The 257,501-nt window shown below is 32.8% G+C and overlaps 8 protein-coding genes across 12 annotated transcripts; 5 read left to right on the forward strand and 3 right to left on the reverse strand.

The window, feature by feature from the left end:
* Positions 1–1,125: 1,125 nt before the first annotated feature.
* Positions 1,126–7,440, forward strand: LOC145320261 (cathepsin L-like proteinase). Its single transcript, XM_080162690.1, has 11 exons — positions 1,126–1,291; positions 1,732–1,807; positions 2,097–2,193; positions 2,457–2,542; positions 2,603–2,701; positions 3,026–3,173; positions 3,461–3,606; positions 3,778–3,851; positions 5,387–5,479; positions 6,569–6,602; positions 7,217–7,440. Exons 1-11 carry the CDS (start codon positions 1,143–1,145, stop codon positions 7,283–7,285), a joined length of 1,071 nt encoding a protein of 356 aa, XP_080018816.1. The 5' UTR covers positions 1,126–1,142; the 3' UTR covers positions 7,286–7,440.
* Positions 7,441–28,211: 20,771 nt separating this feature from the next.
* p (WD40 repeat domain-containing protein pink) lies at positions 28,212–53,553 on the reverse strand. The gene is made up of 43 exons (XM_080160505.1): positions 53,443–53,553; positions 53,265–53,337; positions 53,002–53,109; positions 52,518–52,633; positions 52,030–52,111; positions 51,245–51,323; positions 51,087–51,134; positions 50,936–50,994; positions 50,553–50,632; positions 50,167–50,220; positions 49,793–49,857; positions 49,409–49,670; positions 49,213–49,296; positions 48,794–48,873; positions 48,420–48,454; positions 47,918–47,977; positions 46,005–46,076; positions 45,487–45,567; positions 45,027–45,072; positions 43,944–43,975; positions 43,188–43,255; positions 42,734–42,883; positions 42,228–42,309; positions 41,663–41,881; positions 41,286–41,368; positions 38,416–38,465; positions 37,898–37,957; positions 37,481–37,528; positions 37,201–37,313; positions 36,602–36,665; positions 36,003–36,087; positions 35,768–35,816; positions 35,220–35,304; positions 34,793–34,845; positions 34,235–34,310; positions 33,412–33,498; positions 32,878–32,994; positions 32,187–32,322; positions 31,841–31,908; positions 30,942–31,021; positions 30,048–30,138; positions 29,602–29,635; positions 28,212–29,397 (listed from the first exon to the last, which is right to left on the reverse strand). The coding sequence occupies exons 2-43, from the start codon at positions 53,325–53,327 to the stop codon at positions 29,349–29,351; spliced, it is 3,453 nt and encodes a 1,150-aa protein (XP_080016631.1). The 5' UTR covers positions 53,328–53,337; positions 53,443–53,553; the 3' UTR covers positions 28,212–29,348.
* A 777-nt stretch (positions 53,554–54,330) lies between these two features.
* On the forward strand, positions 54,331–66,823 carry Art1 (arginine methyltransferase 1). Its single transcript, XM_080160508.1, has 10 exons — positions 54,331–55,157; positions 55,695–55,813; positions 56,374–56,482; positions 56,775–56,849; positions 57,090–57,265; positions 57,437–57,611; positions 58,106–58,192; positions 59,116–59,211; positions 66,058–66,183; positions 66,773–66,823. The coding sequence occupies exons 1-10, from the start codon at positions 55,095–55,097 to the stop codon at positions 66,818–66,820; spliced, it is 1,074 nt and encodes a 357-aa protein (XP_080016634.1). The 5' UTR covers positions 54,331–55,094; the 3' UTR covers positions 66,821–66,823.
* Positions 66,824–67,769: 946 nt separating this feature from the next.
* LOC145318847 (solute carrier family 66 member 2) lies at positions 67,770–78,921 on the forward strand. 4 transcript variants are annotated; one of them, XM_080160507.1, is made up of 9 exons: positions 67,770–67,887; positions 68,277–68,363; positions 68,823–68,918; positions 69,073–69,122; positions 69,505–69,616; positions 70,305–70,531; positions 71,190–71,325; positions 71,887–71,982; positions 72,351–72,603. In XM_080160507.1, exons 2-8 carry the CDS (start codon positions 68,292–68,294, stop codon positions 71,977–71,979), a joined length of 786 nt encoding a protein of 261 aa, XP_080016633.1. In that variant the 5' UTR covers positions 67,770–67,887; positions 68,277–68,291; the 3' UTR covers positions 71,980–71,982; positions 72,351–72,603. The 4 variants fall into 4 exon arrangements, 1 of the variants encoding a protein (XP_080016633.1); XR_013879557.1 differs by lacking the exons at positions 67,770–67,887; positions 68,277–68,363; positions 68,823–68,918; ... (1 more) ...; positions 69,505–69,616; positions 70,305–70,531 and adding exons at positions 73,095–74,619; positions 75,419–76,712; positions 77,176–77,250; positions 78,420–78,921 and having other exon boundaries at positions 71,281–71,325; XR_013879556.1 differs by lacking the exons at positions 67,770–67,887; positions 68,277–68,363; positions 68,823–68,918; ... (1 more) ...; positions 69,505–69,616; positions 70,305–70,531 and adding exons at positions 73,095–74,619; positions 75,431–76,712; positions 77,176–77,250; positions 78,420–78,921 and having other exon boundaries at positions 71,281–71,325.
* Positions 78,922–78,996: 75 nt separating this feature from the next.
* LOC145318846 (uncharacterized) lies at positions 78,997–99,245 on the forward strand. Its single transcript, XM_080160506.1, has 18 exons — positions 78,997–79,020; positions 79,773–79,877; positions 80,484–80,551; positions 82,582–82,671; positions 84,187–84,267; positions 85,342–85,491; positions 86,092–86,262; positions 86,937–87,134; positions 87,501–87,642; positions 87,919–88,011; positions 89,344–89,402; positions 92,452–92,600; positions 92,943–93,032; positions 93,403–93,525; positions 94,910–94,982; positions 97,979–98,114; positions 98,676–98,823; positions 99,012–99,245. Exons 2-18 carry the CDS (start codon positions 79,778–79,780, stop codon positions 99,205–99,207), a joined length of 2,067 nt encoding a protein of 688 aa, XP_080016632.1. The 5' UTR covers positions 78,997–79,020; positions 79,773–79,777; the 3' UTR covers positions 99,208–99,245.
* Positions 99,246–102,061: 2,816 nt separating this feature from the next.
* On the reverse strand, positions 102,062–182,229 carry LOC145318849 (uncharacterized). The gene is made up of 43 exons (XM_080160509.1): positions 182,159–182,229; positions 175,417–175,459; positions 174,567–174,630; positions 173,997–174,084; positions 159,128–159,229; positions 158,553–158,606; positions 158,019–158,074; positions 156,259–156,306; positions 151,244–151,280; positions 145,887–145,922; positions 144,753–144,893; positions 144,209–144,286; positions 143,715–143,815; positions 143,344–143,454; positions 142,334–142,403; positions 141,531–141,646; positions 140,948–141,021; positions 136,308–136,395; positions 136,006–136,085; positions 134,909–134,989; positions 134,358–134,529; positions 133,772–133,888; positions 130,747–130,793; positions 129,998–130,033; positions 128,159–128,223; positions 127,459–127,542; positions 126,736–126,789; positions 125,547–125,603; positions 118,346–118,406; positions 117,339–117,827; positions 116,703–116,809; positions 116,394–116,434; positions 115,295–115,375; positions 114,924–115,004; positions 114,082–114,197; positions 112,445–112,510; positions 111,839–111,910; positions 111,228–111,293; positions 110,518–110,647; positions 110,165–110,248; positions 109,776–109,881; positions 109,046–109,105; positions 102,062–102,961 (listed from the first exon to the last, which is right to left on the reverse strand). The coding sequence occupies exons 1-43, from the start codon at positions 182,211–182,213 to the stop codon at positions 102,852–102,854; spliced, it is 3,825 nt and encodes a 1,274-aa protein (XP_080016635.1). The 5' UTR covers positions 182,214–182,229; the 3' UTR covers positions 102,062–102,851.
* A 13,504-nt stretch (positions 182,230–195,733) lies between these two features.
* On the forward strand, positions 195,734–199,274 carry LOC145320262 (poly [ADP-ribose] polymerase tankyrase-2-like). Its single transcript, XM_080162691.1, has 6 exons — positions 195,734–195,813; positions 196,231–196,266; positions 196,912–197,025; positions 197,556–197,654; positions 198,097–198,195; positions 199,108–199,274. Exons 1-6 carry the CDS (start codon positions 195,759–195,761, stop codon positions 199,182–199,184), a joined length of 480 nt encoding a protein of 159 aa, XP_080018817.1. The 5' UTR covers positions 195,734–195,758; the 3' UTR covers positions 199,185–199,274.
* Positions 199,275–201,852: 2,578 nt separating this feature from the next.
* On the reverse strand, positions 201,853–219,106 carry LOC145318842 (uncharacterized). Of its 2 annotated transcripts, XM_080160499.1 has the most exons (11): positions 219,027–219,106; positions 217,751–217,799; positions 215,945–215,997; positions 213,254–213,327; positions 211,940–211,986; positions 207,524–207,573; positions 206,978–207,085; positions 206,305–206,337; positions 205,527–205,635; positions 203,343–203,413; positions 201,853–202,981 (listed from the first exon to the last, which is right to left on the reverse strand). In XM_080160499.1, the coding sequence occupies exons 1-11, from the start codon at positions 219,099–219,101 to the stop codon at positions 202,919–202,921; spliced, it is 732 nt and encodes a 243-aa protein (XP_080016625.1). In that variant the 5' UTR covers positions 219,102–219,106; the 3' UTR covers positions 201,853–202,918. The 2 variants fall into 2 exon arrangements, with proteins under 2 accessions (XP_080016625.1, XP_080016626.1); XM_080160500.1 differs by lacking the exon at positions 206,305–206,337.
* Positions 219,107–257,501: the final 38,395 nt, after the last annotated feature.

Genomic DNA, 257,501 nt, shown 5'->3' on the forward strand with positions numbered 1-257,501 from the left:
AATAAAAATTTTTTTGCAGAAAATATTAATCTTTATGTAAATATTTCAAATATCAAAATATAAATTTAAGCGGCCGCAGCTGTACTTGGCAGCTGCCAGCCGCCACAGTCGGCGGTCGGCGGGAAAACTGCGGCGGATCTTTATGAAAATTTAATACGTTATGTAGACATGTAAGAAAAGCTTAAGTTTAAAATTTGAAGTCTATAAGTCAAAAATTGCGGCCACAGGAGCCATTTAAAGATTTCTGGAGACCTGGAGGATCAGGACCTGCAGGATCATACCTGGAACCTGAAATTGACTTGAACACCTGTATTTAATATAAGGATGTACTACTAGAGGATATTTTAGTATTTTGGTAAGATAAAAAGCTTTTTTTAAGTCAAAAAAATATTTTTGCTCTTTACCTGGATGACCCTGCCAGGTTTGCTGGCATCCTGTGCCCGACAGGATGGAGATATTCAAAAAATTCCAACTCTCGGTTATGTGTCATACCCAAACTTAAAAAGTCACGCAGTTTGGGCTCTTTATCTTTCACACACAGAAAATGACCTTTGACCAAGACCTTTGAGAAGCTTCATTGTTAAGGAGAACCATATCGGTTCAGCTGTTAGTGAGATTCATTGGTACAGACATACATCTTGAAAAATTCATATAAAGATAATGCATTGCTTTGAAATGATATGAAAATTTATGTGTTCAGTCTTTATTTGACCAGCACATCACAATGAAGGAATATGCACACATGATAAAACCATTTCAAAATTTGTTTTTTAATTAGTATATGTTCAGTTTGTTTGATGTTAATTTTGAATAAATATGAAAATCTTAATAAAATTCCAATATGAAAAAGATACTTGTTTAAATAGTTTTACTAAATGTTTATTTTCACATTTCTTAACGGAAGCCTGCAAGAAATACAACGCTTTACCTGCTGAAAGTCTGCCACAAGTAGACCTAATACCCCAAATTTGAAGCTGGAGGCTTTAAAAAGTTATAGGCATTTTAAATGACATATTAGGCAGATTAAATTTTAAAAGATTTCCAACACTCATGATACAAATTTCAGGCTTACTTTAAACTCCATAATAATTAAACTAAATTTATATGTGTGTCAATACTAGATTTTACTGATAGCCACAATTATGGTGTTCTACATGGATATAAGTATTTCACAACATACTCAGCATGCTGCTTGGTATCATTCTAACTTCCTCAGGGTGGCTCAAACGCAGTTTCAAGATTTTAAGAAAACATACAGAAAATTCTATGGAAGGGTTGAGAATTATAAAAGGTAATTTTGTTATAACATTATTCATATCATCAATAAAATTTAAAATGTACATCTCAAAGTAACAAATATTTCATAATTAATGCAAAATAATACAGGGGCATATACTATTTGTAACTCTAGCCTCAGGGCAAGAACCCTGTCCCGAGTTTGAATTGGGTCTTTTAAATAACCTGATAGCTTCTAAAATATAAGAACAGCCGAGTCCTTAAAAATTGTAAACATATCTAAAATATTTTCTCTATCTTTTGTCAAAAATCAGCTGTAAGCTCCAACAGCTGAATTTAGAAAGTTTATTGAAATTGTTTATCGTCTGCTAGCCAAAGTGTCTTAGAGTGTACATCTAGACTTATACATGTATTGCTTCATCGAAATAAGCTAAATTTGATTGTATCAATTATCACAGAAATCTTTGTAGTTATCAAAAAAAAAAACAATTTCAGGTTCGCAGTGTTCAAGAGCAACTTGGTTAAGATAAATTACCACAACTCTAATCCTAACAGTGCTTGGACAATGGGGGTTTGTATCTTATTGAAGTACCTATTTTAATGCTAAATTAATTTACCCCTCCAAGGGGAGGGAAAGTGGTGATTACTACCACCCGCAACAAATATTGGGGTGCTTTAGACACCTCAAAGTTTTTGAAAATTCGCACATATTCCATTACCCCCCAACTTAAATTACCCTCCCTATTGAGATTTAAACCTCCCCGCCAAAAAAAAAAAATAAGAATAAACCTCGACGTCCTTGAAGGAATCATAGTTCTGAATAAGTTTTGATTTAAATGATTTAAATGAAAATGTATTAGGTGAATAAATTCTCTGATTTAACTGATGAAGAATTTGTACAAACTTACACCTGCCTTGTTAATACTAATAACTTAGCAATAAGAGAACAAACAAGAAGTAAGAATTTTTGCTTTACTAATTCAAGTTTTTAAGGTAAATTATAATGAGTTAAATTCTTGGGGTCACGTGAAGGAAACGAAGTTGCGGGTTTCGTTGATTTTCACAGTAGCTTTTGAAAGGAATTTTTAGGTTAGGTTAGGTGGTTGCCCCGCAGGGTTAGAGCCCCCTGCAGGTGCTAGAAATAGGAGAATAGCTACTGTGAAAATATAACAAAACCTGCAACTTCGTTTCCTTCACATGAACCAATTTTTGTATTGTAGAGAGAGTTTCTGAAAGCTTTTTAGAGAAAATTCCAAACAGAGTTGATTGGAGACAATCTGGGATAATCACTAAAGTTAAACATCAGGTAAATTTAGTCATCACTTTAATTAATGAATAATCAATTTTCAAATATTTCATATTCTAGGGTCTTTGTGGCTCATGTTGGGCATTTTGTGCAACAGAACAAATTGAATCTTATGCTGCTTTAGCAAATGTATCTCATGCTGAGTTAAGTACTGAAGAGGTTTAAATATTTTTTTAATTCTTGATTTTTGTTCTTGGATTTGGACATAGATATTATGTTTCTTTTGTGAAAACTTATACACAACAATCCAAATTATACATTATATTCACCACAGTGTGAACAGTGAATGTTTTGATTCTAGCAATTATATTGCTAAAAACAGGTTTTAAGTAATTTTGATGAAGTAGGCTTAAATAGTTAATACACTTTTTTGTTATACAATATACCTGACTTTAAGTAAACAAGATAAACACTCAATTTTTAGAACTTATTGTTAAAGATTGCAAAATTACATCAAGGTTAAAAAAATATAATTCAAATAAGATTATTTCTTGTGTGCCAAGCATAAGGAATATTGCTGGAGGTTGTATAGGTGGTAATGACTTTATGGCATATGGTTATGTCAAGTTGTTTGGAATATCCAAATCTGAACAGTATCCATATACCTCAGCACAAAATATCAATATTACAGGTATCATATTGATAATTTTACATTAACAGTATAGCTTCCAAAAGATCCTGATTGATTGGATGAAGAATGCAGAAATTCCAGTTGTATCTGACTGCACAGTTAATTACCATGACCTTAAAATAATATGAACACATTAATAATCAATTTTATGTTCAGAAAATTATAGGTATCAAGTAAATGTTTTTTTGTTTCAACATTTTTCCAAACAAGTGCCAAAGAGAGAGATATGGCTTTATGAACATATTTTTTTTATAAATTGCTAGGTATTGATCATAAGATTTATTTAGATAGTTGCAGGCACAGTATTAAACAACCAGCTGTTGGTGTACAAGGATATGAACGACTTGAAAGTAATGATTTGAATGCAGTCTTAAACCATGTTGCAAATGTTGGACCATTGGGAGTTTCAATGGGGGGTCTTAATTTTATAAGGGTAAGATTTATACGTATAACTTAAGTAATTAATTTAATAGCTAACCTGACCTCAATTTAGTTTTTAAGAACTATCCTTAGTAGCATAAAATCTAAAATAATCTTACAAAAAAATATATATTATTTATTAGATTTTTATGCAACTTGCAATCATTCATTTGGACTTATTTAGGATTATAAAAGTGGAGTAGTAAAGTGTAATTTTGATGAAAAAGTTATGTTCAACCATGCTGTTCAAATTGTTGGGTAATTTATTAAATAAAATTAAAACTTTTCTATAAACCATTAGGGATATTTCATGTTTAAATTTAGGGTGGTAAATAATCATATTATTTACTACTACTTTATAAAAAACCATTGATGACAACATCCATAAAAGGAAAGCACTGAAACGGTAGGACAAACGGACATTACCACTAATATAGTGTCAGAACTGAATAATCAGAATATAAATGTATAAGGTCGAAGCAAAATTGTAAGAAAATTTGATTAAAAACTGCTTGATACAGGATAATGTTTATGGACATACTTACATTTTTAGGACTTGATTGTAGAGTTGCTTTGCTTATAACATTATACTTTGTTGTCCCAGGAATCAACATACCAAAAATCAGATCGATCGGATGATTAAATCACATAAAAATTTGTTGTTAAAAAAGTAAAAAAAATCTATAGAAAATCAACATGTTTGAAATGGACGTACTGACATTCTATAATCAAGGCCTAAACTGTAAGTATGTCCATAAACATTATCCTGTATCAAGAAGTTTTTCAACAAATATACTCACAATTTTGCTCTGTCTCTTATTCATTTATATTCTCATTATTCAGTTCTGACAGTATACAAGTGTTAATGTCCGTTTGTCCAACCGTTTCAGAGCTTCGCCTTTATGGATGTTGTCATCCTTGTTTACTATATGTCGGAATATATTCATAGATTCATATAAAAAGAAGAAAAATAATAAGAAATCCAAGTTATGCAATCTTGATTAAAAAAGTGCTTGATACAGGATAATGTTTATGAACATACTTACATTTTTAGGACTTGATTGTAGAGTTGCTTTGCTTATAACATTATACTTTGTTGTCCCAGGATCTATGCCCCATCAAAAACTCTAAACATTATGGGGTCTATCTACAAAATTTCAAGTACTATAGACAGTTTATTCTTTTTTAAAAAGGTCAAAACTGTCTTAATTTGTAATAAAATATGCACTCTCCACGTAGAGAAAAATTTCCACAAGGGCTAGGACTTGAGCTGTAGTGCTCAGGAGAGGTAAGTAGAAATCAAAATTCAATAGTGTTTTCTCATTGTCATTGCTTGGACATGATTTGGGCCATTTTTGTTAGTTTTTGACCAAAACTATAAGGTTTATATTGAAAAGAGTGAAGCGATTGTTTTTTTTAAACACCCTTTAAAAAAGAAAAAAAATCAATAAAAAATCAACATGTTTGAAATGGACGTTCTGACATTCTATAATCAAGGCCTAAAATGTAAGTATGTCCATAAACATTATCCTGTATCAAGAAGTTTTTCAACAAATATACTCACAATTTTGCTCTGTCTCTTATTCATTTATATTCTCATTATTCAGTTCTGACAGTATACAAGTGTTAATGTCCGTTTGTCCAACCGTTTCAGAGCTTCGCCTTTATGGATGTTGTCATCCTTGTTTACTATATGTCGGAATATATTCATAGATTCATATAAAAAGAAGAAAAATAATAAGATATCCAAGTGATGCAATGTTGACTACAAAATTTTAATAAATATATATTAGATATGGTACAGATAGCATAGACGGAGATTACTGGTTAATTAGAAACTCCTGGGGTGGTGATTGGGGAGAGGAAGGATACTTCAGATTGTCCAGGTAATTTGGATATTGATAAAAAACGTAAGTGAAGAAAGTCGCTCACAAAAAATTCTGACGTCATAAAAATGAGGGATGAGGAGAAAAGGAGTGGGAAAGAAAAACCCTAAAAAAGAGATGGATAATCCATAATTTTTATGACGTCAAAATCACATGCTTATTTTTTTCAGCGACTTTCTTCACTTAAATTCCCAGCACCTATGAGAAGCTACCCTGAGCTCGATCTTTAAATCGTTTATAGGTGATTTAAACCGGGGCGATTCATTTGGCGCACCATCAAATTATTAATATCAATCTTTAAATCGAATTTGCATGGGTGATTTGAATCGGGCAGTGGCGCGGGCCCGGCGCGCCAATGCCACTCACCGAGTGGCATTGGCGGTTTAAATCGGGGTGATTTATTTAATAAATAAATATTTTTTTTTAATTACTTTAATATTTTATTGCAAAACTATCGTGAAAACATTTTTATAGTTATTTTTAAAATAAATTATATATTAATGTTTTATATAAAATACTATACTGACACGGTATTTTATATAAAATACCTTACTGACACTGCTTAAGTAATAAAGTTGTACTGGCGCGGATCGATATTTTAGTGAGTGCGCAAGCGATTTAACAACACCGCACCGAAAATCTTTTAAAAATCAGGTGCGCTGTGGCCTACCACCAGCGCGCCTACGGTTCATCTCTGAATCGCCCCGATTCAGCGCGGCATAAAAACGATTTAAAGATCAAGCTCTGTTAAGGAGAACCCGATCGGTTCAGCAGTTAGCGAGATCCTTCGGTACAAACACACAGACAGACACACAAATAGACCAACAGACATCCTGTTACTTTAGTTTAAGGATATTTATTGTTAAGTAAACTTTGAACAGTTATCTATAGCATCGAATTATAAGCTGGTTTTCGGGATAAATACGATGCTTTACATCATTTTTCAGTATGGCTATAACCGGTTCTATTCCACCTTATTCGTCGGTTTAGAAGTGATACTGGAAAAAGCATTAAACTTTTATTTAAAACTAAGATTTGAAATATCCCAACATATTTGTGTATAAATTTTTATATAAAAATATATTTTAGAGAAAACATATGTGGCCTTGATGACCATTATCGGGTATAGAAAATTTTATTAATATTTTAGTATAAAAGAAGTACAAACAAATGATAATAATATCATTTCTCGTATTCATTCGAATCCGGTGGATAGGAACCGGTTCTCATCCATACGAAAAAACTATGTCTAGCACCGTATTATATCCAGCTTTCTACGAATATAAAAATGTACAATCATAAGATTTAAACCAGTTTTTTTAGCCGGTGCCTCCGGCACCTCGGGGCTAAAAAAACTAGTTTTAATCTTATAATTGTACATTCTATATCCGCGGAAAGCCGTTTATAATACGATGCGAGAAATAACTATTATTGCAGTCTATCAAAAAAATCTTCCCTGTATTTTCATAGTACTTTAACCAAGGAAGGGAAGGAACATTAAGCTAGTTCCCAAAGTGTTATAATAACTTTTTCATATTCATTAATTTAAGAACTTTGGGGACTTTTACTAAATTTTAATTGGTTGGCTAATTATGTTGAGTTTCCAAGCGTTTCAACCATTATCGTAATCTATAGAAGATGTTGTTTTATATTTTGTCATATGGGATGTACGTTAATTTATAGACCATTGCCTTATACATTTAGATCCCTGAGTTTAATCAGAAGTTTTTTTTTCAGAAAGTTTGTGGAATGTGTGGAATATTGTATGAAGTTACCTATCCTGTTGGTCTTTTCAAAATTAATTAAATGCTGTTTATTGCCGCGCGGCTGATAGAGCTATGGATACCGCTGCTTAGCTTTGCTATTTGCGGTTGAATTTTTTCTCCAATAAAAAAAACAATACATAAATTGACCAAGTAACATTTTTTTTATGAAATATATTATAGAAATACACAAAAAAATGATCTTTAGCATTTTGTTTTCTTTTTCACAAAAATGTTTTTCTTCTTCTACCATTTAAGATATTAGGTAGATTTTTTTGGGGCTACTATATCAATCATCTTAATGTACAGGCCAAAGGTATATTTTAAAAACTTTGGTGTTTGTTTTGAATATACGAAAAAACACAAACCAGTAAATAATACAATTTTGCTCACCAATACGCATCTACTCTTTATATCACGTGGTCCGTATGTATGACTGTATTACTCTATAATTCATCAAATCATTCTATGAAATATGTGTTTTACTCAGCTGTTATCAAAGAAAGTCTACTGCAAGTGAAAGAAATATATAGGTATATGTTTAACTTATATCATTTAGGACACTCTAATTATGAAAGTTTATAGAGTAATTAAATAGAATTATGAGACAAGAAGAATAGTGTATAGTAATAGTTATTTCTCTCATCGTATTATAAACGGCTTTCCGCGGATATAGAATGTACAATCAAAAGATTAAAACTAGTTTTTTTTAGCCCCGAGGTGCCGAAGACACGGGCTAAAAAAATTGGTTTTAATCTTTTGATTGTACATTTTTATATTCGTAGAAAGCTGGATATAATACGATGCTAGACATAGTTTTTTCGTATGGATGAGAACCGGTTCCTATCCATCGGATTCGAATGAATACGAGAATAGTTATTTCTTTCATCGTATTATAAACCGCTTTCCGCGAATATAGAATGTACAATTATTAGATTAAAACAGTCAGACTTTATAGCTTTGCTTTTATAGATGTTGTTATCCTTGTTAATTAAAGATTTATAATTTTAAACTTATCTTTTAAGTCTAAATATCATGTTAAAGTTTTCTAGAAATCCGCCAATGTTATCCTTTTACAAGTTATATACTTATCTTACTGATTCAATAGACAATAGTTGCTTCACTATAGGCCAGGAAAAATCCCAAAACCACCTTATAACATTTATAAAGCTTTCCTAATTAGTAACACAAAATCAAACCATCAATTTCCGAGATTTTTAGGACATCAGACATTACTACTGTATATAACAGGACTAGCGTCTTCGCCCCTGATCTATTTGGGGGAAGGTGGGGGGGGGGGGGAGTTTTCACGGAGGCTTCGTCCCTCAAATTTGTTTTTACATACAAAAAAAATCAGGGTTGGGATTTTTTCTTTTTAGATGAGGTGGGGTTATCCCCCCCCCCCCAAGAAAACAGCTTGAAACCACCATAGGAGCATTAGTTATATTCCCTGAAGAGTAGAACCCAATCGGTTCAATTCTTACTGAGATCCTAAGCTATAGACAGACGAACGCCAATCTACTTTGTATGATAGATAATTATTGGTTGTTTTGCCAACTAACTATTGAGTAGAAGACGCGAGCTTGTGCATGCAAATATTTGTAAATTTCGCAATATTTGCCACACTGCCACTGAGCCACATTACAGGGACGCATAACATCATCTTGAAAAACAAAATTAATCGAATCTTAAACAGAAAATAGTTAGAATCTTTCATATCAAACAGTAAACGATACATAGATATCTGAGAAAAAAAAACTAAGGAAAGTAATTAAAAGTATGAATTATATTTTTTTAAAATAAGTAGAATGTTGAATCAAAATTATATAAATGTTTTTAGATTTAATGGCTTAATTTGTAATTTACGAAACATCAATGGTTTTAATTGTTAAGTTCCGCCAATTTGATTATAATTTTAACTTTTTATAATATTTAAATTTACCTTTTTACTTTTTAAAAAGTTTGTTTTAGATTATTTATTTTTTTGAATAGTTATCTATGTCAGTGAAATACTGGTGCTGCGCGCGACCCCATTCTTCTTCATTTTTTTATTGGTTTTCTCATGAACCAACCAACTTTTCTAAAATAGCGGGGGAAAAAAGTTTTTTCCCCCAAATTGTGCCTATTTGAGCAAATATACAATACTCCTCTCCCGTTATTTTAAATTAAAAGGGGGGGGGGGGTTGTTTTTCGTGTATTTAACTTTAGGTCAGGGTCGGTTAGCTTATATTGGTTACAGGGTTTCCCCGCAGGGCTAAGGCAAAACAGTTTTAGGTACAGTATATCCAATATCCTACTTTCGAATAGTCTATGAAAATATTTAAAAGAATTTTCAAAAATAATTAAGTATTTTGCTTTATGTGCTAGTTACTTTATACAGTTTTATATAAACTTTTACCAAATAAAATAAGGGTTTTTTATAAGGGGAAATTAGAAAGAGACAGGATAAGAGAGAGAGAGAGTGAGAGAGAGAGAGAGAGAGAGAGAGAGAGAGAGAGAGAGAGAGAGAGAATTAGGGAAATCAAAGGATAATACTGTATATATGTATAGCGGTGACAATGACAATTTAATTAATCTACAGCTCTTTCTTTCTTCCAATATGTACTTGCCTAACAAAAGCAGATATACACTACACCTTGGAATAGAATTATATCATTTTATCACCGAATCCTTAAGGGTAGCAATAGATTTATTATCCTAGATGTAATGTCTCACACAATAATCCGTCTAACTACAACAAAAAATTCTATTTGTTTATATTTAGTTCAGGAATTTTAAGACTATACCATTTTCTGAAAGCCAGCTTTATCCAAGAAAATTTAACTATTCTAGCTGAATCATTATACATGGATGAAATCAAAGTAAAAATGTGTACAGTTTCTATCCAATAATACCGCCGGATTGTTTCTACACTGTGTTCTTATTGACCTATTTTACTGATTAGGGATCTAATTCTATTAACTTTATTAAAGTAGCCAAGGAAATTAGCACTGAGAAATAATCAGGAAAGGACGGGGTGATTAGAAAAATCATTCTATTGGGTTAAAAAAAATTTCAACTGAAATTATTCTTTACCCAGCAAGACGAAAACACATTCGTCTGCAATTTACACTGACAAAGCTACTCTTTAAGTCCTAATGTCCGTCCATCTGGCTGATTTTTTGTGTGAAGATTCTCTGTATTAACGCGCATCCAGCTCGTTTCTATAAGAAAAATGTAATCAATTTTCTTAAAGTTTTAACACGTCTGTCTTCTCATCTGTAATGCTACACAGATATTTGCAGGGATTTGAGGAATAAGACAATGACAGATAATTTTTTGTACATCCCCAATATCGATAAACATAATAACCCCTTCTGTGGATTACAATTAGTGATTGAAACATTTGGACACATAAAATTACAAACCAATCAATCAAAATCCATTAAAAGTCCCCAAAGTTGTTGATCAAACGAATAAGAAAACGTTATTATAAAATTTCGGGGGACTAGTGAATTGAACAGCCCAATGTCAACCCCCCCCCCCTCTCTCTCTGGATATTTGACTTCTTTGGGGAAACGTGAATCTTTTAAGTGATTAATTTTTCTGTTTGTGTGTGAACCCTTAATCTTGAGGAATGAGAAACTGTCCCAATTTTGTATAACTTTAGCGGAACAAGTTCCAATTACGTCATATTTTTCTTTCCCGAAAAAGAGAAGGGGGAAAGAAAAAAAAGGGAAGGGGGGGAAGAAAAAAGAGATGGGAGAAAAGGGGGTTTTCCCCATCTCTTTTGAAGAGATTTTCTTCCCCCCCTCCCTTTTTCGGGAAAGAAAAATATGACGTAATTGGAACTTGTTCCGCTAAAGTTATACAAAATTGGGACAGTTTCTCATTCCTCCTTAATCTTGTTTCTTGAATTAAAGAAAAATAAAAAATTTTAATATCCTTATTGATGGATCTACAAAAGACATACAATTCGTTATCATTCTTTTTACTTTTCCAACATAAACTAAATAAATAAATATTTGATTTTCCTTTGTTTAATATGATTAAATACTTTCTTGAAAAACATCACAACTTACAGAAAAACAAGAATACTTAGTATGGCAAAGAAGGTGTATAAACTTTTTCACTTTTTATTTAAGATAGCTAGCCGGTTCTTTTAGTAAGTAGTAGATGTAAAATTTTTCATAGAATTCAGATGTGCAATCGGTTTTTTTGTAGACCTCTTATTTTTTAAGTAATTTAAGTTTTAAAAAAAAATTAAGTCAATTTTAAGGTACTAAAACGCAACAAAAAAAAAGAAAAAAATAGCCATTATGAACAAAAATAGTAAGATCTTTAATTTGAAACCTTACTTTTTGAATTTTGTCAGGTAATTATTGAAAAAATTGATTTTTTTAAACCCACGAGAATAAAAACTTTGAACTTAATTTTATCATTTCACAGGTAAAAAAAATATGGGTTCATATATACCTTTAGAATCAGAAAAATATTACGAATCCATTGTAAGCAAAATTGAAAAAAGTAAAAAATACAAAATGAAAAAATGGCCTATTGTATTTTGTTGTACAGGCAACACTTTCATCATCCCCTACCCCTCTTTACCCCCTTCCCATTTCTATTCTCAATTAAAAAAATAAGGTGGTTGCCTGTATAATATAATATAATATTTTCATATAATTCCTTTTATTGTAGTTTATAAACTATATTGTAAACTTTTTATTTCAATTTTGCTTAGAATGGATTTGTAATATTTTTCTCATTCTAACAGTATATATAATGCCTATTTCTTATGCCTTAGTAATGATAAAATTTAGTTCAAAGTTTTTATTCTCGTGTGTTTAAAAAAATCGTTTTTTTTTTCAATAATTACTTGACAGAATTGAAAAAGTAAGGTGTCAAATTAAAGATCTTACTATTTTTGTTCATAATGGCCATTTTCTTTCTTTTTTTGTTGCATTTTAGTACCTTAAAATCGACTTAATTTAAAAAAAAAACTTAAATTACTTTTAAAAAAAGAGGTCTTCAAAAAACCCGATTGCATATCTGAATTCTATGAAAAATTTTACATCTACTACTTACCAAAAGAACCAGCTAGCTATCTTAAAGGGACTGTGAACGTAAATTTTTCTCATCTTAATATCAAATCTTAACATTATCTCATTCATAATATCTCACAGAAAAAGCAAAACGCGCTTTTGTTTGCTTAAAAAACGGCTTTTTCCGACGATTTTTATAAGGTAAAGGGAAAGGAAGAAATTTTCCGTATTATATAAAATGTGCATTAAATTGCTTTTTTCTCCCATTATAGCTAAAATTAAACTTTTTCACATAGTTCTAGATTTTTCCTAAAGGTTAAGCTGACTTTTAACATAATTCTTGCTTTAAACCAATGTATAGTTACTTAGAAATTGATAAAATAAGCAATATTTTTTATGGAAAACCAAATACAATAACAAATCTAGAAACAGGTTTTTTATTAGTATCCAATTAACTTTAGATGGCCCATCTCTCGCCCACCTTTAATTACAAATTTGTAAATAATAAAGGCGCAATATTTCTTTATAAACAGTCTGATAAAAGTGTAAACTAATTCTCCAAAGTGGGTTATTTATTGTCCAACACAATAAAAAAGGATATTATTATTTTAAATAACCTATGAGATTCAACCCTTTGTAGACAGTGAGGTATTTTTTTGTCAATAATACGAATTTAAAATAGGTCTTTATGAAAAAACTAATTGGCAATTTTATATCATAAAATAAATCCTTAACAGTAAGTAAATTGTTTCAACTATATATGACAAGTTAAATATCCCTACAAACATTATAAGAAACAAAAACGTTCAGATTTTCCCTGTTTTTTCCTTTTTCCCTCCCAAAATACCATAAAATCAAGGCATTATTCCTGGATATTTTTGTTAATAGGACGTTTTTGGTTGATCAGTGTAGTGAAATGTGCTTAGAAAATGTTAAGATTTGATAATCAGATGAGAAATTATTCGTTCACACTCCCTTTAAATAAAAAGTGAAAAAGTTTATACACCTTCTTTGCGAAAAATATTTTATTTGAAAAAATAGGTGGTTTCCCTCAAAGTTACTGGTCAAAGACAGAACATGAACCCCCTCCCCCTTTAATTTATATTCATTCTAAGTAAGGGAGGGGCACGTATAACCCCAGCAATTTGATAGCCCTCCCCAGGGGTAAGGCATACCCTCCCCCCCTCCCGAATTTCAAGATATTTCTAAAACAAGAGAGAGGGGACACTGAGCTTTTTTTGACTTGTAAAATGTAAAAGCACTCGTGCACCAGAAATTTGACACCCCTATGGACTATTCTCGAGAAGGGTGTAGAGATGGATTTAGGGGGTGTAATAGAGACAAGTGGGGTGTTGTTTAATGATTGACGTATGGACTTTATAAGTCTTTGTGGCTACGCTGCTTATGCATTTCTGGTAAGGAGGTATCTGTCAGAAAATATGATTAGTTTTTTTAATAAAATAACGGGGTTTGACTTCTTCAAACAAGATCATCAGCAAAAATCCTTGAATCAACAAGTGGATTAAAAAAAACACATCCCCTATTAATTCTTGCTACTCTTAGAGGAAAAATAAAGTGAGAGAATGGTCGCAGGACAATAAATTATACCAGCACCCAAAGATAAATGTTATCTTATACGTTGGCTAAAAATTTTGGGTACTTTTTACTTAATATTGATTGGTTGATTCAAACTAACAGTGCTCAAACTTTACGACCATCATTAATTATTTTAACTATTAACGATTAGACATAATGTTATAAGCGAAGTATTTCATTATTTATGACTTAAAATTGTAAGAAAGTCCTACTTTTTAATTGACTCTCTGTACAAACACAAATTATTCAGGGATCAAAGGGGATAAGACAATGACTGATAAATTGATGTACATCCCCAGTTATGATACACAAAATTGAAACTTTTGAACACTCAACACTCAAACAATCAAATTCAATAATATTCCCCAAAGTTGTTGAGACGAATGAGATAACGTTACTATAAACTTTAGGGACTAATAAATTGTGAATTTTTTTTGTATTTGTAAAATAGATAAAAATGCACATTGACATAAATACCGAATTTTTTTAGTAAAGGAAATAAAAAAAAGAAAAAAAAGAGCGATTTCGTCCAAAAGTATCGAAACTAATTAAAAATCATAAGCTAAATAAATGGGCATATGCTCCATAATGATAGAATCATTGACAATAAATTTCAGAATATCTTAAATGAAGCCAAGAAATTTTAAGACGGACATACTGACAGGCGTTTGGCATTATATAGTAGCTTCGCTACTAAAAAATATGTGAAATAAAATTCTGTCCATTTTATACGTTATATGATAAAAAAGCACAACTTTTTGAAGGTGAATCCCTAAAAAAAAATGACAAACGAATGAAAGAAAACTAAACCTATAACAAAAGTAATCAGAGTTATCAACTTTGAACAAAATTTTATAGTACGTTACAAAACTACTTTGACGATTAGATTCAAGTTACATATCTATCATATTTCAATATTCGTGGAAATTTGTCTGTAATACGATGCTGTACATGATTTTTTTCAGTTTGGCTGAAAACCAGTTCTAATCCAGCGGATAATCGATTTCGGATCCATACTGAAAAATATATTCAAGTCACAAAGTTTTGGCCCCCCTGCTCTGTTTAGAAACACATTAACATCTTCAATTTGTTGTTGGCACCCATTCAAAAATCCATAAACTAGAAAAATACAAGATTTACTCAAGAAATGCGTCACCAATATGCGCTTAGTCCTTTTGAGTTTTTTTATTCATTTTAGGGGTGAGGAGATTTTTAAATTAAATAATAGTTATTTCTCGCATCGGATTATAAACAGCTTTCCTCGGATATAGAATGTACAATTATAAGATTGAACCAGTTTTTTTCCCATCCACCGGATTCGAATGAATACGAGAATATTACTTACTCCTCCTCCGTACATTTTAAAAAATCCTATATCAAGCTTTCATGGAAATTATTTTAAAATAGTATAGTAGTTTACATTTATAAACATAGAGGCTTTTTCTGAGAATGATTTCTCCTGGGTGGGTAGTTGTTACCTCCTCCAAAAGAAATTATAACCTTCCTGAAACTAAAAGGAAACTTTATTGTAAAGGAGAACCATATCAGTCTAGCGAGATCTTAAGCTACAGACAGACAGACAGCTCACAGACATACATCCTCTTATTTAAAGTTATTAATAAGTATCCAAACCTTAATAAAATAGCGCGCAATTTTTGAGTTACTCTGTTGTGTTTGAGTTGTAAACGCCCTAAAAATTAATGATAGCACTAAATATACTAAATAATATCAGCTTATCATTTATTTTACAAAACCATAACAATTTTTTTGTTTGTAGAAGCGCAGCTTCTCTATAACTAGGGTGTGTCCGTCAAAGAGTCAACAACAATCAAGTGTTTAACACATATAACATATATTTAAAAATATATATCATATTCGCCTAACATTAAAAAATGAGAAACCATAGACCCTCCCCCCCCCCAAAAAAAAAAAACAACAACAGAAAAGAGGTATAGTTTTTACAATTTATATATCCCTCCCGTACCCCTCTCTCAACCCTATGTAAATTTTGGGGGGTTGATTAAAAAAGTTGCCACCCCTCATAGGCTATTTTATCCACATTGAGAGATTCTAAAGTTTAATTACCCCATAAAAAATATTAAACTTGGACGCCCATTGTGAGTACTCATGGATATGATTATTCTTGTCAATTCTTTGTTTGAGTGAGTGAGAAAAAGATTAATTGGTGAATATAAATAGAATTATTTTTGGACATAAAAAAGACAAAGGAAAAAAATCTTTAAAGTAAAGAAAGATTAGGCGACTTGACAAACTAAGCCGTGTGACGTCATATAAGGGAGAGATGAGAGGAGAAGTGGGAAAGGAAACCTCTTAAAAAAAGATGGATATATTGACGTCACACGGCTCATTTTGTCGAGTCTCAATTAAACGTCATCATTATATTGATTAAAGTAGGTCAATTATTTATGCTTTTATAAATTTAAGTATTTGGTAATGCTAACAGACAGCACCGAAATGTAGATAGATTTGCTTTAATATTTCTATAAAATCAACTGTGGCGTGTGGTAGGTGGGTGTCATCACTCCCCTTAAAATTAAAATAGGGAAAGTCTGACTTTCCCTTTTCTTTCAAAACCCCCCACCCACCCATTGTTAAATTGCTGTGAACGCCACTGAAATTGATATTTATATATTAGGTACATTAGGTTGGGACGGGTTGAACACTCAACTTAATAAAACAACCAATCAAAATTCACTAAAGTCCCCATAGGCAACGAATAAGAAAAAACTTCGGGACTTATATGATGAACAGCCGATTGTCTCTCTGATCTTTTTTTAGTATTGTCCTTAGATAACTAAAAATACGGATAAATATCAATATAAATTGTAGATAGATTTTAATGAACGGGAAACCGACGTGGTAACTTGCACAGTACAACAAGTTTCAATGGGCTTCAAATTAAGGCGGTTAATACAGAATAACAAGGACAATCATATCAATAAGTAGCACAACAACAGTTCATAAACAATTATAAAATTAAATTACAGTTTTACAGAAATTATATTAAAGATATATTGGTAAAAACATCCATAGAAGAGAAGCTTTCAAAAAAGACGGTAGGACAAACGAACATAAACAAACACTTGTAGAATTCAATGAGCAGAATGTTAATTAGTAAGTGTAATCAAAATTGTATTTGTATTTGTTGCAAAGATGCTTGAATGCGGGAAACTGTTTAAGGACATGCTTACATTTTTTCCAATGCTAGTAAAGCTGTATAAAATAATTAGGGAGAAAGTGAAAAAGAAAAGAAAAAAGATAAATAATTGAATTGCAGTCAGCTTAGAATAGTTATTTATCTCATCGTATTATAGACAGCTTTCTGAGGATGGTAAAAAAAATTATGAGATTAATTCTAGTTTTGTAGGCCCTGAGAAAACGAAGGTCCAGGCCAAAAATATTAGTATTAATTTTAAAATTCTAATATTATTATTGCCTAATTGTCTAAAATACGATACGATACATGATTTTTTGGGATAATAACATTACAATTTTAGATTAGACTTATTGATTGACTAGCTTACATCTTAACAACAAGTCAAGTCTCTAAAAAGTACCAAATTTTGAGCCATGAAAGATAGCGTTATAAAACTTTGGAATTACCAGTATAATTTACAGTCCCATGTGTCAACCCTCCCTTTCTTTAGATTAAACCAGACTATCAATATAAATGTTATTTGTCAAGAAATCAGCATTGAAATTTCAAATTTTGCCATAAAGCCGGATATAAGGGCGTAATAAGTAGATTTTAAAGAGGGAAAATATACAAAACTTCTATAGGGGTGGGGAGGGGGGGGGGGGGTGGGGGGTGAATCTCTTCCCTCTCTCCCTCAAATACAGTAATATCCATGGGGGAAAAAACATTAACTTTTTAGTTTTTTGGGTTTAATGGTTTGAAATACCAAAAATTTGAATGTTTTTTTTGTTTATTTAAATAAATTATATTCTTTAGGATATATTATTCAAAGAACAAGAAAAATTCTTCTTGAAACCATCTGTTTTCTCTTTGTCTTCATGCTCGACTTCTTATTAATGTTATCATCCTTGTTTACATAATATCTTCAGTTTTCAATTCATCATTCTTTATTGCCCGATTACAAGTTGTTACAAGGATGACAAAATCCATAAAGCGAAGCTCTGAAACGGTAGAACAAACAAACATTGACACTTGTAGAGTGTCAGAACTAAATAATCAGAATATAAATCTATTTAGGTCAAAACAAAATTGTATGTAAATTTTTTGAAAAACTGCTTAAATACAGGCTAATGTGTAAGAACATACTTACATTTTTAGGACTTAATTACAAAGATACTTCGCTTATAACAGTGTACTTTGTTGTCCTAAAAATCAGTATTTTAAAATCGGATAATTATATCAAATAAAAAATTTGTTGTGAAAAAGGTGAAATCACCATGCTTAAAATGAACGTACGGACAATTTGGTAACGATTATGGAGTTGCTACGCTTTCTATATCTATTCAGTATGCAAAGTTTGAAATCGATAGAACAATTCTAACATGCCTAAACCAAAGAAAAAAGCAATGTGTTCTGGACGAACGGACCGACCCTAATTATAGAAAAGATTTACTTTTTTACTTTTAAATAGGAAAATAATTTATATTACCCTATGATCACCCCTTGTATACGCGCCACTGAAAGGAAACGCATGGCTCTACATTATATAGCCAAAGAATTAACCCTCATTATATGCCCTCTGTTTGGGTTAACCTACAAAATCCCTAAATAGAAATTATGGATTATGAATTATAGTGCCTAATAAAAATGACGTCATACAATACAAATGACCAATGATAGGTCAGTATACATTTTTCATTATCCAATTAAAATGTATACTGGCCTATCATTGGTCATTTGTATTGTATGACGTAATTTTTTTAGGCTCTATAAGCTGCTTTAAAAATATGTATCAAAGGGTATAGTCCCATTCGTAACATCGCACCTTATGGGGCGATTCTTCGTATTTTTTCTCCTATTTCTAGCACCTGCGGGGGGCTCTAACCCTGCGGGGCCAATTACCTAACCCTGTGGGCCCGTGGGGCTATCACCGAACCCAATAAACCCTAACCTAACCTAAAATGACCTATAAAAAGCCATATGGGGCGATGTTACGAAAGGGACTATTCCCAAATTTTGTTGTAAAGAAATTTTGAATATGTATGGAAGGGGCGCAACCGCTAGTAATCGTATAAAATTATGTCTTGGAATAGTTAGTGTTATACATTTTTACATGATTTTTTAGTTAAATATGATATACTGTTGTGAAAGGGTGATATTCTTCTTTATTTCACTTAGAACTCAGGGACAAAGGGAAAGGATCAATTAATATAATTATATAAAAGCAACAGGATGTCTATGTGTCTATAACTGTAGCTGGAACAAAATAGTTATCTCTTGCAGTGAAACTTCTAATAGGTCCAGGGAAGGTATATGATTATTTTGGAAAAGGGTAAGAGAAATCGCCTCTGGAAAAAAATCTACCACCAAAATATTTTTTTTTCTTTCCCTTTTAGATTAAAATGGAAGGTAGACTTTCTCCCCCCCCCCCTTACTTCGAGTGCACTAAAAGGGTCTAGGGGCGTATCCGTGATTTTTAATTTAAGTGCAATTGTCCTCTCCCTGCATTGAATCATATGGTGATATAAATCAATGAAAGAAGGGTAAAAGACCACAATTTAGGCCAATAAATCACTATTAAAGTGGTTCCCAAAGACAAGATGTTACAGCAGTGTAACAATAAAACAAAAAAATGTGTTTCAACAAATGGGCAGATGTTACCCCCCACCACCGCCCCCTCCAACTTAAAAATTTTGCTAGACATATTGTAGTCAATAGTCAAACAAGTCTTCTTTGATAGGTAAACTGAGGCGCGAAGCGCACAAATTTTTATCATCTAACTATTATTGCTTGACAGCTCACTAGGCTGTTTTAGATGGGTGTACTGTATTGTATATCATTGTATTTGAGGGTGTAAAAGAGTGAATACAACACCATTCACTTCCCTACTACACGCCTCTGCTGCAATTTATGATAGTTTTAGATTCTATAGTGTTATTCTATTAGATCTTATAAATATAGGAATGACTGTCCTACTAGTTACACTTTTCCGATGAACTGAAATTAGTTTCCGAATGTGAACACATTTTCCTAGGTGTTTCCCAATCCTATCTCAATATTTGCTACTAGCTAAAAAACCTTCAAACTTCAAAAAAAATCAAAATTTGAATGTATTAACGATTTATACATTATACATTCAAAGTTTTAATTTTTCAAATTTTGATTTTTTTTGTTGGAAGTTTGAAGGTTTTTTAGCTAGTAGCAAATATTGAGATAGGATTGGGAAACACCTAGGAAAATGTGTTCACATTCGGAAACTAATTTCAGTTCACCACTTTTCCGCTACTTGAGCGTTCATACATTCGCGCATAAAAACCTATGATACATGAATAAGAAAAGGAGGAGTTAAAATGTGATAACAGCACCGTGGGGGTGATGGTGGTTTGTTGAGCGAGGGGTGGTAGAATAGCTAGAAGGGGGTGGTGTATATGACTGTCAGTAGGAGGTGTGCCGTAGATGCAGGTAAAAGGGGAAGGTCTGGTGGTTGGGGTTAGAACCCCCTTGCCTTGCCCCGTTATGTGAGCGGTCAAACAGGCAGGTGAAACAGAACAATGGCTTGGCATTCCTTCAAATGGTCATGTCTCAAACCCAAACAAGAAACACACAGGTGGTAGGATTTCAAAAAGAATTGTAGGTCTGCTATTCTATAATTTAGGTCACACACTACCACACTTGATTTTAGGTTAAGTTCATTATATTTTCTGCGAGAATAGAACCCGGAAGGAGGAGAGACCCATATTTTACTTCAAAATTCAAAATGAGGGTTTGGAATAAAATAGAGAGGAGACCAAAAAAAGAAAAAAATTGCTATTCATAATATTGTCATGAACGTTTAAACACTGCTACTTGAATTTTATGGCATAGAAAATAATTTAGATTCATCAAAAACTGTTCATCTTTAATTTTTGAAATATAACGATTATGTATTTAATCTAAATTAGAATGTCTTGGTATGGATTAAAAGTAAATATTGGATTGCTCTCTTTATCTATCTATTTTTCTCTCTGTCAATATGAATCCCTTTTCTTCAATCTATCTATCTATCTATCTCATCAAAAATCTATAAGTTAAACACAAAAAACGTTTTCTATTAATGGCGTCGGTATGTCAGTCCGTACGTCCAGAGCGGTAAGCTCTTTTCGTTAATTTAAACATGTTAGAATTGTCCCATAGATTTTAAACATTGCATGATGATTCATAAACAAATTAGGTATGATTTAGGAAACGAAGCAACTCTGTAACAGTATGTTACCAGTATTTAAGCAGTTTTGTATCAAATTCACTTACAATTTTGTCTAGACTTATTTATTTATTTTCTGCTGATTCAGTTCTATCAAATTTACTTACAACTTTGTTATGACTTATACATTTATATTATGCTTATTCAGAACTGACACATTCTTTAAGTCCTAACAATTTAGAGCTTCGCCTTTATCGATGTTGTCATCATTGTTTTACATTGACTATAAAATTAAATAAGATATAAACAAATAGAATAAAAGATGAAATCACAAAAAATACAAATTGTTATAATTGGCACTGTTTCGAGGAAACACTTTGTTTACTTCCAGCGGAAGAAATAAGTTTGGTCTAAATACATACCCATCAAATTATTGGCGCAAACAGGGGGCAATTTTGCTTATTTACAAAAGGCAGAGATCATAATCAAGTCTGCTCTTCATATAACTTATTGAAAAAAAATGCATATTTTATTTATTCATTATAAGCCTTTAGTTTTTTTTAAAATTAAATTTATACAAACTCGATTCAATATATGTTTTTAGTAGCGAAGCTACTCTATAATTCGAAATGTCCGTCCATCCGTCTGTCCGACCGTCCGTCTGTCCGACCGTCCGTCTGTCTGAGACAAAGTGGGGGAAACGTGATTTTCTCGGCTCCTATTAAAGATAGACAGCTGAAATTTTTAGTGAAGATTCCCATGACATATGCGCATCTAATCTATACATTGTTTTGTCTATCTGTATGTTTATTGGGGTGCTAGATCGATTCCTAGATTTTTTTTGTTTTTATAATTTTCTCGACTCCTTTTCAAGACAGACAACTGCAATATTCAGGGATTAAGTAAATTTGCATCCTACATATTTCATTTAGATTTGTATATTAATTGGGGTGCTAGATCGATTCCTAGTTTTTTAAGTTTTCATGATTTTTTTCGACTCCTGTTCAAGATAAACAGCTGGAATTTTTAGGGATTAAATAAGTCAACATTTTACATATTTTCACAAAGTTTATTAAAGACTTGCTATTGGTTGGGGTGCTAGATTGATTCCTAGATTTCACGGTTTTCTTCTTAGCCTAATGCTTCAAAAGATATACATTTTCAAAAGGTTTCGTGATTTATTTCATTTATGTCTTTTAACATACTCAAAAGATTATTTTTCCTGATGTCTATCAATAAATTTTGAGCTTCGCTACTTATGGATGTTGTCATCCTTGTTAATGATATATTCTACCCATTTTTTCTTTTGGAAGTGTGGTGATACCCTTCAAAAAAAGTTATAAAACTTCCCAATGCCTATGAGAAGAACCATATTAGTTCAGCAGTAAGCGAGATGCTTTGATAGAGACAAACAAACATCCTGTTACTTCTTTATAGGGATATATAATTAATTCAATTTTAAGTGTTTTTTTTTCAGTGTTGCAGAGCCGGAGCCGGGAGCTGTGGAGCCGCAATATTTTGCTGGAGCCATAATTTTCGTTAAAAAACGGCTCCGGCTCCGGACTAGATAAATAAAGAGATTTTTTATAAATTATTATTTGGTAACTCTGTTTTGTCATGTGCAAATGCCCCTATTAAGTTTTTCAAGTCCATTTTTATCAACAATTGAACTTTTAAAACCTTCAAAAGTCAAAAATAGACGTGGGGGAAAAGATACGTAGAGTTTTTTCTTGATTTCAGGTCGGAGCCGGAGCTGCTATCATCACAGACGGACCAAAATCAAACGCCTCCGCAACGCTGGTTTTTTTTTATCCCTCAAACTTCAAGAACGATATGTCTGCAATTTTTATGGAAGCTGCTTTTCAGTTCGATACATGTTTGTAAATGTAAATCAGAAGCTAAGCTAAAATAAGTTGATTATATAATTGCTTTATGAACATATTTTTATATTCATACTACGCCCTTATGGGAAAATGTAAGCGTAAATTAAAATCAGATAAATTATAGAAGATGCGGAAAGACTAACACTGATGTTTTAAGGTTTGCAACAGGCGCGTGCACAGGATTTTCAGTTGGAAACTTTATTAGAAAATTAAACGTTTATAGATTCTATTGTAGCAATAATTTTCCATCATGGCTTCGAAACCGATTATTATCCGGTGGATAAGAACCGGTTCTCAGTCATACTGAAAAATCATGTATCGTATCGTATTATTTCCAGTTTTCTGCGAATATAAAAATGTAAAATCATTGTACTTTTGTTAACTTGTGCCTTTGCATCTCATGACTAATAAAACTGGTTTTTTACCCTAACAATTTTACATTTTTATATCAGCGTAAAGCTGTTTTAAGTACGATGAGATAAAAAAAAAACTATTATTATATTAGCAAAATAACGCACATAATAATGCACATCAAAAAAACAGCAGGAACGGCCACCGTCCCTTACCGTTAACATAAGCATGGTAGAATAGTCCTATTGATTTTAAACTTGGCACGATGATTTTTGTAACAACTAGGTACGATTAAGAAAGAGTAGCAACGCTACAAAAAGTGTTTGTGATTGTTCTAACAATATGCTGAGCATATTTATGATGTTGATGTAGCAGACAGACTTATTTGAAGAATGGCTGTGCTCACCCTTATAACAATGTTCTTGTATTATATCTATTAAAGGCAAATCATAAATATAACTTTGTATTATCTATTGTGTTGTTGATTCCATCCCCCAAAATATATATAAAGAGAAGGAATCTATTATTATCCTATCTAACCTATCCTAATTCTGTAGATATTGAATATAGTATTTTTTTGCTTGTGAATAAATAAACTTGTATATAAAACCTCCGTGTTATTGGGGATTGAAGCGAAGCTTCTCTACAGTTAAAATGAGTACCGTCCGTCCGTTTGTCACGCTAGATCAACACAAACCGTGCAAATTGATTTTTAAACTTATGGATTGTTTGCACACAATTGTTGTATCCCTTCCTACTTTTATCAGTATTTAAATACGTGATGTAATAAAAGCTTTTAACCCTGATAATTAAAAGATAAACTGTTGCTTTAGATATGTTGACTTCATTAGTAGGGAAGCTACTCTATAATCTACTTTGTATGTCCGTCCGTAAAGCTTAGAAAAAAAAACGATGTTGAATATCATTATAATGTATTTTTGCGTTCATAGATGAAAGGACAAGTATCTTTATTTTTTTGTGTTTACATATTTTTTTTTATTTTCACTGAATCTATTGAAGATAAGATTGCAATTTTTTCCAAAGATATCTCTTTCCGAAGAGCATCCAATATACAACTCACTTTGTCTGTCGGTCTGTTGGCCATGAAAAAACTGACGTAAATATTTTGAAGAAGGTCTCGTGATTTTCTATTCCAATGTCCCTCTTTCTTTTTCTTCCTCTCTTTTATTTTTATGCTTTGCTACTTATAGATGTTGTCATTCTTGGTTTTTTTAGCAAAACTTTATTTTATATTTTAACGTGAATATTCTTCAGTCTGTAATGTTAGTTTTTATAGTTAGATTATTGGTTGAAAAGTTTGAACACTGCTAGTTTCTAGTCTGGAAACAACCAATAAGGATTCAGTAAAAGTACCTAAAGTTTTTAAGCTAACGAAGAAGAAAAATGGTAATAAAACTTTGGGTACCGTTGTAATTTACAGTCCAATGTCCCCTTCCTACCTGCTATCCTTCTACTATATTTGTTTCCCTAACTTTATTTCACATGACCCCTGCATTTAAGTGCCAACATCTTTTAAGTAGCGCAGCTACTTAATAAATGGTGTTTGTATTGTAATATGCCTTGCTAAATAAAACAAGGACGACAACATCCATAAGTAGCAAAGCATACAAATAAAATTAAGAGAGGAAGAAAAAGAAATCATTGTTGAAATTCAAAATAAATTTTTAAATATTTTTTTTATTATGAAAATATAGGGTAAAGCGGGGCGATCTCGGTTTTGAGGTGAAGTCGGTATTTTTTTGACCACCTTCATTAAATGACATTTTTCTCCATGTTTTAATCGACTGACAGAAAAAAACATAAAATGAATTTTTAGGGTACTTATTGGGTCTTAAAGTCGGACGACAAAAAAAATTTTTTTCGATTTTTTTGCTTCGGTCGGAAAAACGGTAAGTTGGACAAAAACTGGTAAGAGCTAGAGCTTAGACGTCTTCAGGGGACTTATTAAGAATCTAATAGGCTATCCACTTCCGTTTAAAACTTTAAAAAGGCTTGTATAGTTTTTTCTTTAATCGACTAAAAGTGAAGCGGGGCGAATTCGGTTTTTTCACTTTTTATACTAACTTTTTCAATTTTATATAAAAAAGTGAAATTTTCGAGAAAAAAAGTCAAATTTCTCGTACTTAGAAAAAATTTATTTTTTTTTGTAGAAAAAATTGTCCGATCTTCATAATTTTTTTTGTGAATGCTCTTTATTACATTTAGCAACTTTAACCTTTAGGGCATGCTGTAATTAAATCAATATGTCATAGGTTTTTGAAGCTGGAAAATCGACCACAGATTTTGCCAAACTTTTCTCTTTTTTTCAACTTGATTTTTTTAGGAAATTTTGCTAATAGAACTAATTTTTTTTTAGACCAAATCTATTCAAAATTGCCTGAATTTTAAGGATCAGGCCTTTAAAGTCATAAAAAGTTATTTTTTCTAGTAGTATTTTTATGTTTTTTATCAAAAAAAATTTCGAAAAAAAAAGTCAGATTTCGCGTACTTCGGAAAAATTATTTTTTTTGGTAGAAAAAATTGACCTATCTTGATAAATTTTTTTGTGCATACTCTTTATTACATTTAGCAACTTTTACCTTTTGGGCATGCTGTAATAAAATCAATACGTCATCGATTTTTCGAAGCTTGAAAATGCCCTACCGACTTCGCCTCAAGGCGGGGCGAAGTCGGTGCCGTTTTAGAGATCAATTTTGACAAACTTCCCAAAGTCCTAGGTTTACGTCCTTTTAGGACCTGATCGACTTTTCCGAGATCTTTCTACTGGTCTTGGTCCCATTTAAAAAAAATAATTTTTACGATTTGCAGGTTCAAAAAACCGAAAAATACACCGAGTCCGCCCCGCTTTACCCTAATCTTGTATTAAAATAATAAAAATTTAAATCAAAACTTTTGCATCAATTTATCGTCTTAACCCTTTAGATCCCTAAAATTTTAAATCTTCTTGAATTTCTATAAATATTTTTCAGCTTGTTATTGCTGAGCTGCGATTTCTACTGACATAATTGTTCTTGTTCTAAAGATGCAGCAATGTTGGCAGAGGGAATTTCTCATACAGACGCTAAATTAACTTGCAATACAAATTTGCTAACAAGAATGTTAATTGAAATAGCAAAAAACAGCATAGCTGATATATTGATGATTTTAATTTGCTATTTCAATTTACATTCTTATTAGCAAAGGGATAGTTTCACGAAGTGCATTTAAAAAAAAAATAGTGAACTGTAAGTTTTTTCTATTTTAAATAACGTAGTAGTGCATAATATAAAGTTATTGATTAAAATTAAAAGATTTGACCAGGGATTTTCCTTAAAAAATGAGTTTTACATTTTTATTTTCAACTTCGTTGCATGTTATATATGGCAAAAACTTTTTTGTCATAAATACAACTTTAGAAAGCATTTACTAGTTAAAAGAACTTCAAACTTTTTATAAAACAAAATACACATAACAACAAAGAATGGCCAATAAAATATTTAATATAGTACTTAGAGTAATGATCTTTTTATATGTCTTAGTAGAATATATTAGGCATTGGATAGATATGATTGTAATAAAGAATTTTAACATTGACCTGACCGAATTTTTTTTTTTTTACAATACCTAAAAAAGTTTGTGATTTGCAACATAAATTACATGAGAATGGTCTTTTTATATGTATATATATATATGTTGTTTGGTTAGTTGGTATTTCCGCGTGAGATAATGTGTATATTGTAAGTAAACCGGACGGTTTTCTTTATTTTTTTTAAAAAAATCTATTAGAAAACCTGTACTATAATGAACCGGACGTTATTTTTTATGTTTTTTTAAGTAACTTGTCTCAAGGGGAACCCCTGTTCAATTTTTTTAAACTCTTGTGAAATATGTGGAAAAAGATTCTCTAAAATTGGTGTTTTGGCTATACATATTTGGTAAAAAATAGACAATTCTCATGTAATTTATGTGGTAAATCACTTTAACTTTTTAGATATTGTCAAATAAAAAAAGTTTGGTCTGGTCAATGTTAAAAATTCTTTAACATATAATCATATCTATCCAATGCCTAATATATTCTACTAAGACATATAAAAGTTCACTACTCTAAGTACCTTAACTCTTTAAATACACTTCATAGAACTATCCCTTTGTATTGCAAGTTAATTTAGTATAAAACAGACTTTATAATCGAGGTAGAGAAGAAAAACTTCGTTTTTCTCCCATCTCTTATCTTTCCTAAAATCATGTACATACAGACATGGCTAGGTTATGAAATAGATACTAAACTTTTATTAAAAACCTAACAACGCCCACTCTAATTTAGGTCTATTGTAAAAATTTAAAACGTATTTTGTTTATCCTGTGTAACAATTTTCACAGGGATAGCAAATATATTCACTTCCCACCAGGGAGGGGGGGGGGGGGGACAGTGGACTGGTCATTTCTCTGGTACCCAAACCTTAACCTGGCTGTGACTGATGTCCTACAGAGTAGACCAGTCGCAGCAGTTTTCTTCATCGACTCAACTGTCAGCCATTCTGTTGGCTGCAACCGGCTGTTGAACTGTAGAACTCGACGCCATTTCCTCAATTTTATATTATATATTTATTTTTGGTGTCTGTGATGTTATAATGTGTAATGTTTAACTAATACTGAAAAAAGTTGAAATGTTTCAAGCCTTTTATCTTTTATAGGAGCCGAGAAAATCACGTTTCCCCAAAATACTTTTCAGACATACGGACATTTCGAATTGTAGAGTAGCTTATGTCCTAAAGAACAAATCAGTGTGAATTTATTTATTTCTTCTATAGAGGTGGGTTTAGGATTGAGGTGGTTAACAATAAAGGAATAAAACATATATTGCATTGCATGTTTATAATCACAATATTTGGGTCAAGTGCAGTTCACGGGAAATTGTTCATAGTAACGATTGACTTAATTTGTGGACTTTGAAGCCCGCTAGCGGAATTCATATATTATGCAATGCACCCACAAAATTCTTTACGGAAAAAATACGACCTAAAAGTAATCGGGTATAGAAGCTTCAATACGCGCAGTAAGATATATAAGTTTTCCGGAATTTTAAAGTTAGGGGAAGATTTGAAATCTGCATCAAATTTTAAGGATTTTTTATAAAATTAGTTTTTTCTATAATTCTTTATCTAAAAGCGGAAATGCAATTTAAGTTAATTAATTTTGGCATCTGTGATTGGTGGATTTAAAAAATCTGCGCTCTGATTGGATGTTGTAAATTATTCAACCAATTAGAGCGCAGGTAGTTTAAAATCCACCCATCCTATTGGTCAAAATTAATTAACTTAAAATGCATTTCCGCTTTTAGATAAAGAATTATACAAAAAACGAATTTTATAAAAAAAATCCTTAAAATTTGATGCAGATTTCAAATCTCCCCCTAACATTAAAATTCCGGAAAACTTATATGTCTTAACGCGCAGTTATCTCGCAGTGCACAAAAATGCTCGAAAAAGTCTTTTTTTACGCAGTTTTTTTCAGCTAAGCTTTCCTTTTATATCAATGGATATTATACATTCCAGATTATTTACAGGCCTTCTTATGCTGCTTAACGAATGAAATGAACGTTCAGCCGTTTGGCAGCTAGCAGCCTTTGAAGTTCGTAGATTTTTAATATAAAGTAACCAGCGATGTTTTACCGTGAACTGCACTAGATCCCAAAATAGATAAAATTCATAGTGTATGGCATTACATCTGAAAGAATTTTTAGATCAAATACTTTTACTTATATATAAATCAACCAATATGAAAGTTTTTAAAATGGGTTTTATATTGAAACACCAGACACTATAATTTTCCCTTGTAAAAAAAGTACTGTCTAAAGTGCACGTGCAGGATGGAGGGTTAGAACAGTGCTCAACTTGTACTGAAGCACCAAATTTTCTTTAGCCGTTTCTTGCTCTCAATTGATCTGTTATAAGCTCTGCATACAAACTAAAATAAACAAAATTTCTGAAACGTTTTTAATATACCCTCGTTGCCCCCCAAAAATAGTATACATTATATGATTTTTATTTTGATATTCGTGAAAAATTGTAATTTATACGATACATAACACAATTTTTCAGCGTGACTTAAAACCGGTTTGAATACAGCGGATATTAATCGGTTTCATCGCCAAACTGCCACAAAGCCTACCTTTGAGGTAAATCTCCGGGTTTAAATAACACAGCTAAATTTATTAATACAGTTCAACAGTTGTACAAAAAATTTAATAGAAAAGTTTAGCTTCTTTCATTAAAAAACAATTCAGCGAAGAATGATTAATGCTTTATGATATAAACATCATTAGAGATTTATACAATGAAAAAAGTATTGTTTGGCATTTAAAATATAGTTGTTGAATTGACAACATTATTGACTTGCTACAAATTTTTGATGAATTGATGCAACTAATTTAAGATAATTAAGTGAAAGCTTTTAAACGGCTAGACTAAAATCTTTCTTAATTAAAAAAATGCCCATGCACAAAAAGCAGAAGTAGATTGTTTATGCTTGAATTGGAACGGACAGCTTTTTCAAGCCTCCCAAAAAACAGGAAATATTTGATAAATTTCATTTTTAAGATTGAACTGTATTCTTTCCTAAATGTATTAATAATTGGAATGTTTTGTGGGGTGGACAGGATTTACGCAGAAACTTGGCCAGTTCAGACCAGACCAACGGGCACTCGTCCTGCAAACAAATTTTATTTTAATACATGTATGATTCTCTAATTTAGGATTCAGATGCACATGGAGATTAGAAGTGAGAATCCTTGGTAAGCTTTGCGCACAACTGATTGTATTTTATGTTACATTAATTTTTTAAAATTTAATCAGTTGCATGCAGGGTTCATTAAGCGGTTCTTATTTCTGGGAGAGGGATTTAAAAAGGGGAAGGTGTTCACCAGGCCTTGTTAGCCTTATAAAAGAAATAGTGCTTTCCCCTCCGGATATGACTGCCGCGTGGGCCCTTGAAAACATAAGTAAACAATAGCGGCTATCACCCTTTGGGCACTTCAGAGAATGGGAAGAGTCACTCTTCATTTTCAATTTTAGTTTTAAGAACAAAATACAAAAAATTTGGATTGGAGTTATTTCTTCTAGTTGCGATTTTTCTTGGGAGATATCCTCCCCCCAAATACTTATAAAACTTCACTGGACCTATAATTAGCTTTACTGTAAAGGTTAGCGAGTTCATTCGCTAAACACAGAGACACACATACATACAGACATCATGTTAATTTTACACAAGGTCGAGCGGCTAATACCCTGGCCTTTAGGAGAAATTAATAAAGAAAGTGTTTGAAAATTTAATATTGGAAGGGCGAAGCTATCCTCATCAAATATAGTTATATTCCTTCCCTGGACCTATGATAAGCCTCACTGAAAATGAAAACCACGTCGGTCCAGCAGCGGTTAGTGATATCCATCGGTAAGACGCAATACATACAGATAGACAGACGGACATTCTGTTATTTTTTTCAAACGGATTACCTGTTTGTAAACCTGGAGAATATGTTGTACAGTAGTATCACAGTTCTCTTCAGATAAAAGGCCAACATCATATAACAGTTCTACAAGGATAGACATATATTAGAAAAAGTAAATGAACAAGGACGAAGGGGTGTCAAAAACCCTTTCTAATAGTCTGTAATCTTCTTGATGCCAACGTATATAGCGGAATGATTGGTCTAGTGGTAAACAAAATTTAAGAATATAGAATATTACCTGGGTCTCTTAATTCTACTAACAAAGGAAACTATGTTATTTTAGTATATAGAATATTTCCTGGGTCTTCTAATTCTACTAACAAAGGAAACTATGTTACTTTAGTATATAGAATATTACTTGGGTCTCCTAATTCTACTAACAAAGGAAACTATGTTACTTTAGCTAGTATATAGAATATTACCTGGGTCTTCTAATTCTATTAACAAAGGAAACTATGTTACTTTAGTATATAGAATATTACCTGGGTCTCCTAATTCTACTAACAAAGGAAACTATGTTACTTTAGTATATAGAATATTACCTGGGTCTCCTAATTCTACTAACAAAGGAAACTATGTTACTTTAGTATATAGAATATTACCTGGGTCTCCTAATTCTACTAACAAAGGAAACTATGTTACTTTAGTATATAGAATATTACCTGGGTCTCCTAATTCTACTAACAAAAGGAAACTATGTTACTTTAGTATATAGAATATTACCTGGGTCTCCTAATTCTACTATCAAAGGAAGCTCTGTTACTTTAGTATATGGAATATTACCTGGGTCTCCTAATTCTACTAACAAAGGAAGCTCTGTTACCTTAGTATATAGAATATTATCTGGGTCTCCTAATTCTACTAGTAAAGGACGCTCTGTTACTTTAGTATATAGAATATTACCTGGGTCTCCTAATTCTACTAGTAAAGGAAGCTCTGGCATGGAAAGCTCTTTATTTAGTAACAAACATCTGAAAATACGAAAGAATATTTTTACTTCATATTGATATTTTCCTGTACAAAGTGCCCCAGGCCAATGAAGGAAATTAGATGTTGCTTATTAATTTCTGTCAATGGTAAGTGGGTTAAATAAGCCGTACCATTATTACAATTAATAAAAGCACACTAGGTATAGTAAGGTCCAAATTTTTTTTATTTGTCTTTATATTTTAATCTAATATTAGCATGGGACCTTGTTCTCTATACATTTATACACCAGAATAAAAAAGTAATCCGTTCTACTGTATACCTGACAAGCCCTGGCATGAAGGAGAATGTCTTGGCCCATCCCAGCTGTTTGACAGGAGAGGAATCAACTCCTTCTACTTCCATTAACAAATTGTTTAGGGGACTTAGTTCCAATAGTTCTAAGCTCTTGTGGGAACCTAGAATGTTATTCCGTACATATAACAATGCTTATATCTCTTTATTGTTAAGTATCTTTGTGTAAAGGGACTTACTATAACTGTAAGTATTTTGTAACTATACATAAATATTCAAAACAATTAATGTTTTTTTGATATAATTAGCATTTGACGATATCTTATGCCATAAGTTTTTAACACCTTGAACTCAACAAAACATTTGAAATCCTGTTTACTTGCTCTTTTTCAAGCCTTGCCCACGCCAATTCTATTTAAGTTAGGATATTAAAATGTAAAATTGTAGGCAATGAATTTAATCTTTATTTCAACACAATAAATGTCTCTTAATTAAAAGCAAAAATTCGATGAAATCTACCGCATTTATCATATTCAAAAAAATAAATTTTGTCGGTTTCTTAATTTAGATAACTACTGGACCGATTTGGTTCTCCATTTAATGGAATCTTTTTACAGATCCTTGGATGGTTTTTAGGCTATTTTACCACTTTTTTGCTTCTTTGAATACAATGAACCTAGATACTAGGAACACAGCCGCTAAATTGTTAAAAAGCTTACCTTTTATAGCAGACTGTTTTCCAAGGAAATGAAGGTTTGCTGCTTTAAAGGTGTTCTTTATAAAATGAAAGAAATTTGGGTGCTGCTTCATCACTTGTTGCCAATCTCGTGGCCAACCTTAACAAATTCATCAATTTTTATATAAAAGTAACAGGATATCTGCCTGTGTGTCTTTTTGTGTGTCTGTACGGAAGGATCTCGCTATGGTTCCCCTTTACAACGTAGCTTCTTAAAAGTTAAATCGTCCCAAGAAAAATCATTTCTAGAAAGAAACCCCACCGCCCCCCCCCCAAAAAAAAATAAGAAATAAAATATCTGTTACATTTTAATAGTCAATTAAACTGAAATGAAAATGAGTTGGGCTTGTTAAACAAGGCATTCCCCTATCTCAATAATAATGTCAAGCGCCTTAAACAGCAGCAGTAGAAAGTACCTCTTTAGTATGACGCAGTGTGGTCCAAACTTAAACCCTACACCTTCCCGACACATTACCATTTGCGTGCATGCCGCGTATATTTACTAAATATTTGTAACCTGGAACATGGACAGCCATTGCTCTTGCCATGAAGGTTGACCACTCAGCCTGGATTTGTCCATAAAGATCACCAGTCCTGGAGTTTTCTAAATTATAGTTTTTATCTTGTATATCCCATTGACTCAAACTTCTTTTATAAGAATTTTGATTCTTTTAAATATATAGAATTTTTTAATAGAAATTTTACTATATACTGCATTTTAATGGGTATAAGTAAATTATCAGGGAGTGAGGGGACCTTGGGCTGTTTATTACACCAGTCCCAAAGTTTTATTGTAAAGTTTTTTTTCGTTAGCTTGACAATTTTGGGAAATTCAATTGAATTTTGATTGGTTGGTTCATTAAGTTGAGTTTCCAAACGTTTCAACCACAAATTGTCATCTACAGAAAGGTTAATTTTGTGTATCCTCATTGGGGATGTACATCAATTTATCGTTTATTGGCTTATCCCTTTACAATTACATCTCTGCTAAATTATTCCATATCCGCTCAAATTGTATGTACATAGGTATATATTTGGAATAATAAAACAATGGGCTAAAATTGATGTAAATCCACAATGATGATGTGCAAAATTAACATTTCTGTAGATTGGAATTATTGGTATAAAAGTTGGACACTGCTGGATTGAACCAATCAATCAATCAATTAAAGTACACAACGTTATAGAGAGCATTTAGAAAGTGTTGACCTACTATTCTATAGACCCCAAGAACAGTTTTAAGTATCTAAGATGGAGAAAAAAAGATGTCAGTAGAAACAGACAAACATATGATTATACCTCCTATTATTTGATATTTGGATAAATAAAATGAACTTTACCTGAAGTTATTGAATTAAGGAATGAGTAACATTGCAGGCAGACATAGAACACACAAATTGGTGGTAGAGATAGAACCTAAATACAATTTTATTTTATAGTTTTGACTTTCAAAGTATTCCCTTTTCCCAGAAGATTGGGGACAATGTCTTGTAATTGATAGGAGGGGCCTCTTGAATAAGAATATAAATATTTTTAAACTAAATTTGAACTAAATTTTTAATGTCTGAATTATATTGTAAATTCATTTGTTTGTGAATTAACCCTTAAAAGGCTATATGTATTATTATTGGTTTTATGATAAAAAGATTTACATATCCCATAAAACAGAAATAGCTTGCAAAGCATTTAGTATTGAAACTTTCGGCAGCTTTGACAACCTTAGTCTACATACTAGTTTGTTCTGAGACCATAAACATAAAATAGACAAAAAATACTCTTTTTCTATGGATTCATATTCAGCTTATAAAGGGTGAAGAATTTTGCTCTACCGGGAGAAAAGAACAATTCGTCTTAATTACTTGAAATCTTGTAAATATAATATAAAAAAGGTACTTTACTTGATTTTGAATAACATGTAGGCCACACTCAAAATTAATCTTCTGAATTTCAACTGAGAGAAAAAAATTTTGTTGATTAAATCTTGTTTTTGTTATTTTTCTATTTTTAGTTTAGAAACAGTTTAGATTTACAGCCTTGGTCTTTTGTAGAGTGAGGTCTTTTGTAATTTAGATCTTTTGAAATTAGATTTTAGCATTATGCCTAAGTCTTACTTAGTTTTAGGTTTTTTTTGTAATTTAGGTCTTTTGAAACGTTAGGTCTTTGGTAGGATTAGGTCTTTTGTAGCAACGCCGCAAAAAAAAAAAACCAATGACGTCTACGCTTTTTTTTATGGTAGGTAGAGGAAAAATCATAAGGGGCGGAGAGACCCCAAACTTAGAAAATTTGTTCAGGGGTATGGTTTAAAAAAAATCTGAAAAAGCTTACCTATATATCTGACTAAGTGAAGCACAGAAAATCCTTTGTATGTTGAAATAAAGTTTGAACAATTATAAATATTTTCTTCAGTAACCTTTAATAAAATAATATTAATATTGTTCAAATTATGACAAAAAATAAGTAATTCATTTTTAAAAAAAGGATCCATAAGTAATAAGTAATTCTTTAAAAAAAAGAATACACGGCACCCTTTTCCTGTTGTTTCTAGGGAGAAGGGAGGTGGGAGTAAGTGGAATGAATTATTGGGCGGGGGAAGGCCGTGTATTCCTCATTTTTTTAATAAAAAAAAAGTCGCTGGAAACAAACTGATTATAAGACGTCTTTAAACACGGAAAAAGTATAGTTTTATCAATTTGTGTAAGGAATTGAAGCTATGATTGGTTCTCTGCCACAGTGAAAAATCATGTATCGTTTCGTAATATTTCCAGTTTTCTACGAATATAAAAATATAACTACAATCGTAATATTTAAAACATTTTTGTTAACCCGTGCCGGAACGCTGTTCATAATACGATGCGATCAATAACTATAATTACCTCTTCTAGCATCACAGGACCAAGGGTGGGACTCCGCTTACAATCCAAGCTAAAAAATTAATCCTATAATTTTTCTTTGTACTAACTGCGGAGAACTGTCTATAATACGATAAATATATATTCTAGCATCCGATACGTAAAAAGCGTACTACGTCAAACCCAGATACGTCAAACAGTAAATGCGACAAACGCTTGACTGTGACAAATCAAATCTCTATTTTTATAAAATGTTTACCTTATTAGATAATGCAGAGTATAATAATGTGTAACATTCAAACATTCAAGTAATCTATCAATGTCCAGAAGTCCGCTAAAACATTCTGAAACACAAAAGGGGCATTTTTTCACGATATACCGTAAAGTTGTGTGCCAGCTTACAGTCAAATACGCTTAAAAGGTCAAATTGTTCTTTATTATTAACAAACGCATATGATTAAGAACAGTTTGACGCAATAAGCATATTTGACTAGAAGATTGCACCCAACTTTACGGTATATCGAGAAAAAAATTTCCCCCTAAAAATTAGAATTAAAACTTACTTAGCCAGGGACCGCACAATAAATATATAGTTTATTTCATTCTAGAACTCTGCATTTAGTCTAGCCAATAATTTAAAAGTTTTAAAATAACGTTTTCTTATTCGTTGGCTTAAGAACTTTGGGGACTTTTATTGATTTTGGTTGGTTTATTATGTTAAGTGTCCAAACGTTTCAACCACTAATTGTCTCTACAGAAAGGGTAAATATGTGTATCACCATTGGGGATGAACATCAATTTATCAACCATTATCTTATCCTTTTATATCCCTGAGATTTTTTATTGTAAAAAATATACCTAAAGTTTTTGCCAGTACCATGTCTTCTCTGACAATCTGTTCTTCAAATACCAAGGTCAAGTTCTAGAGATAAATTTGGTAGAATTATGTCCGTCTGAATCTTAAGATCTCGGTAACTTCTTAACTGATTGGGCTCTAGTCTTCCGAGAGTATACCTAATGGTCCTGCGAAGGTTTTAAGCTATTTTCTTAGGGGTGGGATCACCCAAACATACCTGATGAACAGCTAAATCCTGATTCTGTATCTCCAGGTCCTGCTTCATGATCTCCCAACTATACCTTGTGAATAGATAAATCCTGATTCTGTATCTCCAGGTCCTGCTTCATGATCTCCCAACTATACCTTGTGAACAGATAAATCCTGATTCTGTATCTTCAGGTCCTGCTTCATGATCTCCCAACTATACCTGGTGAATAGCTAAATCCTGATTCTGTATCTCCAGGTCCTACTTCATAGCCTCCCAAACATACCTGATAAACAGCTAAATCCTGATTCTGCATTTCCAGGTCCTACTTCATAACCTCCCAACTATACCTGATGAACATCTAAATCCTGATTCTGTATCTTCAGGTCCTGCTTCATGATCTCCCAACTATACCTGGTGAACAGCTAAATCCTGATTCTGTATCTCCAGGTCCAGCTGCATGATTTCCCAAACAGGACACACAAATAATTTCAACAGTTTCGGGTCTGATAGGATCACCACAAGAGCTGGCAACATCAATGATTTCTATTATAACTTTCTGTAAACTTAGTACATGACTTCCATTAAATACTAGGTTCTAAAGCTAAAGAATAAACATTTAGGTTATATTATGGTCGTGAAAAGTGGAAAGCATGAAAATTGGTTAAAAAAAGAAATATTTTAAAAATCATTCCTAGATTTAAATCTCTCTGTTGTTGACGGTCGAGACAGGATGATAAATCTATTTCAGTTTTATATTTAAACCATTATTTTGTAGACCTATTAAATCCTTATCATAAAGTAAAAGGATGTCTGTGTGTACAAAGGATCTTACTAACCGCTGAACCGATATGGTTTTCCTTTACAGATTAGCTTCTCTCATATGTCCTGGGAAGGTTTATAGCTATTTTTGGGGAGGGTATCACCGCCACCCTCTCAAGTGAAATCGTAAAATAAACAAGAAAAACATAACTAATCCCATCAAGTGGCGAAAAATATTTCGGTAAAAAGCTAATATCAACATAGATTAAAAATAAAATATTTTACGTGCCGCTATTGCGACTGTGATTAAAAGAATATATAAAGATATCATATGGTTTAAACTTTATTCCTGGTGTTTCTATAGTATCCTCGTTTTCAGATTCTTTGTCATAGACAGCCTTCTTAAAATCTAAGAAAAAAAGTATTGGATGTTTCAAAACTTTTCTAAATATGGATCTAAAATTCATTCTTTTGGTTAACTTGGACTTTGAGCACTAGCACCAATGAAAATTTCCTTTTCTTGGTTAATTTTTTCTAACTTTGGGCTCTAGCGCATAGAATGCCGTAAAAAAATATTCTCCAAACAGACCAAACTTGTTGATTGGCTTTATTAATGAGGCTTCGCTTATAAAGTTGTGCCTAATAGTTCAGGAATGTGTATTTCAAAACTTTCTGAAATATTTGTAGAGTTGCTATGTTGATAAATCATACCTTAATATTACACAGGGAACAAACTGTTAAGTTTGAAATAGATGGGACGGTTCTAAGTTTAAACATGACTAAATTAACGAACAGAGCTATGCGTTACGGACGGACGTTTCCTGAATGTAGAAAAGCTTTTCATTTAAAACATAAATAAAGTCTTACCCAGGTAAATAGAGACAAACTCATTTGCAAAACTCTTACAGTGCGCATTTCTAAAATAAATATCAACTATACAGATTTTCTTATACAGGGTGCGGCACCTGCAACTTTATTTGTAATTTTGTACAATTTTGACAAATTTAGATTGATAAAGTGGAATTTGCAGAAACATAATTTGTGTTTTAGGCTTCTGAATAATCCCAATTGACAAAAAGTGTAAACAAGAATGAAGGGGACATCTACTGAAATTATAATGTTACTCAAAGTTTAAATACGTATTTTTACCCAGCCAGAAAGTCGAGTTACTATCAAGCTACAATCGCTTGCGATGTCGTAGAGTAATCTCGCACGAGTTCTTACGATATCGCTAAATAATCGCCCTATTCACATTGACGATATCATACGATAAATGGTCGAAAAGGTACTTACAGCTGCGCGATACACCCATGAAATCTTAAGCGATATCGTAAGGTTCGTAAGCGATATCGTGCCAAAATCGTGAATAAAAAGTACATTTAAAAATATTTAACATCGTGTAGTTTAGTGTAAGGAAAAGGTTCCATAATAGCTCGATTTCTTGAAGAATTTGATATTCCCTATGACAGCTTTCACTGAGTGAACTCATAGAAAAAGTGTATCATGAACAATCCCGATGTAAAACCGAAGTGAATTCCCGAAGTAAATTCCCTAAGTGGACGTCATTTACATATGTGAATTCAATCCTTATGTTACATGGGGAACAGGCTATTCCTTATGTGAATAAGCTGTTTTACCTAAGCTTAGCTGTCAAATACATGAGTAATAATCGATTTTTACGGGGCATTTGTGCATAATAACAATAATTTCGGGAGGGTAGAATTAAGTAGATATGTTTTTCAAGGTACTTTTGTAGATTAGAATTTAAACACAAATAAAAAAGCTCGAGAAAATTAAAATAAACAATGATAAAAATTGTTCTATATGGAAGAAAATATAGAAAATAAAACTCTTTAAATAATTCTAATCCCACCACGGTTTTAATTAATTTCTTCAAGGGGGATGTAACTGCTTTTTTTATGTAGACCATTAACAAACTATAAAAATAAAAGCCTAACAATAGAATTTATTATTAAAAATTCTACAAAAAATTACTAAGTGCTCTCGCAGTGGAAAATTTTTGGAAAAAAATAACATGGTCTTAAATGATACAATATTGTCTGATATGGCAAGAAATGGTGAAAAAATTTTTTTTGCCAGTGGCAGCGATTTCAGCAGCTGCAGTTTCTCTAAAAGATAAATATTACAGAGACAAACACTGTCCCTGCAAAAAAGATTTTGTTCAATTATCCTTTGGTACAGACGAACATACAGATAAACATCCTGTTACTTTTGTATAAAGATTTACTCTTTGTATTTTTCTTAATTTATCTACACTCTTTGTAAACTTAATTTGTTAATAAGAGAAAAAAATTTAAGGACATATTTGTATTACCTAAATAATTAAGAAAAGTTATTATATTGATTAAATTATTGTTTCTATAAAATTATATTAATACTTAAAAATAATAGTTATGTTTACTATTATCATTTTATGATTCTATTTCCGGAATTTAGAGAAGAAGACATTTAATAAGATCTTCAAAATGGGCTTTGTGTAAATCAAACTGTTAAAAAAATTGGACAACATAATAATTAAAAATGTGGCAACATTGCTTTTAAATACTTATGACAGCTTACTTCCCTCAGCTAATTACATATGTGAAAAATACGCACAGATAACATAAGTATTATTCTTGAGACACTTTCTGTAAGTTCGTCATAGGGAATCACTTTCCCTAAGTCCACATAGGTAACACATAAGGAATTTCCCCCTAGTAAACCCTATGTACCAAGCTGTTTGTTCAAGAAATCGAGCTAAAAAAATCAATTTCATAATAAACAAAAATTGTACATTTAATACAGAGAGAGAGAGAGAAAGGGTCACAATCTCTATGTGTATATTATGTACTCAATAATAATAAGGGGTGAGATTACATCAGTTACCATTATAATTAGAATAGAGAGGAAGTTGTGTAATCCTTGATATTGGTTATTTTAAAGTACCATCAAGACATTTTTGTACTTATAGTGTTGTTTAAAATGAAAATGCTTTCAACAATTAATTTTTTTAATAATAGATCATTAACACATTATGACATTATGTCATACCAGTTTTGAATTTATTTTGTTTGATAACAAAAAAATTCAAATTGTCTACATAAAGTAACGTGAATACCTAGCGGCAATTTTATAAACTATATTTATCACACAATGATTTTGATTATAAGTTGGTTGTGAGTCTGTTTGTAAGTGTGTGTTGACAAACATACAGTGTGAGACACACACGATATCTTAGCCAAATCGTGGTTGCCGCGATTTTTACTACAAAATCGAATTAATCCCTAGCGATTTTTTTCGATTTTTGCTATAAAATCTTAAATAAGATTTTGGCGATAAAATACTACATATCGAATGCGAGTTTCCTTACGACGTTTCTAGCTGGGTATTCATAAGCTTAAAAATTTTGGATACTATAAAAGTAACATGATCTCGGACTGTGTGTCTGTACCAAAGGATCTCACTAACCGCCGTAACGATATGGTTCTCCTTTACAATATAGCCTATCATAGGTCCTGGGAAAGTTTACAGCCATTTTGGTGGAGAATATAATCATCCTCACAAGAGATATCGCAAAAAAAATATAACTAAATCCGAAATTTTTTTTTGTAAACAGCTGATCTTGTGAAAGATTGGAAAAAACATTTAAATGCACTATAGGCCTCTAGGGGCGTAGCCGCTTATAATTACACATAGTTTAAATTTTATACCCGTTGTTGTATATAAAGTTTTGCTACCTTAGTTCCAGGCTGTCAATAAGTTTGCTTGCAATGGTTGCCAATCTTCCCATTCTGCTATCCAACTCTGCACTTCTTAGCTCCTGACATGTAATAAGATTGCCTTTTTTCAGCTATTGTAAATTATTATGTTTGCATGCTTTATTGGTTTAACAGTTTCTGTGTACATGATAAAAAAGAACTTAAAATGACTGATTTTATATCTGGTATTTTTTAATTTGTTTAGAATTTATAGTTCTGGCGTTCTTTCTTCTTTTCTGTGAACCGTGAACCATTTTTAAAATGTAAGAGAGACAAGTGGTTTATGACTCAAAATAATACAATAATACCAAAGCTGTGAGCTTTTTTAGACAAAAAATCAAATTCAGAAATTTTACCTTAACAATTCTTTTTGAAAGAAAAGAGGTTCCATTATCATCTCTAGAACTTCTCTCATCTCCATTCTCTTTGTATGCGTCTTGATCTGTGTTGTCTTGTTCCTCGGCAGTATCTTCGTCTTGCATAGTTTCCTCGTGGGCTTCCTTGTTGTTTGTATCAATCTCCAGACCCGCACTACGAGCTCTTTCCTCTAGACCAAGGATAAGCGCATCCATACTCTACAAATAGAGTAAAATCCTTCACGATAATAAATCTGGATAATCTGGATGTATGTATTTGTGTTTATATGTCTGATTGTAATTAAACGTGTCTTAGAAGCTAGTATAAAACATTTAAATACAAAAAAAAATACACGATCAGAGCTATCCGTTACGGACGGATGGAGGAACGGACCGACCCTAATTGCAGAAAATAATCGCTTAAATAAATATTCATACTGTTAAACGGTAAAAACTATAAAACTACGTATCAAGTAAAAGCGAGATACACAAGATGTAGAGGGACGTAAGGACGAACAGACAAACCTGTTAGTGAGTAGATACGCTACTATTATCATATTAGTACCTTGTGCATACATTCTGTTGGTGACAAGTCTGCTGTGCTGGTTAAACTGTATAAACTTCCCTCATCCCGGGTTAGTGTATCTCTAAATTACATTAGACTTTTAACAAATATATTCTATTTTTACCATGAAATCAAATTGTGCATACATTTTATACAAATATAAACCAGGGGAGTATAACCCCCCCCCCCCCCCAAAAAAAAAGAGAGCAACATTTTGGCTGTGAAAGGTCAAAATTATGGTTGCAATTGTATGAGAGCAGGGGGTCAAACATCTCATCATGTGTTATCCCCCATTTCCATGTACGTCCTTGCAAGGATCTAAAGGGATAAGACAATAGTGTACATCCCTAATGATGACACATAATTACCCTTCTGTAGATTAAAATTTTTGGTTGAAAAGTTTGAACACTCAACTTAATAAACAAACCAAAGCCAAAGAATAAGAAAACATTATTGTAAAACTTGTGGTGGGGTTTGCGGTCTCTAGGAAAATAACAAACAGATACCTTGCTGATTGTTTAATTTTGTAAAGCTGTAAAGCCTGGAGTCCCTGTTCACTTGCTGACAGCTCCCTGCTGCTGTCCGCTGACAGGTGGCGGCCAGAAACTGCCGAAGCCGCTGACAGCTTCCTTACTCCAGTCAATGTTAACTCCTTGCTACAAAAAAATGGTTCAATCATTAAAACTGAACAGAAGAATTTAGATAGTGCATTAAAAGATACCCTACTCTTATTACCAAATAGGGGCTACGCCTATAGAGGCCTCTAGGGGCATTTACGATTAAAGGGGAGAGGGGGTAGAAGTCGACCCTCAATCACTAAAAATTGTTATAAACCTTCCCTGGATCTATAAGAAGCCTAATGTAAAAGAGAACCATTTCGGTCAAGTTGTTAGCGAAATCTCACGCTAAAAACAGACTGATATCCTGTTACTTGTATATAATGCAATGCAGTATTTATACCTTGATAAAGATAGTTTGCCCGTAATAAGGGCTTGTCTACGTCTGTCACCACTATCTAATAAATCCTCCTAGAAACAAAACATTTTATTTTTACCAGGAGCACTAAAGAGATCAGCATTTTAACATTTTTGGATGTTTTCATTGGAGGATTTTTTTCTCTCTCAATATTTTTCAGTTCGAAGATTTTTTTCTCAATGTTTTTGAAAACAATATAAAAAGTACCTACCATTGAATAAAACATAAAAAATATTGAGAAAAAAACTGAAAAAAAACCTAATCGTCATGGGAATCGCTGAAACTTTCTAGCGCTTATAAAAATGTTAATGTTTCCACTACTGACAAAAACATTGAATAAACAAGGAAAAGATTTTCTTAACCGTAACTTATTAGATCTTCTTTTAATAAGTTGATAAAGTCCTTTTTAAAAGCGAGGCTTTTCTATTATTAGGGTCGGTTCGTCCTTGCGTCTGTCCATCCATAGATTTCGTCGTTAATTTAGGCATGTTTAAATTATCCTATCGGTTTAAAATTTAACATGTTGATTCCTGTAGTAGTAAGGTACAATTTAGAAAGCGTAGTAACTCTATAATCATCACCAGAATGTCTGAACGTCCATTTTAAACATGTGATTTTTAACTTTTCAAACAACCAATTTTTATGTAGGTATAATTATCTATTCATGGGACAACAAAGTACAATTTTATAGCGAAGTATATCTAATCAAGTCCTAATAATATTATAGGATTAATAAATTACCTGAGAGTGGCTTTTTCCTCCAATTAGATCATCTAAAATAATATAAAAAAATTATGAAAATTAAATATAAACAAGGATGACAACATCCATACGTAGCAAAGCACAAAATTTTGTGGATGGGACTGACCGTCATGGTTGTTTCTTCAAACGACGTGAAATTTAATTTTGATATCTTTAACTGAAAAAATTTTATAATCGGACTAAAAACACCAAAGATATGTGGAAAAATGTAAAAAATATAAAAATAGCCAGAAACCTGCAAAAAGGCAGTCTGACCGTAATTTTTGTTTTCTCCAAACGACGGAAAATTTAATTTTGATATTTTTAACTGAAAAAATTTTGAAAATCGGACTAAAAACACCAAAGATATGGGGGAAAATGTAAAAAGTATAAAATAGCCAAAAACCTGCTAAAAGGCAGTCTGACTGTCATAGTTGTTTTCTTCAAACAATGTGAAATTTGATTTTGATATGTATAACTGAAAAAAATTTGAAAATCGGATCATAAACACCAAAGATATGGGAGAAAATGTAAAAAATATAAAAATAGCCAAAAACCTGCAAAAAGGTAGTCTGACCGTCATTATAGTTTTCTCCAAACGACGGAAAATTTAATTTTGATATCTTTAACTAGAAAAATTTTGAAAATCGGACCATAAACACCAAAGATATGAGGGAAAATGTGCAAAATTAAAAAAATAGCCTAAACCCTGCTAAAAAGCCGTCTGACCGCCATTGATGTTTTATAGTTAATTGTGCTCCTTAATGATAGGAATGTTGTCAAAAAATTTCAGAATCCTATCTTTTATAGGAGCTGAGTAAATCCCATTTCCCCCATAGCGTTACGGACGGACGGACTGACTGACGGACGGACGGACTGACTGACGGACGGACATAGTGAATTATAGAGTAGCTTCGCTACTAAAAATAAATATTACATATGAATTTATATGAAAAGTACAGTCATACAAAGCAACAATAAGCAAACAATATTTTACTTCAAATAATATTAAACAAGAATAAAAAAATTCTTTAATTTAATTACAAATTATCTGCCATTTATTTATTAAATTTGACTTTTTACCGTTGACTGACGAATTTCTTCCTGGATATAGTCTATCATGCCGATCCTTAAAATGATAAAAAAAAGACATAAATTTTTTTAAGAAAAATAATATAATCACAATGATAAGGATTATTGAATAGAGAATACCTTGTAATTATTAAAAATACTTTTGTTTTGAGCATTTACAAACAAAAAGCTTCTTTTAGAATCTGCAGCCAACCGCTAAAAACCGCCGATTGGAAGCAAAATTTTAAACTTAAAATAAATGAATACCTAGATGGTTCAATTGGACCCTAAGCTATAGGTTTCTCAAACTATTAAACACACACACGCCGCCTAACTTTTTGGAGATCACTATTTTGAGGCTACCGGGGCCATAAAAATGACGAGAAAGTAATAGAAATATGTTTTTGAATTGGTGGAAAAAGTAATGACAATATGCCTTTTTTCAAAAGACATAAAAACAACTTATAAAAACCTGAGAGACTGATCTATTTTCATATCTTCTACCATCCAGAGTAATACACAATCTCTCTACTGCATCCATCAATTTATATACCTACAATTATTTCAAATATTGGTATAATGCTGGTGCTTTCCAGAGAGATGGAGGATAATGGGCTGTTTATTACACTAATCTCCAAAGTTTTATAATAACGTTTTCTTATTCCTTAGCTAACAACTTTGGGGACCTTAATGAATTTTGATTGGTTAGTTCATTAAGTTGAGTGTTCTAACGTTTCAACTACTAATTTAAATCTACAGAAGGAGAAATTTGTATATCATCATTGGGGATGTACATCAATTCATTGGCCATTGTCTTATCCCTTAAGATCCCTGGGTGCTTTCCCTAAACGTGTCTATCGAGCACATAAAATATTGTTTAAAAAAATTATTAATGTCTACACTTAGCCTCTACCCTGTACCCTATCACAACTTAGGTATATTGCTGTATTTTTTCTGCTACTTAAAAAAATAACATTAAAAAATACTTACTTTTATACTCTTTGATGATTCTCTCATTCTTGTGCTCAAATCTTTCATGCTAATTATTTCTTTTAACTCTTCCTATTATATAAAAAAAAACAAGGATGACAACATTCATAAGTAGCAAATGAAATTGCAAAAAATCACTGACAAGGATATTTAAAGAGCATTTGATAAAAGAAAGAATTTATTTATTGGAAGATATAAATCAAGAAACTTTTCACATGTATTTTTTATGTGACAGGCTGATGATCATAGTAAATATAATACCGCATGCCTAGAACAAATAAAACATTGATTTTGATACTATATCATTATCCACAAAAAAATCTTGAAAATCGGACCAAAAACACCAAAGATATGGGGGAAAATGTGAAAAATATAAAATAGCTAAAACCTGATAAAACAGTACGACCGCTATTGAGGTTTTATCGTCAATTGTGTTCCATAATAAAGGGACCGTTGACGGACGGACATTTTAAATTATAGAGTAGCTTCGCTACTCTAAAAATAGATAAAATGGCAAGAGCATGTAGGATTTTAACTTTTGTTGAAAAACTGAATACAAAATTATTCATCTGATGAGTCAATTATAATATTATTATACAATTTATCTGCAAACTTCTACGGTTTCTAATAAATTCATTTTTAAAAGCAAAGCTTTTTATAATTTGGGTCTGTACGTTCGTATTACATTAAGAACAGATCGTTTATTTAGGCATGCTAGAACAATGATTCCTAGGACAAGGTACATCTTAACAAAATTTTCTATAATTAAGGTCCTTAAACAGTATTTTGTATTTATTCGATGTTGCAAAAATGTTTATATAATTTAGTTTAGTCTTATAAACTTATATTCTGCTTATTAAGTTCTGACACTCTACAAGTGTTAATGTTCGTTTGTAATACCTTATGATTTTAGAGCTTCCCTTTTATGGATGTTGTCATCCTTGTTTTAGTATGTATATAATTGTATTGTCTGGATATGATAATCATTGGCGTGCACAAGGAGTAACCCCCCCCCCCTCACCTAAGTATTACAAATCAAACTGCCCTTAACTCAAATATTCAATGTTTAAGAACCCACGGTGAAAAAAGCCTCAAAAAATAGGCATTTAAACGGGAAATTTAGGGTGTTTTTCATCATATCATAAAGGTTTGTCAAATTATAAGCTAATATAACAGTCCAGTAGTGGCTATAACTGGCGGCTCAGCCGTTTAGCCATTTTTTTTTGGCTATTTTCAGGGCAAATCCGTCACTAAACCTATCTCCACATAATACTCTTTGCCCCTACAAAACGTTTTTAACGGTTCTAGCCGGTAGTTGCTGGTAATAAAAATTAAAAAATAGTTTTTGGTATCATTTCACATGATTTAAAGCAAAAGTATGTTTCAAAAATTTGATTTCTACGTAGTTTATGACAGATTTGCCCTAAAAATAGCCAAAAAACGGCTAAACGGCAGAGCTCAGCTGTTAGCCGTAACTTTTTCAATTTTTGGAAAATATACATACCAAGGATTACTCATGCCAAGTTTCGTAACGAAATTCGGATCATAAGTGCCATTTAATCATTGATTACGAGATGGTTGAATTACCCCATCCTCCCTTAACGATTTTCATAAATTTTATAACCACTTTAGAAACACATCAGATAAAAAGAAATCGTTAAGAAATTTTATGTCTATGCCAGGGAGGGAGGAGACATTTGACTATAAATTACACTGGTATCCAAATTGTTATGATTCCAAAACTTTGGGTACTTATATCAGATTAGAATTAGTAAATTCCAAACTAGTAGTGTCCAAATTTATCAACCAATAATGTGATGTACAGAAGGGATAATTCCGTTTAATATCATTAGGGATTACATTAAAAAGCAAAAAAAATTATTTAAAACTCCAAAGAGAAAATAAATACCTACCTTATCTAAAGATCTAATTTGCTTCCTATTGGCCACAAAGATCTCTCCACAATAATCAAACTAAATAATAAAATACTAAATAGACTAGGTAATTCTGATTTCATTAACAAGATCCTATTTTAAATAAGATCTTTTAATAGCTCTACAATTGTTTAACGACTTCAAAGATAAAGTAATATAGTTAAATGTTCTTTCTTTAAATTAAACTGTATAACAGTTTTCTTTACTTTTTTGCGATTTTGTCAGATTATTGTTGCTGCGCTGCTTTAGACAAATTGAATACTAGAGGCTTTGCCCCAAGCATTCTGTGTGCCTCAATTTTTCCCTTTGTTTAAACGAAAAAAAATTGGAGTTGTTCTTTTCTCAGGGCTATATTTTATCTCATAATAGGGTAAGGCACCTCCCTCAAAATAAAACTCACGCTCTGAGCCAATACTAATCTTCAAAATTATGGATTGATGTTCCAGCCATTTAAAAGATCCTAATAAATATATATACAAACCTGTTGAATATTGTAAGCTGCCTTCATAACAATATCTATAAAAAAAATAATAGTATTCAATACTTTTAACACAGAAATCAACATATTACATTGATGAAAAATGAGCTAACTCGTATCATTAAAGTAAAACAAGGTTTTGCTTACATATTACCTTGTACACCGTCCAAAAACAAAAGTACAGTAATTTTACTTAACTAGCAATGACCTGTTGGTGGACATACAGACTTGCCCTTCATATACAGAAGCTACGCTATGAAACTAATGCAAATCTTCGATTATACGAGAGAGAAAATACATAACGTCAGAACTAGACAGATATACGGACATAAAAGACTTGAAGACTATTTTCGATAAAAAATATATAATGCTCATACCTAGTGTACCAAAAGTGTAGTGGTGAATATTTCCAGTGATATCTAGCACTAACAACGTGTTCTTTTCTACCCTTACATCTCTGAAAATAAAATATCTAAATGATTTTGTTTAAGTTAGGTTGGGGAAGGGTTTAATTTTTTTGTTATTAAAACTTGTAATTTCTATGCATGAAATACCCTAAACGGGTAGGGCTACCCTGTACCCAATACCCATTACAAAACTAACCCCCCCCCCCGCCCCCCCCCCCCAAACTTATTTTCAATTTATTTCCAATTTATAGGGGTGGGGGGTGAGTCACTGGGCATTTTGAGGGAAGTCGCAAAAAATTCTACCAATTTAAATCTATTATAATTAGCTTTCATTAAAAGCAAGGAAGCGAAGAAAATTGACCAAGGTAATAGTAAAAAAAAGGACTTACTTAATTTTAGCAGAGATAGAAATCCAAGCTAAGAGTTTTGAAGAGTGGATGTCCATTAAGTAAATAGCACCATCCTCGCTAAAACTGTAAAAAGAGAAAATGAACTAAATATTTCATTGTTTGTATTATTTTTTAAGTTTTTAATCACGTCCGTAATTAAAATTGTCGTCCAAACTGGATTTATCCTTAGTTATACCTGACTAGCGTTGTACTAGATTTTCTCAACAAAGAAAACCCATGTTCAGAAATCTTTGAAAAGGAATCTCCATTCTGTGACCCTTCCTGCAGCAGCTGAGCTGAGTCTAAAGAGCTGGGTCCAGTCGTATCCTGCCAGCCAGCAGCATCATAGCCTGGCCCACTCGTGCTACATGTAGAGGAGGCATCTGAGCTGGCGCTTGACCTGTCTCTGGCGGTCAGTGATCTGTCTCGTGTTGCTAACCTTCGTCCATTTCTGTATCCTGTATTATAGTAATGATAAATAAGCTTTTAATCCTTTTTTTACTTCAAAAAAAACCCACAAAAAATATAACTATTTTGTAACACTACTAAAACAATTTGTTCCTTCACAAAAAATTTTAACCTGAGCTGTGTCTATTTCTTGAAAAGGTCTGTATTTTCTGACTTCCTTGTTCAGAAATAACACGCCTAGAAAGTCGGCATGTCTAGTTTTTTTTATTATTATTCATGATTATTTATTAATACTATCAGCTGTGCATTTAGTCTTTGTGAGCATATTATAGGTATTAGATTTATAGAGTGTAGGGAAGGTTTTTTGATCTTTGGTCGTTTTTCTTGAGATGGATCAGCTACCCTTTTAAACCTAATACAAACTTTCTTATAAAGATGACCTAATCAGTATAGTATAGTATTGAGCTAATGATTTGGATACATAAAAGGCACAAACAAACATACAACCAACTTAAAGGTTTATAAATTAGAAAATGATGGACTCACCTATATTGTCTGGTAGCTGCCACGTATGCTGTTGCTATTTCAACCTCCCAAATTCTAAAGTTTACAAATAACAATATGATATAACTAAAGGAGCGAAAGGAGAAAAATACACCACTTTTACTTGTTCTTTATTTTGAACATAATGGAAAGGATGTTATGTGCTCGCTTGTCACTTTAAGGGAAAGCACCATCTAAACTCTTATACTACAGAGCACTTGTGAATTTTCAAATTATTAAAATCAATACCCCCCTTTTATTTGTTATTTATTTTTGAATGTAATGGAAAGAGTGTTATGTGCTCGCTTGTCACTTTTAGGGAAAGCACCATCTAAACTTTTATACTTGTAGAGCACTATTGGATTTTCAAATGTACATCCTGTCCTTACCTGCAACCAGGACGAGCTGCCCAGACTCTGCCAAGGCCAACAGCTATTCCCTGATTACCTTGCCTTAATTTACTTCCAACCTAACAACATTTTGGATTTATAAGAATTATTATATCTAGTAGTACAACAATAAGAGGAATAACTGAATATGAACATTGAATTGAATTTTAACAATTTTTAATTTTTATTATTCATGTTTGGAGAGGTAAATTAGAAGAATAAAATAATAGTAAATGTAAAGTTTAAGATTAGAGTTAAAAATGGCCATAAATCCTTTTATTTAAGTATATTTTATTAGTATTTGCTCAAACAGAATATATTACAGATTATATAGTGAAAAGTAACCAAACTTGAAGAATGCCCTTAAAATATAAGCAATTTACCTCTTTTAGTGTCTTATCTTGCATATTGTATATGAAAGCCCTTGTCAGTGTACTTATTCCTAAAGCAAATCAATAGATTACTTTTAGTATAGAATGTTTTATTCAGAATTAGTTTGTATTATAGGTAGTTTTTATTAATAATCAAACTCACCTAAAATACTTTCACTTTCTGAAGCATCAAACTGAACTATGCTAGAATCTAAATCAGAAATTCTATAGGTAATTTTATAATTTGTTAAAAGTTTAATTATTTTAATATTTTTGAAAGTTTATTCCTTATAATACACAAATCTATTAAAGAGTATTTACCTAACGAAAGTATAAGCTTATTATCAGAGTAACCCTCTTCGTCCATTGATATACTACACTCAAACACTTTTCCAGTTGTCTAGAAATTATATGTTAGTCAAAACCTTCACAATTGAGAATAAAATTACATAAGGGGGGGGGGGGGGGGGTTAATGCAACCATCTCGTAATCAGTGATTAAATGGCACTTAGAATTTGAATTTCGATCTGAAATTTTGCATGAATAAACCTTGGTAGGTCTATTTTCCCTAAATCAAACAAAAAGTTGGAAAAGTAATAGCTAACGGCTGGCGGCTCAGACGTTTTGTCATTTTTTGGTTATCTTAATAGCAAATTGGTCACGAAACCTATCTCCACATAATACTTTTTGTCGCTCAAAAACCCTATCAAACGGTTCTAGCCGGTAGCTGTTGGTACTAGAAATTTAAAAAATGGTTATTGCTATCATTTAACATGAATTAAATCAAAAATATTTTTTAAAAGTTGATTCCTACGTAATTAATGATGAATTTGCCCTGAAAATAGGCAAAAAACGGCTAAACGGCTGAGCCGACAGCCGTTACTTTTCCAACTTTTTGTTCGATTTAGGAAAAATAGACCTACCAAGGATTATCACAAAAAATTTCAGATCGAAGTTCGAATTCTAAGTGCCATTTAATCATTGATTACGAGATGGTTGCACTAAATCCCCCCCCCCCCTTAACTTAAATTTTAAAACTTTATAATACACTATAATTCTCTATTCTCATTTACTATTCTACGAACTAAATTTAAAAACAAACTTACCGAGCCTAGATATAAAGAGAATCCCATCCAAAATATTGAGGTGATTTTCTCTGGTAACATTGTCTCATATCTTGTTTCTCCACTTAATCAAATTGGTCAGTTGATTAAAAAAAATACAAAACAAATTTGTGTATGATATAGAAAAGGTAGAGGCATAGGCGTGCGGAGTGAGGGTGTAGGGGGGTGTCAACACAACCCTTGGTATTTAGATTTAGGTGTCATGACTTCCTCTTTCTTTAAAACACCCACCTGACAAAACCCTGTGCACTCAAATGTGTGGAGGTACTTTTAAAAAACTAATCATTTGAGAATATATATATTTATTATCTTTTCTATAGGAGGTGAGTCCTTCTTTACAAAAAAAAAAATTGTTCAGCTTTTTTTAAAAATGAATTAAATCGGACATACAAAAGTTATATAGCAGCTCTGCTTCCCTTAAAAACTTTATATTTCTTCTTTTTAATTAAAAATTAAAATCTAATAATCACCTTTGAATATCATAAACAACGACATTGTAAATAGATGATTGACTATCTTCATGTGTTATCACAGCTAATAGATTATCTAATTTGTTAATCTCAACAAGTTCGATTCCTTTAACGTCCTGAAATAGTTCTCTATAGAATTAACTGTATAATTATGTAGGTAAGTAGCGCAACATTAGCAATGTAAAATATTTCATTTTAGGACAAAAAAATATATATGCTTAGGTTTTTGAGACATTATGAGATATAATTCAAAAATTATAACATAAGATGCCTTGTGGTAAAGATAAGGAAAAGCTAAACTTCCATGTTTTGGAAGTTTTTTTATAAATTGTATTATCGATATATAATAGGTAGATAATTTACTCGTAAACATACTAAATAATCTATATTGGACCCAAAAGCAGAACTTTGGCATACGGATAATGTTATGACCTTGTATTTAAAGAAGCTTTACGAGTGAAAACAAAAAAAATACATAGCTTACCTTAGAATGAAGTAAAGTTAGATATTGTGATTTTGTGATGCAATAAACTTCTAAATGTGATGAATCTGCCAGGCTTAAGTATCCAGAACTTATACTAATAGCTGAAGCCTGAACGTAATAAAATTAAATAAATTTTAATTGACATACTTTTTGGTTTATATCTAGATATTTAATTATTTCTTGCTTCTTTCTTTACCTATGTTTTTTTTCAAATTAATCGAATAATTTATTAATTAGCCTACATTTTTATAATTATTAAGTACCTTTAGTTCTTCATTAAGGAATTTCCAATTATTGATAGATTCATATATCAAGCAGGAGGCCATTTTTATTCACCTAAAAATAAAATAAATTTTTTTTCATTTCTTATGTTTGGGAAACGCCTTTTTTCTAATTAATCAATTTTAATTAATCTTCTGCTTATTAATTTTAAAATAATGCCTAATTTTTAACATTAGATATGCTTAATGATTATTTGGCTTTCTTTAAATGCTATTGTCCTTTGCCTTCATTAGTATATGGCTTAAAGAAATAATGTTTTTGTTTATTTATTTTGTTATTTTTAAACTTACGCGCAAAACACAAAAAATGCCGCTAATTTTATTAATTTTATAATGTCGTCTTTGTATTAGTATAGATTTTATTTTGCGGCCTCTAATATAAAACGAAATTAATTGTGCATACAACAGGACTCATGCAAGTCTAGTTCTAGTTATTTTATTGATTTTTCAAAAAGTAATCAGTCATAATTGTAATAATAAAAGTGTAATTTGAAATAAGTACAAAATTTTGTTATGGAAAAAATGAACCTTATAATTCTTTGTCTGTTTCTTTCGCGCATTTTAAAAACTAAAAAGATAAAAGAAACAACAAAATAAGTCTATTAAATTAATTTTTTTCTATTTCTATTTTAATTTAACATCAAATAAAAGATTTTTAATTTGTATCTTTTCATGTGATCAATTACGACATCGACCAAAGAACGCATTTTTTTCGTTGGTTTTGGTTGATCATTCATCCAGAATTTTGTCTAATAGAAGCTCAGTATACAGAGCTATCTTGTCTCTCATTGGTTCAAACATTTCTTTCAATAATCATATGAACTTTGGGCACAGTTTTAAAAAAAAACTTTATTCAGATTGAACAACGACAAAATATTTATACTGATAGTTTTTTAAATAATCACGCAAAAATAAAATTTCAGCCCTAATTTAAAAGTTTACATAATTAAATTTTACAACTTTTAGGCGTTGTTGCTTCAAAAAGAAAGTTGTTTAAAAACTGTGCTTTTATTTCAGTGTACACCAAACAAAACGTGCGCAATCGCAAATCACCGTCCCTCGGTCGCTGATTCATTCCGTTGTTTGAGATTTTGTGTTAATTTTTAGCTTTTTGTGCTGAATATTTATAATTTATGCAATTAATTATGTTAATTTTGATAAATTCTTACAGTTTTGTACAATTTAAATACGAAATATCATTGTCATTACCTAATATTATTAAATATTGATTTGAACGATTTTAAATACTTTAATTTTCAAGTAACTATCATCCAGTGTTTTATTGATACATTTTAAAATTGATTTAATAATAACGAATTCTTGTGCTGTTATTAACTGTTTTATACATTTTCTCAGCGAGTCTAATTGGAAAGTACATGGTAAATTCTTTTTAGAATTTTGGCGCGCATCGCGTGGCCGGCTAAACGTACTTTTCAATTTTTAACATTTTATTATTATATAACTAGATCGAGTCTATGCTTTTTTGGCACATAAAAAATATGTGGGAGGGGGGGGACAGTAGACCTTATTTTAAAAGGCTATTTTTAGTTTAGTGAGTAAAATTGTTTGGGGGTAATAGTGCGTTTCTTAGTGGGAATTTCTCTAGGACGGGTGGAAATACCTTACTCGATTAGTTTAAGATTTAAACCTCTTTTGGACCTTCAAGAAGCTTTAATGCTCTGGGTTCATATTGGTTTAGCGGATAGTGAAATCTTACACTAATTAACATAAGCTAGCTCTATTTTATGGTTACCTATAAAATTAACATTGAAAATTTCAGAGTAATAGGATCAGTAAGGCTTATTTGTTGTGATGTCTGCCACCCCAATGGAATCAACACCTGCCCCTGTGGCTACGGTCCCAGAACCAGTTAAGGTAATAACCCCACGGGGTATTCAGAAGAGGAATAGAGCACGTTTATAACAGGGAGGGAGGGGACAAATCAAATAAACTACACTGGTACTCAAAGTTTATGACTCGACCATATCTGTTTGACTTAAAAACTATGGGTCACCCTAATCGAATTCTGATGAGTTGCTATGAAATTAGTGTGTTCAAATTTTCAGTCGATTATTGTGATTTACAGAAAGCAAGGGTATTTTATTTATCTTCGGGGATGTATATCAATTTCTCGTCCAATGTTCATCTCCTTAAATGCTTTGGTTCAGCAGACAAAAGCAAAATTGTAATATAACAAATGATCTGAATGTCCTAAGGTTCTTTTGTAAAATTAAAGTTTCAAACTAGAAATAGTTATCTTTTATAATTTGAACAGTTTAATGAATTCACCTTTAGTCCGTTGGTAATCCAATGGGTATGATAAATTTCTTCAACTTGGCTGTTATTGAAGAATAGGATAGACTGCTGAATTTATTGTTAATATTCACCTGTTTTAATATTTACCCCCTACAGGCTGGAGGAGATGTATCCAACGCTGAGATGACCAGTAAGGATTATTATTTCGATTCCTACGCTCACTTTGGTATTCACGAGGAAATGTTGAAGGATGAAGTCAGAACTCTTACTTACAGGTTGGACATTTTTTATTATGTTAAGCAAACCGTGATAAATAGTGGAGAACGTATTATAAAGTAGATTTATTATTAAAGGGGGGGGGGGGGGGGGGCGAAAGTGACACTTTTTGAAACCCAAACTAAAAGTCAAAGGAACTCAACTAAAAAAGAGTTACTTACAGGTCTGACATTTTGCATGGCAGTTGCTTTATAGGGGTACAATATGGAACTGTGAAGAAACGGCGGCGCAACCGCCGAAAACCGCCGAATTTTGGTTTTCGGCGGTTGCGCCGCCGTTACTTCACAGTTCCATATTTTACCCCCATAAAGCAACTGCCATGCAAAATCTCAGACCTGTAACTCTTTTTTTTTAGTTGAGTTCCTTTGCTGATTTTTAGTTTTGGTTTCAAAAAGTGTCACTTTCGCCCCCCCCCCCCCCCCCTTTTGTCTAGAGGTTTACCGATGTGTAGTTTGAATCAACTTCGATTTTTAATTACACTTCATATTTGATTTGGGATATTAATCTACACATAGAATCGTTTTCAAAGAGTATGATTGAAACAACTTATTTGATTTAGGAACTCAATGTATCACAACAAGCACCTGTTCAAGGACAAAATTGTTCTGGATGTTGGTTGTGGAACTGGAATCCTCTCCATGTTTGCTGCCAAGGCTGGAGCTAAGAAGGTTAGATTTCATTTAAAAGTGACATCAAACTTAATTGAATAGAAATATTTTTTTCTTTCACTTTTCTAAGCGTTTGATTAAAGTGTCGATTAAAAGCGCTTTTTCTCTGTTATTTTTATTCTAAAATTAAAAAATACAGGTAAGCTTTCCATTTCCTGTTGATAGGAAGTTTTGTGCTTTGTTTGATTTCAAAGATGTTTTAAAATATACAAAATATTTGTTTTTAGGTGATATCAACTTTAGCCCTGAAGCTATTTGTAATCTATTTTATGATTTCTTAATCCCTTTTCAGGTTATTGGTGTTGACATGTCTAGCATTGTTGAACATGCCAGAAACATTGTTAGGGACAACGATCTCTCGGACAAGGTAAGAATTCAGATTTGTTAGTTCATAACCAAGGCAGACAAAATTAACCATATGTGGCTGTACTAAAGTGTCTCGTCCTACTCCATGACTACTACACTCCGAAATTACCCATATGATATTTAATTTAGAATTGAGATTTAATTAATAGTATGAAGGAATAAACTATTATTATAAATAGATATAACAAAAGAACATTTTTGCGTAAATCATAAATCATAGTTCTAACACAACTATTTTTAGGTTGAAATCATCCGTGGTAAAATCGAGGAGATTACCCTACCCGAAGGAATCGACAAGGTGGACATTATCATCTCCGAGTGGATGGGTTACTGCCTGTTCTACGAGTCCATGTTGGACTCTGTACTCTATGCCAGAGATAAATGGTTGGCCCCCAACGGTCTTATGTTTCCCGACAGGTATTCTTTGTTTTGTGCATTTTTTTTTGTGCAGCTACTCCAGATTTTTTTGTAACTAAGGTTATAAAAATTATCCCCTTAAATTCACCTATGATACTCCTACAGTAGAAACTATGCTGTATGGCACAATCTAAATAATACACATTACATATTCATTATGCTGTGTTCTAGAGCCACCCTGTTCGTTACAGCTATTGAGGACCGCCAGTACAAGGACGACAAGATCCACTGGTGGGAGGATGTTTATGGATTTGACATGTCCTCCCTGGGTAAGGTGGCTGTCACTGAGCCTCTGGTTGATGTTGTCGACAGGAACCAGGTTGTTGCCAGCGCTTGTCTTCTCAAGGTAAGTTTTCTAACAGTCTTTTAGATGGTTTAAAGAAAAGGTACTCGAAATTATTTTTCTTTTTATTGTACACGTTGCCTTAAAATGATAAGCTTTTCTAATTTTCCTTATATCTGCGCTTGATACTTAAAGCTGAAATGTTTGAATATTGAAAAAAAAGTCACAATGTCAAATGAAAATTCGAGGAAAATTTTATGAAAAACAGTTTTCTCAAATGATTCCAAATTGTCTGGCGAGAAAAGTCAAAAAATAATTTCGGTGGAAAATGGTGGTTTTCGGCGAGAGCAGTGGTTCCGCCGCCGTTTCTTTACAGTTCCCCATTATACCTCATAATAGCTACCGCCATGCCAAATTTCAGTTCTTTAACTTTTTTTTAGTTTAGTTCCTTTGACTTTTAATTTTTGTTTCTATTAGAGTCTCATCCGCCCTCCCCCTTTGTTTTGACCATTCTGAATGTTCGAAGTAGAATTATAAATCTTATGCAATTTTTCCAGGAGATCGATATCCAGACTTGCACCAAAGAAGATATTCCCTTCCAGTCCGACTTCATGATCCAGCTAAAGCGCAACGATTATGTTCAGGTAATACTATCTAGTGGATTAAATCAAGGGCTCGGCAGCCGTGCCCCAGCTTCGTATAAGCCTCAAATTTAAACCCACGTGTGTACAAAAATAAAAATTTGAAAAGTTGGATTGTCTGTGTACTAGGAACAGGTTTATACATCTAGCGGAATTTTAAAGCTATAACATGACGATTTCAATGAGGCTCACACGCGGTTACGCGTAACTGCCGAGCCCTGATAAAACCTTTTGTGGATGGTTGATAACATAGTAGCAGGGTTTCGGATCCGCATTGATTTTATGCGGATCCGGATCCTCAAAATTTGGTCAGTGCGGATCCGGATCCGGATCTTTGACAATAAAAATAAAATCACCAAATTTTTCAAAAAAAATTTATTCTTTAATTCGAAGTCAAAAATACTTTTAATTTCAAGTCTGAACCTAAACCTTAAAGATTGGCTCTCATCAAGAGAATGTCTGAGATTTTTTTTATAAATTTAGGTAGATTTTTCCATTTTTTCCGCATTTTTTTAAGTCTAAGGATCCGGATCCGCATTTTTTTTGCGGATCCGGATCCGGATCCTTGGACTCAAAATATGCGGATCCGGATCCGAAACCCTGCATAGTAGGGACAGACCTTGATAGTAGGTTCCAAAGTTCTAATATTTAAACTAATAAAGACAGCAAACCCTTTGATTGCACAACCCTTTTCTGGAAGTCTAATCTTTGCACTATAATTAGAATTGCCTGTTTGGCAAAAGTAAAGCCTCTACTCTTAACTTTTAGTCGCACATGTATTATCGAAGCAATAGGTACAACTTTAGTTATGCCACGGGTTGAGTCGAGATCGAACCCATTTCAAAGGTCAGGCTTTAACAAATGAATCAACAATTGAAAGAGTTCAATGTATATATCTTTTGTGAAACAAATGAATTATTTTTTAGGCCCTTGTGACTTTCTTCAACATTGAGTTTACCCACTGTCACAAGAGAGTTGGTTTCTCCACAGCCCCAGAGGCACCTTACACTCACTGGAAGCAGGTACCATTCTAATTTAATTGCGCCTTATAGGATTTTAAGGGATGAATGAGACAACGTAAGGTAATTACATTTTTTGTACAGGGAAAGAGGGGACGTTGAACTATTTTTTACACCATTACCCATAAATTTACTGTTAAGTTTTCTTTTTCGATTTTGTATGGTTGGTTCTTCAAGAGTGGTAGAATGTTTCAACCAACAGTTTAATCTACTAAAGGAATAGTTTCTGCCAATATGTTGGGATCGTATATCATTTTATCGCCCATTGTCTTATCCTTTAAGATCCCTGCCTTATGTATAGAAGCTTTTAGTTGATTTGATATTCGTTCAAAAATTTAGAATACAATATTGTCTCAATTTGAGTTTTAGGAGCCATTACATATTAAAACATAGAAACAGGTCTTCAGCAAATAAAACAAAAATAAAGAAACGTTTTTCTTATTTGAAAATTATGGACTGTATTTAAAAGTTTGCGAAGTAAGGAAAGGGTTTGAAGGTCGACTAAACTAACTTATTTAAAAAAAAAAACTTTAATAAAATCTAGAAAGAAGATTTTTACAAGACAAAATCACTTTTTTAAGCCAAACTAGCTAACGAGAACTTGTTCGACCATCCGTACGAAGTCTAAAGAAATTTGCTATGATTAGTTTTTGATTAATTTAAAGTTTATGAACAAAATTTTTCCTTTGATGAATGAAGTAAAAAAAAATATTGGAAGTCGTATATGTGATTAATGGCAATGTCTGCAATAGCTTGAATCTTATAGTTAGTTTAGTTGTTCTATTATAATTGTCTTGGTTTACTTCATCTAATGAATAATATTGTATATTATACTAGCAGGGAAATAGCATAAAACCATGCCAAAGCTTAAATATTAGAATGTTAAAAGTCTAAAACTTTAGCATTTGTTAAAATCTAAAGATTCAGACAAAAAAAAAAAATTTTAATAAATGTTTTCCTATCACTTTTCCCTGTTTCTTATTTAACTTAAATATTAAAGCTGACAAAAAGAAACACCTTTATGATGTAACTATTAAAAGCTTAATAGGAACAATTTTGCTCATAAGGAGCGTAGCATTAAATAAAGGAGGGGGGGGGGGGGTGCATATATTCCAATTCATTGTATAGCTATGTCACGTGTTATTAGGCATGGCCAGGGTTGCAGATAAAAAACCCACCCCAAAACCAACCCGGGTTTTTTGCCCTTTAACCCACCTTTAAAAACCCAAGGGGTTTTAGGTTTTTGGGGTTTTATTAAAATAAAGTAAAAATTGTTTCAAAAAAAGTTTATTTTTCATTGTTTATATACAATAAATAAGTTTTTTATTGACCCCTTGCATGTATTTAACAAAGGAATAGACTGCTGTGCTTGATTTTGCCGTTGTCACGGGCTCAGGAAGAGATAAACCAGCAAGAAAAGCACGTACAGTTTTAGGATCTTTAGATTTTTGCATTTTTTCTGTTTTTCCTGTAAATAGCAGCCAACTTTCATCTTTCTTATGTCCTAGCCTGTTTCTAAATATTAAAAGAATGGACCTAATTGGTTTCATGGCACAGTGGTTTTCTTTGTATTTTTATAGTAGCTATTAATAGGTTAGGTTAGTTAAGGGGTAATGATTGCCCCGCAGGGGTAGAAATAAGAGAAAAGCTACTGTGAAAATACTATGAAACTCGCTGCGCCATAGAAAAAAATCGTCTATTACATATTATAAAAGGGGGGGGGGGGGTTAATTCAACCATCTCGTAATCAATGTATAAATGGCACTTAAAATTCGAATTTTGATCTGAAATTGTGCATGAGTAATCCTTGGTAGGTCTATTTTCCCTAAATAGAAAAAAAAGTTGAAAAAGTAAGGGCTAACGGCTCAGCCGTTTTTTGGCTATTTTTAGGGCAAATCTTCATAAATTACGTAGGAATCAACTTTTTGAAACATATTTTTGCTTTAAATCATGTGAAATGATACAAAAAAACATTTTTTTAGATTTCTAGTACCAGCAACTTCCGGCTAAAACCGTTTGAAAACGTTTTGGATCGGAAAAGAGCATTATGTGGAAAGAGGTTTCGTGATGGATTTCGCTTGAAAATACCCAACAAATGTCTAAACGGATGAGCCGCCAGCCGTTAGCCGCTACTTTTCCAACTTTTTGTTCGATTTAGGGAAAAAAGACCTACCAAGGATTACTCATGCAAAATTTCAGATCCAAATTAGAATTTTAAGTGCCATTTACGAGATTACGAGATGGTTGCATTAAAACCCCCCTCCTTATACAGCATGACCCTCAAAAAAGTATTTTTAAGCATCTGCAGCCCTTATTTCTCAATGAATTATTAAAAAATGCATATGTCCTATTCTCTATAGTATTCCACGTAAGTAGATAAAAAAATATTTTTTTTACCTCCATTAACACCGGAGATTTTTAGTGCTAAAGTTTTGAAAAAGTGACTGAGGAAAAAGTAACTTTTAACATGATACGACTTTTTTAGCAAAATTAAGCTAGAAATCCTTTTATTTTTGTTACTAGCAGAAACTTTATACAAAAATGAAATAAAAAATTTAGTTTTTTAGTAAAAAGCATTTTTTTACACACATTTTTTGAGTCTTTTTAGTTTAATGATATTTTGAAAAACTTACTTATTAGGCAAAATTGTTTAAGATTAAAAAACCAAATAAATCTTTATGAATATAGCAGGAAAATTGTTTTTGTTTCACAATCCTAACTTTAATAACAAAAAAGTTATAAAGAAAATAAAAATAAAACATATTGATTTTTTAGTCTAAAAAGCTTAATTTACCCCTTATTAAATAATTGAGATGTCAGAAAAGTAGGCGGAGCAACTGTCATAATTAATCCTTTTCTATAAATAAGGGTTAATAAATAACCTAAAATTTGCAAATAATCAATTCATTCAGTAGTATTTTTTGCCATTAAAAATTGATATTTTTAGGTGTAATAAAAAAGAAATATTTAATTAACTTGTTTTTCTTTATGTCTCATTATTCAATTGCCAGAAAAACATAATATAACCATCCAAAAAATAAGAGAAACAAAAAAAAATTCTTTTTCTCAGTGACTTTTTCAAAACTTTAGCTCTAAAAATCTCCGGTGTTAATGGAGGTAAAAAAAATATTTTTATATCTACTTACGTGGAATACTATGGAGAACAAGGACATATGCATTTTTTAATAATTCATTGAGAAATAAGGGCTGCAGATGCTTAAAAATACTTTTTTGAGGGTCATGCTGTATATAATGTATTATTCAAGCTTTTACAGTATAAAAAACTATAAAAACCCAAAATACCCCAAACAACCCCAAGAAACCCCTAAAACCCGGGTAAAACCCCTATTTTCCACAACCCCGGGGTATTTTTAAAAAAAACCCGGGTTTTGCACAGCCCTGGGCATGGCAGATGTACATTGTATTAAAGGAAATTTTTATGCCTTATTTTAACTTTTTATCCAGTGTAAGAGTTCTCAATTCGTCGATATTTAGTTAATTTATTTCACGCAATTAATTTCATAGTTTGTCAGATGGACACACCAGCGTTGTAGAATATAGCTGCGCTATTATAAATTAGCATTAATACACAGCTATAACTGTGCATTTATTATTTAAATATTGAAGCTTCTATAAATAGTCTTATTTATGTGTAGGATTTCGTATTTTAATTCATGTATTTTGTAAACATTTATCGACCTTACATCTACTTCTAGAGGCATTTGATTAGGGGGAGGGGGGGGGGGCGACACTCCGCCCCTCTCCCTCCCAACTTCTAAGTTTAGTTTTTGAAAAGAAAAATTCAAATAAAATTTTGTGGGTGCCATTTTCTTCTAGGGTCGAACATTCTTGGGAGGTTGCCCGCCCCTAAAATAGTTAAAAACCTTCCCAGGACCTATGAGAAGCTTCACTGTATAAAAACATATTGGATCATACTATGTGTTTTATTTAATACTGAAAATGTTTTATGTAGTAATGCGTAATATTTTTCTACATTTCCCTAAAAAAATGCGTCAAATGAGCTTCAAACTTGCAGAAATATTTTTACAATTTGTGTGTTTCTTAGATAATGCATAACATAGATCAAAATATCTGTATACCCTATCTGTCAATATTTAATCTCAGATTTAGATATGGCTTTCCAGGAATTAAGGAATATTAACGTTTCCGTGAACTTTGTGGTGAGGTTTCCTTAAGGATTTCAGAATCGGTTTTATTCCAAAAGAAAATATTTTTGTACTGTCTTGAAAGATTTTAAAATATTTGATGCCCTTATAACTCATAAGATCGTGTAAACCTAAATAATAAAGTGTGTTTATAAGTTCAATATTATCTCTAAACAGCTTAAATTAAAACATTTTTATATTATTTTCCGGTTTAAAACAAATCTGAAGTTTTGTTGTTGTCGTAGACACAGACATTTTTAATTTTTGATTTCATGGATTAAACCGTATCTTTTTCCTGTTCCTTCATGTGAAAGTATGTGTGTGTGTAATATGTATTTGTGTGTAAGTTTGTTGTTTGTGTGTGATGTAATACTTGGCATGTTAACTTGAGTGCATGAATCAGTTAGAAATAGTTCAAAGTAACATTCTAATACTCTCAACTTAGTGACTATCCTTTCTTAAATATCTTGTGATAAAAGTACAGTTACACAAGGATGAAAGCAAACATACAAGCGAAGCTTAAAAATTAGACTACAAGACAAACGAAAATAAGACACTTGAAGAGTTCCGAACTCAATAAAAATTAAATATTTAAACAAAATACATAGTGTATTTATTACTGTGATGAAAAATTACTTAAATACATGATACTGTTCTTGGCTGGAGTCTCATTGGTAAACGAATCTTTGTAAAAAAAAAATTGCAGACTAGAAAATAACATTACATCCATTATGTGACGCAAGGACGTTCAAGGGGGGGGGGGTAAAGGGTTGATTCCCCCCCCCCCCCCCCCCCCAACGAATCAAAATATTTTTTATTTTAGCCCCCCTTCCCCATTTAAAATTTACCCCTACGGCACCCCCCAACCATTTAGGAGGGGGTATTTTTACCACCCCAAACAATTTTTTTATTGGGGGGGGGGGGCAAAAATTGTACACCCCGAAATAAAATAGCTTGGACGCTCCTGATGTGACGAACGGACTGTTAATAATAGAGTATCTTCGCTACCTAAAACAAGTTAAATATAAAGTTTACGGGTTGTAGAGAAGCTACATTGAAAATTAATAAAATAATAGCAAATAATAAAAATAATAAAATGAAAATCTTTTTTGTTGAAAAAATTGTCCAAAATTGTGGCCCAAGTTTACTTAACATAATTATGGTTTGGTAATTGAACTTGTCACGAAACAACCATTTTGTCCTAAATACTTGTTAATAATGAAAATATAAAAACAAGGATGAAAACATCCTTAAAAGCGAAGCTCTGAAACGGTAGTATAAACGAACATTAACACTTGAGTAGAGTGTCATAACAGAATAATCAGAAAAAAAATGTATTACGAACGAAACAAAATTGTAAGTAGATCTGTTGAAAAACTGCTAAAATACAGGATATTTTCAAGGACATACCTACAATTTTCGGACTTTATTATAGAGATACTTCGCTTTTAACAATGTACTTTGTTGTCCTACGAATCAGTATTCCATAAATCGGACCAATCGGATAATTTAATCACATAAAAATTTATTGTTAAAGTTAAAAAGCAACATGTTTAAAAAATGGACGTACGGACTTTCTGGGAACGATTATAGAGTTGCTTTGCTTTCTAGCTCGTACCCAACTCCTATAGGAATCATCATGCAGTTTTAAATCGATAGGACAATTCTAACATGCCTAAATTAACGAAAAGATCCATCCGTTACGTACTGACGGACCGACCCTATTCAAGAAAAGCTTCGCTTTTAATAACATTTATGAATATTATACTTGTGAATAATATAAATATCCGTAAGTAGCGTAATTCCGAAAATTGAAATGACTGACTTAGGGATGGATTAAAGAGCACTTTATTTGCATTTGGTTTAGGGCACCCTTTTTGACGTAAATATTAAATCAAAAATGCATATTTTCACTTTTACTCTCAAAATTATTCTTAAATTGCAAAAAAAAGATTTTAAAGTTGTCCCTAGAGCACAAGGGGGGGGGGATTATTCCTCGAAAGAATATTTATGTTCTGGATCTCAAAAAATCACCACGCTTCACTTGCTCGAAAACCAGCCTACAAAATGTAACTAACGGAACTGAAGATGAAGTTTTACATTATATGCCTAATGATAACCACATCTTTTAAAAAATATATATCCTATTTAAAAAGCAACCTGGAAAACACCCTATGTGATTTCTAGAAAAGGATCAGTACTAAAATTATGTTATATTTATATGTTTTCCTTTTCTTCGTGGGCATTTATCTGCATTAAAACTACATTAGTTATGCATTTATACACCAAGTATATCTAGTATACCAAGAAAGCCAGCTATTTTAAAATTGAGATATGTATCAGTCTTTCAAGTAAAAAGTTATCAAAGGCAAATATTTTAATGAAATGTAACTTTGTATCTGTAAGTTCCTGTCTATAAATGTTTTTTTAAGGAAATACAAATATATATGTAGATTTCGTCATTGTAAACTTTTGTCTGCTAGTGTTTGTGTTGATTTATTTCAATTTACATGGTCTGCTAGGAGCGGTCAAATCCAGCGGCATTATGGCTAGTGGCGAAAGTTTTTAGAATAGCCAAAACAAGAATATTTGCGTTAATTCTTGTAACCAAAGAGATTTAATTTTAGATCCAAGTGTCCCATCCTTTATTCCTGGATAATTCATAATTGTTTGTAATATCTAGACTGTGTTCTACCTGAACGACTATCTGACCTGCAAGAAGGGTGAGGAGGTGAAGGGAACCTTCAAGATGGTCCCCAACGAGAGGAACAACAGGGACATGGACTTCAACATCAAGATTGAATTCAACGTAAGTAGAGTTTTATGTGATTGGAAAATTGAAATTATTTTTATCAGTATAAAAGATGCAATTTACAAGAAAAAAAATGGTTTTGATATATTTCGCAACAGGATTTGATTTTTTCAGATTGTTTATTTTTTTGTCTTCCTTTATCTCTGAAATAAACTAACAATCAAGTCTTTATGATGAACGCGTATCGCATCCGCTCGTCATAGGGGAGGTGATGAGATCGAATCATGACTCAACGCCGCGTCAAAAACTAAAGACGTGAAAAATGGTTCCCACTGCTGCTATGTCAGATGAGCGACATTTATAGTTCAGAGAAGGGGAATGCCTTGGCCCAACATAGGCGCACCTCATCACTTTTAACAAATAGGACTTATAGACAAAGGTCGTGCAATCAAAAAGTATGTTGTCTATCAGGTGTTACCTTACCTGGGTGATTGAGCGTGTTGCACTGTAATTTCCAAGCAGAGTATGTTCAATTTGGCGTGTAGAGGTCATGTACCCGAAGCGGCACTGATCCCCCAAGAGGTCAATTCTTTATGATTCATTTCAACGTGTTAAAAAAAAAATCATCCAATTATTCTTTTTATAGGGTGAACTGTGTCAAGTAACCGAGGATAACAAGTACAGAATGCGATAAAAACACATCCATACATCCAGTATACCTTCTACTTAAACATTATGTGGCATTGAATTGGACAAGTCTGGTTTCTTAGCATCAGCTGTTTGTTTTTTCAAAAAAAAAATCAGCTGATTGAACTATCTACCTATCTATCTGCACAATAACAGGTCACCTGACCATTGAAACTGAAATCCTATCCTGAAACCTGACTGTCTCGTGTTACCACCTCACCAATCATCACATCAAACAAAACAAACCAACCCAACCATTAAAATAAGCCAGCTGAAATGTATGAATCTTGTACTTGTAATGTTTCACGTCTGTACCTCAGTTTTTTTACTCTCTATTTTTTTTATATAATTTGTCCCAAATATGATTATTTGTTTTTAATGTGCTTTATACAAGGTGTATCAGAAATGTATATTGTACAAATAACAAAATTTGACTCTTTGAACCTAGTTGTAGTTGTTATTTTCTATCATTAACGTGACCCCAAAATATTTTAATCATTCAGATAAAAAAAATCCACGAAAATTTTGAAGTCTCTGGGATAAAATAATTGTCAACATTATGCTCATCAGATCCATCCCAATGATATTATTCCAGCAATATAATAATCTGATTAATATTTTGATTAGGATCTTGCAACATTATTGCCAAAGTATTTTATATTATACAATACACGTTTATTGTACAAAAACAAGGCTTGGGCTCTTAGTTATTTGTAACATTTGTGTTGATTAAACAATTGCATTTCTTTATCAAAAATAACTCTAAAGCCTAAGCTTTGTCCTGGTGAATTAATAAACCCAATATTTTGTATTTTTGTTACTCTTTACAAAAGAACATAGAATAAAAATAATTATTACTTAATTCCTACCCAAAGACGCGCATGCATTAATATTGATTGGGGCATTTGGAAATACTAAACTAGAAGCCTTTGCTGTTCATCATTATTACTCTTCTTGTATTTTCTGCATTTTTTCAACTCTTCAGAAAAATAAAAATGTGGTAGTCTTAACTCGCCACCCTCCGCAACACACTTGGACCAGATTTTGAAAGCGGACAAAACGGACCTCACGAAGGTACACTTTTTTTCACAAACTTTAATTTTGATTAAAGGGGGGGGGGGGGGCTTGCGTATATTTTCATTGCTTTAATTTATGTTTGGAGAATATGCGATACAAATTTGAAAATTTCTTAGACTTGTAAGCAGAAAGTATAATTGACGAGCAAAATAAACAGAAAATATGTTTTATGGAGGAGTTTAATAGGCCGTCATTACTAATGAGACAAATTAATATATTTAAATTGGTTCAGTTGGCTACAGCCGATATTACGATATAATTAAACGTTAATGCCCATTTAGAATTTAAATTGAATAAGGTCGACATTACTATTATGTTAAAAGCTTACATGTATACAAAAAAAATTCGTCTCTGCAATTGGATAGAACTATCCTTGTTTCATTTAGGAGAACTTTATAAAGATGGAGGAAACAAACGCTTCCGACACAACGGAAGAGAATCATTTTCAAACAATACAGGCTCTCACTGTACAGGTAATGATAGTAGTGTAGCTACTCTTTTTTTGAAGCTTTTATTTGATAAACATGTCTTTGAGATTTTCCTTGTGAACGCATAACCACAATATCTTATTCGTTGACTCTAAAGCTTTTGGACATTTCTGAACCACTCAAAAAAAAATTTGGTCTATTAAATTAAATGGAGTAATTTTGTTTTATCATCATTGGGTATGTATATCAAATTGTTCAATGTCTTATCTATTAAGATCCCTGAATTTTATTGGAAAATTCTATCTTGGCAACTTGTACTGAATACCTAGCTAACTATATTAGATTAGGTTATTACTTTTATCCTTTCAAGAAGAATAACACTTTGTTTTAATGACAATAATATTTCTTTTATAGTTGATAACTTTATCCTGCGAGCTGGCAATAATGTTTCTTTTATAGTTGATAACTGTATGCTGCGAGCTGGCAATAATATTTCTTTTATAGTTGATAACTGTATCATGCGAGCTGGCAATAATGTTGGGTGGTGTTGTCCCCTATGTACCTCAATATGTACAGATCAGAAAATCACAAAATACACAGGTAAAAAAAATTTTGTTCAGTTTCTTTTAAGGGTGTATATTTTGCATGGTTGACTGCCAAAGGGGGGGGGGGGGTGAAAGATAGTGGTTAGGGGGAAAAATGTAAAGGAAGTCTTTAACACTTAAATATTAAATATATATTTCATTTGTTTTAGGGGTTTTCACTGTATGTATGCTTGGCCCTTTTAATGGCTAATACCATGAGGTAAAAATTAATAGTATTGAAGTTTTGAGACAGAAGGGTAGTAAGAAATCCTAACGTTGCCTCTTAACTTTTCTTATCTTTTTTTAAGCATGATATGAAAGTTTAAATTCTACTTTTAATATTGAATTTACCTGAAAATGATGAGTGCATACCTACAAATTTTCAGTTAAGCATTGAAACCACTCTTTTAATTTTAAAATAACATAAAGTAAAGGGAGGGGGGGTTGTTTTTTTCTCCTTTGCCTAACAGTAACTAAGTAATCTAAATTAATGAATAAGTACCCAACTTTATTATCAATCATTTTAAAAAAACTAGTAGGATGTAGTGCTCATCAAGGCACTTAAAGGGAAAACTCCGATTGAACAAAATAAAATATTTTAGGATTGTATTTTGGTTTGGGAAGCATTACGAGACTCCTCTGTTGATTCAAAGTATTCTGATGAATATTTGTATGTTTGCTTTGGTACAGCTCTGTGTTAAGGTCAATACGAAGGTAAGCACAATAATATAACTAGCATCTGGCATCTAGGAGCTCTGTATTCGAAAGAGTAAGGAAAGTATGAAATGAAAATTATTTCAGTTATTTATTTATCCCATAAATATATATATATACAATATGTCAGCTATGAATATTTGAATTTGATATTAAGACTTGGTCAGATTTCAACATGAGGTTTAATCCATTTAAAAAATGTCTTATGATTTGATAGTGTTAATTTTATTAGGAAAATAAAAGCTCGCACACAGAAACTCATTCAAGTTTATTAAATGAACAAGTAAGGAAAGGGTGATACTGAATATACTAACATATGATCAATGTTGTTTAAACACTAAACATTTCTCTAACTCATCAAATTTACCTATTAATCTTGCTTATTTTAATATAATACTAATGCATAACTTGCTTTTTATGCTTAACTAACAACTTTTGATGCTAATAAATCAATGTTTAAATTTAAATGAGATAATGAAAGTTTTGTATTTAACTATGTCTATATGCTAACCCCCAAACCAGTGAGGTATCTATAACTATTTTAAAAATAAAGTATGGGGAGGGGATGGGGTTATTTTTAATAAGGGTTGTGGTACTATCCCTCCCACCTCCAAAACAAATACAAAGACAGCTATATTATTCTTATTATTAGGTATAATTTGTTTCTTTATTCTTTGACTGTTCATAGGAGGTTATTGTCCAAGAGAGGCGACGTGAGCGAGTGTTCACAGATTTTGATCCGGCCTTCTTTTGGAAATGGACCGACTTCTCGTCCTATGTGGAGTTCACCATGACCGTGGCGGCCCTAGCCTCCATGCTCATGTATTTCTTGATTGAGTACAAGCCGTTTGTGGAGTTTATTGGCTTTGTTGCCGTTTTCACCGAAGCTTTGCTTGGTGTACCGCAGTTCTATAGGTAAAATCTACTTCAAATAGGGGGGGGGGGGTTAACGCAAGCATCTCGTAATCAATGATTAAATGGCACTTAGAATTCGAATTTCGATCGGAAATTTTTCATGAGTAATCCTTGGTAGGTCTATTTTTCCTAAATCTAGCAAAAAGTTGGAAAAGTAACGGCTGGCGGCTCAGCCTTTTAGCCGCTTTTTTGCCTATTTTCAGGGCAAATTTATCATTAAATACGTAGGAATCAACTCTATAAAGTTCTATTTAATCACTGATAACGAGATGGTTGTATTAACCCCCTCCCCTTTTTGGCTTTTTCAGGGCAAATTTATCATTAAATACGTAGGAATCAACTCTATAAAGTTCTATTTAATCACTGATAACGAGATGGTTGTATTAACCCCCTCCCCTTTTTGGCTTTATGAAATGTTACTTGAAATTATTACTGTCAGAATTTACCTTTATATAAAGCAAAAAATCCGTACAAAATGGTATATTGCCACACAATGCTCAAAAGCAAAAAAATACCACTTTCAACCATTTTTTTGTTAGAAGTATAATTCGATTACTAAAGCCTTTATTTTAAAACTTTAATAACTTACAAATCCAATTACATATTTTTGATTTTTTAATTTAATTTAGTCAAATAATGTTGTGATTCACTATTTAAGAAATCTACGAAACAAGTCAACATACGGTATGTCCGTACCTATGGTGTTGATGTGGACCACTGGAGATGTTTTCAAGACCTCATATTTCTACCTACGTAATACGCCCCCACAATTCTTTATATGCGGCTCCCTTCAGGTTAGAATGGTTTAATATTTAGTTTAGATCTCAAAAACAGCCGAGATGTTCATAAACCCGATCTAAAAAAAATTTAATTAACATAACTACCCGTGCCTAGGGGCCATTAATGAAAGTTTTATTTCAAATTAAACGAACTGTGTGTGGTAAAGTAGATCTGTTATTTTGTATTACATACCTTATTAGATCATCCCTCCAGCTCCTATAATAGCTTACTAGCGGCTTCGCCCCTAGCCCAGGGGTGTATATTCTGCACAAGATTTTTTTCCCCTGCTACAGGGGGATTTTTTTTTGTTTTTTGGGGGTTGGGGGTGTCCCACAACAGGACCAGTAGGTATATTCCCTAAAGAGTAATATCTGATAGGTTCAGTGGTTACCGAGATATTAAGGGACGGACGGACAGACATCAAGCTACTTTGTATTATAAATATCTCAACGTTTGATCCATAATTTACAATCCAGAAATAAATCAACTCAACTCGGAAAGGCTGCTACAATCTGATCGATTTATAGACTAATTTAAAGTAAAACTTTGCTAGTTAAAATTAAAACTATATTTAGGTTATGGTTGATATGATGATCCTATGTCAAGTATACATATACAGAGAGAATACCCTAAAGAAGAAACGATCAGAGAGAAATCTGAACCTGTGACAGGTATTAATAATAAATAGTTAGGGCGTTATGTTTTGTCTTTAAGTAATTTTGATTTGTGAAGTTTTGTTTACATTTGTCTACCATTTTTCCTCTTTAACTTTAAAGATATCGTTTGTTGATTAGTCCCTGTAGAATTTTCCCATAAGAAAATTAAGTCGTTATTTAAAGGAAGGTTGTTAGAGTTAACATTTTATGGATATTAACAAGGAAACCTCCCAAATTACTGTTGGAACACGGGTATATATTCTGCATTGGATTCTTGTTAAAGGGGGATGGGATGATAAAAAATAAATAGTTTTAGAAGTTGAGAAAGCTCAACTTAGAAATATTTTATACAATTCATAGAGACCTGTCCTGTTTGTTTGTAGGAGGAGGAACTGGACATGCTGGATGATAACCGGAAGATGAGGTCCACCCCGGGCCATGACGGAGTCATGGAGACACCACTCGGCAGTCCTCTCGTCGAGGTCAAGGATGTGGTCGTTGTGGTGAACCGGAGCGACATCAAGACTAACTCTAGCAGTGGGGTTGGGATACCCTCCTTTCTTCCGGGGGGTGGTGGGGGTAATAAAAACAAAGGCAGCGTGTCCAGTAATATTAAAGCTCCTGATTATCCTCCAAGTAAGTAAAATATTTCAGAATAAATTGGAAAAAACGAAGAGGGGTTTGTTGTTTTACTTCAGGTTACGTGAATTTGGGTACATGATAGCACCGCGTGATAGCACAAAGACGTAAGAAATAATTTCCCTCCCCACATTCCCTATCTTATTTTGAATATATTTAAAAATTTTGGGAGGTTAATTTTTGTGCTCGCTTGGGACGTAAAGGGATAAAAACTGAATTTTCCTCGGCTTTGAGATATCTTTTTTTTCCCCCTCTGTTTTAGTCATATGTAGTTAGTGGTTAAAGCAATGTTTTTTTTGGCCACAACTCATATGTAGTTAGTGGTTAAAGCAATGTTTTTTTTTGGCCACAACCATATTATTATTATACAAGGAAATATATTTCAGTTGAACAGTTTTTTCTTTTCACATTTTAATGTGCATGCTATATATCATTGCGTGATTATTATGAGATCCTGAAGTATTACTATTTAATTTTACCTTTTTTAGTCGATCGAGGAGTTTCAATCATCGGCAAAAGTTTGAATTTTGTTGAACAAAGCGAAACAGACTTCAAAGAAGTTATTGAGGAACAAATGAGAATTCACGCAGAATCAATGTCCATATTCTCGAACGAGGATGTCAGAAAAAGTCTAGGGTCGGACAACGGTTCATTTTACCTGGCTGGGAGTAACGGCGGCAGCCTGGCCACTGTTGGGGTCGGAAGCGGAATCGGCGGGGTGGAGGATCTTATGTCCCCACAAGGATCCGGCTGCTTTCGCCAGGGACCAATAGATTTGCCCAAGTTTGATCAGTTGGTGCCGCTGAAAAAGCCGCCAATCAGCAGCAGTATATCAGAGCCGCTGCCCACAGCAGCTGTCGTGTCTGGCAACAGTACATCAACAGTTTTTGTGCCGCTGTCAATGGTTGCTGCTTCGGTTGGTGTTACTGCAACCGCTTTGCCATCAGTTGTTTCAATCTCTAGCACATCACGACCAACCAGTAGTGCGTCATGCACTCTACACCGAGCCAGCCTCGTCAGTCAGGACTCCTTTGTCCGTGGTCTTGGACTGGCCGGGTCACACCTGCAGGGCAGCCTTACCAGCCAAGATTCTGTGCGCGGTTTAGTAAATCTGCAGGGCAGCAGTTTGGCCAGTCAAGAATCTGTAGCTCGTGTGGGTATAGCTATTCCGCGACCGACACCACAGCAGCCGCCGCAAGGAAATCTTGTTAGACAAAGTTCCATTGCAACCCTAGGCTTTGCTGGAGGTCAGGTGGCACATTTAGTTAGCCAAGATTCTCTAGCACGAAGTATCGCCCAGGGCGGGCTAAACAACCATGACACAATGGCTAGAAATATTGTGCAAGGAACTCTAATAGGCAATGACGCCATGGCGCTTGTAGCCACGACAGTGGCGCCACCTATTAGTAATATAATGAACCAAGATACAGTACCACTACAACCTGTAACCTGCACTTCTGGCCTTGTGAAACAAGATTCTATAACACTTAGTATATGTTCATCAACCCACCAGCAACATGACAGTTTAATTAGACAAGATTCTATCAACACATACGATAACATTGCACCTGATAAACTATAACCTTGAGCGAGATTGAGCCCTGCGGGCTGATGATAGGTTTTCAAATTAGAAAATACTCACTGCATGTATCATAATCAAGTATAATAATATAGAAATACACGACTTTATATTAGATGTCGTTGTTATGAAAAGAAAATATTTTACTAGTCACAAAATTTATAAAAAATAAACAAACTAGGCTGATATTTATTGAAATAATTATAAAGATTGTAGATTTAGTACAAAGTCACAGAGATTTATTCCGAGATTTGTTCAGCTTATTTTTGTACGACAAATCGAGCAGAGCTTATTTATTACAAGTTCGTTGTAGAAGAGAAATATATTTCATCGTATCTTCATTGAAAATGGAGTACAAACAATAAATTTGCACACTAACTTTAAGATCATGGCTTTGAATAAATATTCTCTGAATTAAAAAGCAGGATAAGGAGGTAGACAGACACTTTAAATGATGCTTATAAAAGTACAAAATTGGGAAACCTACAATAAAACGTTACGAAAAATGACCGGTCTTCATAATGATCTAGCCCCTCCCCTGTAATGAAGTTGTAATTTATTTGTGTGTGCTCTTTATATACATGTATTATGGTGTTTGTTGCGGTCAATTAGATCATAGAACATTTTTCTACATTCAGCAGGCTATAAAAGAAGATATTAAAATTGAAAAAATTCAGACCCTTATTTGTTAAAGTAAATTTTACTTAGACTGTAAAATCACCCAGTAAAATTGAATTAAGTTAGGGGTTGTGTCGAGTTTTGTCTTGAGCATAAAATTCTGCTTCCATGGACACCTTACCCGAATTCCTAGCTCTCATACAAGTCATTTGAGCCCAAAAAGTATGCATCAAGAACTGGAAATATATTATTTTTAGGCTTCACCAAAATTCACTTAAAATACATAAGGGTCGGAATTTTTTCATTTTGAATATTTTCTTTTATAGCCTGCTGAATGGCGGAAAATGTTCTTTGATCTAGTTGACTAATACAAACATCATCATACATGTATATAAAGAGCACATACAAAAAAATAGAGTTACAGCTTCATAACAGGGGGGCTAGGCCATTTTAAAAACCGGTCATTTTTGGTAATGTATGCTGTAATTAAAATTTTTAAATGAAGATTACTAGTTGGATGCATTAGTAGTTTAGCTAAAATACAGATTATGAAATGTCTATTTTAAAACTAAAGCATACATTTTTCTTATCTGCTTTAACTAATATTTATTAAAGAATTGTTCAAAGCTCTGATCATATAAAAGCAAGATATATTTAAGATAAAGTATTTTAAGAATAGAGTATTGTGTTGTTAATTAAATGATAATTTTTAGAATTTTAAATGAATAATTCTAGGATTTTTTAGAAGCAAAATTTTCAATCAGTGAGATCATTTAGCTTTTGATATTTGGTGTATTATCCCTCTCCATATTTCCCTTTATCTAATATTAATATTGCCAGGGTGGGAGGGGGCATTGGACAGTAAATTCACTTTTACCCAAAGTTATCCTAATACAAGGGGGGGGGGGGGCGGGGGTAATGCAACCATCTCGTAATCATTGTATAAATGGCACTTAGAATTCGAATTTTGATCTGAAATTTTGCATGAGTAATCCTTGGTAGGTCTATTTTCCCTAAATCGAATAAAAAGTTGGAAAAAGTAACGGCTGGCGGCTCAGCCGTTAAGCCGGTTTTTGGCTATTTTCAGGGCAAATCCATCATAAATTACGGAGGAATCAACTTTTTGAATGATAGTTTTACATTATTCGGCCTAAAAATTATACTTTTGGCATTTTATAGTTTCTACCAGCCTTTTTAAGTCGATTCTAGCTGTTAAACAGCTGGTACTAGAAATTTTAAAAAGTTTATCGGTGTTATCGATAATTTTGCCCTAAAAAAAGCCCCTAAACGGCCGAGACGGCAGCCGTTGCATTGCATGGTTGCATTAAACCCCACCCCCCCCCCCCCTTTATTCGCTGGCTCAAAACTTTTGTGGTTGGTTCAAAACTAGTGGATTATCTTGTTTATCGTTCATTGTCTTATCCCTTAAGATCCCTGAATGTTACCCGTCCCGCAGAATTTAAAGGTGAGGGGTAAAGTTTTGCTGTATCAATAATCTACGGATGTGAAGGTACACTAAAGTGTCGGCTAAATGATGGAAGCTAATAAAATAATAGTTGTCATAATCATGTAACTATAGTAACAAAAATACAATGCATAATTGTACAAAATTATTCATTACTACAAGAAATGATCTCAATATAAATCAAGATTTTCAGTATAATTTATTTTAATAAAATTTTCAGTTTTGATATCCCACCTATATAGGGAAAATATAATTTTTTTAAAACTAAATGTGACCTATTTAAATTGTTAAATAGAGGTTTCATTGGAAACCGTTTCTGAGTTGTAAAGAAAATACCTCTTAATATAGATTAATTTTGAAGGGTCATATATTTTGTAGAGGATCCATAATGTTATTAAATATGATATGCTTTCTCTAATCTGCTTTCGTCTATGTGTTGGAAAGGTAAAGAAACGAAATTAAATTTTTCGTTATTTTAAGTTATAATTTTAGACAATTTTCCTCGAATATTAAAAAATTATCCTCTCAAATATATTGCACAATATTAATTTTTTTCCCCTGCTGCAAAAATTTTTTTTTCCTTGTTTTTTTTTCCAGTAAGGAAGGGGATAAATGGAAAATATTTTCAGAATTCTTTATTTTATCCATAATATCCCCCCTCCCACATATTCTTTTAGGTTTTTTTTCACCAAAGAGGAGAGAAAAATGAAAAAAAATCATTTCAGTTCTCTTATTTTTTGTATTTTTTCCCCAACCACATAGTTTTTATTTCCTTCCCCCCACCCCATTTAGCAGTGTCAAATTTGCAATATATACACCCCTGTATTTCATTATGGTTTATGGTGTTAAGTCAGCGGCGTTTCAGAGCTTTATTGTAAAGTCTCTAAAAAAATATTGTAGATACAAGGACTATAATTGCTTTGAACTATAATATTAGGGCTTTCACCTAAGATTTATCTAAAAGAAATATCTACCCACCCATGTAAGTTTTATTTTATTTCATTATTCTATTTCATTATTCTGATATGTATGTTGGATTTTATTTCTTATGCCGATTTATAATTGTCTTTAAACTGTTTTTAACCTATTTTTAAAACATATATCAAAAATATACTATGACACCAGTAGAATTAAACTGCAGAGCCTAAATTTGAATTAAGTCCCCAATAAACTTTTTTGAGGGGATTTAAAAATTAATTTTACTGTTGCTGTGGTCTTTTTTGATCAGAGCAAAAGGTCTTTTTTTATTTGGGTAAAATTCGTAGCTTTTAGAGTGCTTTGCTTCATATATATAGTATTCTGGTTTAGAGTAAAATTAGGCCTTTTGATTTCATCTAAATTAATTCATTAAAAACTTAATTCTTTACAATATATCAATGAATTAACTTTATCGTGCTTGTTTTCCATCACTTATTTAAAACACACAAAAAATTGGCTGTAAAGGGTTAAATAGTGAAAGATGACAACAAACGTTTACGCAATACAACAAATTGTTTTTTGTCACATATACAAATATGATAAAATATAAGATTATTCAAACTTATTTTTTAAAATATTTTTTAAAAGCATGTATCTTTTATGTGTATAGTTTTCATTCTTTTCATTTTAATTAAATAAAAATTATTTAACTACATTGGAAATAAGTCACTTTGTGAAAACACTCTTTTTTGAATTGTAAAAAACTGAAATGAAACGAGACTTTTAATTGGTTCAGACTTCAGAATAATATGTTTTATTTTAATGTTGAATTTCTTCTATATAAATTATTGTTTTAGAAAAAAATTATTTGCATCGAACAGAGTAGAGTTTTTACTATTGTATTGATATAATCTGAATCACATCAAATTGTTCTGTAAGAAACAATTTAACCCCAAACTAAAAAATGCTTTTGCTTCCATCAAAATGATCACAGCAACATATAAAATTGATTTTTAAATCCCCCAAAAAAAGTTTATTGGGGACTTAATTCAAATTTGGGCTCTGCAGTCTGATTCTACTGGTGTCCTAGTATATTTTTGATATATGATAAAAAAATAGGTTAAAAACAGTTTAAGTTATTTTTGTTTCTATATATATAATTCTACCTATCCTTTTGATTGTTAAAAGTTTATAAATTTTATGCAAAATGTCAAGATAATTTTCAATTCCAAGCATAATTTCGGCATTATATTGACTTTGTTTCGTTTGTTAATTGTGATAAAAACCCGTCTTTTTTCCAAAGTTTTGACCCAGTGATTGCTTTTTATCATTTATGTAGAAATGCTTGGATTTTTTTCCCTCAAAAATCTAAGATTTTTGTTAATACAATTGATAAGTGTTCTTAAGACGGCACATTTATCTACCCGTTTTATTTCCCAAGTCCAAATAATTTAATTTTTATTTATTCTGATAATATTAAATGATTAAATTAATGACTTATTTTATCCAGATTCAAGTCACAAATAATATTAATAAAATTTACATAATTTAATACAAAAAATTGTGATTCTCTAAATTATTTGATTTTGTTTTTTTTTCATGAAAGCAAGACAATGTAATCATGCTAATCTATAAATAATAAATCTATGTTCTGACGCTTATGTCTCTAATTTGTAAGTGTGAAATTGTAACCTATGTTTATTTAAATGCAAAGAATAAGATATTTTTGTGCATATATATTGTAGTTTTATTCAATTTTATCGTAAGCTATTTCAGATTAAAATTAATCATGTTAATTTGAAAGTTGGTAAAATATTTACAGGTAATTTGACAGGTGTGTATATTCTGCACAAGAATCTTTTTTTTTTTTCTCTGCTAATTTTTTTTATTTATTTCTCCCCACTCCCATTTTTCTTTTCCATCAAGGATGGGGGAAAATGGTAAAATATTTAAAGAACTATATTTTTTTCACATTATCCCCTTCTCACATATTTTAAATTTTTTATTTCCCCCTTTAGCAGGGTCAAATTTGCTGAATATACACTATTAATTAAAATTTTCGTCTGCTAGGAAATCCTTTATTGAGTTGAGAAATTTAGAAATAGTAAACTATTGTGTGGGTACTTCAATGCAGCAAAATTCTAGATCCAGTATTTCATCATTCTTAGAATTCTAGGGGAGCTATGGTTTCATTATGTAACTAAACTGTTACTGTATACTAACAATTGGTTGAATGTTTATAACGAGGAGTCTTTAAGATCTTGCATTACATTTATAGTCCTACTTTGTTCAATAGCTTTATTATGTCTATTATTTGTTCTAAGTTTGTAATGTATTTGTTGGACTTATTTAGCTCTGCTTTTCAGGGTATACATCTATGTATATTTACTGGTCCTATCATTTTATGCTATTTTTTTTTCTTGGAGGTTGAGATCCTGTACGCGTCCTCCCTTGAAGTAATGCCTCTACTCCCCCCAAAAAAAAAAAAATAATAGGTAGCTAAAAGCAATTGGAGGATTGGGTAGTTTTAAATTCCCTCATCTATATGAGTGTGAATACAAATTCCTAATAAATTGATGATTCCAGGTACAATGGGCACCAGAGAAATGGTGATAGTTGGTCCTGATGAAAGTGGCGATGAGAGCCAAGAAGAAAGTCAGAACCATATTTCTATCAAGAGAAAAAGAACTGGTGCGTTTAGATATAATATATGTAGTTTGTTATTCCTGATTAATACCTCCAGGGAAAGTTGATAAGAACGTAGGGCCAGTTATTTATCGTATTTTCCAAGGCACTATTTATTACCTTTTACCTAATTGGGGCGTGATTCCTTCGATTTCATGTGATCAACTAGAGAAATCAAGGGCATCATCCGCTTGTAATTGGACGCAATACTCAAACGTCCACTGGTGGATATTAGGTTAAATTAAAAACTAACCCTTTGACGCGGTGTCAGGCCGAGATTCGTATCTATCACCAACCAGACAACGAGCGAATGCGCTACTTGTTGATCTACGGTCAGGGGTTTTAAATCTCAAGGCAATAACATAACTATTGGAGACAATCAACACTTTGATTGCACGATCTTTGTCTGTAAGTCAATTGTCCATAGTTGCGCAGGTTTTGGTCCAAGGCATTCCCCTCACTTTTATAACGTCTTCATTTTCGACGCAATTTGAGCTGAGATTTAAACTTATCACCTCCCCAATGAAGAGCGGATGTATATAAATCTAACGTTCACTTAATTTTCCTTTAATATTAATATATTAAGTTTTTGACAATACATTTTGCATTTAGATAATATTACAAATGAAAAAGCTACAGCATTAACTCATACACCTGGGAACTCAGTACAACATAAACAGGTACTGCTGTTTCATTTTCAATTATGGGGGGGGGGGTAGATATACCACACTTTTCTGGGATCTTGTTGAGTCAAGTATCAACTGTTGGGAATATCAAAGGATGACTCCATGCAAAATTTGAGCCGGTTCCGGCCAAAACCGGCCGTGAATTTTATGAAAAACCGGTTTTTTCCGGTTTTTAGGGGGTATCTGTAAATCGATTCAGCTGGAGCAAAACCGGTTAGAGGTACAAAAAACTTTACTTCACATGAAATTTAGCCAATGGAATTGCCTACAAAATTGTACTTCATCATCAACTTGATTGGACAACTCTTTCCCCTCCTAAATGTCCATTAAAACCTCGGAAACGGCAAAAATCGCCAAAAATCACGCCTTCGGCGGCAAATAACGGCTAAACGGTCAGCCGGAGGCGAATGAAACATAAATAAAGAAATGTCTGCCTCAAAAAGTTGTTCAACATCAAAGAGATGCTTGAAGTCTCTAAAACGACTCCTTCCCCTCCTTTAAGGAGAAAAACTGAAAAAACGTGATTTTCAAAAGTATGCCCACTTCGTGGGTGTGGGGGGCACTAAACCCGTCACCCCAGGGTCACCAAATATAAAGTCTAGGCGGCCCACAATGCTGAATTTTCACCAAGTGAAAGTCTTGTGTCATTATCTTTTATGAGAAAAAAGTTATTAATTAATTAAATTTTCAAATTGTGATTTTTTGATTGATTTCTTTGTTGAAATGACAGGCCGGTCAATTTTTAGGCCGTTTTTTGCTGTTTTCGGCCCGCCACGCCCAAACGGTTTGAGATAATCTCACGGGACCTTTTGCCCGACCTAAGCCTGGTTATTTGTAAGGTCTAAGAAAAAAAAAATCCCAATTGGATGAAGCACGACGTAGCTGCATGCCATCAAAAATCGCTGGTCGGCTCATTTTGCCCCCTCAAACCCTCACCTTGTGCCATTTTTCTGTGTAAAGATTATAATTATAATCTTTTGCGTAAGTCTGTTTTTTTTCCTAGACCTCACAAACAACCAGACTTAGGTTGGGCAAAAGGTCCCGTGAGATTATCTCAAACCGTTTAGGCGTGACGGCCCAAAAACCGCAAAAAATGGCCTAAAAATTGACTGGCCTGTCATTTCATCAAAGAAATCCATCAAAAAATCACAATTTGAAATTTAAATTAATTAATAACTTTTTTCTCATAAAAGATAATGACACAAGACTTTCACTTGGTGAAATTTCAGCATTGTGGGCCGCCTAGACTTTATATTTGGTGACCCTGGGGTGACGGGTTCAGTGCCCCCCACACCCACGAAGTGGGCATACTTTTGAAAATCACGTTTTTTCAGTTTTTCCCCTTAAAGGAGGGGAAGGAGTCGTTTTAGAGACTTCAAGCATCTCTTTGATGTTGAACAACTTTTTGAGGCAGACATTTCTTTATTTATGTTTCATTCGCCTCCGGCTGACCGTTTAGCCGTTATTTGCCGCCGAAGGCGTGATTTTTGGCGATTTTTGCCGTTTCCGAGGTTTTAATGGACATTTAGGAGGGGAAAGAGTTGTCCAATCAAGTTGATGATGAAGTTCATTTTTGTAGGCAATTGCATTGGCTAAATTTCATGTGAAGTAAAATTTTTTGTACCTCTAACCGGTTTTGCTCCAGCTGAATCGATTTACAGATACCCCCTAAAAACCGGAAAAAACCGGTTTTTCATAAAATTCACGGCCGGTTTTGGCCGGATCCGGCTCAAATTTTGCATGGAGTCATCCTTTGATATTCCCAACAGTTGATACTTGACTCAACAAGATCCCAGAAAAGTGTGGTATATCTAGGGGGGGGGGGGTGCAACGCAACACAGTAGATTTGACGACCTTTTTATCTGCCCCCTAAAAATTATTTTAGATTTCTTCCGCTTGTTGGCTATGTTATTATTATTCCTGGGAGTTTTGACTACTTGGGCTAAAACACTAAAAAAGAACTGTAAAAATGAACTAAGAAAGCTTTCACAAAAGTATATAAAATTACATTTTTACTTGTTCAGATTCACTACGATGATTTGTCAGAATACATAGAAATACCTGAAGAAATTGAGTGCCAGGTCATCCAGAAAACTATCTACATTAACAGAACGGTAATTAAACTATTTTCTCGTATTCATTCGAATCCGGTGGATAGGAACCGGTTCTCATCCATACGAAAAGACTATGTCTAGCATCGTATTATATCCAGCTTTCTACGAATATAAAAATGTACAATCATAAGATTAAAACCAGTTTTTTAGCCCGTTCCTTCGGCACCTCGGGGTTAAAAAACTGGGTTTAATCTTATAATTGTACATTCTATATCCGCGGAAAGCCGTTTATGATACGATGCGAGAAATAACTATTACTACACAAAAATGGGCAGTGGTGAATATTCTGCTTGGGATCCGCTGCTAAAGGGGGGGGGGGGGTTAAACACAGGTGTGTATATTCTGCAAAAGATTAATTTTTTTCCCCCTGCTGCAAAATTTTTTTTTTTCTCCTAGTTTTTTCCAGCAATGAAGGAAATAAAATGGGCAGGGGTGTATTTTTTGCATGGGATCTCCTGCTAAAGATGGGGGAGAAAATGAAAAATAAGTAGTAGGTACCTACTGAAAACATTTTATACCTACAATTATTGTTCCTCCTGGCAGGGGTGTATATTCTGCACAAGATTTATTTTTTACCCCGGCTAAAATTTTTTTAAAAAAATTTTCCCCTCCTAGTTTTTCCCACTAAGTAGGGGGGAAAATGGAAAAATATTTAAAGAACTCTATATTTTATTTATTTTATCCCTCCTACCACACATTTTTTTAGTTTTTTTTCACTAAGGAGGGGGGGAAATGGAAAAAAATGTTTTCAGTTTTCTTAATTTTTACATTTTTTCCCTTCCAACCACTTATTTTTTATCCCCCCCCCCCCCCTGAGCCGGGGATCCCATGTAAAATATACACCCCTGCCTCCTGGTGAAAAAACTAGAAAAATATGTTGAAGGGGTAATAAGTGAATAAAATACCTAGGTAAACGTTTTTCGGTTTTTACCTCCTCCTTGGGGGAAAAAAACAGGGGTGTATATTCTGCACAAGAATTATTTTTTTCTCCTGCTGCAAAATTTTTAATTTTTTTCCCTCTTGTTTTTTTTCAAGCAATGAAGGGGTAAAATTGGAAAAACTTCAAAACTCTTTATTTTATTTATATTATCCCCCCTCCCACACATTTTTTTTCATCAAGTATGAGAGAAAAATGGAAAAAATGTTTTCATTTCTCTTTATTTTTTCATTTTTTCCCCCTAACAACATATTTTTTAATTCCCCCCCTCCCCCCTCAGCCGGGCCAATTTAGCAGAATATACACCCCTGGGAAAAACTGAAATATTTTGCAGCCAGTGAAAAAATAAATCTTATGCAGAATATAATAGCTGAAAGTGGGGCTTAGTGAATACTAACTTCTACTTTGACCCCCGGATTACAAACCTTCTTACAGGATCCGGGAGGATTGTTGCAATTTTATTTTTGAAATAAAGTTGGTATTATTTAAGACTGCACCCTCTCTCCTACAGATGCTTCGTGGGCAGCAGCCTATAGTTAAATTAAACTTACTTTCAATTATTAATATAATATATTTAGCCAACGACTGTGGATTTCATCATGTGCAACCAATGCCCGAGACTGTTCAGAACTGAAACTTTACTATGGAATCATATAAAGGTTAACCACTACAACAGCTACTCTACAACTTTAGTGTGTCTATGACAGACGAACCGTAAAAATGATGTGTGTTTATTGACGGATCCATAAAAGTGTAGGTAGTGTTTGCTATTATATTAGTTATGTAAAAGTAAGGGTATTTTTAGATTTACTTGAGGTCATTTTGTCCATCAATGAAACAATTCTAATTCCTTTAAAAGCATAGCCAAATCGGTCCAGAGAAATCTTAAGCTTCATCCGACTGATAGTCAGTCAGACATCGCTCTATTTAAGGGGGGGGGGGGGGGGGGTTAATGCAACCATCTCGTAATCAAATGTATAAATGGCACTTAGAATTCGAATTTCGATCTGAAATTTTGCATGAGTAATCCTTGGTAGGTCTATTTTCCCTAAATCGAACAAAAAGTTGAAAAAGTAACAGCTAACGGCTCAGCCGTTTAGCCGTTTTTTGACTTTTTAGGGCAAATTTGTCAAAAATTACGTAGAAATCAACATTTTAAAACATATTTTTGCTTTAAATCATGTGAAATGATACAAAAAATATTTTTTTAGATTTCTAGTACCAGCAACTACCGGCTAGAATCGCTAAAAATTTTTTGGATCGGAAAAGAGCATTATGTGGAGAGAGGTTTCGTGATTTATTTCCATAGAAAAAAGCCAAAAAATTACTAAGCGGCTGAGATGCCAGCCGTTACTTTTCCAACTTTTTGTTCGATTTAGGGAAAAAAGACCTACCAAGGATTACTCATGCAAAATTTTATATCGAAATTCGAATTCTAAGTGCCATTTATACATTGATTACGAGATGGTTGCATTAACCCCCCCCCCCCCCCCCCCCCCTTAAATAGAGCGATGTCTGACTGACTATCAGTCGGATGAAGCTTAAGATTTCTCTGGACCGATTTGGCTATGCTTTTAAAGGAATTAGCATTGAGAGTAAAAAATGTCCGATTCCCCCCCCCCCCCCCTCCCCTTTCTCAAGATAAAAAAAGTTAGGTAAGCAACCAAAGATTTTCAATGCTCCAATACAGTTTTTTTTATTAATAATATTATTAACTATTTATATTATTTTAGGGAAGTCATATAAAGCGTAAACAGACATTTCAAACATATTTACTCAACACCAACCACGAAAAAGAAATTTTTAGCACAAATAATAAAACAAGTCCCAGCTCTGGCACTCCAAGATCTGTGATACCTTCTAGCTCTGGACAAAATACCAACAGGAATTTGAAATGTTAACGATTAAAAGTTGAGACAATTTTTACGGAATACACCGTTTAATTGCACGATCTTTGTCTGGAAGTCCTAACTGTGCTGTGCATGGTAATGATTTGAGCCTGTTTAGGGCCAAGGCATTTACCCTACTACGCCTCTGATTTAACAATTAAACTAATTGGTGAATTTTAATCTTGTTAATTAATAAAACGTTTTCTGTAACATACAACCCATTTTTTGTTCTTATCCTCGATCGACATAATAAAGTAACAGAATGTCTGTCTGTATATCTGTACCAAAGGATCTCGCTAAACACTGAACCGATATAGTTTCCTTTACATGGTGGCTCCTCATTTGAGGGGAGAGTACTACTACCCTCCCAAGAGAAATCGTCAAAAATTAAAAAAATAAAGCGGATATTTTTAGTAAACAGTTTATCTTAACACTGATTGAAAAAAAAAACATTTTACATGCCTCTAGTGGCGTAGCCGCTAGTTAAAGAAAAAGCATTAGGCTCAATTATAAAACTTGTTAGGTATAAAGTTAACATTCACCACTATCCTTTCAATGATATGTAAAAAAATTCTATAACATTGAACAATAATTAGTTTTGACGGAATGAAATCCTCTAATAGCTCTCAACCCACACCACAAGTACAAATGAACACAAATCAAGAATTGTCAGACAGATATAATAATATACATAATCAAGATACAGTAACAATAAATGTTAATGACGATTCCTCCGATTTACATTTAACACAAACAAATTTACAGGTAAACCTGTTTTGAAGACAAGTTACTACAGAGGTGTATATTCTGCACAAAAATTTTTTTTTCCCCTGCTACAAAATTTTTATTTTTCTTCCCCCCCTAGTTTTTTCTCACCAAGTAGGGGGAAAATGGAAAAATATTTAAAGAACTCTATATTTTATTTATTTTATCCTTCCTACCACACATTTTTAAAAGTTTTTTTCACCAAGGAGGGGGGGGGGGGATGGAAAAATGTTTTCAGTTTTTTTAATTTTTACATTTTTTCCCCTCCAACCACTTATTTTTTATTCCCCCCCCCCCCCCTGAGCAGGGGATCCCATGTAGAATATACACCCCTGAGATACTATTTACTAGTGCTAGTGGCCTCTAGGGGCACCTGAGGTAAAGAAAGAGAAGTCAACCCTCCCCCCCTCCCCAATTTCATCTTTTCTAGTAAAGATTAAGATTTCCTTTTGGAGGGAGGTGTTACCCTCTCCCAAAATTATTTTAAACATTCCCAGGATCTATGAGATGCTACACTGTAAAAGAGAATCATATCGGTTTAGAGTTTAGCCAAATCCTTCTGCACAGATTGACGGATAGACTCATAGACATCCTCTTACTTTATATAAGGATTTATTTTTTTTATGAAATACACTTAAAATATCTTTTCGTTCCACAAAGTTTTTATTTCTTAGGAAAAATCCGCATTATACCAATCACCTTCAAGATCCAAAGGGATGTCTACAGTGCCAATAGTAATAGCTTCATCATCATCCAACCATCCTCCAAGAGCAGAAGGATCTTTGGCTCAGATAGCATCCTATAACTCTGGTAGACAAATAATTGAATCTGATGATTTGAGTTACCCAACTGTGATTGAATATGTTATCCAGGTTAGATTTAGATTCTGAAGGCCAGTAAAAAATACTCCTGATATTTCTTTAAAGATAGCGCATCTTCTTTACTAATTTGTCTACTTGTCTGTTATTATGAGCTTTATCACCGGGGATGCGGAGCCAGATCCGCAAAATTTTGCTGGATCCAGAGTCGGTTTTTTCAAAGGGGCTCCGGGGGTAGCTAAAAAATATCAAAAATTGAACTTTTAAACTTTTTAAATTCAAAAATAGACTAGAAAAAAAATCTTGATATTAGGAAGGAGCCGGAGTCTTAACAAAATCAAACGGCTCCGCACCCCTGTTTATAACTAGACATTTTTTACTAACTTTAAAACTTTCGAACTAAACACATCTGTTGTTTAGGACGGAGTGGACGAAGAGACGACTGTTGACCTTAATACATCTATGGATCAAGGGGAAGCTTCACTTGATCAAGAGGAAGAATGTGAAGAAACTCTGCTGACTATTGATGACCAAGACCAAATTCAACATCTTTCTACAAATGGTAATTTTTAATTGTACATATGAACAACAAGGATAATAACATCCCCTAAGCACAAAAAATCATGGATGGACTAACTGACAAAGCGATTCATAGGCAGCTGTTCAGTGTTATATATTTTGTATATAAAAAATTATGAAATTTTCAAATATGTGAATTACGAGTTTTGAACTATGTATTTTACCCAACAAAAGGAATGGGCGGATTCCGTATTTGGATTCGGATCGCCAAATCTAGTGTTTCTACAACGGGGATCTTACTCTCTATATTTATTTTTAGATGGAAATGCAGAATTTGGAGTATTGATAGACGATGTTGATGAAAATAATGTGATTATTGTTGGATTTGACAGACAAGATCCTGAGCAAGTAGGTAAGTAGACAAGAGGGGGGGAAGTTTTAACACAATAGTTTGCGTAAACAGTGAGTATAGGTTTTATCTTTTGACTGATAGGATAGGTTATTAGGGATAAAATCATTCTTATATGATAAATTTTCCCAAGTTTTAAATTTTTTTGGAAAGGCCTCCAGGTTGAAGAGCTGCAGTGCAGGCCTCCAGGTGGTCTCTATACAGGTAAAAATCTTTAAAAAATCGGTTTTTTAAGAGTCTGAGGTCAGCTTTAGAAAAAAAATATGCATGTTTTTTCTTCAAATATGTGAAATAACATTCAAAAAGATGCATATTTTGTTTTATGAGTTGACCTCTAACTCTTCAAAAAAGATTATTTTTACCTGTACAGAGGCCACCTGGAGGCCTGGAGCTCCGGAACCTGGAGGCCTATTCAAAAACTCTTAAATCTGGGGGAAATTCATCATATAAGAATGATTTTATCTTTAATAACCTATCCTCTCATTCCAAAGATAAAGCCTATACACCAGGTTTACGCAAATGTGTTTTGATTGATTACTGATTAGCCATAGTTTCTTAGGGTTTGGACCTAAGTAGTCATGGAGTAGGCTGAAACACTTTTGTATAGCCACTAGGGCTATCAAGCTCCACGTTCAAGCACATTATGACTTGACCCGCTATCTCATGAGAGCTACTCATTATTACCTCACCCTCGCCGAGTATGGCAGGTGTCACAAATTAAGTCAACGTAATGAATGACGCTCTCCGCATGATATTATGTATTTGACTATTAAGTATCCAAACTTACTCAATAATCCCCTTCTTACACAACCAGGGGAAGTTGCGTGAATGTATTCAACTGAGAAATTCGAGTTGCCACATGGGGACTAGAACTCGAACTCTCATCACTGTAACTCAGTGCGTTACCACTGAGCTACGACGCCCCTCCAAATGTGTCATTGTATTTGGTGTAGTCTTGCAAGGTTAGGGCACAGCAGGGGTTGATCTCTAACAAGAAAAAAAAACGCCCCACTTATTTTCAATATTGATCTAAAAAACATTTTTTTCATCATGTAAAGGGATAGTTGCATGAAGTGCATTTCAGAAAACTGATTTCAAGCATGCATTACAAGTATACCAGGAAGTTTTAGTGAAAGTGAGCCAGCTATATAAATTGACAATGAATGTATTAGAAGAATTCGATTTTCAAGTCTTGATATCTTTTAGCTACATGGTAGAAAAATTGAAATTATTATATACCCAATACATGTAGTTTAAACCGTTGAACAGAAAAAAATATGCATTTCACTAAATTAAAGTTTAAATTCATTTTGTGCAACTACCCCTTTTTTTTAGAAGAGACTAATGAAGGAAGAACTGGGACTCACAGATGTTGGAGGAAATCATGTGAAAAGGTCAAATATAAGTTTTCCCTCTTGATTAAATGTAAAAGTAGTGCAGCAATACTAAGGTTTAAGGTTGCATTAAGTTGATTTGTTTCAGTTGTCACAGTTCTCCAGCATTCCGCTCCATAGAGAAGAACTGATTTCACATTACTGTTGTAAAGTCTGATTTTTGTTTTCAGAGTAAGTTTCTTTGAATTCCAAACGTTGTGTAGACTGTTGAAAGCAACCCTAGCCTTATCAATCCTGGTTTTAATATCAGCTTTTGAGCCATTTTCACTGCTGATAACACTCCCCAGATAGGTGAATTTGTTGCTTTGTTTCAATTGTTCACCATTTATTGTTATAGTTTGATCAGGGTTTGTAGGTATATTCATAATTTCAGTCTTCTTGACATTAACAAAGAGCCCGACTTGTCCTGCATATTTGACTAGTCTATCTGTCTTAGCTTGTAGATGTTTAATTGTTTCTGAAATCAGTGCCAGGTCATCAGCAAAGTCCAGGTCTTCTAGGTGTCCTAGTATGCCCAGCTGGAGACCACGTTTTTTGTCCTCTGTGGTTTTCTTCATCACCCAGTCAATGACCAATATAAAAAGAATAGGTGATAAAATGCATCCCTGTCTAACTCCAGTGCTTATTTTAAAGAAATCAGATGTCTTATTGTTTCCAACTGAAACACAGGCTTGGAAGTTGTCATAAAATTTAGTTATCATAATTATCATCTTTTCTGGTATACCATAACTTCTTAGTATTTTCCAGAGTGTTTGTCTGTGTATGGAGTCAAAGGCCTTAGAGAAATCAACAAAATTTACGTGAAGTGGCTTGTTAAATTCAACACATTGTTCAATAACTGTCCTAAGGGTGAAAATTTGGTCAACACAGCCCCTTCCAGCACGGAATCCAGCTTGTTCTTCTCTCAGTTTATTGTCAATTTTCTCATCAATTCTGTTTAAAATAACTTTACATAGGACCTTGCTTGGGATAGAAAGCAGCATAATTCCTCTCCAATTATCACAATTGTTCAAATCTCCCTTCTTAGGTAGTTTTATGATTATACCTTTAGACCAGTCCGTTGGTATCTTTTCTTGCCTCCAAATTTTATCAAAAAGATCAGTTAGAGTCCTAGCAGAAAGATCTATGTCTGCCTTAAGCATTTCGGCAGTTATCAAGTCAGGTCCTGGTGCTTTGTCATTCTTTAGGCTATGTATAGCAGCTTTAACTTCTTGAATAGTTGGTGGTCTTATATCTATGTCTATTTCATGTCCTGGTTCTGGTTCAGCAGTAATTTCTGGTTCAGGTCTGTTCAACACTTCTTCAAAATGTGATTTCCACCTTTCAGCAATTTCTTTTTCTGTAGTGAGTAATTTACCATCTTTAGCCTTGATAGTTTCACCACTCTTTTTGCTATATTTGCCACTTAATTGCTTGGTTATGTTGTATACTGTTTTCATGTTACCAAAGTCAGCTGCTCTCTGGGCCTTTTCAGCCAGATTGTCAATGTAATCTCTCTTGTCTTTCCTTGTGCACTTTTTGACTTCTTTGTCTTTAGCAGTATATTCAGCTTTTAAATTGCTCATGTCAGCCAAATGTTGAGCATTATGGATTTTGTTTTTGAGCTTCTTTCTCTCTTCTATTTTGATCCATGTTTCTTCAGAGATCCAGTCCTTTTTCTCTGGTTTCTTGTGTCCTAGGATTTCCTTAGCAGTAGATTGAAAGTTTTCTTTAATTGAAGTCCATGTGATCTCAGTCTCGTCATTTAGGTCCTCTAAGACTTGAAATCTATTTCTGAGTTTTAAGACTAATTCATTCTTTATCACAGGGTCCTTTAATCTTGAAGAATCATATTGTCTACTAATCTCACTCTTTTTATCATGGCCAGTACGCTTCAGCTTTAATTTAATCTTACTGACAACTAGTTCATGGTCACTAAATATGTCGGCTCCTCTATAGCTCCTACAGTCTTGCATTGACTTGACCCATTTTCTATTGATCATAATGTGGTCAATCATGTTTCTTGTTTGTCCATCAGGTGTTGTCCAGGTATATTTGTGAATGTTTTTGTGTTGGAATAATGTACCTCCTACAACCATATCATTATTTAAACAGAATTCAAGTAAAAGTTCTCCATTTTCATTTCTTGTACCTATGCCAAAGTGTCCCATTGCATTCTCCACTCCAGTCCTGTCAGTTCCTACTTTAGCATTCATATCTCCAAGAACTAGGCACATGTCATGTTTGGGTACTGAGTTTCTGATTGATTGCAGTTGATCATAAAACTCTTGTTTTACTTCTTCATCTTTGTCATTTGTTGGGGCATAGCATTGGATAACGGTCAACTTGCAGTGCCTTGATTGGAATCTAGCCTTAATTATTCTGTCTGATATAGGTTTCCATCCAGTCTATTAGTGAATTGACATGTCGTTTTTGAATAATTATAGCAACACCATACATATGTTGGCTTTCATGACCAGAATAAAGTATTAGGTGGCCATCTTTGCTTGTAGTTTGTCCTTGTCCTGTCCATCTACATTCTGCAATCCCAAGTATTCCAATATTGTAACTTGTCATTTCTTTAACTACTTGGGCTGTTTTAGTTGTCTCATACATTGTTCTAACATTCCAGGTTCCTATCTTACAGCTTTGCTTAGAACTTATTGGTCCTGTCATCAAGTTGATAGCTTCCTTTCGGATTTCACCATCATCTTTCATATTCTCAGTAAACTGAGCATCAGTTCCAACGGTTCTTGTTTCATGCACACCTCTGGCTGTGTGAAAGCCATTAGTGTTTGAGGTTCTGTGGGTGTTTTCGCTGACTATGGGGATTTTTACAGGTAGGATAGTTAGTCCTACGCAAACCTTCCATATCCCTGGAAGGATGGGTGACTGGTAAGGGGAGGGACGTCAATATCCCCCAGTACTTCAAGAAGTACCTCCTGCCCTGGGTTGCATGACTTAGGGATTGAGTAATTGTTAAATAAGCTTTTCTTCAACTCATTGATTTATTAGTATTTTTTTGTCATTATGGCAGATGTCCCATTAAATTGTACTCTTTAATATTCAGGACTGTGTGCAGACCTGTGATATTTGCGGAGCCAAGGTGAACAACTTCTGGAAGCACAAGGAGAGTGTCCACAAGATATTCAGATCTTTTCAGTGTCCACACTGTGATACTCTGTACTGCTCACAAGTGGATCTTGAACGACATTTGAGGTTTGTAAAAGCTTCTTATTATGCTACGACTAAAGGGAATGGTTCATTTAGGGAATTTGAAGAATAACTCCTTGATTGTGGCTTGAAATAAAAACTTTTCGAGTCATTTTCTAGAATTTAACTGTCAAACTTTTCTATTATAGATTAGGGATCTCTGATATCAGACAAGATTACCCCTTATGTAAATTAAAATTATTGTTTTAATCGTTTGGACAGTGACACTATAAGTTTTTTAATAACCAATCAAAATTCTAAAGTCTAACGTCTAAAATAAAACTTTGCATACCAGTGTAATTACCAGCCCTGAAAATTGACTCACTAATTTTTGCCTTACATTTGTAGAAGCATAGAAGAAAAGAATGAGGTAAAGAAAGCCAACAAAGAGAATAAAGAATCAGCTGTAGAAACTATAAACAATGAAAAGGCTGAAGAGTAAGTAAATGGGGGGGGGGGGGGGTATGTAACTTTTTGTAACAAGACCTTTTTAATGAGTTCCTACTTTCCTTATGTCTGGTTACAAAAAAGGGACCCCCCTCCTTCCTTAAATCAAGTTTTATATCTTGTGAAGTTAGTAAAATATTTACTACTACAGACACACAGACATCCTGTTACTTTTATATAAGGATTGTTCTATACATATTTTGAGAGGTAATGCATATTGTATATAGCAGGGAGGACAGTAGAAGAAAATTGGTTAATATTCAAATATTTTCTTTTTAAAAAGAAATTTTTAATGTTTCGACAAAAAGAACTAGGCAAACGTTATTTTATTTGTCCCTAATAATGTCTGTGTTTTGTCTAGGTTTTTGAAGAAAGTTCAATCTCAAGTGTATCCATGCAAAGAGTGCGGATTTCAGACCAACAGCAAGACTCAATATATTCATCATGTACTGAACACATGTGAAATGGATCCATCTAATAGCTTCAGGAACAAAACTTATCATCTAACGTACAAAAGCAATGCAACCATCTCGTAATCAGTGTGCAAAAGGCTCTTGGAATCCCATCTTAAATTTTCCATGAAAAATAAAATAAAAATCGCAATGAAATACCAGTTTAGTTGGCCTAGGTCTTTGGCCACTCGGGACCAACTAAACTGAAATTAATCTTAAATTTTTGTATTTTACTACTACTTGGAAAGCTGTCTGTCTATAATACTATGCGATAAACAACTAAATTACTATCTTAATGAGAAATGCACCCTTTTACAATACAAACCTACATATAATATAATTTAATACCAAATGGCATTCCTCGAATTAAATAACCAACATTAGTTTAAAATCCTTATAATAAAGTAACAGGATGTTTGTCTGTGTGTTTGTATGTTTGTACCGAAGGATCTCGCTAACCGCTGAACCGATCGGGTTCTCCTTAACAGGGTAGATTCTCATATGTCCCGGGAAGGTTTATAACTATTTTGGGGGAGGGTACCACCACCCTCCCTAGAGAAATTAAATTTTTAAAAAATTTCCCAATTTTAGAAAGAGAGTTCAACGAAAAATAAACGTCAAACGTAAATTTTTTTTAACTTTTTCTTTTAAAATCTAAAATAAGAAATTGAATTATTAAATTCGACTCTCTCCTCCTCAAGTGCCCCTAGAGGCCTCTAGGGGCGTAGCCGCTAGTGTTATATATTCTTATAATATTATATAACACAGAAAATCTTATTTTGCATCGCAACTAAAAGATAAATGTATTGCAGTTTTTGTCAAAAACATTTTACACTTATGCAAACCTTTCTTTATATAAATTCTTTCTATAGTGAATAGCTAAGCTTTTCTGTAACTAGGGTTGGTCAGTCCGGTAGTAACGAATAGCTCTTATCGTTAATTTAGGCAGGTTAGAACTATCCTATCAATTTCAAACTTGGCATGGTGATTCTTGAAGTAGAATGTTACGATTAAGAAAGCGTAGATACTCTATAATCGTAACCTGAATGTCCGTACAATTTTGTATGTTTATATTCTTATTCAGTTCTGACACTCTACTACAAGTGTTAATGTTCGTTTGTCCTACCGTTTCAGAGCTACGCTTTTATAGATTTTGTCACCCTTGTTTAAAATAGCAGTAGCAAAGTGACTCAATAACTTGGAACTGTTTATAAATTTCCTTGCCTATTGCGGATTTTAAAGACTTTCATTGCCGGAAATACATTGAGTTGTTAAACAAAAAATTATGTGAAGTGTTTGATTAGTAATACATGCCAAAGATTTGCTACTACTTAAAAAAACCTCCTGATATGGTCTAAACAGTTATCGTTGCGCTACCTAGTGACATGAATGTTAATATAAGTTTTGTAAATTTGCCAGGCTGCCCAAATTTCAAAAGCACATGATAATCCAGCATGGGAAAGAGAGAGAACATATCATTTTAGAACAGGTTTGTAATTCTTCTATCTTCTATACACCACTGAAAATTACATACTTTTATTACATAAGATTGATACATATTATAGAATATCTCAACAATAATCCCAAATATAAAGGGGAAAGACAATGGACGCTTGTGACGCTTCTCTGGAATGAAGACCTTAATATAATTGGATACTAACCCATTAGTGCCGAGCGCCACTTTTATGGGCCGCACAGTGGGATCTTTTACCAAAAAACGGGACATTAAGGGTAGACAAAAGTAAACATCAATAAAAAAGCTTGTATTTGACGAAATGATGTAATTTCTTTTGCTTTAACTCAAAAATAACACAAATTTTGCTCCTGTTAACTGCTAATGTGCATTTGGTAAGTACGTCTGGCGGTTTTGGAGGAGCGAAGCTACCCTATTTTTAAAAAATCTATAAACCTTCATAACTTTAGTTAGGATAGGAATATTTTAACAAAATAAACGTCTATGTAAATATTTCTTCAATGCAAACAATGTTTGTGAACATGAATATAGCGTCAGGTGCACCCAGTTCGAGTCCCGGCATTTTTAGGTAGGTCCAGTATAAGTAAAATAGGACACTAACAAGGCATGTTTTCTAATGTTTTTTTTACAGATATAAACAACAATAACATAATTTTCAAAACACTTTTGATTTTGTGTTAATACCTTTATTCTAAGTCTAGCTATCTTCATTTAAAGTTTGTATAAGAATATAAACATAATTGCTTATATTATATTCTCTCTCAAACGTATATTTCTCTATCTCTCTCAGACGCATATATAATGTTTTTGCAATATTATAATTAATCCCCGAATTTGAATTTCTGCTGAACCAAAACCAGTTAGAAATACAATTTTTTTCAGAACACATGAAATTTAGCAAATTTAATTGCTAAAATAAAAGTATTTATAAGTCATCTTTTTTTAAGGACTCCTTGTTCCCTTAAATGTCCATTAAAACCGCGAGAACGGCAAAAATCGTTAAAAATCACACCTACGGCGGCAAATAACGGCGAAACAGTTGGCCGGAGGCAAATAATGCATAAGTAAAGAAAGTTCCGCCTCAAAAAGTTAGAAAACATTGCAGAGATGACTTTGGGCTCTAAAATGACTCCTTCCCCCTCTAACGAGGAAAAAGGGGGGGGGGCGAAAGTGACACTTTTTGAAACCAAAACTAAAAGTCAAAGGAACTCGACTAAAAAAAGAGTTACAGGTCTGACATTTTGCATGGCAGTTGCTTTATAGGGGTACAATATGGAACTGTGAAGAAACGGCGGCGCAACCGCCGAAAATCGCCGAGAAAAGGCAACAAAAATTACGGCGGTTTTCGGCGGTTGCGCCGCCGTTTCTTCACAGTTCCATATTGTACCCCTATAAAGCAACTGCCATGCAAAATCTCAGACCTGTAACCCTTTTTTTAGTTGAGTTCCTTTGTTGACTCTTAGTTTTGGTTTCAAAAAGTGTCACTTTCGCCCCCCCCCTTTCAAATTAACAAGAACAAAATTGTTCAAACCATGCAATGTAAAATGCTCAATTACTCAAAAACGGCCGGGAGGCCCCAGGTTATGAAAACTGTTTTAAACACAATACATGTTGCATATTAATATTATCATTGCAAAACCCGGGGCATCCTGACCGTTTTTGGGTAAAATGGAGAAAACTGATTTTTTGGGGTTAAAAATCTTAATATTTTTGGTGAAATTTTCTCACAAACTGTCAATTTACACCACCATAAAAATATTTTTTTAAAATTTTTCTTTAATTAGACATTGGTACAGGTATCTGAAAAGTACCTCAATCAAAAATTATTTTCATAAGATGAACATAAATGTATTTTTTGTTGCTTTGAAAAAATTGTGTAAAAAAATCTGGAAAATCATCAAAACTGAAAAGAAATTTTCACTACCCTTTTTAAAAATGGCATAAATCCGCCAAAAATGAATATTTTTAAAAAATTTCTTTTCTAGCTGTCTACTTACAGCCATTATTAATTCCTAGGATAGATAAAAGTCAATTTTAAATTTTTTGGATGTCCCACTGGATCCCACTGTGGGCCGATCGAGCTGAAAGTTTCAGGGAAGCTTTATAATGGTCAAAACGGAATTCGTATTTTTTTGTTTTGCTCTAGTGGCGTGCACAGGAAAGTTGCAAAAAAAACCCGGTTCGGCTCAGCCATAAATACCAACCAGGCATTATTACCCGTTTTTGGTGCTTTCCCCCGGCGTTAAAACCCGGTTTTCCTGTAAAAACCCGGTTTTCCTGTAAAAACCCGGTTTTCCTGTAAAAACCCGGTTATTTTGACCAAAAATCGAAAAATGTAATTTTTGAACGCCAAAAGTGAGATGAACACTTTTTAGAACTTTAATACGATCCATAATTGAAAACTACACAACCTCATGTAATCTATAGAGCTACAAGTATAATACGAAGCGATTTATTTCAAATTTCGTGTTTAGCCGGCGATTTCGGGTGAAAAAACCCTGTTTTGTTGTTGTTGTCAAAAAAGATCTATCAGTGAAACCGGGTAATAAAAATTACAGACTCCAAATGGAAATGCCGAACCGGGCCTATATAGGGCGTAAAAAAACGATAAAAAAATCATATTAAAAAAAATAATTTAAATAAAACGAATTCACAAATAGATGTACTTGTCAATAAACTTTAGATTTAACGAAAAAAATCAGCGACTTTACTATAAAAACAAAAAAGTTAGATGGGGTATTTTGAATTTTCATGATTTTCAAACTTTGTTGATCTATACCGGCAAACGGAAGTAAGCAAAACTGCCTGCTCCAGGGGGAAATGAAAGCCAGGGTAGTAGAGGGGGGATTCATACTGAGAATGATGCAATTATGAAGCCGGAAACCGGTTTTTTTTTACATTTTCTGGAACCGGGTTTTAAAACCCGGTTCGGCACTAATGGGCTAATATTAATCCTGAACCATACATTACTATGTTTTTTTTGCATTGTTATTGTATTTTTTTTTATCCAGGATTGGAATATGAGTGATAATATAAAAGAAAAAACAGGCCTAATACATAAACAAAACCAGTCACACAAATCCTCCAAATTAAATATAAGAAGTAATGACAAAGGGATCAAGCTCAGAAAGAAATTGCTGGAGCAAGGTAAAAATAAGATTCAGTTTAAATTATTATAGTTGTTTTGTAGTAGCTGAGCTACTATATAATTTACTTTTTCTGTCCGTCATCAGTCAGTTCGTAACGCTGTGGGGGGGTATTGTGATCTTCTTAGCTGTTATTTATGACAGACGACTTTTTTTTGTATAGCTTCCCTATACAAAGCATCCAGCATGTAATTTACTCTGTCTGCTGGTTTGTCAGTCATGATACAAAATATAAAAATATGTGAGAAAGGTTACGTGATGTAGTAAAAGGTTTTGTTATTCTTGATCTTTATAAAAGCTTTTACAATCTCCTTGTTCGTATTCCCATCTATTATTTTTTGGTGTTTCGCTACTTATAGTGGACGTTGTCATCCTAGTTTTACTATTATACTTAGGTAGTAATATATTTTTTTTCTATGAAACAGTTTTAATAAATCTGATTTTAGCAAAGACAGGACTTAATGATAAATACCTTTTAATCACTTTCTCTTTAATTTTAATTTCTTTTTAATAAAACTTTATCTTTTTCCATTTTATATTAATTTTTATTTAAAATTTGAAGGTCTAGTGAGGCGAAATAGTAAAATGGTAGAACCTTTTTCTACGCAACGTGCCGACTCTTCTGAAGAAGTTGATGAGATAAAAGAGACTGATGTTCTATTGGATCTTATTCAAGATAAATCTGATGCTAATTCCTCACAAAAATTATCAGGAATTGAATATTTTCTGTAAAATAATTCCAAACAATAGACTTTTGGCCAAGTTAATACTTCTTAAGATTGGCATTATTCTGAAAATTTAATACTATAACGTGAGTTTACTGGCGTTTTCCGTTAAAAAAATAGAACCTATTGTAGGTACTTATGTTCAAACTTAAGAAAACAAATTAAATTCAATTAGATGAGAGCAACAATCATAAACAAACAAAAAAGGCTAGTCAAGAACAGTCTGAAACCCACCAGTCAGTACAAACTGTATCGTCAAATCAGCTGAACAAAAAACTGGCACCAAAACAGCTGACTCAGAATGATGACATCAATCAGCTGACAGATCTTGGTCACGTGGTTGGCGATCAGCTCATTCAAATAGTTTAGGAAAAGGGTTGCTTTTTAGTTGATAAATAAATTGCTTGGAAAATGATAATTCAAATTCAAATTCAAATTCAATTTATTAACCATTGATCCAACAAACCCCGATCTTGGACAATTATCCTCCACCGGGAAATAAAAATGATAGATTATACATGATAAAATACATGATAAAATAGATATGATTTAATTGCATATTATCACATTTACTATAATTATATGATGGTTTATATTTATTTCCCATCCAATCATTATGACATATTATTAGCGATAATAATGACTAAGCAATTTAATAATGATAGCGGATAATGCCCATGTCTGACTAGCCAGGTGCAGTACGTAGCCCTAAGGCTGGAGCACGCCCTTGATGACGTTCGAGCGCTATTGCTGGCCGGCATAGTCGGACTAGTGAATTTGAACATTGCTGTTATAGTTCAATAATAATAAAGTTTGAAACACAATTATATGAATACATGACAATACAATGTAATGTTAGCATCATACCCAAAAATCGATGAGGTATCTAGGTACCTACTGAACTTATAAAGTTGATTAATGGCTTACAAGGCTTAGACTATTCTTAGACTATTCTTATATTATTGTTAAATTATTAGCCTTGTTAGATATATTAACTATAAATATTTAAGTTCTATGTACACACATAATAATAATAATCCTAATTAAGATGTTTAAAAAGGACTGAATTTACTAGGCTTCAAATTAATATTGACATTAGTTGTTAGTAGAGATGTTAGTAATAGTTATCAATAAGTTGGAAATGAGGGATAAGACTTACTGCTACTAAACTTTGTTTAAAATTAACTTGAATAAAAATCCATATCACTAAGTGATTAATGTTTATAAAGGACAAGTTCTATATGTTTTGTATGGAAGATTAATAAAACTTATACTGTCCTTTCATTTAGTTGGAGCTGTAGAGGTAGGACTAGAGGTTGACACCGTCGATGCTGCAGCTGCTGCTGCGGCAGCTCGCGTACTGGCCGCTATCGCTGTGGGCGCTGTCTGATCCTCTTTGGGCACGTCATCTCTGGGGGTGTGGGGGGAGGGTAAAGCTGGAAATGCGTCGGCTCCAGGTGCCGCACCACCGGTTGGTGGGAGACCCTCTGCCCCTCCTTCCTGTCTGACTGTGACCCCAGGGTCTATTCCTCCATCCTCCTCTGGGTGCTGCTGCTTGGCATGCTGGTCAGCAACCTTAATAATGTCTGACAGGTTAAAATCAAGGCCATCAAACAACGCCTTATTAGGGACGTTGGCCTTGAAGGCCTCCAACACGATGGACTTGGCGCTAAGAAGGGAATTTAATTCCGGCAGAGGCTCAACCATGCCTAGAACTGTGGGGGAAAAGGGGTTGTGGATCTTGATCCATTTGCCCTTGTGGCCAAGGGGCATGAAAGAGACCCCTGCACTCGTGGTCTTGCATTTGTGAGCAAGCTTGGCTGTGTGTAGGAAAGACATTACTTGGCGGTTCATATCCGCTAGGTCATGTGACACCCTAAGCTTCATCTTGGAATCGTATTTGACCGCCGCCGCCGCTGATGACCACTGGCTGCGGTCCGCCGCACGCTTCTCTAGGCTAATCAAGTGCTCCCGTTTATTTAACATAAACAGGAATAAAACCCTGCGCGAAAAAAACCTAAAGATCATCGGGGGGACTGCGCCTCTGCGGCTAGGGCCAAGAGGATGGCTGAACTCAATATTAGAGTAAAAACTTGTGTTGAACGCAACAGAATCACCTGACTGTATCATTGACCGTAGGACCGGTTCGATGACCTCTTCATAAACATCCTTGACGTCAGGGGCGGTGGCTCGCCACGGCGACTGGAATCCGTAAATCCGTAGGGACCAGCATCGCTGCCTCTGTTCCCTCTTGACCGCCTGACATAAATGATGATAATTAATAAAACGGTCACACTCTCTATCCTCCGTCCGTAATTTCAATAGCAAATCAATTTGCGCCCCTAGGCCTTTAATTTTGAGGCCCGTAGCCTCATCCGGCGAGACATCTGGGTCTTCGAGTCGAGCCCTAATCGAGTCAATTTCGGTTTGGTATTGCCCCTGCAACCCCTCTATACGCTTACCTATATCCACCAACTTCAGGTTCACACTGTTGAAACTCTTCGTTGTTTGTTCCGTGTACTCCTTTATTTTCGAGGCCACAGAAGTATCAATGAGCTTAGACATCCTGGCCCAAGTGTCCGGGCTAAGATTAACGCCGCCATCTGCCGAACCGTCGGCCTCCTCATCCGCTATGGCAGCTCTAAGCTTGTTGCCTTTGCTGGCTTTGGACATAATGACGGCAAAAAGTGCCGACAAAAAACAATTATTAAAGCACAGATAGATGTTCACAGATGCGTGGTATAGGTAAAACTAAGCGTAGTAGAGAGGGATTACAATTAAGGGGTAACCTGAACCAATGACGTGAGGGCGAGGAATAAAGTTGACCAATGAGAGGACACCAGTTGTAGGGCAGGACCAATCACAGCTCTCCACAGAATAACTCCCAACCAATGGCAGGGCTCCAACACTAGAGTGTGTGTATGTGTAGTGTGTGTGTGTGTGTGTAGCGTAGGCTCTCCTCCACTGTTGTAGATGAACGGGGGGGAGGAGAAGGGGTGGTAGCGATACTCAAAAAAAGGGGTAGAAAGCTTATACAGCAGCTCTACATTAGAAGATGTGTATCGCTTGAAGGACGCTAACTAAGAAGAATATTGACAAAAGTTTCAGTAGTATTGATTATTGAAATTCTAGAGACACTTTATTGTTCTTTTATACATTAAATTAATAAAAAGGCAATTCAAATATTCAGGATGATCAACAAAATAATCAGCAAAGAAATCAATTATCCTAAAAATTAATAACTAATGTATTTCAGAAAACAAAAAGACAACTTGAACTATAATTTTACCCATAATACATTATAAACATGTGATAAAAGATATTTGTAATATCAAAGAAATAATATACATTACTGTGGAAAAGTTTGTTTACATCATTAGAGTTTATTTTCGAAACCGATTAATATCCGCTGGATTAGAACCGGTTCTAAGCTAATTTGAAAAATCATGCATCTTTTCAGACAAATTCCACGAAAAGTAAAAATCGTGAAAACAACCAGTTTGATTTACCTGAGCCCTCAGCCCCTCGGGGTTAACAAAACTGGAATTTATCTTATAATTTTGCATTTTAATTCCCGCAGAAAACTCTCTATAATACGGTGCAATAAATAACTTACAGAAATTAATTTAATTATTTGAGATTGTAAAAAAGAATAGCTATCACCTCGTTGACATGAGATAATTATAGCTTTTGATTTAATAATTGAAAAAATATTTTTCGTGTTATTATGATTAAGGTTTAAACACTGATAGGAATTCTATAAATAATATTGATCAATAACATATTGAACTAATCTATTATAACTTTCATCGGGCAATAATTAAGTTGTACAGTACAGCACTATCTGTTAAAACTACCATGAGTGTCTTATCTAAAATTGAACTAGAATAATTATTTTATTGAAAGAATAGTACCTAACGTCTTAATAATATTCTAAGAGTAAAAACTGAACTTATTTTTTTATTGATCTATTTAATTGGTTTAGAAGCACTGCTGCACTACTCATATATTGGTTAGAACCACGAGTCATCCGAATCATAGAGAACATCTTTGTTGACAGTAATATCTCCTCTCTTGTCTGTTTCATCACCAGTTACGCCGAGGATGTCTTGCCACGTTGGAGCTGAAAAAGAGGATAATTTATTTCACGAATTTCCATGAAATTGTGTGATTGTGTCTAGTCAAATGCGCTTATTAACCCATTAGTGCCGAACCGGGCATCAAAACCCGGTTCCGAAAAATGGAAAAAAAACGGTTTCCGGCTTCATAATTGCATCATTCTCAGAATGAATCCCCCCTCTACTACCCTGACTTTCATTTCCCCCTGGAGCAGGCAGTTTAGCTTACTTCCGTTTGCTGGTATAGCTCAACAAAATTTGAAAATCATGAAAATTCAAAATACCTCTCTAACTTTTTTGTTTTTATAGTAAAGTCGCTGATTTTTTTTGTGAAATCTAATGTTTATTGACAAGTACATCTATTTGTGAATTCGTTTTATTCAAATTATAATTTTTTATATGATTTTTTTATCGTTTTTGTACGCCCTATTATGACCCGGTTCGGCTTGGCCATAAATACCCGAAAATTTTAAAACCCGGCTCGGTTTCGGTTTTTATTACCCGGTTTTAACTTTTCAACCAATAAAAATAACAGTTTACGTCATTAGTAAGGGTTTGAGCCACCCTAATAACCCTAGTAATCTCTATAGCACAAGGACTCTGGCAGGAAATTGACAACTTATTCATACGTACTGTACTAAATCAATCATTACGTGGACTAATTTAACCAAATTAGGGGTTTTTTTAGGTTTTTTATAATTCATACAACCCCCTTAAGTTATTCATTACAATAGAATACAATTTTAAAATTTATTTACCGTGTAAATATGCATAAATATGACGTTTTTACTGACAATTAGGTTGATTTTTACTCAAAGCATTTTTCTTGTAGACAATAAAATGATTATAACTTTCGTTCTATTTAAGATAAATTGATGAAATAAAAAGTATTTTCAATTTTATTATGCTGAGAAGTCACTTATTGGTTTTAAGAAATAATAAACCCCTTTGAGTTGGGGAGGGGGGGGGGGCGTTGAGTATCGAAATAATGAAACTAATGTAAATTTCTTTTTATGGTGGGTTTTAATGATTCATATAGCAGCCAAACTGTTTTTAGGCAATACCCCTTTGTCTGTCTGTCCCTCTGTCTGTCTGTTTTTTTGTCTGTCTGTCACTCCACTTGTCAGTCTATCTGTCTAACTGCCTCTTTTTCGGATTTCAATGAATCATCTAGCATAGCCTAATTCTAATTTGTTAATGCCTCAAAAACTGTCTGTCTGTCCGTCTGTCTGTCTATCCCTCCATCTGTCTGATCATTCACAGGTTCTCTATTGGATTTTATTTAATGAATTGTCTATTATGGTCAAACTGTAATTTGATCATTCTTCTTGCCTGTCTGTCTGTCTCGTCTATCTGCTGAGTTTCTACCATTGGTCTAACAGATTGATTCACTTAATTAACCCCTTACGGTCGGGCCCCTTACCGCACCTTAATCAGTCGGGGGGGGGGGGTCACCCCCCTGCAACCAACCCCTAGCCCTCCGGGGCTTAAAAAAATCCTATAAATTTTCTTAAACTTAAGCTTTTATGATTATAAACTAACTCCTAGATTATAATTATCCCCCTTCCGCCAACCCCTAGCCCTCCAGGGCTCCAAAAACCCTAAAAATGAACCTACCTTTATTTTTCTCAGAAACCATTTGACCAATAGGGATGATTTCTTAAACTTAAGCTTTTATGGTTATAAACTAGCTTTTAGATTTTAAGTCGCCCCCCTGCCGCCAACCCCTAGCCCTCCGGGGCTCCAAAAAATCCTAAAAATGAACCTAACCTTAATTTTCTCAGAAACCATTTGACTAATAGGGATGATTTCTTAAACTTAAGCTTTTATGATTATAAACTAACTCCTAGATTATAAGTCACCCCCTTGAAAATAAAGGTTAGGTTCATTTTTATGGGTTTTTTTGATCCCCGGAGGACTAGGGGTTAGCAGCAGGGGGGTGACTTCTATACCAAAAGCTAGTTTATAATCATAAAGGCTTAAGTTTAAGAATTCATCTCTATTGGTCAAATGGTTTCTGAGAAAATTAAGGTTAGGTTCATTTTTAGGGTTTTTTTGAGGCCCGGAGGGCTAGGAGTAGGCGGCAGGGGGGTGACTTCTAAACTAGAAGTTAGTTTATAACCATAAAAGCTTAAGTTTAAGAAATCATCCCTATTGGTCAAATGGTTTCTGAGAAAATTAAGGTTATGTTCATTTTTAGGGGGGTTTTGAGCCCCAGGGGGCTAGGGGATGGGGGTAGGGGGTTGACTTTGAAACCATAAGATGTTCATACCCCTAAATGCTTAAGTCCAAAAAATTTGCATGGTTCATCAAGTGGTTCCGGAGAACCCCCCCCCCCCCCCCCAGCATCAAAAAAGCTTCAGTTACGTCCCCCTTTTAAACGTAAGCTTTTCTTATATGTCAACATAACATATCTAAATTTCATAGAGATCCGCAGCCGTTTTCCCTGCTGACCGCCTGCTGCGGCCGCTGAAATTTATATTTGATATTTCTAATATAAAATTTACTTAAAGATAAACATTTTCTGTAAAAAAATTGTTCTTCTAGCTTCAAAAATAAGAAAATTACAGCCGTTTAAAATTTTTAAGTAAAAAAGGTTGTTAAATAAAAAGGTAAACTAAGCAAAAATTGACTTTGACTTATAAAAGGTCGGAAATTTATTATCAAACAGGGGACTTGCACAAAAAAGATTTAGCCCTCTAGGTCTAATAGGAACTGAGATAATAGGGGGGGGAGCGTTGAACGCCCACCCCATCACCAACCGATTAAGGTGCGGCAAGGGGCCCGACTGTTAAGGGTTAATAATACATATTTAATAATTCATATTAAAGTCGATAATACTGTAAAAATGGTTGAATGCTTGTTTCAATAGAAAATTAGATTTAACTAATAATAATGTTGAATCTTGTACCAGGAGATAAACAAATAACCTTGTGTTGCAATAAAAAAATAAAAAAAATTATCCAATTTACTTATGAAAAAAGTGTAATACTGTATCTATAATCTTTTTGTACATAAATGATAATAATATCAGGTTATATTCCATTAATTTATAACCACCTAAATTTTTTGACACTTACAACTTTTAACAGCTCCCTTTAACCAAAATCAAGGATAGTTTATTTAAAGGGAGTGTGAACGTAAAAATTTCTCATCTGATTATCAAATCTTAACATTTACTAAGCACATTTCACTACACTGATCAACCAAAAATGTCCTATTCACAAAAATATCCAGAAATAATGCCTTGATTTTATGGTATTTTGAGAGGGAAAAAGGAAAAAACAGGGAAAATCTGAACGTTTTTGTTTCTTATAATGTTTGTAGGGATATTTAACTTGTCATATATAGTTGAAACAATTTACTTACTGTTAAGGATTTATTTTATGCTATAAAATTGCCAATTCGTTTTTTTATAACGTAGTAATTAGGTAATAAAGACATATTTTAAATTCGTATTATTGACAAAAAAAAATACCCCACTGTCTACAAAGGGTTGAATCTCATAGGTTATATAAAATAATAATATCCTTTTTTATTGTGTTGAACAATAGATAACCCACTTTGGAGAATTAGTTTATACTTTTATCAGACTGTTTATAAAGAAATATTGCGTCTTAATTATTTACAAATTTGTAATTAAAGGTGGGCGAGAGATGGGCCATTTAAAGTTAATTGGATACTAATAAAAATCCTGTTTCTGGCTTTGTTATTGTATTTGGTTTTCAATAAAACAATATTGCTTATTTTATCAATTTCTAAGTAACTATACATTGAATTAAAGCAAGGATTATGTTAAAAGTCAGCTTAACTGTTAGGAAAAATCTAGAACTATGTGAAAAAGTTTAATTTTAGCTATAATGGGAGAAAAAAGCAATTTAATGCACATTTTATATAATACGGAAAATTTCTTCCTTTCCCCGTACCTTATAAAAATCGTCGGAAAAAGCCGTTTTTTAAGCAAACAAAAGCGCGTTTTGCTCCATCTGTGAGATATTATGAATGAGATAATGTTAAGATTTGATATTAAGATGAGAAAAATTTACGTTCACAGTCCCTTTAAGTATGTCACCAAAACTTCATTACATAAGTAATACATTTTTACAAACTTTAAAAAGAGGATTGGGAAATATCTCCCTCCCCAACATTAACTTTAATCACTATTGTAAACAATATTAAAAGTTATAAATATATACCAATCAAGATCTTTAGAGGTATTAATTGTTGTTTAATTACATATGTATGAGAGCTCCTTCTTGTGTCAATCACTTTTATTTACTGATTTAAATTTGTACAGTACAGTTGTACAGAATATTGCAAGATTTTTTTTAGTTAAGTCTGGAAATTAATGATTAATTTATCTAAAAATAGATAGCATAGAATTATCTTAATCAGTGGCTTAATTTTATACACCCGCCTTAAACACCTCCCCCCCCCCCCCACTCTTTATTTTAAGGGGTGTAAATTTATTTCCTTTACACCCCCTTGGAATTTATAGAGGGGTGTATCTGAGGGTGTAGGCTCTTGTCAAGAGGGTGGACATGGGTGGACACCTAGGGAGGTGTATCCATCCCCCTTAATTTTACAAGGGTGGTGTAAACAACCCCTACACCAACCTTTTGCACGCCTTTGATCTTAACTATAGTTTTAGTGTACATAAAGTTGTAAATTCAGTAACTATTCTACAAAAATTACCTTCCTAAATTGATATATGATTTTCAGGGTAATCTCCGGTGGACTAAACATTAAAATTTTATGGAAAAAAAGATATCTTTGGAACATGCATGACTTGAAATTATCCCCCCTTTGTACTCAATACGCATTTTTTATTCTAAGTGCGTCAATTTTGCGTTTAAAGATACCCTTAGTTTAAGCATTAATTTCTTCAAAAAATGATGAAAAAAGATAAATTTTTTTTTGATAAAATGATAAAAGTATATGTAAAATGAAATAACCAGCAAAAAAAATTACAAAATTACGTTAAATAGAACGAAAATTAGAGCGTTTTGTATGCCTTATAAAATGCGTATTTCTCATGAAAATTGTAACGATTTAGTGTCTTGAGTAAAATATTTACAAACTTCCCGCTTTTATAAGAAGCTAGAGCCTTTGTGATAGGTGTCACCCAATAGTTTTATGCTCGTTTTCTGATATGTAACACCCAAATTTTATATGTTCTTTTTTTGTAGTGTGTGTCTTTTAAAACTTCGAGCAACGGGTTTTTTTACCCGAAAACGGCGGCACCTATAGCCGAAACACTAAATTTGAAATAAATCGCTTCGTATTATACTTGTAGCTCTTTAGATTACATGAGGTTGTGTAGTTTTCAATTACGGATCGTATCAAAGTTCTAAAAAGTGTTCATCTCACTTTTGGCGTTCAAAAATTACATTTTTCGATTTTTGGTCAAAATAACCGGGTTTATACAGGTCAACCGGGTTTTAAAACTGGGGGAAAGCACCAAAAACGGGTGTTAATGCCTGGTTGGTATTTATGGCCAAGCCGAACCGGGTTTTTTTGCAACTTTCCTGTGCACGCCACTAGAGCAAAACAAAAAAATACGAATTCCGTTTTGACCATTATAAAGCTTCCCTGAAACTTACAGCTCGATCGGCCCATAAAAGTGGCGCTCGGCACTAATGGGTTAAGTTAAACTTTTCTTAATTATTTTTAGCCCACACATGTGCATCAATTTAGAGTTATGAATATGCTTCCCTGTTAGATGAAGAAAATCATCACAAAAATAATATTTGAACTTTATCTGTAAGTTTTAAACACAATTTTATTCGATTGGATATTAACTTTAAGGTGTAGTTTTTTACCCTAGAAAATTTTGAATTTCGTAGGAAAAGGATTCGGTTTTAACCCTTTGATTGCATGACCTTTGTCTGACAAGCTCTAACTGTTCATTCATAGTAATGCGTTGCGCCTATTTCTGGGCAAAGGCATTCCCTCCTCATTTAACTATGTCGCGCACCTGACATAGCAGTAGTAGTCTTTGGTCTATTAATGTCCTTATTTATGACGCTGTGTCGGGCTGAGATCCGAACCTATGTTAAGCCACGATCGCGGATATCATGTTAACTTACTGTCATCTTCCTGTATTACTCTGGGAGAGAAGACATTGGCACAATCAATTTCATCTTCTCCCTATCATTGGATACAGTTACTTTAATGGCTCTTATATTCTTGGTGCAGAGTACCCAAAGTTTTGTAACAACTTCACTCATTTTTGTGCTAAAAAAAATTTGGGTACCATTTATCAAAATTTGCATAAAACCAGTAGTGTCAAAACTTTTTAGTTAATATTTTTAATCAACTGAAGGGTAACTTTTGTTTATTATTTTTGGGAATCTTAATCAACTTATTGTTGATTGTCTTATACCTTAAGATATTTGCGTTTCATTCCTACCGCACAGTAGGTCTATCGAAAAAGATTTATATTAAAAAAGAATAATTATAGCCATTACTAGCGAAGCTTAACAAATTACTCGGTGTGACAAACGGACATTAAAAAATTTAGAGTAGAGTTACTTTTCTGAACATTAAAAATAATTAGGGGATGGCTCCAGGTAAAAGGTATAACCAAGCGAAAGAAATCTAAAATAATATTTTTGGGGCAAATGGAGAGGTCGTCAATTTTACGATGTCTTGCCAACCAGCAACAGCTGAGATAACGTATTGGTTTCGTGACTTTTTTCCGAATTAATTTCGTTGTTGATATAAGCTGGGTCGGTTCTGTGATTGACAAGGCATTGCATCGATTGTTCTTGTAAATTTGGAGATGAATAAATTGTCCACTAAGATAAATAAACTGTTCCTGGAGGCAGTGAGGGAATCCATCACAATGTTGAGAAAGAGGTATTTTTGTTCTGTCATTGCAGGTGAACTCACAAAATTCTTCATCAGAGCCGTCAGCACAGTCCTACAAGTAGAAGATATTTTATTCTAAGGAATTTTTGAATATCCCAAAAAAATACAACCGTTTCACATTTTTAAGAAAAAAACATTGTTGGACGGTTCCCTTGAAGTGCAGTGTCGAGCTCTAAACTCATCCCACTTTATTTTAAAAATAAATAAGGGAGGGGGGGGGTTTAGTCAGACCACCCGGGTAGGTATAAGGCATCTAGAAAAAACCTTCCTCCTTTCAAATTATTGATAAAATTTATAGGGGAGGGGAGTGTGTTTGCACAGCTGGGAATTGTCACCTTGTTTCCATTGCAAGTGAGGAATTTGCTAACACAAGATCCATCCCGACACATCCATTCTTCTTTTGGCAAACAGCATGATCCCTGAAAAGGCATTTATAATTTACTGGTGGATTGTTAAGCAACTATTTAACCAATTTTAGGCATTTTTTAAAAATAGTTTTACATTTTCCACCAATCGAATATTTTTAATACTTTCTCGTCATTTGCTCGGTCCCAAGGATCTCTAGTTTTTTTTTGCACACTTTAAAGCTTTGGTGTTTTATTCGTCTCAATTTAGAATTTTTTTTATTTATCCAATTTGATTTGAGAGGCTTTTTTGACCAGACAGGTCCACAGTATACTATTTATACCTGATTTAAAATTGTAATATTGACATTGAGTTGGCATGCAGTCTTTTCTAGTTGACATTGGCTGGAATAGGTTTTCCCGTCTGAGCCACACACCTCATCCTGGGTGGATTCACTACAGTCAGCTTCACATCTGGAATAAAAATAATCATGTGGGTTTGTCAAAAGTGATCTCATATCAGAGAGAGGACAATGGGCTGTTTATTACACTAGTCTTCAAAGTTTTACAAAAACGTTTTATCATTCGTTGGCTTGACAACTTTGAGGACTTTTACTGAATTTTCATTAATTGTTTAATTAAATGGAGTGTTCAAATGTTTCAACGACTAATTTTTTATTTAAAAAGGGGTCATTTTGTATATCATCATTAGGGATGTACATCAAGTTTATCGGTCAATGTGTATCCCTTAAGATCCATGAGTATTGGTTTTGCACAGGTTTTTAGACTATTTGAATAGAAAGGTATCTATAAGTATGGTTGGCTGCTGTTGTCTACACTTTCTACCAAATAATATGGCCGAATTGTTCCTTCAATTTCCTGAGTAGGCATCTTATACTACTATGTTTATTGTTGAAACAATAAGAAATGGCGAACGTCATGTAATTTGTATTGTATCAGGTCCGGAAACATATAGTAAGGATGAAATATACTTGAATTATGCTGTTATTATATTCATATAAAACTCTAGAAGCATAAAAAATCTCTAACTTACTTTGAAACAGGACAAGGGCCACTAGATACTTGGGTGATATCCATGTTTGAGTCACATGCTTCTTTCCTACAGAAAAATCATGTTGTAATTGGCTGCTGTCGCAATATTAACATTAGGATATTGTTGCATGGATGGACGTATTGTCAATATTTCCCCAGGAAAAATCAGTTTCCAGTATGGCTTAGAAACTGATTAATAATATCCGGTGGATTAGATTTAGAACTGGTTCTCGTATATACTGAAAAATCATGTTTACAGACAATTTTTCACGAATATTAAAATAAAAATCATAAATTCAATACCAGTTTTGTTAGCCTGAGCATATGGCTCTCTTTTTCTACATTTTCTTGCAGCTGCTTGTATTATGAAAAAGGATTTAAAAGCAGTGATCTAAATGGATAAGATAAATCGGTACCTAAAATTCCCTTTATTTAGATTACAATTTTTGGTAGAAACGTTTGGACACTAAACTTAATGAATCAACCACTAAAAATTAGTTAGAAGTCCCCAAAGTTGTTAAACCAACGAAAAAGAAAACGTTATTAAAAACTTTGGGGACTAGTATAATAAACAGCCCATTGTCCCCTTCCTACCTGAATAAAAAAACTTACTTAAGGTGACAGATATTGTTGTAGGTGACACCATTGCTTCCACAGCAGGGGTTTATTTCCAATCCTTCACAACTATAACAAAATTAGATATTTATGTTTGTTCATTAGGAAGCTTTTAAGATGACTGAACGCTAAATCCAAGTTTTGACTTTGCTGAGTCACCAGGGAAGCTAAAGTAGACCAATCTAGGATGTTAAGGTGTCTAAACGAAGCTATTGACATAACTAAGAGTAAACTTAGGGTTTATCTCATACCCAACTCCCACCAGAAGGGCGAAAGTGACAGCCATTTAAGAAAATTTGGCCACCTTGAAATTCTTCCACTGTATGATATAAATTGTCATGATATTCTAAACTCACGTTGTTAGTTTGTCATGCTATGATTTATTTGTGTAACGTAACTTGTGGATGTTGTCATCTTATTAAATCAAACATATCAAAAGCCTTTTTAAAGTCTAACTGCCTCAAACATACATTTTTTTGAAGAAAAAAAGAATTATAATCTGGAATAAGTGAAATTGGGCATTAAATAAAAAATAAAGCTAGTTATATAAATTTTTTTTAAATTGTTGAATTTTATCCACTGTCCCTGTTTTATTGATATTACCTGTCAGGACAATCATCAATGATGTTTTCAAATAAATCTTTGAAAGGGTCGATTATCTTCTCATCCCTGAAAATAACATCATTTTAATATTCTGTTGGAAATGCAGTTTAACTCAGTTACCTATTATGGAAGCAGCTTATAGTGACTAGCAAAAAAAATGACGTCATACAATACAAATAACAATGTTAGTATGCATTGTAATTGACCAATGGTAAAAAAATATATACAGGCATATCATTGGTCATTTGTATTGTATGACGTCATTTTTTTAAAGGCATAATAAGCTGCTACCCTATTATGGGATGAAAACAAAACATAACTATCTCTTATTATGAAATTTATTGAAATTAAGGTGGGTGTAGTTTTTATGTTTATTTATTACTACCATTTTTAACAAAATCCATAAACTATTGATGAATCATTTACTAAGTATATTTGCGATAACTTTTATTTAATACATTCTTCGAATTTTTAACATTTACAAAACAGCCTGCTTTATTGCTTTAAGATCCATGTCAGATCTATATAGGAAATAAATGTCTATAAATGAGCTCAAGTTTTCCAAGGAATAAATGTTCAAAACTCATAGTGCTCCAATAATCCTCATTAAACTATCATTGACCATTGCGATAAAACCTTTATTCTATTTGTTTATGGAATGAATAAAGTTTTTCAATCCATGTTGATATTTGAATTACATTGAAGTATTTAATCTTGATTTAATAAACAAAAAATATACGTTCATAATATAGAAAATCAAAGAAAACTCTGTTTTAAAAGAATTCGATTGTGGCGACACTTCCATAGTGTTCAAATATTAAAACTAAAATTTTAATCATATTAACCCTTTGGTGATGGTAATGTAAATAAAAAATATAATTGTAGAAATCTTTTTAAAATCATTCAAAATATTAAATATTTACTTCTTTCTTTTAGATAGTAATGGCGAGGGAGGAAAATTGAAATAGATAAATAGATATGTACTTATAGAAAACTAGCCAATAGTGAGATAGTTATATCGAGCCAACTCTAGTAGATAATACCAGACAAGATAGATAGATAAATATTACCTGCAGGCTCCATCATGGACCACCTGTAACTCTATGCCATCCAGACAAGATATATAGATAGATATTACCTGCAGGCTCCATCATGGACCACCTGTATCTCCATGCCATCTAGACAAGATAGATAGATAGATATTACCTGCAGGCGCCATCATGGAGCACCTGTATCTCCATGCCATCCAGACATGATAGATAGATAAATATTACCTGCAGGCTCCATCATGGACCACCTGTATCTCCATGCCATCAAGGCAAGATAGATAGCTAAAGAGACAGATAGATAGTTAGATAGATATTACTGTAGGCTCCATAATGGACAACCTTTATCTTCAAGCAATCTAGACAAGATAGATAGATATATAGATAATACCTACAGGCTCCATCATGGACCACCTTTATCTTCAAGCCATCTAGACAAAATAGATAGATATTACCTGCAGGCTCCATCATGGACAACCTGTATCTCCATGCCATCCAGACAAGATAGATAGATAGATATTACCTGCAGGCTCCATCATGGACCACCTGTATCTCCATGCCATCTAGACAAGATAGATAGATAGATATTACCTGCAGGCTCCATCATGGACCACCTGTATCTCCATGCCATCCAGACAAGATCTTTTCTTGAGGAAACAAATATTATCATAGGTTATGTTGTCATCTCCACACACTGGTAGCAGGATCTGAAAGCACAAGAACTGATAAATATTGCGACCATGGAAAGAAAACGAAGTAGCGAATTTTCACAATAGATTTTAATAGGTTATTTTAGGTCAAGTTTGTTAAATGTTAATAACAGCCTCGCAGGGTTAGAGAATTGTCCCTGCATGGTTAGAGGCCCCCGCAGGAGCTAGAAATGGGATAAAAGCTACTTTGAAAATATGACGGAACCTGCTACTTCGTTTTCTTTCCATGATCCTTATATTGATAGTGTAGCGGATAGACTTACTTGAGGAGTTGCAATGCGCCCTATGATAATAAGTAAGTCCAAATCCATATCAAACATCTATGTAAATAATTTTGGAATAAATTTACTTGAATTTTTGTTCAGACTTAAAATTGTATATTTACATTTTTGAATATTGAATGCCTTTTTACTTTACATGGGTGTGGATACAGTTGACCTCTCATCAGATAACCAGCAACAGACTTCAAAATGAAACTTTCAGAATTCCCATACATCTCAAGGTAAATTATAGGGGTTCAAACTTTTACTCTACATAGAATTTAAAGGAGCGGGGGGGGGGAGAGTCTTTCAAATGTGTGGGGTATAGTACCCCATAATGATTTTGAATCAAGAATGGAGGGGGGGGGGGGGGTGAAGGTTATATAAGTTAAGGTTCCCTTGTCTGTTTGATTCACTTTAATAGATGTTGTCTCCCTAGATATAATATAATTGTCATGCATACCTTTTCACATTCAGTCACACATTTTTCTGGTCTATCTGTTATCTGAGGGCAAGCTCCAGAATTTACAACTTCTACGCTAGTCTAATAATAACAAGGAATATTAAACGTTTAATAGTAGTGAAGCTGTTTGAAATGGAAAGCAATTACGGGAGAAAAAGTAAAAGAATCCATAAACTTCACAGAAAAGGAGAACCATGATAGGTCCTAGGAAGGTTTATAACTATTTTTACGGGAAGAAACCACCGTTCAAAGAGAAATCCCTAGAAAAAAGTGACCTCCATTAACTTCTATTTTATTTTTAAAACTTTAAATTGAAATGCACCTCAAGTGCAACTACGGGACTCTAGGGGCGTAGCTGCTGTACTCATTACCTCATTGAGACAAGAAATTTTCTCCAGCACACACAGATTTGTATAAGTTACTCCATCTGACCCGCAAACAAGATCAACAATCTAAACAACAAGGAGAGTTATTTGAAGCTGTTTATAGTGCCTAGGAAAAATGAAGTCATACAATACAAATGACCAATGAAAGGCCAGTATAGATTTTAATTGTACAATGGTAGGCCAGTTTGATGACATTTTTATTGGCATCTTAAAAAGCTTCCAGTTATTTATTTAAGTTGATTTACATAAACAAAGGTATGGCTACAATCATTTTGTGCAGGGATTTTAATGGATAAGATAATGAACGATGATTTATATACATCCCCATTGATGATATACAAATTACCACTTCTGTTGAAATGATTGTACACTACTAGTGTGGTAGTCGGCATACGGACAGGCCTTTTCCAGAGTATACTATGCTCCATGTTTACCAAGTAACACCCAGACGTTAATCCCCGGCTTATCACAATTCTAGCCAGCCCATTTTTGGCCATTGTTTGATCATCAGAGACAGCGGTCAACTTATCCACTGCTGAAATCGGGAGGGAGTTGCCGCTCCACTCTACATGCTCCAGCAACCTACCCTTTTCCGGGGGACGTCTACCTTACCCCACTACGGGAGCCTACCCCTCTACTATTCACCTGGATGGGGCTTCCCCCCATATCTCCACACCCCTTCTCTACCTAACCCATTTATAATCTGTTTTGTATATAAGCTATTAAATTGTTGTATGTGCATTCAGTTCAAATATATCTTTCAAACAGTAACTACTTGTAGTACTTTATTGATAGAATCCTTAAGGCTGGGGGCTCTTTTGAATCGAACTCGCTCAGTAGGGTTGAACTGCTTCACCCCTACCACACTAGTATGTAACCAACCAATCAAAATTCATTAAAAGTACCAACAGTTTTGAAGCCATCAAATTAGATAACGTGGTTATAAATCTTAAGATAGCAGTATAATGGATCGTTCTTTCCTTAATTTTATTAAACTAGCGACTATGTCAGATGGACAAACATATATACAGACTTTTTTTTGACAAAATATTAGTAAAAATAGATTTTAAAAAAATTTCAATACCTCTTCACACTTTGTAAAGCAAGGAGACTCTTCACATTTCCCTAAAAATATAACCTTATATAAAAGTAACAGGATGTATCTCTGTGTGTTTGTGTATCTGACTGTCTGTACCGAAAGGTCTTTCTAACCAATAGAATGATATGGTTATCCTTTACAGTGTAGCTTCTCATAGGTCTTGGGAAGGTTTATATTTATCTTTGGGGAGTGTACCACAACTCTCTAAAGAGTAAAAAATAGGGAAAGAGGAGCCGTGGCGGAAACTGCGCATGCTCTATGGGCACTTCAAGTAAAAGCATCCATAAATGTTACCTTGATGTTTAACAGAGAGCTGAATTCCATTTCTGCAGGCCAGGTGCTTCATCAAGCAGGTACTATTGTATGTTACTCCGTCACTTCCACACACATAGGAAACCTCTCTACAATTCAATAAATAAGGGATAAGACAATGGATGATAAATTGATATACATCACTAATGATTCATAAAGCTACCTCTTCTGTAGATTGAAATTATTGGTTAAAAGGTTTAAACACTGCTAGTTTGGAATCAATTAATCAAAACTCCATAAACGTACCAATCTTAAAAAAATATTTTTTGGTACCTATGTAATTTACTGTTCAATAACACCTATCTTCATGATTATGTTAACTATATTAGGGTTAGGCATAGGTAAAACTACCCCTAACCCCTTATTAACAATTTTAAACCGTTTTGAAAAAAAGGCATCTAGTGTTCACTTCCTCAAACAATTCAAAAAAATGTCATGACTTTCTCGTCATTTCTATGACTTTGGGAACTTCCGGTTGTGTGAAATCTTTTTTTTTATTTCAAAAAGGCATCAGTTTTCATGAAAACTATTCTTGTTTGTTTTAAAAAAATACAGTGGGGGAACGACAAGCACTTTGTGGTAAAGCACAATTTTCCGCCTTAATAAAATACTACTTACTGACTGCAAGACTGCGGGCAATTCTCATCAGATTGAACATCAAAAGATCCGAACCCAAAAAAGTCTTCAGTTACTGTTGGTGTGATGGTAGTTGTAAAATCATTCAGTTTTGTTGGCGTTTCTTTGACAGTGATCGGAGCCTCTACTTCTTCAACATCAACAGTTGAGTCCTCAGAAGTTGCAGCCAGAGATTCCTCAGTTGTAGCAGCTAGAGTTTCCTCAGTGGTTGCAGCTAGAGTTTCCTCAGTGGTTGCAGCTAGAGTTTCCTCAGTTGTAGCAGCTAGAGTTTCCTCAGTGGTTGCAGCTAGAGTTTCCTCAGTGGTTGCAGCTAGAGATTCCTCAGTTGTAGCAGCTAGAGTTTCCTCAGTGGTTGCAGCTAGAGTTTCCTCAGTTGTTGAAGCTAGAGTTTCCTCAGTTGTTGCAGCTAGAGTTGTAAACATTTCATCATATTCAGTTGTTCCTTCTGTACCAATTGGGGGTTCGTAGACACTTAGAAAAAAACAGTATTTTTTAAAAGTAATTTTTAACTATTTATATTTATTTATACTTGCGTCTATGTCCTCTCGGCACATGCAGGTCGACACCCCACCTTAATGTTTTTCAGGTTTTGAGGAGTGTGTGTTTTTTTTTTTGGGGGGGGGGGGTGGATTCAATTTCTTTTGATTGAAGTCCAGTCTAACGTAAGCGAGATCTTTCAGTACAAACAGACTGATAGATATCCTGCCTCTTTCATATAAGGAAATATATAAATCCATATATAAAAATAATTAGATGTCACTCTCTACCGAAGGTTTTTGGAAGATTTATAACTGTTTTGGAGGAGGGTATCACCATCCTCCCAAAAGAAAACACCCCTAAAAAATATGACCTCTCCCCAAAATTTTTTTAAAAATTAAAAATAGTGCCCCTAGAGGCCTCTCTTGTTGCTATTATATAGAATGAAGATCTTAAGATTAGGTAAAAAATATTTAAATTAGTATGCAGAAAAAAATAATTTATTAGATTACCTATTGCAGTCTTTTTCATCTGAGGCATCCGTACAATTCGCATACCCATCACATCTGCCAACTAAAAAATTTCATTTTTAAGCTAATTTAAAAATCTGTATTTGGCTCGTCATGTACCGTTTAAAAAACGTAGATTTTAATCTCGGCCCATCAGCGCGTTATGACCAAAGACATCAAAAGTGATTCCTACTGCATGTATGTGAGGTGCAAGATATAAATAATTAGAGTATGGGGAATGCCTTGACTCAATACTGGCGCAACTCATGACCATGCACAGTTAAGACTTCCTGACAAAGGTCGTGCAATCTAAGAGTTTGATGTCTAAAGGGCGTGTGACCACATAATCATGGATAGCAATTAAGATAATTTGGTTGAGAGATGCACCAAAATAAGATCTCGGGGTGTATCCCCTCCTCCTCATTCTATTCTATCCTCAGGCTAGGCTAGCTACTACACTAATATTCATAAAAAGAAATTGAATTTCTTCTGGTGGTTTTATTGGAGTAATTTATAATTTATGTGGCATTTCAGCTAGAAATCTGTGAAAAGAAATTGTTTGTCCTCCCCCCTACCCCACAAACACACACAATAAATGGTCCATAACTATGTAACGAGATGGAAAATATCAGGGCTTGGCAGCCGCACGTCAGCCGTCTGTAAGCCTCAGGGAAGTCAACAATTTTAAAATTCAGCAGAAAGTCTAAACTGACCCAAATATGGAGATCCCTCAATTTAAAAAAAAATCAAAGCCTTCAAGCGGGTTAATATTTGCCGCTTAGTCGCGGCTGTCGCGCGGCTGCTGGGCCCTGAAAAGTATATTTCTGGGAGTTGTAAACATGGACAGGTATTTAGTTGCGAAAAATTATTTGGGCAAACATATAAAAACATGTAAATCATTAGATTTCTGCTTTTTGTATAAGGTAAATGTTTTACCCCAAACTTTCTATTTCTCCGCTTTAAGAACTTTCCCCTCTATTCCCCTTTAATTTCGAAAAAAAAACTAAAATAAGGGGGTGGGTAGTTTTCTTTCTCATTCTTATTTTCTACATGAGGCCTATACTTGCAGGTTGCTTTAAAAGCTTGAGTTATATAGGCTTAGATTGCAGAAGCTATATACTTCGTTTCATCTAATAGCGGCTTCGCCCCTAGCACCAAGGGGATCTGTTTCCGATAGGGTATATATATATAGCATAAAACCATTCCAAATCTTAAATACAAAAAAAAAGATACAGATTAAACCATCCTGGTACTTAAGTGAAGATTACCTTAAAAGAAGAAAACAATTGGTCAAATAGTTTTTGAAATCTTAAGCTTCAGATAAAAATTGCCACTACTTTATACTACAGGAAAGCTTTTGTGTATATAGGTCTCTTTTCCTAGATTGTATAGAGATTGTAAAGTTCAAATACTACATTTCTACATTTACATTTTTATATGATTAATATTTAAAATAGTTTCTAGATTTGTTTTGTAAGATGTCAACTTTAATATATAAATCTATATATGTATTATATATCCTTATATAAAAGTAACAGTATCTGTGTCTGTGTAGCTGTCTGTCTCTCTGTCCCAAAGTATCTCTCTAACTGCAAAACTGATATGGTTTTCCTTTATGGTGAAGATTCTCATAGGTCCTAGGCAGGTTTATAACTTTTTTGGAGGAGGATACCACCACCCCAAATGGAAAAAAGCCCCTAGATAAATTAACCCCCCGCCCATAAATTTTGTTAAAGCTTCCCTGCCTAGAATTAAAAACGTTAGGGAGGGATGAGGGAACACTCTTTGCTTACATTTACATCAAATTATAGTCCGTTGTATTATACCTTAAGGTCTATTGTGACAGTATAGCTTAGAGTGAGTTTAATTCTCTATTCAGATTTACCCCTTCCCCCTCCCCCCAAAAAAACTGCCCAATTACCGTAAAAAAAACAGTTGAGATGTTGCAATTTTTGAGGGTATAAAATGGGTTCCAGGGCAAACGCAGGAGTCCCAAACGTCGGAGTGGACAAACGCAGGAGTGTTAAAATATCAATTTATGTAAGTATTTCTATACAGGTTAGGTTAGGTTAAGATATGAATATACATAAAAGCCCCCCGCAGGGGTTAGGCATTTAAAAACCTAAAATAGGTTAGTTTAGGTTAAGTGTCCACTCCTGCGTTTGTCCACTCTGACGTTTGGGACTCCTGCGTTTGACGTAGAACCATAATATGTACCTTTAATGTTATGAAAATTAAAGGTGTAATTAAGCACTGTACAGAATATTTGTGGATTGTCCTACCCCAAACCCGAATTTTTTTTATAAAAGGTAAAGTATTCATCACACCATCCCCCACATCCAAGGCGCACGCCCCTTCTTCACACAACTTATGTAAAGTGTTATCTAGAATATTTGGTATTTAAAAGTTATTTATCACATCGTGTTATAGACAGCTTTCCACGGATAGTAAAATAAAAAAATTATAAGGTTAACTCCATTTTGTTATCGCCGGGGGGCCACATAACCGGGGTAACGAAAACCGGTATTAATATAATGATTTTTATTTTATTATTCGTAGAAAATTGCCAATAAAACTATACGGTATATGATTTTTAGCATTTTACAGAACAGGTTCTAGTCCAGCGGATATTAATCGGTTTGGAAGCCATACTGGAAATGTTGTTCACAGCCTCTCACACAAGATTGCCAATCTTTACAAAAATTTCCAGGAATACACGGATAGGATAATACATCATAAATTAATCTCCCCCTAATTATTATATATTATTCCTATGGTATCTGATGCTAATTTGGGAGGGAGGTGAAAAATGTATGAATAATTTATGCTTCGTTGATATCTCCGCCCTGAAAATTTCTCAATATTGCAAATCATTCACAGGGTGTTAAACAACAAAAATATTAAAAATGTAAGAAATAGTTGAAAATATGATAATAATATATCCTGTTATATAAAGTAGTAAGAGTTTTCTGTCTGAAGTTTAAGATCTCAATAACTATTGAACCGATTGGGTTCTCTATTTTGCTTAAGCTTCACATAAGTCCTGTGATAGCTTTAGGCTATTTCATTTTCAGATTTCAGCCTTTCTCTGCCGTTTCGAATACAGAGCCTAGATGCTATGGGCGTAGCCGCTGGTTACGAAGATGTAACTAGAAAATCAAAGAATATTTATTTAAAACATGCTATTTATTTCGAAACATTTCATCAACAAATTATGTTTTCCTGCATCGTCTTATAAACAGCTTTTCGCGAATATAAAAATGTACAATTTTAAGATTAAAACCAGTTTTGTTAGACCCGAGATGCCGAAGGCATGGCTAACAAGACGAATATTATGATTGTTTATTTTAATATTATACATAATTTTTCAGTGTGGCTGAATACCGGTTCTAATCCATCGAATATTAATCGGTTTCAAAGCCATACTGGAAAAATAATTCTTTAATTTGCTGTTTCTTATTTGGTGAACAGATGTAACACCATATTAAAGTATTCTGGTAGTGAGAATACAAGATTTATAGAGTATATCCATCCATGCTATGCTGCTGTTCTACATTCAAGGTTTATATCAGTGTGGCGTGCACAGAGTTTTGCCAAGGGGGTACGAGAAGCACTTTAACACTTTCTTTAATCCCAAAAAGTAGGTGTCTAGTGGGAAATTCGGGCTCTTTTCTTTACTATAGTATTTAGTTGCTGCCCCTAGAGACCTCTACTAAATAATTGACATGAGGGAAAGAAGGGGGTTAGGTAAGTCTATCCTCAACTTTCAATTTTTTGAAAGGAAATTTTTTTATCATTTGGTCAATTTCCATTTGGAGGGTAACCTCCAAATTATATAAGAACCTTTCCTTGCCCCATAAGTAGATTCACTGTAAAGAAGAACCATATCGGTTCAGCGGCTACATAGATCCTTTGTTGTACACAGACAAACATCCTGTTACTGTAATGTAAGAATTATGTTATGTAACTGTCCATGCTCTAGAATATTTAGTACCCTGCACAAACAAAGATATGAAGATGTTTGTAACAGGATGGTAATGGTATCAATTATTGCATTACACCAGAGATCTCAAGGGATAAGACAATGAACGATAAATTGATGTACATTAGGGTGGGTTCATATCGGAATTAGACAAAGCGGGGATATGCAACAAATCAAATTAACCTTAAAAACATTTCTGACCGAAAAAGAATTTTAAAAAATTGAGTTTTAGAACACGACCACTTAAAAATATAATTCATTACTTATTAGTATGCAAAGACGACATTCAAAATTTTTTTTTTGAATCAGAACTATGGCTTCTTGGTGCTCCCTGGAAAGGCCTTGAGGAGCTGAATCAGGAACTATTGTCCGTTTCAAAATATCTCGTTCCTAGCCTTAGAAATCACTAAAAAAAACAAAAATTTTTAAGGTTTATTGAGAATTGTCCAATTTGTAGAGTTTTTTTAGATTTTCTCAGGCTAGGAACGAGATTTTTTGAAACGGACAAAAGTTCCTGACTCAGCTCATCAAGGCATTTCCAGGGAGCACCATGAAGCCATAGTTCTGATTCAATAAATTTTTGACTCCCATTTACAAATAGCTATACAATTGAATGTCTGGTCGTCAGTGGTTTTAAGACTTAGGATAAATTTTAAATCACCCAGAGGTGTATTATATCTATATAAATTGAGTGCAGATCCCCGCTTTGGCCTCAGAAAAAAAATGTCCAAAATCGACCCACCCTAATGTACATCCCCATTGATAATACACAAAATTACTCCATCTAAAAGATTAAAATTTATAGTTAGAAAGTTTGGAACTAAACTATCAAAATTCAGTAAGATGCCCAAAGTTTTTGAGTCAACCAATGAGAAAACATATGTTTATTAATCTTTGGGTACCAGTGTAATTTACAGTCCAATGTCCCCTCCCTCCCCTGATTATTTGAGGGTCAGGTATACAAATATTGTGTGTGGAGGGGATTTGTTTTAAATAATGCTTTAATGTTGGCCAGCTGCGTGCATACAGTTTTTCAAGGGGGTAAAAAAAGGGGGAGGGGGGTTTGTAATTAAAATATTTTCGTTTTCTGGTTTTCTCAACAACAAGGATTATGATGCAATCCATATAATAAAGTATCAGGATGTCTGTCTGTTTGTACCGAAGGATCTCGCTTACCGCTTTATGGTTCTCCTTTTAAGGGCATCTTCTAATAGGTCCTATGAAGGTTTATAACTTTTTGAGGGGAGGGTAACACCACCCTCCCAAGAAAAAAATTTACCTACACCCTTAATTTTTTTAAAAACTAAAATTAAAAAAGGAGAGGGAGTGTCGACCAAAAAATCCACGTAGCCGCTAGAATCTTATAACTCATTATAAATTAGAATATTTAAAAGAAACAAATTTTCTTTAAAGAATTTTTTAAAAATATTTTAGATATGAAAAATGGAGCCTGAGAACAAATATTAATATGTCAGATTTTTGTTGAAAGTGAGTAATTTTCTTCAGAAACAGAAAAAAGGCCATGTTAGTCTTAGGTTTTATCTTTATATCGACAAAATACAGTAAGGTCTACAAGTGAGGTGGACAAACGATTATTGGTAAATCTGGAGTGACTGCAAAATCATGTCATTTTAAAGGAAAAATTTGTTTTAAGAATGTTACAAACTTTGGTAAGCATATTTCATAATAACATACTTAGACTTAATTATAGAGATGCTTTGTGCTTTACTTTAAGCCTAATGCACTAAATTCTATATTGTTGACATAAAGTAATGAGATTGAATGTCAACAAATGGCTCCAGATTCCACTGGGCAGGAGAAACTGAGCGGAACTAGGAATCCAATTTCGATAGGAATTTCAATAAAAGAAGATTAATATACCAGCCGAGATTTTGAAAAAGAAAAGAGAGAAGAAAAATCAGAGTTGTTAAGGGATAGGACAATGGACTATTAATTCATATACATCAACAATGATGATAAACAAAATAAACCTTTATTATTAATTAAAATTATTGGTGAAAAAGTTTGGACACAAAACTAAAAAAGTACCCAAATTTTTGAGGCTACGTGGTTATAAATCTTTTGGTGCTAGAGTAATTTACAGTCCAATGTTCATTCCCCTCATGAGAATTATAGAGTTAGGATGTGTTCTATTTTTATTCAAACAGCAGAGATTGATAATCTTTTTATAAGTAGCGCAGCTAATCTTTAACTTTTTGTTCCTTGTCGGATATTGAAAAATCAAAAAAAGTTGTGTGGATGGAAACACTTCTCTAAAACAGGATATAAAACTTTGAACGTAAAAGTATAAAGTATCTGAGCTACTTAAAGTATAACAATTATCTGCTGTTTGAATGTAATTGGAATTTTTGTGTCCATTTGAAAAAGTGTACAGCAAAATCTGAAAACAACCTCTGTACCCTATTTGTTATTTATTGATTTATTTAGGATTAATTATTTTTTATCATAGCTAGGTTTCTACTACATGATTGTCCTTGTTATTCATAGAAAAGAGGATTCTCAACAATAGAACAAAATAATTATTTTAAAATTGTCAGCAAAGAATATATAAATGCTTTACACATTTGGGACTAACGTTCGTAAAAAAAATTGGGAAAAAGAAGATTCGGGAGAGGGGTGGGTGGCATATTTCATAATCTCCCCACCCCCCTTTTCCCCTTTCCTGCTATCTCTTAAACCATAAGATATAAGATATAAAAATAAACTTAAAACAAAGCTGCTCAATATAAAGAATCAAGAGATTAGAGCTCATTTTATTGCTATGTTACTGTTAAATACAAATAAAAATTTAAAACTATGATTTAGTATTTTTTTATTCACCTTTAGAAATAAAAAAATATCTGGATTTTGAATGATTCCTGTGGCCACAAGGATGGATTCCTGTGGACACAAGGATGGAGTCCTGTGGCAACAAGGATGGATTCCTGTGGCCACAAGGATGGATTCCTGTGGACACAAGGATGGATTCCTGTGGACACAAGGATGGAGTCCTGTGGCCACAAGGATGGATTCCTGTGGCCACAAGGATGGATTCCTGTGGCCACAAGGTTTATTCCTGTTGCTTCAAGGATGGATTCATCTAAAGTTTAAAAGATGCATAATTTTGTCATTTGAAAAGTCAGAAAAATTTGTAATCGTACTTGTTACACAACTGTGGAAGGTTCCATGACCCCTTCAGAATAGGGTTTAATAAAATCTTACCTATATCAATACATTGTTTATTTGTGCAAGTGAACTGAGCCTCGTCACATCCAAGACCTAAATATTTAATTTATAGATTTAATTAGGATAATTTCCTCTATAAAGATTTTTGGAAAAAAAACTAAGAAGGGATGATTGACTCACCCCCCCCCCCCCTTTTACACAAGTGCACCGAGAAAAATTAAATGCTAGTTCTTATTATGCAGCTTACTAAGTATATCTGAATAAACAACAATCATTGAATTTTCCTTTATAAATAAATGTAATATTATTCATGGAGGAAGGGGATGGGGGATTGGAATGTAAATTGTACTAGTACCCAAAGTCTTATAAATAAGTTGGCTTAATGGTCCAAACTTTTTAACCGATAATTAAAATGGGGTACTTTGTTTATAATCATCGAGGATATACATATATTTTATCGCCTATTGTCTTATCCCTAAGATCCCTGAATATTTTCCAATTTATTGTGAGCAAAGGTTAATTTCCTGAGTTATAAAAATTGAGTGTGCCAAGTCATTGTTCTTAAATTGAGCCTCACAATATCAACAAATACAGGGATCTCAAGGGATAAGACAATCAACAATAAATTGGTATACAACCCCGATGAAGATAAATAAATATACCCCCAATAAAAGTGCTCAAATTTTTTGGCCAGTGAATAAAATAACGCGGTTATAAAAATTTAGGCACTATTGTAATTTACAGTTTTCCAGAAGTAAAGGTTTCATGATTTTTTATTATACTTCATTCTCTCTTTGTTTTTTTTTATGGCCATAGAAAAACTGCTCTATAACCCACTTTGATCGTTTGTAAATTAAAATTTATTTGTATGCTTCGCTACTTATGGACTTTGTTATTCTTTATATCTAGACTAGCGACTCAGCCTCTAGGGGTCTCCAGAGAAGGTGTGAGGGTGTTGACCCCTTACTTTACATTTTGGTTTTTGAAAAAAACAGTAATTTTTTGAGGGAAAGGGAGATAATTAAAGAGCCGTTTTCTCAAGGGAAGGTATCATCCCCCAAGATAATGATAAACCCTCCTGGACCATTGAGAAGCTTCACTGTACAAGAGAACCTATCAACTATTAACCTGTTAAGCGGTTGGAAAAAAACCGTTGGCACAAACACTAAGATATCCTGTAACTTTTATATAAGAATTAACAGATAATTGATAATTTTGAAATTACCAGAATGATAAGAGGTAGGAACTTCTTTAGGAGCTTGTCTTGGTGGAGGGGGTTCTAAATATAATTAGATTAATATCAACATTTTTCAGCATTTATTGAGGGAGGAGACTTTAGACTGTAAATTATATTGTTGCCCAAAGGTTTATAAATACGAACACAGTAAAAGTGTCGGACTGATTATGACGTAAAAAAAATTAGCCAATGAGAGGCCATTATAAATTTTACCATTGGTCAATAATGGCCTCTCATTATCTAGTTTTTTATGTTACGTCATAATCAGCCCGACACTTTTACTGTGTTCATAAATACGTTTTCTCTTATTACTAAATCATGATTGGTTGGTTCAAACTTGCAGAGTTTAGCAAAAAAAATGTGCTTCTAACTCTATCACAATCATGGCTTTCCTAATTATGATTAACCTAACCTAACATCAGCACTGAAAATGTGTTTCGTCGTATTTTCACAGTAGCTTTTCTAGCCACTGCGGGGGGCTCTAAACCTGCGGGGCCTATTTCCTAACCATTTCGGGGCAATCATTAACATTTACTTATCCTAACCTAGAATAACCTATCAAAAGCTGCTGAGAAAATACGACGAAACCCGCTACTTTGTTTTTTTTCAAGATTTAATGATAACTTGTGTCTAAATTTACGATCATGGCTATCCGGTGCAGACACGGATAAACCAAAAATATAGAAAATCTTCGCTCTTGATTGTGCTTGCCTTGATAGCATCCTTGTTCATCTGAACCATCCTTACAATGTTGATATCCATCACATTTCAGATCCTTGTGAATACACACTCCATCTGTACAGTGCAACATTACATTATTTTATAATACAAAGATGAACGATGGCTGTCTGAAGCTTAAGATCTCAGTAACCGCTGAACCGATTAGGATCTACTCTTCTGGAAATAGAACTATCGGTTCTGTGGTATTTTTTTTTGTTTACAAAATAAAATAGTGGTTGGGGGGACCCCCACCGCACCATAGAGGCGAAGCCCCTTTGAAGAAATACCCCCCCACACACAATTTTTTGTTATTTTTTATGAATTACGAACGAACGATTCTTTACGGAATTATTTAGTTGTAGATTAGCTACTCTATCAACAACGTATAATATTCAAGAGAAATTGTTACTTTCCCTCAAATGCCTAGAGATCAAAGAACCTCCCCCCTTTACCCCAATTATTTTTAAAATGAATTAAAATGTGGGGGAAGATTGTAAGTTTTTTCTTCTTATGCATAACCCCTATAGGTAATAGGTAAACCCAATACATTATATAAATATTAAAGGCGAAAACACGAAAACAATACCTTTTCCCTTATTTTAAATTTATTGTAGAGAGGGGGTTCTTTGCTCAACAAGTCACTTTTGTGGGAAAACTTGAATAAATCTAATATCTGAAAAATAATGTATTCCTTGATGACACTTGAACTGCCAATATTCGTCACACTGGTAATCTCGACATCCTCTTTCATCTGAACTATAACACAGACAATTTTAAACAGGGGTCCTGCAGCCGCAATAATACCTTTCGGTACAGTTGATAACAACGTAGGGCAAGACCTGTATTAGTTCGATGCCACCAACAACCCAACTTATGTAAGGAACTAACCGACCTTTGTCTAACCGTGCATAGTAAAGAGTTGCACCTGTTTTATACCAATGCATTCCCCCTGATGCTGCAATAAATGTCATGCATTTGAAATACCAGCAGTATAACAACTTTTAACCTCTTTAGTTGTGGCGTGGTTTGGGCCGAGATTCGAACCAATCACCTTCCCGCCCTCGCCATTAGCAAACCGCAAACAGTAACTGCCCACGAAGACTTCTGGTATGTTAACAATATGTTTCTGATAGCAGCCGTCTAATATAAACAAGGATGAAAACATCCATAATAAATAGAATCACAAACACCAAAATCAGTTGAATAAGATTGTGATTGAAATGATGGATGAACGTACATTTTGAGTTATAGAGCAACTTTGCAAGTAAGCAAAGACATTTTTAGCCAACTTATTCTTTTAACATTTGTAACCAGCTGCATATTTATTTTCATCTGCTCTAAACATAGCGGCTGACGGACATCATTTTATGTAAGATAGGTGAAAAGCAGGGACATTTAGCTGTTAATTACACTGGTCCCCAAGGTTTTATAATTACGTTTCTTATTCGTTGTTATGACAACTTGGGGATATAATTTTTTTATAGTTGGTTCATTAAGTTTAGTGTCCAAAAGTTTCTACCTATAATTGTAATATACAGAAGGAGAATTTTTTTGTTTCATTATTGATGATGTACATCAATTTATCGGCCATTGTCTTATCTCTTTAGATCCCTGGGTGAAAAGAGAATGCTTTTATAAAAATACAAATAGAAAATTACTAGAACTAAGAAGTTTTGTCCTCTTCTAGATTGAAATCATCCTTTAGAAATTCTCATAATATGACAGTAAACCACCCAGAATATTACCCTCCCCTGAATTTTAGTTCCATAGGGTTTGGGTTCCGCATATCTATAAACGACTGCCTATATAGAGCAAATAAAAAGCTCTAAAATGGTTGGAAAAACCAACATAAACACTTGTAGAGTGTTAGAACTTATTCCGGAATAAGCAGAATATAGATATATAAGATTAAACAAAATTTTGATTAAATTTGTTGCAAAACTGAGTAAATACAGGATACTGTTAATGGACATACGTACATTTAAGGACTTTAATATAGAGAATCTTTTTATGGCATAGTACTATGTTGTCCTATGAATCACTATTCCAAAAATCAAAAGAATTGGATAATTGTATCACATGCAAATTGTCAAAAAAGTAAGAAATCTGCATGCTTTAAATGAACGTACGAACTTTATGCTTTTTAAATTGTGCCTACCTGTTAGAGGAATCATGATGCTAAGATTGAAATTGATATGACAATTTTAACATGTCTGAACCAACGAAAAAAAGCTTTGGACGGACAAACCCTAATTATAGAAAAGCTTCGCTTTTAATAGTTATTTCTCGCATCGTATTATAAACAGCTTTCCGCGGATATAGAATGTACAATTATAAGATTAAAACTGGTTTTTTAGCCCCGAGGTGCCGAAGGCACGGGGAAAAAAACTGGTTTTAATCTTATGATTGTACATTTTTATATTCGTAGAAAGCTGGATATAATACGATGCTAGACATAGTTTTTTCGTATGGATGAGAACCGGTTCCTATCCACCGGATTCGAATGAATACGAGAAAAAGTTATGCATACTTATCGGAACAATCTTGATAACCATCACATCTTTGCCTGAAAAATATAAAAAATTTAATGTGAGAAAAAATTACGTTTTTCTTTTAGTAGAAAGAATTTTAAATTTTACATTACAAAGCAAAATATAAACATATTTTTAGAAAGGGTGACGTCATATTTTCTCTTATTTTAAATTTAACAAAGATTTTTTGTAAACATAACTTTTAACTATAGTAAAACTTCTTACAGTCATAACAGACAAAGAAAAAATCTTTTTTAACGTTTTTTTTTCTCTGAAGCTAAAGATCTCGGAAAATGAAGGTCAAAATTGGATGTACTTTTCAGATAACCATTATAAATATCTCTGGGAGATTTTAGGCTATTTTTTAAAATTACGCTTTTTAATTCTAATATTTGTAGAAAATTGTTTATAATACGATTCGATACATGATTTTCAGCATGGCTCAGAACCGGTTCTAATCCGGGTGATATTAACCGTTAAAAAAATATCAGGGAGGGAGGTAGGGATCATTGAGCTGTTTATTACACCAATCCCCAAGTTTTACAATAATTTTTTCTAATTCGTTGGCTTAACAACTTTGGGGACTGTTATGGAGTTTTAATAGGTTGGTTAAATAAGATGAGTGACCAAACGGTCAACCGCTAATTGTAATCTACAGAAGGGGTGATTTTGTTTATCATAATTGAGGATGTACATCAATTTATCGGCCATTGTCTTATCCCTTTAGATCCCTGTGAAAATATGATACCTGAAATCAATGCATTCAGTACTGTTTCCACCACATGCAAACAAATGCTAAAAAATTAATATTATACATCAATGTATATAGAATACATGGAAATTGTGAATTTTTGTCGTAAATTTAGGTTGCTAATATAGTCCTCAGTTATTGGTCAATACATTCCTCTATAGTAAGGGGAGGGGATCGGGGTATCGTTTATTTTAGCCAGCAAGGAGAATTAATTTATCAGGGTATGTGAGAATCTCTCAAAATATCCACTATATCCATTACATCACCAATACAATTTTTAGTTATTGTTACTGTCCTTCTGTCTGTCTGTCTCTTGAATGGTAATGATAGGGTTGTCAGATTTAACTTTTAACAAATGAATAATTGTAAAATAGAAACCCTATTGAGTACAGGCTCAACGAATGTGTGTTAAACGGGATATGACAAGCATTGTAAAATAAGTTTTAGTCTCTTATATATTTTATATTTCAACATTATATTCCCTAATTTGCATATATATCTATAATACAAAGTCTATAATACAAAGTAGCTTGATGTCTGTCCGTCTGTCCGTCTGACCGTCTGTCCGTCTGTCTGTCCCTTAAGATCTCGGTAACCACTGAACCGATTGGATTCTACTCTTCAGGGAATATACATAGTGGTCCTGTGGTGGTTTTAGGCTATTTTCTTGGGGGGTGGGACACCCCCAACCCCCCCCCCACCAAAAAAAAAAAACCACCCCCCCACCAAATTTTTTTTTACATTTTTTGTAAAATCTTAGTAACTGCTGATCAAATTGGGCTCTACCCTTCTGGGAATATACCTACTGGTCCTTTGGTGGTTTTAAGCTATTTTCTTGGGGGGTGGGACACCCCAACCCCCCCAAAAATAAGAAAAATCCCCACTTCCAAAATTTTAAATTTTTTAAAATTTTTGTAAACAGAAACCATGAATCCACCCCCCCCCAGACAAAAAAAAAAATTAAGATATTTTTTTTTCAATTTTAATTTTTGTGTATGCGAACAACCTAGGTTTAATTTTTACGAATTGAAATACGGCAAACAACCTGGGTTTAATTTGTACAAATTAAAATTTTTGTGCATAAAGCGCACAACCTGGGTTTAATTTTACCACAGAGTAATTTAACAAAGAATATTTTTTGAATATTTCTATTAAGGAGGGTTGACTTCCCATAACTATATAGGGCGAAGTCCCTAGAGGCTAGGGGCGAAGCCGCAAGTATATATATATAGTATATTAGCATTTTTATCAATTTTCCTTGAAGAAATAGAAAGATATGTCAAAACTGATTACTTGGGCTTGTAAAGAAACTATGTGATTATCTCAAGTAGAAAAAGGACTGTTTTGCAAAGTTTTTTTCTCTTAAAAAGTATTAAATAATGATTGAACATATAATAAAGTAACACACTTTATTTACTTTTTTTGTAAGATATTCGTTAGCTTCTCATAGCTTCTTATGAAACAATGTTAAAAAATATTTTTAATTTTATTTTTCAAAATAATTTTTGTAGACAAAAATATTAACTTATATTTAAAATTTATTGCTGAACATTTAAATGTACAAAATTTATCAAGTACTTTATAATAGACATAGTAGATTTAAATGGTCAAACTAAAAAAAAAAAATTCCGAGCAAATGAACACTTTTGTTTACTGATATTTATGTACGACTTTAATACATTAATTAAGTGCATTAATACAAGCGACGATATTTGTTGATAATAAATTTCCCATAAGCAAACGTTATCCTAAGAAATCAATTATCCAAAGATGACTTATTATATATGTTTTTCATGTGCTTCACATTATACAAATGAAGAAATTTTTTATCAATATAATTTACCCAATGAAAGCTTTACCCTAAAAAATGACATTTGAAGCTGATTCATTATAAAAAAAATAACGACCCATTCTCTAACAAAAACAATACTATGGCAGGCTTGTTCTTCTACTGTTTTACTATTGGATGATTTAGAGAGTATGTATCTAGATTATATCTGTTAACTTTATTCAAACAATTTACATACTGTTTCAATTGAAAATAAAAGAAAGAAATTCTCCAGGGAAGAATTATTCAGAGAGAGATGTGTACCAGGGAGGGAGGGGACAATGGACTGTAAATTAATCTTGTATTCAAAGTTTTAGAACCTCTTTCCTTGGCTTAAATACTTTGGGTACTTTTATCAAATCTTGATTGTTTGGATTAAACTTTTCAAGCAATGATTTTAATTTTTAAGAAGGGGTAAAATTGTTCCATATAATTGGGGATAACCCTATTTATAATTGTTTTATCCCTTAAGATCCGTGAATGTGTACAAGTACAATATATTTAAATTGCATATGTAAATTACAATTTAGATAAAGAAAATGCAAATTAAATTAAATTTTAAAAAGTTTTGCAATCTTGTTTAATTAATTTTCACCTAAGAAACTTAAAGATTTTTTTTTCATTAAATTATTTTACTTTCAAGCAAGAAGTGTATATTATAAGCTAAAATTAAAATTCTTAATTTTTTTCTATATTTTCAAATAAAGGGTAATAAAAAATAACTAATTGTTCGTGTTTGTATGTCTGCACGATTTTGTATTAAAAGTGCAGATAATTTTAATACTTAATTTTTAATAGATTCTAAAGATATATTGGAACTTATAGACTAAAAAAATCAATAACCAAATACACAAGTTAAATTTGTACTGAATATTAAAAATAAACCCTTTTACTAGCTAGTTTAACTATCCCTAAAAATTTTTGATCACAAGAAAACAAATTATCACATAATCAAAACAGCAAGTTAGGGGAAAAAATAAGAAAAAATGTTACGTATTACATTATTTCATAATTGTTTATAACCATGAATTTTGTTTGAATCCAAATTGTTCTCAAAAATTTTTGGTAAAAATAGGAACCTTTTTATTTTGCCTATAAAAATGATGTCATACAATGCAAATGACTAATTATAGGCCAATGCACAAACTAAATTACCAATGGCAAAGCTTCTAATAAATGATGTAAGATATCCACCTGAGATTGACACCCATGAGAGCATTGTTCCTCATCACTGCCATCAGCACAATCAATAAATCCATCACACTTGCTGTCCAATCTAATACACCTTCTACCATCAGTGCATAACCATTCCTAAATTGTTAATAATTCTTAGTATATCTAGAGTATATATACATCACACTTGCTGTCCAATCTAATACACCTTCTACCATCAGTGCATAACCATTCCTAAATTGTTAATAATTCTTAGCATATATACATCACGCTTGCTGTCTAATCTAATACACCTCCTACCATTTGTGCATAGCCATTCCTGAATGGTTGATAAATCTTAAAGGCAATGATAATTTAATTTGTCTGCCCGTCAGTCTGTAATGTGATTTTTGCAGGTGTTATCGACGACTAAGCAAGTTTTCAAAAATCTAAACCTAAAAATTTACCTAAAACACCTAAAAGGGGAGTCAAGTTAAATAGCCACACCCCATTAACGTTTTGAATTATATCGCTTCTAAATTTAAGGGGTATATGTCTATAATACATGCAATAAATAGCTATTCTGAAATTGGCATTGCTTTGAACAAAACAAAAATACTAAGCTTACATTTGCTCCGCTACAATAGTCAGACTGAGGTCTTGAATCTTTATCAGACGGTTTATTTGGTTGCTGTGTAGGGGGCTTTGTCGTTGGCTCTGTTGGACCACTTGGTTCTCCAGCATCATCATCACAGTCTAGTTCATCTGTACCGTCAACACAATCAATTACGCCATTGCACCTAAAATTATCATCAGTTTTGGATAATTATAATAATTTGCTTTAATTAATGCTCTTAAAGTCAACCCCCATTTTTAAATCTAATTTTTTTTTAACAAGGTTCATTTTTAAGGGCGATTTCTCTTGGGAGTTGAAAAGTTAAAAAAACCTCCCAGAGCTATCATAAACTACAGTGTAAAAAAGAACCATATCAGTCTAGCTGTTATTAAGACCCTTTGATATAGAAAGATATACAACCTTTGGCATTAGGCAGAAAACTGACACCCCCCCCTATCTTTAATCTATTTATATTATATTAAGGGGGAAGGGAGGGGGGTGGCTGGTGGGTCAGTGCTCGATACACCCAACGAGGGAAAGCAACCAAATGTAGTTAAAATTACTTTTTGTTTGATGAGATGCAGGTTCCATCATTACATTGGAATTCATCGGTACCACATTCCTTCGGACATCGAGCTTCATCACTGAATTAAATGTTCATTCCATTGCAAAAAACGCAATATTGGGTTTGTTTAAATATCCATTTATTTAGCATTTTTCAAGAATGTCAAGCGTGGGAAAATTTTTAGAATGTGGGAACCATTTATTTTGATTTAAATGGTACATATGATTTTCATTTAAATTCATTTTTTGGATCCATGAGAAAATTTTTTTAACGTGAGAACCATTTAATTTTCATTGAATTTCATTTTTTTGGAAGTGTGGGAAAAAACGGGAGAAAAAATATGTTTTAGTATAAAGAAATGTTCTATCAGTTTCAAACCTTTTTCATTCGATAGATCATACTGACTTTGGAAAAACTGTCAGACCGATTTTTGAAATTCAATCTGTGAAAAAAGATATTCAAGTTTTAATTTTTTGTTTTGAAAATATTATTTTACATGTATTGACGCCATCTTGGATTATGATAATTTTTTATTGTTAGAAGATTTTTTTCTAAAATATTTTTAAAAAATTAACTTTTTACAATAAAAAAATCTTTGAACTTAAATTGACCAATAATTCAAAGATTTTTTCTCTTTGATTTGGAAGATTTTTTATTATTTTTAATGTCAAATAAAAACACAACAGTGAAAAAAATGAAAATTAAATGAAAAAACGTTTTATGATTTTATTCAAGAAATTATTTGCTAACATCACCTTTTTGTTGCAATAGAATGTTATTTAATCACAATTAGTCCTTAACACAATGGAAAATTCTGATTTTTTCGGATGCTGTTCAAGATAGTTGGCTTTATTTTTTGTGAAGGTTCCCTATAACAATGAGTTTCCAGTATATAATTTGTTAGGTCCTTCAGTAATGTTACAAAAATATAAAACTTAAAACATATGAAAACATTTGTGAAAGATTTTTTATATATTCTTGATTGATAACCTCTGTATATCTGCCATTTAAGTCGTTTTCCTTATTATTTGTGCTTCGCTTCTCATGAATATTGTCATCCTTGTTTGCTTTATGAAACTTGTGTTTATATCCAACCTTGCATCCTGGCATTGTGCCTGTCCATCACATCTCTGCCCGAAGCTGATGCACTCTCCATTGTTACAGGTGAATTGACCCTGTAAATATATTGTTAGTATCGAAGGTACTCTAAAATTCGCTTTGTCTGTCAGTCCATGACGCTATAGGGTAAATATTATGCTGTTTTTTTGTGTAAAGATTCCTCTTTACAGAGAGCCTTCAACTTTCTTGTTATACAATAATGATGCAACTTTGAGGTACTGACTGACTGACAGTTTTATACATTGTAGCGTAGCTTCTCTACTAAAGAATATGCTCACCAATTTGCAGTTGGAACAATTGAGTTCATCAGAGCCATCTTCACATTCTTTCTTTCCATTACACCGGGAGAAATAAGAGATGCACACTCTAAAAATATTTCATAATATTTCCAATATGGCTTAGAATAAGCAGCATAAAAAACCGGTTCTTAGTAGTGGTAAAAACCCATGTATCGTGCTATTATTTTTCATATAAATTGTCAAAGATAAATAAAATAAAAATAGGAGGATTGATTATAGGGTGAGTAGGAAGGTTTCCAAACCTTTTAAATTAAAAAAAAATTAAAGAAGAAAAGAAATTAAAAAGAGGAATCAAAATTTTTAAAAATATGAAATATATTTATAAAAATATATAAAAATTTAAAGAATTTAAAAAGATATTATGAAGGGGTAATTTTACTTTTTGTTAGGGGGTTGGAAACAAAATAACCACCGCAGGACCAGTATCTACTTTCCCTGATAATTAAAGCTCAATTGGTTCAGTGGTTACCGAGATCATAAGCTTCAGACAGACAGACGGACGGACGGACAGACTTTGTATTATAGATATGGATGGAGGGGGGGGGGGGAGTTATCAGCGTTCAAGAGGGTCCTTAGTGTGATAGTGCAAAAAAACTCTTATAAAGAGCCCTGAACTTATATATGCAATAGAATCCATTAGGCAGGTAAAAGTTGCTGCTCACAATATGCTAAATTTCACACACTATATACATAAAACGAGAATGACAACATCCATAAAAAGGAAGATCTGAAATCAAAAAGTTGAAAAAACGAACATGAACACTTGTAGAATGGCAAGAATTGATAAGCAGAATATTAATTTAAAAGTATAAACAAAATTGTATATAAACTTGCTGCAAAATTGTGTGAATAAAGGATTCTCTTTAAGGACATACTTACATTTTAGGACTTTAATATGAAAAATATTCGCTTAATAATTCACATTGTTGTTCTATGAATCACTGTTCCAAAAATTAGATGAATAGACTAATTATATCATACAACAAATAGCACGTTTTAAATGAAAATACGAATTTTCTGATATTGAATATAGAATTGCTAGTCTTTCTAAATCGCATCTAATTGTTACAGAAATCAATATCCAAAATTTGAAATCTAAAAGACAATTCTAACATGCCTAAATTAACAAAAAAGGCTGACTTTGACGTACGGCCGTACATACATTGATTTTAGAAAAGCTTCGCTTTTAAAAAGGATGATAAAGAAAGACAGAGTGCAGGAATATATGATATGCAAAAAATGATACAGGGGTGTATATTTTTCATTTTTATATCACATATATAAAATCTCTGCTAGTAAAAGTTACAATGAAATAACAAGTAAAACAATATTGAAGGGAAAAAATGTGCTAAGTTTAAGTTGATTGCTAAAGATAATAAGTGGAAAATCTATAATTCGAAAAGTTCGTCTGTCCGTCGGTCAGCTATGTTTCGAGGGAAACGTTATTTTCTCTACTTCTATTCAAGATAAATGGCTTATATTTTTTTGTGTAGATTCCCTGTACCAATAAGCATCTAGTAAATAATTTACTTGGTCTGTTGGTCCTTCAGTCATGCTACAAAAATATAAATAATAAAAATATTGTCACTTAAATCTGCTCTTTGAATTACTTTGTTCGTAGGTCCATCCATGATTTGTTGAGCTTCGCTACTTAAGGATGTTGTCATCCTTGTTTTTTTTAGTTTATTGTATGGAGTCCTATTGGGTGGGTGGAATTGTAGGCGGCCATATTGTGCATAATACATGGAGGGATGGGATATTGGACTTTAAATTACACTTGTATCCAATGTATTTAAACTACGTTTTATCATTTGTTTGCTTGAAATAGAAATTTTATTGAATTTTTATTTGTTGTGTCAAAACTTATTGCGACTATACTTTTAAACTAATAATTTTACTTTAAACAAGCGGTAATTTAGCTTTTAATGATTAATGATGTACATTATAATGTATCATCCATTGTCATGTCCCTTAAGATCCCTGGCACTGCAAGTTTTTGTTTCTGGTGGTGAATATCCCCCTGAGAGCTACCACATACTCTTCAGTTTATATTCTTATTCCAGGGAACTTAAGGGATAAGACAATGGACGATACATTGATGTATATTCCCAAGGAAGATTAACAAAAATATATATTTTGAAGTTATAGATTAAAAAGTTTTGACACTAACAAATATCTTGTCATTAAAAGTAACCAAAGTTCTTAAGATAAGATTTTAGGTACCAGTATATTTCACAGTCTAACATACCTACCTCCATGACCTATACCAACTACATCAAAGATATTAAAATAAGGTTTAGTGTTAAAGAGTCTAAAAACTGAGCTGGATCTTTAAATCATTTTAGTGGTGAGCCAGATCGGGGTGAGCCGAATTTCAGCCAATTACAGCGCGGCATTTCATAAAATGCTGTGCTCTCATTGGTGGAAAGTTGGCTCACCCCGATCTGGCTCATCACTAAAATGATTTAAAGATCCAGCTCTGTTTAATTCAGGCTATCAGAACAAAGCACCTTTTTTGCCATGAGGACATTGTTTCTTTGCGATATAATTATCCTTGTATAAAAGCTACAGGATGTCTACTGTCTGTACTGAAGGATCTCACTAACCACTGGACCGATATGCTTTTATTTTCTAACAGGTTCTGAGAAGGTTTATAAATATTTTGGAGAAGGTTGCCACAACCCTCCTAAGAGAAATCGCTTCTAGAAAAAAATACCTCCTCCCCCCCCCCGAATTGTTCTTTTTACAAATTCTTTTTAAAACTAGGATTAAAATGAAGGAGATTTCCACCCTCCCAACCCCCTACATCAAGTGCCCCTAGAGGCCTCTAGTGCTTTATATAGCAACTTTGAAAAATTTGCAAAATATTGTTGATACCCTCTCTCTCTCTACAAGAAAATTGCAATTTTTCAAAAATATGCCAAACATCATTTTTCAATTTCCTGTGCATGTGTAGCTGTATGTGTGTTTGTGTGTGTGTGTGTGTGTATGTATCTGTATGCGTGTGTGTGTATATGTGTGTGTAAGTGTATATAGTTTATCCAATATATGCAAAGTTTTTGTATAAATATTGCAGTTTATATCTCTAGTGCACAATGTGCTACAAAAATATAAAGTTGAATATAAAATTATCACAAAAGAAATAAAGCAGGGTTTGGTATCCGTCTGTATGCCTCAGGGAAATCATCATTTTACAATTTCAAAAATCAGCTGGAAGTCTAAACCACACCCGAATATGGTAATCCCTCCAAAAAAAAAATTTCATAGAATCCATACTGGTTTTAATTTGAGGCTTATTCTCGGCTGCCGAGCCATGAAATAAAGTATGAAGATCAATCTTAATCTAAATTTCTTTACCTATTTACTTAAGACAGTTGTTATTTTGCCGAATAATTATTTATACATTTTTTTGTTACAGGGTCATATTTGACACAACCCAATCTTTCCCGATTTTGTATAATTTTTGAGGAACACGATTCCAGTGACGTCATATTTTTCTTTCCCGAAAAAGGGAAGGGAGGAAGAAAAAAAGAGATGGGAGAAAAGGGGATTTTCCCCATCTCTTTTGAAGAGATTTTCTTCCCCCCTTCCCTTTTTCGGGTTGTGTCTCATATTTTCTTGGGGCATTTCTATCTGTACAATGTAAAGGAGAACCAAATCGGTGTAACGGTTAGCAAGGTCCTAAGGTACATACAGCCAGACATACAGACATAGATCCTGTTACTTTTATATCTACCTTTATAAAAGTAACATGATCTATGTCTTTGAGTCTGTTTGTCTGTACCAAACAATCTAGCTACCCGCTAAACTGATATGAACCTCCTTTACAATGTAGCTACTAATAGGTCCAAAGAAGGTTTATAACTAGAGGACTCTAGTGTTTTAAAATTGACCTATTTTGTATTCTATAACAGTGTGATTAATGTATAGGATAAAGAATAAAATACTGTATGTGTTACAAACTTCAAGTTTGATGCACTGATTTGGAATCAAGTGTTAAAACCTATTTTCACAAAAAAAATCATATAATTAAAAGCTCCTTGTCCTTATAAAATTTTACTTTTAAGATCACATTTAAACGCAAAAGTTGATTAATTGATCCTAATATAATAAATAACCAATAAATAACTGAGTTAGACCCCCTTTCTTTCTTCAATAAAATCTTACAAGGGTTTTAAGCACGATTCCGAACATATTTTTACTTAAACCTAGAAACAAATCAGATTTAAGAATCTTTCTGGAAATTATTTTAGAACGGTTTTTTTAATATATAAAATAAGTATTTTTCAAAATATTGTATACTATGTATAATAACATTATTTGGACTCATCAAATTTGTAAACTTCCCCTCCCCTTCTTTTTAGAAATCTTGTTTCGACACCCTGTAGGGAACTCAAACCCTTTTGGGCACTAGAATATGAGTTAGGGGACATTGAACTTTTAATTTGAACTTTTAAGTTGATTGTCCAAACCTTTCAACCACTAATTGTTATCTACAGAAGGAATAATTTAGTGTGTCAGCATTGGGGATGTACATCTATTTATCAGCCATTTTCTTATTCCTTAGATCCCTGACTATGAATAGCTAAATTATGGTACACTAAAAGTTGTTGACTTACCCATCTCCTTGGCACTGAAATTCTGTCCTCTTACATGGCACATCCAATGCTGTGGATAGTTTATCAGTAAAAACCTTAAACGTTGATAACTATAGATGTGGGAGCAGTTGGATAATCATGCCATTTTAAATAATATGCTATATGTATATGCAAAAGAGTGGTTTCACTCAAAGTACCTGTCGTGCACTTTAGATCTTCCCCCCTTTTTAAATTGTGAGGGGGGGGGGAGGAATTCCTATGCCATGCGAGGCCTATGCCAGCGGTGCCACAACCTTGCAGGGCTTCCCAGTACCTATTATTACCATACCAAACCTAACCTAATTTATTATATAAACAAAAAAGTTTCCCCTACTCATATTTTCTTATCTAATCGGAAATGAGACTCGCCTCTTGGGGTGACAATCCTAAGTTATTGGTAAATACATTCCTTTAAAGCAATAAGAGGTGGTATTATTATATTAGCCAGCTGGGAGAAACATTTTATCAGGGTATGCGAGAATCGCATACAATATCCACGTAATCTATATCCATTTATAAAAAAAAACCAACAGCAGTTGTAACTGCTCTATAGTTGTCTAGTTGCCTCTGGGTCTGGATCCACTGCTGTTTCTGGGATTGTTGTTGTTTCCAAGGTTGTTGGGATGGTTGTTGGCTCATCAGATATCATTATTGGGGGGTCTGTTGTTGCCTCAGACACAACTAAACAAGATTTAATTATTTGCTACAAGCGGCTAAGCGCGACATTAGGGGCATTTTTTGGTAGGGTGGTTTTTTTTCTAGGGGCGATATCTCTTTGGAGGGTTGTTGAATATTCATCCCCCCTTCTCAAAAAAATACTTATAAACATTTAAAGGACGTATGAGAAGCTACATTGTAAATGAGAACCATAAAAGGTAGCGGCAAGCGAGAACTTTTGATGCACTAAGACAGACAGACATCCTGTTACTTTATTACATACATCACAATATACCCATGAACAGTAATGGATAACAAACAAATTAAACTAAATTGCTAATTTACTTGAGTTGCAAAGAATAAAAATTGTGTATGTGCAAACGAACCAAGTGAGTTATAGATTAGAGCTATAGACATGGAGTAAATTAAAAAGGATATTGATCGTAGAAAAAAAAAATAAATACTTTTATGATACATTACATATATACATATATTTGACTATTGTAAAATGTGTGACAGACTGACGGACCTAATAAATTGTATACTGAATGCACTGTAAAAAGGGCGGACTGACAAAGTTAATTATAGAGTAGCTTTGATACTAAAATATAAGTTACATATATATATATACACTTCTTTGAGCCGCCAATATTTCTATCGCTAAAATTACATTTACATATTTAGTTAAAAAACTGGTTTACTTATCACAACCTGGAGGTAAGTTGGCTGGGAGGTTTTGTTTCACCCAGGTAATGACTCCAGTATAATTCAATCCATTATTCTAAAAGAATAGTTAGAAATATTAATTTATATTGATGTTTTGCACAAGATTATATAATATGACTATAATATGAGGTTATAAAAATTGTGTTTTATTGAGTCCCCAACCCCCTTATTCTAAATCTTATTATTTCTATAATTGACTATTTTAGATTTTGGTTAAGCTTTTCTTCACTGATGAGCATCCAGTATAAAATTTACTCAGGTTTCACGATTTTTATGATTTAATGCACATTCTATCTCTTTTTTTATGACAACGTAACTTACTTGTAATGCGTTTGTACAATTCTTGATTTTTTTGTGCCTTGCTTCTTATGGATGTAATCATCCTTGTTTTAATGTAGTTTACTTACCCTATCATACATGATTGTTAAGTTTACTTACCCTATCATACATGATTGGTAAGTTTACTTACCCTATCATACATGATTGGTAATTTTACTTACCCTATCATACTTGATTAGTGAGTTGACTTAACCAATCATACTTTATTTGTGAGGTAACTTTGAATATCATACTTGATTGGTGAGTTTACTTACCCTATCATACTTTATTGGTGAGTTTACTTACCCTATCATACTTTATTGGTGAGTTTACTTACCCTATCATTCTTGATAGGTCAGTTTACTTACCCTAATATACTTGATTGGTGAGTTTACTTACCATATAATACATGATTGGTAAGTTTACTTACCCCATCATACTTGATTGGTGAGTTTACTTACCCTATCATACTTGATTGGTGAGTTTGCTTACCCTATCATACTTAAATGGTAAGTGTTTTACTCTGTTATACATGATAGATGAGTTTACTTACCCTATCATACTTGATTGGTGAATTTACTTACCCTATCATACTTGATTGGTGAGTTTACTTACCCTATCATACTTGATTGGTGAGTTTACTTACCCTATCATACTTGATTGGTGAGTTTACTTACCCTATCATACTTGATTGGTGAGTTTGGTATGAGAGGACTCACAAGATACAATGTTGGACGTCTCTCCACTCCAAATCTTTTCATCAAAATTGGATTTATGTCTGTATCAATCTGAAATATTTCACATTTATGTTTTTTAATTTATCTGTTAGTCAGGAATTTTAAGGGATAAGATAAAAGACATCAATTATCAATGATGATAAATTTTGGATTAATATTATAAGTTTAGACACTGCTAGTTTGGACTAACCAATCATGGTTTAGAAAAGAAATATAGAAAGTTTTATGAGCCAATGCAATGATTGAGAAAATTTGTTTATAAAACTTTGGTTATCAGAATAATTTACTTTCCATTCTGGAAAAAAGTTTACCTTTGCAGAGGCCACGCCCATTCTTCTTAGTTCTCTGGCAATTTCAGGAAATTTTGGATCAAATATAACACAGGTAACACACCAATCAGCATAAAAATCAACTGAAATAAAATAAAGTTGATTACCTCAAATTGCCTAGTCGAGTACAGAAAAACCTACCCCCCCCCCTATATTTTATTTATCTTAAAAGATGCAAGGGTAGGGGGATCTGCGCCCCCTAGGCAGCTTAAGTTAAAGCACCTCCAGTTTTCTTATAATTATTTCTTATAATTGTAGCGCGGCAACAAGTAAATAATACATAATAAAGGAAAGTTGCATACTATGCCATAGTTCTTTTTATGGGGGAGGGGGGGGGGGTAGTGTAGGTGTCATATCCTCCAACAAAAGAGAAGAAATAAAAAAAATTCTTGCTTCTCTTAGCTACCAACTTTAATTTACAGTGAAGCTTACAACTGAAAAGGCTGAACAGTTAAATAACTGATCTTACTACTAACCTAATACATGTTTATGCTTCAATACATAAGCATCCAGTGTTGAGTCATAAAGTTTGGGTATCAGATCCTGATAGGCATCTAAAATTAAATCACTCTGGTACCCAAAGTTTTAAAACCAAGTTATTTTATAGTTGGCTCAAAAACTTTGGTTACTGTTTTGAATTTTTTATTGGTTGTTTCCAAACTATTAATGTCTAAACATTACACATTTCAGGCAATTAATTTTAAATTTACAAAAGGGCCAATGTTTTTGTTTATAATTATTGGGGATATATATAAATTTATCGTCCATTGTCTTATCCCATGCTGGTCACAGTCAGTATCTATTAACCCATGCCATTGTATGACCTATTTCAATTTAAATTGTGTCCTATTTAAATTTGCCCTAATATATGAAACCTAACAGTATATGGCGTAGCGGGAATTCAAATTAGCAAGTCTTAGTTGTCTTTTGTATAAATACCCAAAAATTGTGGACCTGACTTTAATATAATCATAATATTATCTCTATAGATTGAGAAAAGCTTGGCTTAAAAAAACTTACAACTTGAATCTTTTGGCTTTGCTGTTGTGGTTCTAGTTGTGGTTGTAGTAGTAGTAGTGGTTGTTGGGTATGAAACATAACTACCATAATTGTTATTGGAAACTACCATATCTGTGCCATAGCTACTGCTGTAGTCATATCCTGAACAAAACTACCATAATTGTTGCTGAAAACCACAATTTCTGTGCCATAGCTACTACTAAAGTCATATCCTAAACAAAACTACCATAGTTGTTGCTGGAAACCACCATTTCTGTGCCATAGCTACTACTGTAGTCATATCCTAAACAAAACTACCATAGTTGTTGCTGGAAACCACCATTTCTGTGCCATAGCTACTACTGTAGTCATATCCTAAACAAAACTACCATAGTTGTTGCTGGAAACCACCATTTCTGTGCCATAGCTACTACTGTAGTCATATCCTAAACAAAACTACTATAATTGTTGATGGAAACCACCATTTCTGTGCCATAGCTACTGCTGTAGTCATATCCTAAACATAACTACCATAATTGTTGCTGGAAACTACCATATCTGTGCCATAGCTACTTCTGTAGTCATATCCTAAACAAAACTACCATAGTTGTTATTGGAAACCACCATTTCTGTGCCATAGCTACTGCTGTAGTCATATCGTAAACATAACTACCATAATTGTTGCTAGATACCACCATTTCTGTGCCATAGCTACTGATGTAGTCATATCCTAAACATAACTACCATAATTGTTGCTGGAAACTACCATATCTGTGCCATAGCTACTTCTGTAGTCATATCCTAAACATAACTACCATGATTGTTGCTGGAAACTACCATTTCTGTACCATAGCTACTACTAAAGTCATATCCTAAACAAAACTACCATAGTTGTTGCTAGAAACCACCATTTCTGTGCCATATCTACTACTAAAGTCATATCCTAAACATTTGGCAATTATACTCCATGAATCAAAGAATCCAATTATATAGACTATTAGTAGTCATGGGCAAAAACATGCATATGGAGGGAAATATTAGGGGTTTATCTAACCCTCCCCCCCCCCCCCCCCCCGTTGAAGATGATAATGTACACACCTCCTGATATTTTTTTTCTATGGGAAAACTTTTGATATATATAGATTTATAAGTTACCTTGATTTTCGAAGCAGACCATTTGACATTCATATTCTGTGTTTCAACAATTACAAATAATCATTCATTAATATGTTAATAAGGATAACAAGTGGCGAGGCATAAAAAAATGATGAAATGGACCAACAGACAAAGTTATAGAGTAGATGTTCAGTTTACAAAACAAAAAAGAGAGAGAATATACAAACACTCAAAGAAAATCACAAAACTTAAAAAATAAGGTTTATGTCAAGACCGATAGACAGACGGACAAAATATTGTATAGATAATATAGGAATCTTCACTAAAAATTTCAGGTGTCTATCACAATATAAGCCGATAAAATAACATTTCCCCCATAGCGTTACAGATTGACTGACTGATGGATGGACAGACAGAATTATATGAATTTAAAAAAAACCAGATATAACCTTCGAAACTGTATGTTAAAAAAGATATAGTCCTCCGTTATCGAGATCTTAACAAACAAACAAACATCTCGCTTCTATGAAAGGAGTGAGGGGACATAGAGAAAGTTTTCTAATTTGTTGGCTCAAAGACTTTGATTGAATTTTGATAGGTTGGTTCTAAACTTACTGTAAACTTTTTTACCAATAATTTTAACTACAGAGGGAGTAATTTTGTTTATTATAATTGAAAAAATATATATAAATTTATCATACATTGTCTTATCCTTTAGGAGCCCTGTTTCTTTGTAAAACTTTAAAATCTGAAATAGATGAAAAGTTTTGTTAAAGTTTGCAAGATGATGACATAGGGACAATTTTCTCATGTTTGTGCGTAGCGAAGCTACATTATAATTAGTGTCTGTCTGTCCGTTGTTCTGTCAGTCAGGCCGTTCATTTGTGTATTTGTATAAAGACATTTTACTTTTAATTTAATTTTAAGTGACAAAGCTGCTCTAAAATTCACTATGTCAGTCACTATCTCATTGAAGAAAAAGTGATTTTCTTGGCTGCTGCTTCAAATTTATGAGGATCATTAAGTATACAACTCCGTAGGTCCGTCGGTCTGTCGGTTAGGCTACAACAGACATATTTAAAAAAAATATAATATCCTTCTTTCTTTTTCTATTTTTTAACATCTGCTCTATAACTAACTTTTTTCGTTTGTCTGTCCATGATTTTTTTGTCCTTCGCTGGATATAGATGTCATCCAGATTTATTCTTTTATCCTCATGTAACATTTCGGATCATGGAAAGAAAACGAAGTAGCGGGTTTCATCGAATTTTCATAGTAGTTTTGAATATTTTTTTAGGTTATGTAAATGTTAATGATTACCTCGCAGGGCTAGGAAATTGGCCCCGCAGTCTTCAATTGTTATGGAAGTAAGCAACCTTGCTTGACTTTCAATGGTCAGCGAGAATTTAACTTTTGGTGAATTTTCATTTTTTCTTGTACAATTTTTTGTCATTTTCGTCTGGGTCAAATAAAATGTTTCGTCGGTTTTCCTCAAAGTGCCTAGTCGAGCCAACCACTCCAAATTAGGAAAATAGCTTAAAACCATTACAGGACCAGTGGGTATAATCCCTGAAAAGTAGAGCCCAATCGGTTCAGCGGTTACTGAGATCTTAAGCTTCAGATGGACAGACGGACAGACAGACAGATGGACAGACATCAAGCTACTTTGTATTATAATGGAAAATATAGGGAAGAGTCTTTATTGTGTTTTACTTTAGGTCAGGTTAAGTACGGGTATATTGTATTTCACTTTAGGCCAGGTTAAGTAAGGGTATATTGAGTACAGGGTAGTAACTAAAAAGTAAGGGCTCAGAAGATATAGGTCCCGCAGGGTGTATGCATAAAGAACCCCCACCCCCCCCTCTTGTAATTCCCTTAAAAGGAAAAATCATTCAATTCAATAGTTATAGAAATCTTTAGCTTATTTAAAACCTTATCTATAATACAAAGTAGAACGATGTCTGTCTGTCTGTCTGTCCGTCTGTCCGTCTGTCTGTCCGTCTGAAGCGTAAGATCTCAGTAACCGCTGAACCGATTGGGCTCTACTTTTCAGCGATTATATCTACTGGTCCTGTGATGGTTTTAAGCTATTTTCTTGGGGGGTGGGACACCCCCAACCCCCCCAAAAAGTGAAAAATCTCCCCCCCCCCCAAAAAAAAAATTTCTTTTTAAAACTAAAATTAAAATAGTGGGGTCGACTTTAAATCTTTTAAATCTAAAATACGAAAAATTGGTTTGATTAAACCTCTTGGGGCAAAGCCCCTAGAGGCTAGGGGCGAAGCCGCTAGTTACTTTATATAATAGAATATTCCAAAATAAGATAAAAAAAAGATACAAAAAAGGATGCTAAATTTATCGGAAAAAATATCAGATTTTAATATTGTACTTTTAGGGAAGCTTCGTTTTTTGATTTTGTATTTTAAAAGCGAAGCTTTTCTATAATTAGGGTCTTTTCGTTAATTTAAACAAATCAGAATTGTCCTGTCATTTCAAACTTTGCATGATGATTACTATAACAATTCAGCACGATTTAGGAATTGTAGCATTTCTATAATCGTTACCAGAAAGTCCAAACGTCCTTTTAAAAGATTCTCATTTTTTTTCTTCTTGACAACAAATTTTTGTATGTTATAGTTATCCTATTCATCTGAATTTTTGGATTACTGATTCCTATTTCAACAAAGTTTAACTTTGTAAGCGAAGCACCTCTATAATCAAGGCTTAAAAATGTAAGCATGTCCTTAAACAGTATACTGTATTTAAGAAGTTTTGCAAAAAAATTACTTACAATTTTGTTTAGACTTTAATATTCAGTTCTGACACTTTATATGTTTGTTTGTGCTACCGTTTCAGAGCTTGGCTTTTTGTATATTGTCATCCTTGTTTAAAAAGAATTTATTATAAAGAATCAGATTTGTAAAAGTTAAATAAAATATATATTCTATAAACTTATGTGTATTTATGTTCTTACATAAGCTTCTCAATGTATTTCATACAAATCTAAGTTTGTATAGGTAAGATTCCTTTATTCAACTAGTGGACCACATATATTGCCCCTCTACCCAACTTAACCTAACCTAATGCAGCAAAAGTCAAATGCACAGCGTGCTACGGCATGCATTTGTATGCTGTAGTGAACGTAAGTTTACTCTGTGTGACAAATGAACGGACCTACGTTGAGACCCCATTTATAGAGAAGTTTAGCTATTATATAATAAATTACATTGTTGGGGTAGGATGTTCAACTTCAATTTTAAGACATAATCAAGAGAACCCAAGAGTATCATCTGCTTGTAATGGGATGCAATGCTCTAACGCCCCCCTCAGGACATTAGCATCCAACAGACAATCAACCCTTTGATTACATGGCCTTTGTCTGGAAGGCTTAATTAAGTTTTTCTGTTTACGGGAAAAATCATTTCATATACAATGTTAGTAGTGTCACGTGCCAGACATAATAGCAAGAGGTCCAATTTTTTTCGTCTCTAGTATAACCAGGTATGTTCCAATGTATTTCTAGCGGGACATTTCCAGTTTGTATTTAATCTTAATGTTTATTGTTGCATTATATTTATATTTCAGAGAGGGGACAATGGGATTTTTATTACACTAGTCCCCAAAGTTTTATATAACGTTTTCCTATTCGTTGGCGTAACAACTTTGGGGACTCTAGTAAATTTAGATTGTTTGGATCATTAAGTTGAGTGTTCAAACGATTCAACAACTAATTTTAATCTGCATAAGGTGTAATTTTGTGTATCATCATTGGGGATGTACATCAATTAATCGGACATTGTCTTATCCCTTTAGATCCCTGTTTATATTTACTTTAGCCAAAGTTTCTGCAATCAAAGTAAACTTTTAATTAATAGTTGGATGGACTGCAACAATATTATGCAATTTTTTTTTAACTAGGGGCTGCTCTTTAGTATTTAGAGAATTTGTATTCCAAGGAATAGAGAAAGGGGTGAAAAACAGTCTAAAACTATCACAAGACCTATGCAAAGTTTCCCTGAAATGGAGAACATTAGGGAGTTTTTGAAATCTTAAGCTACCAACAAAAAAAACCTTACTGCTTTATATCATAGGATAGTATAGTCCTATCGAAGTTAACATTTCTTTTACTTTTATAGCTTGTAAAAAAAAGTTTAAAATTAAACATGTTTTAAATGGAACATTCTGGTAACGATAATACAGTTGTATCTAACTGTTATAAGACTCACCACGCAAAGTTTTAAATCGATAGGACAATTCTAACATGCCTAAAACTAGAACAGGTTAAACTAGAATTAAGTATTAAGATATCATCAAACGTTACATTAAAGTCAAACTATCTAAAATATAACAAATTTTTCACAAATTATTTGATAATATTTTCAGCGCTTAAAGTTTATAATCTTTGTTGTACAATGAACTGAAAATAAATAAAGGGAGGAGGAGAAGGGGTTAAATACCCCCAAAAGTGCCCAAAATCAACATAATGAAAATTACCAATCTAGCAGTTTTTTAAATTATACAAGATCTTTATGACAAACATACTAAAAACATCCTTGACGAATGGTCTTTGTCTGAAAAGTCCTAACTGTGCATGGTAATGAGTTGCGAATATTTATGGGTTAAAGCTTTCCCCCTACTCTAACTATTGATGTCGCGCAACTGACATTCCAGTAGTAGGAACCGTCTGTAGTAATGACGCGGTGTTGGGCCGAAATTCGAACCAATCACCTAGCCGACGACGAGCGGATGCGCTACGTGTTGAGCCACGGTCGTAGGTATTTTCAACCTTAATATGGCTTTATTTGAAATACTTTGTTCTCTATTGTGTGGTTAGATCTAGATCTAGATCTCTAGCTTTCAGTATTTGGTGGTTCATCAAATAGATATTGTACATCTAGATGGTTAATATGGCCCCATAAGCCTTAAGAGCCTTTTGCCTTTTTATATTTATATATGATTCATTTCAATAATACGAGCGACGAAATAATTTCATGAAAGCAAACTTTTCCTATCTGACTTATTAGATGTGTTTTGCCTTAGCTGACTCATTATGCGAACGGAATGAAAAATCAAGTACCCTTTTATAGCAAACTGTGTACACTTTCTAAACAACAATGGCAAGATTGATCTTCCTCCATTTTCCTATTGGCTGATTTAGAGAGTATGTAATATGCTTCACATAATACGAGGGAAGAAATTTTTACAATATATAATCTTCTCAATCAAAGCTTTATCTATATATGCAGCAATTTTACAGCTGACTCATTATGAAAAAATAAGTGCCCTTTCATAACAAAACGTGTACAATTTCTAACAACAAATATGGCCGGATTGTCCTACTGGCTGATCTAGAGAGTATGTATCAAGATTATATGTATTGTTTAGATGATTATATTTGCCTGAGTCAAAGTTGTTATATCCCTCACCACAGGTGTACTGTACACAATTACATTTATCAACAAATAATAACATGGGTGTCAACTATTGATTATTAGATTCGCATCTTACGGATTATTAAACGCAAAAACTATTCAAATTTTCATAGGTTTAATTACAAAACAAATGATAACATGGGTGTCAACTATTGGGTTTTTAATTCGTAACTTACGGATTATTAGACCCAAAAAAACTATGCACATTTTGATTGGTGTAATTTATACGATCATATTTATCAACAAAGAATAACATGAGTGTCAACTAGTGGCTTTGAAATTCGCATCATACGGATTATTAAACACAAAAGCTATGCACATTTTCATAGGTGAAATTACACTATAAATAATAATATGGGTGTCAACTATTGGTTATTTTTGTATCATACAGATTATCAAACGCAAAAAATACATTTTCATAGGTGCAATTACACCAGAAATAATAACATGGGTGTCAACTAGTGGGTTTTAAATTCGCATCATACGGATTATTAAACACAAGGGCTATGCACAGCACATGGATGTTTTGTAGTTGATTCTTCTCCCTTCATGATGGTAAAGTTGTAAGAAAGTTTCAGCTGTGTATCTTGAATAGAAGCAGAGAAAATCACGTTTACCCTACTTTGTCAATTAAGGACGAACCGTTGTACATTTGGAATTATATAGTAGCTTCGCTATTAAAAATACTTATCTCAGTAGAATGCAACTTATAGATTATATTAATCTAACTTTTAATAAAAGAAGAATTAGGTATCCAAAAGTTATACAGAAAATTATAATGATATCTAATTTTACTTTCTTCTTTAATAAAACTATTTATAACAAGACTTTAAAGTAGAGCAGATAATGAAATAGCAGCAGAGAAAATAATTTTTTCCCATAGTGATACGGACGGACTGACAGAAAGAAACAATTTGGATTATGGTGTGGCTTCTCTTCTAAAAAGGGTACAATAAATTCCTGAGTTCCCACGATACAAAATACATTTGAATGACCCTAGTAACAATTTTGGAGTATAGACACTTTTGTAGTATCGCCTCTTAAGGGGCGTTTTGTCGTATTTTCACAGTAGCTTTTGATGAGTTATTTTAGGATATGTTAGGTTAAGTTAGGTTAGGTGATTGCCCCGCAGGGTAAGAGCCCTTTGCAGGGGTTAGAAATAGGGGAAAAGATACTGCAAAAATACGACAAAACGCCACTTAAGAGGCGTTGCCATAAAGGGACTATTCCCCAATTTTGCATTATGAAAAGAAGATACCTTAATATAATAATATAATCTAATTTTCTCAGAGACTATGTCTGCACTTCCCTGTCAAACCTCAATAACTGCGTTGAAATACAATTCAATTCATAGTTCCTATAAAAAATGATGCTATACAATACAAATGACCAATGCTATGTCAATACACAGACTAAATTACCAATGACAGGCCAGTATACATTTTTATTGACCAATGGTAGGCCAGTATGACGTATTTTTTAGAGTCACTATCAAAAGCCTCTCCTTTGATTTAAAATTTAAGGTTTTTTGTCTGAAGCTAAGTTCTCCGAAATTGCTGGTCTGAACGTGTTGTAATTTTTTAGAAAAGCTTTATCTTTTGGCGGTTTCAGGCTATATGGTTATTTCCTGACCTCCCCCAAGTCCTCTTGCTCTTCCCTTGGAGCCAACCAACTAGTAAACCTAGTGCTTTTATTACTAATATCAATCATGTATTCTGATATAATAACAGCAGAAAAGACTAACAGGGGTTGTGTAATGTAGGACAAACGTAAAGTGGTTTTCAATTGTGGCTTATGGAAATAAATTAGATTTATATATTTGCAATATGAGCAGGGTTTGTATTGTGTACAGTGGCGTGCACACCATTTGTTTAGAGGGGTATGCGAAGAGCGTCTGAAAATTTTGACTCAAACTTACGATTTTTGACACCCCATTTGAACCCAAATCAAGGAGGGTGTATAAAAGACAACAAGAGAGGTACTTTTAGGTGTGTGGATAAACCCCCTCACTGAAAAGTAAAAAAAGTGTCCCTGAATCGGTAAATAAACGCATGAAGCTCACATCTATTTTTCACCCACACCCCTTAAATGGGGGTGTAGTAAAGTGTGGTGGAGGGGTTGACACCTGGGTGTATCCACCCCCCTTATTTTTTCCAGTGGGGTAGATAACCCCCCTACAACCCCCTTCTGCACTCCTCTGATTGTGTACTTAACTTACATAATACTAATGTTGTGATATTTAGGTTAGACATTTCAAATAGTTACCTAGATATCATTTCAATTTATGGTGATTTCCCTCAAAATGCCTTAAATGCAAAACATCCAAAATTAAAGTACGAGGAAGGAGGTGGGGGGGGGGGGGTAGTTATTGCCTTATGGTATGGTTGTATTGAGTACTGGGTGTCCCTTAAGGGTTATATCAAATTTTTGGACTTCTAAAATATGATATTACATCTTTCTTGGCTGAGACTAACAGAGAGAGATAAGACAATGGGCTGTTTACAACACTAGCCCCCAAAGTTATATAATAACGTTTTCATATTGGATTAACTTTTGGAATTTTGTTTTGCTTCATTAAGTTAAGTGTTCAAACATTTCACTAAATTTAATCTACAGAAGGGTAACTTTGTGTATCCTCGTTGGGGATGTACAGCAATTTATCAGCCATTGTCTTATCCCTTTAGATCCCTGGTAAACTAATCATCCACAATTTTTTCTGCTATGACATTTTATTGCTAGGGGCTTTATCCATAGTACTAACATTTTTTTCCAAAGGATGGTATCCCCAATTGGTAGACAGCCCCTCAAATAACCGGCCTTTAAATTATAAATTCCGCTGGTACCTAATTATTCATAATTTCTCTAATTAGTCAGCTTGAAACACTCTCAAATTTAAATTAGTTGGCACAAACATTGAGTGTTTAAACTTTACACCCAATAAAAACCTTCTATAGAAAGTATAATTTATCAGCTATTGTCTTATCCCTTAAGATCCCTTCATTCACTAAATAAATACATCATTTGAAAAAAAAATCTTTCTTTTGAATATTATCTACATTAAAATTCCAGCCAACATTTTCACCATTTTAAGTGAAAAATGTAAAATAAAAAGATGTTCTGAATAAATGTGATCTGAAAAATGAAATTCTATGAAGCAGAAGATTGACATATTTTCTAGAGATTGTCTTTTCCTCCACTCTTTAACAATTTATTGAAATATGCCAAATATTCTTTATGTGGGGGAAAAAAAAGTGAATACAATTTTTACTTAAACTTTTTACAGTAACGATCAGGGGCATCCAAGCTTTTCTATTTGGGGGGGGGGGGGGTAATCTAATAATGTAAAAATGTACCTACCTAATTATGAAATATTTAGTAGTAAAAATGCGCGCGAAGCTCGCCAAAAAAATTTTTGTTATGGATTATTTTTTTTTGGGGGGGGGGGGATTTCTCTCCCAAAATTGTTTAGGGGGGTTAAATTTTAAATGGGGGTGGGGTAATCACCACTTTACCCCCCACCCCCCCTTGGACGTCCTTGATAATGATTACATATAGATTTAATAAGATACCATTTATTATAAAATATCTTAAATGGCCAATTAGATGTTGCTTTTGGTTGGTTTGATGCTATTTTCTTTTGGAACAAAGCTATTAAAAAGATATTTGATTAACTTTTGCAACTTTTATGATTGAGAATTATCTTCATATATTGATTTATTTTAAATTTAAATTTTAATTTTAAATTATTTGAATTTTATTTCTTTGTTATCCTTATGCAAAATTATGAATAGTAATTTACATGCAACAAAAGCTAAATACAAATATTATTTTTTTTCTAAAATATAATATGTTTGTAAAAATAAAAGTATTTTCTATACACACTTGTCAACCAATACAATTTTTCTGGGATGGGAGAACTATAAATTATACTGGTACCCAAAGTTCTATCTCATTCCTTTACTCAAAAACATTGGGTACTTTGATTTAACTTTGATTTTTTTTTTTTCAAAACTCTTTATGTCAAACTTTTCAACCAATAATTTTAACCTTCAGGAGTGGTAATTAAGTTTATCATCATTGGGGACTTACATTTATCGACCATTGTCTTATCCCTTAGGATTCCTGAATTTTTTTACAATTTGTCTCTGTGGACCTGTTCTGGTTGTGACACATTCTTCACAAACCTTTTGTCTGACATTGCCAATTTTTGCCAGGGATCTTTAGGGATAAGACATTGATGATTGACAAAATTACCCCTATTGTAGATTAATAATCTTGATTGAAACATTAGGACACTGTATGAACCAACCAATTAAAGGTAATCAATAAGAGTACTCAAAGTTTTGAAGCCAACGAATAAGAAAACGTGACCATAAAACTTTGGGTACTTGTGTATTTAACACTTAACAGTTCAATGTCCCTTTCCTACCTGCATATTTTTTTTTACAGAAAAGAAATAGAAAAAATATGACACCGAGGCTCAATGTTACGTATTGAAATATCCGACAGCAAAACTATTCTTATTTGTTGTTTAGTCGTTTAAGCACTTGTCCCATGTCAAAGTATACGAAGGGTAACTAATCTCTCCTGTTTTGTCCAAACACCCTGGGTACTAGGTTAAGTGACAGACAACCAACTCTTTGATTGCTATACTCTTGACTAGAAGTCCTAACTAGGTATGATAAAACGCTGCGCCTCTTATAGGTTAAGGCATTCTCTCTACTCTTTGTGTTAATGTGGCGCATCTGACATAGCAGCAGCTAAAATCATTTTTAGCGTCTTAAGTTATGATGCGGCGTTGAACAGAGAAAAACGAACTCAACACCTTCACGACGACGGGTCATTTAATATAATAATTTAAGTTTAATTTTGAATACGAAAAATCATCAAATGGTTCACAAATCAAATAAAAATTGCGCGTTTTTTTCTGTAACGTACAAATGTTAGAATATTCTCCAATATGTTAGTTGATAAATAAATTCCTGAAACTGGTTGCATACACCCTGATTTCTATCATAATACCATCTCTCCTAAAATAAAAGAATTTAAATATTTCTATGATCCTTTAATAAAAGTAACAGAATGTCTATCTGATTGTGTATTTGTAATTTAAGATCTCGCCAACCGCTAGACCGATATGGTTTTTCTTTGCACCGAAGCTTCTCAGGTCTGGGGAAGATTTGTAACTGTTTTGTTAAGATTACCTCTAAAGATAATTTGGCCCTTTAACCCCCCACGCCCTTAGAACACTCGTTTCAAGTAAAGTCAATTCTTTTATCCTATAAATATTTCTAATAGATATTTTACATTATCCTTAAAATTATTTTTGTTAATAAAATGGGCCATATCCAGAAAAAAATTCTAAGGCTAGTCTAAACTTTAGTTACTGGATAAACGGCCCGACCAATAAATGCGAGGGGATATTGCAACCTAAATTTTTCTCCTGTCATAATTTCTACATCCATTTCTATTATAGGCTTAGGCAAGCAGAACTCCTAGCCTTAGCCTAGGAAATTTTATATGATTTGACTCTATATTGACTCAGAATTATCTTGTAATACAACAGATTTATAGAATTCCCGTACAAAATACTATTAAAATATTATTTCATAGATAACAATGATTTTTATGTCATATTCATATTAATAAACAAAAAAAACGTTATTTAAAATAAATCAAAGTTTTAAAAGCGCATGCTAAAATCTAAACTTTTGTCCCTTTGGATACAAAAGTTTGAATTCCATTAAAATTTTATCAATCACAAATTTACATTTGGTATATTAAATTTTAAATGTGATACGTGTTAACAAAAGTAAACTATATTTATATATAATTTATCCTAGATAGTATAAAACTTTGAGGACTAGTGTAATAAACAGCCCAGTGTCCCCTCCCTCCCTGAGAATTCCCTTAATGACAAATCTTTATTATTTAACATTCAACTGTTTATAGCTGAATTATTTTATGGAGGCAAGAAAAACACTTTTTGGCCAATAATAATGACTTAATGTTCCAATTGGTCCCATTAAGAGATTGTTCTTACATATATTACATAGAATTATTTTGAAAGTCATCACTTTAATTTTGAAAGTTTGATACAAATCCGGAATATATCACAGACAACCAAAGCCAAATCTATACAGAAGCAAAATGATTATAAATAAAGTAAAACTTTTTAGCACTTGAAGGTTTCAAGCAACTAAAGTACTCAAAATTGCAACAATTATTTTTTAAATTAAAAAGCTGGTTTCTGAATACTAGAAAATTAAAAGGAGTCAGCGGTGCGTTTAGAGTATTTTGGTCGCTCGAAGTTCCCATTTCATTGGAGTGCTTAAAATAATGTATTCATAATCAATTTATATAGAAGTTACCATCTGGAGTGTCTTTGCACTTTAGTATTACGTTAAAGGGGGACAATTATAATGCTTACCCAATAAAACACAATCAGTCCAGCTGGCGTTCGAGACATTGCATTTTTCGTAAAGTTTGGTGTAATCTTTTAGTCAAATACTAAAATTAAGATTATTAAGACAAACTGTTCTTTATAAGATCATTTAACTTAAATGTTACAACCAACTTTTCGGAAAATACGCGAAAAAATGACCCCTTTTACTAATATGGAATTTATAATATATTGTAACAATTGGTTTCACCACTAGCCCCTAGGCGCATGGAGGAAGTGAGGGAGTACCGCAACCCCCCCCCCCTCTCCCGCACATTTACACATTTATGATATATTTACCTGGGGCTGCATCCAGGGGACACCACATCTTACTGGGGGTGATGTTCCACATGTCACTAAAAGAAACAAGGATAACAATATGTAGCACATCTCATAGATAGCAAATAATTTGTTACAATAACAAGAACACAAGGTAAGTTATAGAGTCAACTGTTGGTCATAAAATTTCACAGGAAAGGTCAAACATCCTTCTTTAATAGCAACCGAGAAAATTACATCAAAGCCAGTAATCATAAAATTAAAATTAAACCACTACGCCGAAAAATAACATACATTACTCATTCCAGTACAGAATCTCCTACAATACGGAGGTGGACAAAGGGAGTTAGAGTAGATAATTATTTGAAATAGTAATATTATCAGGAATTTTTAGGACTTTTGAAAAAATCACGATTTCCCAAAAATTTATAAATATATTAGCTTCTTTTTCCTACTTTCCTGCATACATTTAAGCATTGGTAATTGTTATAGTTAACCTCTTTATGTATCCAATTGTCCTTGTAAATAATATAATTAATGATTTAATGACATTACCTGCTGAGTTGATGGTGGCGGGAGTCTGATACTGAATTGATTCATCTACATAACCTAATTTTTAATTATAAATATTATTTCTTATAAAACATTTAACATAGTTTGCGCTGCGGATATTAAAATAAACATCATAATTTCATTTTGTTGAAAATGTATCCTCGAATAATATACTCTACAACTAGATTTGTACCGTCCGTCCGTCTGACAGAGCCAGTTAACAAAATTTAGTTTTTCTCATATGTTATGAAAGATAGAGATCTGATTTTTTTCAGTGTAGATTCCCCTAACTATAAGGCATGTTTAACCATTCTTTAACATTGGCAGCAATACCGCTCCTTTATTGCTTTAGTCTTTTTTATTTTCTCTATTACTTATTGTCTCTTTCTCTCTGTCCTTATATTCTCCCCTTATTCTTATCAACATTGTGATTTTTAATGCTGCGCTTGCGCTACTTTTGGATATCATTTTCCTTGTTACTTTAAGAAAAAACACCGTTTCAAACTTTTTAGGGCAAAAGCTGGTTAATAACAAATATATAGAATGACTTAGTTTACCAATTATGATAAACATTAAACCTGTTTGTGTGTATTGGGGGACATACTGGTTAGACCAGTATGTATCTGCGTACTGGTTAGCACCAGTTGGCCAATCTGATACTGTAGAAATAGCTGGTTGTCCTACAATAAAAAAAATCAATTAAATATAAATGCTGATAAAAAGTACAAACGGCGAATCTTTTTATAGTACCTATAAAAGATGACTTCTTACTGGCCTACCATTGGTCAATTAAGATTTATACTAACCTGCCATTGGTAATTTAATCTGCATATTGGCCTTTCATTGGTTATTTGTACTGTATGACGTCATTTCTTTATAGGCACTATAAAGAGCTTATTAACTGTAAATTCATATAATTCTAAATATTGTTTTTTAAAAAGATGCGTAGCAACTCTGTATGTGTCCTTTTCCTTTGTTCAATGACTTCTTCACATGCTTTCTGACTTACTAATTTTTTATTACTGATATTTTTTATTCTTTTTTGTTTTTCAAAATTTACGTATATTTAATTTTAATTTCTTAATTTTTAGTACAATAAAAACATGTTCTTTAAAGCTTACACGGATGTAAATATGTATTCGTATAAATTACATGTTTATGTTGTTAATGTTTCAATAGTTTATGAATAAAATAATAAGAATTTTCATTGTAATTCCAGCACAAAAATCATGTTACTTTTCATTAAGTGCGCAAAAACAAAAAAAAATTTAAATGATTTTATATGTTCTTTATAAATTGTAATTTTTCATCGAATGCATGAAATTTCATTATGTTTTTCTTTTCATTGAACTTTGCGTTTTGTGACAGTTTTTGTTCTTGTTTTGTTTTATAATTTTTTTTTATTTGGTAGCCTTATGGGATAGCTTGATGTAAATAATAAATACATTTTCCTTATAGCTTCTAAAATAAAAATTGTTAAAATTAATTTTTAATTAAATTAAAATCTTGTGGGTAGATGTCAACAGTAATTAACAGGATCAAATCAAATCATAAGGTTAATTGGATTTCAGGTACAAAAGGGAAAAAACACATTTATTGGTTTATTATTATTTAAAATATATTTTTCCGTACTTCTGCCTTTACATCTGATTATAGGATCGTCCTATTGATTTAAACCTTTTATGAGTTCTTTGACAGAAGCCATTCATCATAAGCCCTGCCCTATTTTGTTTAAAAACGTGTTTCTTGAACACGATTCTTTAAGCGATTCTACAATTACATACCAAAGGTATAGAACTTTCAAATCAACCATTCTGCATTTTGAGAAAAGAAGAACTGATTACTTGCCTCAAATGAAAGAAATGTTTTCCATTTTCCAAACGCCAGCGTATAATGTTTGGTAATTTCCAACAAAAAACTAATCCTTTGATTGCACGACATTTGTATAGAAGTCCTAACTGATTATGATAATAATTCACACCTGTTAAGGGCTAAGAAATTCACGATTACTAAAATTGTCACATTTGTTAAGGGTGATTTATATAATTGAATTATTTGTCTGATCAAATTCTGTTATTTTTACAGCTTTATAAGAGTTTTCTTTTTAATCACAAAATAAAATAAAAACACTTAATTGTATATTCAATATTCTAAAACAAATATTTAAAAAACTTAAGTCCACTGCAGTTTCTTTAAAATTCATATCAGAAAATGCATTTTTAAAATAGCATATCCAAGTAATTAAAATATTTTTACACTGCATTAAGTTCAAACATAGAAGAAAAAATTCAAGAACTTGTAAGTGATAAGTAAATGGTTTTTTTTTATAGATTTTTAAATTTTTTGGCCTAAAAAAAGGAATGACTACTTTTTATCAACTTTTTAAAGTAACCCTAAATGTCACATTCAATACTTAGAAAACTAACTTTCGTTGTTGTTTTATCAGGTTATGTACAGACAAACGAACAAAATGATTTGTAAAGTATATTGATTAGCGAAATTGAAAGTCCCATTTAAATCATTGCAATATCAAGAGACAGTCAGACAGCATTTGTTATAAAGTAAACTATTATTATTTCAGGGAAATCAGAACTTTCACTAAAACCTATTTCTTTAACCCCCCCCCCTCCCACCTTTATTTTTTATTCTTTAATATTTTTTTATCCTACCTAACTTAACCTACTATAAAATAACCACTTAAAAAATCAAAATTTTAAATATAAATGTACTTATTCCTTCATCCCCCTAAAAGGAGGCCTACAGGGATTTAAAGGTTTAAGGCAATGGCTGATAAATTGAATTACATTTACAACGATAATACACAAAGTTAGTTGTTGAAACTTTGGACACTTAACTTAATGAACCAACCAATCAAATTTAATAAAACATCTTAAAGTTGTCAAGCCAACGAATAAAAAAACTTTACTACAAAACTTTAAGGGCTAGTGTAATAAACTTCAAAATGTCCTATCCCTCTCAGGGAGGCCTGAGTATAACTGTGCAGAGCAGCAGCAAAGTTAAAATCTGCCTGTATCTCTGCAATTTATAGGTTTCCAAGTTTTGCATAGCATTTATTTTACTGTATAATGGTAAAATGGTTGCATAGAATTTGTGACAATCTGTGCAATAGAAAGGTTCACTATTTTTTATTGGTATATTTAAGTAGCTCGGTGTATGTGTGTAAGTGTGTCCGACAAGATCTTTAAAACAACAAGTCTTTTGGTATTTTCCCTTAAAATGTATAGTGAGCACTGAAATCACTAGGTAAAGATGAGAGAGGTAGGGGTCAACTGGATGTTTATTATGCTAAAAGTTAAAAAATGTTTTCTTATTTGTTGGCTTTTATTGAATTTGTTGTGGTTGGTTCATTAAGTTGAGATCCAAACGTTTCAACCACTATATGTAATTTTGTGTTTCATCATTGGGGATGTACATAAATTTGGTAATGATTGAAAATTCATATATGTACATTTTGCCTATTTAATAAGTTCACTTAAAGGCTGGTGGCGCAACCAACCTGATAATAAGTAAATAACACCACCCGAATATGAATTTCAAGGCTGGTGGCGCAACCATAAAGAGAACAATTATATAACTAATATGAATTTAAAGGCTGGTGGCGCAACCAACGAGAGAACAATTATACAACCAAATAAATTGCACCACCCTAATATAAATTTAAAGGCTGGTGGCGCAACCAAAGAGAGAACAATTATACAACCAAATAAATTGCACCACCCTAATATAAATTTAAAGGCTGGTGGCGAAAACATAGAGAGAACAATTATATAACTAAATAAATTGCACCACCCTAATATGAATTTAAACGCTGGTGGCGCAACCATAGAGAGAACAATTATATAACTAAATAAATTGCACCACCCTAATATGAATTTAAACGCTGGTGGCGCAACCATAGAGAGAACAATCATATAACTAAATAAATTGCACCACCCTAATATGAATTTAAACGCTGGTGGCGCAACCATAGAGAGAACAATTATATAACTAAATAAATTGCACCACCCTAATATGAATTTAAAGGCTGGTGGCGCAACCAAAGAGAGAACAATAAAACATCCAAATAAATCTTACCAGCCTAATATGCATTTGTATATGCAGAAGTGCATACATCTTTGTTTTCTTTTCAAAATTCAGTTTATTTTGTTTCAGATTCAAACTTGTGGTCACAAATATATCATACACATATTGTGTTGGAATGTATTTTCTTGTATTCCCTGGCAAGTTCGAACCCATTAATTCCCTTTTCCTTACACCAGAGAATGAGTGTGTTACGCGGCATTCCTAACTATCTCCGCGCGTCGCTTGTAAACAAACAAAAAGACGCGCATTTTTCCTTTGATGATTCCCATGTGAAGAGCTACGTGAATAAAAATAATGTATTGGTTGAATATACATGCGCTCTAATCCGTGGAAGATCTCAAATAAGCCTTCCTGCTTAGTTTGACATCATATGTGGTAAGAATTTATCTTTAATTCTTAATAATAAGCGTAGTATGGTATATTTTTACGAAGAAATTCAAAACATTAATTTTTCAACAAATAGACCATTTAACTGCTAACTTTTAACATACGAATATTTTCCTTAATTTTATTGATCATTTGAATCTAAAATTATCAATTTCTGATGCTATTTAATATGTTTCGTGCCAATTTAAAGTTTTTTAGAAATTTTATATTCTTAATTAAATTGAAATCACGCAACCTCAATCTTACAAAAATAATAAACCATTAATATTATGTAATTAATTTTTATATTTTTGTTTTAGACTCACTGTTTTCATGGTAATAAATACACATTTGTAAACTTCGCTATGTTGGTCATTCGGAGGGCTTGGAGATAAGATTTCGAGAACGGCAAGGCATGCGTTCCGAAACAATGAAAACAAGACAGAACAGATGCGGCTAAGAAAATATCTGTGAAGTTTTGTGAATGTGTTGGTTGTGATACCTTACCACGCATTATTGTAATCGTAATCAGTACAGTTAACTTTTGTGACAATCATGGGTCCTAAAAAGAATAAAGGCGCTCAACTGGGATTGCGGCTGCGCCCAGCCGTCGAGGCCCTAACCAGTGAACTAAATAAAGTGATGAAGTTGGTCAGTGAATCTTCAGAGCTTGACGTTAGACATTTCACTAAGGAGTCAATCCTTGTCCATGACAAATTCGAGACATTTGATAGCATCATGGTCGGTTTTAGCAAGCTTGGTGTGAGAATCCAAGAGCTTGAGGAGTTTAGTGACATTTATTCTAATATAGTTACTGTGCAAAAGGATTATAACGCTCTGAAAGATGCTCTAGATGCTATGGAAGAGCTCAGTGACATTCAAAGTGTTGTTGATTTAGTTGGTGATAATTTGCCTGACCATAAGGCTGAACTATATGATCGATGCTTAAAGATTGTGAAAGTTATTAAAGGGTCATACTTTCCCTTACCAGAACCAATTATAAACACTTTGTCTGCTTTGATGAAACGGCTGGCTGAGGTTAAGCTTGAACCTGTGAAGCCGCCCACAACGACGGCGGGTGCCTCGACAGCATCGCCATTTGTGTCACCATTTGGCACACCACAGTTCGGCACCAGTTCTTTATTCACGCCAGGATATATGAATCGTGTCGACGAACGCCTTCTTCCAAGCTTTGACGGCTCAGAGGCAGCCTACGTAAGTTTCAAGGACAATTTTAAAAAGCTTACCGTAGGACAGGACCCGTCATATTTACAGTTATTGTTGAGCAGTGAAAAGGTCTGCAAAAATAAAGAGTTGAGACTTCAGTTAATTCAGATTCAATCGCATGAATCTCAATGGGCTTACCTTGATGCATGTTTTAAGTCCAAAACACGTCAGATGCTCTGCCTTTTCAACCAATGGGAGAAGAAGCCTAAACCGTCGGACTCCAACCAGATTGTGACAGTCTTAGCAGAGTTTGGTGGTGCAGTTAGCCAGCTCGAGCAGCTGACTAAAGATGATGATGATGAGGAAGTCACCACAAGCCAGTGGTTGACTGTGATCCTTCTGGAGATGTTATCCAAGAAGTTGCCACGTGATTTTCAAGATAAGCTCAACTTAGCGTTGGGCTCGATGGATACCCCAAATATTCCTAAGCTGTTGAAGATTATAGAGGAACAACAGGGCGCCATTTTGATGAGGTGTTCGATTGATGTAGACACCCCCTCCAAGAAGAAAGGTAATCCTGCGGCCGCAGCTACAGCCGTTGGTAAACCTGGGTCTCCAGCTAAGACCAAGAAGAAACAGCCTTGCCCGTCGGAAGGTTGTAGTTCTGATCACCTGTTGTTTAAGTGCTCCAAGTTTAGGGATATGTCTGTTCCTGAACGTAAAGTCTTCATCAAGAAGATAGGCGCCTGTTTGCTCTGCTTACAAAAAGGGCATCGGGTGGCCGATTGTCCCAGAGCCGATAAACTTGGCAGCTGTACCATAGACAGCTGCAACCAGCCTCATAATTCATTGTTACACGAATCTGTTGCTGGTGGACAAGTTGCGGCAGTGTATGAATCACAATTGTTTAGCAAGAACAATTTTATGCTGATGTTGCAGCAGCTCCCGGCATTGGCGGCTGACAAACGTCAAGTCACCGTCAATGCCATGTGGGACTCTGGAGCAAATTTGACGTTGATTTCTAGAAGTATTGCCAAGAAGTTAGAGTTGCCATCAACTGGTCGCACAGCTACTATTTCTCTGGCAGATGGAAAGAGCCAAGCATGTCCTACAGTCAAGATTTGTTTGGTTGACCGCAACCGGAATTCACATATTCTGGAGGCGGCGGTAGTGCCCAGCATTGGTACTGAAGAAGGGTTGCGTTCTATTGATCCTGCAGCCGCCGCCGACATTTTCAACATGAAGCCTGATAATTTTTCTATGGTCGACGGTAAGATTGATGTTCTTATCGGCCATTTAACACCAGCTATGTTCCCGTGTGCAGATAAAATGGTTGGTGATTCTAGACTGTACAGAAGCTTATTTGGTACAGGCTATTTAGTTGTGTCTGCAGATGGCAGGACTGTTGCTAATCCTGTCGCCTGTAAAGCTGTTAAGTTGGAGGTCAGCAAGATGGAGTTCCTGAGTACAGAAAGTTTGGGGATACAGCCGCCATCAATGTGCAGCGGTTGTAAGAACTGCCGTCATTGCGCCGCCATTGCCGCCGGGCAGTCCGCCTTGGACGTGCGTAAGCGGCAGCTGATTGAAGAAGGTTTGACGTTGGATCTTGAGAACCGTATCTGGATGGCCTCATATCCTTACAAGCAGCCGCCAAGTGTGTTGTTTGATAATTCTGAGCAGGCGTACAAAATCTGCTTACGTGACCGGCAGAGGATGGTCAAAAAAGGTGAATATGACACCTTCTGTCAGGTGTTCCAAGAAGCTGTGTCTCGTGGAGTGTATCAGAAAGCTTCGCCAGAAGATCTAGCTTATACTAAGCCCGTGTATTATTCGAGCCTAGTCTGCGCATATAAAGAGTCTATTTCCACGCCGTTGAGGATATGCGCCAATTCTAGCCTCTGCTGCAAGGGGCTAAGCCTCAATAGTATTATGATGGACGGGCCAGTTCCATTATATACTCTGATGCACAATCTTATTCGGTTCAGAAGTTATAAGTGTGCATTCGTGGCTGATATTCAGAAGTTCTACAATTCATTGTTAGCTACCTATGAAGATTCTCAGCTGAAACGTGTTTTTTTCGCTGATACAGTTGATGGAGAGCCAGAGGTCTACCTCACCAAAACCATCAACTTCGGCGATATGGCCGTGACCGCCCTCAGACTCACTGGTCGTATTTTTGGTGGACGTTCCCAGCAGGATGTTCAAGATGTTTATGGATCTGAGAAGATTAGAGGTTGTGACGTTGTAGCCCAGCAGGATGTGTGGAGAGATGTTCAGCAACCACTCAGTTCTGAATTTATTTTGTATCAAGATCCTCCTTCGGTCAAATTGGAGACTTGTACTTACGTGGATGACTGTTTGAGCGGTCATAACAGTAAACCTGAAGCTGTCCAGCTGGTCCAAGAGCTGGAAGATATGATTGCACCTGGCAATTTCAAGTTTAAATCTGTTGTTTATTCTGGAGATGATGTTGACAGTGTAAAAGTTCTGGGCCTTGTTTGGGACCCTAAACAGGATAAGTTGTTCCTACCTGTCAGAGCCAACCACGGCGAGAAGGTTAAGGGTAGAAAATTACTAGAGGACCTGGACCTGGAGGACCTCTGGAAAAGTCTACCTGAGTTGATAACTAAACGTGAAGTTTGGAGAATTGTGCAACAATTGTATGACCCAATGGGTCTAGCAGCGCCATTGCTGCTTAAATCCAAGCTTTGTCTGCGCTCAGTTTGCATACATGGATGCAACTGGGATGATGCCATACCTGGAGAGTTGAGGTCGGAGCTCGTGTCCAGCCTCCAGGACCGTTCGGCACTTGGAAATGTGTCGTTCAGACGTTCGATGGTTCCTGATAAGCCGTTGGGGCTTCCAATGGTTGTTGGTTTCTGCGATGCATCCAACCAGGCCTATGCAGCCATCACCTACCTGAGATGGCCAGTTCCTGGAGGATATGATGTAGTTTTGTGTTGCGCCAAGTCACGTGTCGCACCAGTGAAGATAGAGTCTATACCAAGGTTAGAAATGCTTAGTTGTCTAATTTTGGCAAGGCTTGTGGATACTGTTGTCAGAGCCTTACCTTTCAACATATCTGGCAAAGTATTTTTTAGTGATAGCAGCTGTGCCCTGGCTCAATTATCCAGTGACAGTGTCATGCTAAATGTTTTCAACAGTCATCGTGTTTCCGAGATACAACAGTTGACGAGCCCTGAAGATTGGAGATGGGTTCCAACCCAACACAACATCGCCGACCTGGCGACGCGTGGTTTGTGTACGATTGAGGATGTACAACCTGGATCTACATACCAGGAAGGTCCAAGCTGGTTGCGCCTGGAACAGGACCAGTGGCCCGTTAAGACGGCGGGTGAGGTAAATGCATCCATTCCCGAGAGCGAGCTAAATCCCAAGATGGCGAAGCTCAAGGTAATGTTCACTCAGGTGGTGGACAATGATTTCTGGAGGTCCCTGGCAAGAAGGACCTACAGGCAGGCAAGGAGGACTGTGGCCGCAATTCTTAAGGCTGCCAACTGCTTTAAAATGCTGCTTGTCAAGAAACGTGGCGTTGCAACAATTGAGGATGGTGTTAGCAACAATGATAGTTCTAGGTATTATGAGAACTATACTTTCACAAATACATACATGGATTCTGTTTGTGACTTGTTTTTGACTTCCTTCAACCAAGAGAAGGAGATGACCATGGACGCCGAGGGGAAGTTCGATTCCCTTCAACCCTATCATCACAAGGTCCAGGTTTGTTGGCCCATAGTGGGTCAAGATGGATGTTTTCCTCTTAGGTCATTCACTATATTAAAGATGGCCGGGAGAGGAGATGAGGCTCTTGAGGCCGCTGCTGGAGGCCCCAGGAAAGTTATGAAGGACAGCCCATGTGTTGTCTTGCTCAGCCGCCACAACAGGCTGGCGCGGCTCATCCTTCAACAGTCCCACGATGAATTGGGGCATGGAGGCCATCGTAAAACGTTGGCGCAAAGCCGCAGGTATGCATGGATCACACATGGCCGCATGGAGGCTATGAAAGTGGTCAAGAGTTGTGCCGCATGTTCCATTAAATATGCCAAGCGTTCGAGTCCCGCAATTGCTAATATTCTGCCAGATCGTGTCGAGCCCTCTATGCCCTTCAAGGAGGTGCATATGGACCTTGCGGGGCCGATTGAAGTTGTGAAGCCTGGCGTTGGCACCAGGAGTTCCAAGACCAAGTACAAAGTTTGGTTGTTGATTGTGGCCTGTAGATTCACACAGGCTGTGTTTGTTGACGTGTTGACCGATTATTCAACTGAAGCCGTGCTGGTCGGCTTGAGAAAACTTCAGGCGTTTTACAATATGCCTAGAAGGGTTACCACAGACAGAGGCACCAATATGGCTGGTGCCAAACGAATTATGGATGAACTTTTGAAGGATACCAGGATGCATTTTGAATGGCATCTTGTGCCCACTGCAGCACACTCGTTCGTAGGTACTGTGGAGAGGCAGGTTGGGCTGGTCAAGCGTGTGTTGAACAAGAAGTTGGCTGGTGCTACTGTAACCTTCAATGATTTATTGGTGTTGTGTGCTGAGACTGCAAGAGTCTTGAATTCTAAGCCATTGACCTATGCCACCCAAGGAGATGACGTCAATTGCTGGAGAATAATTTCACCTGCTGATCTGTTAGGCGGCAGGACCAACGATGCAATCTGCACCTTTGAGACAGGTTGCAAGGAGCCCATCACCAGGAGGCTGGAGAACTTGGAGGAGTTGACCCGTCAGTTCCATCAGGTGTACAAGGAGCAGCTCATGCCTGAGCTACTCAAGTCCGTCAAGTGGCGCCGCAACGAGGTGCTGCTCGAGCCGGGAGACGTGGTGCTGATCGACGATAGCACAAGTTTGATGAAGAAGTTCAGATTGGGGCGTGTGGAAGAAGTGCGCCCAGGTGGGAGGACCGTGGTTTGCAAGTACAAATTATCAGATGACGCAGCCGCCACGAGTAACGAGACTTCCGCAAGACGTCTGCTCAAGATCAATCTACCCAAAGTTTAGTATAAGTATCGTTCTTGTTTAACTTTGAATTTTATTTTACGGTAGATTTATCAGATATTTTTTTCGAAAGACAAAAAACGCAAATTTTGACGCAATTTCGTTTAAACTTTCAAATCGACGCAAGATTTTTTTCATTTGAAATGCAAACTTAAGTTATTTATACGTTTACGCAAGTTTTTTCAATGATTTAAGTCTTTCCGGGACCAGGGATTTTTTCGCGGAAATTTTCCTAGGTACCTACGCAAATACGAACATTTTTATCCTTGTTTAATTGAAATTCGATATGATAAAAAATTAACACAATGAGATTTTTTTACATCATACAAATATTTCTTTAAGATTTATTATAATCACATAAATAATTTAATATTACATACATATTAAAATTATTACTATTTACCTTTTAACCGATGTACCTAAAGAAAAATGCAGATTTTTTTCGCCTTGAATTAAGTAGATTCTTTGAGTTCGAAGATTTAAGCTTAATAAGACCGCTCTATAGTGTATCTTAGCTCTGTTACCTCGGCCAGACATACTACAGAACGGCAAAACTAAAGCATAAGATAATTTTATTTCGATTGCTTTGATTGATGATTTTAAAGTTTCTTGAATTATTCATGATTCTTTTTTAATTTTTGATTTGATTTAAACATCACTAATTATGTTTTATTTCAGTTGATGCAGCCCTGCGCCAGAAATCCTGTCGGAAATTATGCAGTATCAAAAATTGTGATGGAAAGACATAACGTCCGTCAGGATAGCTGGAACATGGCATTATTAATATTTGAAAGATTGGTTAGTTTGTATCTTGAGGGGTTCATTCTAACTGAGGCCCCAAATTGCCTTAATTTTGACTGTATGAATACGTATAAGTTGCTTTCTTTTCAAAACAGAGAGAAATTGCAAACTCAGCATTTAGAGAAGTTCTTTTCTTATATTGAGCTTTTGTTTTATTTTGGTAATTTAATTTGCATATTTCAATTGCAATTTTATTTTACGCAATTTTGATTCACGAAGATTTAAAATTATGAAATTTTAATTTTCCGATATTTGATGATTTTTTACAGTCATATTTATTTAGATTTAAGTATCTATTTTATTAAAACATGTTAGATTTAAGGATCTTACCTATCTTATCTAAGAAATGTCTAGATGTAAGCCCGAGTATTTTTCCACTGGAGAAAATGCTAATTATTGAGAAGTTTTTTATGAAATTTTACTTTTCTTTTCTAGCAAAAAGATTTAGTAGAAGAAATGTCATTATTTAATCTTTCTTTCTTTTGATTTAAAAGTTTGAGTTGATTATTTAATTATTGATGCGATTTTTAATATAAAAATCATTTGCCTATTATTATATAGGTACCTAATCAAAGTTTAGGTACTATTGATTATTAATTCATGTATTCGCAATTACATGGTCTGTAATTCTAATTTTAATTGAGATTATGAGGCCATGATATAATGAGATGTGTGAGTGGTAAATGTGCATTTCATGAATGTTGAATGCTTTTCCCATTCCTTATTCCTATCCTTATGTGGTAGTGGAGTCGGTTTGAGTTATTGTGGTGTTCGTAAGTTACCATAATTAATTTTAGGCCTAATGGCCACGACATTTTAAATTCTTGTAATTTATGCGTTATGAGATTGTGATTTTGTGGACACTGTCTGCACGCATGATATGAGATGAGTTATTGTGTTCGATTCCCAGTGACTAGACGGGTGTGTGTTGGAATGTATTTTCTTGTATTCCCTGGCAAGTTCGAACCCATTAATTCCCTTTTCCTTACACCAGAGAATGAGTGTGTTACGCGGCATTCCTAACTATCTCCGCGCGTCGCTTGTAAACAAACAAAAAGACGCGCATTTTTCCTTTGATGATTCCCATGTGAAGAGCTACGTGAATAAAAATAATGTATTGGTTGAATATACATGCGCTCTAATCCGTGGAAGATCTCAAATAAGCCTTCCTGCTTAGTTTGACATCATATGTGGTAAGAATTTATCTTTAATTCTTAATAATAAGCGTAGTATGGTATATTTTTACGAAGAAATTCAAAACATTAATTTTTCAACAAATAGACCATTTAACTGCTAACTTTTAACATACGAATATTTTCCTTAATTTTATTGATCATTTGAATCTAAAATTATCAATTTCTGATGCTATTTAATATGTTTCGTGCCAATTTAAAGTTTTTTAGAAATTTTATATTCTTAATTAAATTGAAATCACGCAACCTCGATCTTACAAAAATAATAAACCATTAATATTATGTAATTAATTTTTATATTTTTGTTTTAGACTCACTGTTTTCATGGTAATAAATACACATTTGTAAACTTCGCTATGTTGGTCATTCGGAGGGCTTGGAGATAAGATTTCGAGAACGGCAAGGCATGCGTTCCGAAACACATATGTAAATGTTTTAGCATAAAACAAGGCTGACCACATCCATAAAAGCGTAGCTCTGAATTGAACAAACGAACATTAACATTTGTAGAGTGTCAAAACTCCAAAAGCAGAATATTTATTTAGAGGTATAAAAATAATATATAAAAAAGTTTCAAAACTTCATAAACACAGGATTCTATTTAAGTACATACTTTCATTTTTGACTTGATTATAGAGATGCTTCGCTTGAAAGTTGTACCTTTTTGTCCAAGGAATTATTGTTTCAATAATCAGATGAATATGATAATCATGTTTTAAGAAAGGTTTGCCGAAAAAGTTAAACATCAATATGTTTTAAATAAACGTACGTTGCTCCCCTTTCTAAATCGTACCTAACTGTGAAAGGAATAATCATCCAAAGTTTGAAATGATAGAACCATTCAAACATGCCTAAATTAACGAAATAAGGTTACCGTTAAGAAAGACCCTAATTAGAGAAAAGGTTCGCTTTTAATAATTATTAAAAAGCTTCGATTTTGAAAAGAATTTTCTACATCTCCGGGAAGGTTAATTGGACTATAACTTACAATAACAAGTTATACACCAACATAACGCCATAAAAATATCAAATTTTTCAGCAATTTCATACAGAATTAATCTGTTTAATAACAACCCCTGGCAGATGATATCCAGGTTAGTAGTTAGTAGTTTGTTAGTAGTTAAGCTGCTCTATAAACCATCAGTTCGTAACGTTATGGAAGACATGTAATTTTCTCGACTGCTATTTTTTTGTGAAGAAACCCTCAACTAAAGAGCATATACTATACAACTTACTTGGTCCGTCTGTCTGTCGGTCATGCTACTAAATACTAAAGATTTTGTTATTGTACATTATGCCTATTTTCTTTTCTTCTCCCTTATTTTTATGACCAAAGAAATATTCTCTAAATATAAACTTTGTTCTTTTTTTTTCATCCATAATTATTTTATTCACTTCTTGCATCTATTGGGTGTTGTTATCATTGTTAAAAGCAAAGCTTTTCTATAATTAGGGTCACTCCGTACGTCCGTCCGTCCGTACGTACGTAACGGATAGCTCTTTTCGTTAATTTAGGCATGTTAAAATTTTCCTATCGATTTCAAACTTTGCATGATGATTCCTTTAGGAGTTAGGTAAGAGTTAGAAAGCGAAGCAACTCTATAATCGTTACCAGAAAGTCCGTACGTCCTTTTTAAACATGTTGCTTTTAAACTTTTCTAACATGAAATTTTATGTGATAAAATTATCAGATTGGTCTGACCTTTGGAATACTGATTCCTAGGACAACAAAGTACATTGTTATACGCGAAGCATCTCTATAACCAAGTCCTAAAAATGTAAGTTTGTCCTTAAACAATATCCTGTATTTCAGCTGTTTTTCAGCAGATTTACTTACAATTTTGTGTCGTTCGACTTTTATACATTTATATTCTGATTATTCAATTCTGACTATACAATCGTTAATGTTCGTTTGTCCTACCGTTTCATAGCTTCGCTTTTATTGATGTTGTCATCCTTGTTTAATTATAAATACATTAATATCTATTTTTGTTATATTTGGACATATGCAGTTTTACTAGGGATCTTAAGGGATAAGACAAAAATGATAAATTGATGTATATTACCCTTTCTTTGTATTGAAATTATTGGTTAAAAAGATTAAACACTATAAGCTTGGTTTCAAAATTTGATAAAAGTACCCAAAGTTTTTGAGCCATGGAACAAGTTATTACTTGGGTACCAATGTCCCCTCTCTTCCTGAGTTTTATGCACAAATGCCAAGGTTTTGATGTTTATTTGTTTAATTTTCAAATGGTTTTCACAGTCTTTTTTTGTGGCTAAGCTACTCTATTACCTTAACTATCCGTCCTTCTGTCTTTTAGAAACATTATTGAGGAGGCAATATTTCTCATTTGGTTTTTACGATATACAGCAAATTTTTTTGGTGAAGATTCTCGATGCCAATGAGCATCAAGTATGATAAGGGGAGGGAAAGTAAAATGAAGAAATGTTATTAAAAAACCATTACCGACATACATACACGAACACTAATTACTTAGCTTCGCTACTAAGAAATATACATATATATTATATACTTCAAAGAGGGAAGGATGGATTGTTAATTACACAGGTACTCAAAGTTTTGGAAGCACAATATCATATTCTTAGAAACTTTGGGTACTTTTAGTTTTATTGAATTTTGATTGGTTCATTCCAAACAGAAAGTGTCCAAACTTTTCAACCAATAATTTAATCTACAGATGTGTCAATTTTGATAATTGTCATGTGGGGTGTACTGTACATCCATTTATCTGTTCATTGTCTTATCCCTTGATTGAGTTTCCTGAAATATTACCTATATACTGTGTAGCTGGAGGTTGCCAGGAGTAGAAAGGAGATTGCTGGTTATAACCATCATATACTTCATTTACAGGGTAGCTATTCTAATAATTAAATAAAATGGTAAGGTATCAAGTAATTATCTTAATTCGTTGAAAAGTTCGACATGATATTTTTTCTTTAGATTATGGTGTCTCTTATTATCCTTAAAACAACTTCTAAATACTTTGACATCAATTGCTAGGCTGATATGGCAACTGTAGGTCGAAAACAAGTGCCCGGCCGATAACTCACTTCTTCATTTTTTAATAAATTAGTAATTTTTTTCTTTATGTAACGTTAGGGTCGGTCATATTGAAAAATAATGCCCCCTCGAAACTATTGCCATTTCAATAACTTGCTGATTTTTTTACCAAAATGAACCGAAATTTCTTTACATGAATAAGAGAAATTCTTTAATTTAAAAAACAGGTACTAAACTAATTGAAAGTGAAATGTTTAACAGTGCATTTTAAATAGTTTATTCTCTTGATATTCATAGTTTCTGATTTCCTTCAAGTGCTTAAAAGTTTCCCTTTTTTTGTACCTGTGCAAAATTACAATCTAATTCATCCTCCCCTGAATAGCCACAGTCCGGATATCCATCACATCTAAACAGTATTTATATTTCTAGTCTGTCGTAAATCCGTACCTCTATCGTCGTTACGTCCGGCCGTCCGCACGTCTTTGACAGTCATACAGACCATAACGGTAACACTAGTTTTTATTTGAGATATTTTTTTATTTTTTAGGGCTGAAACGTGCTTTTTTGTCTTCTATTTAAAATGTAAGTCTGAAATTTTAGAAAAGATTCTAAAGTGCATCCTACATACATTATTTTTTTTCCGTTTGTCTTTCATTAAACAAGTCTGCTGTTCCAGATAATGTCCTCAAGTTTTTGTTAATATATTTGTGCTTCGCTACTAATGAATGTTACAACCTGGTTTATATTTGAAGCATAGTATTTGTATAGTTAATGCCTTTAATATTTACCTGCAACTAGCTGGCAGAATTATTTACCTGAAACTAGCTGGCAGAATTATTTACCTGCAACTAGCTGGCATAATTATTTACCTGAAACTAGCTGGCAGAGTTATTTACCTGCAACTAACTGGCAGAATTATTTACCTGCAACTAGCTGGCAGAATTATTTACCTGAAACTAGCTGGCAGAGTTATTTACCTGCAACTAGCTGGCAGAACTGGTACCTGCAACTAGCTGGCAGAATTATTGACCTGAAACTAGCTGGCAGAATTAGTTACCTGCAACTAGCTGGCAGAATTATTTTCCTGAAACTAGCTGGCAGAATTATTTACCTGGAACTAGCTGGCAGAATTATTTACCTGCAACTAGCTGGCAGAATTGTTTACCTGCAGCTAGCTGGCATAATTATTTACCTGCATCTAGCTGGCAGAATTCTTCCATCATAACAAGTAAAACCTAAAATATTTACAACAATAACAATTTATTCCATCATAGCGCAGTATTAACAAATTATGAGAAAATTAGAAATAATTTAAAATTAATTGTCGGTAAACGTGATTTTCTCTGCTACTATTTGTGATAGACTGCTGGTTTTTAGTCCTAAAATTTAAAAATATAATAAACACATGTTAGAGGTTTTATAATTTTCTTTCTTCTATGGATTTATTTTTCATGACCACTGAAAATTGGCTCTATAGCTCACGTCGTTCGTATGTCTATACGTGACTAATGTTTGCTTCTTTTCTTGTTGATGCTGTCATCCTTGTTTATGGCGTATATCTAATTTGTTGTATATTTATAAACAAAATTAGCATCGTGGAAAGAAAACGAAGTAGCGGGCTTTGTTGTATTTTCACAGTAGCTTTTCTCCTATTTCTAGCCCCTGCAGGGGGCTTAAACACTGCGGGGCCAATTTCCTAACCTTGCGGGACAATCAATAAAGTTACCTAACCTAACCTAATACAACCTATCAAAAGCTAATGCGAAAATTCGACGAAACCCGATAATTCTTTTTCTTTCCATGATCCCAAATTTATTAATGTTAGAGACAAACAAACGTCCATTCCCTTATTATAAATTATCTGCACTACTCTAATTAAATTTCTTTATCCAAGTCTAAATTTAGTCTCTTGAACTCTACTTTTGAAAGGTTTTCCGAGAGTTTCCATTAAACTGCCCATACGAGCAAAACACACACCCCTTCTTCTTATTTTAATAATTTAATATAATAATTTTATTTTAGTTTTAATAGTTTTATTTTAGGTTAGGTTCAGTTATTTTATATTGGGTACAGGGTAGCCTTCCTTTATTCTTATTTTCATAAATAAGGGTGTGGAGGGTTTTCTATACTTACTAGAAACTTAAGGGAAAGCAATGGTTTCCTTCGTTTTAAAATTTGAGATAATAAAGCACAGAAAAAATATTAGTTGATTCCTTTGCTTTGTTGAAAACTAGCGGCTTCGCCCCTAGCCTTTAAGGCTTTGCCCCACAAGGTGATAAAAAAAAATAAGGTGAAATTCGTAAAAGGACCAAGGAAATCTCCTGCAAAAAAAAGGACCAAGGAAATCTTCTGCAATAATAAAAAAAAAAAAAAAAAAAAAAAAATGGGGGGGGATTTTTTGGTTTTTTGGGGGTTGAAGTTTTCCCACCCCCCAAGAAAATAGCTTAAAACCATCACAGGACCAGTAGGTATAATCCCTGAAAAGTAGAGCCCAATTGGTTCAGCGGTTACTGAGATCTTAAGCTTCAGACGGACAGACAGACGGACAGACATTGTTCTACTTTGTATTATAGACTTTGTATTATAGATAACTGCAAGTATGAATGTTTATTCCTTAATTAATCCAAGTCTAATTATATAAAAATAAAGTTTTAAATGGTGTTGACATATCTATTTGTTGTAATTAAAATCACAATGACGTTAAGCTTGTAACATTAATAATCTGTATTTTGTAGACTACCTAATTGTAAATCTATATTAAAGTTCCAAGTTATTAAGATGAAGAATTGATCTGTTAAAACAATTTTGCATCTCCCTGGTGCAATTAATGCAGGGGGGTACACTGCCTTGCCAGAGATATTGGGATAGGACAAACAAAAAATCTATAAAACTTAATCCTGATATCAAAATTGCAGGATGTGTCTGTTTGTCCTCTACCCTCATATTCCCACCACAACATTTTTTTCTATTTTTTCTTGTTAAAACTAAAAATGTAACGTAAACTCCCACCCATCCCTCAAAGTTCTCTAAAGGTCTCTAGAGGCATAGCTGCTAGTTACTTATATAGAAAGAGGAGGAGAAAAATGAGCGTTTTCCCTCAAAGCACCTTGTAAATCACAGAAACCCCCTTCCCCTCAAATTTGAAATAAATTGAAAATAGTTTGTTTTTTATTTATAAAACAAAATTTCGATCAGATTACTTTGGATACTGGTGTAGGCCCCCAGGTGCCTCCAAAGAAGAAGGAATAGGGGAAAAAATTCGGAATCTCTCATATCTTAATTTTTTTTAGAAATATGCGAAACAAGGAAAATTATCAATAGGTTAAAAATTCATAAAAATCTACCTAATAAACAAATTTATGATTTATTATATTTATCCATTAACCTATGAATCACTTATAGGAGTTGAAATGCAGGGAAAAGTAGTAAGGGTGGAATTCTAAAGGGTTTAAAGGGCCATAGAGATTAGGGAAACAGAGCAAATCATAATCAAGTTTACTAACATAGACCAATCAATATTTTTCTGCACCCATTATTATAACTAGATGCAAGCAAAGCGATTCACCAGGGGGGTTGTGAAACTTTTATAGGGTGAAAAAGGGTATGGCAGGCTTGAACAATTTAGATTTGACTTCCCCCCCCCCCACACACACACCACCATCCCAATATCTGTTAACAGAAAATTATCACAAATCTGTATGATATTGAGAGTTTTGTCCAATGGAGTGAATATATTGGCAACTAATTATCATGTGCATTGAAAAACAAGGACTAACAGAAAAAGGTCATAAAACCAAAGGGTTAGTTTCTGGTTTATCTTTATGAATATGACACTCTTCTTGTTGGATATATTGCTAGGTAAAAATAGCTTATTTAAAAAAATGCTTTTCTATATCAACTTGGTCTAATGAAACCTGCAATCCTTTTAAATTAAACACAACAAACACATACAAATACAAACCAAAATAACACTCCTACAATCAAATAGACATACAAACTAACATATGCAAATATGTACAAACCAAATGACACTCCAACAGCCAATATAGGTACAAACAAACACATACAAATACAAAACCAAAATAACACACCAACAATCAAATAAACATACAAACAAACCTATGCAAATATGTACAAACCAAAATAACACTCCAACAGTTTATATAGGTACATACAAACACTTACAAATACAAACCAAAATGACATTCCAACAGTTAAATAAACGTACAAACATATCTATGCAAATATGTATGGACCAAAATAACACCCCAACAGTCCATTTATGTACATACAAACACATACCATTACAAACAAAAGTGACATTCCAACAGACAAATAAACATACGGACAAACTGTCACAAATGCAAACAAATAAACAGTAAATAGTAGAACAGGAACAAGATTTATACAAAAGAAAAAAGTGAAAGAAATAAGTGATATTTGACAAGAAGAATTTAACAAGTAACTATTTAAAAATCCCATTTCCTCCATATTATTTGAAAATGAGGTATATGTGAGTGTTTAAAAATGAAGGGAATATTCACAATGAATCTTATGGATTTACATAAAACTGGGCGAACAAAGTTAGATACAAATTGTCCCTTGACAAAGCTAGGAACATAATTATAGTAAATGTTTGGGTAAACAGAGGCACAAATATTCAACATTCTTAATTTAGTTACATCAAATTACTTCTTATCCTGTTAAACTTGTGTCTACAAGGTGTATTAATGGCCATCTGTATCACAATATAGAAATATAGCTCTAATTTTAGAGACATTAAATATACTACATTGTATTAAATCTAAGTGTTACCGACTGACAAATAATTAGAATGTCTTTATTCAAAAGATTTTAATGTGAATTCTTCTTAGATTTTATCTTAAAATATAATCTAGAGAACCCAAGGACTTCTATTTAAATTGGGATACGATACTCTAACACCTAGTATAGGTAAGTACGTTCAACAGACAAACAAACCTTTGATTCCACAACCTTTATGGAAGTCTAACTGTGACCCTCAGGCCCTCCTTCCCTCCTTCTAAAAGAAAAGTTGTATGCCATATTATAGTATAAGCTATAAGAGTGCCCTTAGGGTCAAAGCTATTAAAAGTATATCAATGGATATTTTAAGTAACAACACCCCTTTAATTGTCCATATAATTCTACAATATTCGAATATTAATTTGGTGGGGACAAAAGAAATTCACTAATTTGTACAAATTTTTCTTTAAGAAAATACCTTTTTATTTACCCCTGAAAATATTGTTAATCAATTGCGTGCAGTGTGATTTCCAATGGGGTGCGCGTAGCTCACCCGTAAATTTGGACACCTCCCCATGTGATTTTTTATACCCGCCTTAAACCTAAATCAAAGGGGAAAGACAGAGGAGTGCTATTTTAGGGTTAGGGTGGTCCAAAAAGTATTGTTTTAGTGGTAAATTGACGCACAAAGCGCAAATACTTTTCATGCATTGGATGTGCATCCACCTCACTTAATTTTGCCGGAGGGGTGAGCAAACCCCCTTACAACCCTCCTCTGCACGCCTCTGTTGTTAATGTTGTCCTGCTGTGCGTGGGAATGGTAATATTGTTAATCAAATATATACACCAGGGAACCAAGGATATGACAGCAAAAGATTATTAAATATTCCTTACAACATTAGTTTGTGAAAATCTGCCTGTAGTAGTAGGTAATTATTATGGCAGAGAGTAGATTTAGCCAATAATGTCCTTTCCCTGTGAAACACATGCATAAACAGAACAAAATGAACATGATATTATAAGCCAGGCAACTCTATGTTTGTCCGTCTGACTGTTCTTCAGCTAAAGCAAGGGGTAATAGGATTTTTCCAGCTGCTGTGGGGGATTTTCTTTCTAAAGATAACCATATCCAACAAGTACCTTCTTGAACTTAGTTTGTCCGATGTCTGATTGGCTTTACTATAAGCTTCGCCACAGACGGAATTTTAACTCTTATTTTTATCATCAAAGAAATTGGCAGATGAATTAAAATTACAAAAGCATCACAAATGCAAATCTAATGCCACAGTGATCTATGGAAGCCTATGCTCCCCCTCCGCATTTATTGTCTTTTTTTATTTCATTCTCTGTTTACCACTGCCAATAATCCTACTAATATAATTAAAACCAATACTCTAATAAAAAAAGATGACAAAATCCATAATTAGCGAAGCACAAAAAAATAGCAGATTTTCAGCTGCCATAGTAGAGAAAAAGAAAGATAGAGAATGTAAGATATTTTATTAGATATTAATCAACAATGAGCAGCTTTTCATTAAAAGTGTCACTCAAATTTTAAACACAATATATTTTGCCAGGAAGAGTTCTTGACATCTTTCTTAATTTAAATTTTGCATTTCCAAATGCATTATTGTTGTTTAGATTCTTCAGGGAGATTAGGGGATAAGTTAATTGATAATTTTTACCTATCCCCAATGATAATAAACACAAATACCCTTTTTGTAGAAAAGTTTAGACACTACTTGTTTGAAATCAACCAATTAAAGTCAATAAAGTACCAATTTTTTAAAGCCAACGAATGATATAACGTGGTCTTAAACTTTGGGTACTAGTGTGATTTACAGTCCAATCTCCCATTCCTACCTCCCTGAAAAGCTTTTTCCTTTGCAGCAAGGCTTTTAATTATTGTTTTACATTTCCTATGTTTGAGCGTGTTGGAATTAAACAGAGTTGATTTAGACTATTTAGCAATGGATATAGAATCCGTGGATATTGTGAGAGATTCTCTATAATAACGTTACTCCCAGTTGGCTAATATAACAATACCCCCCATCCCCATCTCAAATAAAAAGTTTGGACGTTCTTTACCTCTCCTTTATTTTGTGGTGGCCATGCCATAATAAACCTTCAATTATACTTTGCTGTTCTATTTTCAATGTCTCTCTTTTTATGGACATAGTTGTCCTTGTTAATACTATTAGATATTTAATCTCTAATGTAAATTTATCTATAGGGACAAATAAATAGTGAAAATTTCCCCTGAGTAAGATATTAATGCAATTCTACACATATTAATAAATTACTTTTCTATTCTCAAGGTATGTCCGATTGTCTTTGACGGATAGCTCTGATAGTTAATATTGGCCTATTGGAATTGATAATTCCTGTAACATTGAGGTACAATTTGCAAAGCGTAGCAACTCTTTAATCCCTCTTTTAAGTCCGTCGTTCATATAAAACAAAGCACCAATATTTACATGATCAAATTATCCTATTCATTTGAGTATTATAATTTTAATGAAATTTTAAGTTTCTAAGCTTTATATTATTCGTTAATCCGACGGTTTTAATTATTGAGCTCAGCTGTTTTGATATTATCATCCTTGATAGGGTTGCATTTTATGTAAATAAAGATTGGAATAACAATATATTAAACCTTGCTGTAATCAAAACAGTTGTTTGGTTAAAGGATATTAAAACAATAACATGGTAACACGTAGTAGCGCAACTAGAGAAGTTAAACATATAGATATACCAACAACAAAATTAATTCGGAAAAAAATCACGAAACCTATATTTGATTTTCAGCTGTCTTTGGGGGATAACACTTAGTAGAATTAACGAATTTATATCTAATCTCCAAATATTATTTTAGATTTATTTCGCGTATTGGCTATACCTTATTCCTGCTAGCAACTGCCCCTCTAGCAACTCCCATAAAGTAAAGAACTCAATCGATTCAGTCTTTTATTGAGCACAATTAGATCGTTATTAGATCGTTATATTAGCCCGCTACAGAGTTCACTTTATTATAGAATATGAAAATATGGTGTAAGATCCAAGTAATAATAAATCCATTTCGGTAATCAACAATCATAGTAAACTTACGGACTGACGTTCAGAACTACCTTTTTTTTGTAGAGTAGCTGCGCTATTAATAAAATGCTTACCTCCTAATTGAGCTTTGGCCACAGTGAGGTAGAAAAGTAGTATTATAAATAACATTTTAAATATTTCACTAGAATTCATATGAAAATATTTTTAGTTTAATTTTAACAAGGACATTAAAAGTAGCTGACATTTTGCATTTTGCAAGTTTATTTCTAAATAAATCAAAATTATGGGGGGCGGAGGGGGCCTTCTTCTGTTAGTGTTATATTAGTTGCATGCCTCCGGGGGCATGATATCCCCCCCCCCCCTATTTAGAATTATTAAAAATTCAAGGGGTGGTTGAGGCGTGGGTGTTCCGTGCTCGCTGTTTACTTCTAGGGAAAGCACGGAAAAAGACTGTCGGTAGAGTAACTATTTTAGGAAAACTTCCACTTCTAGGCATAATTAACCATTGTAAGTTCGCAACTCAGAGTTTATTGACGAATCGAAAATATATCCTATTATGTAAAGTAGTACGGTTTTGTCTAAAGCTTAAGATCTCAATAACTACTAGGAAACAATTATGGATTTGAATTTAAGCTCTATTATAATCAAGTCCTAAAATTAAGTATGTCCAAAAAATACATAATCTTGTATTTAAGAAATTTATACATACATATATAAATTTTAGTTGAGCCTATTAAATTAACTAATATTCTTCTTTTTAAGTTCCGACATTCTACAAGTGTTATTTTTTATTTGATTTACAATTTGAAATTAGAGCTTAGCTACTATGGATGTTATCATCCTTATTTTAAAACAAATTAAATTATTATAAATAATTTGGGATCTGAAGGGATAAGACAATGGCCGATAAATTGATGTACATACCCAATAATGATGCACAAAATCACCTCCTCTGTAAATAAAAATTAGTGATTGAAACGTTTGAACACCCAACTTAATGAACCAACAAATCAAAATTCACTAAAGTCCCCAAAGTTGTTAAACCAATGAATAAGAAAACTTTATCATAAAACTTTGGGGACTATTGTAATAAACAGCCCATTGTCCCCTCTCTCTCTCTCTCTCTGATAAACAATACATCACCAACTTTGAATTTTCCCATCTCGCCGACATAATTAATTTGACGAGAAGTAATTATTCATAATTTTGCATTAATGAAAATCAAGTTTACATTCTAAAGGACTGTCCAATCTAAGCTTAAAATAATAAATTTGGTCTAAAAATTAAAAATCTGTCTAAAGATAATTTTGATTAGTGAATGCTTTTTAAAACCAAACATAAATACACAGTAACATGACCATAGATACATAAGCTTTTATCATATTTTATTGATTAATCCTTATATAAAAGTAACAGGATATCTTTCTGTGTCTAATGAAGGATCTCACTTTCCGATGAACCGATATGGTTCTCCTTTAAAACATAGGTGGTGGGTAGGTTTAAATCTGTTTTTGTTGAGTGTACCACCATAATATCAAAAAAGATCACACCTAGAAAAAAATAAACCTTCCTTTCTTAAAAAATTATAACCCATTTCCTTTTTTTAAAACTTATATCTTAAAAGAGGGCGAGTTTGACTTCAACCCTCCACTCCCCCCATCTCAAGTTCCAATATAGGCCTCTAGCTATAACCAGTTTCTAAGCCGTACTTTAGATATTTTCCACCATTGTCATACTACAAAAAAAAAAAATTTAAATGTAAAGAATTTTGAACACATACAGCCCTAAAAAGTTTTCCTCATAGGCATATAAAGTTGAATGACTCTATAAAAAGTATAAATATAAAGTTATACAGGGTGGCTCAAGTCTTCACTGACTCTTTACACGTAATCAAATAAAGTGAGGGACATCGTACTGAAAAAACAATGGTATCCAAAATTTTATAACCAAGTTAGCCTAAAATCTTTGAGTACTTTTTATAAAATTTAAATTGGTTGAGTTTAAAATATTACTGTTTAAAGTTTTCAACCAATAATTTTAATCTACATAAGAGGTAAATTTGTTTGTCATAATTGAAGTGTATATAAATTTACTGTCCATTTATTCGCATTGCATTTTAACTAGCATAAGAAGGCCTACAAATAATCTATAATAATGCACAGTTTTCTTGCAGTTCACATAAATGCGCGATTAGACTTCGTCTAGCAGTCTTTAAAGTTAATATTCTTTTAGATAATCGATCCCAAGAACATTTTACCATAAACTGCACCAGATCCAAAGCTTTAATTGATAATGAAAAAGCTTGGTTACCCTGTATAATAATACTATATGTGTAAAAAGCTTGGGTACCCTGTATAATAATACTCTATGTGTTAGAAGCTTGGGTACCCTGTATAATAATACTCTATGTGTAAAAAGCTTGGGTACCCTGTATAATAATACTATATGTGTAAAAAGCTTGGGTACCCTGTATAATAATACTATATGTGTAAAATGCTTGGGTACCCCGTATAATAATACTCTATGTGTAAAAAGCTTGGGTACCCTGTATAAAAATACTAAATGTGTAAAATGCTTGGGTACCCTGTATAATAATACTATATGTGTAAAAAGCTTGGGTACCCTGTATAATAATACTCTATGTGTAAAAAGCTTGGGTACCCTGTATAATAATACTATATGTGTAAAAAGCTTGGGTACCCTGTATAATAATACTCTTTGTGTAAAATGCTTGGGTACCCTGTATAATAATACTCTATGTGTAAAAAGCTTGGGTACCCTGTATAATAATACTATATGTGTAAAATGCTTGGGTACCCCGTATAATAATACTCTATGTGTAAAAAGCTTGGGTACCCTGTATAAAAATACTAAATGTGTAAAATGCTTGGGTACCCTGTATAATAATACTATATGTGTAAAAAGCTTGGGTACCCTGTATAATAATACTATATGTGTAAAAAGCTTGGGTACCCTGTATAATAATACTATATGTGTAAAAAGCTTGGGTACCCTGTATAATAATACTCTTTGTGTAAAATGCTTGGGTACCCTGTATAATAATACTCTATGTGTAAAATGCTTGGGTACCCTGTATAATAATACTCTATGTGTAAAAAGCTTGGGTACCCTGTATAATAATACTCTATGTGTAAAAAGCTTGGGTACCCTGTATAAAAATACTAAATGTGTAAATAGCTTGGGTACCCTGTATAATAATACTATATGTGTAAAAAGCTTGGGTACCCTGTATAATAATACTATATGTGTAAAAAGCTTGGGTACCCTGTAAAATAATACTATATGTGTAAAAAGCTTGGGTACCCTGTATAAAAATACTAAATGTGTAAATAGCTTGGGTACCCTGTATAATAATACTACATGTGTAAATAGCTTGGGTACCCTGTATAAAAATACTAAATGTGTAAAAAGCTTGGGTACCCTGTATAATAATACTCTATGTGTAAAAAGCTTGGGTACCCTGTATAATAATACTATATGTGTAAAAAGCTTTGGTATCCTGTATAATAATACTATATGTGTAAAAAGCTTGGGTACCCTGTATAATAATACTCTATGTGTAAAAAGCTTGGGTACCCTGTATAATAATACTATATGTGTAAAATGCTTGGGTACCCTGTATAATAATACTATATGTGTAAAAAGCTTGGGTACCCTGTATAATAATACTCTATGTGTAAAAAGCTTGGGTACCCTGTATAATAATACTCTATGTGTAAAATGCTTGGGTACCCTGTATAATAATACTATATGTGTAAAAAGCTTGGGTACCCTGTATAATAATACTCTATGTGTAAAAAGCTTGGGTACCCTGTATAATAATACTCTATGTGTAAAATGCTTGGGTACCCTGTATAACAATACTCTATGTGTAAAAAGCTTGGGTACCCTGTATAATAATACTATATGTGTAAAATGCTTGGGTACCCTGTATAATAATACTCTATGTGTAAAAAGCTTGGGTACCCTGTATAATAATACTATATGTGTAAATAGCTTGGGTACCCTGTATAAAAATACTAAATGTGTAAAAAGCTTGGGTACCCTGTATAATAATACTATATGTGTAAAAAGCTTGGGTACCTTGTATAATAATACTATATGTGTAAAAAGCTTGGGTACCCTGTATAATAATACTATATGTGTAAAAAGCTTGGGTACCCTGTATAATAATACTCTATGTGTAAAAAGCTTGGGTACCCTGTATAATGATACTATATGTGTAAAATGCTTGGGTACCCTGTATAATAATACTCTATGTGTAAAAAGCTTGGGTACCCTGTATAATGATACTATATGTGTAAAATGCTTGGGTACCCTGTATAATAACATTATATGTGTAAAATGAATAATATAAACAAAGCACTAGTGTAACTCCGCCAACATTTTTACAAAAACTAATCTGTCACAAAATTAAACATAAACAAAACTGAAATTATGTTTGTAATACTGGAAAGTGGCCTAATTTCTAGTAAAATTTGGTGAAATTAGGCAGCATATAACATTTTAGGTTTCAAAGTACAATGATAATAAATGTAATAACATTTTCATCATAAACAACATCCATAAAAGCGAATATCTAAAATCAGACGTTAGGACAAACGACCATTAACACTTGTGGAATGTCAGAGCTTAATAAGCAAAATATCTATATTTAAGTCTAAACAAAATTGTATAACAAATTTTTGCAAAATTGCATACATTTGAGACTCTGTTTAAGGGCATACTCACATTTTTAAGACATTTTTATAGAGATGCTTCGCTTATGATATTGTTTCTTGTTGTCCTAGGAATGATAATTTAAAAAAATCAGATAAATAGGTTAATCATATCATGCAAAAATTGTTGTCAAACAAGGATGACACTATCCATAAAAGCGAAGCTCTGAAACGGTATGACAGACGAACATTAACCCTTATAGAGTGTCAGAACTGAATTTACAAAATAAAAACATAAAAGTTTTGACAAACTTATACGTATATTTGTTGCAAAACTTCTTGAAATACAGAATTCTGTTTAAGGACATACTGACATTTTTAGGACTCGATTATAGAGATGCTTCGCTTGTAATCTTGTACCTAATTGTAATAGGAATCAGTACTCCAAAAATTAGATCAATCGGATGATTATATCACTTAAAAAATTGTTTTTAAAAAGTTAAAAATCAACATGTTTAAAATGGACGTACGGACATTCTGGTTTGATTATAGAGTTGCTACGCTTTCTAAATCGTACCTAACTACTTCAGGAATCATCATGCGAAGTCTGAAATCAATAGAACAATTCTAACTTGCCTAAAAAGCTAAAAGCGATGAAAGCTCCCTAATTATAGAAAAGCTTCGCTTTTAAAAAATAAAAATCAACATGTTTTAAATAGACGTAAGGTATGCATTATAGAGATGATACGCTTTCTAAACTTAACTGTTACATGAATCATTATGCAACGTTTGAAATCGTTATGACAATTCCATCTTGTTCAAAAAAAATTATATAATCCGTTACAAACAGACAGACGGACTAACCCAAATTATAGAAAAGCTTTACTTTTAAAATAATTTAGAATTATCTTGCCTATGTGAAACTTAGGGGACTTTAGGCAAGTGTATACAATGATTTAGGGCCTTTCCGTGGTCTACATACATTATATAGGGCCTACATTTAGGGATACATCAAAATTTTAGTTACAGGATTGGCGTTTTTTTTTCTCAAAAGTGTCTTATCGAGTACAGAATCCCGCAAGTGCAGTGCAGTGGACAGTGGAAAGTGTCATGTGTAACGTCATAAAATACATCTAAAAAGGAAGGATAAGTGGAGAAGTGTTAAAGGAAAACCCCTCAAAAGAAATGGACAATAGACTTATTTTTATGACGACACTTTCTTTAAATCATGTTAGTTTGGGTGTTGATGGGTACTGGGTAGCCCCTCAGGGCACCGCAGGGGTTAGGCACAAGGAGAAAAACCAACTAGCATTATTGAAATCTTTCATTTTTAAACTATATTATATTATTACTAGCGGCTACGCCCCTAGAGGCCTCTAGGGACACGTAAATTTTTTTTCTCAATCTATTTTAAAATCTGCTATTTACCAAAAATATTTTTTTTCGCTGATAGATTGTGTTGGTTATGTTTTTATCTAGCAAAAATGTCCGCAGGGCGGCGTTTTTTTATTTTTGTAGATTTCTCTGGGGAGGGTGGTTGTACCCTTCCCCAAAAACAGTTATAAACCTTCCCGGGAAATATGTGAAGCTACCCTGTTAAGGAGAACCCGATCTGTTCAGCAGTTAGCGAGATCCTTTGGTACAAACTTACAAACACCTAGACATCCTGTTTCATTATTATAAGGGTATTGGCTACGCCCCTTTGTTTTTAAAAGAAGGGTGAAGGTACTCTACTTCAAAATAGTTATTACCTTCCCTGTACATTATCCTGAGAGAACATTATATTTACAGAGAACATTATCGCTTCACTGGTAAGTGAGTTTTTTTTTGTTGTAGAAAAAAAAGTAATTATCCTGTTAATTTTATAAATAGACCTTTATTCTTTTATAAATTAATAAAACATATTCGCAATATGCCTAAACACCTATTACTTTAGGGAAATGGGGAAAAGACACACAGACCCCCTTGGAATTTATTTATTTCTCTTTCAATATAACATAAACACACATCTTTTTACCAGAAGGTAATAAACTCTGAATTAAAGTTAGTAAAAACATTAATATAATAAATGTAGCTTTCAATATTTATTTATCTACATTAAATACTGTAGCTAGAGGGAAAATAGTTTACTCCTGAAAATTTTTTTTTGGGAAAAATTATACATATGTATTATTGTATTTGCCTATTTATAATAATTGTAATTTTTAATGTTTTTAAAAAATCTTTGTAAAATTTAAAGAAGGTGTATCAACTATTTTTTTTTATAGCTAGCCGGTTCTTTTAGTAAGTAGTAGATGTAAAATTTTTCATAGAATTCAGATATGCAATCGGTTTTTTTGTAGACCTCTTATTTTTTAAGTAATTTAAGTTTAAAAAAAAAAAAATTAAGTCGATTTTAAGGTACTAAAATGCAACAAAAAAAAGAAAGAAAATGGTCATTATGAACAAAAATAGTAAGATCTTTAATTTGACACCTTACTTTTTCAATTCTGTCAGGTAATTATTGAAAAAATCGATTTTTTTAAACCCACGAGAATAAAAACTTTGAACTTAATTTTATTATTTCACAAATAAAAAAATATGGGTTCATATATACCTTTAGAATCAGAAAAATATTACGAATCCATTGTAAGCAAAATTGAAAAAAAAAGTTTACAATATAGTATATAAACTACAATAAAAGGAATTATAAGAAAATATCATATTATATTGTACAGGCAACGTCTTAATTCTTCAATTGAGTATAAAAATGGGAAGGGGGTAAAGAGGGGGTAAAGAGGGGGTAAAAAAGTGAAGACAATAGTGTTGCCTGAACAAAAAAAATAATTGGCCATTTCTTTAATTTTTTAATTTTTTTATTTTTTTCAATTTTGCTTACAATGGATTCGTAATATTTTTCTGATTCTAAAGGTATATATGAACCCATGTTTTTTATGTCTGTTTGAGAAAATATTTAGGTCTAAAGTTTTTATTATACCGAGGTTAAAAAAATAGATTTTTTCAATAATTACTCAACAGAATTTTAAAAGTAAGGTGTCAAATTAAAGATCTTACTATTTTTGTTCTTACTGACCATTTTCTTCTTTTATTTTGTTGCGTTTTAGTACCTTAAAACCGACTTAATTATTTTTTTAAAAAACTTAAATTACTTAAAAAATAAGAGGTCTACAAAAAAAACGATTGCATATCTGAATTCTATGAAAAATTTTACATCTACTACTTACTAAAAGAACCGGCTAGCTATAAAAAAAAAAGTTGATACAACTTCTTTAGAAATATTTTTAGATACTAAGATCTGCGTGTTAAGCACAACACCTCACTCTTATTTTTAAAATAAATGTTTAAATATGGTGCACGGGGTGGGGTGAGGGGTGTTCTTCCTTTATTGTGTATTACTTTAGATCAAGTTGGGTTAGGTTACATTGGGTACTATTTTGGGTCGATTTTGGAATGTTTTTACCTAAGACCAAAGCGGGAACTTTCTATATTATTCTATGTATCCAATTAAGAAATGTTTTACTGTGTCCACAGATGCCTCGTAGTGCCAATTTTACCCTACTTTCATATATTCATATCCATTTATAGAGGTCAGTCTTTTAAAAATATTTATCATTTTCTGTTATATTATACTAAAACTAGTGGCTACGCCCAATAATACCTCTAGGCCACCTATTTACATTTATGTTTTAAACATTTAAGGGGTTACTTTTCCAGGAGCGAAATCTCATAGAAAGGGTAGCGGTACCCTCCCCAAAAATATTGATTTACTTACCTTGAACCTCATACAATCTTCACTGTAAAGGAGAACCATATCGGTTCTGCAGTACTGATTTTTTTTGTCTGAAGCTTTAGATCTCGAAATTGCTGTTTCGAATGAGTTTCACTTTACATGAAAGTTTTATAAAAAATTTAAAAGCAGAGCTTTTCTATAATCAGGGTCGGTCTGTCCGTACGTCCGTGACGGATAGCTTTTTTCGTTAATTTAGGCATATTAGAATTGTTCTATCGACTTTGCATAGTGATTCCTTTAGTAGTTAGGTACGATTAAGAAAGCGTAGCAACTCTATAATCAAACCAGAATGCCCGTACGTCCATTTTAAACATGTTGGTTTTTTTTACTTTTTTAACAACAAATTTTTATGTGATCTAATTATCCGATTGATCTGATTCTTTGTATATTAATTCCTGGGACAACAAAGTATAATGTTACTAGCAAAGCATTTCTATAATCAAGTCCTAAAAATGTAAGTATGTCCATCCTGTATCAAGTAGTTTTTCAACAAATTTACTTACAATATTGCTTCGATTCTTATTTTTATATTCTGATTATTCAGTTCTGAAACTACAGTGTTAATGTCCGTTTTAGTGATTCGCTTTTATGGATGTTGTCATCCTTGTTAAGATGGATTTAGTCTAATTTCGTGACCTTCTCTTCCGGCCCATAAAAACTAGGGGCTAGCAACAATACATATATTAAAATATCTTTAAAGCTTGAGTATGCGTATTCAGATTATTTGTACATCATGTGGTAAAAATGTCTACAATTTACAGGGATTATAAGGGATAAGACAATGGATGATGATTTGATATGCATCACCAATGATGATAAACAAATATTACCCTTCTGTAGATTTGAATTATTTGTTTAAACCAACCAATCAAAACTTTATATTAGCACCCAAAGTTTTATGAGGCAATAAATAAGATATCATGGTTATTAATCTTTGGGTACTGAAAAATGGTTAATCACATTTGTGGATAAAATTCTTTAAATTTTCTTTATTTTTATTTATTTTTTTAAAATTAGAATATCTCTGCAAATTAGGGGAGACATTTGATTAAATATTACTGGATAGGGTTGGTTCAACATTTAAAATTAACATATTATTTATTACATTATTGTCATTTAACATTTTTTTATTTATTGACCGACCTTAAAACATCAACTTATTTGTTCAAACTAAAGCTTCTATAGGTCGACCTAAAATTTCCAGAGGTCGACCTTTGTCTTTTGTGAACTGGGCTCTTATCTATTTAACATTTCTGCCAAAAGGGTTTAAATTGCAGATAACGATCTGATGCCGAGCCCTGATAACTAAATTTCAAATCCAAGCCAGTACTGTATAATATTCTAATTTCGTAAAAGCTCTACTTCTTTAAACGGAACATTCATGATAAATGAAATAGTTATTTCTCGCATCGTATTATAAACAGCTTTCCGCGGATATAGAATGTACAATTATAAGATTAAAACCAGTTTTTTTTTAGCCCCGAGGTGCCGAAGGCACGGGCTAAAAAAATAGTTTTAACCTATGATTGTACATTTTTATATTCGTAGAAAGCTGGATATAATACGATGCTAGACATAGTTTTTTCGTATGGATGAGAACCGGTTCTATCCACCGGATTCTTATACTAATGTTTTATTATTCGTTGGCTTAACAACTTTGCGGACATATACTAAATTTTGATTGGTTGGTTAATAAGATGAGTGTTCAAACTTTTCAACCAATAATTTTAATCTACAGAAGGGGTAATTTTGTGGGTCGAAACTGATTAATATCCACTGGATTAGAACCAGTTCTCAGCCATATTGTATTGCAGACAATTTTCAAAGAATGTTGAAATAAAAATAATATGAATAAAAAACCAGTTTTGTTAGCCCGGACCATCAGCCCCCCTGAGATAACAAAACTAGTTATAATATTAAAATTGTTCATTTTAATATCAGCGGAAAGATGTCTATGATTTGATGTGATAATAGTTGATTTTTTTAAAAAATTGTGTTCTATTTTACCATGGATGTTCCTTTTAGCCTAACCTAGCTAGGCCAGCCTAACATGAAAGTTATGCCCTGGGTAAAGTTTGAATTATCTTTAATTTAATTAATCAAGAAAGTCAACAAAAGCAGGTTTTAATTTGATAATGTGCACTCACAGAACTCCTCAGGTGTTATATCACTTCCGCATTGATGCCTAATTTTGTTTAGTAGCAAAGCTATTCTATAATAAGGCTATGTCCGTTGAAACTTCTCTGGTATGGAGAAATTTATAGTTCTGTGGTTAGTGAGATCTTAAAGAGTAAACAAACCAAAAACGTTGCTACTTTATATAATAGGATTGTTTAATTTAATTAATGTTTAAATTAATAAATAACTAGCGGATACGCCCCTATTAGGCCTTAAACCCCATTTTTGATTTAATTTTTTTTGAATGTAGGGGGGATTTTTCTTGGGAGATCAGGACTTATGAAAATCTTCTTTGTAAAGGAGAATAATATAGCTTCATCCTTCATAAAGTTAACGTGATCCTTCGTACACACAGACAAACATCCTTTAGTTTTTATGTAAGGTTGTAACAGTTTCTACTAGACAATATTGTCATTTTTTCATTCACAAAATAGTGTTAATGTTCATTTGTTGGGCTTACACAGACATAATATTGCAATTTCAGGATATTTTTTTGTTGCACAAGTATGGTTGTTTTGCTTTGCGGAATTGGTGTCACACCAAAAATTTACTAGGTCCTAAAAATATAATTATACCATACAATCGCAGCACTTTGGGAGGAAAATAAGAGATTAAACTTTATTGTGATTATACTCTGCAAAACAATTCTAAAACTACATCTCCTCCTAAGATATGTACCTTCCTTGAACTTTATTTCTTTTAAATTTTTCCTTTAGAATATGTCAGGGTGGGAGGAGGTCAATATTGGGATGTTTATTACACTAGTACCCAAAGTTTTATAATAACTTTTTCTAGCTCATTTTTGGCTTACCAACTATGGGGACTTTTTTTAGGGAAATATGATTTTCTCGGATGGTAATTAAGACAGACTGCTGATTTGTTCTTAAAAATACCCCTTTCAAAAGAGCAACCTAGATACAACTTACTTGGTCCGTCAGTATGTCATAAATTTATATGTGAAGGTCTCGTGTTTTTCTGTCCTGTCCTCATCCACAATATTTATGACCAATAAACATATGCTATCACTCTGTACAAGTCCATCCATGCTTTTTTTGTGCTTTGCTACATATGCATGTTATCATTTGTTTGAGTAGCAACGAATGAAAAAGGACAGTCATGTACATAGGAAGCTGGTCAGATTAATAGATTTGACAAGTTTTTACATGGATCTGAAGGGATAAGACAATGACCGATAATTGATGTACTTACATTCCCAATGGTTATACACAAAATTAAACCGGTTTTATATTTAAATTAGTGTTTGAAACGTCTGAACACTCAACTATGAACTAATCAAAATTCGATGATTACCTCAAAGATGTAAAGTCAACCAATAAGAAAACGTTATTATTTAACTTTGGGGACTAGTGTAATAAACAGCCCATTGTCCCCTCTCTCTCTGAGATTTTAGCAAATTTTTAAGAAGTGATGCTACGCTTTAAATGTTACTAACCGTCTGTTCTTCTGTCTTTCCTTATGTAAAGCTCAGGTGAGCGAATCTTTACAATGTTTATTTTTGCGGTTAACTAAAAATTTCATTCGGATAGAAATACCTATAGTGTGGCTGCGCTATATACTTATGTATCTTGTTTTCATTTTATCTTTTCGGAGAAAAAAATACGTCGAATTTGATTATAAAAAAAATATTTTTCAATTATGTAAAAAAATTGGTATTTTCTAATGTTTTGATGAAAGTAATTTTGTTATTATTATTTTTTTTACGTATAACATATAAATAAGAATTTAGATTAATTTAAATAATTATATACATTTATTTAAAGCAGTCCAATACCCGCGACCGTGGCTCAACACGTAGCGCATCCGCTCATCGTCGGGAAGATGATAGGTTCGAATCTCGGGCCGGCACCGCGTCAAAACTAAAGACGTTAAAAATGGTTCCTACTGCTGCTATGTCAGATGCGCTACATAAATAGTTAAAGTAGGGGGAATGTCTATTTTTGTTTTAATTTTTGTATAATTTTATTCAACCGCTAGTTTAAAAAAAAACAAGAATAGCATATACATAATTCCATATTTTTCTTTATGAATTGAAACACGGGGATATTATTGATAATAATACCTGCTATACCCTTACCCTGCGGGAATATATTGTACCCAGTATGACATGACCTAGTAAAACAAAATACGAAAAAACTACCCCCATCCTTATTTTCAATTTAGTTTAAAGTTGGTATGATTTCTCAATTAGGTACATTGTGTGAAAGCACTGGAAAAAATGCCATACATTGTCCTACCCCTGTATCCCTTTATACAACACGGCATTTAGAGAATTTATGTGTGTTATACAAGTTGAAATGTTGAATAATGAAAGCTTATGTAAGAAAATTATATTCACTTCACTGATTCTCAGTTTTATAAGCTTCTATTGAGGGATTACGCCAACATGAAAAAAAAATTCGAGTCAGTTTAATTTAAAATCTAAAATAATACATTTCAAATTAAATAGATTTTTATACAATTATCTAATATATATGTATTATGCATTCATATTTCAGTCAGTTATGTATGAACCAGTTACAAGTTAAGAACATAAACAAATTTGTGGCCATCATTGTTTTAGAGAAACAGTTCTTGCATACAGCTAATTTTTATCATTGATTTAGACATGTTAGAATTATTCTTTAGAAATTTGCATAGTGATTCCTATAACAGTTTGGTATGACTAAAAAACCGTAGCAACTTTATAATTGTTTTCAGGGAGTTCTTATGTCCATTTAAAGCAGACTGATTTTTTTATTCTTTGTATATGATATAATCTTAGTATTAATCTAATCTTTTAACCATGATTTCTAGGACAACAAGGTACTCAATTTTAAGACTGTTGTTATGTTATTTCTATGCAATTTGTTTGGGCTTATTTTATATAATTCTATTTAATATTAAGTTTTAATACTTTTCAAGTGTTCATATTCGTTTGTAATATAATTTGATATTAGATCTTCGCTTTTATGGATGTTGTCATACTTATTATAGCAACAATTTTGTTTTTGCTACGGATTTATGTAAAATTATTATTTATTTACATATATTACAGAAATATTTAATATGTTTATTAATATGGTTAGATTTACAATTTTATTGGTATTTATCTGCAATTTAGGTATGTAAACTATTTTTCATTACGTTCTTATTAGAAAAAATAATATATATATAATAAACACTAGCAGTTGCGCCCCTAACATCTAATGACTTTCTAATTAAAGGGGTAGGAAATCCTCTGCACGCAACTGTTTGGAACTACTTAACCTAACCCAATTGAAGCTTTACAAATACACAGGGAAAAGACAATGGACGATAAATTGGTATAAATTCACAATGATGATAGACAAAATTACCCCTGATGTGAGTTAATATTTTCTTTTGAAAGTTTGGACACTGCTAGTTTGAAACAACCAATCAAGTTTTTATTAAAGTACATTATTTATAGTATTTTCAATTGCGTTAATCCAATAATAGCAAAGCAATGATACAAATATTTTATATATGATAAAAAATGTTTAATATTTTTTTGATTAAGGTATAATGTTGACAAAAGCTGCATCTACTTCAATAGGTAAAACTATTTTATTATCTAGGGTTTTTTTCTGTTTGACTCGTACTTTGAGAGAAACCTCCCAGGGATCTAAAGGGATAAGACAATGGTCGATAAATTAATATACATCCCCGTTGATTATTTACAAGATTACGCCTCCTGTAGATTACAAGTAGTGGTTGAAACGTTTGGACGCTCAAGTTAAATAAACAAACTATCAAAATTTATTGATAGTCCCTAAAGTTGTTAAGCCAACGAATAAGAAAACGTTATTATAAAACTTTGGGGACTATTGTAATAAATAGCCCAATGTCTCTACCTCCCTGGAACATTCTTGATAATTCTGCGCATACGATGGATAACATTATTATTGTTTTGGATCTAGTGCAGTTCACTGTAAAATATTCCTGGTAACGGTTATCTCCAAAAATCTATGAAGGCCTTTAAACAATCTGTATTAGCCAAGATCCTATGATAAACATGGAAAATTAGTCTTTTTTTTAGCGCATTTACATGCACTGATAACTGTGCATTTTTGAGTAATGACTAATCTAGATTGTTTGTATATAAATTACACCCTTTGTAATTTAACAGCCTTACAAGATTTTTGGAAATAATCGTTACCAAGAACCTTCACCTTCACAAGATCAATTTGTTTTTATTAAGAAATGCCAGAAGAACTATTAACTGCCATAAGAAATGGCGAGGTTGGCAAATTAACAGAAATTATGAACAGACAACCAGACCTTATGCTTAGCAGAGAGAATAGGAGTGGTTTTGGTAAGCAAATTAATATTTAAAGTCCAGGAAATTAATCTCTTATATAGACCAATAGGGAAAAAGTTTTGGAACAATATGACAAACAAAACTAAACATTTGGGAAAATGTTTTTTCTAATAATTCCCCCCCCCCCCACTTTTACTTACTTTACCCACCTCACACTTTTATTTTTTTAGGGGGGGGGGTATTTTTTTAGGTTTGATTTAGGAGGGTGGTGGTTCCTACCACCAAAATAGTTAAAAACCTTCCCAGGAAGCTTCGCTGTAAATGAAACATATGTCAGTTATCGGTTACGCTCCTAGAAGCCTCTATGGGCACGTAAAATGTTTCTTTTCAATCAATGTTAAGATCAACTGTTTACCAAAAAATATTTTAACGGCGGCCGCTAAGCGGCGCTAGTTATATTTTTATTATATTTTTGGCGGATTCTCTTGAGATGGTGGTAGTTAGCGATATCCTTCAGTACAGATACAGACATATATCCTATTACTTTATTATAATGATTATTCTAAAATGTATATTTTGCTAAGGACGCACACCCTTACATTCTGCAGCTGTCTGGGGACAAATTCAAGTTGTTGATTATTTAATTCAAAAAGGAGCTCCAGTTAATGTTAAAACCAACACAGGTCAACATTTCAGTAGCGACGCTACTCTATAAGTGTCTTTGGTCGGTCAGTCTATTAGTCTTCGATCTGTATTGTAGAGTTTTAGATAATTATAACCCCTTTGCCTTAAATTTTGTTTTCTCTTGCGTCTGTCTTTAATACTCTCAATGGTTGACCAATTATTTTGCCTATGATATCAAATAGCGTTGTTAATACACATACAAAAAAAGTGATGTATATAATGTAAAAATATTTACCATGACATTATTTTTCTACATTTTGGATAGCTCTGACGTTAGAATATATAATGAAAATTAACTATAATAAAATTATTGTATACCATATACCATTGGAATTTTTATTCGTTTTATTACGGTTGTAAGAAAATAACAAAAGGAAACGTTATTTTTTAGTCAGAAAGGCTTAAGTTATTTTTACAACTAATCTTGTTATAAATATTTAGGAATGAGACCCTTGCACCTAGCTGCCTATTTTAACCAGCCTGAGGTTGCTAGCAACCTTATTAATGCCAATGCTGATGTAAATGCTAAGGACAATAGAGGTAAAACAATGCATAAAATTCATTGGGGCGTTATCCTCTTAGATTTTTTTAATTTTGAAAATTTTGGTCACCCCCCCCCCCTTTCCCCGCTTTGAACTATGACTCTGGTAGAGAACTATAATTTAGGTTAGGTTAGGTTAAAGGCTAAGGGATTAAGCGCCCACGGCTAGGCAGGCTACGGCGCCGAGCGCTGCAAATATTGAAAAAATCCCAAGAGGATAATACCTTCGTTGGTTTCCCCTTAAACTGCCTAGTGGAGATGAAAATCCCCGCTCCCCTGCATGAATAAGTATATTGGATTAAGGGGAGGGGGGAGTTTACTTGATCGCTTACAATCTCACAAACAGCTGATATTGGAGTTAAATTCGAAAACAGTAAAAGTGTCTGAATATGACGTCAGAAAAAATTAACAATTAACCAATGAGAGGCCGCTATATATTTTACCATTGTGAATACTGGCTTCTCATTGGTTAATTGTTTATTTTTTCTGACGCCATAGTCAGACACTTTTACTGTTTTCGTTAAATTCTCCACTTAAAATACATAATCTCATTGAACAGACCAGACATACTTTTCAAATAATTTACAATTCTTGTGTAAAAGTAACAAGATGTCTATCGGTCTGTCTGTTTATAAGTACCAAAGGATCTTGCTTACCTCAAAAAAAAATTTGGCTAACCTTTAAAATGTAGCGACTCATTGCGTCTGGGAAGGTTTGTAACTATTTTGCATGTAGGTTCCACTACCCACATGACCCCTAGAAAAAATGATCCCGCAACTAAATTTTTTAGTTTTACTTTTTATACTAAATATTTAAAGTGTCCCTAGAGGCCTGTAGTCGTAGCTGCTAGTGTATAAAGAAAATTATTGTTTACTTGAAATTGCTTGCCAATAATGAACAATTTATTTTAGGACAAACCCCTCTAGATCTATCATGGAACAGAGAAATTCAAGATATCCTAAAACAAAATGGCGCCCAACGCGGTTAAAATCAAATGTTGAGATTAATTCATGATTAATACAATTGTTATCATTTATTTCTATGAAATATTTATAAGTAAAATAATTTTACTAATGCTAAATTAAAATTTTCTTAAATAATGTTGTAATTTAGAGTTTTAAAGTTGCTTCCTTTAATAATATTAGACTTCATATGTAAGGTTTGAAATGATAAAGACTGTTTAAATATGCCTCAATAAAAGTAACAGGATGTGTAGCTGTCTATCTGCAGCTTAAGTCAGGATATCATTTACAGCTAGATTGATATGGTTATTCTTTACAATAATGCATCTTATAGGCTTAGGGAAGGTTTACAACTATGGGTGGTAATAGCCACTGGAAAAAAGCCCTCCCCCTAATTTTATAATTTTAAAACTAAAATTAAAAGAAAAAGTGATGGGTCGACTGACCTCCCCCCCCCCCCCCGCCCCCCTTCCCTAAAGTGCCCCTAGAGGCCTCTAAGTGTGTAGCCGATAGTATCTACATAAAAGTGTAAATTTGTAATATGATAAAGTATGTTTGAACAATGTTTAATTAAAAGTTGGAGCACTCACCCACTAAGTTTTCACAGCATATAGGTACAAAATTATAAAGTGTTCTTACAAAATAATTAGAACATAGACGATTGTTTTGGTAAGTAGCGCAGCAACAAGAAACTAACAATATTTCATTTATTTATACATTGTAAGCATATGAAGGGTCTGTTAAAATAACTTAACTGACTTAAACCATAACCCAAATATTCAGACGAGGCTCGAGTCTTTATATTGCCTATAAAAAATGACGTCACACAATATAACTGTCCAATGATAGGCCGATACACAAACTAAATTATCAATAACACTTTAAAAGATTAATGTTAGGCGATTAAATATTTTAATTTACCAATGGTAGGCCAGTATTACGTCATTTTTTAGGCACTATAAAAAGCTTCCGTTCAGACGGTTGACGTTTTTATTATTTTAACATCTCTGCGACATTGGTATTGTGTCAGCTTGTTGTCTGGGATGTGTTGGATGCGAGTCTGCATCCCACCGCGTCATACTGTAGACGTTAGAAACATTAACAACTGAAATTTGTGTGTGGTAGGTAATAGTAGAAGAAATGCCTTTGCACTGAAACAAGTAAAACTCAGTGCCATACACAGCTAGGACTTCAAGACAAAGCTCGTGCAATCAAAGGTTTGGTTGATAGTTAGTTAATGCATTACATAATACCCCGGGCGTTTGGACAGTAAAGGAGATATTGATTCACTTAATATCCTTGGATTTGGACTAGACGTTTTAATTTTATGGACAGCATTCTCAAACTTAGTGGTATTACTTAAGGTTAAGCAACAAGACAAACTACCATAGATTTGAAATTTAAGAAATAGCCTGATTTGTATAAACACTTTGAAACTTTATATTTGATTAAAATTCCAATTGTTTGGTTGATTGGGCAAAATGGTTCAAGTATTCATTCCATTGTTATACTCAAACCTTTCAGCACAGTTTCAGGGATTTGACAATGGAGATAAATAAACTTCCCCCTAAAAATTCTTATATGAGAATTTCTGCCTGGTTGACATATGTACAGTTATATGGACTTATATATCTTAGTTATAGAGTAGATAGGAAACTAATAAACTTGATTCTTGTGTGTACAATACTGTTTATTATGAATCACACACAACAATATATATATATAATATTCTTCTTCATACCAGATCTTACATCAGCTTACAAACTCAGTTCTATAGAGGCTTTTAACCATAGTGTTACAGTTAAAAATTGGACTGAAATGACCGTTTACTATGCTGTGATTCCTGTGGTGAAAGCCACTATAGAAACCATCTTTAGATGTTTATAGGAAAGGAAAGGTGGGTTTACATTATATAATACATAAATACTTCACAAAAAAGACATTTTTAAAACTAGAAAATTTTAAAAAATTCATGTTAATATTTTACTGTCATTTCTAATTTTAAAAATGCTTACGATACTTGTTTGTTGAAAAATTGTCAGTTTAACAAAAGTTTTCATTTATAAATAATAATACACAAAAAAATCATTTTTCCTTATAAAAAGATTTTGTTGAGTTTTACTAGAAGGACTTACGGTTCTTTTTGCACTAATATAAACAAATAAAACTTTTTATGCAATTTATATGAAAGAAACATGAAGAATTATTAATTAAAAATTAATTACACCTTGATGTTAACAAAGCATTCGATTAATTCAAATATTTTAAACAATTTATATATTTCATTCTCTTCAGTTTGATACTTAACGCTACATTTTTCCTTCAAAATAAGTCACTTTAAAACATGAAAATGATTATACATAAAGTGAAATGTTTAAGCATTCAAACGAAATGAGAAACAATGATTATCAGTCGACTAAAATACTCAAAATGCCTAGCTATATTTTTTATCTTTTAAATTCTTTTTATATTCATTCTTGGTAGATGTCTTTAGTGCCCTAGGAAAATGGAGATAGATGTCACTGCTTTTGGCCTACCTCTTCTATTGACGTCAGGAAATACCCTATAACCCATCTCTTTTCTAGGGGGATTCTTTCCCCCTACCATTTCTCTTTCCCTCTACTATGACGTCAATAGAATAGGTATGCCAAAAGTGGTGACATCTATCCCCATTTTCCCCATTCTTGTATTATATTTTTATTTAAAAATTATCGGTGCAATTTCAGTATTTTAGTAGTTTGATAATCCTGATTTCCCATTTATTCAGAGTGATTCAAAGTTTTACTTTATTTAATATCATGTTGCTTTCTGTGCCCTATATTATCAGAAATATTTTTTACTTTTCCATTTATGTACTAAGAGTATTTTTGTCGATATTGCATTTTGGTGTTACATCTTATATTGATGAAATAATTATTCTTCCTTCTGTATATAAATTGGGAAATTTTTTTTCTATTCACAATAGTAAGGATATAAAAAGGATTGGATGGTGCATACTACGTTTTAATTTACATAAAAGGTTTCTTAACCCAAAAAATTTATAATTTACCAGAGTGTTACAAATAAAATTTGGTGTGGGATTTAATTTATGTCTAGTGTCTTATCCCTGGAAAATAGATAACTGCTCTCATATTGAATACATATTTACAACAAAGAAATATTAATATTAGTAGCCGACAATAAAACAACTGGAAATAAACAATTAGATATTTGACAATTCGATAAATTTTACCCCAAATTCTAAATATAATATATTAAAAGTTTGAAAGCTATGTAGAATAAATATTTTTGTAAGTTGCTTTAAACAAAAAATTGTTAGTATTTTAATAATAAAAGAAATTATTTCACATGATTTTATGTTCTCTACTTTTACAAATAAAAAAGGCAAATAAAACTTTCATTCTAAATATCAAAATTATAAAAAAGCTAAAAATCCTTACACTAAAAATTATTGTAAATTCACATACAAAAAGATAAGGACTTGTAAAATTAAAGATTTCTAGGTATTTTGGTTATATTTCAAATGAAAACATACATGTTAAAATTACATATTACATTGATAAATAGATAGTTACAAGACATGAGTTTAAAAAAGGAACATTAAATGAAAAACCTTCTTGATATGATTTTTGAAAATTGCTCAGTAGGAATCATAATTTAGATATTGTTTAAAGGGTAATTTTTTGTTTAATTACATTTAAAATCAAGTTTTAATTTTATTGGTAATGAACAAAAAAGGTATAAAGAAAGGATGTTAAAATTAACATTGTTGGATTTGTGTCGCCTCTTTTCTACAGATCTTGAGATCCCCACCCCTGGTGATCTAAAATATAAAGGGGTTATTCGCTCTTCTGGTACTTTGAGGAAAACCCTATAACATGCAATATAATATAACATGTGTACCTTCTTTTTATATGGTAATTGTTATTTATCGTATTACAGACAGCTTTCCGCAGATATTGAAATGAAATATTATAAGAATTCAAAACAATTTTGTTAGCCCCGAGGGGCCGAAGTCCCGATCTAACAATACTGGTATTAATCTTATAATCTATATTTCAATATCCGCGGAAAATTGTCTGTAATACTATGATATACATGATTTTTTAGCATCCCTAAGAACTGGGTTTAACTCAGCGGATATTAATCTGTTTTCGTCGAATTTAAAGACTTGATTTGCTTACCTGTCTTGATCTGGATTTCTTGTTATTTGTGCAGGCGCTGAACTCTGACCAATTACCAAAATCACACTTCTCTGAAAAATAAAGATATTGCTGATATTATATTTTCAATAGTACATTTTTTTTAAAAAGGATAATAACATTTTATTAATTTTTAAAAAATTATATTAAAAAAAATTTAAAATATTGTGCAAAATTTTGGGGTATGGGGATTCCCATACCACAAGAAAATAGTTTTAAAAGACTAAAACACTTCAAGACCAATCCAGGTCTAATTTTATTTTGAAACATTTATTCTTATCTAGTACCCTTGACTGAAGCTTTTTATAGTATCTATAAAAAATGACGTCATACAATACAAATGACCAATGATAGGCCAATACACCGACCAAGTTACCAATCAAAGGCCAGTATACATTTTAATTGACTAATGGTAGACCAGTATATCGTCATTTTTATAGGCATGCATTTTTAGTAAAAAAAAATGTTATTTTGCTATTTTTTCACTTAAATATTACATTAATTATTAACTTTTTGTGGGATGACACTATAAAGAATTATTTATTCATTAGAAAAACAAATATCACATTAAAAAAAAGCTGTATTCTAAAAGGTAAAACATACATTTTTATAGAATTTTTTTTATTAGTTTTCTCCCCCTTTTCCACTTTCAATTTTTTAAAAAAGTTTTAAATCTTCCTAGGACCTATAAGAAGATACACTTTAAATGAGAACCATATCGGTTCAGCGGTTATTTTAAAAGAGTACTCTCAGCGAATACGAAGAATGTCCCTCAATGACGTCATAAAAATGAGGATGAGGAGAGGAGGTGTGGGAAAGAAAACCCCTAAAAAAGAGATGGATAATACCTCGTTTTTATGACGTAACATGCTAATTTTGTGAGGGACATTCTTAGTCTTCACTCCCAGCTTTATACATTATGATGAAAAATTAGTAATAGTTATTTCTCGCATCGTATTATAAACAGCACCTCAGGGCTAAAAAAACTGGTTTTAATCTTATGATTGTACATTTTTATATTCGTAGAAAGCTGTATATTATTCGATGCTAGACATAGTTTTTTCGTATGGATTAGAACCGGTTCCTATACACCGGATTCGAATAAATACGAGAATAGTTATTTCTCGTATCGTATTATAAACGTCTTTCCGCGGATATAGAATGTTTTTTTCGTATGGATGAGAACCGCTTTTATCCACCGGAATCGAATGAATACGAGGAAGTATTTTATAATAAAAGCAGTATCATAGTATTGTTAAAACACATTTTAAAGTCTTAAAAGTTTAGGAAAGTATGATATTCGTATTAGAGTAAGCTCTCTTTAGAAATCCAAGGCTTGGCATCCACTCAAAATTAAATTTATGTTTTTTTACGAAAACAAATCTAGGGGATTTTCTCTGAAAGAACCCCCCTCGTTTAAAAAAATGGGGGGGGGGATTATAGTTTCCGTTTTTTTTAGGTCAGGTTATATTGGATACTGGTTAGCTCCGACGGGTTAGAGAATCAAAAGTGCAGGTCCCGCAGATGCTAGGCGCTTAAAAGGCACTTTAAGAGAAAATACCTGTTAATACCCATTGTCCAGTTAACACATAATTTTAAAGAATGAAAAAAAGAAATTGCCTCTACTTGGTTGCAGCTGCCGAGCCCTTGAAATCCTCATCTTAAACTGTTGTACAATTCTCATGGGGGAACCAAAAGTTTACCAAACTTTGGGCTTCTCAGGAATAAGGGGTGTGTCAAGAGAACTTAAATCTATACCATCATGGATGTAAAATTGGTAATGAGGGGGGGAGGGGGTATACTTTAATGTCAATGTTAATAAGCAAAAAATAAGAGTGAAGGAGAAAAAGGTTGGACCAACACAAGTTAATGGTAGAGAATCTTTTTAAAATCTTCAAAACAGACTTTTAAGAGATAAATTCACCTGTTCCCTGTTAAAATGTATGCGTGAGTGTACGTATAAAATGTATATAAGTTTAAGATTTTTCAACTAAATGAAGAACTGATTAAACTCAAGTAAAGCTAAGGGCATACGGGTTACAAGAGTAAACTTTCATTACCAACATCCAGGTATTAATATGTATGTATGTATTTAAATCTAGTTTTTAATAGCAAGGCTACTCTATAATTCACTTTGTTTGTCCTCCAGCTAAAGAAATAATTCACCTGAAATTTTGTTTTCTTTTTTCTCCTGTTTTCTCTTTTGTTTCTCAGCTTTCTTTTCTTTTCTCTCTCTTTTCTTCTCTTTCTTTACATTCTTGTCACTCTTGTCATCCTAATAGTGCACGAGTTATTAAGGTTTATTTAGGTTTTTCAGGGAGGGAAGGGACATTGGACTGTAAATTACACCTCTACCCAAAATGAAGTTCTTTACAGTGCCTATAAAAATGACGTCATACAATACAAATGACCAATGATAGGCCAACACATAGACTAAATCACCAATGACAGGCCAGTATACAGTTAAAGTGACCAATGATATGCCATTTTGACGTAATTTTTCATAGGCACTATAAAATGCTTCCCAAAGTTTTAAAACTACGTTAACTTATTGGTTGGCTTATAAACTTGGGGTACTTTTATTTGATTGGAGGGTTGTAGTGTCCTAACTTTTCAACAAATAAATTTATTCTACAAAAGGAGTAATTTGGTTTATCAATATTAGGAATTGATATAAAATTATTGTCCTTTGTCTTATCCCTTAAGATCTCTGTTTTTTTTCTTTTTTAATAAGCTTCATAATTTTAAATTTCTTTTTCTCTCTTAAATAAATGTTTATTCTTTTAGTCATTTATTAAAAAGAATAGCCAATTTTATTTTCTCTCTCTTTATTTATTAAAAAGAAATCATGTTTTAAAATTTCAGTTGCAACTCCACTCTCTTTTTAACCCTTTCTGTCTGTCTGCTAAAGTCAGAGTCAGAGAGAAAGACTGTGAAGACATACGTTGCTCAATCTAGCTGAACCCATCATCAGGAACTGAATAAAATAACAGCGTGTTAAACTTATGAAATATATTATCAAGGCAACAGGATGTCTAACTGTTGCTCTTAAGGTCTAACTTTAATGTTCTTTTTTTTAAAGTTAAGATTATAACAGGTCCAAGAAAGGATTTAAACTATTTTTTTTTTTTGAAGGTAACTCCAACCTTCCAAGATAAGTTGCTCTGGTAAAAATACTCAATTTTTTTACTTTTTCTTTTTAAAACTTAATAGAAAGTGTTGGATAAAACTAACCCCCCAAACCTTCCCTTAAGTGGTACTTGAGGTCTCTAGAAGCAAAATCTTTCTAAACGAATTTTTCTCGTTATTGTTGACCCATCCTTTCCGTGATTTGAAATATTCCTCGACCTATGGGAAGCTTCAGTGAGCCAAAGAATTCCAGTGTTATTCTGACACACAAACATACAGTTTGACATCCTACTTTTGTTACTCTAATATTACTAACTATAAAGATATTTCAAATTGGTGAGAGGACAATGGGAGCTTAATCAATCAACGCCCTTTTTCTATTTTTTTCTAATTCGCAGCTAACTAAGGCAGAACCATGCACTTAAAGTTTGCAGAAATATAAATTTGTCATTCATTGTCCTATCCCCGAATCAATCGCAATTATTCACCTTCTTTGCCTTCTTGTTCTTGCACTTTTTAGAGATCACTTTGACGTTTGGGCATCCGGCGTCAGGCTTCGAGGACAACAGTTTCAACAGCTTCTGCCTCACTCCATTCTTGAAAAATAAGAGGATGTTAACATCTATAAGCAGCGAAGCACAAACAAGTCATAGATTAAAACAAAGACGTCCAGGCTTTTTTTGTTTATTGGAGGGGGAATAATATAATGTAGTTCAAAAATAATTTTGGAGGAAGGGTAAAAATCGGACAAAGTTAATTATGAAGCAAATGCTCAGTGTTCATAAAAAGAGAGGATGAATAGGAAAGAGAAAGAAGGATCTTAGAACTTGATTTAGAAGGATTATAGAAAATTACGGAACCTTAACTGGTCTTTTGGTGCATGACTGACGGACTGAAAGACAATTCGTTTACTTGATTCCCTTTGGAAATGGGTATCTTCACCTAAAAATCATCAATCTATTCTTAATAGCAGCCAAGAAAATGGGCGGATTGAACATTTGATGCAGTTTGTATTTTTGTTTGTTTTTGATTACCTGACAATCTGACCAATCTACATCTCTAGCCTTCGCGTAGACACACAAACCTAAAAAAAATAATTTCAAATATTTTAAAAATAAATATAGATCCCTAGTTCCTTTAATTGGAACAATAGAAACCAGGAATCTAATGGGATAAGACAATGGCCGATAAATTAATGTACATCCCCAAGAAAGAAACACAAAATCACCCCTTCTGTAGTTAAGAATTAGAGTGGTTGATACGTTTGAATACTAAACTTAATAAAACAACCAATTCTGTAAAAGTCCCAAACTTGTTGAGCCAACAAATAAGAAAAATTGTAAAATTTTGGGGACTGGTGTAATAAACATTTCATTGTTTCCTCTCTCTCTCACAGTGTAGGAAGAATCCGACAACATAAATTGGTTCAGAAAATATACACATTCTGAAACATAAAGATTGGACATCTAGTGTAAAAAATCTCTTTCTAAACTGGAATTATTTATTTATATATTTTACTATCCACAGAAAACTGTAATACGATAAATAACTATTCAAATCCTTCTATTGTTGATATAACTTATACACAAACAAGACAGAAAACGGTCATAGAGGGCACTCTAGTAGCAAATACTCTAACAAATTTCTGTTGGAATGAAACAGTAAATAAGTGAGGGAAGAGGATACTAAAAAGCGTAAAAAGTATCTTTTGATGTTATTATATAAATCCTACTTAGGAAAAGAGACAAATAAACTGTAAGGTAAATTTTTACATTTTTTCCGTCAATATAAATCAAAATAATAGTTTTCTAATTCTTATTTGCAACTTTTAGCATTAGTAATTATTATAAGTTTATTGATAGATACCTTTATAATAGTAGTTTGAAAACTTTTCATGATGATTTTTGTAACTGTTTGGTACGGTATATAAAGCTTAGCAATTATATGAAAGTCCGTTTAAACATTAATTTTCTAATTTTGGAATAATGATTTCTATGGTAACGAGGTACTAAATTTTAAGCTAAGCATCTCTCTAATCAAGTCCTAAAAATGTAAGTATGTCCTTGAACAAATTTATGTACAATGTGGTTCTACTTTTAAATTGATATTTACCTTATTAGGTTGCAACACTCAACAAGTATTAATATTTGTTTGTCCTTCCGTTTGATCTTATAGCTTTTCTATTATGAATTTTTTTATCCTTGTTTGCAAAGAATAATGTAATGTTTGTTCCTATCCTAGATCTAGTGGAAATAGTTGAGTATTAGTATCTCTGTGCTCTGTTCCTATCCTAGATCTAGTGGAAATAGTTGAGTATTAGTATCTCTGTTCCTATCCTAGATCTAGTGGAAATAGTTGAGTATTAGTATCTCTGTTCCTATCCTAGATCTAGTGGAAATAGTTGAGTATTAGTATCTCTGTTCCTATCCTAGATCTAGTGGAAATAGTTGAGTATTAGTATCTCTGTTCCTATCCTAGATCTAGTGGAAATAGTTGAGTATTAGTATCTCTGTTCCTATCCTAGATCTAGTGGAAATAGTTGAGTATTAGTATCTCTGTACTCTGTTCCTATCCTAGATCTAGTAGAAATAGTTTAGTATTAGTATCTCTGTACTCTGTTCCTATCCTAGATCTAGTAGAAATAGTTGAGTATTAGTATCTCTGTACTCTGTTCCTCTCCTAGATCTAGTGGAAATAGTTGAGTATTAGTACCTCTGTTCCTATCCTAGATCTAGTGGAAATAGTTGAGTATTAGTATCTCTGTACTCTGTTCCTATCCTAGATCTAGTAGAAATAGTTTAGTATTAGTATCTCTGTACTCTGTTCCTCCCCTAGATCTAGTGGAAATAGTTGAGTATTAGTACCTCTGTTCCTATCCTAGATCTAGTGGAAATAGTTGAGTATTAGTATCTCTGTACTCTGTTCCTCTCCTAGATCTAGTGGAAATAGTTGAGTATTAGTACCTCTGTACTCTGTTCCTATCCTAGATCTAGTGGAAATAGTTGAGTATTAGTATCTCTGTACTCTGTTCCTCTCCTAGATCTAGTAGAAATAGTTGAGTATTAGTATCTCTGTACTCTGTTCCTATCCTAGATCTAGTGGAAATAGTTGAGTATTAGTATCTCTGTTCCTATCCTAGATCTAGTGGAAATAGTTGAGTATTAGTATCTCTGTTCCTATCCTAGATCTAGTGGAAATAGTTGAGTATTAGTATCTCTGTACTCTGTTCCTATCCTAGATCTAGTAGAAATAGTTGAGTATTAGTATCTCTGTACTCTGTTCCTCTCCTAGATCTAGTGGAAATAGTTGAGTATTAGTACCTCTGTTCCTATCCTAGATCTAGTGGAAATAGTTGAGTATTAGTATCTCTGTTCCTATCCTAGATCTAGTGGAAATAGTTGAGTATTAGTATCTCTGTACTCTGTTCCTATCCTATATCTAGTGGAAATAGTTGAGTATTAGTATCTCTGTACTCTGTTCCTATCCTAGATCTAGTAGAAATAGTTGAGTATTAGTATCTCTGTACTCTGTTCCTCTCCTAGATCTAGTGGAAATAGTTGAGTATTAGTACCTCTGTTCCTATCCTAGATCTAGTGGAAATAGTTGAGTATTAGTATCTCTGTACTCTGTTCCTATCCTAGATCTAGTAGAAATAGTTGAGTATTAGTATCTCTGTACTCTGTTCCTCTCCTAGATCTAGTGGAAATAGTTGAGTATTAGTACCTCTGTTCCTATCCTAGATCTAGTGGAAATAGTTGAGTATTAGTATCTCTGTACTCTGTTCCTATCCTAGATCTAGTAGAAATAGTTGAGTATTAGTATCTCTGTACTCTGTTCCTCTCCTAGATCTAGTGGAAATAGTTGAGTATTAGTACCTCTGTTCCTATCCTAGATCTAGTGGAAATAGTTGAGTATTAGTATCTCTGTACTCTGTTCCTCTCCTAGATCTAGTGAAAATAGTTGAGTATTAGTATCTCTTTACTCTGTTCCTATCCTAGATCTAGTGGAAATAGTTGAGTATTAGTATCTCTGTACTCTGTTCCTATCCTAGATCTAGTGGAAATAGTTGAGTATTAGTATCTCTTTACTCTGTTCCTATCCTAGATCTAGTGGAAATAGTTGAGTATTAGTATCTCTGTTCCTATCCTAGATCTAGTGGAAATAGTTGAGTATTAGTATCTCTGTACTCTGTTCCTATCCTAGATCTAGTGGAAATAGTTGAGTATTAGTATCTCTGTACTCTGTTCCTATCCTAGATCTAGTGGAAATAGTTGAGTATTAGTATCTCTTTACTCTGTTCCTATCCTAGATCTAGTGGAAATAGTTGAGTATTAGTATCTCTGTTCCTATCCTAGATCTAGTGGAAATAGTTGAGTATTAGTATCTCTGTACTCGTAAGATAAGACGGAATTATAGTGCTTTTCCTCAAGTGGCCAGTTCAGCACTGTTAACCCGCCCCCACCACCCCCATGTTTTAAAATACATTAATGTTTGGGAGGGGTAGTTTTGTCCCTATGCTTACACCAGTAAATGCCCTAACCCTGCGGGGCTACCTAGTATCCAATATAATCTACCCTAACCAGAACTAAAGTAGAAACCAAACAAACCAGAAAAATATGTTATGAATTTATGGGAGTGGGGGGGCGTTAGGCGGGGTTCAAGAGGGTAATTTGTGTGACAGCACTGGAATTATATATCACTGGGGCAGGATAATCCACGGATTAAACATGGGGCCAGACATTAGTAATAAAATTTTTTTTATCATGAACAAGGAAGAAGCTCTTGATAGTGCCTATAAAAATTGAGAGCGGGGGGACGACTTCCCCCATAAGTGCTTAGCCGCTAATATTATATAAGGAAGTAGAATTGTTCCACGGTACTCACTTACAAAATACATAATTTTATTAATAATTTTCTGTGAATTTCAGATTAAAATCTTGTGCAACCTCATCTAGAAAATCAGAATTAAATTAAGTTTTCTATGAATTCTAAAATATCTAGAAAATGAAATCTTAAATAATACTCTAATGAAATTATTTTGGTAAAAGAACAAAAAGTTACATTTTTATGAAAAAGTTTGATATTGTTCTGTAAATAACTATAAAGACTTGGTTTTCTTCAAAATTAAAATAGTAAGTATATTTTGTTCGAAGCTAACGATCTCTAAAAGTGCTGGTCTTAATAGGTGATACGCTCAGGGTATCTTTATAAATGTCTTTGAGTGGTTTAGGCTATTTTCTAAACCTCCTCTGACCTCTCTCTAGATGCTAGAGGCGAAACATCAAGTATTATATAGAAATAATGCTTTTGTTTCTGAACAGGTTGTTCCTGTGATGGTTTAAGCTATTTTATATTCAGATTTAAGTCTTGGGATTGTTCCAGACTATTTTTCTGCCATTCGCTACCTTTCAAATAAAGTTTCCGCTAGTTAACTCAATATAAAAACTTACCTTTCTTAAAAGAGTTTGGCTTCAAGCTTTTGTCTTTATTACAATTCCTAAAATAATTATTTTTTGTTTTCAATATTTAAGATTTAGACAAAGGTTTGATGTAAATAAATAAGATAAAATTTTTAAAGAAATTTAATATGTTAAAATATACATACTTCAGATTGTAATTCTAGGAAAGACAATTTTAATTTGTACTGTACTTTGTACAAAGACATAATTTAGAATATTCAAGTATTAACTCTATTTCCTAGACTAGCGGCTACGCCCCTAGAGGCCTCTAGAGGCACTTGAGGAGGGGAGAGTCGAATTTGATAACCCAATTTTTTTTTTTGTGGTAGGGGGATTTTTTTCTATGGACGATTTCTCTTGGGAGGGTGGTGGTAACCTATCCAAAAATAGTTAGAAACCTTCCCGGGACATATGAAAAGCTACCCTGTTAAGGAGAACCATATCGGTTCAGTAATTAGCGAGATCTTTCGCTACAGACAAAATAACTTATTACTTTATTTAATACTAGCGGCTACGCCCCCTGGAAGCCTCTAGGGGCACTTAAAGTAGGAGGGGGAAAAGTCGACCTCATCCCATTCTAAATTATAGTTTTAAAAGAGCAAAAAAACATTTTGGGGGGAAGAGGGATGGAAGACATCCTCCCAAAAAATAGTTTAAAACCTTCAAAAGGACCTATAAGAAGCTTCACTGTAAAGGAGAACAATATCGGTTCAGTGGTTAGCGAGATCCTTCGGGACAGACAAAAAACGCTTACTACTTTATATAATAGAAGGACTAGCGGCTGCGCCCCTAGAGTCCTCTAGTGGCACTTAAAATGTTTTTTTTTGATTTAAATATGTCCATGTTGCGTTTGACGTTTATGTTTCGTTGAAGTCTCTTTGTTAAATAGATAATCGTAATTTTTTTGTGATTTCTCTTGGGAGGGTGGTGGTACCCTCCCCCAAAATAGTTATAAACCTTCCCGGGACCTATGAGAATCTACCCTGTTAAGGAGAACCCGATCGGTTCAGCGGTTAGCGGGATCCTTCGGTACAAACACACAGACAAACACTCAGACAAACAAACATCCTGTTAATTTAGTATAAGGATATATTCTAAGTCTAACCTTCCATCATGAATTTTTATTTTGTATAAAACTGGTTAAATCTTGCATAATATTGTTTATGTTCTTTTATTCCTAGAACTTACTTCTGGAATTCTTTGGAATATTTGAAGTGACAAATTATTTTTTGGGTTATTTGCTTCCTATATTTCTGATCATTGTAATATTATGTGTTAAAAACTGGTTATTTCTGGTTTTACTACCTGGTTATAGTTCTTGTTTGAGGGCAGTCTGCAGCAGAGGAACCAGCTCTTACTCTATCCTGTCTGGTCTCCAACTAAATATATAATTATAACTATAATAGTCTACAGCAGAGGAACCAGTCCTAACTCCTTTTTTGTAACTTGAGAAATTTAAGTAAAACTATAATCAACCTACCCATAACAAAGGTCTTCAGAGGCCCTATGGCAATATTTATTATAAAAAAAAACGTAGAACTGAGGTTTTCATATGCAAAGTGAGGTATCCAGTTATAATGATATTTTCACTGCTCACATTCCCTTTAAGTAGATTCTGTAAAATAAGTAGATATAGTATATATAGATGGTCAAACTGACCCAACTCAAATAGGAAATTCTATCAGACAAACATCTTTGTTTAATTTTGTTATATACAATGCTTCTAATAATTCAAGCAACGAAATTTTTGACAAAATAATTTCTTGAAAGCTAGACTTTTACTATTAAATTTAACTATTCATATAGCTGAACGAAATGAAAAAATAACTGCCTTTTGTCATCCAATTGTGTATTCTTTTTAACCAATTATATGATCAAGTTGTTTCTCTATTGTTTTCCATTGTTGGCTGATTTAGAGAATATGCCTATAGATTATCTTTAAAGAATTATATAAAATATTAAACATAAAAATTTTACAGTTGTTCTTTTTCTATAAAAAGTTGTGGAAAAAGAAAAGTTTGACCAAACGAATTTTTTTCAATTGTATTTCTAAACTTTAAATTAGATCTTCTACGATAAAAGGTATATTTAGTTTTCTTTCTCCAAGTGTGGAAAGTAGAAAGATGGTCTTTTGGATAAGATCTTGTAAGTTTACACACAAGAATTTGAGGATAAAATAATTAATTGTCTGTATCAAATTTTTGAAGAAACTGCTTGCAGCTACATAATTAAATGCCTTGTTGAAGTCAAAAGATATGGTCTATAGATTTAAAAACTCTATATTGACAATAAAATATAATTGACTGTAAGTACTCAATTATGTGAGGATATATTCACGTAAATCCCAGATTATTTTTTATAAACAGCTTTTCAGAGAAAGTAAAAATAAATACACATCATTACTTTTTAACCAAATGTACTATGCTACATTTATTTGATATAATACGAGTATCGCATAGTGTTAAAGACAGGTTTCTGCAGATTGCAATATAACAAATTATAACTGGCATTAATATTGTGATTTTTATTTAGTTATCCATGAAAGGTGGCTTTAAAACGGTATGTGCTTGATTTTTCAGTATGACTCAAAACCGGTTCTAATCCAGAGAATATTAATCGGCTTCGTAGCAATTTGAAAATGATGTTATAATATCTTTCATACTTTAATTTCATGACATTATAATATCGTAGATAATAAAAAGCACTGCTCGTCTGTAGCAGCTCCAGGGAAATACGCAGCTAAAACAACCCGCCGAATATTGTATCATACCTGATCCCAGATAACAATTTGCATCTAAGCTGCACGAAGGCTTTAGGCTGCCGCAAACAATTTGATCTCTAGATATTCTATGAGTGTGTGTGTGTGTGTAGCCTTTGTTTCTTAGTATTATGGCCTAACTAGTCTTGCCACTATGGCTATCAAGCTCCACGTTCAAGTATATTATGACTAGACCCGCTGTCTCATTCGATCAACTTTTACTTTTACCTCACCCTCTCCGAGTATGACAGGTGTTCTAAATAAAGTCACCGTAATTAATGACGCTCTCTCCGCAGATATATCGTTTCCTTGCTTAAATAATTTTCATTTAAAATTGGTCTGTGAAGATTTAGGTTAAATGTTGTATGCACAGAATAAGATTCCATTTTTACTTCTTTAGTTTACATACAAACATAGTCATCAAACGGAGGGACAGGATAATGGAACAATATCAAACACCTCAAAAAAAGACTTTTTAAAGTCAAAACAGTACACAATAGAATTAAAAGGGAGACTAAATTGTTATGATAATTACTCCATAACAAAATGTTCTGTTTTTTTAAACATATAAAGAGACAATAGAGGGTACAGTAGACTAATGGATATAGAACACTAGTGGATATTGTGACAAGGAATTTATTTCATCAATTTACGTTGCTATTATATATTCAGACATTAGTAAATACGTCCCTCCATGGCCAACAGAAGGGAAAGGGTTAGCCAGCTGAGAGAAATATTTTATCTGGATATGCAAGCATCCACGTATTCTATATCCATTAGAAGACTGTGTGAAGGCTGTACTTGAAAGAACGTATGAATATATCCTAATTTTAGAGTAGCTGTGCTAGAGAGGACGCACGGATATAACCTAGTTATAGAGTAGCTGCGCTACTACCAAGAACAAGTCTAACCTTAGTGAGGGGATTACAGGTTGACCAATCTCTCTTGGAGTGCTAGGGAGAACGTACGGGTATATCCTAATTATAGAGTAGCTGTGCTACTAACAAAAACAAGTCTAACCTTAGTGAGGGGATTACAGGTGGATCAATCTCTCTTGCTGTGCTAGGGAGAACGTACGGATATATTCTAATTATAGAGGAGCTGTGCTACTAACAAGAACAAGTGTAACCTTAGTGAGGGGATTGCAGGTGGACCAATCTCTCTTGCTGTGCTAGGGAGGACGTATGGATATATTCTAATTATAGAGGAGCTGTGCTACTAACAAGAACAAGTGTAACCTTAGTGAGGGGATTGCAGGTGGACCAATCTCCTTTGCTGTACTTACAAACATCTAAAATTAAAGATAAATTGTAAAAAAAAATTGTCAACAGTTTGAACCTTTGAATCATTATCTAAAAGTAACAGGTTTTACCACTGAACTGATATGGTTCTCCACCAAGTTCTCCTTCAAGTAGAGGGAAACTTTATAACTAATTAGGGGGAGGATATCTCACCTGTCCAAGAGAAATTGCCCCCCATCCCTCTTTTTGTTCACTCAAGTAAACACAATGTGTCGATACACAAAGACAGACTCCAAGACATCCTGTTATTTTTACATAAGGATCATATGTATTTAACAAACATCGGTGTAATGTATCGCACAACCTTTTTTTGCACACAAGAGAATCATTTGCCGTCTTTTCATTTGACCCCTCTGGAATAATAAAAGTAAAATCATTTTCATTTAATGTGAAAAAACAGGACATTTTTGTTCTCAAGTTGCGCAGCAGTTTTAAGTCATCTATAATACAAAGTAAAATGATGTATGTCTGTCCATCCGTCTGTCTGTCCATCCGTCTGTCTATCTGTTTGTCCGTCCCTTAAGATCTCGGTAACCACTGAACCGATCGGATTTTACTCTTCAGGGTATATACCAATTGGTCCTGTGGTGGTTTTGAGCTATTTTTTGGGGGGTGGGACACCCCAACCTCCCCAAAAAAATGGTTTTAGGCAGTTACTTCACAATAAATGGCAGCACCAGAAATACTTATTTTTTTTTAAAATCACTTCTTGGGGCAAAGCTAGTATATCTATAACGTAGTAGGGTAATTTTGTCTGTAGCTTAAAATTTCATTTACTGAACTGAGTGAGTTCTCCATTTCAGTGATGCTTCAAAGGACGGTTTTAGGCTATGTTACTTTTTAATTTAAGTTTTGAAATTGTTTTATGCCATTTTTCAGTCCTAGAATACAGAGCCCTAGATTCTTGGGGCTAAAGCGCTATTTAATAAGAGGAATGATAATTTAACGTTTTAGCATGTATTGTACATTCAGCTTATTTATTAAAACTTTTTACAATATTGAAATTTGTTGATAATAATTAAAGTTACTGTACTTTTATTTAACGTACTCAGATGAACCGACAAACGTAAAAAATATCATTTGTAGCTAGGTTATAGAGTAACTGCGCCACTAAACAGGAGAAAAACAAAATGCTGTTTTTTTTTTAAAGGAATAAAGAAGTATGCAGATATAAATTGGCGTTACAGACGTAAACAGACTTGTTACAAATAGCTTTGTTTCTCTATAATGTTGCAAGTCATATTGTTTTGTCATTCACAATCTATTTTATTTTTCATCAACATAAAACTTTTTAACTTTTAAATCCGTCTTAAAAGTTTATTTAAAAATAGAAAAATATTACTTTTTAGTCTCTATATTTTACGATCCTATTATGCATGTTATGTAGTAAGCTAATTTTGTTCGTTAAGTTCTTAATTTGGATGGTTCAGGCTTTTAAAAGTAGTTTTAGGCTGTTTTCTGTACTCCTGCCCCTGGATAATATGGGCGCAGCTGCTAGTATGTAACAATCCGATATTTTACTAAAAATCTAAAATAAGCATTACGAATATACGGAAAGTATCATGTGTGACATCACGTATAAATTTTAGGGGTTTCCTTCCCCAATTATCCTCTCAACCTTTTTTTTAGACGTACTTTATGACGTCACGCATAACACTTTCAGTATCTCCAAGCACTACACACAAATTAGCGAAGCTACTCTGTAGGCTAACAGTGTCAGTTTGTCTGTAACTCATTCTTTACCTGAAGATCTTTTATCTCTGATAAATGTTAACTCTTCATCTCCATCATCCTAAAAACAAATAAAGCTTTCATTTTAGAAATATATTTTATATACATTTATGCTGTAGTAACAGGATGTCCATCTGTTTGACTGTTTGTGTGTACCGAAGGATCTCGCTAACCACTGAACCAATATGGTTCTCGTTTGCAGGGTAGCTCCCAAGGAAAATCGCCAAAATCTGTACACAATTTCAACCAATGACATGTCTGGAATGTACCTCCACTGTTCACCTATTGTCTGACTTTTAGAGCATGTCTCTAGATTATCTCTATTTATAGAAATTAGTTTGAATTTTAAAGAAAGCTATATTAATAAAACTTAGATAATTCATTTTATTATTGGAGAGTTAATTTTGTTACTTGGAATTAGTTTCCAATATTAGAATAAACTTTACTAATTACAACATGGTATTACAAAACTTTTTAGTAGAGAAGCTACTCTATGATTACTTAGGATTTTTCATGCCTTCCCCTTGTAGGGACAAAACACTTTGAGGCTACTCTGTCTACAATACAACCTAACCTAACCTAGCTTAAGGAAAAACTAAATCAGACAAATACTACCATAACCTAGGGCTAAAAAAGGCTAAAAATGGACGATAAATTCATAGGCGTCCAAGGGGGGGGGGTAATTCAAAATTTACCCCTACCCTGGGGGTGCCGTAGGCACCCCCAACCATTTAGGAGGGGGTATTTACCCCCCCAAACAATTTTGGGGGGGTAAATACCCCCCCAAAATAAAAAATCTCTAATAAAAAAAATTTTTGCGCGCTTCGCGCGCATTTTTAATACTATATATTTAATAATATTTAAATTGCCCCCCCCAAAAATTTACCCCTGCCAACAGATTTCAGGGGGGGTAATTACCCCCCCCAAGCAAATTTTACCCCCGGGGTAAAAATTTTGGGGGGGGTAAAAAAAATTTGCGGCGCGCTTCGCGCGCCATTTTACCCCCCCCCCAAACACGAATTACCCCCCCCCCTAAAAAATTTTTACCCCCCCCAAAATAAAAAGCTTGGACGCCCCTGGATAAATTGAGGTATATCCCTAATCATGATAAACTAAATTACCTCTTTTGTAGATTAATATTACTGGTTGAAAAGTTTGGACAATACTGGTTGTGAATCAACGAATAACATCCAATAAAAGTACCAGGTTGGCAGCTGCCAGAGATAGGCATTTGATTATACCAGTAGTAGAGAGTTGCCAGCTACCAGATACAGGTAGTTGATCATACCTGTAGTAGAGGGTTGCCAGCTGCCAGAGCCAGGCAGTTGATTAGCGCCAGCCCGCTTACCAATCTTACTAGCATTATTTTATTCTGGAAATGAAATGATTCTTTAGTTTTTTATAACAAAGAATACAATCTTAATAAACATAATAATAATTAGATGTTTTACACAATATATATGTCATAGCCTCACAGATAGGGTTAAAACCTTATGTCAACATTCTATTATAATTTATGTTCTATTTTCTAAAAGTTTGATAACTCAATAAATTAGAAGTGTGTGTGTGTGTGTATGTTTCCAGCTAAGATAAACATAACAGTCCAGTCAACTTAGAATAAGATGGATAGAATTTAATTAAGTTCAGACAGAAAGTAGAATAAATCCCTAAATAGACTACCATAATTTTAACTATTTTAGAGGAAGAGTAAATCCGCCCTTCCTAGAGTAAAAAATATAACTCCTTCACCTCCTAAGCCCCCCCCCCCCCCTAAAAATAAAATTATAAATTACCTTCCTTCAGAGACCTCTAAGGCGTAGCAGATAGTAAGAAATAAAGTAGAAATAAGGGGAAATGCCAAAGTGGTAGAAAATGATATTCTAGAGGAAAGATAGATAGGAAGAGCCAGATAGATTGAGAGAAAGTAAATGAGAGAGAAGACAGCCCATAATGCATTTCAGAAATTATAGCTTTAACAAATTTTTCTTCAAAGAAATGAAAAAAAATAATTCTTGAACGCTACTATTCTACTTTTATTAATCTAAGTTAATGTTTAACTTTAAATAAACAAAGTTTCTAAATTGTATCATTAGTCATATTCACTAAACATTCATCAGAAAACAGGCTCATCTATTTTAATTTAAAGGATTATTTAGAGTAATATCATTTTTAAACTTTGCAGTGCTTTCCCTCATAGTTCCTATCGAGCACTGATTTCACCCCACCCACCTTTTACTAACCCTGCAAGGCTACCCAATATAACTTAACCCAACCTGTCATAAAGTAAGACCTAACAACAACAAATTTGACTTCATCCCCATTAGATAATTATAGAGAATTTGAGTGATAAATATATTTTCTCTTTTAAAAAAAAGAGTGAAGGGAACAAGGAAAAAAATATTAGTTTCCCTTAAAGTGATTAGTGGAGCACATAACCCTTTTACTGAAATAAATTAAAAATAGAGGATGGGAGGGGTAGTTTTTGTTTTTTGTCTATTATTTTAGGTCAGGTTAGGATAGGTTTATTTGGGTAATGGGTAACACTAACTTCTCCGCTTATTTTCAATTTATTTCAAAATAATTGTGAGAGGGCTTTAGTGCTCGATAGGCACTTTTAGAGAAAGTACCAAATAATCACCTAAAGAGTTGCTACTAACTTAAAAGTCTTTGATGTAGCCAAAAAAAAATTTAATATATTCTTTTAGATAAAAAAATGAAATTGCAAGAAAGTATCGAATAAAATGAAAAAAAAAGAAAAATTGGAAAAATTCGTTTGTTATAAGAAAAATATTGAGTATAGGATATAGATATTTTAAATTAACTGTTTTTGGATGGAATGCATATATATAGCTATAAATATGAATTGATGTACATTTTCAATATTTTTACCAAAAAATTATGAAAAAATAAAAGATAAGTGCTTTTGAAAAACCCAATTAGAATAATGAAAAAAGTAAGTGGTTGATAAGTACATTTACCAATGGATTTAATATAACTTGGATCATACACCAGATTATAATGTACTCTAATAAAGTGTTACTTGCAGTTGGTTATAGCAATCCTCCCCCCTATCCCCCCCTTTACCCCATCCACTCCGCCCCACTGGGTGAACGAACTGACCAATGAGTAATGTCCATGTTAGCAACCTAATTTGACGATAATTTTACCCTGTCATAATATCCAACTATATTCTATATCCATTCATTTAATCAATTATAAAATTTATTTATGATATAAATAAGTATAAGTATCTCCATGGTAGCACAGAACTATTATTAAATAGTTATAACTTCATAGAATTACCCAAAATAAGCTTACAAGCTTTAAAAAAATTCATATCATTAATTGAGGTAAATTAAATGTTAGAAAAATGCCCCTATAATTCACTTGACATTATAATATTTGCACTTGTAGATGAATATTGAATATTGGTTAAGATTTGATTATACATTTAAGACTTTAGCTTTCTTACAAATTACTTTTAAAGAACTGTAAAAAAATTTAGTTAGTTTATGACAATGATCAATAAATTGATGAACATCCCCAATGCAAATACACAATACTACCCCTTCTGTAGATTAAAATTAGTAGTTTAAACGTTGGACACTTAACTTAATAAACCCACCAATCAAAATTCAATAAAAGTCCCCAAAGTTGTAAAGCCAACGAATAAGATCCCAATGACCCCTCCCTCCCTGCTTTGGTACACAGGCTCTTTTATTGACTTTTGTTGTGGATATTTTTGGTTTTATTGTCAGTACCTGCAGATATGATAAGGCAATATAATTGAGTTATTATAGATATTTACATATATATGTATGCATATACATTGTAGTTTGCTGCATTCAAGTAAATCTCAGGGATATAAAGGGAAAAGACAGTGGACGGTAAATTTATGTACATGTATTATGTAGATTAAAATTATTAGTTTAAAAGTTTGGAAAGGAAACCAACCAATCAAAATTTAATAAAAGTACCAAAAAAAATTAAGCCAATGAGGTCATGAAACTTTGTGTACCAGTGTAATTTACAGTCCAAAGTTCTCTCCCTTCCTGAATTAATGTACATTATGTATGCATGATAAATAAACTGGGTTTTTTGCTATATGATTTGACAGCGGCTAGCCGCTAAACAGAACGGCTTATGATTATGCAACATTATAACTAGTTCAATGATTGGTATACATAACTGCAATGGAAACCCAAAACTTTACTGTAGGTGTATGTCTAAAGTACAATAAGTTTTTATAAAATTGTTCCAAATCTGTGCGATACACTGTAGTTATTATATGTACAGATGGATACCATATTACCTATGTTTTTGGCTTGTAGCAGAAATTAAACCAGACCATATAATATAATAGACTAGCGGATGCGCCCCTAGCATCTAGGGGCCTCTGTTTTCTTAAGGAGTGACAAAGGGACTTGAAATAGCCTGTAACCATCCCAAGGATTAAAAATTTAAAACCATACTGTGACACCTATCTGAAGCTTTCAAATCAAGGAGAATTAAATCAGTTTAGTAGTTGAAATCTTAAACTTCAGGCCAAAAATACCTAGGTACTTTATTTAATAGTATAATAAAATAATCTACAAAAATTAAAGTGTTGTATCTTCCTAAAATAAATTTCATTTTGATTAAACTAGGCAACTTCAAGGGCTTTATGGGGGGATTATCACTTTTAAACCTGTCTTTTTACTACAACATGTCAAAATCCGTGGAACCTCCTAATGAATATGTACATAAGTAGTGCGCCAAAATCTGTGGTGCCAGGCAAAGGTTGCACCAAGATGGCAGGCAGTACTATGTATAGTTTATAGTTTACAGGGAGGGAGGAGACAGTGGAATACATATATCATTGGTACCCAAAGTTTTGTAACTACGTTATCTACGGCTGAAAAACTTACTTTGTAAACTGTTATTGAGCTGTGTTTGGTTGGTTCCAAACTTTAAGTGTCCAAAATTCCATCCAATATTCTACATAAGGTATAATTTGTTATATCATCATAAGGGAAGGTACATCAATATATAGTCCATTGTCTTATCCCTTGTGATCCCTGAAAGTTTATAACTGTGGTGCATTGAAAACTAAATATATACACAACCAAACTTATGTATACCATACTTTTTATAATATACAAAACCACAAAAAATATTTAACTAATAGTCAAATGAAATTAAAGACTGCATTATAATGAATATCTTTTTTTCTTATTGACATATCAAATTTTAATCAATTTGCTAATGGATCTTTTTTACAGATTTTCTAGCTTTTCCAAACATTTAGATACCAAATTAAACATAATTAATTTTGTTTCAGATAATGATAAACGTTAAATATGTCTCATTAGATCTAAAGTTATTGAGTTTGCACTAATAATGAAGATGCCTGTAATGATATGTAATAAACAAAGAATCATTATTAGACAGTCAGTAGGTTTCTTTCAAACAGTTTGTCAATTAATTTGCTTGCGTTAGGTTTCAAACAGTTTGTCAATTAATTTGCTTGCGTTAGGTTCAATAACCAAGGATAACTAAGGGGAGTCAATCTTTCTATTTCTGTTACCAGTTATTAAGTGGCCTCCAACAGACAACCAACTCTCTATTGCTCGACGTTTGTCTAATAACTGAGCATGGTAATGAGCAGTGCATGTTTTTGGCCGACGCATTCCTTCTTGCCTAGCTATTAATATCGTGAATCTTGCATAGCAGCAGTAGGAACCATTTTATCGTCTTTTGTTATGAAACGTTGTTGAGCCAATCACATCTCTGACGTAAAGATAATTACAACAAGCTATTACTATTTTTAGTAATAATGAAGGAACACTTTTTAGTTTAACATTCAATTTAACATTCCCTACTTTAAAGTAAACAGCATACCCATCTACACACCCAAAGTTTGTCCCTATTGGCTTACACATTTATAGGTCACATAAGATTGCTTTTAAAGTTTCTGTTTACCATTTTTAAAGCAAAGATTTTCTACTTTCATACTGGGATTGGATAATGGATATAAAATTCATTCTTTCGATTCTCTCAAACATTGGGTTAGTACTAACGCAACTTTGGTTATATTGGCTAATTCTCAACCCTTTAGGTACTAGCGCAGAATGCCGCTAAATTTGTTAAGCTTCTATCAGGCCAAGCTCACAAATACACAATAAAGTTAATAATAATAAAAATGTTATGCTTCTAATAAAATTGATAAAAATATCTAATATCAAAAGTGACATACTAATAAAAATCAACATGTTATTTTTCAAATGGCACAATCGGCTTTAATTTGTATCCACGATATGACATTAATAAAAAGTTATCAAGACTGACCTAATATCGAACAATATTTCAATAACATTTCATGCTAATGTTGACTTAATAACTATGTACTAAGTGTAAAAGTATTATTTGCAAGCATATTAATTATTAATCCTTGTTTATATATTATTAAATGCTGTTTAGATTATATTAGCTTTGTTTTTAAAATAACATTAATTTTGAATAAATTACCATTTTAATATGGTTTATTATGGATTTAGACTAATAAATCATGTTAGTCTTAAGTGAAACATTATATTTCTTCTAATTTTAGCTTTTTAAATTAATTCCATAATGTTCTTAAAATCAAATAATTCCCATATCATTCAATAGCTCATATTTAACAGCTACCAAAGACAGGTGTTGACAATTAAGAATATGAGAAAAATAGTTTAGAAATCTTTTTTATTAGCAAAACTACTCTATAATTTACTTTAAGAAAAAGGGAAGGGGGGAAGAAAATCTCTTCAAAAGAGATGGGAGAAAAGGGAAGAGATTTTCTTACCCCCTTCCCTTTTTATATGACGTCACAGGAATCGCACTTTTCAAAAGTGATACAAAATCGGGACAGATTGGGCTTTCTCTCCTTAACTTATTCATCTTGTAATTCCTATATTTACCTGAGTTAACCCAAATCTGTAGAGACGACGCCACACACACTCTTGTATAAAGTTTAGTATTGAAGGAAAGTATATATTGACATTTTTGGTGCAAACCACAGTTTCAAACGAGGAATAGTGGGAGTGAGGGAGGAGGGGGGGGGGGAGCATTGCATCTTTCTACATACCCAAAAAGACAGTCTTGGTCTCAACTTTTTTTTTGTAAAAAGTAATCTTATAAAGGTATTATGTTGTTTTGTTGCTTTACCAAAAAGTGACTATCAAGCACTGAAGACGAAGCCCAATCTGTCCTACTTTTTATTCCTGTTACGTCATAAAATGAGGGACATTCAACTCTTTTTTAGGGGTTTTCTTTCCCATTTCTCCTCTCATCTCCCTCATTTTTATGACGTCACAGGAATCAAAAGTAGGACAGATTGGACTTCGTCTTCAGTTTCCAATAGTTACTTTTAGGTAAACTAAGCTACGACAAATGAAACTATCAAAGTGTACCTTGAAAACATTTTGGCACAGCAACGCATGGATTTTTTTCAAAGCAATAATTTCCAACCCAAACATTGCATAAAAAGAAGAAAATGTTTTTTACAATATTATTTCAGTATCAGGTATTTAGCAATTTAATTCAAATTTAAATTTAAATCCTATACATAAAAGTAACGAAATGATTTTGGGTATTTAGTTTATTGAAGGATCTTGTTAACCCCTGGACTGATATGGTTCTTCTTTAACCCTTTACAGTCGGGCCCCTTGCCGCACCTTAATCGGTCGGGGGGGGGGGGGGGGGGGGGCGTTCAACGCCCCCCCTAATTATCTCAGTTCCTATTAGAGCTAGAGGGCTAAATTTTTTTGTGCAAGTCCCCTGTTTGATAATGAATTTCCGACCTATTATAAGTCTAAGTCAATTTTTGGTTCCTTCACCCTTTTATTTAACAACCTTTGTTTTTAGGTCTTTTTTATTTAAAAATTTCAAACGGCTGTAATTTTTTTATTTTTGAAGCTAGAAGAAAAATTTTTTCCCAGAAAATGTTTATCTTTATGTAAATTTTACATTAGAAATATCAAAATATAAATTTCAGCGGCCGCAGCTGTACTTGGCAGCCGCCGCAGTCGGCGGTCGGCGGGAAAACGGCGGCGGATCTTCATGAAATTTTAATACGTTATGTAGACATGTAAGAAAAGCTTAAGTTTAAAATTTGAAGTCTCTAAGTCAAAAATTGCGGCCACAGGAGCCTTTTAAAGATTTCTGGAGACCTGGAGGATCAGGACCTGCAGGATCATACCTGGAACCTGAAAGTGACTTGAACACCTGTATTTCATATAAGGATGTACTACTAGAGGATTTTTAGTATTTTGGTATGATAAAATGTTTTGTTTTAGTCAAAAAAATATTTTTGCTCTTTACCTGGATGACCCTGCCAGAGACATTATAAATATCAAAATATAAATTTCAGCGGCCGCAGCTGTACTTGGCAGCTGCCAGCCGCCGCAGTCGGCGGTCGGCGGGAAAACGGCTGCGGATCTTCATGAAATTTTAATACGTTATGTAGACATGTAAGAAAAGCTTAAGTTTAAAATTTGAAGTCTCTAAGTCAAAAATTGCGGCCACAGGAGCCTTTTAAAGATTTCTGGAGACCTGGAGGATCAGGACCTGCAGGATCATACCTGGAACCTGAAAGTGACTTGAACACCTGTATTTCATATAAGGATGTACTACTAGAGGATTTTTAGTATTTTGGTATGATAAAATGTTTTGTTTTAGTCAAAAAAATATTTTTGCTCTTTACCTGGATGACCCTGCCAGGTTTGCTGGCATCCTGTGCCCGCCAGGATGGAGATATTCAAAAAATTCCAACTCTCAGTTATGTGTCATACCCATACTTAAAAAGTCAAGCAGTTTGGGCTCTTTATCTTTCACACACAGAAAATGAGATAGAAAAAACCGGATGGGGGGGCGTTCAACGCCCCCCCCCCCCCGACCGTTAAGGGTTAAAGTGAATCTTCGTGAAGGTACAAAGAAGGTCTATTTTTTTGAGAGGGGGGTGGAAAATTATTTCTCTTTTTAAAAAAAGTATAATTATGTAAAGTGGCGGGTCGATCCCCTTTCTTTCCTCAAGTGCCGATAGAGGCCTCTAGAGGCGTAGAAGTTCGCATATATATTTTTTAAAAATACAATAAATGTTCCTATACCTTATTGAAACTCAGCATGTTAATATATGGATATACGGAAGGAAATAAACATAAAAATATTTTCTTTCCTGAAAAATATTTTCATATATTTTGAAATGTTAAACAAATTAAGGCAGCAAAAAAGTGATTGTATGTAGAAAGTAAGTACCCTTTTAAACAGAATTCATGTAAAAAAAAATAGAATGCAATTATTTTTCCTGCAAATTTTAAAAATTAGAGTTCACAGAAAGACGTACATGCCCTATTTAAATAGGAGCGATCAAAAAAGATCTATAACTTCGTTAGTTATGGTTCGGCATTTTTAAACATCATTGCTTAGTACTTGATTCAATCAAATGCTTTGCACAAGTCAAAGTGCGTGTTTAAAGATAAATTTGAATCAGGAATACAAATTGCAAAAAATCAGGGATCTAAAGGGATAAAACGATGGCCGATAAATTGATGTTCATCCCCAATAATGATATACAAAAGTATACCTTCTGCAGATTAAAGTTAGTGATTGAAACGTTTGAAAACTCATCTTAATTATACAACCAATCGAAATTCACTAAGTCCCCAAAGTTTCTTACGCCAACGAAAAAGAAAGTTATTATAAAACTTTGGGGACTAGTGTAATAAACAGCCTATTGTCCTCTCTCTCTCTCTGGGAAAAAATAGTTTCAGAGCTGGCGGCATTGATTAATATAAAACAAGAAAAGCACAAAATTGTAAATTAATGATAGCTTGAACTTTACTTTGTGACATACGGATATACAGACGAATATACCCTTTTTATAGAGTAGCTTCGCTTGTAAAAGAAACCGCCTAATCATTAATCTTAACATATTTTTTTTTTTTTTCCTTGAAATAACTACGCTATGACTTGTACCATAGAAAACGGAAATTGAAATGTGAAAATTTAATTTCTTTTCAAATGTATGGCTTCTATACCAACTTTATCAATACAAGGACAAACGAGTTCATCAACTGCTGAAAATGACAAACGTTTTAGCCAAAAACTTATCAGCAATTCAAAATTCTTTGTTTCTAATCAATTGTAATATTTCTGTATCAAAAATAATTTTGACCAAGCAACCTATTTTGGTGAGCTAAAAAGTAAGAGGCCAAATATTTTTTAAACAGATTTAATAATTCTTCTTGAAATTTTGAAAGAGCTTTTACGTACATAGTGCTTAGGATATATGAAACAAACTGTAATGTCAAGAATAAGGAAAATCAGAATTATGAAAATAAACATATAATAGATTTATGACCCTAGATGGGCTATCAAATACAATAATCCATAACTTAATCAGGAACTTATAGCAAACAGAAGTTTTTTTATTTATCTTTAGTAACATAAAATAATTTCTTGAAAGTTAGCTTTGTCCTAAATGCCCCCTCTTAAAAAATGTTTACCAATAAAAACCAATATTATGGCCGGATTATTTGTAAATTGAGTTCCTTTTCATCCTATTTACTGATTAATGATCTATATCTACTATATTTATTTAAACACATGTACATGTGTGTGTGTGTGTGTATGTGGTTGTATGCATGAAACATAATTTGTATAGCATGCAATCAAAACAGGGGCGTGCAGGAGAGGCGGGGGGGAGGGTTGTGAAAACCTTCATACCATTACTTTAGATTAATTTGATCTATATCACTAAATATCCTTTATAATGATAGATATATTTGTTTTTACCTTTAATTTCAATTTTAAATTATAGGGAATAATAATATTTTCTGTGGGATTCATGCATAACCCTGGCATAATTCAGGAAGGGAGGGGACATTTAAATCTGAATCACACCTGTTACCAAAGTTCTTTATCAACGTTTTCTTATTAGTTGTCTCAAAAACTTTGTGTACTTTTATTGGTTTTAAACTATTTATTATTATCCAAACTTTACAGCGAACAATTAATGATAATTTTTAAGATATCTAAACATAAATATCATAATTTATAGAGAATTTATTTACACTAAAAGTTATATTGTAAATAAACATTTAGCTTGCACATTAGAAATAATAAATCATAGTGAGACAAACTAAAAAAGATTTGAAATAAAAGTTTCATTATTAATGTTCTAAATTGTGTCATAAAACTTATCATTCATTTTTACTTTCGGTACACACAGATAGACATCCTACTAATTTTAAAAGCGAAGCTTTTCTATAATTAGGATAGCTCCGTCCGTCCATCCGTAACGGATAGCTTTTTTCGTTAATTTAGAATTGTCCTATCGATTTCAAATTTTGCATGGTGACTCCTTTAGTAGTTAGGTACGATTTTCCATACGTCCATTTTAAACATGTTGATTTTTTTACTTTTTTAACAACAAATTTTTATATGATCTAATCATCCGATTGATCTGATTTTTGGTATATTGATTCCTGGGACAACAAAGTATGATATTATAAGCGAAGCAACTCTGTAATTAAGTCCTAAATATGTAAGTATGTCCATATACTGTATAAAGCAGTTTTTCAACAAATTTACTTATAATTTTGCTTCGACTCTTATACATTTATATTCTGATTATTCAGTTCTGACACTATATAAGTGTTCATGTTCGTTTGTCCTAACGGTTCAGTGCTTCGCTTTTATGGATGTTGTCATCCTTGTTAATTTAATATATAATTATTTATATTATGATTTCTAACCTTAGTTTTTCTCACCTATGCTATATTAATTCTATTGTGTACATAACTTGGCACAATTGTCAATGGTTTGTCAACAAAGAGAGACAGGGAGAGCAGGAATCTAAAGGGTTAGGACAATGACCGATAAATTTATGTACAGTACAACCCCATTGATGATACACTAAATTACCCCTTATGTAGATTACAATTGGTAGTTGAAAAATTTGGACAATCACCTAAATGAATAAACAAATTGAAATTCAATTAAATTCCCCAAAGTTGTTAAGCCACCGAATAATAAAACCTTATTATAAAACTTTGGGGACTGGAGTAATAAAGATCCCAATGTCCCCTCCCTCCCTGGAATGTGAGAGTCCAGGTTATAAACAAACAATGTCACATCAGTAAACATAATATTTAGGATACAAAATATATTACAATATATAATTACTAGCGGCTACGCCCCCTAGAGGCCTCTAGTGACACTTGAGAGGGGGAATTGAAGAATATTTTTTTTGGGGGGGGAGGGGGTTATTATTTTCTAGGGTCAAAATCTCTTGCTATAGTTGGTGGTACCCTCCGTATCCTCTCCTAAAACTTCCTTATACCAATGAGAAGCTACATTGTAAAAGAGAGCTAGCGAAATTCTTCGGCACAGACAAACATCCTGTTACTTCATTATAAGGATTTGGGGCTAGGCAGCTTCAACCTCCCCAGTCGCATAGGTAATAAAAGCATTACCGACAGCTACGGGGCTTACATAAGCCACCCATTCAGACTAAGGGAGAAGAAAATGACAATCAAATTGTCTACTAGGACTTTAACCTCCAAGTTCATAGATCCCAATGATATATAGTTTGAGGGAAGAATTAATTATTGTCAATTATCTTGTCCCTGTATCCTTGTGAACTGAGAGACTAGAACTGTATCAATTAATTAATTAGAAAAGTTTTTAACTAATTTGTAATTCAATATCAATAATATCTCATCTCTATCTAACTTTAGCCTGTCTAAACAAGTTTATATTTTTTAAAGCATAGCTTTTCTATTTATATGGTCTGTTTTTTTATTCGATATTATAATTCTTTTAAACTGATTTTTGGAATGATGATACATAGGACAAAAAAAGTACAATACTATAAGCAAAGTATCTCTGTAATTAAGTCCTTGAAAATCCTTAATTTAAGTATGTCCTTTAAAAAATCCGTAATTTAAGAATGTCCTTTAAAAAAATCCTTAATTTAAGAATGTCCTTTAAAAAAATCCTTAATTTAAGTATGTCCTTTAAAAAATCCTTAATTTACACAATTTTTTAGGTACCAGTATAATTTACAGTACAATGTACTCTCCCTTTCTGATAAATAAAATTAGGTTATAAACTGTTAAAAACATAGGTGAAAGCAAAGATCTATACAACTTCTAAAACGAAATAACCTAATTTTGAATGTATTGTTTTGAACAAAATTTTTTGTAAAGATTGTATGTATATAAAAAAAACATTATTCACATCACAAGACTAAATTTTGAATAACTGAACTAAAAAAGGATCTTACTCCTTCTTACCCTCTGCACTTTTTTACAACATGGATGTCACAGGGTAAGGTTTTACACAGAAAAAAATGCAATCTATAATCATTTCATATTGATATTTTCCGCTTTTGCAACGTCCATACAAGGTTATATCTATCTATAATATTCCGTTTTTTAAACATAAAGGTAAAAAAGTGATACTAGTAAAATATGCAGAAAATGTGAATGAGGCACCTTTAAAGATATACTTGGATTTTTTATTGTTCCTGTGACCGCAAGGTTAATGGATCAAAAAGATCTTTTTTCCAAAGTTGTATTTTTATGTCATTTATATGATCAGATATTTTTGTACCAAAATATAGGGTTAATTTAGAGTTTTTGATGCTATTTGAAAATCTTAGAGTACATATAAAATAGCAATGATAGAAATAGAGGAATCATATTTTCAAAATCATTTTTGTACATTTTTGTTGGCACCTTTTTACAAGAATTATATGTTCTGACATAGAAAGCCCTAAATGCAGTAAGATCTAGTTTAAAATGTATAATTTAAATGTAATGTTTCTGTATCTTTTAGGCTTAATATATATTTCAGTATCCCATATACCAAACTTTGACCTCGTCTAAAATAAGGTAAAAATGGACTAAAACTTACACTATTGGTTAACATTGCTTTAACCTAAAAAGGGAGTCAATGCAATATATGAAATAAATAAATTTATTTAACATTTTTAAAGAAAATTTACTTATTAAGTTTAGCACATAACTACATTTTTTTGGTCAAACTTGGCTTGCAATTGAAAATATAGTAAAGAAATGTAGCAAGCATTTTATAAACATCATAAAAAAATTGTCAATGGTTCTTTTTTTCCAAAATATACCACATTTCAGATGACAACCAATGATTGAAGAACTTTATGTGAATATGGGACACTGTTAAACATAAATTTTGTATATTTATTCTAATGTATTCTAATTTAATGGAGCAGAGCTCTAGTCTGCCTAGAACTAGATGGGGTTGATTAAAACTTGATACATATTTGAACAAGAACAGTTATATACCTAAAAAGCATGGAAAGAATAGTTTGAAAATTTTATTTTGGCAAAAATCTCATAAATTCTCTTTTTGTTAGTTTCTTAGCTAAAAATTTACAATCAAAAAAGTCTTGGGACAGATGAAGTAAAAGGTGAAAGTAGATATATGGACGGACATTCCCAAATTATAGAGTAGCAGTACTTTCCATATATGGATAGAAACACATAAAAGGGATTTGTGTGTGCAAGTTGAAATTTGAAGATGAAACTTATGAAACTAGATACTTATGCATAAAAAGGTTACTGCACTTATCTAATATCCCATTGATACAAATGTTCATGTTATAGTTCTTTGGATTTTATGTTTCTTGTTCCATTAACCTGATAAGGTTGATGTCCTTAATGTAGAGTCATGGGATGTAAATGGACCATCAAGAAATAGAAGAAGGTTTATTCAAAACTACAGAATTTTTTTCAGTGAAAAAAGTACACTAAAGGATTTTTTCAGCCAATTTCAATAGGAAACTGAAACTGACATACTTGTTTAATACTAGTTGGATAGCGTATTTAACATAAATAAATGTTTATCACTAAACTATTTAAACTGTCAACAAACAAGAAAGGTGTATGTATTTTATATGTTGGTCTAAGATAAATGCATAATAATGTATAAGTTTGTTACTTATAGTCCAATAGAAATCTTTACATTTGTTCAGAATATAAAAACTCTATGAAAAAGAGAAAAAACATATTCCACATTTTCTTTTTTATTGCAAAATTTAACCTAATGTATATTCATGGTTCTAAGAAATAAAATAATTTTGGTTTTTAGAGTTAGAAGAAAATTCCCTCTAAAGTTTTAAAATTGTAAATAATATTTAATTAATTCAATGTTATAATAAATCTTTAAAATTAAAAGGCATCTTTACAGTTTTTAGCCTCAGCTGTCATAAAAGCTCATCCCAACAACTCTAAGCAAATCTTAAATGAATGGCTTGATATTTCAGATACAGCTGTTTGTCACAAATTTGTTTTTTAGGTACCTTTAAAATTGTACCTGAATTTGAATAGATACAAAAGCAATTTCAAATCAAAATTTTGGGTTTTTTGAAAGTCTAAAAGTTTATTAGCTATACCTTACACACTACTGACATGATAGGGTAAAACTGGGGGTCTTTATGCCTCCTCCCTCACAAATAAATATGATATATCTAAATACAGGAGAAAATTTAATTTTTACATAAAAATTATTTCATGTCCTCTCACCTTGACACTTTATCATGCACCTGCTTTTTATGTTTTAATTAAAGTTTACATGAAATTCTAGTTTTTTCAAAATTGCAGTATGCAAATTTGTGAGTAATGTTAGCATGCTGACATTTTTTGAAGTGCAGCTTACTGTTAATTATTTTTTTTGTACATCCACTTGCTTTCATTGGCTTTATTTTTATATTAATTTTAGCATTAAGTATTAAATGTTACAAAATTAAATTCATATTGTTGCTCATGTTAAATCATGTTTGTTCATTTTCTAACTTTAACATTTTCTATTTTCCCATCTGTTTAATGAAAAACATCTAAAGTATTAAATTTTGTGAGAACAAATATAATGTTTTTTCATTGTATGTCTGAAGTGTATACATAATATTAAAGCTTATATCATTGTCAGATTCTAGAGTTTCTTGGAAGTGTCATGCAAATTGTTTCTCCTTTATAAGATGTTTTACAGTGACATTAAAGGTTCTGTAAAAATATATAATTGCAAATATAAATTCAAATTTTTCTTTTTAGCTATAAAGTTTTGAAAAGATTATCATGAGGAAATGGTACATCTCTCAATTTAAACCATATTTAGTTGGCTTCTGTACCTTGATAGAATCTGCCTTGCATCCTAAAACAATGCAGAACTGAAAATAATATCATACTTTTGTCATACAACAAAGTTGACATTAAACCACTCCATACAAGAAAATATCTTCCCTAGAGCTATTAACTTGCAAATTTTTGGTTCTTCCAGGTTTTCTACAAATTACATTTTATTCCAAGGTCATTAAAGGTAGAATCCCCAGTTTAGTTTCATTTTGTTGTTGGTTGATTACCTTAGCAAAGGTTTTAACAATTATGTACTCTTGGCCAGTCTTATTACAACTTTTTAAAAATGATTCACGTAGATAAGATACATGGACAGATTTATGAAAAAGAAAATTCAAGTTCTACTTTGCTACTAACCCTGGAAAAGGGTGGAAGACTCTGCAAATATAACCTAGAACTATTCGGGCCATGACTTTTGGGTCATGAAATATCAAAATATTTCCATAAATCAAAATTTTGAAATAATTTATTGTTTATATTATTTTGGCAATTTAAGAAATAATTCAGAATGTCCTTTGAATTTAATTTTAGTAGTGTAGATAGTGGCCATTAAGCAAATTAAAACTTGTGACGCACACACAATATTGTCTCATGTGTACATTTCAGTTCAATTTTGTTCATATACACAAACTAGAATTACAGAAAAATATTTTCCAGAGTAAATTAATAATAAATAGTGTGTATAAGATGTAAAATAAAAAAACTGTTATAGAAGAATGATGGATTTTCCAAATAGCTACTAATGTTATTGAAAAGTATCTGTTTTTTAATAGCAACTCTATAATTCGAAATATCCGGTCTGTATGTCCTTTTGAAATAAACATGATTTTCTCTGTTTCTTTGAAAGAAACTTCTGTCAACATTTATATTGAGCATCCTTGGCAGTCAGACGGCTTTTAAGCAGTTTTTCAACCGCTTTAACTTTTAACAACAAATTTTCTGGGTTCCTATAAGAGATATGTGTGAAACTTGTTGTCAACATTGCCATGATTGTGAACAAAACTTTGAACTTAGTAATAGCAACTAGTAATAATGAGACAGACACATAGAAAACAAGGATGATAACATCCATAAAAGCGAAGCTCTGAAACGGTAGGACAAACGGACATTAACACTTGTATAATGTCAGAACTGAATAATCAGAATGCGAATGTATAAGAGTCAAAGCAAAATTGTAAGTAAATTTGTTGGAAAACTGCTTGATACAGGATAATGATTATGGACATACTTACATTTTTAGGACTTAATTATAGAGTTGCTTCGCTTATAATATTGTACTTTGTTGTCCCAGGAATCAGTGTACCATAAATCAGACCAATCGGATAATTAGGTCACATACAAATTTGTTGTTAAAAATGTAAAAAAGATCAATATGTTTAAAATGGACGTACAGACAATCTGGTAATGATTATAGAGTTGCTACGCTTTCTTAATCGTACCTAACTATTACAGGAATCACCATGCAAAATTTGAAATCGATAGGACAATTCTAACATGCATAAATTAACGAAAAAAACTATTTAAAAAAGTAAAAAAAATCAACATGTTTAAAATGGACGTACGGACATTTTGGTAATGATTATAGAGCTGCTACGCTTTTTAAATCGTACCTAACTACTAAAGGAATAACCATGCAAAATTTGAAATCGAGAGGACAATTCTAACATGTCTAAATTAACGAAAAAAGATATCCGTGACGGACGGACGGACCGACCCTAATTATAGAAAAGCTTCGCTTTTAAAAAGAAAGAGAAAATAGAAAGAAAGATAATTGTGTGTATAGAATTATTGGACATGGTTGGTGATAATAATATCTTCATGTTTTATATGGATAGATAGATGGGTAAAAAAATAGATAGATTGATAATCAAATAGGCAGATAAATAGATAAAGAGATGGGTAGAAAGCTAGATCAATAGACAGAGAAGGATAGAAATTGTATAGATTTATTGGGAATGTTGTTTGATAATTATTTATTTATTTTAGATAAGGACAATTAATATTTAGATAGAAGAGTGTGATAATATAGATTTTTATTTTTCTAAAATAAAACTAGAAAGTAAATAGATAGATAGTATATAATATCTACATACATTTATCTCTTCCCATTTTTCTGTCATGCTTTGTCCACTCACTGAGAGCTTATGATGCCAGACTTTACTACAGGAATACTAATACACTCTAACAAACTATGTGCTGTTATTATATCAACATAAGTCTGTAATTATGAAATCATTTGTGAAGGGCTTATATACAGTATGGTAGTATAGGATTATTTAGTTTTCATTATTTAGTGCTATATAGTAAACATAAATTATTACAATTGTATGTTAACATAATTCTTTTAATTTAACAGGGAACTTTCAAGGAAAAAGGAACATACAATTATCATACATATAATATTACAGGAATTAAATAGATTGAAATACTAGACATTTAATCTGAAAAGCATAAAACTGACTTAAAATGTGTAATGCCTCAGTGGATTATCTGTATGATATGAAATGAGCTTATATTGACTTACATCATATATCCTATTTAACTTTATTTATCATATTATATTATGATTATATAAAAAAGCTTCCATGGACTTTGAATAACCTATTGTAAAAGTAATAAATCAAAATTTGATATTAATTTGAGTTAATGATTACTTTTCCCTTGGTGACTGAAACTAATAAACACATATGAGACAGACTCACACATACACACAAGCATACTTACACAGACACACACACACACAAACACTGAAAACTTATATCCTACTTATAGTCCATAACAAGATAGAGAATCATAAATCATACAAAGTGTTAGAAATGTACTATTTACTATTTTGTTGTAAACATTTCTTTTTTTTCTCATGTAATTATATATCAAATAAAAAAATTATAGTTTATGGGGGGGGAGGGGGGGGGAGGACAATGAAACTTCACAATAATTAAAAATCAGAATTCACAAACAATTTTTAGCTAACCAGAAGCTTTAGAAAATAGAAAAATTTGCAGAATTTGTAGACAATTTAAAGATAAAAAAGATATTATACAAAAAAGGCTGATTTAATGATTCTATTTAAAAGAATCTATCTTAGTTTTTATAAAATTATCTAAATATTTCAAAGATAACATATAAGACCTCTAAATTAGCTCTAAATTACTTTATTATCTTATTGATGAAGGGACCAACCAGATGTTTATTGACACAAATTAGGTGAGAACTGCATTCATATTTGGTTTCAATTCACAGACACAATTAATTATCTCAACTAAACAGATCTGAAGCTGAAATTAAGCCTGCAAATATTCAAATATTAATAAATACCTAAATTTATATAACAATGTCTGTCCATCAGTTCGTCATTCTATCTTTCTGTCTAAAGCTTAAGATCTCAATAACTACTTACCCAGTTTGGCTCTAATAGATACTAATCCTGCGATGGTTTTAAGTTATTTTGTTGGGGGTGGGAAAACCCTTCCCCCCCCAAAAAAAAAAAAAAATATAGACCATGTATAGATGATACACACTGGGAAAGAACTACAGTAACAGGATATATGTGTGTGTGTGTGTTTCTTGTAAGATTATGTAAAAATCGGTTCAAATCGTTTCACAACTTTCATGGGTGTTTTGTTAGAGTTCAGGTCAGGTTTTAGGCTGTTTGGCGGAGGGCGAAGCAACTAATAGATATCAAAATATTTAGATGTAAACTAAAATACCTTTCTTTGTCACAACTGCAGTACCCTTCTGTACAAATATGTACAGAAATGAAAAGAATATTTGACTGATATTACCATGTAAAGTTTTAACAATTAAACAATAGTTATTTATCGCATCGTATTATAAACAGCTTTCCGCGGATATAGAATATTTAAGCACCTCGGGGCTAAAAAAACTGGTTTTAATCTTATGATTGTACATTTTTATATTCATAGAAAGCTGGATATAATACGATGCTAGGCATAGTTTTTTTTGTATGGATGAGAACCGGTTCCTACCCACCGGATTCGAATGAATACGAGAATAGTTATTTCTCGCATCGTATTATAAACGGCACCTCGGGGCTAAAAAAACTAGTTTTAATCTTATGATTGTACATTTTTATATTCGTAGAAAGCTGGATATAATACGATGCTAGGCATAGTTTTTTCGTATGGATAAGAACCGGTTCCTACCCACCGGATTCGAATGAATACCAGAAAAATATTAATTACTAGTGGCAAGTTATCCTTAAAGGTGCCGTAAATTCAGATATCCTATGCTTCAAACAAACAAAATAAAACCTTACTACTCCACATTAAATTTATAAATTATATTTTGAAACCATAAAATAATGATCAATTTTTGTGTATTATCAAACTTAAAAGAAAATATTTTATGCATATTTCATCTTTTCAGTTATATTATTATAATATTTTTCTTTTCTGTATTAGAAATGTGTATTTCAATAAATAAATATTATTCTACATTACATGTTGTTAGAATTTTTTTATCTATATCATAGTTTTAAGAGAGTTTATTAAAGAAAGAGGAATTTTCAACAATTAATATAAATTTGCATTTTCATCCAAAATTAATTGTTAGAAGTTAAATTAAAATGCATTTTTTTCAATTAAAAAAAGCATTAATGTTAACAAAATAAATAATTTGTTGGTTTTTTTTGCATGATGCTAACTAATCAATTTTAAATTTAATCTGAAAATGCAAAAAAATCAATTTAAATAAATAATCAAATATTTAATTTTAATTCATTTGGTTATCTATTGTTGAATATTTATTGAATTTATTTGCAATAATCTTATTATTTCTCACTAATTTTAATTCAATAATAATTATCTACAAAACATCAACGATCGAAAGGGATATGACAAAGGCCGATAAATTATGTACATCCCCAATGATGATACACAAAATTACCCCTTCTGTTGATTACAAATTAGCGGTAAAACGTTTGGACACTTAAATTAATCAACCAACCAATCAAAGTTTAATATTTAATAGTTGTTGTAATAACGAATAAGAAAATGTTATTATAAAACTTTTGGGACTATTGTAATAAACACTCAAATCGCACTCCCTCCTTGACAAAACATGTTGAGAAAAAGGAAACTACTTCCAATATTATTGAATCCAGAAGAAATAGATTTAATCTATTTACATATTCTGTAAATCAGCCAATAGGAAAACAGTGGAGGAACAAACCGGCTGTTAGAAAGTTTACACCTTTTTGACCAAAATTGTAGTTATTTTTAGTAGCGAAGCTACTCTATAACTCACTTTGTCCGTCAGTCCGTCCGTCCGTCAGTCCGTCCGTAACGCTATGGGGGAAATGGGATTTACTCAGCTCCTATAAAAGATAGAATGCTGAAATTTTTTGACAACATTCCCATCATTAAGGAGCACAATTAACTATAAAACATCAATGGCGGTCGGACGGCTTTTTAGCAGGTTTTAGGCTATTTTTTTTATTTTCCACATTTTTCCTCATATCTTTGGTGTTTATGGATCGATTTTCAAATTTTTTTCAGTTAAAAATATCAAAATTAAATTTCCCGTCGTTTGAAGAAAACAACGTCAGTCCCATCCACGAATTTTTGTGCTTCGCTACTTATGGATGTTGTCATCCTTGTTTCATTTCGTTACCATTATGAGTTAGCTATAAAAATACTTATTTCTAAGGATTAAGTTTTGCCTGGGTAAATTATATAATGTCATCCCTCATATAATGTGAGGCATATGACATTGACAAAACATAAATAAGTCAGCTATGAATAGTTAGGATAAAGCTAGCTTTTGGGAAATTATTTTTTGCTTGTATTATTGAAATGAATCATTTAAGAAAATAATTAAACAAAAGGTTTCATCTGTTCGGAATCCATTATTAAGTTTGACGGATTATGTGGTAGATTACATCATCAAGATCTACTATATTTATTCCAGAAGAATGCACAAAAAAACATGAAAAAAAAGTATACAAGATAATGTTTGACTGCCAATACTTTTACAGTCCAACTACGTATATAGTACTTATCTACATGATCAAATGTATACTGGCCTATCATTTGTCATTTGTATTGTATGACGTCATGTTTATTGGATACAATACGCTGTTTTTAGACTTGATAAAGTAAAACAATATAGCTTACTTTATTAGGCCACCCTAATAGCAGAAGAATTCTATAAGCTGACCTACCTCTCTAAATTTAGAAGATAGCATAAAACCTGTCAAGAACTAAAACAAAACCTATAATGCACACGCAGACATAACCATGAATACCAAAATAATATTCATAATTATGTCAACATTGGAAGTTTAATTTAGACAAAATTTAAGTTTAATTTTGAATTTAAAGTCAAAACTTTAATTTACAGTACAGAGTTAATAGGAAAATTTAAACTATTTAAACTTTAAACTTGGACTCATATCATCAAAGGATCTTTATATGAGAATTTAAACAGAATTAAATTCTTTCTTTTTAAGTTAAACTTATATGTATAAAAGCTATCATACACATAGCAGAATAATAAAATTAAAAATATTAGAAATCTGTTTTATAGACATTTTTAGATTTAGTTTAAACTTTATTTTAACTTATAACATTTTCACCAAAAACAAAATTATTTTGATAAATTGATGCTTTGATTTATGATTAAGGCAAATTTTTAAAATTCGTCAATGAGAATGAAAAATACCCTTACTTAAAATTAAAACAATGAACTGACTTAACTTAAAATTAAATAGCAAGCATAAGTAGATAAAAAATAGACAAAATACTTTACTAAAACATTTTCAGATATATTCCTGTATTTATGTTTTCTAAATAATTAATGTAAATATCTTATTTCAACAGGAAGTTAAAATATTCTCACCCCCTCTCTCCTTCCCTTCCTTAATAAAATTTCCTAAATTTTCTCACGCAAAAACTTTACAACATTTTTTATGTGCTATTTTTTCTTTAAATTTTGACACTTATTAATTATCTAAATGAATGTTTTGCTGATAAATTAAATAGTGCAAATCAAAACGAAATTGAAAGCCCGTATCTCAGTATAGATTTAAAATGTTCCTATTTTGACAACACACAACTCATTAATAAATTTAAGAATTGCAGGAAGATAAAATTCTTAAGCTGGAATCTTGGTTCCTTACCCTCGAAATTTGATGAATTTAAAGAATATATCAATTTTCTTCTACAAAACAACATTTATTTTGACATAATTTGTATTCAAGAAATATTTTCAATTATTGATCAAGATCTATATAAACTTGAAAATTATAATTTTGTATTCTCATCTAGAAAAAAGGGGAAGGGAGGGGGAGTTGGAATCTATATTCATAAAAAACATAGATTTACTGTAATTGATGATTTATCATATTTTGAAGAAAATCTTTTTGAATCTTTAACATTGAAAGTTATTACTGAACAGAAAAAAAGCAATATAATTAGTTGTGTCTATCGTCCTAATTCTCCAATACAAGGCATGAGTTCTAATGATCAGATGGAATATTTCATTGATAAAATATCAAATTTACAAGCAGCAATGTCATCTTATAAAGGTGACTCTTACATCATGTCTGACTTGAATTTAGATCTCCTTAAATTTGAATCTCATTTAAAAACAAATGATTTTATAGAGAACACTTTAACTAATGGGTTTTTGCCTTTAATTACTAAACCAACTAGAGTTACACATGCTTCATGTACATTGATTGATAATATTTTATCTAATTCTTGCAATAATACATTGGAATCTGGCGTTATTCTGAACTCAATTTCTGATCATTTCCCTATTTTTCATGTTAGTTCTCAAACACAAAAAACAGAAAAGCCTAAAACATTTGTCAGCAGGGATATAACAAGTGAAAAAATTATTCAATTTAATGCAATGTTAAACACGAACAACTGGGGTAATGTTCTTAATGAATTAAACCCACAAATTAGTTTTGAAAACTTTCATGAAGTATTTGATTGTGCTTTTAATTTACATTTTCCCATCAAAGAAGTTAAATTTAATAAAAATATTCATAAAATAGAGGGATTTATGACGGGAGGGCTTATGATTTCTAGACGAAAAAAACTTGAGCTAGGGACAATTTATTCAAAAAATAAAACACCAGAAAATAACATTGCATATACAACATATAGGGACATTTACAATAAGGCAATAAAAGATGCAAAGAAAATTTTTTACAGGGAACAACTTAATCAAAATAAAGAAAATCTAAGAAAAACCTGGCAAACTTTAAGACAAGTAATCTCAAAATCAAATGACAAGACATCGTGTATAGATGAAATAATTGTCAATGATACATCTTACAGTAATAATCATGATATTTCTAACAAATTTAATACTTATTTTACTTCAATTGCTGATGAAATTGCCAGCCAAATTAACCCTTCCCCACTTAATCCGTGCGACTTTATTCCTGATACAGACAGTGTATTTAAGCTAAGAGAAATAAATATCCATGTTCTTTTTAATTTAGTGAAAAAAATGGAAAATAAAAAGAGCTCTGACATGTTTGGATTATCAAATTGTTTATTAAAACAAATTATAAATAGTATTGCCGTACCTCTTGTTCACATTATTAACCAATCTATTAAAACAGGTCAAATTCCTTCACAATTAAAAATTGCTAAAGTTTTGCCAAATTTTGAAATATAGTAACAGCTCTAAAATGGATAAATGTAACCCTGGCAATTATCGTCCAATAAGTTTGCTACCTATTTTTTCAAAATTGTTAGAAAAAATTGTATCTGAACAACTCACAAGATATCTTGAATTTAATCAAATTATCTATGAACATCAATATGGATTTCAAGCAAAAAAATCTACACTACATCCTATGATTCACCTTTTGAATTATCTAGGACAAGCAAAAAATGAAAATTTAATTACTATAGGGGTATTCTGTGATCTTGCTAAATGTTTTGATACAATTTCGCATACAATTTTATTAAAAAAACTTTAAAAAATTGGTATACATGGATTAGAATTAGAATGGTTTAAAAACTATTTAAGTAATAGAAATCAGTTTGTTTATACAAATGGCGAAAAAAGTGATTTATTAGGAATCAGCAAGGGTGTCCCACAGGGAAGTATTTTGGGTCCAATTTTGTTTCTAGTTTATATCAATGATATTAAAAATTGTACTAGCTTAATGACACTACTCTTTGCAGATGACAGTAATTTTTTGATATCAGGAAAAGATTTGAATGAGATAATTGAAATACTCAACATTGAACTTAAAAATATCTGTGATTGGTTTCGTTGCAATGAAATGTCTCTTAATCCAACTAAAACTAAATTTATGATCTTTTATAAAAGGGAGGATTCCATAACTTGGGAACAAATTAAAATTAAATTAGATTTTAATAATGAAAACGAGAATGATACAGATAAAATTAGATATTTGGGTTATATCAACCAACAGAGTGAAATTCCTGCAATTAAATTTTTGGGTGTGTTTATTGATTCTCAACTTAACTTTAAATACCATATTGAATATTTAAGGAAAAAAATATCTAGAAGTTTGTTTTTAATCAATAGAGTTAAGCATATATTATGTGAAAAATCCTTAGTAACACTATTCCACTCTTTTATAAATAGCCATTTATTGTATTGCTTGCCAGCATGGAGCTGTGGCTTAGAATCATCTATTAAGCCTTTAGTAGTTCTACAAAAAAAAGCTATTAGAATTATACACAAATCCGCTTATAACAGCCATACGCCACCTTTGTTTAGGAAAATTAATGTTTTGCCTATTAAGGAGCTATCTATTTATACAAAACTACTATTCTTTTATGATTTTATTCGCTGGAGGCTACCAAATTCTTTTGATGGTGTATGGATTAGAAATAATCTAAGAAATCAGAGACAACTAAGAAATTCTAGTGAGTTTTATATTCCAATAGCCAAATTTAAAAAAATTGAAAGGTTTCCATTATTTTCATTTCAAAGACTATGGAATAATTTTTGTCATGAAAAAGATCTTTTAAATGAGAATATTCCTAAAAAAACATTTGCATTAAATCTTAAAGATGAACTTTTTAAATCTATATGTAATATTGAAGAATGTAATGAATGTACTTAAAATATATTGATTTGCCTGGATTTATTAAAAACCTTACATTATTAATTACAGAAATGGTTTTAAAATTTAAGAAAAACTAGCCTTAAAATTTGTTGTAACCCTTCTTTCCTTCTCTTTTTCCCCTGTCCATTTAATTTTACCTACATTTATTTTGACATTATTATTTCTTATTTTTCTTATTAACTTAATGCCAACCTAAAAAAGGCAATGCAAACATCTCGGATACGCATATTCCTACTTTTAGGGAAGCCTAATCAGTGCCACACATAACATCTAGTGTTAGTCATGCAATTTAAATTTATAAATATTATGAAAAATTGTAAAGTACACCTGGTACTAAGCAGTAGCTTGGTGTACTATTGTATGTACTGCTTCGTAAGACGGGGCGTAATCTGTCACTGAATAAATGTTTTTTATGTTTATGTTTTTTATGGATGTCCAAGCTTTTTATTTTGAAGGGGGTAAAATGGGGGTTTTTAACAACTGTTTATCCCCTCCCCTGGAAGTTCTTGAATCCCATCTTAATAAAAGACAAAACTACTCATTTCTTTTATAAATTTTCATGACAAATTTGAATATTATTTTCTTTTTAAAAAATATTATAATAGATACTAATAATTCACAAATATTTATAAATAATATATCCTGAACCAACTTGATTCATAATGTGCAAGGTATGATTTATCCATGACTGGTAACCTGTGCCATGGCGGCCTGGCACCTGCAAGTGACTACTTAGAACCACCTGGATGGATACCAACCAAAATACTGGAACTCAACTCCATCTGTTTGAAACAGTATGTTGCCAGAAATTAGTCATGGCAGTCACAATTTTTTATACTTTTATGGTCACATATTACTTTTAGATAATTTTTTGCCAAAATTACATGTTTCAATTTTTTTTTGTATTTCTGATTAAATATTTTTTATTATTGTGTTTTTTTCTGGCAACCTTAAGCATGAGAAACGTAACCTCCCATATTCTTCTCATCCCTATAGAGTTATGTGTGTGTACGTGTGTGTGTGGGTGTGTGAGTGAGTGTGTCTGAAGCAATCTGATTTCATCACGTATCCGAAAATGTTGAGGGAGAGAGAAAGAGAAACAGGGCTGTCAGAGAGAAAGAGAGAGAGAGAGAGAAAAAAAATTGAAATGAAGAAAAGATTTTCGTTGAAGAAAAAGATCTTTGTGCAAACATGCATTTTGATTTTTTAAAGTAAATTAATCACAAATAAAAACCTTACTGTTTTTTTTCTGTTCATACAGTAGAAATTTCGAGTATAGTCCCTTTCGTGACAACGCCTCTAGAGGGGCGTTTCGTCGTATTCTCACAGTAGATTTTCTCCTATTTCTAATTCCTCTCTCTCTCGGGGGTCTCTAAGGTGGTGTTTCTTTCTGAACTAATAATTAAATCAGCCTATAAAAGCGGCCAGCTGCGCAAAATTGGCGGCTTATTATGGCTGCAGCTACCGAAACCTGCTTTTAAGATATCTATTTATTTTCTCTTCTCATGAAATAATTGCTTTTATCAATTAAGAAAATGAATCTTATCTCACTAGTTTTTTCATTCCATTATCTTTTACACACACACACACTCACAAAAAAAACACACGGACAAATATTAAAAAATAAAAAAAAAATAAAAAATACTAATTATAAATTCCAATTATTATAGAAATTAATTATTTTACAATTCTTCTTTTTTAAATACCAGCGGTTTCGTCCATAGTAACCACCTTGAGATGTTTGAGAAGCTTCCCTAAATTGGAGAACTCAATCGGTTCAGTATTTATCAAAATCTTAAGCCACAGACAAAAAAACCTTATTACTTCATATTATAGAATTGGCAGTATAAAAAAATTGTGTTCCTTCACCAAGAGAAAATTTAGATTTTTCAAAGCGAAGCTTTTCTATAATTAGGGTCGGTCCGTACGTCCGTCCGTACGTCCGTCCGAGGTAGATAGCTTTTATTGGTTAATTTAGGCATGTTAGAATTGTCCTATCGATTTTGCATGATGATTCCTGTAGTAGTTAGGTACGATTTAGAAAGCGTAGCAACTCTATAATCATTACCAGAATGTCAGTATGTCCATTTTAAACATGTTGATTTTTCTACTTTTTTAACAACAAATTTTTATGTGATCTAATCATCGGATTGATCTGATTTTTGATATATTGATTCCTGGGACAACAAAGTATAATGTAATAAGCGAAGCAACTCTATAATCAAGTCCTAAAAATGTAAGTATGTCCATAAAAATTATCCTGTATCAAGCAGTTTTTCAACAAATTTACTTACAATTTTGATTCGACTCTTTCGATACTTTTATATTCTGAATATTCAGTTCAGACACTATACAAGTGTTAATGTCCGTTTGTCCTACCGTTTCAGTGCTTCGCTTTTATGGATGTTGTCATCCTTGTTTACCTACTTTTTTACACAAAATTGTAACAACAGAAGAATTTATTTATGAATAAGAACATCTGTCCAAAAATCTAACATTGGTCAATTATGAGCTGAATTGTGATCATGGGGTTAACGATTATTTACTACATTGTTTGCAAGATCTTACTGTGATTTACAGACATACAGCTTAATTAGCATTGAATAAGATATTTTTATGCATGGTGTTAGGTTTAGTGATTCTTATTTTAGAATAAAATAATTCATTAGAGTTTCATAACTTTGGAAATAAATATATCCTATGTCATAAAAGTAACATATCTGTCTGTGTGTGTGTGCGTTATGAGCAAAGTTGGATCTCGTAAATGGCTGATAAAATTGCTCCACAAATTCACATGAAAGTTTAGTGCTGGTCCTAGGTGTCAAGCTATTTGGTAGATGGTAAGACGAAGCCGCTAGTATGTATAAATGATAATTAAACCTCTTCTACCTACATTCTTAAATATCTATCTTTTTCCCATTAAAATAATGGATAAAATAAGTGTATGAAGATGGATTATATCTATACTATCAGGGATTTAAAGGGATAAGAGAATGGAAGACAAATTAAGATACATCCTTAAATTCCCACTGCTTTAGATTAAATTTGTTGGTTAAAAAGGTTGGAAAATACAAATTTCAACGAACTAATCAAAAGTAATTAAAAGTACCCAAAGTTTTAGAGCCAAAAGCAAGTTTATAAAACTTTGAGTATCAGTCTAATTTACAGTCCAATGTCCCCTCCCTCCCTGTGTTATATTCTTTTTGTTTAATGAATTGAATTGATTAATTTAGGGATAAAGAATAGTTATCTATTGCATAGTATTATAGACAGCTATCCGCGGATATTAAATGAAAAGTTATAGGTTTTAAACCAGTTTTGTTATCCCTGAGGAACAAAATTTGTACAAAACTGGCTTTAATACAATAGGATACATGATTTTCAGTATAGTTGGAACCGGTTCTAATCCAGCGGATAATAATCGGTTTTGAATCAACACTGGAAAAGCAAATACTTAACCCATCCTTAATAAAACTTACACTACGAGAGGTTCAACGAACAAGAACATCTATTTTCATATCAAATATATATTGGGGGAAAAAGAATCCTGTATGTCTGTTTGTACCAAAGGATCTTGCTAACCGCTGAACCGATATGACTAATATTAAAGCTCCTTGTAGGTCCCTGGAAGGTTTAAAATCTGTTTTGTGAAAAAAATCGCACTAGAAAAAATTCAAACTGTAGGTTCGCTTCACCCCCTCTCCCATCTCCCCCTTCCTTTAAGTGAACCTATGTAGATACATCTAGGAGTGTAATCTCTAGAAAAGAAGTAAAGAAAAAAATAGTAAAATAATATCTAAAAAGCTGGTGCGAAAACATTTTATTGGTTTTATTTATAAAAGTATTTGTAACTTATAGTTCAAAAAGTCTTGAAGACCTAACTTAGTGCGGGCCAAACCATTCTCATTCTCTTTTTTTTAAATTCTTGCAACTTACATAGCAGTTGAACAGTAACAAATTATAGTTATTACGTCGTCTGGGCCGATACCAATCAACTTCCAAACAAATATAAATCAAACAATCATTTCATAAGTTGCTACCCTCCTTGAAGGGAGTGAAACATTGAATGAGCACTCAAGATGTGTTAACAAAAAGCAGGCTTTAATCTGTATAGATATTTGTGAAATATCCCTTATAGAGACAGAGAACCATTCATACCCCCATCCCCTTCCATTTCAATTTTAATTATAGTTCTGTATTTGAGTTGAAGTAACCGACAGGAAATCACTCAAATCAATAAACTAGAATAAAAGCATTAATAAGAAGCAAAGATTATATTTACATAAAAATATATATGAATTAGCCAAATAGACTAAAAATTTTTACAATAGATTACATTTGCCAAAAAGAATTAATATTTCCACTAAAGCAAAATGAACAGAAGGACAGACATGATAAGTTACATAGTAATTTATCATAAGAATCTTGATAACAAAGAAAATCAGACTACTATTATCAATAGCAGTCGAGAAAATAACACTTACTTGTCAAGGTTATATAAGAGGGGCTTTTGTGGAAGAAAGTTAATTTATAAGTTTTTCTTCATACTTCTTATATACCACAAAATTTCTTATAAACATCTCAAAAACACATATGTATCTAACCATTTCCTAAATATCAGCAAATGAAATTGCTACTCTATACATTAAGGTACGTCCGACTGGCCGTCCAACCGACTATTAATGTCAATTTTTAGCATTTAGTTAAATTTAATTAAAAAGTCTAAATCTTATACAAAAATAATAATAAATTTTCTGGAAAATTTATTAACCAAACAATAAATAAAAAATTTGAAGAGTTGATTTTTTTAAGGGTCAATTTATTTTGCGAGGGTGGAGATACCCTTCCCCAAATAGTTCTAAACCTTGAAAATGATCTATAAAAAGCTTCACAGTAAAGGAGAACCAAAACAGACCAAAAAAGCTTACTTCTTTATATAATACTAGCGGCTTCGCCCCTAGCCTCTAGGGGCTTTGCCCCAAGAGGTTTGATGAAACAAATTTTTCGTATTTAAGATTTATAAGAAAAATTTAAACAAAAAAAAAATTGAGGGGAGGGGGGATTTTTTTTGAGGAGGGGAGGGTAGTAGACCCCACTGTTTTAATTTTAGTTTTAATAAGAAAAAAAAAATTGGGGGGGGGGTTATTTTTCATTTTTGGGGGGTTTGGGGTGTCCCACCACCAAGAAAATAGTTATAAACCTTCCCGGGACCTATGAGAAGCTACCCTGTAAAGGAGAACCCGATCGGTTAAGCGGTTAGCGAGATCCTTCGCTACAAACAAACAGACAAACAAACAGACAGACATCGTTCTACTTTGTATTATAGATGATATAGAAAGTTTTACGTATTGATATCTGTATAATCTATAATACAAAGTAGCTTGATGTCTATCCGTCTGTCTGTCTGTCCGTCAGTCCGTCTGAAGCTTAAGATCTCAGTAAATCTCTAACAAAAATAATTTTTGCGCGCTTCGCGCGCATTTTTAATACTAAATATTTGATAAAATTCGATTCCATACCCTTCCCGATAACTAGCAGGTGCGTTACGTGTTACGCCAAATTCGCTATTTTAATGTTTAGATACTTATGTCTGATAAATCTAAACCGCGTGGAATTAATCTTTGATATTAATTTGACTATTGCATTTTTAGAAATCTGGAAACCATTTTAAAGTACATTTGTGTTGGTTTGACTTTACCAAAGCTTTTGATATATTATATTATTAAACCATTTTAGTGAAGCAGCTTCTGGAGCCTAATTAGAAATAACGTCATACAATACAAATAACCAATGATAGGCCGGCATAATTTATATCGACTAAAAAAGTTCTTTTTAATACAAAAGACTAAATATAATTTTATGGTGTCATTATCATACCTGCGTTATACTTTACATATAGTTCATGTGATGGTTTTAGTATGATATCGCTTACCACTGAAGCGAATGAGTTTTCAAAATTAGCTAAACTTTACATATATCCCGGGAAGGTTTATGTTATTCTAGTAATAATACAATAATAAAAGTCTTTGAATGTTTAAATCTATTTTAACCAGGGATTTTTAACCGTTTCTCATCATTTTCTTTGATGCTAGGGGCAAAGACCCTTGTACTCTGACATACAAATATGTTTTAAGAAAATATAACACAAGTTACAAGTTACAAGATTTCATTCTTGACCTAATCTGACCATATTATACCCAGGGATTTAAAGGAATAAGACAATGGCCAATAAATTGATGTTCATCCTAATGGTGATACACACAATTAACCTTTCTGTAGATTACAATTATGGGTTGAAATGTTTGAAAACTCAACCAAATAAAAATTATTTATTCAACGAATAAGAAAATGTTATTATAAACTTTGGGGAGTACAGTAATAAACAGTTCAATGTCCCTCCTCTCTCTCTCTCTGTTATACTACAGCACAATATTTTACAAATTATGTCGCATTCACAACAATTACAGGTTGGACCACAAGCAGCTTATTGTGCCTATAAAAAAAATGACGTCATACAATACAACTTGCCAATGATAGGCCAATATACATTTTTACGTTGTTCAATATAAATGTATACTGGCCTATCATTGGTCGTTTGTATTGTATGATATCATTTTGTATAGGCACTAAAAGCTGCTTAGTGGACCAAACTTAAATAGATTTAAACAAGGATGACAATATGAATAAGTATAGAAACACAAAAAAAAATGTGGACGAAAAACGGACAAAGTGACTAATAGATCATTTATTCATTGTCATAAAAAAAATGTATTTGTAGATTCCCGAACAATTTTACATAAGATATTAAAGGTGTGTAAAAAAAATACACCGCCCTTTTTTAAGGGCAACAAATTTACAAACAATTTTGTTTAGACTTATATTAATATTCTGCTTAATCAGTTCTGACACTCTACAAGTGTTAATATTTGCTTGTCTCGCCGTTTCAGAGCCTCACTTTTATGGATATTGTCATACTTGTTTAATGCTAATATTGGGAAAATTTTGTGCTTCACCTTGTATTTAAACCAATACATAATCTTAACAATACACAAAAATTGAGACAGGAAAAAGGATTCAATGAGAAATTTTCAATTTGTTTGAATTTTTAATCTTTTTGGTGTTTTCACAGAAATGGTCATTTGTATTGTATGACGTCATTTTTATAGGCACTTTAAGCTGCTTCATCTTTCAATTATCTAGCCCTGTTTTAAATACACAAATAAACAATCACATAAACATTACACACACAAGCACACAGACTTTCACACACACTTACATCCCCACACACATAAATGCACATACTCGCCTAGAGGCCTTCAATAAGAATTCCTTTGATGTGGGACCATTTTAATGCGAGATTTAATAAAGTTAAACTAAGGCATGTTCAATGTTGATCATGTTCAATTTTTATTTAGCAGCATTGTATAAATATACTATTTCAATGTTCAGCTTAATAAAGGGGTAGCGCCCCTAGCACCTATGGGCTCTGAAAGCATACAGTAGTTAAGAAAAATGGCAAAAACCTTCTTTAGACTTGAATTAAAGAATGATAAAGCCCAAAACCAAATCCCGGGACCTATTTAAATTGAATATACCCTAAATTAGAGAACTTAATCAGTTAGTAGTTAATAAAAATTAAATCTTAATCTTCAGATAAAAAAAACCTCATCTATAAAACAAAATACAACGATGTCTATCCGTCTGTCTGGCCGTCTGAAGTTTAAGATTTCGATAACCGCTGAACCTATTTGTCTCTACTCTTTAGGAAATAAAGATACTGTTCCTGCGATGGTTTTAAGCTTTTTTCTTGTGGGTTTGGAAACCCTAAACGGTAACCCCCCCCCTCTCTAAAATTTTTTTAAAAATTACAAAAATTTACATTTTGTATGTTGAAGCATTTAACTTTTAATTTTTTGATAATATCGTAATTCATAAAAATTGAGTTTAATTTTGCCACAGAGTAAATTTGACATAAAAAATTTTTAATAATATTCTTTAGCTTTAAAAACGATACTTTATAGGAGGTGGACTTCTTATTACCTCCTAGGGGACATGGATTATTAATATCACTGATATCAAAGGGTTGTAACATTGTTATCTGACACAATACAATCTTTCCCGATTTTGTATTAATTTTGCGGAACATGATTCCAGTTACGTCATATTTTTCTTTCCCGAAAAAGGGAAGGAGGGAAGAAAAAAAGAGATGGGAGAAAAGGTGGTTTTCCCCATCTCTTTTGAAGAGATTTTCTTCCCCCTTCCCTTTTCGGGAAAGAAAAAAATGACGTAACTGGAATCATGTTCCGCAAAATTAATACAAAATCGGGAAAGATTGTATTGTGTCTGTTATCTTATTCAAGGACTCAAAAACTATGAGTATGTACTTTTATTCAATTTTCAGTGTCCAAACTTCATCAAAATCAGACTTTGAATAAACCTTCCTACCATCAATTTTTGTGTTCGCTTTGGTGATATTGGAAGTAATTATCCTCTTGTTTATAGACAAAAGGGGCAAAACCAGAGCTCGATCTTTAAATCGTTTATAGGTGATTTAAACCGGGGCGATTCATTTGGCGCACCATCAAATTATAAATATCAATCTTTAAATCGAATTTGCATGGGTGATTTGAATCGGGCAGTGGCGCGGGCCCGGCGCGCCAATGCCACTCACCGAGTGGCATTGGCGGTTTAAATCGGGGTGATTTATTTAATAAATAAATATTTTTTTTAATTACTTTAATATTTTATTGCAAAACTATCGTGAAAACATTTTTATAGTTATTTTTAAAATAAATTATATGTATATTAATGTTTTATATAAAATACTATACTGACACGGTATTTTATATAAAATACCTTACTGACACTGCTTAAGTAATAAAGTTGTACTGGCGCGGATCGATATTTTAGTGAGTGCGCAAGCGATTTAACAACACCGCACCGAAAATCTTTTAAAAATCAGGTGCGCTGTGGCTTACCACCAGCGCGCCTACGGTTTACCTCTGAATCGCCCCGATTCAGCACGGCATAAAAACGATTTAAAGATCAAGCTCAGGATCAGATGGGACATTGAACTGTATGTTATTCTGGTATCCAAATTTTATAAACACTGTCTCTCATTCGTTGGCATAAAACTTTGGGTACTTGTATTAAATCTTGATTGGCTGTTTTGACCAACAATTTTAATCAACAGTCAATTTAATGTACGCCAATTTATCGTCCATTGTCTTATTCCTTAAAATCTCTGGGTAAAACATTTTGATTAATGTAAACAATAGCACAAAATAGTATACATAAATACACATAGTACTGTTATGAGTGAGTAGTTATTAATCAGACCCTTCTACCATTTTTGTGTGTGTGCCATAACATCCGCATATTGGCATGAAGTAGTCAGTTTTATCCCAAGCGAAGGATCTCTCTAACCGCTGCACCGATAAGGTTTTACTTTACAATTTAGCTCCGCATATTTCCTGAGAAGGTTTGTAACTATTTTGGAGTAGGTTACAACCAAACCTCCGCATAGAGAAATCGCACCTAGAAATAAATGCCCCGCCCACCAAAAACAAAAATTTGTTCCTTTTAAAACTAAATTTGAAATTTGGGGAATGTCAACTTTCCTACCCCCTCCACCTCAAGTGTCCCTAAAAGTCTCAAGGGGCGTATTCTCTAGTTAAAATATTTTTACATATTCGCAAAATAATCAACAGAAGTTTATTAAAAAGGGTGTTAAAGATGAAGTAAACTTTGTGCTGTAGTAGCAGGGGCGTCCAAGCTTTTTATTTTGGGGGGGGTAAAAATTTTTTAAGGGGGGGGGTAAATCGTTTTTGGGGGGGGTAAAATGGCGCGCGAAGCGCGCCGCAAATTTTTTTTACCCCCCCCAAAATTTTTACCCCGGGGGTAAAATTTGATTGGGGGGGGGGGTTAATTACCCCTCCTAAAACCTGTTGGCAGGGGTAAATTTAGTTTACCCCCCCCAAAATTTACCCCCGGGGTAAAATTTTTGGGGGGGGTAATTTAAATTTTATTAAATATATAGTATTAAAAATGCAAAAATTTTTTTTATTAGAGATTTTTTATTTTGGGGGGGGTATTTACCCCCCCCCCCCCCCAAACAATTTTGGTATTTACCGCCCCAAAATTGTTTGGGGGGGGGGTAAATACCCCCTCCTAAATGGTTGGGGGTGCCTACGGCACCCCCAGGGTAGGGGTAAATTTTAAGTGGGGGGAATAAAATGAAAAAAATCGTTTGGGGGGGGTAATCGCCCCATTACCCCCCCCCTGGACGCCTATGTGTAGTAGCAATGCACAGTCTAATCTATAATTCAAAGTAAGATAATGTCTGTCCGTTTGATGCTTAAGATTAAATAAACCCATTGATCCTGTGGTGATTTGAAGCAATTTATACGCTGGTAATGCAAAACTATTTATAATAAGCTAACACAAAAATTAGTTATCACGGTACACTTCTGTTTTTGCTTTTTTAATGTAAACTTTGGGAATTCATTCCGGTGTGGTTTAGGTGTAGGGGTTTTACTCAACCCCATATTGGAGAGAAGCCATTTGTGATTTTTTGAAGTTATACATTTGGTGTAAGCGATGGCCCATAACATTTTCATTTAACCATGCATGATTAAAAGGTCAGTCATTGTTTCTCATTTTTAAATATTTGTTTGGCCATTTCTAAGAACTAATATTATTTAATTAGTAGACACCCAACCCTTTAATTTCACGACTCTTTACTGGATCATAGCAATAAAGTGGTGTACTTGTTAATGCAAAAAAATTAAGTTAATATCCAGAAAAAGAAGGTCCAATAGGCTATTTATTACATTAGTCCCCAAAGTTTTATAAAAAGCGTTTCCTAATTCGTTGGATTAACAACTTCGGGGACTTTCAGTGAATTCTGATCATTCTGGATCATTAAGTTAAGTGTCAAAATATTTCAACCATATTGGTTGTAATCTACAGAAGGGGTAATTTTATGTATCATCATTGGTGATGTACATCAATTCAACGGTCATTGCCCCATCCCTATAGATCCCTGATTTATATCACATGTTGGTAGGGGGCGCAACCGCTAGCATTATAAATACTAATACATAAAATATTATAGATATTTTGTAAATATACACAAAACCATACATAACATATGTACCAATAGAGTAAACTCAGCGTAATGCTCTTTCTGTAGTTTTTAAAAGCGAAGCTTTTCTATAATTAGGGTCGGTTCGTCCGTTCGTCCGTCCGTAACGGATAGCTCTTTTCGTTAATTTAGGCATGTTAGAATTGTCCTATCGATTTCAAATTTTGCATGGTGATTCCTTTAGTAGTTAGGTACGATTTAGAAAGCAACTCTATAATCATTACCAAAATGTCCGTACGTCCAATTTAAACATGTTGGTTTTTTTACTTTTTAACAACAAATTTGTATGTGATCTAATAATCCGATTGATCTGATTTTTGGTATACTGATTCCTGGGACAACAAAGTATAATGTTATAAGCGCAGCAACTCTATAATCAAGTCCTAAATATGTAAGTATGTCCATAAACATTATCCTGTATAAAGCAGTTTTTCAACAAATTCACTTACAATTTTGCTTCGACTCTTATACTTCTACTTTATATATTCTGATTATTCAGTTCTGACACTATATAAGTGTTCATGTCCGTTTGTCCTACCGTTTCAGTGCTTCGCTTTTATGGATGTTGTCATCCTTGTTTTCAAAATATTAGTTAGGTTATTATTCTTTTAATCAAAATTATAAATCTGAAAGTACACGAAAGTCCTCTCTCTTCAATAAATTGAAAATAGGGAGGGGGAATTTTTTCATGCCATGTTAATGCCCCCCGCAGTTATCGGGCATAAAGCAATATAAACCAACAACCCCTTTCCTATTTTTAATTTCCTTCCCTCCACCAAAATCAGATCGAAGAGCCAAAAAAAATTGTCCCCAGAAACATAAATAAAATGATCCCTTTTTAGTGTCCTTGGCCTTTGTGTCTTTAAGATTATCAATAATAGTTAATAAACCTATATTAGGATAGGTTAAGAAAGGTAGGAGGAGAGGGGCAGTCTATATAATAATTGTCTAATATTTTATCTGGTATATCTAGTATGTATATTATGGGGCTTTATTATTCTCTGATTGTATTCTATTGTGAGAACCAGAACATGAAAAGAATTTCATATTCCTGCCCAGAGATCCATAAATACAATATATGTCTAACTACATGGATATTGGAATTGGAAAATGAGTATAAAAATTCGGGTTTTTTTTTATGGTATTTAACTTTGGGTTTTAAACTAATGCAACTTTTATTATTTTGGCTTATTTTAAAGACTTTGGGAATTAGTGCATAGAATGCCCATGAAAAGTTCTTTTGAAAAATAATACAATATATAAATCGTAACAAGGTTTAATAATATAAGACTGACGATTATGTCCATTAGTAGCAAAGGTGTTTGAATTATTAAGCTTGATATACTGGCAAACATTGATAGATGAACAAAGAATCAGAAAATAAAAAAAAACATCTTTTAAAAAAAGAATTAAGAAAAAGGAAAAAGGGACAGAAAAGTGACATACATTTATGTCTGCAAGGATAAAGTTATATGGCAATTTTCCTCAAAGTGCCTTGTCAATCGCAGAAAACCTTTTTTTAAATTAAATTTAAATTATGGTGTTAAAAGGGAGGATAGTTTTAAGTTTATTTGTTTTTTACTTTAGGTCAGGTTAGATTAGGTTTTATAGAGTACTGGGTAGCTTGGCATGGTACGGCACTGCAGGGTAAGGGCACTGAAGGGGTTTAGGCATGTGAAAAAAAGAAATTCACACCCACCATCCCTCACATCTTATCTTTAATATAATTTAAACATATGGGGAGGGGAGTTTCAGTGCTTGATAGGCATTTTGAGGGTGAGAACCTGTATTTTTTTCCCAGTAGTTTTGGAAATAAAAAATTGCAACTAAAGCTATCTTTATGTTATATTTATTCCTGAACATAAGGAAAAGGTTACTAGTCCTACAGATGCAAAGGAAAATAACCTTGCAAAATTAACATAAACATGCAGTTATAAGATGATTAAATATCTTTATACTATTAACAAAGACTCCTTTTAAGAAATGCAATATAACAGACATAACAATTATTAATCATTTCGTATCAAAAAAAGTCATCTATAACCTCTTTTAATTAATGATCTATATATTTGACAAAAACATTGAAATTAAACATGTTGACATAATGATCCAAGTTGTCATAGGTATCCTATCACTATCTTACAGTCATATTAGCAGGAATAAGACAATTTAATTTATTTTCTCGTATTCATTTAAATCCGGTGGATAGGAACCGGTTCTCATCCATACGAAAAAACTATGTCTAGCATCGTATTAATACTTCGTCACCTCGGGGCTAAAAAAACTAGTTTTAATCTCATAATTGTACATTCTATATCCGCGGAAAGCCGTTTATAATAC

The sequence above is a fragment of the Acartia tonsa genome, chromosome 5, assembly GCF_053477335.1.
Source record: "Acartia tonsa isolate MP-2025a chromosome 5, ASM5347733v1, whole genome shotgun sequence".
Lineage (NCBI taxonomy): Eukaryota > Metazoa > Arthropoda > Copepoda > Calanoida > Acartiidae > Acartia > Acartia tonsa.

Excerpts from the sequence above, each read along its gene's own strand:
- LOC145320262 (XM_080162691.1), top strand. The coding sequence starts at position 195,759 with ATGTTTATTAATATGGTTAGATTTACAATTTTATTGGTATTTATCTGC. Across the intron at positions 195,814-196,230 it reads GGTATTTATCTGCAATTTAG|GTATAATGTTGACAAAAGCT; the intron begins GTATGTAAACTA and ends TTTTTGATTAAG. Across the intron at positions 198,196-199,107 it reads AAATGCTAAGGACAATAGAG|GACAAACCCCTCTAGATCTA; the intron begins GTAAAACAATGC and ends AATTTATTTTAG.
- Art1 (XM_080160508.1), top strand. The coding sequence starts at position 55,095 with ATGTCTGCCACCCCAATGGAATCAACACCTGCCCCTGTGGCTACGGTC. Across the intron at positions 55,814-56,373 it reads GTCAGAACTCTTACTTACAG|GAACTCAATGTATCACAACA; the intron begins GTTGGACATTTT and ends TATTTGATTTAG. Across the intron at positions 57,612-58,105 it reads CCAGCGCTTGTCTTCTCAAG|GAGATCGATATCCAGACTTG; the intron begins GTAAGTTTTCTA and ends CAATTTTTCCAG.
- LOC145320261 (XM_080162690.1), top strand. The coding sequence starts at position 1,143 with ATGGTGTTCTACATGGATATAAGTATTTCACAACATACTCAGCATGCT. Across the intron at positions 1,292-1,731 it reads AGGGTTGAGAATTATAAAAG|GTTCGCAGTGTTCAAGAGCA; the intron begins GTAATTTTGTTA and ends AAACAATTTCAG. Across the intron at positions 2,194-2,456 it reads AATAAGAGAACAAACAAGAA|AGAGAGTTTCTGAAAGCTTT; the intron begins GTAAGAATTTTT and ends TTTGTATTGTAG.
- LOC145318847 (XM_080160507.1), top strand. The coding sequence starts at position 68,292 with ATGGAGGAAACAAACGCTTCCGACACAACGGAAGAGAATCATTTTCAA. Across the intron at positions 68,364-68,822 it reads TACAGGCTCTCACTGTACAG|TTGATAACTGTATCATGCGA; the intron begins GTAATGATAGTA and ends TTTCTTTTATAG. Across the intron at positions 71,326-71,886 it reads TTATATGCGGCTCCCTTCAG|GTTATGGTTGATATGATGAT; the intron begins GTTAGAATGGTT and ends AACTATATTTAG.
- LOC145318849 (XM_080160509.1), bottom strand. The coding sequence starts at position 182,213 with ATGTTATTTATAATACTACTTTTCTACCTCACTGTGGCCAAAGCTCAA. Across the intron at positions 134,990-136,005 it reads GCACAATGCCAGGATGCAAG|TGATGAAGCTCGATGTCCGA; the intron begins GTTGGATATAAA and ends CATTTAATTCAG. Across the intron at positions 130,034-130,746 it reads ACTGAATGCATTGATTTCAG|GCAAAGATGTGATGGTTATC; the intron begins GTATCATATTTT and ends TATATTTTTCAG.
- LOC145318846 (XM_080160506.1), top strand. The coding sequence starts at position 79,778 with ATGGGCACCAGAGAAATGGTGATAGTTGGTCCTGATGAAAGTGGCGAT. Across the intron at positions 80,552-82,581 it reads ACTCAGTACAACATAAACAG|ATTCACTACGATGATTTGTC; the intron begins GTACTGCTGTTT and ends TTACTTGTTCAG. Across the intron at positions 98,824-99,011 it reads AATTCCTCACAAAAATTATC|AGATGAGAGCAACAATCATA; the intron begins AGGAATTGAATA and ends TTAAATTCAATT.
- LOC145318842 (XM_080160499.1), bottom strand. The coding sequence starts at position 219,101 with ATGCTAGTAAGATTGGTAAGCGGGCTGGCGCTAATCAACTGCCTGGCT. Across the intron at positions 211,987-213,253 it reads CAAACAAGAACTATAACCAG|GAATTGTAATAAAGACAAAA; the intron begins GTAGTAAAACCA and ends TAATTATTTTAG. Across the intron at positions 203,414-205,526 it reads AAAAGAAAACAAAATTTCAG|AGAAGTGTGATTTTGGTAAT; the intron begins GTGAATTATTTC and ends TTTATTTTTCAG.
- p (XM_080160505.1), bottom strand. The coding sequence starts at position 53,327 with ATGGCCTCCTGCTTGATATATGAATCTATCAATAATTGGAAATTCCTT. Across the intron at positions 50,995-51,086 it reads AGAAAGTGAAAGTATTTTAG|GAATAAGTACACTGACAAGG; the intron begins GTGAGTTTGATT and ends GATTTGCTTTAG. Across the intron at positions 32,323-32,877 it reads AAAACAGTCTGCTATAAAAG|GTTCCCACAAGAGCTTAGAA; the intron begins GTAAGCTTTTTA and ends ATAACATTCTAG.